At 45.4% G+C, this 288,358-nt stretch overlaps 2 protein-coding genes across 3 annotated transcripts; one reads left to right on the forward strand and one right to left on the reverse strand.

Moving 5' to 3' along the window:
* Positions 1 to 17,721: 17,721 nt before the first annotated feature.
* LOC144792609 (uncharacterized) lies at positions 17,722 to 25,020 on the reverse strand. 2 transcript variants are annotated; one of them, XM_078667713.1, is made up of 5 exons: positions 24,951 to 25,020; positions 22,257 to 22,440; positions 20,929 to 21,021; positions 19,634 to 19,768; positions 17,722 to 18,306 (listed from the first exon to the last, which is right to left on the reverse strand). In XM_078667713.1, exons 2-5 carry the CDS (start codon positions 22,372 to 22,374, stop codon positions 17,972 to 17,974), a joined length of 681 nt encoding a protein of 226 aa, XP_078523839.1. In that variant the 5' UTR covers positions 22,375 to 22,440; positions 24,951 to 25,020; the 3' UTR covers positions 17,722 to 17,971. The 2 variants fall into 2 exon arrangements, with proteins under 2 accessions (XP_078523839.1, XP_078523840.1); XM_078667714.1 differs by lacking the exon at positions 24,951 to 25,020 and having other exon boundaries at positions 22,257 to 22,489.
* Positions 25,021 to 25,147: 127 nt separating this feature from the next.
* SLC33A1 (solute carrier family 33 member 1) lies at positions 25,148 to 204,288 on the forward strand. The gene is made up of 7 exons (XM_078667726.1): positions 25,148 to 25,360; positions 49,828 to 50,601; positions 91,793 to 91,983; positions 104,326 to 104,510; positions 141,103 to 141,220; positions 196,025 to 196,240; positions 203,717 to 204,288. Exons 2-7 carry the CDS (start codon positions 49,869 to 49,871, stop codon positions 203,882 to 203,884), a joined length of 1,611 nt encoding a protein of 536 aa, XP_078523852.1. The 5' UTR covers positions 25,148 to 25,360; positions 49,828 to 49,868; the 3' UTR covers positions 203,885 to 204,288.
* The last annotated feature ends 84,070 nt before the right edge of the window (positions 204,289 to 288,358 follow it).

Consider the following 288,358-nt stretch of genomic DNA (forward strand, 5'->3'; position numbering starts at 1 on the left):
GGCCGGTTTTTTAAAAAGTGCAATGAAGTACAGGAAATGTTTGGACACCTAGAATTGCATTAATAACCCCCAGATTGTGCTATCCTTACTGAGCAATAGTTGGAGCCAAATGTAAGGAAATAATATGCTTTTTAATTGGTGTATCCTGTATTATGTATTTTATCGGAAAGTCTGTAATGTATTTTGTCTATGAACTTTTATGGTTTTGCATAAGTAAACCGAATAGTGTTTTGAAATTGAAATTGAGGTGGTGGGCCGGGCCGCTGGGGAAGAGGCTAACCCCATGTACTTTCCAGGGGAGCCCCCTCAAATTTCATTACACTATTGGTTTAAGACCACTAGTAGTGTAAATCAAATAATACATCTCAATAATGAGCAGCTACACCATCGGTACATAGCTAAGATGCTAGCTTGGAATCGACTCCCAATTAGTATTCTAGGACTTTGTAACATAGTAAAGCTGAACCTTCTCCCCCACATTTCTGTATCTCTTCTGTGCCATTCTCGTGTGTACCACTTACATTTTTTAGATGGCTATAGGGTGCTGTCTGCAGTTTATTTGGGGATATAGCAGAGCTAAATGTGCCATTTGACTTAAGATCCCTCCTAACTGAGGGGGGTAGTCACTACCAACTTGAAGATCTGCTTTTGAATCACATATCAGGTGCATCCTCACCAACTTCAATCCCGATCCTAATCTATTATTGTATAAAATAGCTGTTAGGGCTGATTGGAAATTCTTGCAATGTGGATTCTCTTATTCACAGTACTTCAAGGGGTACCCTTTAAGATTATGTTCTTATAAATTCGAGATTACCTGCTCCATAATTCTACTTGTGATATTGCCTTAAACGTTCTGGAGATTTTGGTACAGATTAGCTCTGTTGAAGGAAAACTGACAAGAGAACTATGTATAGAATAATGAGTGATCATGAAGAGGATGACCTATCTAATTGAACACACAAATGGAATTCGCACAGGCAACGTCTATGCCCAACGAGAGAAGTCTTACAAGGGGGAAAACAAGGTAAGTGGGACACCCTGCGAAGGCAGTGATTGTGATAAAACTAATATGGGGTAATAGAGTAAGTCATAAAAAAAACAATGATAAAATACATACATTGTCCTATATCTCTGAAGTCAACATACTTCTCCAGTAAAATGGCATGGACGAGTACATAAAAATATACCAACATGCAGGAGAAGCATTCTCTGCATTCAATGGTGCAAACAGGTTAGAGCAAAACTCCTAAATGACAAACAGGCGAAAACTCTAACAAGGAACAACAAATGTGAAGTGTGCCAAATGCCAAGAGGAGACAATTTAAAGGGAAACCTTAAAACACAATATTGCTAGGCAATGTAACCTCGGACTCAACTGATAAGGCCCCAAACTGACTCCTTTGAGGTCCTAACAATGCCTGCCAGTGTGCCCCAGCCACACAAGTCTCTTAGGGCCTGATTATGATAGAGTTCAGTCCGCACACAGACAGGTCGTCGGTGGCAGTCCTACCGCCAACAGCCCTTCAGTCCCACTGCCTGATTACAATTCCAACAGTCTGACCCACAGCAGTCGGAGGGAAGACTGTTGTCTCCGCCAGAATCTGAGATCCCGACGGGGCGGCAGTTGGAACTGTATCCCTGAATGGCAGCAGTGCAGAGGCAGGCACGTTGCCAGGATTTGGATATCCCTTTCCAACAGCCTTTTCATGGCAGGAACACCATCATGAAAAGGTTGTTGAAAAGGGATCTGGGGGCCCCAAACCGAACCCCCCTGCCATCGTAGGCCAATTAAAAGTGATGCTGGGGGCACATGTAGTGCCCCCACACAACTCCATGAACCGTGTGCCATGCGCGACATGGAGCATGGCGCACTGTGCATGGACATGCTGGAGGTGCTGCGCGATGGCGGCGGCCTGTGCTGGGGCCCTTTGCCTTGGCCGCAGCATGCCACTGCCATGGTTCTGAGCACTTTCCGACCGTCTGCCCAGCGATGGTACCGCCACATTCTTGTCAGGCGGTCTCCTGACCGTAGCAATAGTGGATGGTAGTCCGACCGACCGCTACCATAATCAGGGCCTTCATCTTTGCCCTCTACTGTCCATCTGTCTTACTTGTGCAGAGTACACGTTTTTCAGGAGAATCCTGACAATAATGTGCAGACGTCAGAATGCTAGCCAAATAGCTAAACAGAGATACCTCATCCAACGAGTGTCATGTAGACTTAATAGTGGGGTAGGGCACTGGATGTAACTGATGTGTGTAATCACAAAAAAACTGCTATTTTAACTGAGTTATGCATGTTCACTTATGCTTAGTAAGATAGTTTTCTGTGATCAAGACTCACAAACGAGCTGGTGCCCTAAGGTGTAATGCTTATAATTAGGGCTCCCAGGTTTCAATGCTTTTTACAGATAAATACAGACAGAAAACTATGTTTTCCCTGTCTGTCCTTATTTTTAAATACAGAAAAATACGGGAAATAGGTCTTCTCTGAATGTTTTTTTTCTGCTGTCAATCATGAGTATCAGGTCAATAGGTGTACAAATTGTAAGGTAGGGGAGATGAAAAAAGACAACAGATTTCCTAATTAAGTTGAATTAAGTTCAGATCTACAGGTATTAATGCTATTCTACAATGCAAGTGTTTTCAGACAACGCTAATGCACTGTATACTGCTGAAACCTTTTGGACATTCAGTTGTGAATATATATTTATCAGTAAAATAAATGTGGAAAAATAAATACACATAGCAGCTTCATTTATACAAAAAAATAAAAATTGATAAATACAGAAACAATAAGTAAAAAAAAAATATGGATAATTGCAGTCGGAAATGTAGAAAAAATGAATTTCATAAAACCAGGAGCCCTACTTATAATTAAGCGTGGAACTAAAGCTCAACACATTATACTGTTCTCCGAAGTGTGCGACTGTGCTAGCACACTGTTTCTCTGTGTAAACCCTCGTCACCTCACACCTCTGTGAATGATGCTGCGCTAATTGTGATACTTACATTGAATAAATGGCTGAATGGGACTGCTTGCACCTCAGAGAGATACGGAAAAGAGAGGTATAACCAGGACTGGCATTAACAGAAGACGGCTCACGGCCTTGATGGGGAGGGGCAGTGTTTGGAAGTTGGAGACACCTTGACCAGAGCAGTTACTCTGGGAGGACCATACTAGCATTCAGCTGCAAATGTATTTTTCTGTAGAGAATTATATTTGAAAAATGTACTATGGTGGGGAAACACTCCACAAAAGTGAAGGAAAACTCTTGTTTAACACTTTAGGAGAAGAGGGCGGATGAGGGGTAGGAAATAGGAGACATATTGCGGGGGCTCAATACTGAGTGTGCTCCTTTGACAAAGGGACATGAGGGGTATAGTGGAGATGATTACGAAGAAGTTGGAGGATGTAAAAGAATGTTGCAGCAGTCGATCACTTGACAGCCACTGCATACTGTGGCCCAACTCTAGTGAAGGTTTTTTTTACATCTTAAGGGTCTAAGTAATCAAGGAGCCTTTCAGTGGCAGTTACTGCCAGACTAACAACTGTGATCATCTGTTCTGAATATAGCAGCAGCCCTGAAGCTCGACCTTTGGTGTGAGAACCAGAGAATACTCTTTATTTCTGAATGTCAGTACATTGACCCAAGAGAAAAGACATCACCTCAAAGAACACGGAGAATTACTACCAACCAGATTTTCAGGAACTGTGTGGAACACAGCCAGAGTGTCCTGGACAGGACAGGACCTACTCAATGGGGCTGTGCTGTGGCCTCCATTAAGTAGGTCCAGATATGGGGCGGAGTGCTGGCTGGCGGGAGCAAAACGCAGGAAAGGGAGCGGTGAGGCGGGCCAGCTCACTGCACTCAGGTAGGATACAGTAACGTAGAAAATCAGGCACAAGTGTAGCAGAACAATGTACAATGTAACAGGGACGAATATCTGGCTAATACAGGAACATGACTGAATGGGAGAAATCTAATAGGAACAGAGAATAATAAGGGAGACAGAGGACACAGACGGGCAGTGCTGAAAAGCGGCAGGCGGCAATCAGGAGTGTGAAGAGAGCATATACAGCGGCACACGTACAGAGTCAAGAGACCTGCTTGAGCTAAGCAAAAGGAGCTGACACAGTTGGTTTCAAGATTATAAACATATATTCAAGAATTTCCCTGGAGTTCTTTTAGTAATGACTTGGGGTTTGTTAGGGGATTTAAGCATTCAATTGTGCTTAAAACCAAGTCAAACCAGTTGTCCGTAAAGTGAGGCCAATATCGCACCATATGAAAGATCAGTTGAGGGAGGAATTGGTACAGTGGCAGCTGGCATTGAAGACACAGCATGAGAGTTGTGGCACCAACAGTTGGCATTTACATATATTTAAACCTGTGTGATAAAAATAATGAAAAAGCATTTCAAGAAGATCAGCATCCTTTCCAAACATTTCAGACTTCTTGGATCTACTGGTTTGTACGAATGGATTTACCATGACGGATTAGTCACCTGCCTACCGTCAGATAATGCTCAAAGAAGCAGCTGTGTTTCAGTGAGAAATACAAAATGTGTTGGCTGGCATTCAAAATGTTCTTGCAGGATTACGGTTTTGTTCAAAGTGAGTATAGAAGGATGTGATGCTGAGTGGACCAAATTTCTGAGAAGACTGGATGAGTGTTGCCGAACTGTATAGTCAGAGAAATGTCAGTTCAGGGTAAGCTCAGTTGAATATTTAGTACACACCAAGAGTGAACTTGGTAAAGGAAGTATCAAAAGTGCCTTAAATTAAAGAGGAGGCACAATCAATTTTTTGACCTTGCAAAGTACTGCTCCAGTTCGATCAGGGATATTTCAAGTATTGTTAGTTCTCAACAAAGTCTGATAAAGAAAGATGTTTGGTTTGAGTGTTCTGAAGCATTTTAGGAAGCCTTTGATGCTATTAAGAATGAGATTCCTATGCCACAACTTTGAGTACGTTTGATGTGACAAAGATGGGCCTCATGACTGACGCAGACCTGACAGGGCCAGGACTAATTTATTGTAGAATGACAAGAAAGATTAAATAGTTATTGTGCTTGACTGTGAAGACCTAGGGCAAAATATTTAGTACTAAAGGGTGGCAATTTCACACAGATGGTGTCTCAACATTTTTATTGGGTTTACCTTTTGTGGTAAAGTCAAATCACTAACCACCACTACAAGGAGTTATCGGTTCAGCACAGGCTACACATGGGATTTCTAGGATGACAGAGGGGTTTTCAGAATAGGATTTTTAGGTGGATTTTGTAGAGATGCGGAACAGGGTTGCAGACTATTTGTTGAGGTTGCCCTCAGGGCCTGAAAAGGTTAGGAGTTAGATTAGGAGTTGGGGAGAAGTGTGTGAGAAACAGCCATATCTGACAGACAGTGCCATAAGGCACAGTTAGGAGGAAAAGAGTTGGGTAATAGAATGTTGGCAATCCAGAAAAAGGTTAGGAAACTGAGAGGCTACATTTTGGAGTTTGAGTAAGAATTGAATGTGAGTGGGTGTCAGCTTTTGAGTCTAGAGAGAATAAGTCCATGAGCTTCATTGAGAGAAATGTTCCAGGAGGATTATGATCAAAGCAAAGGTCAAGTGGAGTTTGGAAAGAATGCAGCCAATGGTGCTTCTGGTGCCAAATCCAAGATATCATATGAAGTGCCTTTGTTGCCATTTGAGGTGCCAGTGATTCATGGAGGTAAACGGTAACTGATAACAGTCTCCTTCATTTTGTTACCAGCTAGTGGATTACTATTCTAAGTGGGTGCGACGAAAAATGTTCAGACTGTCACTACAGCAGCAGCCAATTAATTGCTGAAGGAGGATATTTGAGGAATGCATTTAACAGGTATTATTTCTCATAATGGATTACAATTTATTTTTGAAAATACATTTGGCTTTTCAAAGAGTACGGCAGCAGAACAACTTAGAAGAGCGGTGCATTCTCCAAGGCAATGAATTTGTAGGCAGAGTGCACCAAATTATTAGGAAAGTCTGTCAACAAGAAATGCTCTGGGCTCATCGGACTGCTATGAATGCTGTTACAGGCAAATCACTTTTTGAGTGTGTTAGACTTGGCCTATGTGGGCGTGGTCTCCCTTAACCTTTTTGTCTACCCACCTCATGTTTTGACCCTGTTTTGTTGGCTTAGGACTTAAGCGCGTTTGGCACTGCCGTGCATTGTCAATGCACAGTGCTCATCATAGACCTACTGTGGAGCGGTGTACATATGATGGGCTGATTCAAATTAGCTGCAAGTCCCTTGTCATGAGATAAGACCTACGCCATGGGTATGTATCCACATGCTCTGGAGAGCAAGCAAGCACAGGTCCCTCGGACTCTACAAGCTTCCCCCGCACTCCTCACGTCCCGGCACCTCAGATGGCTGCAGGTCTTTGCGCGCGCACACCTCTTGCACAGCGAGATGATGATGTATGTCATGACTGTTCTTGTCCCAACCACAATCCCTTCCACCAGTCTCCACCACATCCATGGGGGTTCCTATGATCTTGTGGAGATAGTGAGATCCTTTGTGTCCCTGGAATCTTATGGACAGGAGGCCAGCTCACCAACCCTTGGAAAGTACTTCGGGACCCAGGCCATGACAGTTGGCACGAGCGGCAGGCCAACAACGTCTGGGCAAAATCCACCAAGTGATAGTCCCCTTCCTGGAGCACGACAAGCTCCGAGCCATCCAGTTGCAGTCCCTCCTGCCCCGACGATTCCTTGTGTCGGTGTCCAAGTATCGATCCTGCACTAATGCAGGTGCTGTTGGGTCTAATCCGAATGGTCAAAACTAAGCAACTATTTCTTTCAGTGTTTAGGGAGTTCTGACTGTCTAGTCAACAGGGCGCCAGCTGGGGAAACGTGTATTGTTGGCTGGTGCAATTGAGAGACTGGTGCTGGAGCACAAGGCGTAGACAGAGACTGGTGACTGTTCGACCTTTCTGCAATGGGGAAGTCTGACGACTGCATGCAACTGTAAGTGTATATCCAATGTGTGTTTTGATTTGATTTCAATAGAGAGGTTTGACAGTTTCATATAACTGTAGATTGTATATACAATGTGTATCTCATTTTGATCTCAGCGCATGAGTGTAATATAAGTCAAGTGTTTTTTACACACACAGTGTGGAGTCTTTTTGTGTCAAACACAGTACGTTGCGAGGGGGGTATTGTGTTAATACTTTCACTTGAGCCCTGAGGATAAACAGGACTGCTCTGTGCCAAGTTACCAGAGTGTGAGCACAGGTTATCAGACAAGTGTATCCTATTCATCCTAATTGGAACAGTGGATTCTGACTGGCTTTTATGCGTCTTAGCCGGTCTGAAACTGCGGAATCTATGAGTGTTTGAGAGGAAATGTGCCAAGCTCAAACTTATCTCCTCTATGGTTTAAAGGTCGAGTTGAGTGAGGCACTAAAGTAGGTCAAGAGTCTAGTGAGTAGATTCTGAAGTAATGGCAAAAATATAACAAGGTGTGGTAAGAAGTGTGTATGGAAAAAATGAATAATGTGGAAATTTGTGTGAATGCTGAAACATAAGTGAGGTAGAAAAATACAATTGCTGATCGTGTGTCCAAAGGAAGCTGATGGAAGTAGGAATGAGTGTCCTGGTATTAAACAAAATCTGTTCCTCCTAAAACACTTACAAACCTCTCAACCTGGGCCTTCGAGGCAAAAGTCAAAATGATCTTATTTAAACAGATTCCTTCCATAAGATTTCCATTTCAGGATCAAACCTGATTGTTTAAACACCGGAAATTCAAGAAGGGTCAGACAGATTAAACCCTAGTGCTATATACATACTACTATAGCAACACGAGTTGTCTCCTCACCCTGGGTGGTATGTGACAGTGTATAGTTATATAATTCCTTTGATTATAGCTTACGGGTTGTTATGTGTTGTAACCAAATATTTTTTTTCTTTACCGTGCTCTGATACCCTTGGGTCTTGTTTGCGCTTTAGAACACTCTCTAAATGTGGAATTTGAAGAATTTCATGTATGTTTAAAGCCTCAAACTTAACTGGTGATATTGAGCTTGGTGAGAAAAGATTGGGCCACAGGTGAGTAAACGTGAAAGTTGAATGAGTAAAAATAATAGAAAAGTTTTTAGTGAAAGACTGTGTGTTAAAGTAAAGCTCACTTCAGTATTAGAGACATGTTCTTCATTTATTATTTCTCATTCTTTCGAAAAACTTCTAATTCCCATGTTTATACATACATTCATGCTTATTATTTATTCTTTTTCTACAGAATGGCCTTGTGCTGGTAAAATGACAGGGAACTATTCATGTTATGTGGGTGGTTTCGTAGACATAGTTATAAAAGCATCCAAAACTTTTAGTTACATAGTCCTCAAATGAATACTATAAAGTCAGGAGACAGGGCTTTTCTATCACTTTTACAAAACAACTAAAAACCTGGTTCTTCACACAACAGTGTGGCTAAGGTGTTGTGTAATGTTTTTGTTTTTTTGCGCCAAGGAGCTTTGGCAGTAGCGTGTGCTACAAATAATAACGTCCTCATACATTTGTTTCAGCCTAAGAAAGTCATGTTTGGAAGGCAAAAGCATAAGCGAGATAACGACTGACACTTTGAACACAAAGTAAAATGAATTGGGTAGCTCATCCTATATGATGCAGGGGTAGATGCAAACTACGAGTGTTATATTTTTCAACAACCAATGACCAAAACAAACTGCATTTAGCTGCTTTCTACCAAGTAACTATTACTATAGCTTATTGTCTAGGTCTCTAGGATAATTTAGAGGTTCTTCACTTGGTAGCTATTAATAGGGCATGCAAATGGCCGGCATGTAACTACCTCAGTCTTCAAAACTAGGTTTCAGACTCACTCAAGCATGGACCTCCAAGAGACTGACCCAAGCTTATTTGTGGATTACTCCCAGTTGCTCTTAATTAAGGTGCTGCAGAATTAGGGAACGTGATTTGGGGGAAGCAACACAGGGGGAATCAGTGTGAGACAGCATCATAGATCCGGGGGGGGAGAAGCACACAAGGGATGCCACATCATGGAGGGGCAGAGAAAGAGGAAGACAAGAGGGTGGTGGATGCAGATGAGTACACAAAGGAGACAGATGGAAAACACATGTATGGGGTGCTTAAACCAGGTGTCTCCAAACAGTTGATTAGGAGTAAGCATGGGCGTAAAATCCGTTCCGCTCGCGGAATTTGCGGATTTTCGGCAAATTTGCAATCCGCGAACTCTCGTGAATTTGCCAAAAATCCGTAAATTCACACGCAGCGGATTTTATTTGCTTGGTGATACAATTTTGCGGCGAGCGGCGTTCACTTACCGTCATTCAGCGTTTGCAGAGTTGTTTTTCTCCATATTTTGCGTGTGCTGCGCCATTTTGGATCTTGCTGCGGGATCCCGCGGGAGTTTGGCGACCGCGATTACGTCATCGCGGCTTGCCACCTTGCACAGCACGCATCGCGAGAGTTCGCAATTGCCAACACGTAGATGCGGCGGGCAGCAACAATCTCGCACTCGCGAAATTGCAAAATTTGCAATGCTGCACAAGAAATCCACCAGCAAGCAGCATAAACCTTCTGGAAATGATGATTTTTATCAGAATAACTCCTCAGGTTGACATTTGCCTGCACTTTTTTTTACAAGGAGTCCATTTGGGGGGGGGAGGAAGGAAGTGCCCCACAGTCTCCAACTTCCTGTTCCTGTCCAGCAGGCTCCTCCCAGTGCTTTCTTCATGTCATGGTCACTTTCATTTGGATCTTGACCTGGAAGGATTACTTTTTGTGGATGCTGCTGGATATTTGGATTTGAGGCCTTTTTGACTTTCTTTGGATCACTTTTGGATTAGAAATCAACTTTCGCAAGTAAGTTTGTTTGGGGCATTACAGTTGCTGCAACTACAATTTTGGAACCTTTTCAGAACATTAAATAAAATATATTGTGGGTAGCCACAGTATCCAGTAGGACCAGGGTTAGTTATGGGTGCATGATATAACTGTTTTGTTGAATTTTAACATCATTGAGGGCATGGATGGCCTGGGATTGTGCTGAATTTTGTGTGTTTTTTCGATTTTTTTGGGCTGCTGTTGGGGCCTTTTGCCCAGGGGTAGTGAGTGGTGCATGGACTGAGTCTGCCTGTGGGGTCTCTTTAATGTAAACATCCTGGATGGCATTGGATTGTGGTGATTTTTGTGTGTTTTTCGTTTTTTTGGGGTGTACTGTTGATGGGAACTGGCCATGTGGGTGGTGGTGGCCATCTTGAGTGCTTGTACAGGCAGGCCCTCCACATGTGCTTGGGGTGCAAGGGGCCATTTTGAAGACAGGCAGTGTCTGAGGCCTGCACCCATTTTGCCTAGCTTTCATCCATTATGCCCAGGGGTAGTGAGTGGTGCATGGGCCTAATCTTTCTGTGGGGTGTCTTCTTGAATTTAAACATCATTGACGGCATGGATGGCCTGGGATTGTGCTGAATTTTGTGGGTTTTTTCGATTTTTTTGGGCTGCTGTTGGGGCCTTTTGCCCAGGGGTAGTGAGTGGTGCATGGACTGAGTCTGCCTGTGGGGTCTCTTTAATGTAAACATCCTGGATGGCATTGGATTGTGGTGATTTTTGTGTGTTTTTCGTTTTTTTGGGGTGTACTGTTGATGGGGACTAAGGGGCCATTTTGAAGACAGGCAGTGTCTGAGGCCTGCACCCATTTTGCCTAGCTTTCATCCATTATGCCCAGGGGTAGTGAGTGGTGCATGGGCCTAGTCTTTCTGTGGGGTGTGTTCTTGAATTTAAACATCATTGAGGCCATGGATGGCCTGGGATTGTGCTGAATTTTGTGGGGTTTTTCGATTTTTTTTGGGCTGCTGTTTGGGGCCTTTTGCCCAGGGGTAGTGAGTGGTGCATGGACTGAGTCTGCCTGTGGGGTTTCTTTAATGTCAACATCCTGGATGGCATTGGATTGTGGTGATTTTTGTGTGTTTTTCGTTTTTTTGGGGTGTACTGTTGATGGGGACTAAGGGGCCATTTTGAAGACAGGCAGTGTCTGAGGCCTGCACCCATTTTGCCTAGCTTTTATCCATTATGCCCAGGGGTAGTGAGTGGTGCATGGGCCTAGTTTTTCTGTGGGGTGTCTTGAATTTAAACATCATGGAGGGCATGGATGGCATGGGATTGTGCTGATTTTTATGTGGTTTTCGAGTTTTTGGGGTGTATAACTGAACTGATGTTCCTCTGTCTTCCATTGCTTTTAGGTGCACAAGACTCAAGAGAATCACTAGTGCTAGGAAGAAGTCCTGCAGCGGTGTGTGTGTGCAGCATAATGTCACGCGACGTCACGTCTGGCCACAGACAACTGTGCAACTCGTGCAACTGCGGCCTGCTGTTCTGACCTCTGAAGAAGATGGCCCCAAAAAAAGTTCCCCGTAGCTCCTCTAGCAAGAAAGTTGCCAGTAAGGAGCAGAAGAAGCAAGTTACCAAGGAGACTGGTGTGCCGCCCGCCACATTTTTTGGGAATAAAAAAAAAAGTACGCCTGCAGCAGCAGCGGGATCTGCTGGGGACCAAGCTGGGAGCAGCACCCCCACTCCATTGGGCTCAGTGCCACCACCACCACGCCAACTTAAGTCCAAGCCCTTGAGTGCTGCATAGGCAGCCAGTCTACTTGTTCAATCACCATCGACCAGTGATATTGGCTCATCGCAAGAAAGTAGCAGCAATGTCGCTCAATCAACACAGGTTGTTGTAACTCATCTGACGAGTGTTGAACAACCACAGCCGCAACAACAACCACATGTGCAAGTGCAAGCCCAAGTACATGTGGAAGGAGAGGCAGCGCAAGGAGATGCGCAAGCAGAGGTGCATGGAGGGGCAAGACAAGTGCCCACAATAGTTGTTCCTCCCGAAGTAGGGGCACATCAGGAAATCGACAATCAAGCCGAGATATCATTTGAGGAAACCACTCCTCCTGATGATCATTCATTGTCTTCCACATCCCGAGCAAGGAAAAGATCAAGGGTGGTGTCTACATCTTCTTCAAGCCCACCTCCTTCTGATGATATGGATCTTACTTGGGAACCAGCACCACTGCCGTCTGAGAGTGAGGCTGAGGCACACCATGATCTGACAAAGGTAGCTAAGCGTAAAAGGAAGGTCGTCGAAACTCTCATAGTTATGGAGTGTGATGACGCTCAACAAGAAGTGGCGTATACTCCTGCTGCTGAAGACTCTCACGACGACGACGCAGTCATCACAGGCTTCACTCCAGCCTCAGCGGGCATGCAGCAAACAGACATTTTGACCCTAGCCCGAAAAGCTGCGGAGCGTGATGATGTTGTCGACGAGGAGGCAATGGGAACACCACAATCATTGTTGTAAACTAGTACACCACCACCTACCGCTTCCATATTTCTTCCTCGCCAGAAGGGACCTCCATCCACCTCGACCTCAATTAGTGGTGGGGAAAGTGCACAACGTAGTAAAGTTCAGCAATACACAACATCCACTTCATCTGGCATTAGCAGCATGACCACCACCAGTATCGCCTCCTCCGGCCCCCACAGACATTTCAAGTCTGCAGTTTGGGACTTTTTTAGTGTTTGCCCAAAAAAGGAAAACATAGCCATTTGTAGCATTTGTAAGCTTGCAGTTAGTCGTGGTAAGCTTGGTACCAACTATGGGACTGGAGGCCAGAGAGGTCATCTTGAGAGACAGCACGCTGTCCAATGGTTTGCGCACCTAAAGGAGATCAAGGAAGCCCGAATTGCAAGTCAAGCAAACGTTGATGTTCCATCTGATGATGACGAGGAGGAAGAAGCGTCAAACATTCCTTCAGTTACACCCAGTACCCCTGTCAGCATCACACCCCATGCAAGATATTTGAGCCACACTAAGAGTGTGGGAGAGAGTGAGACACCAATGCGAAAAAGTTCATCAGCGAGCGTAACTGGGTCGAAGAAATCATCATCATCATCCCGTAAAATGGTCCAGGGCAACATTAGAACCATGTTGTTTTCAGACGCGCCATATGAACGCAACCACCCAACGGCGCGTCTGTATAACACTAAGCTGGCTAAAATGCTAGCGCTGGACCTTCTCCCTTTTTCTTTTGTAGAAGGAGTTGGTTTTCTAGAATTAGTGGCAGCGCTCTGCCCTAAATGAAAGGTTCCTAGCCGGTTCTATTTTGCCTGAGTTGCGGTTCCAGCAATACATGAAGATGTGCTGGAGGTGATTGGGGCAGCTTTGCAGAAGAGTGCTGTTCACACTATACATCTGACAACAGACATGTGGACCAGTGGTGCAGGCACTGATTACATGTGCATCACTGCACACTGGGTCTCTTTTTCAGGGGTTAAAGCAAAGCTAAACTCAGGTGTTGACCCGGACCAAGTTTTTAAAGCTGCTCGGAAACATGCAACACTAGCCATGTTTGGCTTGGAGCTTCGTCATACAGCAGAAAACATTTTGAATGAGTTTAACAAAAAGGTCTTGCACTGGCTGTCCCCAAAAAAACGCGAGATTGGTTATGTTTCCACGGATAATGGCGCCAATGTAGTTAAGGCCATGGATCTGGGTCACTATTTCAGAGTGCCGTGTTTGGCGCACTGTATAAACCTGGTTGTTAAAAAATTCTTGAGTGAAGACAGTCCAGCGTGCGAGTTAGTGGCCACCTGTCGAAAAATGTGCAACCATTTCAGCCATTCTTTTAAGGCCCGGAAGCATCTGAGGAGCCTGCTACATGAACGTCGAATGCCAGTGAAAGCACTCATCCAGGAGGTGCCAACACGTTGGAACTCAACCTTCTACATGCTTGAGCGTCTGTATGAGCAGTTTACGGTACTCGATCAGTATTTCTTAACACTGGGTACAGCTCAGAAGGACCTGAGGCTAGATGCGGCGGAATGGAAGCTAGTTAAAAGCCTGACAGACATGCTTCGTCCTTTTGAGGTCTTCACGCGTGCAGTCAGCAGGGAGGACTGTAATTTGCGAAAAGCTATCCCATTATTGCGCATGCTGGAGCACAAACTGAAGGCAGTATCTTCTAAGTTTCAAACAGATGAAGAACAGCAAGAAGTTTTTGTTTTGGCGGAGAAATTATTAGAGCGCCTACTTGGCGATGAACGTCTTCAAAAGATCCACTCAGAACAGCATTAAATTTGTGCTACTATTCTGGAACCACGCTACAAAAAGGCGCTGGCAGGCAGAGCATTATTTCCTTTTGGTGATGAAGATGTTACAAAGTACAAACGTTGGCTAACCTTGTCAGCCATGAGGTTTGAAAGAGAACAGCAGAAAATTGAAGGAAAAGGCAGTACATCAGCATCAGCAGGCCATCCCCAGTCAAAAGAATCCACTTCTGCACCTGTGGCTGTGGCAGAAGTGACCTCTCAGCCGTTAAAGACACCGGCAACCGGATCATCTGCACCAGACACAACAGAAACATCGGGTGATGAAGAGGATTGGCTAACTGAGATTGGGTTTGGTTCTCAAAAGGTCCGAGCAAAAAGTAAGCAAAGTGGAGGAACCGTGGAGAACCTTGAGTCGATGGTGCAGGACTATCTGAATGACTCAACAGAGGTCTATGTTAATGGTGACCCATTGGCGTATTGGCATGGGAAAAAAGAATTGTGGCCAGAGATCACCAACCTGGCTATAAATTACTTGTCTTGCCCACTCGCAAGCGTGTCTTCTGAACGTGTTTTCAGTGCTGCTGGTGGCATTGTAACTTGCAAACGGACCCGCCTCTTGCCCAAAAATGTGGAGAGGTTAACAATGATCAAGATGAATCAGCACCTCATACCACCAGATTACAAAGTACGAGAATACACGCCGGAAGAAGACGAGGAGGACAGCAACTTAGATGAGGGAATTTCTTCTGTGTTAGGTGACACTGACCTACTCCTGCCTGAATTCGCAGAGTATGAGGACGAACTCTTATTCCCTGACACCGAGCCCTGAAAATGAGCCAATGAATCAATAACTTTCTTTTTCGTCCTTATTCACTTTTATTCCTGTGTCTGTCTTTCTTTGTTTTGCACAGTTAATATAATTAAAACTTTAATCACCTGTACTTTTGCTTTTTGCCTGTTTGCGGGGCTTCTACTTGTTTCCGCCTGGGTTGACGGGTCTGGGGCCATTGCTGGGAAGCTCTAATACCGGATAAAACTGGTTTGGACAAAATCCACGAGGAAAATGTTTTTGCATTTTCTGACATTTCGCTCAATGTAGCGTTTTCGGGGGCCTGTTTGGGGGGATTCCTGGTGTTTGTGGGTGGGTTTCGGGGTCTGGGAGCACTGCTGGGTATGGATAGTTTTGATAGCAAGAGGTTTGAAGGAAATCCATGGAGGCAGAGGGGAGTTGGGGCCTAGCTGCAGAGCGCGCGCTGAGTGATTTTGGAAATTTTCCTGAAAATTTCTAAGTCCCCACTTTTGTATATTTGCTTTTTGCCTGTTTGGGGGGCTTCTACTTGTTTCTGCCTGGGTTGACGGGTCTGGGGCCATTGCTGGGAAGCTCTAATACCGGATAAAACTGGTTTGGACAAAATCCATGCGGAACAACCTTTTGGCACTTTTTGTAACTTAGGGTTCGTTAGGGTTAGCCCTAGCAGCAGGATTGCATGTGTTTCGGGGTGTTCTAGATTTTTGCAACTGAGTTCTGGGGTCTTAGAGCACTCGTGGGAATGTGTAATTTTGGTTGCAAGTGATTTGAAGAAAATCCATTGTGGGAAAGGGGGGATTTGGCATAGTTAAAGAAAGCGTTTGCCACTATTCTTAACTTAGGGCTCGTTAGGGTTAGCAGTATTTGTATTGCATGTGTTTGGGTGGGGGGCTGTTTGTGGGGGGGTTTGCGAGTCTTTGAGCGATGCTGGGTATGGATACTTTTGCTTGCTTGCAAGTGCTGTGAATACAATCCACGGTGGGTAAGGGGGGATTTGGGCCTACTTTTACTTTCAAAGTACGTTTTGTCACCAGTTTTCTACTAGGCCTCGTTTTTGGAGATCTGATCGGGGGTCTTCTACATTTTTGCGACTGGCTTTAGTAAGGGTCTTGGTGGGAGCACTGCTGGGAAGGTCTAATTTTGTTCTAAAACACAGTTTACAGTACACCTAGCTTGGGGGGAAAGATCCGCTAAATTAATTTGCCCATACTTATTTATCCTTCAAAAGGAGACTCAGACAGAGTACGCACTTTCAAAAATATTGTACTGTCTATTAGGAAACTCAAAGTGTGACTTTTTGCACTACACAGCGTACATACCTTATATTTATTTGTCAGTGGTGTTCTAATATCACTTCCTGTTTTTCCATCAATAATTACAGGCCGGGTTTCAGTCTGTCCAATGGGAAAAAAAGGATGAAGTCAGGCTTCACATTAGCGAGCCGCAATTCAGCATCCGCCAGGCAGACAGTGGACAGGGTGTCTTCTGGTCACCAACATTGATGGACGAAGCGTCAGCTGGAATGGAGTAGTGCCGCTAATAAGAGGAATGGTTTGATGCGTGCAACTTACTTACCAAATTCAACAGGACAACTACAACAACATACAGATACAGTATCCATTCTTTTCAAATTATTTTTTAAGTAATGTTATTGCTGAGAACTTCTATGAGTGTGACTCTGCATTTCTTGGATCTCTCTTTGCTTCTAAATTGACCCTTACAGCCATTCTATAGGTTTTACTTCGGGTATTTTTTAAACCTAATTTAATGTAAGAAGTGTTTCTCTGAGTGCAGAGATAGGCAAGTGAAAACGCTGCAGCCCTGTACTGTCGCATTCTGTCATTCACGGTTGTCGAAAGTACTACTTACTTTTCAGTAACCATGCATGCAGTAGTGCATGCACTTCCTTTATGTCACTTAAAAGATTTATGGTTAGCTTTGTACCCAAAGATTTCTTTATCTTCAATTATTGTTTGTCCATGCTGTGCTTTTTTTTTCTTCTCTCAACAAAACTTACCCAAAAAAAAAAAAACATTCCCATCCATTTTCCAAACCCTAACCCTCTTCCCCCGGGCTGTGTGGTTTTGATTGATGTGTGACTAAATGACAGCAATAATTCCACACACTTGCTGGGGAGGATACGGTCATAGCAACAGGCTGGTGAAGGAATCCGAGGATATATTCTAGACTTACTCAGCTTCAGTACTATTTCTTGTAGTAGTAGCCAATGTCAAAGAAATTCAACGCAAGTACTAGTTATACTTTCAATACTTTACCATTTGTTAGGCTACATTGTGGCACTGTTCTAGTGTACTGTCACCTGCTATATTCTCTATCGTACCGTTGTAATACTCCAGTAAGGACAAAGCAGGTTTCATTTTCTTTTTTTCCATAGGCATGCAACTGCCACTGTGTCACACCACTAGTACCACCGCAATGAGGACATTTCATCCGCCCAGGATTGCCAACCTTAATCGCCATTTCCCGTGGAGCCAGCCCTGGGCCTAGCCCTAATTTCAAACACAAATTACAGGTAAGATAAGCGTTTGGTGGGAGGTAGTATAATGGAGTATTAGGAGAGACGAGAGATTGACGGTACTACTACTAAAGTCCTAGGACTCTTGAATTCACTTACTCTGTGAGATGCACTTAGTGTTGAAAACATTTAGCCATTTACACTTAAAGGAAGAAAATTACACAGACTTAAGTTTCAGGAAAACAAACTTACTGTTAAACCCCCACCCACCAGACTCAAAAGCAGTAAAAAACAGGTATGCTCAGATAAAGTTTCAAAAAGTATATTTGTGTAGCCCTAACAAAATAATCTCCCGCAAGACCCTCCCTAACCCCAACGATTGTCCTTCAAAAGTCCCAAAAACAACCCAACTCCCAATTTCCACCCCCCAAAAGTCTCTAAAAAAGGGGCAAGGGACACTACGGCAGGATGCTGTTCACTTTAGCGGCCAGGGCATCATACTCCTTGCGGAGGGTGGCATGGTCGGAGCAGAGGCCCTCCACCAAGGTCTTATATGTTAGGACCTCCTGCTCCAGGTAGGACACTCTGAGGCATAAGCGGCGCTGGTGTGCCTTGCAACTCCTGTGGGGGGCAGCTGCTGTCTTTGCTGCTCGGCGGTGGCGGTTGGCTTTGGTAGCCCGGCTCCGTACCGCTGGAGCACTGCGCTGGCTGGCAGCCCGTGGGGGCACGGAGGAGGATGCAGCTGTCGCAGTGGATGTACCAGTAGACTGCGTGTCCTCCTCCTCCAGGGCCAGCAGCCGCCGATATTCGGCGACAGTGGCATCCAGCCTCCGTTGCCGGGCCATTCGAGCCAGCTCCTTCCTTGGTTTTTTTTGGATTTGGAAGGAGCAACTATATGAAGAAAGAAAGACATAGTCTGTAACCAATGCTCCTTAAAATTAACACAAAATGATTGAGCAGAAAGTTGTGTCACAGTACAACTAGCAACTTGAAAGCACAGTACATAACTATTGAGGCCAGTATCTATCTAACCTCCCACTTCTTCATCCTTGCTCTAACATTAGTGGGAGTTTAAGGAACAAATTCTACGAGCACTATGGACTTCCATTACAGTCGACTATGAAAGTAAACCAGTCTTATTCTTCTTCTTCTCTCTTGTTTAGGAAAATTGGTACGTTATCTTATGCAAGCCGGCAGAATGCCAGCGCAGTGAACTTGCACCCGAGAAAAACAGACGCACACCATGATGAGTGAGACAGACTTGCGTTACTGTACCGGTCCAGTACATGCAGGTGGTGAAGCTCTTACTTTTCTATTACGGGTGGCACTGAGAATACTCTGTTAAAAGGGCTACTGCTTAATTAATTTAACTTTCACCCTACAGTGCAAATGAGTACTAGAAAAGGAAAATGAAGAAGCTAAATAATCTGATTATCTATCACTTCACATGGGATGTATTTGATTACATATGGGATGATTTTAGGTGCTTTGCTTTTTATTGAGTGAACAGTGATACACCCACACATGAATGACGTCGTACTACTAAACTAAACTTACTAAGAGAGGTAGGGAGTGTCCACCGTAATAACTGGATATATGCTGTGCTTGCAGTTGCAATACAAACTACTGCTACTATTCATGGTAGTATTTGGACAAAATTACAACTTCTTTTCCTTGCCTTTCCTACACTGGAACGGACGTGCGGGTGCGGTGTTACATGCTCTTCAAAGTAACACTTAGTTCATCAGGTGACGGTCTACTCTCTCTAGATACACATATGCTATCTAAGAGTCAGATAGTACCATGATCCAGGCATCCATCCATTCAAAGTATATGCACACGTACAGTTTCTGTTTCACCCACCCAGGCTGTTCTCCTTCCACCCATCCTTGCTTCATCATTCACCCAGCCATGCACCATACCATATTCTTTCCTTCCAAGCCACCTCGGGGACCAAGCAAACACATATCATTCTTCTTTGCCAGTCATCATTAAATTTCTCGTCCTTCCACACTTACTTACACCCTTCTTTCGCTTTTCGTTCATCCCATCCATCAAGTTCATCTCAGATCTGATTGGGATTCTTCTCGCCAAAAACTTCACAGCTAAGTCGAAGTACATTTAGAGGAGGCTACTACCTGGTTGATTTATAATACACCCGTGCAGAAAGCACACTCTGCAGTCTTCAATCTCAATAAGTAAGGAATATATAGCTTACCTCTGCCCGTCACCACCGTGTGAACCCTCACAGGCACATTGGTGTTGTCCGGTACTTGCACCGCCTCCTCCCCCGAAAAGTTCTCCTCATCCAGCACCACCACCTCTGCTCTGGCCCCGCCACCAGATGTTCCACCTACAAAGTACATTTAAGAATGTTAGAATACACCACTCACTACTATATAATATTTGGTCTAGGAATAAAGAAATGTGAAAAAAACAGAAAACAGTGTAATAATTTGTGACTGTCTACTTTAAAGTAAAAATGTCCCTTTTTCCAGGGAAGGCTGTTGTCTTGCTGCACTTTTTGGCACAACTGATGAATGCTTGCTTTTTATTTTTATCACGCACCACTTTTTCTCCTAACAGACAGAAGCTTGACTTCTAAGAACACGAGCAAGATCAAGTTCAAACCAGGTGAGAGCTCGGCTCGACCACAAGAAATGTGTTCAATTAATCGTCAGCACTAAGCACTTTTCCATTTTCAGTTAAACGTTTACTTTTATGACAAACTTGATTTTAATAAATGTGTTTACTTTTAATAAAGCTTTTAAACTTAAATAGACTCTGTGGTTTTTGGTCCTCCAGACTAGAGTGGCTGAGCTAAAGGTTTTGCAATTTTTGCAAGCATGAGTCCGTGCCTCTGACACTTCTTGACTCTGACTCCGTACTCTTGTCCTGCGTTGGATAATCATCATTGGGGATCAATCATCGGTGACTTTGGGAGCTAAATGACTCTGCCACACTATCTAGTCAGTAAGGAGATTGGGGGTTCAACTAAAAAGTCTGTTATCACTGAGGTATGTGGAAAGTCTAACAGCGCCTATTATAATTGATAAGCTAAGCAATGCATTATTTAGTGTCCATAGTTCTGTTTGTGCAGATTTGTCCCTGCAACAGTTGCAACAGTAGTAGAATGGATTGTCCTCCTATCCAAACCAAAAGTAAAGTAGTATCTTATTCTTTCTTGGTGGTCATTCACCTTTTTATTGTTGGCAATTGTCAAAGCATAAACATTTAGAAGACTTGAAAAGACATTATGGACAATCCCAGAGGACTGCACTCAGTGCATAGAGCTATTGCTGACTAGAATGGGAGTCCAATGGAATTGCCAAATGTGCAATCTTAGTTAGCTACACAGACAGACTAATAAGAATAATCCAGTAATACCACAGGGAGTCATAGTCGAGGCAGGATAAGAATTTAGATACAGTCTACAAGAAGATCAAAGACGATTTAGAAAAAATCGAATGAGGAACGGTAGGAAAAAATAGGTACTCTATAATTAAAACTTACCGGGGCCAGCAAAGGAGCCCTCGTCTGACCGATCCTGTTCAGCAGCAGCAGCAGCAGCAGCCTCCTCCAATGCCCTCTTGCCCCTGGGTGGAGCTGATGTACAACATGAAAGAAAGAAAGACCAGAAAACATGGATGATATTTGTCAACCAAATCAAACATTTCAAAAGAACAATAACAAAATATTTTGGCGAAATAGCAAATAGACAACTATTCCACGGGATATATTGACCGATCTCATGTGGTCTACTACGTTATTAGTATTGCTTGATTTGCGGACCGTCGACTTGGAAAGTTCTTATGTAACTCACTAAACAAACTACTAAAAAGGTTCGCCTAGGACTGGCAGGCAGCAGTCCGCAGCACGCGAAGTGACAGACAAAGTCCATTGTGATTGCAGCTCAGCGACAACACTAAAAAGTTTCCTACTACATTAACCAGTCATTAAAATACTCAAACTATCAATCCACCACCACTATTTCTTCTTATCGCCATGTGTACAAAGGAAGGACTGGACTTGAGTCTGTAGGGGCTGATTTAGAAGCCCCTTGCGGCTCTTTTGCTCCATTGTTGCGTGACTTTTGTGACGCAGCGGCAGAACAAAAGAGGTGCCATGGTGCGGCGTATATTAACAACGTGACGCATATGGGAGATGCATCACGTTGTAAAGCCCTGCGCCATCAGGGGGCGTTCCTGCGCAGGAACGCATCCTAAAAGTGGCTGAGGGACATCTACAAGATTTCAATCAGTCACTTTGAGGACAATGATGCGTGACTCAAACCCTGCGCCTGCTTGAAGCAGACGTACGGCTTGACGCAGCATTGGGGAGATAGGGCACCCCAGAGCATTGCTGGAACTGCACCATCGTTGCGACGCAACTCCAGCAATGCGCCGCCTTTACGGCACAGAAGCGTAACGCTTCGGTGACGTTTTGGGCACATGGTGCGCCGCATTGTAAATACGGCGCACCATGGGTGGTGGTGGTGGCGTAGCGCACAATTACTGGCGCATCCCTGCTACTTTGCAGGGATGCACCGGTAATTAAAAATCTGACTCTTAGTGTCTAGCATTACGCAGTTCTTTAAACTACACTCATGCATAATTTCACAGGCCAATGAAATGAACACAAAATCGAAAACAAATAAGCATAGTAGCAGCGCTACTGAGAAGGAAAGCAGTGCACCTGAAATGCACAGAAGATTTTGAAATATAATTTACCTACAATGTAATCAGCAGCATTATTGCTCTTGGTAAAAAACAAAAATTTGCAAGATAATAACACACAGAGCAGGAGAAAACAGTAGTAAAGAAATAGCTACTACTACTCACCAAGCCCGGGGATCTCAAGGCCGAGCAGGTCGAGCAGATCGCGTTCCCGGTCCAGGATATCCGTCCAACGGTGGGTGACCTGGTTGTAGGTGCGCCGGACCCGAGGGTGTTGGTACATGGCCCGGCACACCTTCTCCCACCGCCTCCGGCGCTCCCGGATCCCGTACCCGCACCCGCTAGCGATCTGTCAGTATATTTAAATACCTTCAGCTGTTACCTATTATACATATCAATTAGCCCATCAATGGCGCAATAGTAAGCCAACACCATGACCCAAACCTCAACCCCAAAATTACCGCTTAGCAGCTCTAGTCATTTCGCCACATTCTTTTTATCTATGTAAAGGATGCCTCTGTTATGTTTTGTCCCTATGTTGCATTGTTTTCAATCTTTTGCAAATAAGGCTACTGTTTTCTGATGATCTGCGCAGTGCGCCATAATGTTGTATAATAAATATATGCAGACATTTTATTGCATTACCTAATACACATAAAACAGTATAAGGTTAAAAAAAAAAAAGGCTAATGTGTCTCTGATGTTCTGCGCAGTGCGCCATAATGTTGTATGATAAATATATGCAGACTTTTTTTGCATTACCTAATACACATAAAACAGTATAAGGTTTAAAAAAAAGGCTACTGTGTCTCTGATGTTCTGCTTGACGCGTCATAATGTTGCTGTGGGAGGAGGGTATGCAACATTTATTTGCGTTGCCTATAACACGTAAAACAGTATTCGGTTTATTTTTTTATTTAAATACCTACAGCTGTTATCGATTACACATATCAATTAGCCCATCAAAGACGTGATAGTAAGCCAACGCCGCGACTCAAACCTTGTTTATTGTGCATCTCAAAAACATTACCTGGCGCATTTATAGTGTCAGGTCCAGCAAGAAAGAAAAATAGATTAAAAAATGTGTAACATATATTTTACTATCTGGTGGACTTTCATGTTTATCAAGCGACTATTTTTTTCCGTTTTGTCATCTGTCCTAAGAAATCTCTCCTGCCACAGGAGTCTCTGCCTCACAATCAGAAAACGTAATGAAAATTCAGAATATAGGTGAAATAACTTCATAGACCACCAACGAAATTTGTCACCATTTGGTTACAACTAATGTGAACTCTTCTTTTCATTCCCCACCCACTCCCCCCTCCCCCACCACGCCAAAAAAAAACCTCGTATTTACAGAATATGTTTACTGCAGCGAAACCTTCTTCTTAAAAAAAATGAGGCATCCGTGATGACCATTTTGTTCTAAGTTGCTTTTTATTAGCTCTCGCTTAAAGGATTGGTTTAGCCCTCTATCTATCGCCCTCACTCTATCTATATATCGCCCTCACTCTATCTATCTGTCTATCGCCATCCATCACTCTATCTATCGCCCTCACTCTATCTATCTATCGCCCTCACTCTATCTATCTATTGCCCTCACTCTATCTATCTATCGCCCTCACTCTATCTATCTATCGCCCTCACTCTATCTATCTATCGCCCTCACTCTATCTATCTATCGCCCTCACTCTATCTATCTATCGCCCTCACTCTATCTATCTATCGCCCTCACTCTATCCCATCACCACAGCATCACTCAGGGGCACCACAACATCACTATGCGCTACCCCAGCATCACTGAACGCCACAGCATCACTCAGTGCCACCACAGCATCAATCTATGCAACCATTCAACAACTGGTTCAAATATGTTCTCTTAATGTTTCAAACTTTATTACAAATGTCACAAAAAGATGTTAATATTTCACTTCTGTTCTTGGATTTTCGTCACAATAAAATACACTGAACATAATCTTCACAAAGTTTAAGCTATTGCCATTATAAATTACAATAACTTTTATTTAAGTATTAATTATTTTAAAAAAATTAAAAGCCATTGTTATTTGTAATAGCAATACATCTAAGTCACATAAATACAATGTGTCACATTTGCGAAAGCTATAACCATTGGCATTGTAAATGACAAAGCTATTAATATCGCTATTTTCAAAACCAACACAAATAGGAAATTTGTCATTTACAATATCAATAGCTCAAACTTTCCTAATGCGAGACCTATTGCATTGCAAATGCTTGTTTTTCTTAGTAGCTCAGCCTAAGTAACTATGCTTTAGACAAGCAAGCAAATGACAAGTTCTTAAGTTCTAAAAGGTTTTAATGCACATATATAACAACACAACGTTAGCAGAAAGTGAAGTGCATGGGTGCCATGAGAAATGGGACCCGCTAAACGGTCTACAAGTCTGATATGCTGTCAGACATGCAACGAAGCAGTCAAGGTAGCAAAAGTGTGCCAATCGAACCTTGGTCACATAAGAAACTTGACACCGAATGTGCGTACATTCTATAAATGTTAGAATTGCTTTAGAGTACAGTACATCCTTCCTCTCCCTCCCCAGACACCGTTTTGCTGGGCCTCCGTGTGCGTCACTCTCGACCTGTGCCCAGGGACGTAGGCAACAACCCGTATCGGCTGTCCGGCCATCAGACGTAGCAAGATACTCATTCACACCAGACCAGACGGTCATTAACCCTCGCCTCCCTTCCCCTCTTCTCATATTTCGTTCCTCTCTCCTCAATTCTTCCCTCCCATCTAGAACGGCAAGCGGGCCTAACTTTGCTTGACTGGTCCGACTAAAAGACAAGCTGTCTCCACCCCTTCTGTGACTAACTCACCACTTACAGCCATACACAGACCGCTCAAAACGGAGCCGCACCGCAAACATTAGCAGCAGAACTACTTCAGAAAGAGACACCTGCGAACTTTTAGAACCAATCCGCACTTTAGAAATTGTGGGTGGCGCACTATGATTGGTTGATGTATTTGTAGTGCTCCAATCCGAGATCATCTTACACCTTAACCGAATCTCCGTGCCCAGCCAACTCTTTAGAAATATGTTGTACCACTGGATTGGTGCAAATGCGACCCGGAAGTGTCCAAACTACGGAAAAACGACATCGGTATAAGATCAACAACGGACGAATGGTGCTAGATTTAGGTTACGTATAAGTTGGGGACACGTGGACTAATGGATCATATCTGTTATAAAGACGGAAGCACCTGTTTACTCGTCACAGGAACACAGGTAAACGTTTTAACTATTGACATCGCTGGCGAGAGTACAGCTGATGCTCTTCTTGCAGCGACTGCTTGTACCTGACAGCTGACAGAGCAAGGACTATTTGCCGTTATTACGATTTTTGGTGGTCCACGGATTGCTACTGATGAGGACTTTGATGTTTTCTTTGTGGTGAATATACTCACCGTTGGTCCTGATTTATTAAGCAGTTACTTTAAAGAGACATAGTTACAATCCTCGTAACAAGGCTGAGCTCTGTTTTGACATTAGGCAGTGTCATGTTACTAAAAATGTAGGCTTGGTTTAAAGTACCCTTTGTTTTTTGCTTTTCCTGGGTTCATTCAGTGAGGTGACATTATTATCTCTCAGGTTTCCAGTTAATAAAGTTGTCAGTTTTCCTTTCCAAATGAAAAACTAAACATTCTTGTCTGCTGTTGGACGAAAATCCTGTTGGTGGGTTGGTTGGTTTCAGTGTAATGTGGTTTTGGTTTTCATACTATGGTTAGGCTATTTGTAATTCAGGCATCCTTTTGTCATTTGCGAGCCAGGACCTCACAAATAGTTAGCCTGTCAGTGAGAGGATATGATGATCGATGTTTGCGTAGGAATATTTTCCACACTGTCTTTCTTACTGCTATTCCGGCATACTAAGGCAAGCTGTATTCACATGACCGACATGAGCTCGTGGCAGTCGTCTCCCCGTTGTGAGGGGAGGGACTGGTTTAGTATTTAGAAGGTTCGAGTTAGAACTTTGTGAATTACTTAAGCATTCAGCAAGTTTTCACATAGCCTTGTTTATATTTAGAAATCTAAACAATTACATATGTATTCTAGTTTAAAAAATTCGTTCAAGATAAAGTTACTTTCAAAGATATATATGGAGACTGTGCGATCGTGTCATTTCATAACCGATTACTTCATTCGCCACATGATGTCTGCAATGAGATGTCTGCAATGATTATATCCAGTGAACTCATGGCGTGGTGTGTGATACGTTCATGGAGCTACTCAATGTGCTTCATGTGCATTCAGTCAAAATTACAGATCGTTACCTAGGTGATACATTTGGAATGTACTGCAGCTTGCAGTAACGGGCTACATGCATTCAGTCACAGCATATAGTACAAGTAGTTCAGTTGTGACTACTGTCCTAAATGTTTTAGCTTGTCTATGCAGTGCGCATCTAGGTGGACTGCATATCTAACGCTTATGCATCTTTACTCTTCATACCCCTAAATGTTACGTCCCACAATACAGTGACTGCACCTTGGTCGTTGTTGGTGTGTGTGTGTGTGTGTGTGTGTGTGTATGTGTATATATATATATATATATATATATATATATATATAACTTTTTTTTTGTTTAGGATGGGTATCGTTATAACATCTTGTACTAATGTTTTCATGCACAGGCTGCTGCCCCCCCCCGATATGAGAAGCACATTCCAGGATATCTCATATTATATTGCACTTGCACTATTTTAGAGAACAAAAGCAGACAAGATGATTGACTAGAAAATAAATGTGATTGCATTTTTATCCTAAACACCCCCGGAATTGAGGGACATCTGGAGTAAACAAATGGATTTTTTTCAAATGTAGTATTTAGAAATATCACATTTTTGTTGTAAATAGAAGCCTGGAGCCGGGTATAACTTAGGTTGCTTTATTCAAGATAGTCAAGTCTTCAAGATGTTAATATAAAAGATATAGCGAAGACCCACCAGGAGTGACCAGCTTGTCACTCAGCCTGCCTGATTCCAACTGCCATTTGTCACCAGGCTAAGCCCCAAACACTCCATGATGTCACCAAAGGTTCTAGTGGTGACATCATGTGAATGACCATGAAATCCCACAGGCAGAAAAGAGACAGGCTAAATACAACAATTTTGTTGCTCTGTAAATATGGTATCCCTACCACTGGGCGTGCCTCGTATAAAAAAAGTGAAAATATTACTTTATAGGAGGATGTTGTGCATAAATTCAGGACAGTGCATAGGAAGGCATGTATGATCTTTTTCGTTATAGTCTGTTTTCTTTTCTCGTCCTTTTTTGTGTGTCCTCTGTTGTTTTCTAATTTTGATGAAATGTAATGAAACGTATTGTAGGAAAAAGAAAGTAAAAAGAAGAAAAAATTAACTTGATCAGACGTATATGCTCAAAGGGGAAATTAGGTTTTACTCAAACAAAATGGGGTAAATCGCAGATTGCGGGGAACTAAAGCCAAGAAAAGTAACTGAATGTATCGCTCTAGTGGTCAGTCAAGGGTCAACGAGATTGAGAAGGGACACAGGATATAATGAACACAATGTTGAACCCACAGTGACCCAGTAGAAGGCAATTCGCCGAAACGCGTCGGTCCGGTATTATTGATAGAAGTGACTGTGTATTTTGCCATGTGAGAAGTTAAATAAAAATGAACTTTCTGAAATAACTGACCTTACAATAGTGGATCTGCAGTTTGTTTAATATATATATATATATATATATATATATATATATATATATATATATATATATATTCCAAAGTCACCCACAGGCGAGGGAGCAAACGAGCTGCAGCGAATCTCCATTAGATCAAGCGCAAGGCAGGAGAAGCCTTTTGTACAAGTGAAATGTCCAACTAACTATAAAGCCCCTGAAACCTATGGTTTTTTTCAGTGAATTTCTAAGGTTTTTTAAATGCTAATTTCTAACTATAACGACCCTGAAACTTATGGTGTTTTTAGTGAAAAAAAATATAATATATATGCGTAGACTGTCCCAGTGTACCCTGTATGCACTGGTGAAATGAGATAAATAATATATATAAATAGAAGCCTGGTAGTGCCGCTTTGCTTCCTTGCCATACTCTGCTGCAATAATCTTCACTGTGGACCAGGTACGGAGGAGCATTTCAAAATAAAGATATGCTGTTGCTGCACTGCAACTAGCGTGCACCTGAGCGAGAAGGTGAGACGGAGCCGAATAGCAGCCCTCTTACCGGTATTGTGCACAAGGTCTCCGATGCCTCTGCCGAGATTGAAAGTACTGGGAGAAATATTGTTGAGGACGAGGCGAACCCTCATGCGGTAAGCCTGTAAACGCGACTGACTGAGATTACAGCTTGAATCCAATAGGCTCCGGAGGAAGCATTAGGAGTGCGGGCAGGGGCCTGGGACTAATCGCAGTAACTGGTAGAGAGTGTGGGTGCAGCTGGGAAGGGAAGGAGACCTGCAAAGATTGTTCCGGCAGTCTGCATTCACTTACTGCTTGTTGTGGAGTTCCGTTACAATACGGAAACGGCACGGCAGGACGACATCTGTCATAATCGGAACAAGAAATTAGACGTAAGGCATAGCTCGGTTTACGTGCTCACGGGGACAGTTTGAGCACAGCATGGGGACGTTTCCATCTCTATCTCGATTGAAGTGATAGCACCCCTCCAGTGCAACCTTGGAAACTGAGTTTTGTGTAATCATGGCAGAACGCAGGCAACATAGGAATCAGAGAGCAAGTGAATTACTGAATGGTGAGAACAGATCATCCCGCAATCTAGAAAAGTGGGCGGAGTACAAAAATAGGAATGCAAACACAATCAATTTGATTCCAAAACTTTATTCGGTAGGCATAAAACAACCATATAGTACACATACATCGAAACTTAAAGCGAATAACATCTGATGTGCAACATGGGTCCAAAATTGATCATATACAATAAAACTAAGTGTATTACGTGTAGAAGGATCAAGTAAAACTGATCAAATAGCACATGGTCTGCGACATGGGGCCAAAAATAATCACATTTAAAACACATAAAATGTTATAAAAAAAGGCAACGCAAATTCCTAAAAAAACTTCAGAGGGTCATTACTATATTGATACACTAATACTTTTGCGTACACTAAAAGCATTTACAATAAAAAGTGCTAAGACCAACCCTAGCTTCGTTGAGTTCAGACAAATATTTTATTGCAGCAAGGTGTGAACCACTATCATAAGCAAGCAAAAGTGGTTTTAAATAAAAAAAAACCCTCAATCCAACCCACAAAAAAGCATAAAGTGCACAGTGCTCTGTCTGCTCCGTCCATCACATGGGCAGGGGATCGTGGCTGAAGGGCACATTTTCATGTTAGGGAAAGCCACATTAGATGGTGGACAATTCCCAATCTAAATCTAACTAATACAAAACAATACATAAGATTGGGAATATATATTAAGTAATCTTGTGGTTCATAAAAATGTCCTTAATGGACGACTTCCTTATTAGCGATATCTGGGGTGGATTAATCCGTACTGAGATCTTAAATAATTTGCTGTACTTGGAGCTAAAATAACTTATCCTGGGGATCTTCATGGCATTATCCAAAGTAAAACAATCTAAAATAATTGATTTACTTAAATTAGTTTCTTCCTTAGACCACATGGAGTGCCAGAGCAGTAATGGGCGAGATGCAACTATATCTGTGAGATACTGTAATCCCACTTCCTTGTGTATGATCTCTGAAGAAGCCAAAGTAGGTAAACTGAGGAGGCGTTTAAGGAAACCATTTTCCTCGGTGTGCAATGTAAAGCTTTCATGATAACCCCAAATACCAGCCCCATATGTTGCAATCGATAAAACCCTTGCCCTATATATTGTTGTCATCTCCTTAACCGGTCTGGATTCCAGCTTTGTGGAATACCGAAAAATACCATGGGTGCTTCTGGCCATTTTGCTCCTGACATTAGTCCACGACCCGTTACCTGAAAAGGTAATGCCCAGGTAGCAGAAAGTATCAACTGGAATCACGGGCAATTTATCCATGTAGAATATTCTGCTGTGTTCATCCCTTGGCCTACAGGTCATAATATAAGTTTTGCTTTTGTTAATAATTAATTTCCTTGTATTGATAAAATCGCTAAAAGCATCCATTAAACGTTGCAGTCCCACTGGAGTCCTAGCCAGCAGAACTGCATCATCCACATACCTGTGCTTTTGTATGGGGTGCCCAGCCACTTGGGGGGCATCGGCAGGCACTGCTTGTAGGGTCTCATCTTCCCCATTAATAAACAAAGAAAACAACAGAGGCGCTAATACGCAGCCTTGCAAACATAATCATAAAAGTACTGGAGAGAGCTCGGACAAGTAAGCTAAACAAATGGTGGGAAATTATATCTTTGAGGATATATATTGAATACAAAAGGGTTCCGAGAGGACTAAGAATTCTAATCCTGCCTACTCTCGATGATCTAGATGATGATCTTATAAAGACATGGCAAGAAGACACAAATTAATGTTCATTCAAGCTTATGCTTATATTAATTATTCATGCGGAGGGGAAATTGAAAATATTAATCGAGAAAATCAAAGAATGAGCTAGAAAAATATCCCATCAATGAAGATATCACTAAGTCATTGGAACACATTGAAAAGAGACTAGAGCAACATGAAGATGACATAGAAAAGAGGAAGGCGAGGAAATTCAATCAGGATTGAATAGATTACCAGGATGGACGTGTCTTTACATTCACTCGCAAATACAATGGCATAAGGGACAAAGCACTGATGGACAATGCAACAGACTCCAAAGGAGCCTCTGATGTGACGGTTGATAGCTCTGACCTGAGTTTGGCAGATGAAGAATCAAACCAAGGAAAGCTAGATTTGTCTGGGGAGCTACGACTTGTTTGAAAGAACATGCGACAGAGAGGAAGAGGGAGAGGGAATACGGCCGGAAGGGGTAGAGGAAGAGGCATAGCAAGACCCGAAGAGGCAAAGGAAGATGGAAAACCAAAAACAGAAAAACAAAAGCCAAAATCAAAAAAGAATTGATATAAGAAAATCTAGTAGTTAATCTGTCATAGAAAAAACTGACGGAAGATCAAATAAAATTCCTCAATAAGGGACTCTCCTTCTGCCCGGACACAGAATTTCATATGGCAAATCTAAGAATTGATGTACACAAATTTTCGGGGGAAATTAAACTAAAGAAACACTTTGAAAAATATCCCCCCTCACCCTCTCCCCAGGAGATTTCCACGCACCCGAGGGGAAGCCATTCTTCTTCAACATGTAAGGACATTCCCTTCCTTAGAGCAATAATAGACCTGGAATTGGAATTAAATGAGGAAACTATAAGAGTTTGAACTAATGGACACCCAGGTCTGCTGGGAGCAACGTATAGAGACGGGAGCTAGTGGATTGAATTTGAGGTCTAAATTTTGTCTAAAACTACCACTACGTAATAACATTTACCTATTTCAAGATCTGGTAATTGAGAATTTTGAATAAACTGACTAAAAACAAACGAAAATGGGGGAGAAGCAATATCACCATTCAGGAGGTGTAGCTCTTAAAGAACTCAGAGAGGACGTTGACATCGTGATCAAGCCATCAGATAAGGGTGGCAACGTTGTCATACGGGATTGGGAGAAATCCCAAATGAAGCTGACCGACAACTAAGGGATAGATAACACTATACAAAAGTAAAAACTGATTCCTCAGAAAAAATTAAAACAGAATATCATGGAAAATTTGAATCATGGATTCAGCAATAGCTAATCGATAACGATGAAAATAAATACCTTAAAACCTTGTATCCGGTCACACCTACAATTTATTTTCTCCCGAAGAGCCATGAGTCTAATCAATCCACCAGGTCGCCCAGTTTGTCAGTTCTGTGAATTCTCTATTAGAGAACACCTCGCGATACATCAACCTCTTCTTAGCTCCTTACGTAACAGCACTTCTCTCATACCCTAAAGACTCCATGGGCTTCTTAAACAAAATCCAACTTATACTGTGGAAGGCCTTGTATATGATGGCCATGATGGACGTTGCCTCATTGTACACGTCCATTAGACATGAGGATGGGATAAAAGCAGTCAAGCATTTTCTACGTGACAGACCAATTAGTTATCTTGAGCACTACAATCTACTGATAAAAATGTGGGAATTCTGTTTGACTCATAACATCTTCATGCTAAATGGGTGTCACTATTGGCAACAACAAGGAATCGCAATGGGTACATCTTTTGCTCCAACTTATGCAAACCATCTGATGGGCTATTGCGAGACTGAAGTTGTTTGGACAAAGTAATACGGAGAAATTGGAGAAAGTGGTCTTATGGTAACGATTCATCGACGGCCTCTTCCTTATCTTGGAGGGTAAAGGCAGAGATTTGGAGTAGTTTATTGCTGTTCTGGTTAGCTGAGTGATTTGAGCAATTCAACGCTGTATTTCCCAATACCTCTCCTTTGGATAAACACAGAATCCTTTCAATGCGTTTACCAAAAGGTCTTAATTCCAATTTGGCTGATTGCACCACCTGGGGGAAGGTGTTTGCGGTGCTCTATTCCCTTTGCTTTGGCACCCCCTCCATGACAGTGCTTCCGATAGTTCTTAAGAAGGCTCAAGAGGAGCACGTGGCGGAGGCCGCCCTGGAGTTGGGTATGAGACTGGTTGGGGTATTCCCTATAGTCTCTGATATGATTCTAGCCAATATAAAAGGAGAAGAGGTTCGCTTGCAAGTGAGTCAGCGCCTTGAGGCAGTAGCAGATTTTGATGAACAACTCAAATTGCCTAAGATTATCGCTAAAGTATATAAAGCATTAGGGCATAATAATTTGGGGAATAAACCTTTTACTCAACCACAAAATAAACCCCTTCTGAAAAGGAGGAGCATCCATTCTTTCCTAAAAAGAATTGGAACAAGAATAAACAACAAAAACGACAACCACCACAACAACAGAAGCCAGGTTCGCGTGTAGGTTCACAGATACCTGATGCTTCCGACCGTAGGTATGATTTGCGTGACTGCTCTGAGCTTAAGACGCCAGAGAGGTTTCAGGTTCCTGATCCACGTTCCTTGGTAGGACTCGTCGGATCAACAGTCCGGTGCAGGGGAGCGTCGATTGTAGAAAAGGCAAAACCACGCAACAACGCCGTGATCTGCCGCGCCAATTCTTCGTAAAGGCCAAACCGTAGGGACAACTGCCATATCGTGCCCCGTTTATAAAGAAATAAATTGCTGCTTTAATGGCGAAGTATGCTTCAGACGTTGAGAACCCTGCTCCTCGATCGGATCTGGGCTGTGACCCTCCTCAACAGCGCGGCGGAAGTTACCATAGTACGAGAGGTTCCCCTCCCTTGTCTGGAGGCGAGAGCAACTGACACATTCATTACAGTGGAAACAGCTGATACACTAATTGCACCCCCTGATAGACTTTATGAGAGAGTCCTCCAAATTGAGGGTGATATACAATGTACAATTAAGGGTATCTTTTGGGATAACTTAACCTCGTCTTGTGACATTTTTTTGGGAGATGCAGATTGGCCTCCCCCATTTGTTTTAGCGTCTTTATGAGGTGAGGACGTAGTACTTCCAAGTTTTTCACGTTATGTCTCTGAGGAGACTAAACAGGCTTATGCATCAGAATGGGCTTTACTCCTTGCGCCGGCTGTGTATCGCAATCAAGTGGGTTGAGATAGAGATTCACCGGCACATGATATTCCTTTGCGATCAATGCGCATCCTCAGGCGCAGTATCTGATCAAATGCAAGGTGAAAGGGTCAGTTAGTGCCATTTTGACCCAGTTGGAATATCAGGGTGTAATTGAACCCTGTGTTTCATCAATGACTAATCCTCCCTTTCCGATATCTAAACCGGACGGTTCATATCTCATAGTTTTGGATTATAGAAATTTGAACAGTGATGTTCGCACGTTTGTCGTAGGAAACACCCACAGCTCTGAGTTTAATAATCAATATTGTCCGTAAAAAGTATAAAACAACTTTGTACATTTCCAATGGCTTTTACAGTCACAATTTGGCTTCTAAGAGCCGTGACTGGACCGCATTTACAGCAGTCAGCAATCGGAAAAGATTTACAAGATTGCCCATGGTCTATAAACATATCCCTGGTGCGTTTGCTACATGTGTTGTGTCACTTTTACACGACCTAGATCCTGATGCTTTCTCTTACGTCGACAACATGTAATTGACTAATTACGAATTGATACCGCATCTGGTGTGTGTTGACCGCATCATCTTGTCCTTTGAAGACTTGGGCTACAAATTTAATTTTGCTAAGTCGCACATCGCCTATTTGGAGGTTCTCTTTTGGGCTGCAAACTCAACAATGAAGGGAGAGTTAGCCCCCCACTTTTTGGAAAAAATTGCTCAATTACAGCCTCCTTCCACGTTTATGAAGTTACAATCTCTGCTGTTTTTTTTAAATTTTGGGAGGACATACATTCCTGATTATGCTCAGCGTATCAAACCGCTTTACGCGTTGATACAACCCTCTTTTTTGTCTTCAAGCTGGCTTCCAGAATATACAGATATTCTTCAGTACTTGCAGTCTGATCTGCTTGCGACCACCTTCTTGTTAACTTGTGACAACACAACTAACTTAGTCATACGGATTGTACCGGGTACAGTGGGTTTCACTTACCTTATGTTCAATGAGGGAGATACAGTCCCCATTGCCTACAAATCACATTTGTACACCTCAGCAGCGATGCCTTTTGTACCCATTGAGAAAATTCTTACAGCAGTATAGATGGCGATCCTGAAGGAGTGCTCATTGGCTCAGGGTAAACGCATTCTTATGGTATCGCCTGTGCCTACTCGAGAAGCGGTCACAAAGGCGAGCGTACCGAATTCTAAAGCCTTACACCCGCGTTGGATTCAGTGGGCAAGTTCTTTGACATCGTCTAATGTCACTTTTATCTTTGACCCATCCTTGCAGACGCAGGAGTTTTTACTGTACGAATAGGTTCATCCTGCGCCACAGTTTTGGCTCCCTCTTGACCAATACCGATGTATAGTTTATACCAACAGATATGTGCAGCCGGCTGATGTTTCCAAACATGCTTACTCAGCCGCTTGTGCTATTGTGGTGGGCTCTATGGTTGACAGTGTGTTTAAGTCTTCTCCTAGTCCACACACAGTCTCTTGGAGGCTGCACAGCTCTGTTGGCTGAGATGCGGGCTTTAGTATTGGCTCTCGAATTTGCTGAGCTAGATATACCTATACTTCTAGTGTGCGATTCTTTCTATTCTGTACAACCCTTTTATGACAGTTTTTTTGTCTCAAAAAGATTTTGCTCAATCAAGCATAAAACGCTTTGGGTTTGAGTGGCAGCTCTTAAGAGTCTGCCACTCACACATTATTCATACTCTTGGCCATCAGCATGTGGGAGCACATGCTGTTGGTAATTCTTTGGCTGACGAAGCAGCCAAATCTGCATTTGCCACTTGTTCAGTAGCAGCAATTACAAGGTCCATGACTAAGATTGATAATGAAATTCTGGCAGCTGTAGCTGCTACAAGGGATGGGACTGCATTCCCATAGGCTTCCCTCTAAATATTCTTTTCATTTATCAAAGGAACAAGTTCCCTTTGCTTCCATTCCGTCCATTGGGGATCGGCTGATTCCCAACGAGGACTGCAGACTACCTTTTGATAATTGCCTCACACGAAGGCATGGCATCTGCACATGCTGGAGTTTCAACGACAATAGCTCTATTGCAGCAGCGTTATTGGTTGCGTGGTCTATATAAACATACACATAATTTTGTACTTTCTTGTGACATTTGTCAATAGATTAAACCGTCCATGGTTGCACGTCCACCTCACACACCGCTATATGTCTCTAATCAACCATTTGGATGTATTTATATTGATCACTGCGGTCCTTTGACATCCGACACAGCCTATAAATACATTTTGGTTGCAGTGGGTTCGTGCACCAGATTCCTTTGGGTTGGCCGCAATGCAGTGCTGATGCTCGAAATGTCATAAGAGATTTGTGTGTCTTTATCAGAACATTTGCTCGCGGCACCTTCCATTCTGACCAAGGTCCTGCGTTTGCCTCTATGGCTTACAAGGATGCGATGAGGTCGCTGGGGGTGCTATTGCAATGTTCGTCTCTATACAGGCCTGAGGGCAATTCCATATTGGAGTGAATGAACCGTGATGTAAAGCAATCTTTGGCAGCTAGAGTCTTGGGTACAGGCAGGGGTTGGCTGACTCATTTATATGGGGTTCAACGTGCACTAAATCTTAATTTGATAATCATGCATGCACTAGCACTTTAGACAAATGTCAAACAGATGTCTTTACCGAACCTTTGCTATCCAGCACTTTATGGTTCATAGAATATTGGATGTGTTGTTGGTAACAAGTTAAGGATATTACAGTCAATATGGGCAAACTAACTTCTATCTGGTTTTTAACATTTTAGAGGACTACTTTTAACCCGAGGACATTAAGCAACGCCTTATGCATAAGCATTAGCACTTTAGAAGTACCCCTTATAGATTTGCACAATGTAGCACTTTAAGTTTGTCTAAAATAAAAACCAAGGGAGTACTGGTTTAACAGCCTATAGTGAGTAGAATTGCACCCATCAACGCCTGGCATCTTGGAGACCCAGTTATTAGGAAAGAATTGTGTGGGGCTTCCGAACCCTATTTTCAGCATAATCAGGGTACTGTGGATTCGGCCCAGACGTTATGGGAGGCCTATAAAGTGGTCTTGCGCGGGGAGGCGCTGTCTCTCATCGTGGGTAAGAAAAAGAGACGTTTGGCGGGAATCAATGCGGCTGAGGCTGAAATTGTCCGCCTGGAGGAACGGGTCGCCAGTGATGCGACTTCTGAGAATCAGCATCAGCTACGCCTCAAACAAGATCAATATCATGGGCTGTCTAGGGAGTCGGCTGTGGCGCAACATAATGAGGTCCAGAGTAGGATCTATGAACATGGTGATAGGGCTGATAAGCTTATAGCATGCTAGAGCGAGGAGACCACGCTTCTCGGTTAGTCCCTGAGCTCGACAGTGGTGGTCCTGAGACTTTGACAGACCCTCAGTTGATTGCGGACTCCTTTGGTGGTTATTATAAAGATGTCTATGCTTCATCGGATACACATAATAGCTCTGAACATGCTGAGATGATTAGAGATATCATCATGCCTAAGTTGTCCGACGATGATCGGAAGTATATGGATTCCGTTATTACGGATGACGAAATCGGGGGAGCTATTAGGAGCATCCACTCAGGGAAGGCTACGGGCCCCAATGGTATTCCTATTGAGCTCTATAAATTGAATGCTCATAAAATCGCGCCTCATCTTAGAGCCATGTTTGTTAAAAGTAGAGCTTGGCATCCTCCCCTATGATCAGCGTATTGCTAATATTGTTGTGATTCACAAGCCAGGTAAGCCCCGAACCTCCCCCTCTTCCTATAGGCCTATCTCTTTGCTCAATGCGGAACCCAAGATTTTGGCCAAATTACTGGCGATCAGGTTGGTCAAGGTGATTTCCGCCTTGGTACACCCCGATCAATCGGGCTTTATGCCACGCCGTAACACTGCACTTAATCTTCGGCGTCTGCATGGCGTTTTAGGTAGGGCCCGTGATTTGCTACAACCTGCCGTGTTGGTGTCTCTCGATGCCACCATGGCCTTTGACCGGATTGAATGGCTGTATCTTTTCACTGTGTTGGAGAAGCTGGGCTTTGGGCCCGAGTTTATCGGATGGGTGCGTTTGCTTTATACTGCCCCTTTGGCTCGCGTAGTTGTGAATAATTGTCAATCCGGTGATTTTGAATTGGAGAGAGGGACGCGACAGGGATGTCCACTATCGCCCCTTCTGTTTGCTTTGACGCTGGAGCCTTTGGCGGCTTGGATTAGATGGGATAGGACGGTGCGTGGGCTGCGGTGGTCCCCTGATTGGGAAGATAAGATCTCTCTCTATGCTGATGATGTGCTTCTCTATCTCACCTCACCTAGGTCCTCGCTAGATGTTTTTCTTGACATACTTAGAGTGTTTGGTGAGTTCTCAGGCTTTGCTATTAATTGGGCTAAATCTGTATTATTGGTGCTGTCAGGGGAACCGCCGGTAGTCCCGCAGAACTGCCCTCTCCAAATTGCTACTAAAGGTTTTGTGTATTTGGGAATCTACATTGCTTTGGACGCCAAGACAAGATATGTTGAGAACTTGCTGCCGCCATTGGTTAGATTGCGTGCTGATGTGGAGCGTTGGAAGGCGTTGCCTTTGTCACTTCTGGGTAGAGCGGTACTCTTTAAAATGTTGGCTCTTCTGCGATTCTTATACGTTCTCCAAAATGCTATGGACCCTGTACCTGCCAATATTTCAAGGAGATTGAGGCGCTTCAGAGGCTGCTTCACTGGGATGGTAGACCCTGCGTTGCCTACACTAAACTCACCTTGGCCTGGTATGATGCGGGTATTGGGCTTCCCGATCTGAGGAAATATTATTTGGCCTCCCAGTTGGCAGCTGTTAATCAGATAGTTTACGGCCTGCCTGGAGACCCTGGATATGCTATGGATCGTAGTCAGTCCCCCGGGGGAAGATTTCCTTCGGGCCCTCTATAATCGTCCGGGGCGGTTTCCTCTGGTGGGTCCCACCTCACATGCAGTAAGGGTTTGGCATGCGGCTAATAGGAATTTAGGATGGGAAGGGAGATTGACTCTTGCGACCCCTCTCTTTAGCTCCGCCAAATTGGGTAATCTGTGGACCACCAAGGGCTTTGACAAGTGGGAGCTGATTGGAATCGGCCAGATTAAAGATGTCTGGGGGAGAGGGGAAGTACTGACCTTCGAGGCGCTTCAGCAGACTCACCGCTTTCATGACAATGAGCGTTTTCGCTACCTGCAGGTCAGGCATGCCCTCCTCTCTCATGTGTTACCGGGTGACACCCTCCCCGAGGCCTCCCCCCATGAAGATCGTGTATTGGAATCTACCAGAGAAGACCATCTCATTGATTTACCGAAAGTTGATCAATCACATGGGAGACCCGCTGAGAGCTATTAGGGAGGCTTGGGTAACCGATGGATTAGAGTTGGATGATGAGGACTGGGTTGAGGCTGTGTCTTCCCCCAAGGTTGTGGCGATACAGATAAGGTTGCGTCTGGTGCAATTGAAAATTCTCCACAGGTCTTATGTTACTGGTCTGGGTCTGGTGAGGATGGGATGGAGTACGAATGGAGAATGCAAAAGAGGCTGCGGAGAGATTGCGACATTTCTACACATACTCTGGCATTGCGATAGAGTTCAGACTTATTGGCACGCCATACATGAGACTCTGCGAGATGTCCTGGGCTGTGAGGTGAGATTGGAGGCGCGCAGATGTCTTTTGAATGTTTGGGAACCCACGGATCTTAATCGATACCTAAAGCAATGGGTTACGTTGGCCTGTATGATTGCCAAGCGCAATATCGCACAGTTGTGGGGAGCTACTCAGTCGCCGCAGCGCGCCAAGTGGGCCCAAGACTTGGACTGGTGTATGTTTCGAGAGCGTGCTGTATATGTTGCGAGGGGCTGCCCTGAAAAGTGGACAAAGATTTGGGGGCCGTGGAATGTGTACCGGGGAGATATTTGTGTTCCCTCTACCGGGCGTACTGATTTAGACGCTCTGGATTCCCCTTGATTCTAAACTTTTACTATTCTGTTTTGTATCCTGTGGCGAGACGTCCTCTGCTCCGAGCACTCCAGTGATAATGCCGATGTATTCCCAATGCAATTGTTATGTTTGTTTTATTGTTTAATGCTAATAAACAGAAATATAAAAAAAATAAAAATACAGCCATGTAACAAACTAGTCCGCGGGGTTAGAATTTGCAGCGTTGCATGATAAAAATGGCAAAAAGAGAGCACTGCACACCAAATCTGAATCATTCAATATTATATTCACCAATCACCAGAGTGTCTCAGACCTATTGTAGGGAATGTGGGTGGGAGGAACCTGGGCTTCTCAAACAAAAAAAAAATATTTGGGGCGAGTTAGCTATGCTGCTTCTACACAAAGGGTTGATTGTACGCGTGAGACGACCTTTACTATGCGGGCGTTTCACCGCGGTAGGTTTACAACGCGGGCTTTATAACTAATGTTTTTCAACGACTTGCGCTGGATGGCGCTGTAATCTAAGGAATAGTACGATTTACTATTCCAACACCTTCCCTAATGTACGTAGACTGGTTTTGGAATAGTAAATCGTACTATCCCTAAGTCCATCACACTCCAGCACAAGTCATTGAAATGACTTGCGTTGTAAAGCCTGCGTTGTAACCTAAAGCGATCAACATGATCGCGTAGTATCCTCATACATTCCTTGTACACACTTTGCTTTCCAGTTGTTTAAGTCCACTTTACACTGAAATATGAAAATACTTGCTGCTTCGTACATTAGTTCATAGTAAGTGAACGTTCTGTTTGTATGGATATTTTTTCTGACCAGTGAATGGTACTTCATGTTGCTTTTGGTTGATTTGGATCGAGCCTATTGTGGGCTTATCAAGAAGGAATTTGCAGCCTGCCAAGTACCTACCACTGGTTGACTTTATAGACTTTCTCATTTGTTTTGCTTCGTTATTCATGTCTTTCCTTCTTCCATCTTGTCTATCATGCGTTTGTTCCCGCTGTGCAGACCGCCGATCCAGGGCACAACTTAAAGGGTACATGCGGGTAGACGCTGTCTCCCAACTCTTTTCACAGGGTAGACGCCCTCTAACCTTCTAAGAGGCATGGATCTTGATTCCCCAAAATGCTACGGGTAGGACAAGTTGCACCATATGCCCCTTAGATGACATCAAATGACCTTTGAACACAGATTATAACTTTGAACTGATGTCACTTTACCTTTCACCGTGTTGGAATTACCAGAAATAGTTAAAAAAACAAACCATAAATGATAATGAAAAAAACATACTAAAGTACATAAAACAGCATTTTGGTTACTTTAGTAGGTTGCTGTCATGTTATGCCAAGTGTGTATACACAAAGAGTACAGCCATCTTGGACCAGGGAAAATCATTCATAGGTCAACCACAGTCATCATATTCCTAAATATAATTTCTAACTCTATAGCCAATAGGTCTTGCTTTTGGGACCTTATAAAGCAGTTGTCAATGTCCCTTTTTAAGTCTAGCAATTCATTGCTCGAAACCTATTACATATGACCAAACTCCCTTGAACACGCCGGATTTCCTACAATGCATGTTGTGTCCTGGAGCGTAAAAGCTTCCCCAGGTGCGCGCTTGGCCTCACTCACACCCCATATGTGGTGATTGGGTTCCAGGCGTTAAGGTTGTTAGAGAGCGGTTTGGTTTTGGAAGTGGGTGGGGTGGGCTGTTCTTTCGAAATGTTCTTAAAGCTGTTGTGTGTGTCAGCGATTTTGTTGTAGAAGAAAGAGGATAATGAGTCGCAGAGGTCTTGGGAGGGAGTGATGTCGTTTGAGGCTGCGGTGGGGTTGGTAAATTCTTTGACGATGTTGAATAGTTCCTTGCTGTTATGGGCGTTGTTGTTTAGTCGATCCTTGAATGCTGATTTCTTGGTGGCGCGGATCAATTGGTGGTGTTTGCGGGTGGCTACCTTGAAGGTGGTCAGGTTGTCAGTGGTTGGGTTTTTTCTCCATGTTTTTTCGAGAGTACGGCATAGTTTCTTGGAATTCTTAAGGTCATCGTTGAACCAGGGGGCCTTTTTGCTACCTTGTTTGATCTGGTGGTTTTTCAGAGGTGCTAGTTCGTCAGCGCTGTGAGTGATCCATTGTTTGAGTTTGGTGGCAGCTTCGTTTGGGTCTGATGAGAGGGCGGGAGGGTTTTGGTTGAGCGATGTGAGGAGTTGGTCGGTGGTGATTTTCTTCCAGTTTCTTCGAGGAATAGGTTGTGGGGGGTTGTGAGTTGTGGTAGTTTTGTAGCTGAAGTGAACACAGCTGTGGTCCGTCCAATGGAGAGCTGTGGTATGATTGAAGGAGATGTGTTTGCTAGAGGTGAAGATAGGGTCGAGCGTGTGTCCGGCTAAGTGGGTGGGGGTGTCAACAAGTTGTTTGAGTCCGAGATTGGCCAGGTTGTCCAGAAGGGTGGTGGTGTTGCAGTCGTTTTTCTTTTCCAGGTGGAAGTTGAAGTCTCCCAGTAGAATGTAGTTCTCGGAGGGGAGGGCATGTGGGCTGATGAAGTCAGTGATGTCTTCGCAGAATTGTTTACGGGTTCCTGGTGGTCTGTAGATGAGGGTGCCTCTAAGTGTGGTCCTGGGGTCGGTGTGGATCTGGAAGTGGAGGTGTTCTGCGGGTGTAAGGTTATCGTCGAAGCTGGTCGTGATTCTGATGGTGTTCTTATGAACGATGGTGATGCCGCCTCCTGTTTGGTTGGTGCGGTCTTTTCGGATGATCTTTTACGCGTCCGGGATGGCTATGGCGATGTCGGGAGCTGATGATGCGTTCATCCAGGTTTCTGTAAGGAATGCGATGTCCGGTGAAGTAGTGTCGAGTAGGTCCAAGAGTTCTGTGGCGTGTTTGTGGATCGAGCGGGTCTTTAGCAGAATGCATTTTAGGTGGTTAGAGTCGGAGCTGTGTTTGGAGGTTGTGGATTTGGTGTGGGTCTTGATGCAGGCGAACTTGCAGGAGTGGCAGGCGAAGGGACCGTGGGTACGTCCTGGGGCAGCTTTGTAGCATTGTGGTGTGCGTCCGGGGTTAAGGGCTAGGAGGGTGGCGGCGTCATACGTAATGCGGGTGTAGTGGGTTTTGCGAGGGCCAGGGGGTCTGGCGCTGGGCGCGGTCCAGGCGCGGACGGGCGTAGACGGGCTTACCTTTGGCGCACCTTCGGCGCGACCGCTGCGCGTGGACGCTGCGCGTAAGTCCATCAGTCATAAATGGAGTGGAGGGGGGCGGAGCGTGGGAGGGGCAGCTGGGAGGCGGGAGCGAGGTGGAGGGAGATACTGGGACGGGCCAACAAGCAAAACAAAATGGCAGTAACAACAACAAATACTGCGAGGGTGAAGGAAATATTTTGGCAATGGAGCGCTATGTGGAAAATGATTCACAAGGCAGCAGTGGAAAAGCGCTACGCGCTCGGCAGCAGGCAAGCACAGTTACACATACAATTAAACTAATCAAAATGCAGAGTAATGCCCAGCAGTGGCGAGTGCTTCAAAGTGCTACACAAAATCAAAAGCAGATAGCTGAAATACAGAAATGAGGCAGACAATCTCAATAATCAATAATGAGGCAGGCAGGCGCAATGAGCACGATACCGGAGGTGAGGAGCTGAGGGGAGCGACCGCTTCTGGTGGGAACAGGACGGTCAACAATGGCTGCCTCACCAGGAATGGCCTTCTGTCGACCCCTTCATACATCCTCCTGACATGGCTGAGGCAGCTTCTTCCTGCAGTTTGTTCTTTGGGCGAGGGTATTCCTGGGTGTGGCAGAGCTGCATGCAGTGTAAGTGTAGGTCCATGCACACCACAACTTCGCCTTTTCGTTACTGTCTCACTCTCTCCTACCCCTTCACTGTCTTGGCCTCTCCACTCTTCCTCTATTTCTGTCTCACTCTCTCCTACCCCTTCACTGTCTTGGCCTCTCCACTCTTCCTCTATTTCTGTCTCACTCTCTCCTGCCCCTTCACTGTCTTGGCCTCTCCACTCTTCCTCTATTTCTGTCTCACTCTCTCCTGCCCCTTCACTGTCTTGGCCTCTCCACTCTTCCTCTATTTCTGTCTCACTTTCTCCTGCCCCTTCACTGTCTTGGCCTCTCCACTCTTCCTCTGTTTCTGTCTCACTCTCTCCTGCCCCTTCACTGTCTTGGCCTCTCCACTCTTCCTCAGTTTCCGCCTCACTCTCTCCTGCCCCTTCACTGTCTTGCTTCTGTTTATTGTATTTGCACAAATCTAATATCTTGGTCTATTCCTTTTCAATAATCAGGCATTTTTGTTTATTAGGTGTTTATATTTTTGATGGGTTTATTTATAGGCACTTTCTATCTATCGCCCTCACTCTATTGATCTATCGCCCTCACTCTATTGATCTATCGCCCTCACTCTATCTATCGATCGCCCTCACTCAGCACCACCACTCAGGGGCACCACAGCATCAATCTGGGCAACCATTCAACAACAACTGGTTCAAATATGTTCTCTCAATGTCTCAAACTTTATTACAAATGTCACAAAAAGATGTTAATATTTCACTTCTGTTCTTGGATTTTCGTCACAATAAAATACACTTAACACATTCTTCACAAAAGTTATTTACAAAAGTTTAAGCTATTGCTATTATATATTACAATAACTTTTACTTAAGTATTAATTATTAAAAAAAATTAAAAGCCATTGTTATTTGTAATAGCAAAATACATCTAAGTGACGTAAATACAACACATATTCCATTACAAATGCTATAGGTGTCACATTTGCGAAAGTTATAACTATTGGCATTGTAAATGACAAAGCTATTATTTTAGCTATTTTCAAAACCAACACAGAAATAAAAAAATTGCCATTTACAATACCAATAGCTCAAAATTTCCTAATGCGAGACCTATTTCATTGCAAATGCTAGTTATTAAATCTATTCATCATTCTTTAACTTAAATTATGATCTTAGTCATTTGTGAAATTCTGTCTAAATTCCCATTTTCGCAATATTTTTTAACAAAGGACATGTCTCTTCAAATCTATGGCAGATGACTTATATAGTCTTGTTTTGTAGGCTGTCCTCAAACTTGGATTCAATGTGAGAGGCAGAAACCTTTGTCAAGAAAACCTACAGACCCGAAGGAGATTACATAGACCTTTTTGGTAGTAGGTGTTTTACCAAGATGTGAAGAACTTTTGTGTCCCTCATTTCTTAGCAATGTCCAAACAAGCATTTACAATGCAATCGTTTCGCCTTTGGAAAAGTTAGAGCTATTGGCATTGTAAATGCCAAAATTTGTATTTATGTGTTGGTTTTGAAAACGGATAAATAAATGGCATTGTCATTTACATTGCCATTAGCTTAATCTCTCGCAAATGTGAGACCTATTGTACCCTACGGACGAGCTCAGCAGACAGCAATTACTACCACACACACACACACCCAGAGCCAGCCACACACACCCAGAGCCAGCCACACACACCCAGAGCTACACACACACACCCAGAGCTACGTACACACACACACCCAAAGCCACACACACACACCCAGAGCCACACACACACACACACACACACACCCAGATCCACACACACACACACACACACCCAGAGCTACACACACACACACCCAGAGCCACACACACACACACACCCAGAGCCACACACACACACACACCCAGATCCACACACACACCCAGATCCACACACACACCCAGAGCCACACACACACACCCAGAGCCACACACACACACCCAGAGCCACACACACACACCCAGAGCCACACACACACACCCAGAGCCACACACACACCCAGAGCCACACACACACCCAGAGCCACACACACACCCAGAGCCACACACACACCCAGAGCCACACACACACCCAGAGCCACACACACACCCAGAGCCACACACACACCCAGAGCCACACACACACACAGAGCCACACACACACACAGAGCCACACACACACACCCAGAGCCACACACACACCCAGAGCCACACACACCCAGAGCCACACACACACACACCCAGAGCCACACACACACACACCCAGAGCCACCCACACACACACCCAGAGCCACACACACACACACACACCCAGAGCCACACACACACCCAGAGCCACACACACCCAGAGCCACACACACACCCACCCAGAGCCACACACACACCCACCCAGAGCCACACACACACCCACCCAGAGCCACACACACCCACCCAGAGCCACACACACACACTCAGCAGAGCAAGCACAGTGAGGGGGCAGGGAAGCAAGCACAGCGAGGGGGCAGGGAACTAAAAGTAAAATACTAAAAATAAAATATTCCATGTCGCAATTATAGTTACCATCACCCAGTCACTGGTTAATGACTGTAAAAACATCATCATCACCTATATACCGACGGGAGGAGTAAAGAACCTCAGGATACCACAAACAATTTTGCTGCACCTCTTCAGTGGGTGATTAGGAATGCAGAAATGGGAAAGAGACCTTCAAGCATTGGTACCAAAAATCTTGCTAAATTAGAGGCTTTGTACTATCTCAAATCATAAAGGCCTGCATGCTCGGGGCTAAAGTTACTTGTTCATTAAGACATACCTTATCTTTTTTGAAACCATACTTTACTAACCTTTTGTGGTAGTGCAGCCCTCCCTGTTCCCCGACTGTTGTTTCCGAGCTGTTTAGCTCCAGAAAGAGCTTCTTGACAACCTTCCATCCTCCTTTACCTAGATTCGGGTTATCTGTGATATTACTCACAATTAACAGGCTCCCATAGAGCCTCTGATGGCCTTTCCTGAAGTAAGCTCTTCATATGATAACAGGTGTATCATCAGAGTGTACGGCACCCGGGTGTTTATTGTTAACTATCCTCATTTCGTGGACCTCTGAAGAAAGAAAAACGGACTGTCCCCTCTAGGGTTTGAACCTGTGGCCATGGGTCAAACACACACCCCTCCGGTGGATGCATCAGTCCTCGGAGCCTCCAGCCCATGCACTTTCGTCTTTTGATGAGGTCTCGAGCTTGTCAGTTCGTGCTCCTAAGAAGACGAAAAGAGATGGATACAATGTGGTGTTTTTACCTTCACAAATACTTTTCTGTGGTTTTGTGTGTTATTTTTCGTTTCTTTGCACTCCGGCCTCCTTTCCACCGGTAACATTTTTGACACGTGTTGTTGCAGACGGGCCTGGCGGGCAGCGCCTCGCTTTCCTCTCTTACCCCGTTCCTGACTTGCTGCTCTGTGATGTGCTGGCTGCGGGTGCAGCTGACAAACACAATGCTGTCCCTGCTGCAGGACATTGGGCCCTGCTCCAGTGCTGTGTCGCAGCCACGAATCGTGGTTCAAGTAGGGCTAGTTGTAGTTGTAGAAATGTAAATACGAGGCTGTGAGTAACATTCGCATATGGACGTCCTGCCCCAGTGTAGTCACTTAACATTAGCCCCCTCAGTGCGGGGGGTGTCTCCCTCGAGGGCTGAAGCCGGCAGCACGCCCCGCTACAGGGCGCAGCTAGTTTACTTGACTTACGAGGGTGAGGTGGCTTTGGGTCGTGTCTTTCCCGCGGAGCCCCTTCAACCTCCAATGAGTGCAATTATCCCCAGCTGTTGACTTTGAATTAGTGGTTTGGTTTTCAAAGGCATTTTAGACCATTCCACTACCTCGGGGCGGGTTACCCTAGCAAGTCACGTTACACTGCAAGCCAACGCTGAACGCTCCGATGGCTAATGGGCTACTTTCAAATTTGACCCGGCTCTCACATAAATGCCTTTTTTATGACATGGCTAGAGGAACTTTAGTGCCGTAGGAGGAACTAACTACTCGACGACCATTTCAAGCCACCCCTCCCGTTCACACTCGGAAACATCTTTTCAGTATACAAAAGCTACATTTGTGCTTACTTTAACTTGACTGAGAGTGGCAGTAGGCGGTTATAATATTGTAGTCGAAGTGTGCATCTCATTACAATGTTATTGAGATGGTTAGAAATTCTGAATACAGGCTCGGGCGCTTGTGGCACACTGTGGTGCTGTGAATATACACAGACTGTTTAATACTAAACACAGCCAGCGCAGCATTTTGGATGTGATTTTGTGATGCGGACCCACGTTACCGCATCCGCAGTCCTGAGAATTAGTAACTTAACCAAATGTGCTTAATTACAAAAAATCACACTTTTTTTTTTAAGGAAACCGGTCATGACGCAGAATTCAAAATTAAAACTGGGGTTTACCTAGAGCTCAAGGCGGAAATGGTCAAGCGATTTGTTTAAATGTTGACTCGTAGCGGGAGTCGTAGCTACGGCGGGGCCCGTGGAAGCTGGGCCAGCCTGCTTGTTTGCAACCCCGCCCCATCAGCGGCGGCAGACGGGCAGAATTCTGTTAAAACAGTTAATTTACCTTTTAAATAATCCCCTGTGCGGGTATTTTATAGGAAGGTTTCTATAATTCCAAATTAGTCCTTATTCTAGTTAACTGTACTAAACTCTTATGTCTCCGAGTAGAGCAGTGTGTTATCTCTGAGCCCCTGAACCTTGAAGATTGTATAAAGTTGACTGATTCGCATAGTTTCGAGCTTGACCCGCTTTTTGTGAACTTAGGAGGCCCGCAGATAAATCTACCGCATTCTGTACTACAGGCACACGGACAGCGGAAGGGGGGCGGGCAGGCACATGGACCGCGGGAGGGGGGCGGGCAGCCACACAGACAGCGGGAGGCACACGGACAGCGGGAGGGCGGGCGGTCAGGCACACGGACAGCGGGAGGGGGGGCAGGAACGGGAAGACGGACAGTGGGAGGGGGGTGCGGGAACGAACGGGCACACGGAAAGCACTCACCTGGACTTCCGGCGGCGGTCGGCCGCAGAATGACGAAAAGAAACCTCGACGAACAAAAAAAAACCCCGCCCACCGCCGCACTGACGTCCTAAAAGGGGCCGGATGAGAAAAATTCTCAGAAACGGCCACGAGTCGCCTCGCAGAATGACAGACGCCTCTGTTTCCCAATGGCTAGCGTCCATTTATGGAGCTAGCCAATGGGAAACAGAGGCGGGACGAACATCCATACTGGTAAACAAAAGTTTTCGCCTGTGCGAACCGCTGCTTGCACAGCTTTTTGCCAGGCGAAACCTAAAAAGGAGAAGAGTGTTATTTGTCTGCATTTAGGCAAGGCCTTACTTTCGCAAAGTTCTTGCATCGTTATTACCTCAAATGAGTTCAGCACTGTGACATTATAGTAGAATAATATATTAGCACATGGTCTATGTGGAATTTAACATCCATTTTAGAAAAAAAAAGTTTTTTACTCGAAAAATGACATGAATCTCTTTCTAACGAACATTTTTATAATTTGAATTATAAATGATGTTTGTCGATGAAGGTTGATACTCTAATCATATTTATTTTTAGTGTTATCAATTTACAGTATAATTTATTAGAGGTGGCTATTTTATCACTGTTGACATTCACCTGGATTCAGTTTTCAAAAGTGGGCACAGGGTCAAGACTGATTTGCCAAAAAAACGATGGATTTAGGCCCAGATCTCTGTACTGAAGTGAATGTATGATATTGTTATGCATTCTGCCCATCAACTGTTGTTTTTGTATTTTATCACTGTTACCATTCACCTGGATGCAGTTTTCAAAACCCACATTAGCCACTCCTTATCTTATTGCTTAGTAGTGTGTATTTTCCTGCCATCCAAGATGTGGTTTTACAATAGGATTACATTAGTACATTAGTAAAATGAACACAGTTGCTCTAAACTTTTCAGGATTGAACTGTATCTGTATATATATATATATATATATATATATATATATATATTTGATCACTTTTCATGAACGGCAAGTTAGAAGTATTGCTTGTTTCAACTTCATTGATGAGTGGAAAATGTGTTCTGTGATTTGGGAAAATTGAAGTTCTTGTATTTATTTACCAGTCAAATCCCATTGCCAAGGTTTGACACATCCTTATGCGAATTGAGTACTCTTTAAAGTGTAAAATCAAAACTTGTTTAATTCAGAATCTTTGTTTAAAACCTTGGTCACATTGAAATTTAGCAAAGCCTTTTACTTTTTTCCAGATGTAAGTTTTCTGCAGCAAAGAGCAACATAGCCAGCAGAAATGACTCCTGCTCTAACCCAGGATGGCAGACAGCGACGGCAGCATTACCAGCATCCAGAATTGATCACCAATAATGTAAATTGCAGTAGTGCCTTCACTGTGGAAGATCGAGAAGCTTTGCTGCCAGACTGTGATGCTTCAGTTATTTCTAGACCCTGCACAGGTTTCAGAGGAGAACTGGGCAATATCCTGCTGTTACTCTTTCTTTATGTCCTTCAGGGGATCCCGTTGGGTTTAGCTGGAAGTATTCCATTGATCTTGCAGACCAAGAATGTTAGCTACACAGACCAGGCTTTCTTCAGTTTTGTGTTTTGGCCTTTTAGCCTCAAGCTTCTCTGGGCCCCATTGGTGGATGCTGTTTATATTAAAAGATTTGGGCGCAGGAAATCTTGGCTTGTACCAACACAATATTTGTTGGGGCTTTTCATGATGTATTTGTCAACTCGAATGGACGCTCTACTTGGAGACAATCATGTTCCAGATATTGTTCTGTTGACAGCAACGTTTTTTCTTTTTGAGTTTTTGGCTGCTACTCAAGACATAGCAGTAGATGGCTGGGCGCTAACCATGTTGTCCAGAGAAAACGTTGGCTATGCGTCAACATGCAATTCAGTGGGTCAAACAGCTGGGTATTTTATGGGCAATGTTTTATTTTTGGCACTTGAATCTGCAGACTTCTGTAACAAATACCTAAGATTTCAGCCACAGAAAAGAGGCATTGTTACTCTCGGAGGTAAGTTTGTTTGCTATTCTAGCATCTTGTAATTGATTAATGCATTGGTCAAGTGTAATTTGCATGCATGTCTTAGAACCATGTTTTTGTGTAGATGTGGTACTCTTTATCAAACACATTTAGTAGGATTCATCTTAATAATCTCATAGGAACAGTGTTGCATCTTTAGGGGTCATTGCATACATCAGATGCTGTCGTGGGGGGGAGGGGGGTCATAAGATGCTTCAGCAGCCTCTATGATGCTTTCAAAAGCAGAAGGTTATCTCCCAGAGAATATTTTACATATCCAATAGAGGGTTCCATTGTGGACTTGAGACTGTAGGGTAAGAGTAAAGCTGACAATTCATTTAAAGAAGAAGCCTATGCACGCATATAAAAATAACTGCAGTACAGGAAAGGTTTCAAAATCTTGGAGTTCAGATTTGGTAATGCTTAATACTCTTGAATAGGATGTTGGTGTTTCATGCCCCATCTAAGAGTGTGTGTTTGTATTCTCATTGACCAGGTAGGATGGATTTCTGCTTTTGCCATGAACAGGGTCTGATATTTATTAAACTGCACACTGTCTACTTGCAACAGGAGAGTTTCAATATGTACGAGTCTCATAAGCAACAAATACTAACAGATCGTGTACTAATATTTAAGTTAATATTGAATGTACTAATCGCAGAAAAAGAATAGCCCAATGTGCTAATCACTGCTGTGCCCACAAACCCTGTAATTCGCCAATCCGCTGGGGTTGGAACGTAAAAATATTATGTTCATTGTACTAAACCTATTTCGAGTCCGAAAAGCCTTCCCGACCTGCAAAATGGTCTTTCAGAAATTGCAATTAGAAAGGTATGTAACAGAGGCATCCCCACCTAATTGTGACTCGCACTTGCATGTCAGTTGTTGGCAACTGCAATTGTGGTGGTCTCAAACCACTGATCGGTTACCAACATCTCAAACTGATTTGCAAAGGGAAAGGTTTTATGCTAGTAGGGCACCTTTCCCTTTGTGAAGTTTACAGGCAACTTCATGGTGGTAACGCGAAAGCACTGGTTCCTTTAAAGAACACCGGCTACTTCAAACAAAAAATAAAATAAAGTTTCCTATTTGGGAATGACAACTCCGAAATGATGGTCTGCTGTTGCTTGCAGGCTACTTTCTCTGCTTTTGTGACCAATCACAGGGGGGTTGCAAATAGCAATCCACATAATTGATATTCCTTATGCAGATTATTCGGTAATCCCCAGCGTTTGGAGATTTTGCACTGTGAGCTATTAATACTTGGATTATATCGCAATGGCTGCGACTGGTCCCAAATGTTGAACTAACTTATTGCAACCTGTCTTTTAGTACACCGGGCCTCAAGCCAAAAGTAGACCGAGCCTCAGACGTGGTTTTGGTGTCACTGAGGAATCTGAGAATATTTACAAGTCGTGAGAGTGTGTGCAGTGAAAATAGTTTCTGCTGTGAGAAGTAGAAATACTTGAAGATACTTTTAAGAAGGCGGCACAAAAACGAAGCTATTGCAGCAGTTTTCAGTGGCAGAGGCAGATTCATTTCACATGTTGCACACTGCAAATAAAACTTAATTTATTAGTAGCTAGCTTGTGAGAACTTATTGGTGGCACCCCGGCACGAAGCATGGATCATAAGATTGTATTAAAGATTCCAAGAACTTCCTTTACAATTGAAATTCTAGTAGGTAGTGTAGAATAGGTATGATTTGGAAGTTGCATACCGCAGCTACATATTCATTATCATATTTATGTTGGTTAACACTGGTGGTGTAGTATGTTACTTGCAACTGGTCTTAATCGGGAAAATAAAGTTGTAAAAATGACTGATCCCGTTAGCAAATAAAGAATTTTAAGATTAATAGGACACAAACTATCCAAAATAAGCGTAAGTATTTTGGGGGAAAATCATTTTAAAACCACTTCATCGAAGCAGTCTTAATAACTAAGAAGGCAGCCAAACATCATCTCTAGCATAGTAACAAATGAAAGTTTGTAATTACTGTATGTACATTGAGCTTATACTTTTAGTGTCTTGAGGTTCTGTAAAAGAGAGAATTGCGCTGCTTTATTAATTAAAGGGGATCGGATTTCTAGTTAGCATATACTACCTAAACGTAGGAAGGGTGTGTGTGTAATTTTTTTTCATTGCTGTTGTTGATCTTCATGCTTGCTTAAAGATGACGTGGCACGAATTACTAGAATTCTCAGAAATTCAAAGTAACCGGCAAGTATCTACCGGCAATGATGGATAGTGTCTATGAGCTCCTTCTCAAAGCTCCATCATTATTACTTAATCTGTGGAAGTTTCAAATGTTTTCCTATTTTGACAGGAGAGTAATACATGTCTTGAAATAAATTTCAATTCTTAAGAGACAACGGGGTGGAGCTCAATAGTAACATTCTTGGCAACTGTGTGCTGCACCAAAAAGTCAGCAAGTTCACCATGTGATACTTTTGGCCGTGTTACAAACATCTGAGGACTCTAGAGCTACAGATATTTTCTGACGTGATTGCAGCAAGTAGGTAATATCTGCCAGTGGCTGGACGCAACAGTTACGCTTTTACCCTCCTTTTTGGAAGTGCAATGTAAACGTTGGCCCCTTCTGGAAATCACCAAGTTCAAACATCTCCTGTTTTGTAATCACATGCCAATGTACTCCTATAAAACATTTTCTTTTCCTTAATTTTTTCTATATATATAAATATATTTATATCGGATAATTGATTTGTCTCCGTGCAAACATATTGCAACATTGCACCTCTGTTGTACCACTTAGACATTCAACAATCACTCTTTTTAAAAAACTTTTTTTATTAGAATGAAATTTCCCAGTAAAGGTCTCTTAAATGATTGTAATATCCTCTTGATTTTAATCTAACCTGCATAAACTGCTTAATGGTCTGTGTCTTATGTAGCACATGAAATACAGCTTTTTCAGTGGTGTTTTACAGCTTATAACCACATTCCGCAGAAGGCCTTACTTCATTAACAACCAAACCACATTTTAGCCTTTTGTCTCTCTTCTCAAGAGGAGATCCAGAATTTAAATTTAATTCATTTCACTCCTATATTCAATTGGGCAACTTCACAATCCATTGCAGAGCACAGTTCACAATGCCTTCCCACTCTCTTTGGCACATACCCATCTATTTAATATTGTATCTTACAGACTTCTCTGGTACTTCTATTTAGAAGCCTCACACACTCAGTTGATATGGGAACCTTTTGCGGCACCTTCTTCCATACCTTTTACCGTCACAGAGGCCCCATGTCTGATCCTCCAGTTGTATTATCATGTCCCTCTTTAAAATCTTAGAGCAGAGTGTTTCGAAGATGTCCCCAAATGTCAGTGGCGGAAGAAGTTTCAGAAAACATAGAAAATAACTAAAAGTTCCACCATGCCATCTACTGATAAAACTACTTCTATGGATCAGTGCAGATTTAATTGTAGAAGGAAAGAAAGTGGGAGTCGCGGCCAGAATTGGCTATAGACAAGTTAAAAAAGGGCTTGATGTACCCAAGTTGCCGCATACTATTTGTTGTCTCCCTCTGAAGCATCTTCGAATGGTCTGATGCCAAGATGGAGTATTATTGATGTTTTTCAAACGGTACCTTCCAGAGGATATCTGTGTTTGGATATGCATGGCTATAAAGGCACATCTTCACACAAGTTAGGCTTTGTGATCTAACAGACCTTCAGACAATCAGTGAGCCAGTGAATTGCCCACTGACCCTCTTTGAAAAGATCCTTCAGAATGTTACAGCTGAGGCACACCTGATCCCTAGAATGTAAAACTTACTTCTGGAGAGTTAGATAAGACCTGAAAGTGAATTCACAACTTGAATGAATTGAGGATAATTTTCTTCAGAGGAGTGATGGGGAAACTATATATTGGTACACATAGAGGCTTTACACCCATCCAAGGCTTGAACGCGGGTAGCAAGATCTTACATCTCTTGCATGGGACCCCACAACCTCTGCACACTATCAATAGAACCTGAAAAACTCTTTGATGGACGAAATGGGGCAGATAGCCTACATAAAACACATTCTATGGAATGATCCCATGTAACGGGTATAATTTGATTCAGAGTCTCCTTCTAGTAGTACTATCACAAGCATTCAGGTTACTCAAACCCCGCTTGTGTAATGTTAGGTTGGATACCAGACATAATGAGGAGTAGAAGTGGATGGCCCACTTGTCAACGTTTTCTTACTTTCGGCTAAGCAGAGCATCCTTGTAAGATGGGGGATCCAGCTGATTACACTTATGAAGGATTGGTATGCAAAGGTATTGTATGTTCTTGCCTGGAGAAGATCATCTATGCAGCACAGAGAAAGGAGGAGCACTTTGCGGGAGGTTGAGGTCCCGTACCTAAACCTGTTTTAGGCCATTGAAAATATCAGTTTCAGCCATGCTGACCACCTGCAGGACCACAGAAGAGGTTGGCAACAGGGAGATCTTTCATAAATGAAGAAACGAATAAAGGGGGGACAGGGAAGTCCATGTTTTAGATGGAAAGGAATGAAAAAATTAATCTGTTTTGTAAAGTCAATCGAAACATATTGAAACAAAGTCTTTTGCCAGTGGCTATGGAAAACTCTGTCTAACATAGCTGCTGACCTAACCCATTGGTAGACCTTTAAGCCTGTAACCTTGTACACCAGTCCACTGTGTTGGGTGGTCCCACACTTATTTAGTCTCTGGTAACTGTGCCTAAATCATAGTGTTTGGAAACTGCCCCCTCCACTTGATAGCATTGAGATGCTTTTTCTTCCAGTGGGTTGAACTACCAGTGCTTCATATTGGACCCTAGGTACTTTTAATCATTTTTGGCTTTTTCAGATGCTGCACCATCCAACGATTAAATCATTACAGACTTATTATTTGGTGATTTTTGGGAGGCCGCATCTTCTGGAGCGATTAACTTCCATCGCTCTAGTGTGGGCCACATTGACTCTTAAAAATAAACTGATGTTTTTTCAGAAACATTGTCTTTATTCACAACTGGTATCACGAAACTGAGAACTCCACTGGGAGCCTCTCAACATTATTTTACTATTTGTGCATGAGCAACTTTAACTTCCTGCTGTCTTTGTTCAACAGGTGTATTATACATAATAATATCCCTCTGTAGATGGGACTCCCTCCTTTTACCCAATGTTCCTCACACATTTACTCTTCTCTGAGAGATTTCCTCATTCAAGCTTTTCCCATGTCCCTCCTTCACTCCTCCCATCCTCTTCACCTCTTGCCTCAAATGTATTCTTTGTCTACCTTCACAATTCACTCCTTTTGCTTTTTCTTTACTAACTACCAATCTTTTTTCACTCTGCTTGACCCGTGCACTTCCCCATGTGAACTCCAACCCCATTCTCTTTTCTCCTCTGATGGGCCTTTCTCTCCTGATATAAAGTCTTCCTGCCAACTCTCCTACTATCTCTCCCCCCTGGGCTTACCCTCTTCGGCTTACTTGTGCTTCACCTAATCTGCATCATTTATTTATATAAAAATAGACCGATAGATCTACACTTCTCCACCTAGCAGCACTTTCTATCCTTACGCAGTCCCTCTGTTATAAGTGGGAGGACCTAGGGACGATTTTTTAAAGTTTATCAATTGTTTTCATTGACGCTAGGTTTTAGCAAGTCTGAGTCAAAATTAAGAGTGAATTAAATCTTTCGGAGCACCGTCTGGGAAACTCAAATTGCATGTGCAAATCAAAGTTTAGGCAAATAGTATACACCGGGTGAAAGACACACATTTGTAAGGCAAATACATTTATAGCACAAAATATCCTTGAATTGTATGTGTTTGAATCAAAAACAAAAAGTGCTCCTGCTTTTCAGTGAAGGGAAGGTGCAATGATGTGTGATTAAAGGAGTAGAAAACAGTGCATCGCTGTTAAAAAGAGATATGACTCCTGTCGCTGATTTAAACAATAGAAGGAGTCTATATAAGTCTAGTTGTCGACAACGTTTCGACCTTCTTTATTCAGAGGCCATCATCCGGACTAAGCAAGAGCGCTCTGAATCTATAGATCACAAATTTTATAATGGTCTATAGATTCAGAGCGCTCTTGCTTAGTCCTTTTAATATTTAAATTAATCACGACGGGAGTCATGTCTTTCTAATAGCAATGCACTGTTTTCTACTCCTTTGATCACCGCTCACTGCACCTTCACTAAAAAGCATGAGCACTATTTCTTGTTGACTCTAGTATATAAATAATTGAAGGATATATTGTGGAATAAATTAATTTCGTTGCCTTACAAACATGTGTACTTGACCTGTGTATACAATTTTCCTACCCTAGATTTGTGTATGCAATTTGAGTTTTCCAGACTGTGAAACTCTGCTAGAAGATTTAATTCCTTCTGAAACATTACTTATATAGACGTAACGTATTTCTCCTGGTTCTTGAAATGTATGGGGTCACCCCTGTTTTCTTATAAAAATTAGGAATGAGGCACTTCAGATAAGGCTGCTCCCCAGCCTTCGCTTTCCTCCTTTGTCTTTGGATCTTGTGCAAGGTCAGTTTCCTCCCTGTGTGGGTGGTTACAGAGCGAGGATACCCTCTGGAAAATCAACAAGTACCAAATTAGTAAGTGTCCAGGATGACCGTACATGCTACTACCACCTATTCTGCAACAGTGTTTGTTCCTTTATACTCAACCACCCCATGTCGTCTCCTTCACCACTGTGCACTGCCATTCAGCTTTTCCTTAAAGCATGTTGACACCCTTCTCCCTCCCTCCCTCCCTCCTTTTAAATTTTTTTTTTCCCTTTTAGCCCACTACCTCCACCACTGTGAGATTATGGTTTACGGCACTTTCCTCTGGTCGTGACCAGTCTCCAGGGCCATGGCTGTGGTACCTGGGGAGTCCTCGTCTCGCGCCAGGCTGCTGTGCTTGTTCTCGGTAGGTTGGGGCTCTCTGGGCCACCTTCTGTTTCCGTCCTGTCGCCCTCTGGCGTCACAGACCACGTTGTCCTCTGCCTGTTTCGCCATCTTTCACTGAGCCTGTGTTCCCCACCTCTTGGTGCTTTCTGCTTGGTGCTCCACACGTTCGTTGCGTTAGCTTCCATGGTTGGCATTTTCCTCCTCTCGATTCCCCATTTAAATACCGTAGCTGGGTGCCGTTTTTCTTTGCTCCGTCCTTATCAACACTAGTCAGTCTGACATCATAGTCTCTCAACAACTGCTGACAGCCATGTTGGACCCCTTGAGCGGATTCCGGACTCCTGTACATTCCCGGACTACAACATGGTTCAAACTACCTCCTCTCCCTTTCATCCCTGTACTATGCTCCTCACTTCAATCTGTGCCACCTGTCCCTATCCTCGTTGTCCCTCCACCCATTTTCATCCCCCTCGATGGAGATGCACTAATCTTGCATTCCAGGTTCTTTGTGAGTAGTGTGAGCTTCCATTCTTTTCCTTACCCACTTCGAACCTGTACATTATCTATACATCCATTAGGTGTAGGCCGAGAAATATGGGGATGGGTCCAGTGGGAGAAACAGAGGCATTCGCTGTGCTCACACTGCCTGGTTGCTTTGCTTGGTTTGGTCTGTCTTGTAGGAGCGTTGCTATCTATAGACAAGCGAAGACTTTTGCATGGCTGCCATATTTTATGATATACCTGTTGCTACTCTGTATTTCCAACTCTTTTTTTTCCTGGAATTAAAGTATATTTTTTAAAAGCTAAAATGTAATGAAAGTTGTGATACTTGAGAATAACGCTCAGAATTAATCATGATTTTTTAAGGAACACTACCTTCGGTATTATGCGAAAACCTTTTTTGGTTTTGATTACATTCACTGTAATTGGATTGATAACTGTTAGCAAACACTTCATTAAGATTAAGTAGTTTGCCTACACACCCAGCAATCCTATATTTATTTTAATCTATACCATTCATGTTTTAAGATCAATAAGAAATCTTTTATAACCATGATTCTCCTGACTTTTCTTTTAGAAATAAACAAAGCAAAAAATTGTTTCTAATCTCAATGACTGACTCGTTGAAAAAAGAAATATATATATATATATATATATATATATATATATATATATATATATCAGTTGCCTACCAGGGAGGATATGGACCATGAGAAACGTATAGTCTAGTCTTGCCATTTAAGATGGCAGTAACTATTTACAAGCTTTTTCAGAGTCCCGTGGCTCCATGGGACGAGTAGGCCTTCTTACCTTTACTCTGGCGTTTAGTGTTGCACGTCTATCTGAGAACCTAGGTTGCTAGCCAGGTGGTGCCCCCACTCTGTGCACTCCTCCATACTCTTCTAACCCTTAAGACTCCCATGTTCAGGAGATTTGGAGTATCATGACGTATGTATCTGGTATGCAGAGGTAGCACATCATGTCCTGCAGTCTGACGCTCTCTACCTCTCTTCAGTTTTCTGTTCCCAATCTAACTACTAAAATCCTCCATACTCTTCTATCATCCCCCTTCCAGCTCCCCCGTCACCTCATTTCTCTTTGTGCATTCCCATCAGTCCACCCTTTCTCTCTCTCATGCCGGCCATAGACTCCACCATGGTCTTCCACTAATCATAGTCTGTGCTGTATTCTTGACATAAGATCAGTGACTTTCGATGCCAGCTTGGACCATCTCTATATCACAAAAACCTAACTATGTGGCTGTTCAGGCTGTTCAGCCTGTACAATCCCACCGGGTTAGTAAATGCTGATGGCAAATGGTGATAGCAGGAATATCAGCAACATCGTTATTTTCGAGACCGTCTTGCCAACCACCACCCTCGGACATTTCAGTAGCAGAATGCAAATGTGTTGCTCTCCTTCTTGCACCTATTCTTATTTATACCTGCTGAGCTACAGGATCCCTCCTCACTATCCAGCTTTTTCAGATTACTTCCTTGCTGCCATTTTTTTTACATAGTCATCTAGTACAAAACTGAGCAACCTGAACACCTTGTTCGGCAAACCAGACTAAGCTAAAACTAAAACCAACAGACTTTTTTAGATTCTGATCAGTCTCCTACAGATCATTCTTGGCAAAACATCAGCCATCGTAAAATCGTTGCCGTTATCAAAGCAGAAAATGGCTTTGTCTTGTACCACCATAGAGACGTTCGTCCCAGAAAGAGATGGAATCTGCATATATGGCTTGGGTATACTTCTGCCCTGTAAGTAGTCACCAGAATCCAAGTGTACATCCATTTAAGACTTGAGCTAAAGGATTACAAGTAGATCAGAATGGGTGCATTTTGATTTCTGAAAGAAAAGGTGAGGCATAGTTGCATGTCTGTTTTGTGTGTTGTTCTTTTTGTGATGCAGAGGGTTTTGAATTTGAGTCTGTGAAAGCCTGGAGCCATTGCAGAGTCTTCAGAGCTGGCGTTATGTGTTTGCTTGGCTTTATGTAAAGGCGAAGTCCTGCAGATGCATTTTGACCCCCTTTGTAATACATACATGACGGATGCCTGTGCAGAGCCCAAGCTAGATCATGTTACCAGATTTTAATTGGGTGTATATTGTACTTGTGATTTTACTGTTGATGGTGAAGGATGAGATTTGGCACATAGGTCCAGTGTCAAGTTCAAGCTATAGCTGTAGCAGAGACAAAGGTACCACTATAGGGCTCTTTGGAGTCTTTCTTGGGGTGGAATGTTGGTTTTCACTGTCTTTTGCATACAAATTCCTGTTCTACCTACCCAGAGTTCACTATTTGTTTTACCTGCATGTGTTGAGAAGCCTACTGCGCATTGTTTCAGCGGTCTACTGAACGATGTAACTGATGTAAGTAAATGAAACTTGATTCAGAAAGTAGTTAATTGGAGTCTGTTTCTCAGTTTAGTTTGAACACCCATCTGAAAAAAATGCAATAGCTTGTAGTCCTGCACTACCAGTCCATTAATTTTTTCCGGCTGCTGATACTATAGTACTGTTTATTGGCAGTGGCCTTTTCACTTTCGCATGAAATTTAAACTTTGCTACTTGTCCTCCAAAGACATTCACTCTTGGTTAGTCTTCTTACCTTGTTGAGAGGTGAAAGATCTCAGGGGGCTACTGGGAGAATAGAAGTACGGCAAATTGGCTTCTAAAATGTAGGGTGTAGTGTGTTGCTTTCTCCAGGCAGGCGTCCCAGGCCTACTGAATTTCCTTCAGGTTTCAAAGGTTTACAATTTTGTTTATACATGCATTCTTGTGCTGAATTGGGTGGTAATTAATTGTTGTTCTTTTACTTTCCCTAAATCATTAGCATGGTTTGTGGTTGGGTTATGTTGTTTTTTGTTTTCCTTTAAGTATTTAATATTATATTTGTTTGCCATTTTGCTTATGTACAGTGCCTACCACCCTTGGGTTAGGGTACACAAAGTGTCTAAATGAAATCACAAAATATTCAAGTCACCTGGTGAATGGTATGGTACATGAAGACTGAAATGAACAGGTATTGCAGTGGTGTTGTATCGGAGTGTAGACTGGGAAGAATTCTATGTCAGGAACCGGAGGCAAGGATTATGCTCATCTTTCTTCATTTTTATTTCTGAGCATCATGTTAGTTTTACCATTAACAAAAGAACAAACTTCATACTCCATAACCTCTGGGAAACCATGAAATCACAAAGCAAACAGTCCACATCCAATCAGGCGTCAGCATGGAGTATAATCCTCCTAGTCCCCTGTCAGTTGCCCTCTTTCTTCGCTGCTCGCAGCCGTACAAGTTGAGTAAGGGACTTCAGTCCATTCTTTTCTTCTGATTATACAACTGTGTGCGTTTAACTGGTGTTTTCAAGTACGTTTTTCTTTGCAGCGAGGTGTGCGCACCTCCTTTCCTCAGCGGCTGCGGCAATGCTCTGCTGCTCCTTTTGCGGCTGCTCCTTTCACGGCTGCTCCAGTGTGCTTGTGTTTCTCTCATTGGATGGTTGAGGGGCCTGAGCGTCCGGTGGTTCTCTGGCCAAGGGAGGATGCGCACTCCCTACATGGTCTTGCCAGATACTCTAGCGGAGATTGATGGCTTGCTGAGCGCCACGTGGCTGTGGCATTCAAAGTGAATTTTAGCCCCCGTCGGCCTGGAGACGAAACACCCTTCGGGGTAAGACCTGTTCAGGAGTGTAGACTCCAGGTGATTGACTGACCGCTCAGGCTGCAGATTTTAAGCCCGGTTGATACATTTAGGGCACTTTGTCTGCCGGTCTCTCACATTGAGGAGGGCCTAGGGAGAACTGCTTCCAGCCCCCATATATACATGCTGTCAGGTAGACCTTCACAGTCTGAGCCCTGCTTGCTATTGTTCATGATCAGTTTCAGCTGCCTCCCAGCCACTTACTCTGTTCCCTATAAGGGTGACCTCAGGCTCTGAGAAATGTAGTGGGTGCACCCCATTGACCTGGTCTCCCTCTTACCAGTTGGGTGACCACCGCTTGACGTTCCTAGTGTATCTACACAGTTCCCATTACCCACCCCTACTTTACACTTCCCTTTGAGGAATATGGGGAATGCTATGAGGAGGAGTAGTACGTAGTGTATTTTCAGGTTAAACCCAAGTTCTGTGACGCGGTAGATGCCTCCATTTTCAAAGCGGTCTCAGATGCTGTGGCCCCTCTAGAGAAGAGGATATGTAACTGGCACAGAAATGCCTACAAGCCCTCGCACCGAGGGAAGTCTGCCTGGGCCCTCGGCCCCAGAAATGCAAGAGCTCGCCTCTACTCCCAACTCTGAAAATAAGCGCAAGTGCCCCCCACGACACAAGGGTAGACCTGGATGCTTTTGCCAGGTAGAAGAAAGCATTTCTGGGCTCAAACCTCCTTTCACCCCTAGACTTGCCCAATCTTGCAGACCTTTTGCAACCCAGTGAGACCGGGCCCACCCAGGTCAACTCCTCCCCAGCCTTCAGATGGGTCCCCCACAACTGTGGAGGGCGATTCGGATCATAACCGATCCTGGAGACCTACTTCCAATCCCCCTACTGGCCCGTCTTCAGACCCTCAGTCGGACCTCTTAGACCTTGAGGACTTAATGCATCCCCGCTTTTTGGGGTGGGCTCCCTGTGACAAGGTGGCGGAATATGTGACCAGTAGCCTGAGGAAACCTCTTGACCAGGAGGTCCAGAACCGCCCTGCCTTGGACAGGAAGGTGGCCTTCACGCGCAATGTCCGTGCACGAATGGCCACATTTCTGGCCAAATATATCACTGGCCTGTTGGTGAAGATTTTTGATATGGCGGAGGATGCCAAGGCTTTCAGGGCCCTAATTTCCCCTGATGGCAAGCTGGACCCAGCTGGAGAGCACATCCTATTTCTTGGTAACGCTAACTATGCCATTGAACAGATCCGTCAGATCGTGAGAGTGGTAGGCTTGTCCTCATAAAGTCAGGCCATTTTTCCTGGGCCTCTCCACTTCTGAGCCTTACAGCGTTTGAAGGCTTTGCAGATACAAGGCAGGCGTGGTGCTAATCACACCAATATAGAAGTCGCAAGCATGGTTTCCAATTCTGATGGAACTTTCTTGGGCTTCTCCAATCAGTCTACCCCAGAGCGATCTGGCGGGGAAACACTCCTCACCTGGTGACGAACTGCAGCCTTCAGTTGATGGCCTCGAAGATTACAGGGCAAGATGGCAGGTGCCTGGCTGGTCAAGATAGGCTGCGGACCTCGTCTCTCGAGCCTGGGCTGACCGCACCTCCAAGAGGTATCTCTCAGCCTGGTCTTGATGGGTGGGTTGGTGTCTACAGAAGAGTCTGGATCCCGTAGGGACCAACATTGTGCACATCCTGAACGTCTTAGCCTCTTTAGCAGCTGGGAAATGCCCTACAGATCGGTCAATACTTTTAGATCCGCGATCTCCGTAGCCCATGGATCGATCGGGGGGCTCCCTGGTGGGGGAACACCCTTTGGTCAGGAAATTGCTCCGGGGCGTTAAGTTGTCTTTGCCTGCAGAGCCTAGTACTCCACCCTCTGGGACGTGAATAAAGTTCTCCGCCTCTTGTTCTCATGGACCAGTAATAGATACCTTTCCGGAAACCGTTATCAGCCAAGTTAGCCATTCTGTTGTGCTTGATTTCATGTAGGAGGGTGTCAGATGTTAGGTCGCCTGCTTGGAGGATATTATGAATGTAGCGTACCAGTCCTCAGAATCTACCTTTAAAAGTTTTTACTTCAGTCTGCTTTGAACCAGTATAATCTTTGCCTCTGGGTCCTGACATAGAATGAAAAATGTCCTAGCTATCGTAATGGAAAGATTCAATTCAATTAACGACTCGTAGGCGAGGATTAGCTCACCCTCTCATGAATGATACCACAAACACAGGTCCCATATCCCGGGTGGGTTAAGTTAAGCGTTTTCTGGTTTGTTTTGAGGTAGATGTAATACTTCCTATATTGCCAACGATTATGGTTGTATGTTTAATGTCACCTGTGACAGTAGGGAGTGGTCTTTACCAGGTTAATATGTGCTCTTTGAATTGCAGGAACAGACTCTGCCATACAGGATTGAGAAACTTTCATGGGTGGCTTGATCGCAGGAAGAAAGAGGGCAACTGACAGGGGACTAGTGCGATTATACTCCATGCTGACGCCTGATTGGATGTGGACTATTTGTTTCATGAATTCATTATTTCACAGGGATTATGGGAAATTAAGTTTGTTCTTTTGTTAATGTTAAACTGACATGGCTGCTGAGCAATAAAAATGAAGAAAGATTAGCATAATCCTTGTATCCGAATCCATAACTTTTTAAAACTTTCTGTTATCATAGCTAGGAAATATTTCATTCTCATGTAGAGGTGGCACTATTTATGAGTATACAAATACCTCTTCCCTGTTTGCTGCCTTTGGGAGGAGGTCACAGGTAGTCAACTCGGTACAGATGGCAGCATGGGTGGCTGTTTTTTCTAGAGCAATCAAGGTCACTGAGATAGTAAGGTCGTGGAGAAGATTTATGGGAATTGAAAGACCTCAGTAGTGCACTAATTTGAAAAACACTGATCTGGTTTTCAAGAGAGAACAATATACAGTGTTACTTGAGAATTTGCTTGGTATTTGTAATGGATCTTGAATGTTGGGTGACAACTTAGGTGTGGAGTTTTATAAAATCGCTATTTGACATGGGGACTTGAAGCTTCAGAAATCTATTTATCCTGTTTAAAAAAAAAAAAAAGAATCCCTTTTTAGTGTCCTGAACGGAGAAATGATTCTGATGTTCTCAAATCAGACCTCTCATAATTGCTTCTTTGGTTATGCCGGGTCTCCTAGTAAATCAGGGTTTGGATTGGAGCAAAACGCTGATTTTGCCGCTTTTCTGCAAATCTGCACCCAGAGGCAGTAAGTTTTGTTGCATGGCTGAAATTCCCTGTTCTTTTGTGCACACTCTAATTCATAAATCAATAAGGATAGTTGTCCACTCCTCTCCAGTTTCTTCCCTGACTTAAAACTTAAAATGGTCGAAGAGCAGAGGTATGCAGGAAAAAAAAGTGGGATGTAGCGAAAGCAGTCCCAGTGACCACTCTAAAAGACTTCCAAATGGATGCCCAAAGTTCTAAAACCCAAGAGTTTTTATACACCATTCACACTTTCATTTAATAGAGTCTCCAAATTCATCATAGAATGATTATAGTTAGGGTCGCATTGCAAAATCTGAAAGAGCAACGTAATTAAAAAAGTCTTTAGTACTAACCCATTTCTTACGGTTAGCGAAATCGTCCACCTTCTCATTCAGCAACTGGGCTCCGGAGATGAGCAACACAAAATCATACATCTCTTAATGGCTCATAGAATCGGCACACCCTCAGTGAAACCTTCAGCAGAGGCCCTGCACAATTTGGAAAAGCTACTACAAATTTATAATGTCTCATGGTTTTGAGACCTCATCAAATAAAAACATTCTCAAATCTAGAATGGTGTAGGTGTCCTAATCATTTATGGATTAGTAAGTTATACAACATTGAGGCAGTGGGGCCTCTCTGATATCTGGAGGATTAGAGCAGGGAACCACCGGGGGGGACACTTTCCACAAAAATATGGGCACACCTCGAGGAAAGATTTTATTGGATCCGACCTTATGTGATCAAAGATGTGTATTATGTAACAGCTCACATCTCCGATCATGATATAGTTTTTTTAGAAATGGAACTAAAAAGGCTGCATATAGCAAGGTGGACGACATTGGATAGGGCACTGCTATTAGATCCTGAGGTGGTGGAGCAACTAAGAACAGACTATCGAATTGTGGAGTTTAAATATAGGTTCTGCATTCCCATCGGTAGTCTGGGACACCTATAAGGCTACTTTGAGAGTGAGATTAATTAATATCTCAATCCAGAAGAACAGAGAATACAGAAGAGCGGTGGGGAGGTTGGAAGAAAAACTGTGCAATTTGGAAAAGCAATATTTAGCACATCAGCTGAAGCTAGAGGACAAAAAGGAACTGGAGAGGATAATGTCGGTAAAAAGAGACCATCTATCAATAATCTTCGAGGAGGGGGTTAAGGCAAGATGGGAAGCAAGTTTCCCATTTTGAGTATGGGGAAGACGCAGAGAAACTGTTGGCTTGGAAAGCCAGGTCATACCAAGCCAGTAATGCAGTGTTTAAAATGATAGTTGACAGCAGTGGGTTAAGGGTTTCAAGCACTAAGGACATTGAGAAAGCTTTCCTTAACTATTATACGGATTTCTATTCAGAGATTCTGATGGTGATGTAAGAATCAGTTGATGACTGGCTAGCGTGGGACAACCTTGACAAAGTGACGGAAGGTCAGAGGGTGAAGTTAGATTATGAGATGGGACAACAAGAGGTGAGCTGTATAGTCAACTTAAGTAAGAAAGGCAAAGCAGCTGGCCCAGATGGCTTTCCAAATACGTTTTGCAGGGCCCTAGGAGAAACACTAACCCCTTTCCTTACCAGATGGTTTTCTTAGATTTTGGTGGCTGGCTTACCTCTTCATAGACATGGGGGGCGTGGCTGTAGTTACCTTAACCTTAACACCGGGAAAACATCCAAAACTCTGAGTCAGACACATCGATATCCCTTTTAAACAGTGACTATACATTCTTCGATGACGTCCTGGCTAAGAGGTTGAGCTTGGAAGCTGGCGCACTGGTACATGGTGGTCAGAAAGGGTTTATGAAAGGTAGATTTCTTCATGCGTTGTCACATGTGCTCATTTGTGCAATAGGTCTAGCCTCTACACATGGTATCCCACTAGCAGTCCTTACATTATACGCCACTGAGGTGTTTAACAGGGTAAATTGGTCCTCCTTGTACTCTGTTCTAAAATTTAATATCCTCTGGGAGAGGTTCAGAAGGGTGATCTAAAAGATTTACTCTAACTCCTCAGCAACAATTCTTATCAATGGGCACAACTTCGGAATTTAGGATTTTCTGAGTGGTACGAGGCAGGGGAGCCCTTTGTCGCCCCTGCTTTTCAACTTGTATATTGCACCTTTGGCAGCAAGGAAGCTTAGGGAGAAAAAGAGGATAACCCACTTTACATTTGATGAATGGGAGAAAAAGATCTCCTTTTACGCAGATGACGTGATCATATTTACCACAGACCTCCAAGTAGCATTACCAACAGTAGAACAAATAGTTCTGGGCTTCAGCAAAATATCGGGATATGAGGTAAATTCCTCTAAAACGGAGATTATGGCTTGGAACATGATGATGTCCCCCATACAGTCAAAACAGAGATGAGGTAGCTGGCCCTCAAAATTACACCGGAATTAGGTAAGATCCAGGAGATAGTTTAAAAACGCAATGAAAGAAGTCCATGGCCTGCTAGCAGGCTGGCCCCACTTAACATTAACAATCTACAAAAGGGCTAATTTGATTAAGATAGTTATTCTGCTAAGGTTATTTTTTTTGTTTAAATCAATCCCCTTACACTTCGGTAAAGATTGGTTAATGATTAGCTCCTTCATTTGGTTTGAGAACCTAGGTACCCATTTGGAAAACAGAGCACTGGTGTGGGTCCAAAAGCTTTTCTTGATACCAGAAATAAAATGGGGGAATGAGGACGAAAAGAAAAAAAAGAAAAGCAACAATGAGCAATGGTGGAAGCTCAATAAGGTACATACATTAACGATGCCTCTGACGAATCACAAACCAATAGCAGTCTAGGGTTCGTAGACCAGGTTTCGGGCTTGCAGATATAGAAAGGGCCCAGCCGTACCCCCGGATTTGCACACCTTGTAGTGTCACTGGAGTCCCCAAACCCTGCCACAAAAACAAGCTATTTTAATTAGAAGGTGATAACTTTGGAACACCTGCCCTTCCCCACTTGGCCGGTGGTTCTTCCCCTTTCTCCTTATAACTGGTTTCCTTTTTTTTTTTTTTTACCTCCAGGACATTGGGCTCCAACCCTGCTGCTGTAACAAATTACTCTTTATTGCAGCAAGCCATTTGGAGGGTTCTGGGTTGTGAACCTGACTTTTGCTTTGCAGACCGGTATTGAGCATGCTCTTGTGAAACATTTTGATTACTTATGAGGCTTAGGGGCCGCCCATTGCTTACCATTGGTTTGCTTCATTGTCCCTTTAATTGGCTTGTTTTTCATAAGTTGACACATGCAACATTCACTTCCGCTTCCGTTTGTTGTGTTTGTCCTTCTCCTGGATCATGGCCCAAGTACTTGTCCTTCCAATCCTTTAATCGGGTGCTACTTTTTTTTTGTTTTTTTTTGTAAGCCCTCAACTAGAGTGCATCTCTTTTTCAACAGTCTCTCTCGTGTACTACTTCTCTGTGTTGCTTCACCCTCTGTTTTTCTTGCTCAATCTCACGGTCTGTGTTACTTGACCCCATAAGGCATCCGTGTTCTTGCTTGACCCCAGCCCATCGTCTCTGCTGTTCCACGCCTTCCCTCCTTCCTATTTACTACCCCACCCACTGTCCATGTTGTTGCACTCCCACCAGCCCCACCCTCTGTCCGTGTTGTTACTCTTTCTCTACCACCCCCCTCTGTGTTGTCTCCTGCTCCTACTTTGGAATAAGCAAAAAAAAGTGCCATGACATAGCCAGTGCTAGCAGCAACATAGAGCTTTCTTCCTTCACACCCTCCATACCTCAGTTGTTCCTAGTCCCTCCCTGCATGTTTTTCTTTTCCTTAGCTGATGTTTTGAGCCATGTGTTATCTCTCAACAAGCAAGAGTAAGTGTAGTTATAGAGAAGGACTTGCCTTGCTCAGTGACCTATTCAGCATGTGTGAAAAGCATGTCCGTTTGTGGACAGCAGGCAAGACTGGGAACGCATCCTTTGACTTAACTCGACCACTCATTCATAGTGCAAACGTATTATTTGAGCACAGCAGGCGTGCTGCTGTACGGCATGGCCACAAACATTGACAAAGCCAATAGCTTTAGTAGATGGAACCTATTGCTTCGCCAGTGCTTTTCTTTTTAATTCCCCGCAGTCCGGCAGCCATGCTGCTAATGCAACACGGCTAAACATTAACAAAGCCAATAGCTCTCAATCTGTATTGGATTTTCCAATACTTTTTTGAATTTGGGTCGGTGGTTGTCCCGCGAATCTGGGTTTGTAGACCATCTGGGGACTAGCTGTCTAGATATCTTTAACTTTTTTACCTTTTCAACCTCACCCTGAAGCTAATTTGAACACTTTTTTATTTTTTATTATTACCGAATGGGTTTACGCCAAACCACAAAAACGCATTCCTTTAGTAAAGTTCTACTTTCATGCAGCTTTTAGTGCAATTTTTGACCCTTTTTTGGAGGGGGGGGGGGGAGGGAGCATCTGACTGATTTAAAAGAAAGTAGCCAAAAAGTTCCCATAGTGGATTACTTGTGGCATTTCATGCAGATTCATTGCACGACGCCACCAAAGATACTTGAAAAAAATAAATGCTTTTTCAATTGATAATCTGACCTAGCCGTAGCTACACACTAGTGAAAATATTCACAAAAAAAACCAAAGGTTACAGCGACATACTAGTTAGGTTCTGATTTTACATGCACAAAAACATAGAATTTCAGCATTTACAGTTCTACTTATCTCGAGAAAATATAACTTGTGCTCTAAGGTAACTATAACTCGCACCCCCACCATGCACAGTTTTCTCATCACTAATTGTATTGCCAGTGTTGCAGTTACATTAAGAATGATGTCAGAGAAGATGCCATTACTGATGTAACATGGTGTAAGTTGCAGTCAAATCAAACAAGCATTGAAAATGCAATAGCTCTCGCCAGTAAGTTAAAGCCATTTGCTTTGCTAATGGTAATGTATAGCAAAGGAAATGGCCAAAAGAGGCGGGATTCCGCGCTCCCCCAAAGGGGTCGATGGAGCCCCCACATATTTGGCACATTGGTGTACAGCAGGCATATGTTTCTCTTATTTCGGGGGTTGTTTCAGATTGCTTGTCAGATGGTATGGGGGCGTAGTACCCTGGGGGCCGCGTCTGGACTCCGACTAGTGCCAAATGTACGTAGACAACAGTCCCCAACATCTGTGTTTGCGCAGGAGCCTACCTCGTTCTGTTTTTATCTGTCACAAAAATGCAAGAAACTTGTCACTTTCCCTCCTATATCAGCACTCTGTTGCGTACTTTGTTTTTGTGAAGACCGTACTGGTTCCAAATGCCCCGAAAAACTGCTGATGTCGCACATATAGTTGTCGTCTGTCCCTTTGACAACCCCCCCTTCTGTATAAATTACAGAGCAACACTATGTGCATTCTTTGCGACCTTTCTCTGCACAGTGTCCCCTGGGAATTGTCCTTCTGTCTGTAGGGCGATCTGTGTGATCTTGGGGACGCCGGGCATTAACGAGGAGCGTGATTTAGGGAGACGTGAAGCGCTGAACATCTGACTCTTAACAGAGCTACTGATTTTATACAATCGGTACAAAAGGGGGTGGTAATGGACGGAGCATCTGAATCAATCAGACACTCACACCCAGTCAAAAGATCTGGGTTTAATCCATCACCGTTCTTTAGCCCACTCTGCCACCCCAGTTCAGACATGGCTATATGCAAATCAGTCTGACCCTGTGCCTCATGGGAACAGTCCAGCCCGAACTGCCAAGCCATGTCTTCCCTGGACCGGTATCAAGCTTCCGAGGACTGGTTTCTGGCATTCCAGCCGTCTTCAGCCCGGCTTGTTTGAATCCAGTGGCAAAGTGAGCTAGGGACTCACGTCTGAGCATACCGTGCCACACTTTTGGCGGCCAAAAGCGGTACAAAAGGGGGTGGTAATGGACGGAGCATCTGAATCAATCAAACACTCACACCCAGTCAAAAGATCTGGGTTTGATCCATCACCGTTCTTTAGCCCACTCTGCCACCCCAGTGTTTGATTGATTCAGATGCTCCGTCCATCACCACCCCCTTTTGTACTGCTTTTATACAATGGCGGCGATGAAAGGGGATGGGCGCTGATGGGTATTGTGCATCACCTGTAAATATCCCGCACCCCCTCTTGTCTTACTACCAGCGACAACGAGCACATGTCGGCCTGCAGTGTGCCACCCAGTGGGCATGGGCTCACAATGGTTCTCAGCCTGTGTGCGCACGAGAGAAGGGCAAGCGGCGTGTGATCCTGTGGAGGGAACCCTGTTGTGGTGTCTGTCCTGGGAGGGACGGCTTCACGAGTGAATGGCAGTGTGCGCTGCCAGAAACAAAGATGGCGTGGCCTTGTCCACATGGGCGGTCCTAAAAGTGGACAAGACGGTAACCTGAAAAGCCCAGTTTTCAATCACACGTCAGCATTTAACATAAATGATGATGCGCACCTATTGAAAACTAGGACGTGCCTTTAGGTAAGTTTTGAAAGTGTATCGATAGCAAAAGGCACTCGCATGGCGAGCGCAGCGCATGCGCTGCTAACGCCGAGCAAGACCTAAAAATGACTAACTCCACAATGGAGATGATCCTAAAGAAATTAGCAGACGTTCATGATCTCGCCAAATCCACAAAGGACAAGACTGATGCAAGGCAGTACGAGATATGCGCCTTTCGCTCAGACATCAAACAAGTCAACACAAAGATTGCAGAAACTGAAAGCAGAATCAGCCGTCTAGAAGATTCTGAAAACCAAATCACATAAAAAAAATCTTGTCCCTTAATAGCACAATCCAAATTTTAGCCAGAGAGCTAGCGGTGCTGAAGGGGGGAATCTAGGCACCCCGAAGGGGAGGACGACGCAGCTGGATCTTGTATCGTATTCTTAGAGAAATAGTTCTGACAAAACACCAACATAATCTTTGAAAAATACCTTGAATTCCTACTAGGAAAATACCCCAATCCAACCAATCCACATCTAATCGTATGTAAGCCACTCCGCTACCAACATTAGGAAAATAATATTGCATTCATGATGAAACATAACAACATACAATGGAAAGGCAACGAGGTGTTCATTTCACAGGACTACTTTAAGTCTATGGTTGAAACCAGGAAGATTTTCCTCGCTCTGCGACCCAAGTTTAAGGCAATGAACTGTTAATTTTCCTTTGCAGGCCCTTCGAAATACTGAGTCACAATACAAGGGTCCGCATACATCTTCAATGAACGTATCGCCCTCTTGAAATTCCTTGACTAGAAAGAAGTTGCAGATATGTACTCATCAACCCTCAAGACTGGATCCGCTAGGAGCAAGCACTGACTCCTGCCATAGACCTTTGTTCACCCAAAATAATGTTCAACAGCCTGGTTCGACATAGCTCTTTCCATAATCGCTCATGACATCGTCAGTGACATTACTGTTGACATTTCAAATGACATCACTGATGACCTCATCCAGTGAGTGTAAGCGCTTTGTAGAAGTCTGAGACTTAAAGATATATACTAAGCTACTGCAAAAGTTAAATTCGTATTCTCTCTGTACTACGAATTAGTGATACTATTTCTAACATATGTCATCTGAGCTATAATCCTGTTTTTTAAAGCGAGTGACCTATTTATCAGTAAACCAGCCTCTACACTAACACATGTCCCCTGATGATGTATGTGTATGGTATTACTTAGCGACAGTCTCGTTCATTGTGACTTCACTCCACAGTGATGGCTGAGTATAGTTCTCTTTTACGACATACTGACTAGTTTCCCTAGACCTCTCTCCTCTTAATGAACCACTGTAGTGGTAGATTGCAATAAATTAATCTGTTCACTAAGACCTTTCTGTAGGGTGATGGCTCAGTGTAGTAGACCTTTACAACAGACTCCCTTCAATGCTCACGCCTTTGTTGAGGACAAAGAATAATTTATTTTATTTTATTTTTTTGTTAAAATTGTACTGAGGAAAAAAAACAAAAAAATTCAGAGCACAATCAGCGATACATTAACACCAAAGCATAAAATGTGTCCCAGTACAGTCGGAAAAGCATATTAATCATATCCATTGAGGACTCGGTGGTAGGTCCCTTCTGAAAATCAAAATACAATCAACACTACATAATACAATGACATAGAAAAGCATAATATACAAAGGAATGACAGCCAGGTCCTTTCAGTTGGGGTCTTGGCGTAGGGGTCTCGACCTATCCATTGCCACGTCTGTGGTAGGGAGCTACAAATCTCACCCCTATATGCATTCCATTTTACCCACTTTTTATCCCATTTTTTGGGGCACCCTCTGAGTTTGTAAACGGTTTTTCCAGCAACCATAGCCCTATCAATCTCTGCCGTCCATTCCACCACTAACGGACGATCCGGAGCACCCCACTTCATCGCTATCGAACATTTTATAAGGAGACATCCCAGGGCCAGCCATTGGTGTTCTATCTCCGTCAAATCTGTCGCCCCCCATATATTGAGGAGACCTCCCCTAGATGTCATTGGGATCTGTTTCCCCAGCGCCTCCACCATTTGGTTGGTCGCCCTGGTCCATAGGATTTGAATTATGGGGCAGTCCCACAGGGTGTGATAGAAGGTACCAGTCAGGCTGCAGCCCCGTAAGCATAGGTCGGTCGGGCGTCTACCAAGTTTGGCCAGTAGGGGACCTGACATGTATGTCCTATGTAAGATTTTGAGTTGTATCAAACGGAAACAGTGACTAATTGCAGATTCCTGTGGGGACATCAGCGTCGTTTGCTATTCCTCATCCTCCAAGTGGTTCACCTCCCTCTCCCACTTGTCGCGCAGGGCCTGAAAGGAGTCGAGCAAATTATTACAGAGTTTGCGGTAGGTGCGGGAGATGGCCTTCTTTAGGAGGGGTTCAGAGAGTAACCTATCCTCAAGGGGCGAGGCCTCGGGGAGGGAAGAGCGGTCACGTACATTTGTACGGATAGCATGTTTGATCTGGAGATATCGGAACGCCTCCCCTTGTGAGAGTGAATGTTTCTGTTGTAAGTCAGAGAAGGATAGGAGCGCCCCCTTATGTAGTCTCCCAGCGCGGATATACCGATGGTGTCCCATTTGTCAAAGCCCAAGTGGAAACAAAGGGAGCCAAGGGCCTGAGAGGACCAGAGAGGAGTGGCTTTGGTGACTCTGTTGGCCCAGCACAGGCTCTTAGTGGCCCGATGCCAAATGGCCGTTGTGTGGCACATTGGACCTATATAGCGATTACGGGCGGGTCTACTGTAGAGTTCCCCCAAATACCCCTCCGGTCCAGTCTTGTATCTCTCCAAATGGAAGGCCGGGTTTGTGGGTGGATCCCGGAATTTGTGGCCACTAGCTGGGACGCCCAATAGTACAGACACATGTCGGGCAGAGCAATGCCGCTGTCGTACCACCCCTTGGTGAGCTTACGGAGAGCAATACGCGGAGCTTTCCCGTCCCACAGCAGTAAGCGCAATTCCCCCTCCAGTGTGTTGAAGAATTAATCTGTAATAGGAAAGGGGCAGTTCTGGAAGGCGTATAAGAAGCGCGGAAGTGCTAACATTTTGAACAGGGGGGCTCTACCAGGGAGGGACAGAGGCAGTGACCTCCAATGAGAAACATCCTTGTGCAGTAGCTGCAGCGGGCCTTTTAAATTACGGTCGTAAAAGATTTTCGGGTCCAGAGTGACAAAAATCCCAAGGTATTTAAAACTGTCCTGTGCCAAGGGACTAGAGTAGCCCCAGGGCAGAATAGGTGGGGGGCCATGTAACATGTATAGGACCGACTTTGACCAGTTGATGGCGTAGCCGGAATATTTCCCAAAATTCGTAACAACATGAAAGAGGCTGTTGATGGAGGTGGTCGGGGATGCCATGTAGACTAAGATATCGTCTGCATAGAGGGAGATTTTGTCAATTATGTCATCATTCCATTTAAGGCCCCGAATAGAGGCATCTGTACGGACCCAGTGAGCTAATGGTTCCCAAGTGAGGGCGACAACAACTGCGACAGGGGGTAGCCCTGTCTGGTCCCCCTGTGCAGTGGAAATTGCCGGGAGGTATGGCCATTGACTCGTACTTGTACCAGTAAGTCGGTGTACAACAGCCTAACCCACTGAATGAATTTAGGGCCAAAGCCGAATCGTGTAAGGACAGCAAATGGATACGTCCATTCGATTGAATCAAATGCCATCGTGGCGTCGAGCAAAAGGATTGCGGCCCCCTCTTTGATATATGGCAACCTGCCTAGTACGTTATTGACCCTACGGAGATTCAGGGCCGTGTTGCGGTCTGGGAGGAATCCCGACTGGTCAGCGTGAATCAGTGAGGGAAGTACCGTGAGGAGCAGTGTTGCCAGGAGCTTGACTAGCACCTTGGCCTCTGAACTAATTAACGAGATTGGTCTGTATGAGCTACAATCCGTGGGCGGCTTATTCGGTTTAGGGAGGACCACTATGGAAGCCAGTCTCTGGTCGAGCGGTAAAGTGCCTCTATCGCAACTCTCCTCGAACATGTTTTTCAAGTGGGGAGTTATACCTAAGGCCGTGGCCTTCAGGAACTCAATTGGGATTCCGTTAGGACCCATGGCCTTACCAGATTTAATTGCAAAGACGGCATTGTTGACCTCTTCCAATGTGAGGTCCACATCCAATGCATCTCTCTCAGCCTCGGATATGGTGGGCAGGTGCATTTCCTCTAAAAGTTGCCGAGATTCGTCAGCGGTATATTGTGCTCTGGCTGTATAGACCTGTTCAAGGTGGTCGGCGAAAGCTTCAGCCACCTCCTGCGGATCCGTGACACGAGAATTATTAGAGCGGATAAGCAGGGGAACCCACCTCGATCCCTGTTCGCGACGCTCCAACCATGGCAGCATTTTGCCCGCATGATCTCCTAACTCGTATACGGCGGGTGTGGAGGAGCTGGGCCCGCGACACCTCCGAAGCCAAAGTCTTATATTCCAACTGTTTCGTTTGGAGCAGATGGACTCTATCACCGGAGGGATTGGCATTGTGATCAGACTCAAGGTGGAGCAGATCAGCTTCGGCCTGGAGCACTTCCTCATTGTGTTTGCGCACATATCCCACTTTGAGGGCCAGCGCCCAACCTTTGATAACAGCCTTGTAGGCCTCCCATATCGTAACCGCTGACTGCACAGAGCCAACATTCTCAGAGAAAAAGAAATCTGTCTGTTCAATCAAATCCTCCTTGATATCTGGGATCTTTAAGATCCAGGGCCTAATAATAATCGGCCCACAAGTACATTGTTGATGGTAGGTGAGCTCAACACTTAGAGGGGAATGGTCGGAAATACCTCGAGGGAGTCCCCACATATTTTGGAGGTAGCCCACATCAGCCAAGGGACAGAAGATGTAATCAATACGGGACATGCTATTGTGAGCATTAGAGTAATGTGTGTAGTGGGGGTGTCAGGATGTTGCGAGCGCCAGATGTCTACGAGTCCCAGATGTCTACGAGTCCCATTGCTTGTGTAAAGTCCGCCAGGTCAGACCCTGATCTGTGGGAGCGTCACTGGGGGTGTCTATCCAATTGGTCGTTCATTGGCAAGTTGAAGTCCCCACCTATCACCAGTGTACCCTGGGGTAGGTCTAGCATTATCTTACCCAGGGCTAGTAGCGCCTCACCATCCAGTGCCGGCGGAAGGTAGGCAGAAATCGCATTCAAGTGCCGACCCTCCCAGGTCCCAGGTCGCCTCCAGAACTGCGAAACTCCCCTGTGGGTCTGCTCATGATTTCGTAGGTGTCAATGCCAGGGTCTTTTTAACGAGGATACCCGTCCCCCGAGAACCGGAGGTGAACCCAGCATGAATTAGCAGTTTGTACCCTCCACGTTGAAGTGCGTGGCAGCAGTTGCCTACTAAGTGTGTCTCTTGCAGGAGGACTAGATCGGGAGCATGGCGTCTGATAAATTGGAGGACCACCCCGCTTTTTATTTTGTTACCCAACCCGTTAACATTCCATATCATGAATGTAAGCTTTCTATCAAGGAGATCTGTCATGGTGATTAGTGAGGTAAAAGCAGGATGGGTGGGCGGGGCCGACGTCCCACCCACCCCTGGAGAATGTCCGGATTAAAACGTAGTAAGATCCCATGGAGACCCTTTATTCCGAACCTCGTGGCCAACATGTTGCAACACTGTAATATGCTCTGTATACAAAAACAAAAAAGACAATCGAACCAAACCACATCCCACCCACCCCCACCCTGCTTCCCTGCACGCGGATTCAGAACTATCCACTCCCCAACTAGGCAGAGTGCCTGTCGCCCTCCCAACCATACACGGGGTGCCTGACAGACCGTCGTGCCATTCGCCATTACTTAGCAGAACAATATAAATCAATAATGTTCAAGAAAAACATACCAGTCCAGGTGTTACGATACCCTCAGGAAGAATGGACAAATGGAGACCATATACCACCGACAGGTCCAAAGGGAACTAGAGCGGAGAACCCATGCCACGGTGGCGGTCCCCGCTATTTAAATACAGGTAAAGAAGTGGGCAAACAACTTATGTGAAGGAACCGTGTCCAAATACCTCCAAGCCATGAGGAAATGTGTCACTTTGGTTATGAGCGCTAGTCTCCACGGTCCGCCCCGATGTTCCAGTCCGCTCGCTCCGACAAGCTATCCCCGCGTGTCTCTGCTCCAGGCGATGCACGGTCGTTTAAGGTCTGTCCCCTCGTGCGCCATCCCTTCAGCCACTCCCATGCCTCCTCCAGGGAAAGAAAGAACCAAGTCTTGCTATCCGACTCCACACGCAGCTTCGCTGGGAACAGCATCGAATATTAAAGGCCCTTGTCCCGCATCGCCTTTTTCACCTCCAGAAAGCTACGTTGACGAGCCTGCACCTTCATGGTAAAGTCTGGGGAAAATTGTTATTTTGGCATTTTCTTTTTTTTTTTTATAAATCTTTTTATTATTATAACACAAGAGGAGAAATATATATATATCAGATGTCATAAACGAATACAACACAGCTGTGGACGGGCAAGTGAAGTGAAGAAATACCGTACAGTCAGAATCAGCAAAGAAATCAATACCAGCGTAAAGCAGAAGCAAAACAATTAGATAGCAATGACCGCAGGCACCCCCCCACAGCGCCCGCCCACCAGGAGTACAGGATATACGAGGCAGACATATGACACCCAGATACGTTTACGCAAAAATCAGGAGAATATGCCACATCTCTTGTGAAGAAAGGAAAGGGGAAATAGAATGGTCATAGAAAATAACAAAGGAAAAATAAAACACCCCCCACCCTACACCCCTGCAGATGGCTACGACCTAACCCCACTAGCAGCGTGCCTGTCGCCCCCTAAACTACGCCCCAAGGAAGGGAAAAAGTTGGAGGAGGAGAATGTTGCAAAACGATACGAGCTCCCGGACTCCCATCCCCCCGCCAAAAGCAGACACCCCCCACCGTAGTGTTAAGCAAAGTTTAGCAAATCAAAAGACAGTCCGTAGGGGAGCCGCAAATAGAAAAAGGACCACCCCGCCCGACCCCCGGCACCGCAGAGGCAGCAAATCCCTTCCCGAGCATATCAGACTAATAATCAGACAATCAGATTCACATCTGGCCTTCGCTCCCACAGATACCACCCAGCAAAGACAAAAGAAACAGTGCATCAAAGTCCAATCAAGTTCAGCCCAAACCCTCGCGATCCATCACGATGACCCCGTCCAGTACAAATAGGTCGCTGCGTTTCTCCACACAGGCTCTGTCCAGCCGATCAGCCATCACAACACGATTAATAGAAAATAGTAGAGTGTCAAGATCAATTTGATAGGAGGGAAAACAGGATAGACGGCCACAGAGTCCAAAAGTCAAAGCAAATCCACTGCCCTCCAGCGAAAAATCAGCAAAGCGGTTTTGATCACTCACAAAAAGAGGCAAAGGTGTAGTCCGACAGACGTTGGAGAAGTCACAATGGCTTACGAAGATAGTCACATCCATCTCGGGCGGGGTCGACATAGGGCTAAATAAACGTCCAGTTCTGTCGGGCTCGATAGCCGCCATCTTAGGGTCGCAGTAGATTTCCGTGTCTGTATCCTGCACAGGGTCCTCGGTAACATTCAAGGCGTTCTCCGCGGAAGAAGTATCTCGGCTCTCCAGGAACAAAGGGCCGGAATCCGGTCCCAAAGCCTATACGATCAACAATTATGATCATCTCCTGGAAGGTGGCGGTGAATCGTGTGTGGAGCTCCAAAATGGCGGCCATTACAGTGCGTAGCGACGGTGTAGTTTCAGCCCGCTCCATCGCCCCTCAATGAGCGACCGGGCGGGTGTCCGAACCTCGGAGGTCGACTTCTCCGGGGCACAGGGCAGAAGCAATGTAGAAACCACCGTTAACACGTCCAAAGCACGATAGCAGTACCGTCACCGCCCACGAGGAACCGAGCCCAGAAAACCCCGGGAGCTCAACGGGGCCTCCAGGCAGCGGAACCCCGAACAAATAGTCGGTACAATAGGCCACTGTAGTTGCTGGGTAGAGCTGTCACCAAATCACCATCCATAACGGGAGAGGAAAAACGCCACTTCGGGAGACCGGAACCGCCCACGGTCCGCGGCCGATGTTGTTCAACTCCAACCCGGCCGGGTTAAAACTCGAGGCCCCGGCTTCAAATCTGGGGTAGGCCAAGACTGGCACACGACCTATCTTTGTCGTCCGAGCAGCTACAAATTCCGGGATTGCACCTTTCGAGTCAGGCGCAGTTCACCTGCGCGGGAGTCCGGCGGGAAATCAGGATAGGAGTCAGGATTCATGAGCTTCTGGTGGAGGTCGGCGGAGCCGGGAGCTTATTCGGCCATCTTGGTTACGAGCGTAGCTCCTCCCCCTATTTTGGCATTTTCAAGTTTCAGAGGTGCATTTGTCCTGGATGTCTGAAGTATGATGTCTCTATCCCGAAAGTTGAACACCCGGGCTAGAATCGGGCGCGGGGGGGGGGCCCAGGTTTCGGTCTACCCCCAGGGACTCTAAGGGCCCGTTCCATGGAGAAGAAACTGGAAAGAAGTTTGGGCTTGAGGTGTTGCAATATGAGATTTTCCACAAAGAGGTCTGTCTGCAGGTTCCTGCATACGCTCTGAAACCCCCAGGATACAGACGTTCTTGCGCCTCGTCCTCCCTTCGTAATCATCCAGCAGTTCATCTATCTGCAGCTGCTGTTTCTGAAGGTGGGCCACTTGCTGTTGGAGGGTTGAGGTGTCGTCTATGAGAGCTGCAGTCTTAACCTCTACATCCTTGACCTTAGAGTCCATCTTCCGGAGGTCTGCGCGCAGGAGGGTGACCTCGATATTAACAGAGTCTATACGCGTCTCAAGGGAAGTGCGCACACCTGCTATAGCTTCCATGACGTCCTCCAGAGTCAGAGTTTTCGTAGCAGGCGACGCAGGCGTTGTCTTCGGGTCTCCCTCAGACGCCGGCTCCTTGGCGTCCCCCTGGCATTCCAGGAGAATTTAGTGATTGATTTTTGTTGCGTCGACCTGTTTCCTCTGTTGGACGCCATTGGGGCAATCGGCGAGCCGCCGCTTCGCAAAAGGGATAGATCTACCAGCTCCCCGGCGTGTGGGCGAGCAGGCCGCGGGAGGTGGCCAGTCTCCAAGGTGATCCCAGTGGGCCCGAAGGGAGAGGGCCTCGCGTAGTTCTGGCAATTATAGATCAGCAGAGAGATATTCCCACTATAGCAGCAAGAGTTCAGTAAGTTGCCTCTTCGCCCGCACCCCTACCGCAGACTCACAGCACCACGGGGGCCGGACCGGATCGGAGGGCACCGCAGTTGGTCTTCACAGGTAGCAAGAGGGCTGCACCGTTCGAAATGGAGGCCCGCAGGAGCAGAGAACCAGTGCGTGTCCAGCAGCACCGCAGAGCGGGGCCCCCACAGGAGAGCATAGGGTGCGTGCCCGCAGTGATCCCAAAGCCGGAGGGCCAGCCGTCACATAGGCTGCAAAGGGAGCAGCAGCCTCGAATATATGGCCAGCCTCACAGCCACATCTGCAGGGTTCGAAGCGCCCTCCCAGCCCTGAAACCAACAGGGTGGGGGAGCGCGGGTCATTGTGGGCGTAAGTTATAGTTGGCTCAGCTAACTATAACTGCTGAATTTCTATGGTTTTGTGTGTATCAAATCTGAACCGAACTACAACATACCTGTAACCTTTGGATATTTAGTGTGTATATGTGTGTGTGATCTATACAAAAAAAAACAAAGGTTATAGGGACATTATAGTTAGGTTCAGATTTTACACGCCCAAAACCATAGAAATTCAGCAGTTATAGTTATACTTATCTCAAGAAACTATATCTTGTGCCCTAAGATGCCCAGTTAATTTCTACTTTTTTTAATGTTATTTCCTAACTATAACCTCCCTGTAACCTTGGTTTAGTTTTTTACTTAATTTCTAAGGTTTTTCTGCATTAATTTCCTAACTGTAATTTATGACCTTTGATAATCAATGTTGGAGTGGCTGTATGGGTTGGTGAGTGAATGGCTGTATAAGTCTGTGAGTGTTTGTGGGAGTGGCTGTATGGGTCGGTTAGTTGGGATAGAGCAGTATTTTTATATCACTGCTTCATTTCCTGTATTCCTTATTAGACCAGGCAACTCCGTTTTTAGAATATTTTTGTACATCTGTGTATACCTCCATTTATGTGGACAATTAGTGGTTAGAGTTCAAAGTAACCTGCAGCTACCTTTTTATGCATCTACATTCTTCGCAGCGTGGTCTTCCAAGTAGTACACAATAACCATTGCATATCTGTGTACCAATATGGAACCTTCATAAGGAGTGTGGACTTTAAGTAGCTCTGAGCTACCAAAGTTATTCTCTAGGTTCGTCAACTGAGTGAAAATCACATTGGGTGCTAATTGTAAATAACGCTTCTTGATTGACCTTAACCCCTTCCATGCTGATGACGAGCTCAGCTCGTCATCAGCGTTACCTACCGTGTGCTGATGACGAGCTGAGCTCGTCATGTAACGCGGTAATTTGAAAAATGCCGCACACCGCGGGAAAAACGGCCGCACGCATGCGGTTAAACAGGGTGGAGTACGAGTAATCCTCCTGCCAGACATCTTCACTCCCTTCTCCAGTTACCCCGGCAGGAGGAGACTGATGTCTCAAACTACCCACATCTAACCAAGGATCTACTGGGTAGATGAAAAAATGTGCTTGGCTTCTTTTATTCATGACTATCGTAAACAAAAGGCCAGGTTGATTGAATTATGAAACCGAGAAGCAAGTACATTTCTTAGCCAGGGTCACTACTTGTTTGAATCCGCAGGCCTTGAACCTTTGAAATCCAAACTTGTTCTGGCTTTTTCTTGGTGTGTCTATTTTCCAAGTGCAAGCAAGGATCTAAATCTGGCCATGGATGAAAGCCTGGAAATACACCTACGAAAGTTGCCATTTCTGTGTAAATGAATCCTTGCATTTGCCAAGGCAATACCTGTCTTGATAATAAAGCATTATGACAGCCTCTACCTAATCTGGCTCCCTGTCAAATCTTCTTAGTGGCCCCATGCCAAGTACAATACATACAGTCAGACGTGGCGATTTTAGGCAATAGCACTCCTTGCTTGGGATTGTATATTGGAACCCACACTTAAAATAGAAAAGGCAAAACTACAGTGTCCCAGAAGTCTGTGTTCTACTGGCTATCAAACCCAGACTTGGCAGATAAAACATGGGATAACTTGGCAGAAGTGTAGTCATACAATATGGAATAACTTGGCAGAACTATTGTCACATGCCAGGATCATCTCAGAAAGACTTGCAGACTTGGAACAAAGTCATTCTATTGACAGCCGTACCCGAGAAATGTAGGCAAATCAGAGGAATACTTAGGCACATGCCAGATTACCTGTATATCCAACTCCACACCAGCACTGAATTGCATGATTAAAAGTATGCAATGAGTTCAACAAATTAAAGAACTGCTTGTAATTAGAAGTATTTTACTCCTAGTTTAAGACAACCTGGTTAAGCGTATCTGACAAGCTGTAGTGATTTGCCATCCAGCCCTTATGTGTAATTTTAATTGATTCACCTGCCAGAATGGCATTCCATATGGCAACCATTTTAGATGAGGGAAAACTACCTTATCTGCCTCTTCCTGCCAACCTTGCTGCGCCACGGTAGAAATCATAGTCCTGCAGCATTAGACCGGCCATACTGTTTATTAAAACTTTTTGTTTCAGTAAATGTTTTGTGTTTTACCAAAGCATATTTTAACAACTGCATGGAATTTGTGTTGCTATCTCCATCAATACCTGCTGAGCATGGCCTGCAACCGCGAACTCAGCAACACAGTCCCTAATAACCATTCCAAAAGAACTTGGTTTGCAGATGTAGTTAATGAACCAAGACCAGATTCACCAAACAGTTCACGAACCATACACATTAAATAAGTCTGTCATGTCTTTTGCTGTCTCTAGCCAAGCAACTAAAAGGGTGGTGCTGAAGCACCCTGGCAAAAACCCTAAGATTGGTACTGCTGCTCTTAGGGTTGGAATGCTTCCTCAATGTCTCTCAAATCTATGTCCTGTCCTACTAAATTCAGGCAAAAGCTACAACCATACCTTGCTTTTCAAATAACTTGGTTCTCCCGCTACCATCGTCTCGTTATGAAAAGCCCGTCCCCTCCCTCCCCCTTAGCACTAAGAACCTTTCTGTGTATTTGCCACTCTCCAAACTTTGATTAACATAGCAATCCATCCTCATAGCCTTGGCCCTTTTACAATAAGAAATTCCTAAACTGCCCCTGCTTACTTAGCAATACCACTATTCTCCATTCTAATCTTATATATGAATTCACACCGCATCTTCCTCTTTGCATGGGTCTCTCCAGAACCCAGCATGCTGGCAGGTACAGTGCCTGGTGTTGTGCCTAGACACTGTGCATCTTACCCTGTACCCTTGCTCCTTCGGACACCTTCACCTGACCCGTGAGACAGTGCAGCTCACAAGGGAGCCAAGATCCTGGTGCAAAAGGTGTGGTTGTCCCAGAGTCACTCCTGGCTTGATGCCTCCCTTGTTGCGTGAGAGGTGGTTGAGGAGACCAACATGGCACCTGAGGCAGCAGTGGGAAACCAGGGACCGCTCTCCTGGATTACATCGAAGATACACGCTGGTCCTGCACCTTAATATTAGAAAGCTTCTGCTGATGTAGCACTGAAGGCAGGTGGTTTAGTCTGTGTAGACACTTGCCATCGGGTGGTGAAGAAGAGAGCCCAGTCTGCAGGAAGATTGGGACTGGCAAACGCATAACTTCACATGAATAAAACTCTCTTTATGTTTTCGCCGAGTCCGAGTCCCCAGATGGTAGACACAACTTCCTGGTTGAACTGTTGGCAGCCAGTCAGATCTCAGGATGAGATCTGTGCTTAGGCTCCGCCCAGATATCTATAAATCTTTTTTCTTTATTAACTCAAAACCTACTGTACAGATTAACACCAGATCACAACAATCGCACTTTCTGTACCAAGATCTAGCTTTCTGCCAAATTTGGTGTAATTCTGTTCAGCAGTTCAGGCTGCAGTTGTGTCTGAAATACCTATGGGAAATTGCATAGGGAAAATGTGTCTTGGGACCCCCACTTTTAATCTGCCCCCCCCCCCACCCGCTTGTCGAATCACCGCAAAACTTTCCAGACAGCAGCTGAAGTGAGTGGCAAACTAGCTGAGAAAATTCAGCGAAGATTTGTCAAAAGGCACTAACGTTATTAGCAAAACAAAAAAAAACACTTTGTCTATGGAAACTAGGTCCTAACTAAAACTACTTACTGGCGACCAACAGTAGGTAATATATCTAAATATATTTTCCACAGACTATTATGAGACTGGTCATTACTTGGCTGAACCAAGTCCTTGTTTCAAAGTGGTTCATCAGCTCTTCTCTTACTCAGTTTCTCAAGTTTATGCAGGAAGATATAAAAAGGGAGATGTAATTGAATGGCAAGCATAGAAAAATAATTCATGTTGTAAAATGTTTGCTATTTTCCAGCAAACTGTTGCTCAATTCCAATAGTAAACTCTGACCTTAGTTACTAAGTGAGTTTGCCCTACACCCAATGTATTCTTTGGATTGAAAATGAAATCCAGTTAAGGTTGGGTACAGACTTTGGTGTACATGGAGGCACTAAAATGGAGTTTATGTATGCTTATGAGAATGAAACCCAGGTTACAGTGGGCTTGCAGAGTGCTCTATTGTACTAGGAATACAGTCATTTCAAAGAGAGAGGAAGTTTGTAGTGGCATAAAATTTGATGGATTCATTCTTTCAGTAGAATTGATTTCTCCAAGGAGAATTTAATGAGCATTGACTCACCTCTGCGTTCTGCACCTCAAATTTGATTTCCTCTATAGAGGAACAAAACATTTGCTTGTTGTGAAGCATGTCTTACCCAAACATTGTGCGTTCGTCCATCTACTCTATCCATTCCTCCGACCCACCAACCATGTGTGATTTTATGTGCAACGTTTAGTCTGTGGTTGGCTCGGAGTATAAGGTTTCCTTCTTATTTGTTGCCTGTGATGTTGATCTCTGGGCATTGATACCTCCATATCTTTTGTACATACATGTCCATATCTATGGGTGACTCTGTTAATCATTTGGAATTGATACGTCTAAGGTTTGTTCTGTCAGGCAACGCTTCCATTGATTCCTCTGTTTGCCTACCAGGGTATGTATACTGTATTTGTTGGTTTTAAATGTGGTTAAGTTGTTGGTGCCTCCATGGGATGTCTGAATATTTGGTTGCCAGTATTTGCATTGATCCGTACACATGCATGAATGAATTTTTGTTCGTATCCAAAATACATGATTCCTCTGAGTGGAAGCTAAAGATTGAATCGACGTTCGTACACTACTCGTTTCTGTATCTCAAATGAAATCTAATCTTTGTCGACTCTAAAGATTAAGCTTGAATCTGTCCAGCCATTTGCATTTCTCCCTCTGTAGGTTTTTGTCTCACCATCCTTTTGTGCCTATGTGTGTATTTTCCATTCCGTAACTGGATGATTTATTGTGTAACTCTGTGCTTTCACTTTCAATGTCTGTGTGTTTCGGACCTGGCCCTTTTTGGCAGGTTCACCCTGAAACTTTTTGCTTTTTGCTTTTTCCTAGCCTGTTTCTGGAACCTGGTGTTGGTCATTTTAGGCCTTTGCGCACTTTTTCATTGTGGTACAGTGTAAAGTGCGTGAGCTCTCTGTGTATGTGTGGTGAGTGACCTGCCCTCCCATAGGAATGAATGGGGAATATGTATGCCCATGGTAGTTCCTGATGTGTGGGGAGTGCAGGGTCGAGTTTGATATGTGCGAACTCCCTGAGCCCTGCCCAGCCCCTGGATACCTGATGAACTTTACTTTGCTGGGAGCTGCTGTACTCCACCTAATGTCTTGGACTATTGAGGTCCTGGATCCCTGAAGGACTTTGCTGGACTGTGGACTTCCCTAAGCGCCTGGAAGCGCTTTGTTTGCTGTTCTAGTGCTAGGAGCGCTGTGGATGGTTCTTTAGCGCTTGGGAGCGCTTTATGTGCGAGTGCCGGTGCCCACCCGGCGCCTTTATTTAATTATTTTTAGTGATGGGTGCCAGCCCATTTATTTACGTGTCTAACGGGTGCTCACCCCGTTTCTACGTTTAATTTTGCAACCGAGGGTGCCCACCCCTCGCTGTGCCCCTTTTTAATCACCACCGCGGCCCTCGCGCCGCAGAAACCGGAAGTCAGGCAGCTTTCGGCGGAGACGGTGCCCGGGCCTGCAATCCGGCAGGAAGTCCCGCCCGCCGCCGGCTGGGGAGAAAAGCAGCTGGCCGTGGAACGGCCGCCCGGGCCCCGTGAGCTGTGAGGGAGCCCCGGGAGAAGATGTGCAGCCTGTCGTCTTGCGGAGGAGGGCGGGAGGCACAATGCCGGTGCCTACCCCTCCGCGCTGCTTTCCGGAAGCGCCCGCCGGAAGAGAAGGGGCGAGAGAGAAGATGTCAGCATCTACCAGGCAGGGCTCCCGTATCCTGGTGAGTGCCCTGCGAAAGTGAAGTGCTGCCGGTCCTGCAGCACAGGAGGAAGAGACCGGCCCCAGGGACGGCAGCGCGACACTGCTGCCCCGCCGAGCGGAGACTGCTCCCTGCACCTGGAGAGCCCGGTAAGTGTGGGGCTCTCCGTGGTAATGGTGCCGGGGGGGGAGATGGAGTCAGAGCGGCCCCGTGTGCTCAGTGGGCCGCTCCAACATGGCGAGAGTTGTTCTCGGGGCTAGTAGGCCCGTGATGGTCCCGCATTTTGTTTATAGGGGGCACGTCAAGTTGTTTAAGGAGCCTGTGGGCTCCCCCAATGCCCCATTAGTTTCCCGAGCCCATGTGTGGCTCAGTGGGGCACAATAATGATTTAAGAGCCTAGGTGGCTCCCGCCAAAATGCACCATGGTTGTTTTAGCGCCAGTGCACTCCACACGCTATGGGGGCATGGTTATTGGTTCTGAGCCTCGTGGCTCCAACGTTGGGGGCCATATTTGATTACTCAAGGAGCCAGGGTGCCCCGGGGGCACAGGTGAATCCAGAGCCAGAGGGCTCCAGCCTTTGGGCGCAGATTTTTCAGAGCCTGTGTGGCTCCAGCCTGCAGTTTTGTGTCAGAGCCTGTTTGGCTCCAGTTTGGCGCAGCTTTTGTTCTAGGGTCAGTGAGGACCCTGTCGCAGTTTTTGATTCCCAGCTGCCCAGCAATTAGTGGGCAGCTGCACCGTTTAGGTCTTGTGATTGTTCCCAGGTGCCCAGCAAGTAGTGGGCACTTGCAACGTTTAGGTTTTGCGCCGGTGGCGCACCCCTGACTGGCGCTGCTTGGCAGCGCGCCCTGACATTCTGGATACAGGGCTCTCCAGTCCCTTTATTAGATGGGGGCTGGTATGTGACTTTATTTAGGCGCAATGTCATTATCTATGTGATGGTAATTGCCTAATGTGGGTTTTGCGCAATGTGATGTGGTGCTAGGAAATGTAATGCATTTAATATGATTACGCACCTTGATCTTACACCTCTGAATGTTTTTATGCATCATGTGTTTTTGCGCTATGAAGTTATGGTCTGGCACCTCTGAATGTTTTTATGCATCATGTGTCTTCCTTGATTTTGCACCTCTGAATGTGTTTTTGATGCATCATGTGCCTTGTTATTACACCGCTGAATGTATGTTTTATGCATCATGTGTTTTTCCTTCCCTGCACCTCTGAATGTGATTTGATGCATCATGTGTAATGTGTTCTTGCTGATACCCCTAAATGTATTTTATTCTTAGGTGTTTGTTCTTTCCAGTACAGGTGGTCCTAGTGAGGTCCTGGTTCCCTGCGTGACATTCTCCTAAGGTGGTTAGGGTTGCGTAGGTGGTACTTACCTGTTTTTTTTTTTTTTTTTTTTTGTAAAAATAGTTTTTATTGGTAATCAAGTGTAGGAAGTACATTACAGGAAAATAGCAATCAAGGCATCAGCCGATAATGTAGTATATCAGTACAGTTCCAACAAGACACCTTTTATATAGAACATCCCCCAACAGACCCATCCCACCCTGTACTCCACCCTCCTTGCCAGTGTGTCACAATCCTCCCTCCCAATCGTTAACATGTTATCGCTTGCCTGCCCTGGGCAGGACCTCGGTAAAGGTGAGTAATGTCCTTCAACGGGATGTCAGGACCTCCAAATCCGCCATCAATAGGTGTAAGTAGTGTGTGCGCCTTGGTGAGTGTGAGGTGTCCCCGTACTCAGTACCCTCATCCTGGTGCCTCTCCCTCATCTTCGCTCTGGCCACCCTCTGGTTGCTGGAGCGCCACAACTAGGGCCTCCCACGCCCTAGCCACCGCCAGTGCTTTGTCATTATCTAGGCTCCTAGCCTGCCGCAGCCGCAAGGTACTCTCTGCTTTCACCCAGCGCTCTAGAGTGATCTTCCAACGCAAGTAGCTGGGACCTTGGGTAGATTTCCAGTGCATGGAGATTTCACGTTTGGCTAATACCAAACCCAAGTCGCAAAATTTACTGGTAACCCGATTGCGGAGGGTGTGAGGGAACCACAATAAGAGGCAGGTGCCCATGTCAGTATCGATCTGCCGGTCCGTGACAGCATTCAGGCAGGACATTACCGCCTCCCAATAACCGGCCAGCTTGTTGCAGGTCCAAAACATGTGGGCGAAGTCCGCGTCCGCTGTCCCACATCTAGGGCAGAGTGAGGACGCACCCTCGCAGTATTGCGAGATTTTCGTCGGTGTTAGGTATGCGCGGTGCAGGGTAAAAAACTGGACCAATTGGAACCTGGCGTTCCTAGTGCCCTTCCATGCTCGGCGCAGCAGCTGTGGCCATGTCGTTTCAGGAATAGACCGCCCAATGTCCTCCTCCCATTTAGCTCGCAGCTCATCCAGGGGTCGCAGGGTGGCAGGTGGTACTTACCTGTTACCAGTAGTTACTGGTTGTGATTTATAACTGTTATTTTGTGCTATACTTATTCTAAGTTCTAGAAGTGCTATTTCTACTAAGTGCTGAATATGACAGTGGCCCATGTGGCCCTGTCTTGTACATAATCCCTTGTGAATATTGCCCGTGCCAGTTGGCACAATGTACATGTGTGATTTCTATCTGATGTGTTTTGACAATACAGAAGTTATTTTTACATACCCTTGTGTGGAGTTCCTTTTGAGGTGTGCCTAGGATGTTGTTGCTGTTGTGTGCTGGCGCAAATGCTTTACACATTGCCTCAGAGTTTAGCCTTACTGCTCGTGCCAAGCTACCAAGGGGGTGAGCAGGGGTTATCTTGGCGTGTGACTCCCTTGCCCTGACTAGAATGGTGGTTTCTGCCTGGCCTTGGCGTCAGCCTTAGCCTACCAGAAATAGCCAGTTCTAACAGTGTGTGTTATATGTGCTCTGCTGGCCTGTATGACATGGATCTTACATGTCACTTAGTCAATGTGTCTGTAGGTCTGTGTGCATGGTTTTCTCAATCTTTGGCCATTTGCATTGGTACCTGTATGACTTGGTTTCTGCATACAAGTGTATGTGGGTGTTGTGTGTGTTGGGTACTGCATGTACCTGTGATTTATATGCACACGTGTGACTGTCCTTATGGCCATTATGTTTATGATGTAAGGGGAAATGTAGTTTAAGTTGGTTTGTTTTTATTTTATTGGCTTTTCCAATGTATTATGTTTTCATATAACTTTTCTTTTCACTGTCAGTTTATTACTTTAACAAGGTGGTATAGTATATGTTAATATGTTGTAGTTTATGAATATCAAAGTGTATTTAGTTCTTCATTGCAATTTGTGAATTGTATGGGTCTGTGTGCTACACAATGCCAAAACCAATGCTATTGGCTTTATTTCCGGTTTGTAATTCCCACTTTAAGTGAACAAGGTTATTGTTCTAAAATGAGGAATCGCAGCAATGACGCCAACCATGCCAGTGACTGATCACAAATGACGGTTGACAGCAGATTGAATCCTGCCACTGTTGCCTCAGACACCACAAGGTAATAGCAGAGTTCTAAACATGTGTACATTAATAAATACACAATACAACTCACTACCCCATTTTGTATTTGTATTTACTGGAAGGGCCTGATTAAGAGTCTGGCTGTCTGAGGATCGCCAGATTCGGGAGGATTCGATGGTGGCGGTCCGACTGCCCTATTAGGACTTTGGCAGTCGGACCGCCATTGCATCACTGCAACCACAAGGTAACCGCATTCCCTGGCAGTCCCACGTGGTCTGAGGGCCGCAATATGCTTGGTGGTACCCTGAGGCACCGCCAAGCATATTGCGACTTTCCTCACGGCCAGCAGTGTCATGGCAGTTCTTCCGCCATGTAACTGCTGGTGGTGAGGGGGAAAAAAGGGGGTCCTACAGGGCCACCTCTTGCCCCTGTGCACAGGGGTGCATGCTGGGGGATACTTATTGTGTCCCCCTGTAGTTTTGTTCCCCGAGTTCCTGCATGGGAAGAAATGCACGACATGGTGAATTCCTTCCTGTGCAGCAAGGTGCACTGGCGGACCCACTGCCGTGCTGTTTAAGGCTCACTTTGAGCAGTTAAACAGCACCTCAGCAGGACCCCCAAGCTGCCCACCTGCCAGATCTCACAATTACTTGTAATCTGGTGGGCGGACCGCGCCGCCGAAAGCCGTAATCAGCCCTAAGAATGGTTTTCATGGAAGACGCTTGAGCCAAATTCTAATCTGGGGAGTGTAAAGTAATAAGGTCAGCCAACTTGTAATTTCATTTAATTGGTTTTAAAAAATACTGTTTTAATTATTTGTATAGTGCAGAATTTGCACAGTTACTTACCTCAGTTCTAACCTCTGCCCATTTCCTCAAGACCTCACTCCCCTGCTAAGTCCCCTTTGTGGAACCATAGTCCAGCACCCCACAAGGGCCCATGGTCTCCTGACCCTGCTTCTTCCACCAGACCTCCCTACTCACCCATTGTCACCGTAACACGTGTGAAACCTCTCCATCTTCCCAACCCTTTCAACCAGTGTGGTGGTGATCACAGGTTGGATTTCCTGCTGCTCCTTGTTGCTCCCTTTCTAGTCTGGGCATCCTGCAGCAGTACATTGTAATTGTTAGTATGCCCTAGAATGGCTAAACATGTTTTGTTGTGTGTGTGAAGCTTTTGCTGAGGACGTTTCACAAATTCACCTGACTTTGTCCTCCTCTAGTTTTAACTAAAACAAAAAAAGGTCAGTTTTTCGCTGTCTGCCTTTCATTTTCCCTCCCATGCCATATTTCTGCTCCCATTTGTCTTCTCACTCTTTATCTGTGTGCATTTAAGTGGCGAAATTCACATAAGAAAATTCCTGACTCGAAATTGATGGCTAAAGTCTAACCTATTCTGAATCCAAGAGTTTAAGACACACTTGAGCATTTATATTAATTTTAAGAGTGGTTTTGAAAAGTCTGCTTTTCTTTCAGATTTCATGTTTTTCTGGGGAGCTGTATTTTTAATAACTACCACCCTGGTTGCCTTTTTGAAAAAGGAAAACAGTAAAGGAAGGCCACCCAAAGAAGAAACTCAAAGCATTAAGGAAACCTACACGCTGCTTTTATCCATCATCAAGATGCCTACCGTACTTACTTTCTGCCTCATGATCTTAACAGCAAAAGTGAGTAGGCACACGTGGGTTATTTGCATATTGAACTGTGTGGTATTTTTCACTCTATTGAACCAATGATTATTTGTGTGCTTGATACACTATATTGTTTTTGAAATTGTAAAAGCAACACATGCTAAATCAACAGAACTGGTAATTCATTTCATTGCTAATACGGGATTGACATGCTTGTTTGTTACGTATGATTTGGCCTCTTATGAAAACAGGCTGTTGTAGTTGGTGGACGAACACATTTTTAGTGGAATACAATATATTCATCCCAACAACTTGCCATTCACATTAGAACCCACAGACCTCACCTGGAGGGTCACACATGGATCATCACTCAGCCCCATACTTTTCAACATGTACTTGACTCATCTGGTTAACATCAGAGCCCACGGAATCAACGTCCACTTCTACGCTAACGACACCCAGGTTATTTTTTTCCTCTCTGTCAACACCGTCACCACCAAGACAAACCTCAAACAATGCATTACCAGTGTGGCCAATTGGCTGAAAGACCACTGCCTCAAGCTCAACACCCACAAACTGAAGTGCCAATCTTCGGAAATAAGTGCTCACCTTGGGACTCCACCTGGTGGCCCTCCAAACTTCGACCCACACCCACCCCACCCGACCATGCTTGGAACCTAGACCTCTTCCTGGACACCTACCTCACCATGGAGTCCCAAGTCAACTCCGTCAACTCCGTCACCTCCTCGTGCTTCCACATCCTCTGCATGTAATGTAACCTCTTCAAGAGGCTCCCACTGGACACCAGATGCACCCTCACGCAGGCCCTAATTACCAGCAGATTGGACTACATCATTGCACTCTAAACCAGCATCCCAACTCAGCTTCTTCAGTCTTTAAACCATCTACAGCCAGTCTCGTCATCGACCTCCTGCACTGAACCCACACCATATCATCTCCTGCTCCCAGTCTAGTCACACGCGCATTCAAGTCACTACACACAACACTTGACCCGCATACCTCAATCACTGGCTTCACTTCCACCAACACATCAGACAACTTCAGTCGACATCATTCTCGCTCGCACACACCCCGCATCCACAGAAGCAGAACGGGAGGCTGATCATTCTCCTACCAAGCTGCCAAGTCCTGTAACGACCTCCCCCAACATATCAGGGCTCCTCCTCTTCACTTTTTAAATTCCGCATGAAGCTAAATACCTGAGTTTTCAATTAGTCTTCTTGCGGTACCATCAAGATTGCCTGTACTGAGGCACAGCCTCACTGCATGCCTACATTCACCTTCTCAGTGCCTGGATACACTCACAGGTGATCAGCACCTTTCATTAAACACGTCTTCACTGAATGTAAATTATTTAGGTACACACAGATCGGCAGTCCAGTGATGCTTCAAATTGTTACCCAAAGCATCGGGGGATGGCAGCAAAGCAAAGAGCAGGATTATCAGGTGACTTCATGGTAGGGAGATGGACAGGTTACTGGAGCCTGTATTGTCAGCTGAGAAGCCAGTCAAAACTCTTTTGGAACAGATGCATGTTCAATGACACCCTGAATTGTAGGAAATAGTTTTCACAATGGAATCCAGTTGAATGGGAATGAGCCCTGAGCATAAAGTGTTTGTGGTCGTGGGGGGTTGGCGGACCGGAATAACAGGCGTGGAGGCCGTATGTAGTGGGCTATCTCTTAGCCGATCTTTAATGTTTTGTACACAGTTCAAGGGGAAGGAAAAGGGATAACAGAGTCCTGAAGTGAGGCTTGGTTCTGCGTCGAGGTGATGGCTCTTCGCGGAGGGAAGGTACTTGACTGGAAGGCGGGTTGAGGGTTCCTGAGAGGGGTGGTTCGGTTGAGCAGCTGGACGGTGGTTCCTCAGAGGTATGGGAAGGAGAGAAAAAGAGGGCCGTTAGTTCTTTTACTCAGAACTGTGTAAAGCCATCTACCTTCACCGGGGTTGTGTGGGAAGTCCAGCGAACGTGAGGTAGGGTGGGGAGGAGGAAGAGCTGGAAAGAGGAAGTAGGGGTAGGCAGAAGGGTGACTGAGTGACGGGTCGGTGAGGGGGTAGTATTTACAATCGTGCCAGTGAAAACAAACGGCTATCTATATACAAGATCCTACAGTGCTGGGTGCAAGGTGGGGAGGGCCTACTGTACACTACGTTATTTACACTCAAGGGAAGTCTGTACTCACTTGGCCCGCCGCAACTCTTCCCGCGAGTTGCGGCCGCTCTCCAGCTTTCTCCACCAGTCCTCCGTCCAGACTTCGTCTTCTTCTTCCTCCGCTTCACCGCTCGGCTCCCGGGGTTCTCCGCACGCTGTCTCCTGCCACGAGTCTTCCTGCTTGAACGCCCTGTTGTCTTCGGCTCCGGCTTTTCTGTGCTCCGCCTCTGGACTGTGGGAGGGACTTCCGGGGTCACGGGAGAGTCCTTCTGGGATCCCGCTCGTCGTGATTGGTTCCTGTAAGGAAGGAGAGAGGGGTGGAGTCCGGGTTGCTATGGACGCCCGAGGATCGGATGGCGGGCGCCGGGATCGCGAGGGAAGGCGCGGCTTCGCCAAGGTAGGGGTCGTGGCCCCTTCACAGTGTTCTATTCACATAACAGACTCCTTGTACATGCATCGACTTATAAGTGAAAATACAGTTCTGCATATACAGAGTCTGTTATTGGTGACCATCCTTGGGTGCATAGTGAGCTAAACTGGCTTTAACAAGTTTTTTTAAAGTTTGTTCCGTACCGTGAAAGGCCATTAATGTATTTCCTTCAACACTATACCATGTTTCTGCAGGTGCAAAGAAAGCATAATTAGTATTGACATATTTTGGACTCTTTTGTCCAACGATTAGATGGGCTACCTAGTTCTGCATTCCTTGGTGTCTGACCCTATTTTTGAAAGGAAAGCCTTCTGATATACTTTTGGATTTCTTGAGATCGCCACAGCTAGAGATTCTTTGGTACAGAAGCACCAAATGCAAGTTTGTGTGAAGGATTCATAGAGTGTAAGTGTAGAGGCACCTAGTCTGTGTCTGGAACGGATCTGCAAGCGGTAATCAGACTAGAGGCCGCCATGATTACTTGGGGCCCGAAGATGCTGCAGAGGAATTTAGATGGGTACCAATGATCTGACCCATGGCCAGTCTCCGCTCCTGGAGTTATTGTGGCGTCGTGGATAGCCCAGGAAAATCGGGGCACATTAGGAGCATGGTCAAAACCTGTATCGAAGTTGAGCCACATACTTTGATTCCTGTTCATTAGGATTACACAATTTCTCTCCGGTCCACTAGGAAGGACCTGGTTTACCTGTATATAACCCATGATGATTGGTACTCCAAATCAGCCCTGAAGTTTTGTTTTTTTCATATTTGCCCCATATTGCATGGTACATACATTGTAATTGAGTCCGACCTTCTACAGGGGTTCTCTTGCCAATGAAATGTATAAAGGAACCTACCATTTTATAACTTATGGGATTTCTAGGCAGCTATGAAGGGGGACTAAAAAAGTATCTAAATACTTGGTGGTCTTCCAGCTTAGAGTGGAGGAATATTACTCCACAAAATATAATATTTACCTACAAAAATAACTACATACAAATCACTCTGCAAAGCAGGAAAGTATTTTTTCAGCAGGAGATGCATTTCTATTTGATGGTTTGCCTCACTAAACAAATACTGGTACAACATCCCGTCCTGAGAAATTACACCACATTTACGTTTGATAGACATTTCTATATTTTCCTAGTTAAGAGTCCACTGGATCCGCTGTACTATTAATATGATGCTACGTGTGCCAGCTTGCCAAGGGTGCGTTTCAGTTATGCTGGAGAACATCTCAATGTTAGAGTAGGGGAGGAGTGATCCTACTTTATAAGGTCTGTGGTGGTCACTGAAAAAAGACTGCATACTTTGGGGAGGAGGCTCCTCGGGGTAGGTGGTGCCTTTAGATATTTACTGAGGTACAGACACTGTTACGATGTTGGTGTCTGCTTTGTCCCAGTATGAAAGCCACACATTGCCATACCAGTTTCACAAGTTCCTTAGTTTGTAAAGCACCTGTCATTCCAAAAACCACATTGCCTGCATTTGTAAATCTCTGTTTTAATGCTAGATTCCACATTGCACAAGCACGTAAAGCATCATTGTCACATCACAACTTCCTAATCCGGTTTTCATGGCTCAGCCATAACAAACTAATTTCTATCTCCATGTATGATGATCTGTGGATTACCATTGCATTTACCTAAGTAAAAGCAACTCTACTGCAGATTGGTTACATGTCTTTTCATAATCTTGTTTGAGCTGAAACTAGGCTTCATTATAGCAGAGCCCGTACTCCCAGTGGAGAAGTTTACTGACCACTCCTGCACTAGTAGAATACACTATAGTTGGCCATTTCCTAGGAACTGTTCCTCCTGGCCTCACCCTTGAGGTGCAGAGCTGAATTTGGTGCATATACTCACCCCACAATATCTTTTATTTATTTTTTTAAACCATTTATTTTTATTGGCAGGAATAAAGTTGCAGAAAACATCAATATAATACCAATGCTTATGATACATGCACCAAAACCAAACAGTACCAATATATGGGAGGGTGGAGAAGAAGAGCGTGAAGGCGTAACGAAGAAATAGGGAGGGGGGTGAGGAGGCGACGACAGGCAGAGCTCTAGTACAGTGAAGCGGGGGTGAGGGGGGGAATGGATACAACAGCTGACCTGTGGGCGGCTACGAGGAGGAATCTGCGTGAAAAGGTGTCGGAGAGGTGGGGAAGTGGGGATGGGGTCCTCCTGCAGAAAGGGGGACCATGTGAGAAGAAAGATCAGCTTTAACCATCAAGTCGTAAATAACGTTCTCATAGGACGCAGTCTTGTACATTGCCACGAGCCATTCCTCATGCATCTGCGGGAAGCACCAGTGTCGTAGGATACAAATTCTGGCAGTCTCTAGTAAGCGGAGGGCATGGCAGGTCAGCTGGGGGAGGTCTGGCAGATCATGGGGGAGAATCAAGGGACCTGGTAGCGGCGAGGATACATCATAGATTTCCGAAGTATAGACCCCACCCGCCGTCCTGAATGTTTGGATAGTGGGACAATCTAACCGAATATGTACAACATCGCAGGACGCTTTGTTGCACCATTATCATGCAGAGTGAGGAAGCAATCCCTCAGCCTGAAGCTGTGGTGGGATCCAGTGCCCGCCCTGAAGAATCTTGAAAAGACTGAGCTTCATCCGGGCCTTCTGGACTTCCGGCCCAGGCATTCTAAGAGTTCCGCCTAATCCTCCTACTCATATTCCACCTGTAGGCGAGCCTGCCAGGTCACCCTGGGGATGATCAATTGGGGCCGGAAGTAGAGGTGGCGGATATGGAGGTTGTAAAATGTGGACATCACACCCTTAAACTGGCCCCAGGTGTTAAGGTGAGAGAACGCCGGGGGGATGGACCAGACTTGGGGACCCAGTTTGCTCAGCAGGCAGTGATGCAGTTGTGTGTGGCACCATCACGGAGTGTGAGACAGGACAAATTTGCCCCTCAGTGCTTCAATAGACTTAAGGCTGCCATTAGAGGCCAGGTGCATGAGGATCCCGGTTCCGTGCCAAGGGCCCAATCCAGCATGGCTCTCCCTATGCTGATGCTAGTGTTATTCCAGAAGGGAGTCTTGTCATGGAGGTGTGCATCCACCGAAAGGAGCTTATGGGCCTGTTCTAAGCCGCGTACATGGCAGTCAGCATGGGGTTCCGAGTCCCAGTGGCGGCTCGCTCATAGTACCACATTCTTCAAGGCATCCTGCAGCCCCCTAGTGTAGGCCATGTAGAGGTGGAGCAAACCAAATAAGGATAGGTTTGCGACAATGGGAACTCACAATTAAACAGTTTTGCCTCTTGTAGAGTCCTGGGTCCATGTCTCTAGAAAACTGTCTATTCTTTAGCTGTTAATGAAGATTCCTGTACAGTGGATCCTTTTTATGATGGTCTGTGAAAGGATTAATGACTACCCAGAACTCATTCATACAGCTGACTCAGAGTGTAGATCTCGACCATCTTTGTATGGAGCTACTGGTCTTCCTTTAGGGTAACATAATGTGTATTTGATCATAACTTTGACCACCAAGGTGGCGTGGCTAGGATGCAGATCATGGCGGACGCATGAGCAGTCGGCTCAGGCCCATCATTAATCCTGTTGTATCAACCAGCTGGAAAGGTAACAGTGACCCAAGATGACCAATTTACCGCTGTGGGCCCGATGCAGTGGTGTTGAGGCCCCCCCCCCTACTGTTGTTACACCACAAACTAGTAGACAGAATGAAGGATGTGGGATAGGCAATAGAAGTGCTGCAGCCAGAACAGACCGTTACATCCCGTAAAATTAATGAACTGACTGCTAGGGTGTCAAAGCTCGAATGGAGGGCCGGAACCGTTGCAAATAATAACGGGGGGCGGCGCGGAGTGCACAGACATGGTGACTTATCTTGAGGGTTGGCTTTGAACCACGGTGGTGCCGGGAATGCTTACACAGTTCTTTGCCATTGGGAGGGTCCATTGAGTTCCATTGTGCCCACTAGTGCCGAGGCGACCCTCTCCCTGAGATGGCGAGGGTCCTGCACTACATTGAGTGGTATATCCTAATCCCAAACACTTGAACCAACAGCCCATATGTGATCGACAATAGTAAGGTATCTATATTCCCAGACTTCACAGCGAAGGTGCAAGCCCAGAGGGCTTCATTCTTGAAGGTGAAAAAGGCCCTGCGAGAGGAAGGCATCTAGTACTCCTTAATGTTCCCAGCCAAGTGTCGAATAATCCAGGAGGTTAAGACTCACTTCTGTGACACCCTGCAGGCTGTATGGTCCTGGTTGGCGACGTACAAGACGGGCGCACTGGGAGACCCTGAGGCGCGCGAGCAGACTGGCTCGGAGAAGGTTACTGAGAACCATCAGGAAAACTACGCTAAATAAACACACCCCATCACAGACGGCACAGGAAAGGATGTCGGCATTACAGGCAGTGGCAAAGGTAATGTCGTACCAGACAGTAGAAAGATAGAAAGAGGTACAGATGGGTCGTCTGACCACAGAACGGACCACTCAACTGGGGAATTAGTCCAGAGTGATACTGTACTTCCTGTGGTAACCACAGGTTCAATGGACAAACTGATTTGACTCCTGTACTGGTGACTGGGATCCGCCCTGCGGTAAGATGGGGAACAGTAGACTGTGTCTTGCCTCTGCAGAGGGTGCATGAGATATCCGAGTGGGGCGGCTCACAGCTGGGGTGGTGAACACTGGCCTCATGATACAGAGGTGAGACATTATTTTGGTCTGGGGCGATGGGCCGAACACTAGTCAAAAAATCTCTTTAAGTGATGGGCTGAAGGAGGAGACTCTGGTCTACTGCCCTATAGCCAGATTGTCCCCACTAGGGAACTAGGGGAGACCATCTACTCTTAATGTTTTCTTTTACAGGTTCGGGCATTCAGCAGTTGCGAGGCTGCACTGGGGATCAGGAGTTACTCTTTTGGGGTGTTTGGTGATCGTCCTGCGCCTACTATAGCTTTTATTGAGAATGAAGGGGGGGGGAGGGGCTTGAGGTGGGGAGGGGCTTGAGGTGGGGGAGGGGCTTGGGAGCCAAGGAGATTGTTACTTATACACATGTCGCGCGAGACATCTTTACCATGAGGGGAAATTACTATCCTAGAATGTAAGGGGAATGGGGACAGCGGCTAAGTGCCATAAAACTCATAGCGACATTACCCCCAGGGAGGTGCATATTTCAATGTTACAAGGGACTCCCATCCCACCGGAGGATGGAGCCTGGTTGCGAAGTCAGCGGCATGGCCAGTGGTATGCCACCTTCTACTCCGCATTCTTGAGGGGCGCACTGTTGTGTTAGCACGCCTTTGAGGTAGAGCACTCAATTATTGAACCTAAAGGCAGATATGTAATAGTGAAGGGTAGATTGTTGGTAGGGTGCTCATGCTAGGGAGCGTTCTGCCCTGTACCAGACCAGCTTCAGTATGTCAGGGCTCTGTCCCCGCCCCTCTCCTCTATGGGTACAAACAATCTCCTTTTGGAGGCCGACTTCAACTGTGTCGCCTATACATAGTTAGATAGGATTTCCCAGACTAAAGGCAAGGAGGGTGGGCTCGAGATTTGCAGACCTGGCCCTGGTCCTAGTGAGAAGACAGATAGCACTGATATGGATACCGGTGATGTGTCCTACGTTGGCAGCTTGGGAAAGATATAGATATGTAGGCCAATGTGGAGGAGAGGGCATTACAAAGGAAGGATGCCCGAGGGGTCGATGCTGCCCAATGGCGGAACTGTGGACAGAGGTGCTGAGATCATGGAAAACTAGAAGTGATGTACATTTGGGTGAACGTGTGGACACAGAAAGCATAGAGGGTTCCCCCTGAAACCCTGCAAGAAATATAGAAGACATAATTTTTGGTGAGACTGACCAGGCGGCAGGGACCCTATCCCCCTGTAACTTGCAAAGATGCTTCCTATAGTGAGATAGTGACATGTAAATCCCCCCTTGCTTCCCCCCCCCCCACCACCACCACCAAGGAGATTGACTCCTATAATGTTATGGGAAAATGGACAAACCGGACAACGCACGGTTGAACAGTTACCCTGAGTTTGGGACTTACAGTTTTTCATATGGCTTGTTCAGTATGTCTAAATAATGGGAGACTACTTGTGACTCCCCAGGGGTCACATAGATGAGGGGGAGCAGGAAGTGATGCAGAATAATTGGCATTTTTTCAATGTATTGTAAACCTATACACTTAGACATATGCTATGTATGACTCCAATTCACCTGTTTGCAAATGATGCCACCAAGTAAGTCTTTTGGTATTTTCGAGAGCTAATGGATGTTTGTTATCCAACTTGTTTTATTGACCTAGAAAGCATGAAACACTTAGTGGACCCACTCGGATTTAAACCTGTAAGCATGGGGTCAAATAAGATAGCCGGAGTTTATTAGTTAGTAGAGTGAGCCACAAAACCCTCATCTGTCTGACAGGATAAGTGTCTATGGCTCCATATGATTGCTGAGTTTTAGCTCTTTGCTCCTCTCTAACGATGGAAAATCATGCCCTGGCACCTGCAAGAAAATTTTAATACATTTTGAATACAAAAACAAATCTACTAGCCTCTGCCTAATAACTTCAATCTTGGACATCATCACATATCTCCCTAAACATCCAGCAAAGCCAGGCTTGCAAGTGAATACTGTGCAGAATGTATGCCTGGGCAATCATTTCCCACTCAATAAGAAAGCTATTAAATATCACCTGGCTGGAGGGCTTGGCCTGGTGAACAGCAAGATGGCCATCTGCTGCATGGTATGTGGACCCAACTGATACCTTTTATTAGAAAAAAAGATGTTGCTGCAGTCAGATCTGTTGTATGTCGGTGCTTGTTCCACCAGACTGGACAAGTGGTCTTTCAGTTAACGTGTTCAGTGGAAGGTGTGATTCAGGGTCATCTCTGTTGATTCCCCTCAGCACAATCCACCACTCCCTGTTCATGGACACAGGAGCAGTGGTGCTGCACAGGATCTTGATTTGTTTGTGGCAGTCAATTGTGAGTGGCAAATCTCAGTCCAATTGAAAGTGAACAGCAAGGCACCAGAGGAGACTTTAGCATGGACACCACTCTGCCAGAGCAATATATGACAAGGTAACTGGAGGGGCCTAAAATGAACCTGTGAATGTTCCACCTGCTTCTAGGTGCCTCGACTAGTGGCCAAACTGCTCATTGGCTGTGATGCACAGGTACAAGTCAGTTGATGGTACTTTGGTGAAAGTCTCGGTGCAAAAGTGATTTGAGATGGGACTTGCTTTTTGAGGTTAACGTAGGGGCTTGGTTACCAGTGCCAACAGGTCAACCATAGCTGATGATTGTGCTGAGGATTTACCAGTCTCTAGATCTGCTTGGTGGACCTGTGCGGGTTGGTGTGGTGGGATCACGAGTATACTGAGGTTAGAGAGTTCTCTTCCATGCTTCTTAGCCTTATTTTGCAAAGGAGAAAATAAATAATACTGCTGAAGAATTCCCTCTCAAAAGAAATATGGATACGGTTTCTTTTCCTTTCTATTTCCCCATTCTTTCTTGACAATGGAGGTTAAGCATACTTACCATTGATGTCGGACATGATATTGTTTTCTATCCATTGGTAACTGTAGATCTGCAGTCTATCGGCTAGCCTTTTGTAACATTCCAGAGACTAGACTTGGACTATACTGCTTCTTAAATCCTGATTGTCAGACCAGCAGCCTCCTTCATGTCCAGTTTCCTAAAAGCCGATGCTGTAAGTAGCATGCTCTGTCATGTAACTGTAAGTTTATTGTGCAGTTCATTAAAAACATTACATTATCAATAATGCTAAAACAGGAAAAACAACAAGAAAATTCTTATAGTACTATTTGGAACTGCTATAGCTACTAAAATCTTTCTACTTTATGTAGCAAAGCAATCAATTCACATCATTGGATTCCCATGCATAGGAGGATTGTTAAAATGTATTAGAATTTTCTAAAAAGGCTGTGGATCCTAAGTCAATGTACCCAATGTATTCTGCGCTAATTTTACAAATGTCAAACCATAGGCCAGTTGCAGATCTGCAGTGTTAAAATATTCTTTTTCTTCTGCTGCGCTTGTTCTAAACACCAGTTATCGAAAAGCTGGGAATAATAAACCTCTCCTTTCACCAGGGAGACTGACTGCAACAAAGAACATGGGCCAAGCTTTCCTTGCCCTGATGTCAGATGCTACAAACATCCGATGATCTTTGACTTTTCCAGTGTGATGCATCTTCTCAATGTCAAATTGACCGAAAGGGACTCTGGTGTAGGCTTTAAGCTTCATGGATATACTACCTACCAGATAAGGCTGCAGTATGTCTCTGGTGTAGGGTGTTAATAGCAGGATTGGCATGTTTTAGATCGGATGCAAAAGAAAGGGCATACATGTGTTTCTTTAAAGTTCCTTTGAAAAGCCACCACAGGAGTTGGATTTCCTAAGCTGCTTCCATATTTGTTTCTTTTAACATTATCTGAAGCTTGAAGAGATCAAATTTTCTTATCGTTCACCTTTTTTCAAGTTAGGCCTACAGTAGCATGGTTTTTTTCTTTTCTTTTTTCTGAACCTTGATTTCCAATTTTGCAATCGTGATGTACAATTCTTGCAGGACTCGCTGTTAAATCAAACTGAGAACTCATCTAAATGAGTTGCATCAAGACAGATTGTTGGGGAGGATTGAATCATTTCACAACCATAGTTTGGAGTAGGTATAAATATCTTCTTGATTACTTCTAATGCCAGCTTGATCGATGGACCAGACAAATTATTAGAGAACTTTGCAAACTTAAATGACTGGGATTTTAACTTGAATTTTGCTTGACTCACAACGCTCCCATTGTCTTGAAACCAAAATCCTAAATACTTATGCAATTGAGCCCTGATTGAGTTTAAATGCGTTTTTAATAATGACCCTTTTCTGAAAACTTGAACAATTGATTTGTTAATTCTCAAACTGTTATCTCAACAATAGTTAGCAAGTCGATCTAAGGTGCGATAGAAACCCTTGCTAGTTCTATCTAAGATGACTGTATAGTCTATATACAGCAGCATTGACATCAATGCACCTAGTTTTACGAGGTAAGGCTCCTGCATTAGTTAAGGTCAAAAATCTGAAATATAGGTTGAATAAAATTGGAGCAAGGGCTTCACCTTGTTTGAGCCTCATTACAATCAGAAAGTCTTGTATTAACAATTAGAAGTAGTCAGTTTTAGGCTCTACCCAAGGTGGTATGGTACCATGCAGGTTGAGAATAGGAGAGAGCATATGGACTAGGAGTAATTTAGTGGCCATAAAGGTTACTTTATTTTATACTGTAATTGATTGAGAAAATGAAATACGCTGCCTTTAGTGTGATCATTGGAAAGCAAATGCCACTCCTTATTGCCCTAGTACATCTCTGCATTGAACAAGACCGTGACCATTTATAGTTTTAACACGGTTTCCTAACCTTTCTAGTCACCAGTTTATATTTTTAAATTCATGTGTTTGGAATTCGGAAAGAGTATTGCTCTTCTCAAATGTAGGGATGTTTTCTTGTATATTTTGGTTGGTAGAATGTGGTTTAGCAAATTCCCCATTTTTGTGTTGCTTATTTCTTTTTGTTAAATGGACATCACAACTTTCAGAAGCCCGTATGCTGTGAACAATACATTTGGACATCTGATTATAAAATTAAAGTGTAAAAACTGTATTAAATGAAAAGTATTCTGAAAACAGTGAGATTTTGTGTTTTAGTGATTACACTGCAAACGTTATTAATCCAAAATATATTACATCTATTGCAGGTTGGGTTCTCAGCAGCTGATGCTGTGACTGGACTGAAACTAGTTGAGCAAGGTGTCCCTAAAGAACATTTGGCTCTGATGGCTGTTCCAATGGTTCCTCTGCAGATAATTCTGCCACTCATAATTAGCAAGTACACAGCTGGTCCACAGCCTTTGAACATCTTCTACAAAGCTATGCCATTTCGGTAAAGAAAACTTAAGTTGCATTTTAATGTGTGTTTGAGTTTGTGTAGCCGTATTTTGGTTATTTCCATCAATTAAAATTATTCAGGGACAGGGTAGTTATTTAGACTATAATTAATTAACAATTAAGGGCTTTATTATGCGTTTCGGAGGTTCTAGGGCGGGCAGCGCTCCACCCGAGAACTATCGAAACTCACTGCCGCCCACCCGATTACAAGTAATTTTGTGGTATGCTGGGTGGGCGTCGTGGCAGTCCTGCAGCGGTGCTGTTTAAAAGCTCAGTGTGAGCCTTAAACATCACTGCCACTGGTCCACCAGTGCACGTTCCTGCACAGGAAGGAATGCACCATGCTGTGCATTCCTTCCTGTGTAGGAATGGGGGGTGCATAACTACAGGGGGGCATAACAGATGCCCCCCCCATGCACAGAGCCACAAGGGGGGCCCTACCCTCTGCTGCCGCACCACAACCCATTCATGGTAGTGCGACCACCATGAAAAGAGTGGTGGTGAGGCAACTCAAAATATCCTCAGCAGTGCCGTTGCAGCACCGCCTGACCGCCGCCACAAATATGGCGGTCCCATGGACTTCAGTAGTTGAAATAAGGCCCCTGGTATTCATTTATTAAAAAATATTTAATTGATCATCAAATATGTCAATTGTATTGTACTTTATTTTAAGTTCTATTTTAAGTGTAGGTCTCTAGGTTTGTGGGAGTATAGTGTGAGAACTTAGGGCCTAATTACGATGTCGGTTGGACGAGCGCCTGACCGACACCATAGTGGAATGGAACAGCCCGACTAAAAGTCGGCGGTTCCACCCACTGAATTAGTATGCGACTGCCCAGTAGGCGGTTAGAAACATTACTTTTTCAATAGCCGCGTGTGCGGCGGCTGGAAAAGGGCTGCAGCACAAGCTGTAATTGAAAAATGGATCTCAAACCTCTCTGCACTGTGTGGTAGGCACCATGTGGTACCTGCCGCAAGGAGCAGGGATGTTTAAGGGGGGCACCATGGATGTCCGACAGGTCCTGTAGCGGAGGTCCATGTGGGCCCTGCTAGGGGCCCCCAAAGTTATGAAGGAAAGGTGTAAGACAACATTGTAATCCTGACAGCGGAGCCGAGGCTCGCTCTGCCGCCATTATGGGATTACTATTCCTCCCTCTGCCCCAACGGGCTCTGTGAGGCCGGCGGAAGCGAAGCGAAGCGAAATTACTCAGCGGGTTTCCCTCCGACGGCCAGTATTGTAATGCGGCGGTCAGATGGAAACCTATGATGTCGGGTGGACAGCCTCCGATGAGCTGTCGGATGGCTTTCCGCAGACCTAATTATTTAATCTTGTAAATTGTGTTTTTAATTTCATATATAATTTTTATATTAAGAGTCGTACATTTCTGGCAAACTAATAGGATTATTTAAATATGTTATGTGTTTGTAGTGAAATACGTTCCCTACTTTTGCACAGACTGGCGTTTGAATAGTAAATTTAACCTTTCAGAAGCCCAATGCTTTTCCACCTGTTGCACAGATTGGGAATAGGGTGGGGGTTAGTACATTTTACCCGTTTTAATTCCAACGCTTTTCCTACTGTTCCACATATTGGAGTGGAAATAGTGTAGTTTTTATTTTCTTATTTTCTTATTTATTTTTAAATTGTTAAAATCTATATCCGTTCGATTTGTTTAATTTTTTATCATTTGTTTAGATATTAATATTCACATTTTTTGTAATGTTTATATTTTTTATTTTATATTTAAATATTTAATTTAGATTGTTTTAATATTTTGTTTCATTTAAATATATAATTATATATTTATATTTTCCCTTTTTATAATAGTAAATTAAAAACAATAATTAATTTCTTTAATAAATTAAAATAAAAATATTTTTAATATTGTCAGAGTGCTTGCCAGCGACAGGATCACATCATCTGCATAGAGGCTGATCTTGTGGCTGTCCTTCCAAAATCAGATGCCCTCAATCTGTGGGTCATCCCAAATTCGTTGTGCTAACAGCACCATGTATAGTGCGAAGAGGAGGTGGGACGGCAGGCAGCACTTCCTTTTGCCACAGGCAATCAGGAACCAGCTGGAGGACGTTCCATTCACGCATACAAACGCTCTTGGGCCATGGTAGATGCAGCTAACCCATTTTATATACTTCTCCCCAACCCCGAAGTATCACGGTGTGTTGAAGAGATATGAATAGCGCACCCTATAAAACACTTTTTCAGCATCGATTGATTGGAGCTGTGCTTCTCTGCGCGATATGTGGTTGCTATCCATGAGGTGGAGAAGTCTCTTGGTATTGTCTCCCCCTGTCGTGTGGGGATGAAACCCGCTTTGTCCGAGTCCACTAGTCCCGCCATCAGCTTAATTTAATAAGGGTATGGATCAATAGGACCCGCATTCTCTGAGATCTTTAGAGGCCTTGAGAATCTCAGATATTGAGGCTTCCACCATGGAATGTGAGTGACCCTGTTTCGAGGAAGGAGTTAAACAACCGCATCAGAAGCGGTGCTTGTTCCTGACAGAAGGCCATTTAGAATTGTGCCGAAAATCAGTCAGGACCCGGTGCTTTGTGCAACATAAGGTGAGCGATTGCTGTGATCACCTCCTCAATTCGTATCGGTTGGTGAAGTTGGGTTGCGATTGTTTCTGGAAGGCGGGTAACTGGGCTAATTTTCAGATAAGTGTGGGCTCCTTTATGAGTAGAGTCTGGGTCAGAGTACAGGGTCTGATAAAAAGTCTTAAACAACTCTACTATTTGCATGTCTGAATGTATTTCCTCCCTGGTGGACCGTCTGACCGAGTCGATCGCCGCTGCCATAGTCTTGGCTCTAAGCCTTTGTACGAGGATTCGGCCGCAACGGTCACTGCTCAGGTAAAATTCATGACAGAGCCTGAGGAGGTCCTATTCCACCCTTTCCAGGTCCAAGCGTTTCAGAAGAAGCCTTTTTCATTTGCAGCTCTCTCCATATTCTCTGTGCCCCAGTGCGTTTGTGAATGGCTTCCATCTCTGGCACCTCCTGTTCTAAGCTCTGGCGCTTCTCCTGGCGGGCCCTGTACTCCGCTGCCAAAATCGCGATTAAATTCTCCCCCTCATCACTAGTTTTAGCGTTTCCCAAACAGCAGCCAGGGAGGTGCTCTGTATGTCATTTGTAAGCAGGTATTCTGTCGGTTTCACGCGCATGTCCTACATAACTACCAGGGATTGTAGGAGCATCTCCGGCAGTCTAGGAGCGCTCAGCTGTGAGGTATCTGCCTGTATCGTGACTGTGATCATCGCATGATCTTACAAGGATCTAGGTTCAGTGGATGTGTCTCATAGTCTAGGCGCCAGCTCTGCTGATTCTAACAAATTATCTAAGCATGTGTATGTTTTATGTGCTGCTTAGTAAAACGTATAGTCTTGTACCACCGGGTGCTGGTTTCGCCAAGTGTCCTGATGGCCATTTTCCGTTAGCCAGCACCTCCCGTCGGCCGAAAAGGCCCCTGCTTGCGTGGACCTCTTGCATGAGTGATCTAGCGCAGTGTCCATCACCAGGTTGAAGTCTCCTCCCACCAAAATTTGCTGCATCGGGAGACGTCGTCAGAACCTCTGATAGGGCCTTAATGATAAAGGGCTGTTGTTGGGCATTCTGGGCGCATATATTAGCTAGGGTGAAATGTGTGGATCCCCAATAGATTCAAAGTGCAAGCAAACGTCCCTTCACCTCTGTTACTTGTGAGACTACCTTGCCTGTGAATTTCCCTCCCAAATGGAATGGCAACACCATTCTTTTGGAGGGGCTTGAGAACCATAATTTGTGGGGGGAGCGCATGCGTGCTGTATCTCTTGGTAGGAGGTGATTTTCCTGCAGCAGACATATGTCCCCCCCCCCCCCCCACCACCCCCGAATTCTGTAGCAGGGACAGGATTGCAGTGCGTTTTACTGGGTGATTAAGGCCTCTGGCATTGAGGCTTACGATCTTCAGGTTTTTACCTATAGTTTAGCTGTGTGAGTGAGAATGTAGTACTTGTGCTTAAACGGTTTGAGGCCAAATGAAAGAGGCAAGTACTATATTGTGTCAGCCTGTCTGTATCTCGAGGTTTAATATGGGACTGTTGCGGAGGAAAGAGAAAAGGATGTCTGCAAGACAATAAAACAAAATCGTCAAACTAAACTACATATAAGAACCATACTGTTAACAAGAGTTGATAACAGTTTGTCTAAGTAGAGGAGCCCAAGGGGGCCGTCAGCTGGTAAGCGTCTGGATAGCTTTGGCGCTTCCATTCAAGAGTCCCTTCACAGAGTCTTTCGTGGGTATCCTGGCATAGGGCAGGTGTATCCCTCAGACACCGCCTGGATTGTAGTATCCCATCATCAATACAGATCAGCTCATGGAGAGACCACCTGATCCAGTGAGCAAGTTAATTACCACTTTTCTTTCTTTCACCATTGTCTGTCTGGTTTATGGTTGGAGGAGGGCTTCCCAATCTTGTGCCTGAGGGTTTTTTGTTTCTAGGGCCCTCTGGGGGCTTGCTTCCTTATTCTTGTGCTATAGACTCTGTAATACTCAGGACCTCCTGAGCTTCCTTCAGGGATCTGAGCTGCCTTGCTTCCCTTTGTACTAAAAGATGACCCGGAAAGGGTGCCCCAGGAATACGGTATCACCTTCTCGCTGAGGTGTTTTGTGACTGACTGTAATTCTCTTCTTTTATAGAATGTGGTCATGGACCGGTCCTGGAAGAAGGTTGGTGTATGCCCTCGGAACTGCACTGGATAGGCGTCTCTTGCAAGACGAATGATTGTTTCTTTGTCTTGGAAGTTGTGCACACACGCTAGCATGTCGGCTGGGGGAGCTTTGCTACCTCTTGGCAGGCAGATTTGGTGCACCCGATCAATCTGGATGTCAGAGCTGTGTTCATTGCTTAGTATATGACGGAAAATGGCGAGGACATAGGCACGTATATTGTCCCCCTCTGCGTGGGTCGGCACCACTCTGATGCAGACATTGTTTCTTCTTCAGCAATTTTCCAGGTCTTCTGCCTGAGCAGACCGCTCCATATGCTGCCCCATCAGACTAATGATTTATTGCGGCATCATTTCGATCTCCTCGTCTCTGCTGGTGTCCCGCTTTTCTAAGGCCCTTCTCATTCTCCCACCTCCTCTAGATCTTTCCTCACCTCCTTCAGGTCGGCCAAGAGTTGACCTTTTATTTCTTGCAGGTCCTCCCGGAGGGACGTGAAGAGTGCAGTCATAAATGCTTTTGTGGCGGGGCCATTCGCCCCATCTTGTTGCCCTTCTTCGCCCTGGGCTGCTCCTTATGAGGATCCCAGTATGGGCTGTTTCACCTGCATTTCTCTCACTGAGCGCTCCTTTGGTTTACCTGAGCCACGGTCATTGCGTCTGCCCCTTTTTTCATCTCTGATGAGGAGCGGGTTGAGGTGCAGTTCTTTGTGGGCTTGGCTCTTCTTTGCTGCTCCTCTGGTTCCCTTCGTAAGCTGTTGTCCGATGCTGTGGCCCGCTATGCTGATGAGCTCCCAGTGACCAGGGTGATGTGTCGCTTAGTCTTGAGCCTGCCTGTGATGGCTTCTGTGCTCTGTCTTCCTGTGATGTAGCTGTGTCCCGGAAGGTGGTTATGCGTGGTGTGGCTTCTGAGCTTAGCAACGCTCCTCGTGGGCCGCGGTCACAATCTCCTGCCTCTTGTGCCTATTGTGTTTAAGTTGTTGTATTGCACACCGTGGCAGGCATCTCGACCAATTGTTCGCAGCTTATCTGGATTCTTGTGTTATTTATTATTTGGTGCTGCTCTCCTGCCTTTTTGTAAGGTGCGGGGGAAGCCCACCCGCCATGCCTCAATGGCCCCCGGGAGAGTCTAGTCGTTGGCGCAGATGAGTGGGAATCAGATAGGAGTGCACCCGCCTCCCACAGTCAAGCCACGCCTCATATCCTGCCCTACCTGGGCTGTGCGGTGCCTCCAGTACGCTCCTTTTGTCTGTGGTTCCCTTGCAGGGGAATCTGCTGGTGCTGGAGACCTCTGCTAGCTGCAGTGCAAGGGCCCGGCTTGGTCTGTTCAATCGCTACCGGAGGGCATGTGGCAGGAGACTGCGCCCTTCTCCTAGGGTGATATTCAGCCTCTGCTGCTTCCTCAGTGGGCCTCTCTCTCTCCTCGTGCACCGCCTCAATCTTGGGTGCCTCTCACCTTCGGCTAGCCCCCTTATTCGGAGACCATCTGCCTCCCAGCTCTTGCTGCCCCCACACGTTGCACTGACTGCACCATGGTCGGCGGTTCCTCCGGTGCTGTGCCACACTTCCAGGGGCTCTCAGGCCCGCTGCAGTGTTGTTCGGTCCGGCGTGGAAGCCCAGATCTCACTCCTCAGTGGCCCGGTACCCGAGGCCTTCGCGCTCTACTCTTTTGGGATCACGAGGCTGGGCCATGCCTTCCTCCCCAGCCACCTCCCGGAGCTCAAGGACACCGCAACCCAGCCCTCCAGATAGCTCCACCGTCACAGTAGAGGCTCCAGGGCAGGACCAGTGATTTTCCCCGTCTGCAGTGTCTTGTGGGAGAGAGCTATGTCGCTGTTGTATTTCGGAAGCGGCAGGGAGACACAGAAACACGTCCTTATCTAACCAACATCTTGGCCACGCCCCAGTTTTACTAATTTAGAAAAAGTAAATCAATATTTTTTTATTAACGATTTGGTGTGCAATATTTTTGTTCCGATATTTTTACACTTCTCATTACAAGTATAGGTGGACCATATTTTCTACCTATTTATTTATCCCCACCCCCACCCACACACACACTTTTTTTGGGAGACAATACTTGTTGTTACAATATTATGTCAGATATCCTGTGAGGCTTGGTGCACCAAATAATCTTATAATTATTGCATTACACAATATTGGCATGTCCACATGCAAATGATACTGTGCATTTAGTAGAGCATTCACATAATTTTAGACTGTGAAACTTCGGCCGTTGAGGTGAATGTAGCAAGCACTCTATTCCGCCTTGTGGCGACTGTAGTTATATTTCTAGCACGTGTAATGAGTGAGTCTGAACAGATCTCAGCTCTTCTTTCTGATAAATTGTTTATTTCTATAGTTTAATTTATTTTCCTTAGGACTTCTCCTCTAGTCTTGCTTCTAACATTTAGCTACCTACCTTTAATCGGAGTTGTTCTGCTTTTCTGTGATAGTGGAGACTTTACCACCAAAATTGAAACTCTTGTGAAGGACCAAAAAATCCTTTATGCTAAATTCTATCTGTGGTCTAAGTAAGATCCACATCTAAAATGCCTCTACTGGGGACACAAACATTCCATTGTAAAACCTACCCTGCCAAAACTCTTAGTCTGAGAACAACAAATGTAATTGCCTTTAGCGATTCTCTCACTAAAGATTACACTTTTCAGGGAAACATTTAGTACGAAGCACCCGCCATCCAATTCCACTAAAGAGACAAAAGAGAAAGCATTATAAATGCCTGACTTGGATATACTAAGGAAAGAACCTTCTAAATTAGACTGCCTGAAGAAACAACAAGCTTTTACATAGATATTTATCCAGAAACCTCTGAAAAAGTTGTTGAAGTTGCTAAAACTCATTGTTGGCATGTACATGTAAATCCCTAGTGCATCAGATGTCCTTCCTGCAAAAACTGCAATTGACCGGATTCTCCTCTTCCACTACCCAACACAAACCGCTTATAGAAGCTTTCCATCATCAATATCTCCAATACATGCATCATTGGTGATGAGGAGACAGTCAATGTCTTTGTTGATGACATTACATGCAATCACTATGTGATAGTGAGTTTTATACATGGTGGCTGACAGTCTACGAATGGTATCTCTAATCCCTGCCATCACAGCCCCAGCAACAGAATCTGCTGTCAAAACCATCACTCTTCATCAAAGGCTTTTATTGTCTTGTTAGTGGCACCATCAGTTGTTATCCCTTCAAGCAACTCTCTGCCGGTTAACATATTTGCTACTACATTGTCAACATGCAGAAAATGTTAGGCAGACCGCAAACAGCCTGCCGGACTGTGGGATACATAGCTAGAGGATTAGAACTGATGACTTCAACAGAATAGACCATGTCTGTTATGCCTCTGCAGTCTTATCCATTAAAAAGAAAATGGACTCATCGGTGACTGGAGGAAACTGAAGAAAAAACCCACAAGGCAGATCTGTTGTCACGCCCTGTGTCCACTCTAGGTTCATTATTGCCAGAATATGTTAAAAGAGAAGGTCCTAAACGAGAACCCCTTGAAGGGAGGGATTGGTGTTGTTTATAAACCTAAACATTTTGCTTTTAAGAATAGTCTACATAAACCTTGAGGATTTCTTACCAAGACTTCAAGACCTACCTGTATTGATAAGGATAGGTAATACTACACCAGTATTGTACACCATCAGACCGGGACGAACACAATAGTTTTTCCTGTGAAAAGAAGCACCGATCCTTTGGGACATGGGAAATCAATAACTGCATTGCATGTTGGTGCATCTTCCATATTGAGCAAGTCCCTGGCAGATACTCTAAATGGATCACATTTGGATTGCTTGTGTGGGAACTAGATCAAGATCAGATTCAGGCGATCTTCCAGAGATGGAGGGGTAACACATGGACTTTTCTGTTATGTAACACAACTAGAAATGCAGATTCTTCATCAGTAAGCGTAAACCACCACAGATAAGAGGGCACACATCTTCACAGAACTTGTACAAATCTGTTTAAGCCTTTCCCAAGTTTCTTCTGATTGCCAAAGTCCTCAGAAAAAGCAAGAGCACACCATGCATGTCTATTAGCGTTAGTGTGGCATAGACCGTATTAGTTAACAGATCTGCTGCAGTTGTCTTACTCAACTCTCCCTCAATAAGTTTCTCAACCAGACATCTTGGATCCTGACCAAGTGCATTTTGGTCACTTGAATACTTCTCAAATAGATTCTGATGCAGGCTTGCTTATGTTCTACCAAGGGCTCACATAGGCGGTATCACAGGGAACGTCAGTGCAAAATAAAACTACTTATGCAGCTTGTGCACCTAACAGGCTTTGCATTTATTATTCGTGCTGTCCTATCAGCTGCTCCCTTTTTCCTTAAACCTGGCAAAGTATGACTCCAAGAGATCACGAAGTGCCCATTTCAAGATTTAGACACTCTTTAAAAGCATTGTCATTTCTAGCTTATCTTGTGGATTTTATAAGAATTCATGAAAAGTTTCCTTAGAACGTACCTACCACTCTGGCAATCTCTAGTTTCATGAGAGTTTACCATGCTGTTGAGTCATCTTGTGCGCGTCATAAGGATAAATGAAAATACATTTCCTGGAAAACAACTATTCTGCTAGCCCTGACATTTGCTTCGCTTGTAGGAAAAATGAAGGCATTCACCAACGAGGTAAAATATTAAAGTTAATTTAAAAATTAAACTTAATATCAATATAACGCATAACGAATATTGTGTTAATCTATATGTACACTTTAAAGAACTATGAACCATTTCAACAATTTTAAAAACCATTCCATTAAAAATATAAACAATAACTTAACCGTACAAATTAAACATATAGAACAACGTATATGGACTTAACAAAAAATAAAAGTTATAAATACTTTTAGTTAATATTAAGTCTATAAGTAAAATATATATACTTTCAAATATAAAAAGAATATTTAAACAATTGCATTAATAACAATTAAAAAAACAGCAAGAGACCTAACCCACACTTAATAAATAAAATTAGCAAAAAATGAAATATAAAGAAAAATGCTATTCTTTTTTTATAAATGATGTAAACTTAAAAAACTAGCTTTTGAATATAACCAACACTAACAAAAGTGGTGGACTTAAAAAGAGTCAGATTGACTATTCTAATTCCACTTCAAGCAAACTTTAGGAAATGCTGAACTCGTTACCGAGAAATTTGATATACCATTCCAATTTCTAATCATTTTTTAAAATGTGTTTAAATATCTTATAACATAAAGATATTAACCCATATTTAACATAAAATGTATTACATTGTATATAAAAATAATCACAGTAGAAAGAAAGAAAATGTAATAATTCAAAAATAATTTAACAAATATAAAACTAACTAAATACATTTAAAATAGATTTTCATCCGTTACCCAAAAAAACACCATCACAAAATGTAATTAACCCCTTCGCTGCGGCGGCTATTCCGCCGCAGCGCTAAGGGGGAGGTGGGGCCGCGCGGCGGTCCCGTGCTCGTGACGGAACCGCTCCGTCACGGCCCTAACATGAGCTGTGCTTGTGACGGAACGGTTCCGTCACGGACCCGCCCGCCCATTAGAACGTCAGCGCAGGCGCGGCGAGCGGGCCGTGACTGAACCGTTCCGTCACCAGCACAGCCCACCCGAGGCTCGTGACGGAACGGTTCCGTCACGAGCATGGGAGGGGTTAAACTAAAACTAAAAAAGTAACATTAAAATAGTAATTAAACAAAATGCAAGCAAATACATGTAAAATTAAATGTAAAACATATATCAAATACACATATTCATTACTAAAATGTCCACCACTATTAAGTAATTTTTTTAACTTAAAAAAACGAATTACAAAAAATTAATATTTTTAATAAGTTCCCACCCTATTCCCCATCAAACCCTGTAGCCAACTATTAAATTAATGTTTCTATAGTTTAGTTACTAATTTATAAATGACACTTTAAAAATTACAAAATACACTTAAATAATGTACAAAACTTTTTGTGTGTGGTATTGCCCTTGAAAGGGTATTAGATTTCAAATACATTGAGATCAGACTAATAGCATGAGATGATGAAAACTAGCAAAAGTAGCCTAAATCTTCAGCAGATTATCTTTGGAATTGTTATAGTATAACTCATCTAAATCCAGACCCATCACTCCAGCTATTCAGATATATAATATTAAAGCTGTGGGAGCTGCCCTTTATGGAGTAGAGCTCTGGGACAATGTGCAGTTATATAACCTTAATATAGAAGAAAATACTTTTATGCGATTTTGGGTGAATTTACCACGGAACACCTACATGCTACTGTTATTTTTAGATCTTGATTTGAAACTATGTTTCTGAGGCAAATATCAGACCACAGTCTTTTTGGTGAAGCTTATGGTATAAAGAGGGATTGTCACAGTATTGATGTAACCCTTGGCTGCTTCCTGTTGGCGAAACCAATCATAACATGCACAGATCCTGGTTGTGAATAAAAAATTTAAAAAAGGAATTCAATTTCATCTATGCCCACATTGGACATTCTTATCAGGGATATAAGTGTAACAGAAGAGTGTACTTCGGTGTCATTTTTGCATCAATTAGCCCTTAAAGCAATAATTAGCCCGGATACCCCCCTCCAAAGTCCCATGACTTAATTTGGTTTGTGCTTTGATAATGTCTGTTGGTCTGGAAGAACAGGAGACAATCCCCAGTAACATTTACTAGAATTCTGGGGGTGTTTACGATAGTGGTAGGTCGGACCACCGACTGCTATCGCGGTGGTCAAGAGAGCCCCCGACAAGCAGTCAGCGGTCTGACTGCCGCATTAGGATGCGACCGTTTGACTGGCAGTCGCAAAGTGCTCCTTTTCACATTGGCTTGTGGTGCGGACCAGGAAAAGGGCTACAGCAGAAGCCACAGTGAAAAGGATCACTTCCTGAATGTCCATGGACCATTTGCCATGCACTATATAGTGCATGGCACTCGGTGCATTGAGGTGAGTGGGGGCACTACGTGCCCCCAGTGCCACTTTGTAGTGGCACACAAGGGATGGGGCCCTGTTTCCATCAGCCTGTACATGGTGGTGTTCTCGCCATGAACAGGCTGTCTGGAAGGGATATCCAAATCTCGACAGCGGTGCCTGGATTGACACTGCTGCCCTTTTAGGCCCTGCCACTCTGGGCCGAGACTCCAACGGTCGCCCGGTCGGGTTCGGAGATCCTGTCAGAGGCAGCTGTCTGGACTCCGCCCACTCTGGGTTCCACTGCCAGCATTAGCATGCTGCAGTTGAACTGAAGGGCTTTCAGGTGTTGAACCCCCACTAAAGGTTTGGCGGTGTGCGGTCCAACCGCCATCATTATCGGCCCCTTTGTTTCTAAAGAGGAAATCACTAACTTTAAACATGGACCTTCACACCACATTTTTTTCTAATTTAGTTTTAATTGTATTGCTTTTGAACCCTTTTTTAGATGTAAACACGTTCCCGGGGGCCAGGCAGTTATTATTAAACTTTAGATATAGTATTCTGCCTATTAATAGCATCTGTACAAAATGATACAGTACAGAACCCATTTCATATCTTCCTGGCATGTAATCTGACCAAGGAAATGGTAGCTCCTAGATTATTTTTTTTTGCCAGGTTTAATAGGTGCAACGTAGTAAAGGATTAGTTACTTACCTGTAATCTTAGTTCTCTTCCAGGGGGTATCCTCATCAAATTCCTAAGCACTAGAATATTCTCGCCCATGTGCGGGACCCTGGAAACACAATCATATATGTGACCCACATATATGTATCTCCATAAATATATATACATATATATAATAAAAAGCAAATGCAGCCTTACACACACTAGAGCTGAATAATGCTGTAAGGACTTCCCATTATATCATAAAGAATACATTAGAAACAGGGAAAAACAGCAGAACATGTTTAAAAACTGTTTTAATGCTTAGCACTTAGCACAAACTCTCAAATAGGACTGAAAGCATTGACCGCTCCCAGGCTGCATTGCAGAAAACATGGCCTGAAAAGGCTGAAAAACGAACTCATAGCAACATAGAAATAAACTGGCACCGTGCCTTTAAGGCAGTCATGACCCCCAGCTTCCCATCATGCCTCAGGGGTGACAGTTAGGTCAGTTGTTCTTTGCGGTGACTCAAAAGCCATAACACAAAGAGTTGACATTACCTTTAAAAATACAATGATCCTTTGCCCGGGGAGGCGGGAGGGTTGCTTATGACTTTGATGAGGATACCCCTGGAAGAGAACTAGGATTACAGGTAAGTAACTAATCCTTCTCTTCCAGGGGATCCTCATCAATAGTCATAAGCACTAGAATAGAATAGTGAGTCTCACCTCATCCCCCTGCGGGCAAAGGAAACAGAACGGTAAATTTACCAACCAGCTCAGATAACTAAGTTTGGATAGATATCTTACTATCCAAATAGATTCCTCAAGGAGGCCTGGTCTACTTGAGTATCCGCCCTGGAATCTGATTCTAGACAATAATGCCTTGTGAAAGTGTGAACCGATCTCCAGGTTGCTGCCTTGCAAATCTCCGGCATTGGAAAATCATGCAAGAAAGCTACTTTGGCCGCCTTTCCCCTAGTGGAATGTGTTTTAGGACACAACAAAAGGGGTTTATTTGCCAACTGGTAAGCCAATGTTATACAGGACACTATCCATCTTGAAATGGATCTCTTGGAGGCTGGAAAGCCTGTTCTCATGGCACCATAATTCAAAAACAATTGATCTGAATTCCTTATACCCTTCGTACCCTCCAAATAGAATTTGATCACTCTTTTAAGGTCTAAGGAGTGGAGAGACCTCTCTGCAGGAGTTGCGGGGTTGGGAAAAAAGGACGGTAGGGAGACCGTCTGATTGATATGGAAATCAGATGTAACCTTTGGCAAAAAAGCAGGGTGAGCCCTTAACACTACCCTGTTGTGGTGAGTATACAGCTCTTTTGCACACAGCGCTTGGATCTCACTTACTCTGCCCGCTGACGTTATTGTCACCAGAAAACCGGTCTTCCATGTCAGGTGCTGCAATGTGGCTTTATGAATGGGCTCAAAAGGAGGACCCCTCAATCTAGACCACACCAGATTCAATTCCCAAGGAGGAGAAGGAGTTCGAACCAGGGGATACACTTTCTTCAACTCCTGTAGGAAATCCTTAACCACCTGCAGTTGGGAAAAAAGAAGGTTGGTTGGGGAATTTTCTGTATGCCGTAATGACTGACAAGTGAACCCTGATCGAGGAATATTTCAAACCCGCTTTGGCTAAATAAAGGATGTAAGGAGAATTACCTCCTCCTGCCCTTTTGTAGGATCAAAATGGTTATGAACACACCATAGGTAGAATCTCTTCCACTTAAAAGCGTACAACGCTCTTGTGGAAGGTCTCTTAGCCTCTTTCAGGATGTACATGCAGTCCTGCGGCAGATTCAAGTGTCTATATTGCAGGACCTCAGGAGCCATGCTGCCAAGTTCAGTGAAGGAAGGCTGGGATGGAGAATCCTCCCGTCCATTTTGGTCAGCAGGTCCGCTCTGTAAGGCAGTCTCCTGTGGGGGGAGTACCGACAACTGCAGAAGGTCCGGGTACCACCACTGACGCGGCCAGTCAGGAGCTATCAGAATCGTCATCATGTTGGATCTGATGAGCTTGGACACCACCTTCGGGATCAGAGGCAGAGGAGGAAAGGCGTATGCAAATGTCTCTGACCAATCCATAAAAAGTGCAATCCCTCTTGTCCCTGGACGTTGAATCTGGATGCGAAGGCGTGGCATTTTTTGTTTTTCTCGTCTGCAAACAAATCTATTGACGGACGACCCCACTGTTGGAAAATATCTGCCACCACCTCATCGTGTAGCACCCAGTTTGGCTGATCTTCGAAGTGCCGACTGAGTGCATCTGCTCGCACGTTTTGCTCCCCTGGAAGGTGCACTGCCACGATGGAGAGGTTCCGAGCCAGAAGCCAGTGCCAGATCGCTTGAGCCTCCAGGGATAGAGGGCGAGAGCGCGTACCACCCTCTTTTTTTAGATAATACATGGTGGTCGTGTTGTCTGTTTGGATCAGGATCGAGTTGGAGGCTGGAAAGCCTGTTCTCATGGCACCATAATTCAAAAACAATTGATCCGATTTCCTTATACCCTTCGTACCCTCCAAATAGAATTTGATCACTCTTTAAAGGTCTAAGGAGTGGAGAGACCTCTTCACAGGAGTTGCGGGATTGGGAAAAAAGGACGGTAGGGAGACCGTCTGATTAATATGGAAATCAGATGTAACCTTTGGCAAAAAAGCAGGGTGAGCCCTTAACACTACCCTGTTGTGGTGAAACACAGTATACGGCTCTTTTGCACACAGCGCTTGGATCTCACTTACTCTGCCCGCTGACGTTATTGTCACCAGAAAAGCGGTCTTCCATGTCAGGTGCTGCAATGTGGCTTTATGAATAAAAAGTGCATTCCCTCTTGTCCCTGGACGGTGGAATCTGGATGCGAAGGCGTGGCATTTTTTGTTTTTGTCGTCTGCAAACAAATCTATTGACGGACGACCCCACTGTTGGAAAATATCTGCCACCACCTTGTCGTGTAGCACCCAGTCTGGCTGATCTTCGAAGTGCCGACTGAGCGCATCTGCTCGCACGTTTTGCTCCCCTGGAAGGTGCACTGCCACGATGGAGAGGTTCCGAGCCAGAAGCCAGTGCCAGATCGCTTGAGCCTCCAGGGATAGAGGGCGAGAGAGCGTACCACCCTGTTTGTTTAGATAATACATGGTGGTTGTGTTGTCTGTTTGGATCAGGATCGAGTTGGACGTGATCGATGGCCAAAAAGCTTTCAGACCAAGATGGACTGCTCGTAGCTCCAACATGTTTATATGGTAGGACTGCTCTTTTGTGTACCACCAGCCCTGCATCTGAAGGCACCCCATGTGTGCCTCCATCCTTGCAGAGATGCATCCGTTATCAACAATTGCACTGGAAGAGGTTGATGGAAAGGGACTCCCACCAATAGGTTCTGCGGCTGAGTCCACCACATGATGGATGACTTTGCTGCTTGAGAGAGCACAACTCGATCCTACCAGCGACCCGTTGCTTGGTCCCACTTGTCCTCTAGATCTTGCTGCAACTGTCTCATTCTGAGCCTGGCGTTGGGAATGAGAAATATGCAAGAGGCCATTGATCCCAGCAGATATGCCACTTGCTGGACTGTTGGGCGATCTGTCTGGAGAAGAGCTTTGTACTTCTGCTGCATTGAAGAAAGTCTCTCCTCCGAAGGAAACTCTCTTCCTTTGTTTGAATCCAGAGTTGAGCCCAAATAATGGGTTGTCTGGGTGGGCCGGTGAACTGACTTCATGTTCATATGAAGCCCTAGTCTGTGGAGCAGATCCAGACTGACTTGAAAATCGTTCCGTAATTTTTGAGGAGATGTCCCTTTGAGGAGCCAATCATCTAAGTAAAGGTAGACAAACGGACCTTTTCTGTGTAGGGCCGCTGCCACCACTGCCATGCACTTGGTAAAGACTCGTGGAGCAGATTTCAGTCCGAAGGGTAAGACTTTGAACTGATCATGCTTGCTGCCGACCATGAATCGAAGGTATTTGCGATGATGTGGAATGATGGGTATATGGAAGTGCGCATCTTGGAGGTCCACCGCACACATCCAATCTCCTGCTTGTAGATGTGGACATAATTGATGAAGGGACAACATGCAAAACATTTCCATCACAATGACTCTGTTTAGCAAGCGAAGGTCCAGGATAGGTCTGAATTTGTGCTCCTGATCTCTTTTGGGCACAAGAAAGTACCTGGAGTAAACTCCCTTCCCTCGTTGCGCGGAAGGAACCTCTTCTATGGCCTTTTTTCGCAGAAGAGTTATCGCTGCCTGCTGAAGCAACTTTAACTGGTGAGGACGAGATCTTTTCGGAGTATTGTCCTTTGGAGGCACACGAAAACGTAGTGCGTATCCACTGCGCAGTATACTGAGCACCCAACGATCTTTTTGTTATGCTGCACCACTCTTCCAGATGATGTGAAGCACTTCCTCCCTCTGGAGTGGGCAACGGCGCCAGAGGAAGCTCCTGCTCATTGCTTCCCTGCCGATCTGGCCGTGTTATGATGACCTCCTCTACCTCTGTTGGACTTACGGCCTTGATACTGCGATTTGCCTTTGTTTTTGTTCTGGGACCATTGAGGGGTTTGAACCCTCTGTTGGTAGCCCTTCCGTTGGTTGGGTCTGTATCATCGTTTAAACTCTTTTTTCTTCTCCAATCCAACTGCTCTGAGGGTATCGAGCTCGGCTTTCATTCTACCCATTTCCGCATCTGTATGGGTGCCAAACAGGGAGGAGCCGGAAAAAGGGAGATTTAAGATCCTCTGAGCATCTGGCTTGAGAGCTGTTAGTCTCAACCAGGAGGATCTCCTGGCGCAGATTCCATGCGCATATGAGTGCGCCGACAGTGTAGCACCATCCGCTGCTGTGGTAATCACTTGGTTGGCAACAAGGTACCCTTCCTTGATGACCTCCTCAAAATCCCTCTGATCTGTCTTTGGTAATTTTTCCTTGAAGCGGTCCAAGGAGTCCCATAAGGCTCTGTCATAGCGACCTATTAAGGCTGCTGCACTAGAGACTTTGAGCGATCATGCTACAGACCCGCAAACCGTCCGTCTGGACTGACGAAGGCGCAGCTACTGCATGAGTTTTCCTCGTTGACACAGTTATAACAGAGTCCGCAGGCAGATCAGATTTCAAGAACACAGGGTCTGTTGCTGCCGGCTTGTATTTCTTTTGAATCCTCACTTGTGCAGCCTTAATCGTAGCTGGTGTGAGGAAAATGTCCATCACCGGTTCCAGAAGACCGGGAACCAGAGGAAGCAATGGACGAGAAGCTGCTCTCTGATGTAGAGTCTCACCTGAGGGGTAGACATTTCGATGTTCAGCTTCTGAGCCCCTCTCTGAAGCACATCATGATATGTTTTAATGTCATCTATCGGTGATACTCTTGACAAAGGGCTATCCGATAGAGTGGGTGAATAGTCCGTCTTCGAGGATCGAGTGGTAGAGGAAGACCACGTAGGTGACCTTCTCCTTTTGCGATGGGAACTATGTCTGCGCTCCCGTGACCTGCCCGCATGTTCTCTACATCTGGGCGAGGGCGATCTATCCACTTCCTGCACCAATTTTTGCAGAGGTGATCTATGAAGGGGACTGGCGTATTCTTGCATCTGTCGGTATGCTCCTGTATCTTTACTCCAATGATGTAGGAGAAGGAGCCATCTTGGGGACAAATGAACAGCAGGGGAAGCATCCCTGTGCTGCGAAGGAGATCTATGACTTGGTCTGCCTGAATGCCTTTCTGGTGAGGCAGATGGAGAATGCCCCACTGAAGGATGTCTTGAAGAGTGAGAAGATGAGTGTCAAGACGCTGATTCGGTCACTGGAACCACAGATCCTTCTCCAGACCTCACTGATGTGTGTCTCGACGTTGGGCGTGTGACCTGCTCTGACTGAGCCCTTCTCGACGCCGACCTGGACATCCTTCTCGAGGTCTATGTCCGGCCTGGTGTTGGAACCGGACTCGACATCGACTCTCTGTTCCTCGACGTCAAGTGCCTTGCAGACTACGCCGGACCATCACTTTGTCTCGATGATGAACTCCGATGAGCCGACTGCGGCGTAGGGGTTCTGCTCCTCGAAGCCGAACGTCGCCGTGCTGACTAAGACGAAGTGCCTCTGCTCCTCGACGCCGATCGTCGCCGTTTTGACGACGGCGGAGGGCTCTTCTTCCTCGACGCCGATCGTCACCGAGACGACGTCGGTGGAGGGCTTCTAATCCTCGACGCTGATCGTCGTCGAGACTACGGCGGAGGGCTTCCGATCCTCAACGGAGACAGTCGCAGGGTTGACTAAGGCGGAGGGCACCTGACCCTCTACGACGATCGCCGATGGACTGACGATGACGGAGGGGTACCCGCCCTCGACGCCGAACGTCGAGCTGACTATGGCGAGGGACTTCTGCTCCTCGTCGCCGAGTTAAAGACGTCGGAGGGCTGTTAATCCTCGTCGCCGAGTTGATGATGGTGGAGGGCTTCTGCTCCTCGACGCTGATAGTCGCCGGGTTGACTAGGGCAGATGATCACGATTCTTCGACATGGACGACGTACCTGAATGACGATGCCTTCTCGACGGCGACCCCCCCCCGTCTATGGTCTTTTCCTGGACAAATGACCCACCGGTGGTAGATTTTTCAGCGCCGAGCCCGACGCTGACGCAGAAGAGCGAGGGACTTTGCTTCTGGATGGAGATCTCGCCCTCTTGGAGCACTTCCTCACCGGTGATCTGCCTCCGGAAGATGCCTTCTCTGCCAGCCCATAAAGACTGATCCTTTCTCTGTCTTTTAGAGTCCTTTTGGAGAGGGACTGGTAATGAGGACAAGTCTTGGGGACATGGTCCTTGGGTAAACAAAGAATACAGACCTCATGAGAGTCTGACCTGGCCTTGGCCTGGTCAAAAAGAGATGGCATTTTGAGATGAAAACATGCCCAAAAAAGGACAGAACCTTACTTCAAAAGATGAAAGACGTCGAAGTAAGTCAAACATTTCCAAAAAAGTGAAGATTATTTCTGACTAAAATCAGAAAGTGGAGCTGTGCAACCAGGATCCTTCCTGAAGGAGCCGGAAAGAACAACTAACCTAACTGTCACCCCTGAGGCATGATGGGAAGCTGGGGGTCATGACTGCCTTAAAGGCAGGGTGCCAGTTTATTTCTTTGTTGCTATGAGTTAGCTTTTCAGCCTTTTTAGGCTATGTTTTCTGCAATGCAGCCTGGGAGCTGTCCATGCTTTCAGTCTTATCTGAGAGTTTGTGCTAAGTGCTAAACATTAAAACAGTTTTTAAACATGTTCTGCTGTTGTTTTTCCCTGTTTCTAATGTATTCTTTATGATATAATGAGAAGTCCTTACAGCATTATTCAGCTCTAGTGTGTGTAAGGCTGCATTTGATATATATATATTTCGATAAGTGCAGATTCACTTACCCAGACTTGGCAGGGAGTTACTTCGCGAGACCCTGGAGGTTCTTTCAAAATGGAAACATTATTTCAGCCCTTCCACTTAGACGCATGTCGAACGCTTGCTTGTTTTGTAAGGCACTGCAATATCTTTCTATTACGTTGCCATTTTGCATTGGTTGCAGCATGCATTAGGGTTTCATTCCATATGGCCGAAAGTATTTCCATTGAAATATGTGAAGGTTAATCCGGTGTCTGCCTGAGAGAGCTCTAAATATTTACAATTTCAAGCTGTGAAGTCGCATGTGTATTTAGTCTGCTCTCTATGTTCGCACATAAACCTATCATGTCATAGACGATCTTGCGCAGTAGAAAATGTAGTAAATCCACTTACTCACTGCAATAGCCATAGTAACCAGACTGCTTTTTTCACCTGTATATATTGAGCACATGTTCACACAGAGCACTATGTGATCAAGGCTGCATGTCTGGCAGCCGAAACGCGCCATGTTGGACTATTTTGATGAGTAAATAAACTTCCATCGTTATTCACACCAGCTTACGGAGTCTGTGCCCTTGTGTTGCACCAGAATTGCCTGTCTAGGCATTGGGATTATTTGGTATATGTATATATGTATGTATGTATATATGTATGTATGTGTGTATATATGTATGTGTGTGTATATGTATGTATATATATATATATATATATATATATATGTGTGTATGTATGTGTGTGTGTATATATATAGATAGATAGATATAGAGAGAGAGATAGATATAGAGATAGATAGATATATATAGAGAGAGAGAGATATATGTGGGTCACTTATATGATTGTGTTTTCGGGGTACCGCACATGGGCGGGAATATTCTAGTGGTTACGACTATAGATGAGGATCCCCTGGAAGATAATAGATTATTCCAGTATGCATTCTGGGGGTTCAGCAGCATGCCTCTCTACTGAGGATTTTGAAGACTGACACGAGAGAATGTATTGTTTGTGGTTGGGCAATATGCCTCCATTGTGTTTGGTGCATGAGGAGAAAGGCAGGATAGTCTTATAATCGGGATAATGTAGCAATATTTGTCCTTCCTCATTAATCTGCATTTTATATGTATTTAGGTTTTTGCTAGAACTTTTTCCATTTTCATGTATAGTCTGAGCTGGTTTTAGTATTCTTAACCGTGAGATTGTGGTAAATGGTTTATTCGCTCTTTGATGTATCCCAAATATCTTTTATTGTTTTAAAAAATTAAATATTTAACATACAAATTCATTTTAAATAAAAGCAATTTATAATTAAAATTACCACCTTATTCCCCTACAAACCCAACAACCCGCTTTTAAATGGTAATTAACTATTAAAATGTAATAATGTATTAGTTACGCATTAAAACTTAGACTATACTACAAAAAGTAGAACAATTCTAATACGAATGCTTACAAAATAATATACATATTTAATTGAAAAATTATATTTAATGCAACCATATTAAAGTAAATGATATACCACAGTATTTGAAAAAAAACAATATGAAATGGATAAAAAGTGATCTTCTTACCTTCTATATTCAGACCCCCAATATGTTTGACCGATACTGTTACACCATGATATTTTTTAAACAATATTTTGGTTCTTCAGCGTCAGATAAAGCCTTCTCAGTTTCACCCCTAAGCTCTGGAACTTGTTTGCAGGAGTGTCTTCCTAAAGAACACTATTTCTTTTACATGATCAAAGCATTTTTCTTCTCTGAGGAGATGATATATACATTTTTGAAACTACTGAAAAACCGTGTGTGTGTGTGTGTGTGTGTGTGTGTGTGTGTGTGTGTGTGTGTGTGTGTGTGTGTGTGTGTGTGTGTGTGTGTGTGTGTGTGTGTGTGTGTGTGTGTGTGTGTGTGTGTGTGTGTGTGTGTGTGTGTGTGTGTGTGTGTGTGTGTGTGTGTGTGTGTGTGTGTGTGTGTGTGTGTGTGTGTGTGTGTGTGTGTGTGTGTGTGTGTGTGTGTGTGTGTGTGTGTGTGTGTGTGTGTGTGTGTGTGTGTGTGTGTGTGTGTGTGTGTGTGTGTGTGTGTGTGTGTGTGTGTGTGTGTGTGTGTGTGTGTGTGTGTGTGTGTGTGTGTGTGTGTGTGTGTGTGTGTGTGTGTGTGTGTGTGTGTGTGTGTGTGTGTGTGTGTGTGTGTGTGTGTGTGTGTGTGTACACACACGCGTACGCGTGTGTGTACGCGTACGCACACACACCGTGTACAGGGGCTCGTGTAGCCTGAAACGCGTAGCTGTTTTTCTGTGCTAAATAAAATCTTTGCACCTGTTCCTGTGGTCCGTCTCCTCTCTTGCTGGTGTTGCTGAACAGCTTGCCGGAGGTGTTGTGGAGCATATATATATATCCATCCATCCATCCAGTAGGTCGACCGTTTTTTGCAGGATCATGAATGCTACTGCAGAGTGAGCCCCACTTTGATTGTAGGAATACAAGAACGGTATCATGCTGAACTATACAGGTGGAGAAGCATGGGCCTAATCAACAAGCTAGAATTTAACTTTTTTTAAAACGATTATCCCACCACACCCCAACTATACTTGATACCCAAGATACACAAAGACCCAACACGACCACCAGGGAGACCAATTATTTCGGCCATTGGCGGCCTGTTCGAGAATACCAGCACCTATGTGGACCATTTCTTTCAGCCTTTTGTAAAAGACTTACCAGCCTATCTACAAGACAGTGGGGATTTTCTAAAACCGCTGTATGATCTTAATTGGAATGATGACTATGTATTTATAACGTTGGATGTTCAATCATTATATACAAGCATTCGACACACAGATGGTCTAAAAGCATTACAATACTACCTTAACAAAAGACCGATAGCATTGTATCAACATTCACTCATGATACTACAAATGGTGGAGTGGTGTTTAAACAACAACACATTCCTTTTTGATAAACTGCACTACAAACAACTACAGGGTTCAGCTATGGGTACTTGCTTCTCCCCCAGCTATGCGAATTCTGCATATGGGCTGGTGGGAGGAGCAAGTACTGGCAACCACCATGGGTATGATTCTGTCGGAACATGTAGTACTTTATCAACGCTACATAGACAACATTTTTATTCTATGGAGAGGGTCAACAGAGAGTGCAGAATCATTCGCCAAAGATCTGAATGAGAATGCTCTAAACCTGAGATTCACATGCTCCACGAATAAAGATATGATCCAATTCTTAGATCTAGAACTCTATGTAGAGCACAACAAAATACAGACAAGAACATATAGAAAACAGACAGCGGGTAATGCAGTGCTCCATGCGCTAAGCTTTCACCCTGTCAAATTAAAAGAATCTATCCCATATGCGGAATGTCTGCGCATGACCCGCAATTGTAGTACAGAAGCAGGCATGGAAAAGGCAAAAACCAACTTGTTTGAGAGACATGGAAAAGGCAAAAACCAACTTGTTTGAGAGACTTGGCAGGAGAGGATACAAACCACAAATATTGGCAAAGGCAGAACAAAAATGCAAAACCAAGAACAGGAAGGATCTTTTATTTTCCAATGAAGGGGAAAATAAAGACAAACAATCCAAGCCCACATCTAACATCCCTAGGATGATAATGGGATACAACACTTACCATAACCATGTAAGGAGAATCTTGCAAAAACATTGGCCACTAATACGTAATGACCCAGTGATAGGACATCTGAACGGCAATAAACCTTCTATTACATCTAGGAAGGCTAAATCGATGCGCAGCGAATTGGTCTGCAATGCACCGACCTTGGTAAAACCTGTCACATGGCCGCCGATCCAAAAAGGGTTCAGAAAGTGCACTAAGTGCAGAGCATGCAAACGGGGTACTAACATGAAAGAGGTAACAGTGCCATTCAGAAATAAACCTTATATCATCAGGGGTGGCTACTCATGTAAGACCGAGTATGCCGTCTATGTACTGGTTTGCAGTTGTGGGAAGCGCTACGTGGGCAGTACAATCCACCAAGCCCACCATTAGGATCCTACAGCACTTACGTGCCATAACTAACAATGACCCAACATACCCAGTGGCCAGGCACATCAACACACTGCATGAAGGGAATATCAAACACATCTCCTACTTTGTGATAGACAGTGTCCCCAAAAATCCTAGAGGAGGGAATTGCAGGCTGGCTTTAAGACGCCTGGAATCCAGATATATCATTCTACTAGATTCAAAGATTCCCAATGGGCTTAACTCGGACGAAGCGTTAACAGTGCATTTATAATCCAGTGTCAGGCTACTCCCGTTCGTAATCCCATTCCATGAACATATCTGCTTAATTACATATGTAAATACTTTCGTTTGAGGTATATTATTATTTAAAATTGTTTTTCTGGTGCATGATCAAAATCAGTATGCCATGAATATATGTAAGAGACAAGGATACAAAGAGTCACGCAATTGGTGTGGTAACAAATTCAGGTGACATTTAGAGGTTCGTATATTGAATTTTGCGCAAACAGTGTTCAGATACAAGGCTATGGTTCACTTACTCCACTGGGAGACGGTGTGTGATTAAGGCGCCCTTACACCGATGAAGTCTTATCCTATTTCTATATTTTGTATAAATCCTGTTCTGTAGTAGGGGATCTCTGTGTATAGTCATAATCTAGTGAATAGTCCCGCCCATGTGCGTGGACCCCGGAGCAATCAAAAATAATCTCTTACAGTGTCGAAAAATGCAGAACTGCACAGACACTTAAGAGAGAATTTAAAGACAGATAATGCAGCCTATAAAAGCTACACTGTCCAGTACTTCAACTAGAAATTCCACCACAAAATCCACAAAACAGCAAAGCCTGTACAGATTTCCCTTGCTTGAACAGCAAACACCCTCTGGAATGATAGAGATGAGAACCTGGACAGACAAGCCCCATAGGCTGCCATTATGTGGCTCAGAATAGGATACTGTGCCTTTAAGAGAACCTTCCAGAACTTCACAGTATCCCAGAATGCACTGCAGGTCCCAGTTACTTTCAGTTCTTTTTTCCGGCTCCTGCAAGCAGGACCCTGGAGCATTGAGCTCTCCCTTTTCAAGGGTTTATTGGTGTTTTTTCACTGTAATTTCGATTTGAGTGCTTCTAAAGTACTTTAGTGCTGTTCTTCTTGGTTTTTGCTCCTTTTTGATGTCAAATATGCCTGCATTATTTGACAAATGCCCGGAGTGCTCCAGGAAGAAGGCAAAATCAGATTCCCATGAGGTGTGTATCCTCTGCCTTCCCTCTTCCCACATCCCTGAGGAGTGTGAGATTTGTCAAGGCTTCTCTGGCAGGACCCTGAAGGAAAGACAGAAGATCAGGCTTCAGGGCCTCGAGGAAAGAAGGCTGAAGGCGCAAGGTGGGTCTGGAGGGGCTTCTTCTGCCATGCTGAGACCTCTGGGGGGCTCCCCAGGGGCAGGAAGACCAGCAAACATTCCCATTCTCCGTCGGGGTCGGTGGCACTGACCACGACGTCGAGAGGGATGCCTACGGTCTGTTCCCCATCTCCCCAGGGCTCTGGGTCGAAGAAACGTCGACGGTCGACGTCGAGGGAGTTACACAGGCCGCCGTCGAAGTCTCCTTTGACGATTTCGTCGTCGTCATCGTCGGCGTCGAGTGATCGACGTCGACGGGCCCGGCGTCGGCGCTCGCCGTCGAGGCGACACCGCCGTTCGCCGTCGGCGAAGATGAAGCGATCGTCGTCGAGGGGATCCTCGTCGTCGAGGCCGCCGTCGAGGCGGAAGACGTCACCGTCGAGGTCGCCGTCGAGGCGCAAGAGGTCGTCGTCGAGAATCAAGAGGTCGTCGTCGAGGCGGACGAGATCGACGTCGAGGCATGGAAGACGGTCGACGCCGAGGCATGGAAGACGGTCGACGCCGAAGAGGCGCTCGACGTCGAGGGGCCTGCGCTCGCCGTCTGGTCACCGATCTTCGACGTCGAGGAATCGTGGTGAGAGGCCTGATGCTGTGGGAGGCTCTCCACAGTCCGGATCTGGAAAGGAAGGCGGATCACCGGGATCGGTGTACTCCGAGGTGTATACTCCATCACAGAAGCATGTTACACCCCCGCCTCCGTTGCCGAGGGGTCTCCCTCCGAGGGCTCCGACCCCTCCTCCGTTGCCTCCTCTGCCTCCACCACCTCCACCACCTCCACCGGTACCTCGGCCTCATGTGCCAGAGAGGCCGCCCCCGGTTCCACCTAGGTCGGTCTCGTTTCCCAGGCTTCCGACCCCTCCCAAAGGGACTCCTAAGCCGCAGGTCCCATCCAAGCCCAAGACGCCTGCCCCGGGAAAGCCGGCAGAGCGTCCCAGACCTAGGAGATCACGGTCGCACTCCGGACGGAGAGGAAGATCGAGGAGTAGACACAGGTCCTCCACTAGATCTAGGCATCGCCATAGGAGGCGAGGATCCAGGTCCCGTACGGACTCCTCTAGGACTCGCTCCTATTCACCTACCTTATCGGACTCCCCGGAGACAAGGGTGTCTCCGGTAGACGACATCAGCACGTTCCAGGAGGTTCTCCTGAGGGGGGCTGTGAAATTGGGTATCACGGTGACGGCTCCTACACCTACGACGTCCGTGATATTCGAGACACTTCACAAGAAGCATCTGTCTCGCCCTCTGCTGCCATTGGTGCTAGGACTGGTCGAACCTGCGGAGGAGCTGTTCCTTACGCCTGCGGTGGTGAAGGCCGCTCCCTCCCGACTTCTGAAGAAGTACAGGGCACCGGATTCGGACCCGGCCTTCCTGCGGATGGACCCAGTACCCGACTCCGTGATAGTGACGGAGGCCAGGAAGTTACATTCTACCTCCCCGTCCTCCACCGTGCCGCCTGATAAAGAAAGCCGTTGGATTGATTCGGCTGGAAGGAAGGCTTGTGGGACTTCTTCCACGACTATGAAAGCCTCCAGCGATTCGGCATTGCTGGGGCGGTACGGCCGTGCACTGTGGGATTCCCTGGAACAGTTCGCGACAGGAGGGAGGACTTCCAAGAAATAGCTAAGGAAGGGATGCTGGTTTCAAACCAGGTCATCAGCGCCGCTGCGGATATCTCGCTGTTGGCGGCCCATGGTTACTGTCACGGGGTCAACCAGCGCCGCCATGCTTGGCTCAGACTTACGTCACTCAAGCCTGAGGCACAGCAGCGGGTGGCCAATCTGCCCTTTTCCGGAGAAACACTGTTCGGAAAACATGCCGATGATGAAATGGCCCGCATGAAGGCTGAGGCGGAGACCCTGACGGCTGTGGGCTTGGAGAAGCCCAAAGAAAAGAAGCCCTACCGCCCGTTCCAGAGACGGTTCGGTTCGCAGGGGAAAGGAGGAGGACAGTCTTCGGGACAACAGCAGCAACAGCAACAGCAGCAGTTCCGGAGACCCTTTCAAAAACGCCAGAGGGGTAGAGGTGGACAGCAGTCCTCTACTGTGAACAAAGGCCCGGCCGGGTCTCGACCCTGACCGGTTACTTCCCCTTCATCCGTTACCCGCTCCGGTGGGGGGGAAGCGTTCAATTTTTTCTGGCAGAGTGGAAAGAAATGACTCAGGACAAGTGGGTGCTGAATATTGTTTGCAATGGATACAGTCTTCGGTTCACCAGCCCTCCTCCATCGATTCCTACGGTCAGCTCGCGGTATCAGCTGCGTGAGCTCCAGGCGGAGGCCGACATCCTGTTAAGGAAAAGGGCGATAGAAGACGTACCTCTGTCTCAAAGAGGAAGAGGTCTGTACTCCCGGTTCTTTCTGGTCCGCAAGAAGGACAAGAACGAGTTCAGGCCCATTCTAGACTTGCGACAGGCAAACAAGTGTATTCGCAGAGAAAAGTTTCGCATGCTGTCGTTGCATCAGATTTATCCTCAGCTGCAACAGGGGGACTGGCTGTGTGCCATAGACCTACAGGATGCATACTTCCATGTGCCCATTGCACACAAACACAGGAAGTTCCTGCGATTTCAAGTCGGCACCAATCACTATCAGTAAACGGTACTTCCGTTCGGGCTGAAGTCTGCGCCCAGGACTTTCTCAAAGTGCATGGCAGTGGTAGCGGCACACCTGCAGAAGAACAAGGTGTTTGTCTACCCGTACCTGGACGATTGGTTGATCAAGGCCTCCTCCTTCTCGGAAGCTCAAGCGCACTTCCGGAAGACGTGCGTTCTATTGAACAAGCTGGGGTTGCACATCAACATGTCCAAGTCTGTCCCGACTCCGGTCCAATGCATTCAGTACTTGGGAGCCTCCATCAATACGCTGTCGGCAAGCGTGTCTCCTTCGGAGGAGCGATGATTATCACTCCTTCGGAAGGTTCAGGCTCTCATGACCACGCCATCTACGACAGTGAGGACTGTGTCTTCCCTACTGGGATCGATGGCCTCTTGCATCTTCCTGACGCCACATGCGCGGCGGCACATGCGACCGCTGCAGGAGTGCTTGGAAGATCAGTGGGACCAGAGGAGAGGATCTTGGGATGACAAGATACGACTGTCTCTGCATGCTCTTCAGTCTCTGAAGTGGTGGTGTTCAGCGGAGAATCTCCTCAGAGGGGTTCCCTTCCACAAGGACATTCCCACTCAGACTATCGTGACGGATGCTTCTCTCCAGGGATGGGGAGCGCACTCCGGAGACTTACAGATTCAAGGGACGTGGTCCCCGACGGAGTCCACGTACCACATCAATTTCCTGGAACTCAGAGCTGTTCACTTGGCGCTGAAGGCCTTTCACCCGTCCTTCCAGACCAACTCTCTGCTTGTACAGACGGACAATACGACCACGATGTATTACCTCAACAAGCAGGGGGGCTCGAGATCGCGCACTCTGTCGCAGGAGGCGCAGGGGATCTGGCACTGGCTTCTGGCCCGAGGACTGACGATAACGGCCACCCATCTGCCAGGTGTGCAGAATGTTCAGGCAGACGAACTGAGCAGACTGATTCAGAAAAACCACGAATGGGTCATGAACGACGAAGTACTGGAAGAAGTCTTCGCAAGGTGGGGAACTCCAGACGTAGATCTGTTCGCCACCGCCGAAAACAGCAAATGCCGAGACTTCGCCTCCAGGTACTACCAGCCGGGGACGCTGGGGAATGCGTTACGGATCGATTGGTCGAACAGCTTTCTGTACGCTTTTCCAGCCATTCCCCTGATTCCGACGGTTCTCATCAAGGTGTCCCAGTCCAGGGCACGGATGATACTGATTGCCCCGGAATGGCCCAGACAGTGGTGGTTCATGGACTTGCTTCACCGGTCTCTCCTTCCACACATGAAGCTGCCGTGCAGGCCGGACTTTCTCACGAAGTTCGGGGGGCGGATGTTGCACCCCAACCTCTCGTCTTTGAATTTGGCGGCATGGCTCCTGAGATAGTGCAATATGGCCATCTGAATCTCCCAAAGGATTGCATGGACATACTGAAGGAGGCTAAGCGACCTTCCACTAGGACTTCTTATGCTTACAAGTGGAAGAGGTTTTGCATCTGGTGCAAGTCCAAGAACTATGACCCTACGACATGCAAGGAGGATGTCATCCTTCCATATCTACTACATCTGGCGCAGTCTGGCCTTAATGTCCATTCCATTAAGGTTCATCTGGCTGCTTTGACTGCCTACAGGAAATGCCCTTCACAGACTTCCTTCTTCCAGATCCCTGTGATCAAAGACTTTCTGGAAGGCTTGAAGAAAGTATTCCCTCCTGTCAGGCTTCCTTCGCCTTCCTGGGAATTGAATGTGGTGCTGTCCAGATTGATGAAGGAGCCTTTTGAACCTATTCATAAGGCTTCGTTGCAGCACCTGTCCTGGAAGGCGGCGTTCCTCGTGGCCATTACATCGGCCCGCAGGGTGAGTGAAATTCAGGCGTTGTGTTGCCAAGAACCTTATACTGTATTTCATGCTGCTAAGGTTGTTATGCGTACTCACCCTAAATTTCTTCCCAAGGTTATTTCTGATTTTCATGTCAACCAGACTATAACTTTGCCTATGTTTTTTCAGAATCCTTCATCTCCAGCGGAAAGGTCTTTACATTCCCTGGATGTTAGGAGGGTGTTGAAATTTTATCTGGATAAAACCAAGGATATTCGTAGGTCAGACCAATTGTTTATCAATTATGGATCAGTCAGAACGGGTCTTGCTAACTCTAAACAGTCCATCTCGAGGTGGATTGTGTCCTGCATACAATTGTGTTACCAAAAGGCTAATAAGACCTTAGGGGGCAAACCTAAGGCTCATTCCACCAGGGGCAAAGCTGCCACGACGGCTTTGCTTCGTAATGTTCCCATTGCAGAAATCTGCAAGGCGGCCACTTGGAAGTCGGTCCATACCTTTGCTAAGCATTACTGCCTGGACACTGATGCCAGGGCAGACGCTCAGGTTGGGCAGGCTTCGCTGCGAAATCTGTTCGCACAATAGTGGTGTTATTCCTCGTTTCTCCACCGCCGCTTTGGTGTGGGGATGGGCTTGCCATTCTATTCACTAGATTATGACTATAGACAGAGATCCCCTACTACAGAAGGAGTAGTTTCTGTCCTTTAACTCCAGTTCTATAGTAGGGGTATCTCTGTTATAGTCATAAGCGCCCGCCCTCCTCCCCGGTGGAGAGAGATATTCATGTAAGGAATGCTACAGGTCTGGCGTGTGACGCCTTCAAAAAGAACTGAAAGTAACTGGGACCTGCAGTGCATTCTGGGATACTGTGAAGTTCTGGAAGGTTCTCTTAAAGGCACAGTATCCTATTCTGAGCCACATAATGGCAGCCTATGGGGCTTGTCTGTCCAGGTTCTCATCTCTATCATTCCAGAGGGTGTTTGCTGTTCAAGCAAGGGAAATCTGTACAGGCTTTGCTGTTTTGTGGATTTTGTGGTGGAATTTCTAGTTGAAGTACTGGACAGTGTAGCTTTTATAGGCTGCATTATCTGTCTTTAAATTCTCTCTTAAGTGTCTGTGCAGTCCTGCATTTTTCGACACTGTAAGAGATTATTTTTGATTGCTCCGGGGTCCACGCACATGGGCGGGACTATTCACTAGATTATGACTATAACAGAGATACCCCTACTACAGAACTGGAGTTACAGGACAGAAACTACTCCTTACCTTAGTAGACATAATGGCTTAATTCTATGCTTCATTTTTTAGGCTTATGATTTATCAGGTATAGGCATGTCAGGCCCTGTTAATATAACCGTACATAGCCATATATGAATCCTACATGGACTTTTAAAGATCGGCATGTCGCCATGTTTTGTTCGATAGTACAATGATTATAATGACATTACTACCCTGTGTATCCTTGAGAGAAAGTGTCTCTGAGATGGGCCGACCATTTATTTCTGTTTAGAACGATGCCGCTTATACAATGAGTGTAATTGTTTAATCGGTTGGTTGATAACCCTATGTTAATTAATACATGAAATGTGGGAAAAAGGGTCATATGATGTAATTTACTTAATAACATTATCTATACCGAGGACACACATATTAGAATCAGCATTTCCTAAATGGTCAAAACACTACATGTTGTTTGGAGTATGTTCATATATTTAAACTCTTCTATGTTCATCTCTGTTATTTTCATGACTCATGGTAACTATGGCAATTAACAACCAGTCAAGCCATAGCGTTGTTGAGATGTGTCAGCATGATTATAGATTATTTATGCTAGGTTCACTATCAGCAGAATGAGTGAGCAAGGCGGAGGCTTCCGCCGAAACGCGTCTGTGCAGCATGTTGGAATAAATACCTTTCTTGAGTTTAATTCATGGAGTCAGTGCCTTCCTTACATTGTTTTGGAAATTGGATTGGTAAACAATATATATATATATATATATCTCCAGTAGGTCGACCGTTTTTGAATTTGCCAATATCTTTGGTGACGTTTGACCAATCTTCGCGAAATTTTCAAAACCATGGGGCACTCTGGTCAGCTCTTGTCTTGAAAGTTTCGGGTGATTTGTCAAGTGGGGGCCGAGAAAAAAGGGGGGTCCCAAAATACGGTATCGCCATGTTAATTTTGAAACCGGTACAGCCCGAACTGCTGAACGGAATGACACCAAATTTGGCAAAAAGGTAGGTCTTGGTTCAGAAAGCAACCATTTTTTAAAAATGGTGTGAATGAAAAAAATCAATATCTGAGCACCAAGGAGGAGTTGTCTCCTCCCGAGCACAAGCTTCAGTTTGATTGGCTGCCAACACTCCAAACCAGGAAGTTTGGGCAACAATCTTGTGACTCGGTAACTGAGTCACAAGAAAAGAGTTAAAAAAAAATAAAAGGTGAAAAACAAGAATAGGTGGCAGCGTACAAACAACCTGACTCCCTAAGCCTGCGTAGGGGGTTCCACAAGGACGCTCTGGCGTAACGAAAATTGAGGGAGCCTCCTTGCATGGTACGAAGAGGGGGCCCCCTCGAACTTGGGGGCCACCCCGCACTGTGGGGCCTGTTACGCCCCAGCAAGGATCGCCAGGGCCCAAAAAAGAATTTTTTGTGCAGAAATGGGCCGAATTCATGCTGGGTGCGCGAATCTGGACAAAAGATTTTTTTAAATGAAGCCCGGGCTGCCACACTTCATTTTATATAAGCCCCCCGGGTGGGCCATGTCCCGGGGGCAATGCGTAATTAATTTGCAGGCGCCCCCTCAACCCTGGGGACCGCCACCTTCCCAGGGCTTAAAAATAAATGCATGGGGGGTCCCAAACCCCCTCCGCGCTCCCCCAGGGACCGTCACCTCCCTGGGTCTTATTTAATTGTATGCCGGGTGCACGTGGCCCCCCCGCAGCCCCGAGGACCACAGCCTCCCCGGGGCACATACTCTTTTTAATGCGAGGGTCCGTAGTGGACCCTAGCCCCGGGCACCACCACCTTCCTGGGGCTTTAAAATGCTAGGAGGGGGCAGTGTGACCCCCCTCCTGGAGCCCTTGATGGCCCTGGGGACCGCCACCCCCCAGTGCCGGCTCCAGCAATCTCCTGGGTTGCCTACTCCCGGGACATTGCTGTTTGCTATGGCAGGGCGGTATGCTGGGCCATAGCAAACCCTGCTTTGCTTCATTGAAGCAAGAGCAGGAAACCTACTCTTGCTTCAATGAAGCAAAGCAGATTGCTTTTGCACAAGGGGAGCTGCATGTCAGCAGCTCCCCTTGTGCAAAAGCAATGTCTGCTCCCGCAGGAGGTGAGGTGCCGCCGGGACCCTGGGGGCATTGTGGCTCCCCCCACGGTCCCCAACCATGAGGCCAGGCCCTGGGAGATGGGGTGCCTGGGGCCAGAAGTGGCCTGAGGGGGGCCACGCGGCATTTTTGGATTTAAAATAAAATATATATTTTTAATAAATAGGGGTCAGGCCCTCAGGGATGGTGTCCCCAGGGCCCCAAAATGGTAGCAGAAGGGGGGGCTACATAGCCCCCCTTCTAAAAAAAAGAAACTAAAGAAACAAAGCCAGCATCACACCCGCCCCCTCCCTGCAGCTCTTAATTCCCCTTGAATACTGAGGGTACCTATGGGCCAACTAGCCCACCAGGTACCTCCAGAAAATGCCACAGAGCTGCGTTGCTGAGAGGTGGTCCGAGGCCATGCCCCTTTTGACACCACTCTGCAAACGCGCTTCTTGGCACACTGGTGGTGGGGCAATGAGGTCCTCTCGTGTCCTGAGGACCTCAGGACACAAGTGGACTTCATCCCCGAGCAGCTGTGTTTGCTGAGCGGTGTAAAAAGGGTGTGTGGCCTCGGACCACATTTGCAGAGTGGTGGGCAAAGGGGACGTGGCCTGCTATGAGAACTTAGCAATCCTGCTGTGTGGGACTTACTGGAGGTAATAGGAGGGGTAGTTGGCCCCCAAGGTTGTCCTTGGGTGTCCGCTACCCCTCTTGTTGCTAAGACTTCTTAGGAGGACATGCCCCCCCTTTCTCCACCACTCTTCAAACGTGCTTCCTGGCAGACTATGGGATGGTGGATGAAGTCCAATTTACTCCTGAGGGACTTTGGGTGCCAATAAGCCCTTCTAGTACCTCCTCTAAGTCCTATGTAGCGGAAGTCCTGAGCGCTGGTCAGAGGCCCAGCACACTTTCTCCACCGCTCTGCAAACGTGACTACTACTTAATGAAGCATCTTTTTGCACCTCCAACTTAGAGGTAGTTTTAATCCCACTGCCCTATTATGTACTAGGGCCTTACAGAGGAGGGCATGCCAATCACAGGGATACTCCCCAACGCATAGTGTTGCCTAGTGTATGTTGGTGTTTTCCTTGAATAATAACTGTCTTTTAGCATTGCTCTGGTTCTAGTCCTGGTTAGTCAGAGTCAGTTACCACCAATACCCGTCAGCAAAGTTGGGGGCACAGGATGACTTTGCAACAAGGCCTCTTTCTGCTCCTCTGTTGGTTTTTTGTGCACATCTTTTGCTTCTTTCTGCACCTTTCTTCGTCTTTCTAGACTTCTGTTGCCTCTTTCTGCATTTCTCTTGCTTCTCTCTGCGCATTTCTTCCTGTTTCTGCACATGTCCTACCTCTGTAGGCATAGTTAGAACTTAGCATTTAAACCTTTGAAATTCACTGAAAAAAACAGAGGTTTCAAGGACGTTATAGTTCGAAATTAGCATTTAAAAAACCATCGAAATACACTGGAAAAAAACAGAGGTTTCGGGGACGTTATAGTTAGTTGGACATTTCACTCTTACAAAACCAGAAAAATTCAGCTGTTCTAGTTAGTTTAGCTAACTATAACTCATGAATGATGTAATATGTGACATCATCAGCAGTGCATTGCGGGGGCGTGCGGTATAGTTAGCTCACCTAACTATAAAGGCCGGATTTCTCTTGTTTTGTACGAGTGAAATGTCCAACTATCTATAACGTTCCTGAAACCTATGTTTTTTTCAGTGAATATGAATATATCCATTTAAAACCAGTGGATTAACCTTACTGTATGAAAAGTCCTAACAAATTATAAAAGTGCTTGGTCTCAGCTGAAGGATTTAAGCCAAAGGAGGATCTTGAAATGGTTGTTTTTCAGCCTTGGTGCTGCGATGATACAGATCAGCTGTAGTCTGTAGTATCCCTATTCATAAAGAGTTTTGCAGCTATTGCCAAATTACAGAGTGCTCTCTCTGAAAGTTAAATATTCTGTGTGTGGAAGACAAATCAGAAACGTTAATATGATGTTATTAGTGCTCCTACTCAATCATTTTGTGTTTGGATTCATGTGTATCGCAGTTGATCCAGGAGCTTATGGCGTGAGAGGAATTATTTCTTATTATGTAGGTAATGTAACGCATGCTGTGGCATTTTCTTTGTATCTGTTCAGTTGAATGTTCTGGAATAAAACTGTTTGGTCCTAGAACAGGAGACTTTTGACAGCTGCTCAGGTAGCGTAATACCATCTTATGCGGTCTTGCTTCAATGCACGAAGTGATCAAAAGCTGCTTTTGTTCTGGCTTTCACGTTCAAGTTGCTCTTGATTTTCTACCCCCCCCCCCTCCTCCCTGAAATCCATGTATGAAGCGATAGAAGTTTATTGACCTAGATCTCAAAGGCAGACCCTGCACTCATTTTAGTGCTGCAAATGCAAAGAGACTTTATTTGGATACCCAAACACTGTAAAGGGTTACAGGGTGAGTGTCCTTAAGTAACAAAGAACATATGAGACTTTGATAAATCATGTATTTACTAATTGGGATAATAATGCTCCATCTAATGAGGGAAAGCGAAAAAAAAAGGATCTTCAGAGCCATTGGGTCTATCACCTCATATCATGTTCCCGGGCAATTGCATTTATCTCTTCTATGGTAATTGATTCATAATTGTTTACGGAATATACTTTCCTGAAAATTATATTGTATGATAATCTTGCACACTAAAAGTAGAATAAGAAAAAAAGACCATCCATTCTATTTTCTCTTGAGGAGCGCAGCTGAAAACCCAATTCCAAGACTTGAAGTTGAGTGGTTTCTACTATAAGCAGAATGCTGAGATGTCTTTTATAAACTTTGTTAACCGCATTACTCACAAAATTGGCAAAGAAATAGTCATTTTCTTCCACTTTCTATACCTCATGTATTCCCAAATCTGTCTGTAAATTTCATGGGCTAATAAATATTTTTGCTTTCCGCCCAGGTTAACAATCTATCTAAAATACATAAATCTGAATACACCATAAGTTATGTCCCCCTTTAAGTTGTCATGTGTGCTTTATGCTGTAAAATCTAAAACACACATTTTCTCTAATATATTCTGTAAACCGTTCGCTCTCAATTATCATCCGAATAATGTTATTTGGCACAAATATTTGCCACTTAGCCCCAAGCCTGCCATTGATGTCTCCTCTCCCTCTGCAACCATAAAGAAAATAAACTTACTGAGTTGCCCTTCAAGTGCTGCCAACTCTTTTGTTCTTCCCTTGCCTGGTGCAGTTTGTGGGGAGGCTTAGAAGAGACATTGGAGAACTAGGAGGCAAAGGTGCTCCACCCACTCTCATTTACATTGGAAGAGGCCATAGTAAATAAAATCACTAACAGGGCAGTTATCCCGTTGCTGAAGGTATTTGTTGACTAAAGGAAGAATATGTCGACTGCTGGAAGTAAAATAAACAGTTTTTCATGTGTGTTATCCCATACATCACGTGTGTGCTATGAAGGTGGCCGCAGTACATCAGTGAAGGATCAAATTCTGATTACTGTTGCCTAAAGCAGCAACATTCTGCCTAGCCTACCTTTCTAAATATTTTCAAAGACATGGCTAAAATGAATGAAGTTGCAGGGCAACAGTAATGCTCAACATGCATCGTGTCACTTTTAATCTACCTGTATTTGTAAATCCTATATAAATGTTATCAATGTAACTGTTTTCTTCAAATCCAATAAAAACCATGTTGTCCCCTCTTTCCTTTCAGGTTATTGATGGGTTTGGAATTTTCTCTGCTGGTTTGGTGGACTGCTCAAGTAGGACATGAAGGAGGGTTCCCTATCTATTACTATATTGTTGTGTTCCTGAGTTATGCCCTTCATCAGGTAACACTTTTGTTTCGCTCATTCCAAAACACATTTTACTCCTTTTCTCATTTTCAAATGTTTCTGCCCCCTTGTTTGATAGGAACAAACATATTTACTGGTGAACCAAGTGTTAAACAAGCATTGCAGATGTCAACTAGATCTGGATTTTATAAATTAAACTGCCTATTCAGTCATTGATGGATTTAGGCACTGAACAAGTCACCACACATACAGTGCACTCTTCCACTTCTATTTGCACTCGTGCATGCATGCATCCACCCACTGACTCATTCTTGCACTCCCAAAGATAGCTACAAAATACACACAAAATCGACAACATTTGGAAGGTAAATTTCAAAGCATAAAAGTGGAGGAAAAAAAGCTGCCGCTTAAACATAGTGGGTATGTGCTTGTAACAACAAATGCATTGAAACGTAGAAGTGAGTGGCCGTCCTGCAGTGGGGCTGTGCATAGTTTCAGTCCCAGCATGACCAGCACATTTAGCACCATTGTAGAATGGTAAAAAGGTTATATACCATGGACAATACCATTCTGTGATCGTGTAGAGGCGGAGTAGCTGCGCAGAATGAAGTTCACTGCAGTGAAATGAGTGGCAAGAGCTCAGCCCATTAACACTGTCAGCGGAGTTGTATGCTCTAAAAATTAAAAATAAAGAGTAGAAGGAGGGAAATGAAAGTGGACCTATGAAATGAGAAAATAGAAAACTAAAGAAATGGCCCACAGTACTGCCAATGGCTCCGACGACGAGATCACACGAACCCAGCAAGGAATGGTGGACTGCTTTTCCCCCATCACCCTCTCCTTTTGCTCTCCAACAGGATTGGTCATGGGAATCAGATCACACACTCGGCGAGGAAAAGGAACCTGGTGCCTTTAACTGGACCTTCTTCTGCGACGAGGCCACGCCCTCTCTAAACGTCAGCCGTTGCCCAATGGATAAATCCTCGGAAGAAGAAAACATGGCGTGTGGCATCACTGGCGCAAGAGGAAAGGAGTACGGAGAAGGTGCAGCAGCAGCGAGGAGAGAGAGTGCGCAGAGTTACGGAGGCATCAAGGAGAACCGGAGAGGAGAAGGGTCGTGTCCCTCTGGTCCGGTGCCTGGAGGCCAACGTCACCGCTCATCCCCGAGCCACGTTCGTGGGGAGCGTGGCTTTACCAGGTACGAGACCGAATCTCGGGCGGGTTGGGAGGCGGGGACGCCCGTAAAGCAAACCTTGTACAGTTTAGCCCCGTGTGTCCCCCTCCCTTAATCCCTTCACTTCCCCCCCTCCTCACCTGCTTCACCCGACTTCCGTTTTGTAGATAACTGACACCTTATCATGAGTGACAAGCGGTGTTCCCTCTCTCCCGGTCCTGGTGTGTTCAAGTCCATTGAGGACTATTATCCTGACCCAGTCTTTTCTCTTTTACCCCTTTATGCCCTCCTGCACCGCTTTACCCACTGAGGAGTGACCCAAAGAAAACCTCGACTTACTGAACAACCACTACAGCTCCAGTTTCACCACGGCTCCAGCAAAGTTTGCAGGGGAAAGACTCACTAGTAGACAGAAACCGGTGTTAACAAAAATAAAACCATACTTACCTCGATCTGGCCTACGCTCCGTTCGTTCTACCCCGCCACAACTGGTGTCAGGAGTGGGATCCACTTCAATCAGCGATCCAGTGAAGGAGAACGTGATACAACACCTAATAAAAGGCCAGGAAAAACTAGAATGGGCAGTCGAACGCCCGATGAATTCAGCCCAACAAGATCGCGAGGTATTCAAGAGCACTATCTCCTCACAACTAGAAAGCTTACAGAAGATAGTCCAGGAACCTGTAGCAATGGGTCAAGGAGAAAGGCGACCACCTCTTCACCATCCCTCGGGGTTTGCCCTACAAACGTATGTCGGGGGAAGATCCAGACCAATTTCGAGAGAGCCGCCAGGGCATGCGGTTGGCCAGAAGAAAAATGGCCATTCTTTCTAGCCCCGCTCTTGACAGGCGAGGCTCAGTCAGCCTATCAAGTGGCTAACGCTAATGGAAGCACCCCATATTTAGAGATCAAATAAGTAATTTTAGACCATTTGGGCCTAGATGCAGAGGCCTATAGGGTCAGGTTCCGCAAAGAGAGAGGTACTCCAGGAGAGAACCCAAAGACTTTATTCTTCAGGTTGAAAACAGCAGCTGACAAGTGGCTGAGGCCCCACACCAGTACAAAGGAGGAGATAATTAATCGGGTTTACCTCGAACAGTTCATGAAAGAACTCCCTTATGGAACACAGAGGTGGCTTAAGCAACATTCAAACCTCTCGCCGAAGCAAGCCATAGAGATGGCAGCCAATTACGCGAGAGCTCAACCTAGAGCCCTACCCTGGGAGGCCGAAAAGACAGCAAAAAGTGGTATAATACAAAAGGGGGAGAAGAAACAGAAAATACAACCAGAGCTTCCACGAAGCAGACCAATCAGGATTGAACCGCCTATATCCAGAGGCCCCCAGTGCTTTGAGTGTGGGGAATGTGGCCACATTGCTTGCCTCTGCCCCCGAAAGAAACCAGCGGAGGAGCCCATGGAGGTCGGGTACATACCGAAAGCAGTCCTATACTCTGCAGAAATGGGCCCCTCATTCCATGTAAGCATCAGAATAAACAACAAAACGATACTTGCCCTATTGGATTCTGGCTGTAAACAGTCAGTAGTTCAAAAAGAGCTGATACTCCCCTTTCAATACCCACCCGATTCCCTGGTCCAGATTCGGTGCATACACGGCGATGTCAAACCCTACCCTGTCGCCTTAGTCACATTGTTCCCAAAGGGCGAAACACCTTGCACGGTAAGGGTGGTGGATTCCCTGCCAGAAGACCTCATAATAGGGAAAGACAATCCTACATTCCTGGCAATGTTTCAAAAACATATTCGGGCACCCCTGACTAAGGACACGATCCAGCCCTATTCAGCCCTGATAACTAAAGAACCCTGATTACTCGACCGCAGTTTTAGGTTCACACAAGCCAATGACACCACGCTTTTTAACGCCTGGGAAAACGCCCATGTTAACAGACTCCCCTTCTTCTACCTATCTGCGTTTTTTTTATAAAAAATGATCTATTATATAGAGAGGGAAGCCAGGGAGACCCACCCCAGCTACTGGTCCCCATGGCCTTTCGTGAACAGATATTATTCTATTCACATGCCCACCTCACAGCAGGTCATACCGGAGCAGAAAAGACAACACAAAATCTTCTTTGCCATTTCTTTTGGCCGGGCATCTATAAGGATACACAGAAGTATTGCCAAATCTGCGAGATATGTCAAAAAAAGAACCTGCAACGCCCACCGGCTCTCCCCCAACAACCTATTCAAGTCATTGGTAAACCGTTCGAGAGAGTAGGAATGGACTTGATAGGCCCTCTCCCAAAGACATCTAAGGGAAACCTATACACTTTGGTCATAGTGGATTATGCCACCTGTTTCCCCGAAGCCTTTCCCCTTGGAGTCCCCACCACCAGGAACATATCAGAAAGACTAATTGAATTCTTCTCCCGGGTTGGGTTTTCTAAAGAAATATTAACAGAGCAAGGTACACCATTCGTGTCCAGACTGATGAGAGAGGTCTGTTGATCCTTAGACCTACGTCACTTGGGTACCTCCGTATATCATCCGCAAACAGACGGGCTCGTCGAGAGGTACAACAGAACCCTCAAGACTACCTTGAAGTAGATACTCACAGTAGAAGAAAAGGACTGGGACAGATTACTTCCGTTAGCTTTGTACGTAATAAGAGCTCAAGTACAAAGCAGTTTAGGGTGTTCAGCCTTTGAAATGTTATATGGAAGACCACCCCGATCACTTTTAGAACTAACACGGGACGCATGGGAAAGAGGAGAGGAAGACGAACAACGGTCCTTACTAGAGTATACTCAACAACTCCAAGGCAAGCTAGGGAAACTACAAGACCTTGCATTTACCAACTTGGAGAAAAGCAAAGCAGGACAAAAGAGACAGTACGATAAAGGAAAGAAATGGAGGACACTAGCTGTTGGTGATTGGGTGTTAGTCCTACTTCCGTCATGAACCAAAAAGTTCCAAAGCGAATGGCTAGGTCCTTATCTAGTCGTAGAAACCATTGGAAAAATGACTTATCGGATACAGGTGTCTCCGCCCCGAAAGCAATGTTATCATATTAACATGCTGAAGAAATGTCTAGGACCACCGCCTAAAAACGCTCATATGGTGTTGCCCTCACCCCTACCGGACTCTACACTAACCCAGCTGCCGATCAAAGATGATCTGACGAAAGAACAGTAGGAGGAATTACAACGAATCTTGAAGCCGTTTTCAGAGACATTTTCGGACCTGCCGGAAAGAACAAACCTCACAGAACACTGGATTGAAACCAAAGAGGGAAAGCATGTCAAACATCGGCCATATCGCTTACCAGCTGCAAGAAGAGAAGCGATAAGAAAATAAGTAGCTGATATGTTAAGACTGGGAGTAATAGGGCCCTCCACAAGTGATTGGGCTTCGCCCATAGTTATGGTGCCGAAACCAGACGGGTCTGCCCGTTTTTGCATGGATTTTCGGGCCCTGAATGCCATATCCTCTTTTGATGCTTATCAGATCCCGCGGGTCGATGAGCTTATGGAAAGACTCGGAGAATCAAGATTCATAACCACCTTTGATTTAACGCAGGGTTATTGGAAGGTGCCCCTAAGAGAAGAAGACAAGAAAAAGACCGCTTTTGCCACGGAGGAAGGGTTATACGAGTTCAATGTACTGCCCTTTGGGCTGCATGGAGCACCGGCGACGTTTCAGCGTCTTATGAATACCATCCTCCAGCCATATACCTCCTTCCGCTCGGCATATCTAGACGATATCTAGACGATATCGTAGTATTAAGCCCTACGTGGTTCGAACATCTATGTCACCTAGGCATTATTCTACAGGCCTTAAAAATTGCAGGACTACATGTTAATGCAAAGAAATCACGTAAGCCTATACTCTGGTGAAATATCTGGGGTATGTCTTAGGGGAAGGAGTGATAGCTCTCCAGACAGAAAATGTCAAGGCATTTCCTTCCACCAAATGGGAACTAAGGGCATTCCTTGGGCTCATAGGCTATTACTGGAGGTTTATACCCCAGTTTGCAGAGATAACTACTCCTCTAACCAATGTTCTAAGGAAAGACGTTAAACAGCAGATACTAGGGCACCCCACAGAGGAGATGACAAAGGCTTTTACTAAACTAAAAGAAGTCATATCTACAGGCCCTGTGCTAATTTCATCCAAATTTAACAAACCCTTCAGCTTCCAACTCAGGAATAGGGGCAGTCCTTTTGCAGGTTGGGGAAGACGGGCTAGAACACCCAGTCCTATACATTAGTCGGAAGTTATTCCCGAGAGAATGCAAATATCCCACCATTGAGCGCGAATGCCTGGCCATAAAGTGGGCGGTGGATAAGTTAAGGTACTATTTAGAGGGGCGCAGTTTCCTTCTTTTCACCGATCACGCACCGTTACAGTGGATGTGTAGGAATAAAACCCAAAACCCCAGGGTACTCCGCTGGTTCCTATCCCTTCAACCTTTTTCCTTTGAAATAAGACACCGTAAGGGGAAGGACAATGAAAATGCAGACTATCTTTCTAGAGTACCTCCTCTCCCCGATCGGGAGATTCCAGGGGTGGGGGGGGTGTGACCGAGTCGCTCCGACGACGAGATCACACGAACCCAGCAAGGAATGGTGGACAGCTTTTCCCCCATCACCCTCTCCTTTTGCTCTCCAACCGGACGATTGGTCATGGGAATCAGATCACACACTCTGCGAGGAAAAGGAACCTGGTGCCTTTAACTGGACCTTCTTCTGCGTAGAGGCCACGCCCTCCCTAAACGCCAGGCGTTGCACATTGGATAAATCCCCGGAAGAAGAAATCTTGGCGTGCGGCGTCACCCACGCGAGAGGAAAGGAGTACGGAGAAGGTGCAGCAGCGGCGAGGAGAGAGAGTGCGCAGAGTTACGGAGGCAGCGAGGAGAACCGGAGAGGAGAAGGGTCGTGTCCCTCTGGTCCGACGCCTGGAGGCCAACGTCGCCGCTCATCCCAGAGGCATGTTCCTGGGGGAGCGTGGCTTCACCAGGTACGAGACCGAATCTCTGGCTGGGTTGGGAGGCGGGACGCCCGTAAAGCAAACCTTGTACAGTTTAGCCCCGTGTGTCCCCCTCCCTTAATCCCTTCACTCCCCCCCCCCCCCCCCCCCCACCCCCCCTCACCGGCTTCACCCGACTGCCGTTTTGTAGATAACTGACACCTTATCACGAGTGACAAGCGGTGTTCCCTCACTCCCGGTCCTGGTGTGTTCAAGTCCATTGAGGACTATCATCCTGACCCAGTCTTTTCTCTGTTACCCTTTTACGCCCTCCTGCACCGCTTTACCCACTGAGGAGTGATCCAAAGAAGACCTTGACTTCCTGAACAACCGCTACAGCTCCAGTTTCACCACGGATCCAGCAAAGTTTGCAGGGGAAAGACTGACTAGTAGACAGAAACAGGTGTTAACAAAAATAAAACCATACTTACCTCTTTCTGGCCTACACTCCGTTCGTTCTACCCCGCCACAGTTCCTTTTCAGGCGATGTGCCATTTGTTCAGACATGGCTTGGCAGTTCGGGCTGGACTGTTCCCATGAGGCACAGGGTCAAGGCTGATTTGCATATGGCCATGTCTGAACTGGGGTGGTGTGGTGAGCAAATAAACGATGGATTTAGGCCCAGATCTCTGTACTGGGGTGAATGTATGACATTGTTCTGCATTCTGTCCATCAACTGTTGTTTTTGCATTTGTCACCCAGAGTGGGATGGGTATGCTCAGACGTGAGTCCCATGCTCTCCACACCACTGGAGTCAAGCTATCCTGGCTGAAGATGGCTGATAGCCAGAAACCGGTCCTAGGATGCTTGATTCCGGTCCAGGGAAGACATGGCTTAGCAGTTCGGGCTGGACTGTTCCCATGAGGCACAGGGTCAAGACTGATTTGCATATGGCAATGTCTGAACTGGGGTGGCTTGGTGAACAAAATAACGATGGATTAAAACCAGATCTGTGACTGGGGGTGAATGTTTTGCCATTGTGCAACATTCCGTCCATCATTTTGTGTGTTTTGCTGTTCACCCTCTCGTCGAGAGCATAGACTCGAACGCTTCTCACTGATTTAGTTGACCCAAGATTTGTTGCAAACCTTTGTGGCCCGCAGAGAAAACAATCAGCCCCTTTTGCCAACACACAGATTAAACACAGCACATGACATACACCAAATTCACCCAAAGTACACTGTGCAACGAGCTATCTTGTGGTTCACAACAGTACTTTTGATTATTATATGTCACCCAAATATCCGACGGAACACAAACTACTGTCATACATCCAATACAGCTCTGACATACATATAGTTGGCCATACCCAAATCCCAGCGGTCCGTTCCGTCATGAAATGCCACAAACAAACAATCCACAGGAGCACATTAAACATATGTAAACTGCACAGAAAAAAACCTCAGATATTTCACATGGTCTAGTAGTATGATCCTCAGAAACACTTGCCAAGAAATGCCACATAAACACACAATAGCATCACAAATATCGAAAATGAGTTTGAATACTATACACAAACTTAATATAGGTTAGACAGACTATTTGAGCCCACCGGACAACAGACATATTTTCTACATTTGATGTGTAAGCAAATTGTATCGCCCACTAGGTCAATCTCCAAAGTAACAAAATATTCACCCTACACCTTAATGAATAAAACAAATCAAAAGACACCTTTAACACAAAACTAAAGGTATTCTCAAACAAAAAATGTGTCTCCGGTGTGCAATGAAACCTTGGAGGGTCGTGGGACAAGCACTGCGGCAATACTTGGGTCAGGCTTGTATTGTACAAATGACATAAGAACCAAATATGTGTCTCCTGTCACCGGTAGACCTGGGATTTGAGTTCACTCATAAGCGAGGAGACCTGCTCATTTTCAAAACCAGGAAGCAGGAAGTGGCTGTTGACGAAATGTGCTTATGACAGTGGTCCATCACTGCCTCCTTCATATTACAGTGCACAACTTTGCCTCCAGAGCTTACATACCTCAGAATCCAAGGCTCGTGCAGCCAGAGCATTAACTTAAAGAAAGCAGAGAGTCATGGCTTACTACAATGGAGAGAGGGTTACAGCTGTATTATAGTACATTTAATGGCCACAAAGCATCGGCTGCTACTACTGCTGATTGGAACTTGTTAGTACGCTCCATGTCATGAATACTAGGATTCTATTCGGCCGGCCAATATGTTACAGTCCCCCCCCGAGCCCCTCCCCCTGTAAATTGCCACAAGATGGAGACCGGGTAAGAGATATCAGGCAGTGTACTTCAGAAGCACAGGTGACGTCAAGCCACATATTTCTGCTGCACTTACAATCACCGTATGGCATCTGCAAAGGAAATGGAGATCAAGGAAAAACATGTTGCACTCCTATTTCACCTACTGCAGAAAAAAGGCAGTGGGTAACAGACTTGGGACCATATCGGAGGTGCTGGTAACTTTATAGGTGCAGAATTACTGGTGATTAAAGATGGAAACCTGAGGTACCCTTTACAAATTAGTAACTATTATTGATGATATTCTCCCAAGAAAACCCCCATTTTCTTTCACAGATTCCAGAATTTTCAACTGCTGAAATCTTGGGTGAATTAAAACAGATTTGCAGTGTTCCTTTGACCTCATAATTCTAATATGGTCGGTAACTTCTGTTAATTTCTCCAATGGGGATACAGAGAAAATTGTACTTGGCCCCTCAACTTTGATTTCTTTTGGAAGCCACAATCTAATTGCCCATTCAGTACTTATTTTACTGGAACAACAATTTATCGCACATGAAGAAATATCGCCAAAGAAGCGAAGACAGCATAGATGTGGTGCTCCCCACCGAGCAAAGGCAATTGTTTTGTAGCCACTTTGGAATGAACAACGATGACTTAATTTGCAGGGCAGGTGCTGGCTTAGTGATTTACTCAGCAGGCCACACCTAATTATTGGGAAATGTGCATAGTAAAACTGTCCATAGTAAGTAGGTGTTGTGCACCGCAGGAAAAGTGCCAGGTGGTGGTGGAGCGCGCAGGCGCCGTCTGGATAGGAGGAGGCCCCGGGGTGGGGGGGGGGGTATGGACACACTGGGTAGCGGATGCATGCAGTCCGGGGAGGCTAGGAGGCCAAAAGTAACAGCGCATGAAAGTAGGTGGGGTCTGGGTACTCTTTGCCAAAGGGTGTTCTACATCTAAGCTGAGCGGCAGGGCGCGGCAGCACTCACGGCTTAGCCCATGTACCATCTAGTGGGCCTGCCATGGCCCCTGCGCAAAGTCATCCGGCAGCAGGACTAAGACAATAGGTGGGGAAGAGCACATCCTTGAGGAGTGGCGGGCGAGAGTTGTGGTGCTTGCAACAAGCCTATAGTTTGGGTGGGCAACAGGGGGGTTGGAATATGCACAGTGATGTGGATTACAGAAGATGGGCACGATCAGGTTGCTTCAACGGGTGGTAGAGGTGGCGGTTCAAGGTGATGCAAGTGCGCACAAATGCTGGGAGATGGCATAGTAGTGTTGCAAGCGGCATTCAGAGGCGATGGATGGTTGCAGCAGTCAGGCCACTAATAGGTTACAATCTGTGAGGGATGAAGTGTGGCAGAGGGAATGAGGAGGACTACAGTGAGGTTATAAGAGTCTGGGTACAAATTTGTGATAGGGGTCGGGGATATTCACCCCCGCCACCTGCACAGGTAGGCTTGGGCGCAGGGATAGCGCTTGGGAAGGGGAACAATGTCTCGGGCTGCTGGATGCTTGTAAATGGGGCTCATGGGTACAAGGTATAACGTGAGAAAACAGTAGGCAATAGCGGGGATAGGGGGAGGGGGCTTATGCTCACAGCTGCCGCGTTTGGAGCGGCTGAATTAGGTTTGTATCTCAGCGTTGTTCAACATCCTGTGATCCTGGGCAGAGTAATTAATCTCCTCTGAGTATCTTAAAAAGGCTCTTGTCCAAGTGTGACCCAATGGGTGCTCAGGTAAAAGAGGAGCAATACCGGAGTCGGGTTATGGGGGAGACAGGCGCGTTAAAGTTAATGGAAGGAGTGTTTAGCCGGCCCAAGAGGAAGAATTTAAGATAAGGAGAACGGGGTGGTGCATGCCATGGATCCGTTGGGCGTTCCCTCACATCTGGTGGGGGGGCAGGGGGAGTTGCAACAACAGGCACTGCAGGGGGGCATGCCCCCCAGATTTAATGGGTTGGCGCTCTTCTTATAATAGCAGGAGTTATTAGCACACAGGGGTGGTACGTAGGAGGATAGCCGCACCAGTCTGGCGATTTGGTGGGGGGGGGGCCGTATGCTCAGAGCGGCCGACTTTGAAGCGGGAGGAGAATTAAGGTGGGATCTCGTGTGGATCAAAATCCGGTGATCTTGGGCAGATTAATACATTTTGTCAGAGTACCAGAAAAAGGATATTGTTCTGGTGTGACACAATGGGTGCTCATGTAAAAGCGCATCAATACCAGAGTCAGGTTATGGGGGGAGGCACAGGCGCGTGAGTGGTAGCAGCGAGGTTGTGCAGGGGGCCCTCAGTTCATCAGCCTAAGGAAGCAGCAGCAAGGGGTCTAATTACAAAGTTACGGGGGGGTATTAGCCGGCCCAGGAGGAGGAATTTAAGATAAGGAGGGCAGGGGGGGGGGCATGCCATGGATCCATTAGGTGTTCCCTCACATCTGGTGGGGGGCATGGGGAGTTGCGACGCCAGGCACTACAGGGGGGCGTGGCTCCCATAATTAATTAGTTGGCGCCATTCCTACAATAGCTGGAGTCATTAGCACACAGGGGTGGCACGCAGGGGATAGCAGCACCATGTCGGGTAGAGGAAGCACCCTCCAGCTGATTGTAAAGGGCAATGGTTTCTCGGATGGCTGGAGGCTCACTGGCCAGGGTGCGGGTGGTTAGGGTTAGAGGGAGACGTGAGAGCGCCACAGTGGGTGAAGGGGCTGCATTGAGGTATAGTTACCAGTTGGGCATGGCCGACCAGGAGAAGGAATTTGTAGATAAGGAGAACACATGGGGAGGGGGGCTGGCTGTCAGCGACTGGGCCGGTTCCTCAATCTGGTCTGTGTGGGGGAGGGGTTGCTCCAACAGGCACCGCGGCTTGTTGGTGGTGCTCTCCGGCCCTCACCTGGCGTGGCAGCACATAGAGGCTTTCTCTGGGGAGGGTCTCAGTGCGCACCACGATTAGCACTTGGATAGCCTGCGGCCCTGGGTTCATTAACCAGAAGCAATAGCACTGTGTTGGCTCGGTCAACCCCCCCCCCCTTCGTGGCTTCTAGGCGGTAACCCATTGCACTCACCTGGAAGGGAGGCACTTTGAGGCTTCCATGGCCTCCTCGCTGTGGATACACTGCTTGCCGAGGCAGGCTTCTGTGAGCAGGCAGACGTGTCCTGGAGTTGAGGGAAGGCACGCACTTGGGATGTGAGCCAGCCCGGATCACGGTGGGACAGGCCAGTGGCACTGGGGCGGAGTCGCCAGTCCTTTGCACTCCAGGATTGCCAGTTTTGGTATAGCTCTAATGCTTAGGCAGAGGATGAAGGAAGCTGCTCTAGTCATGGGCGGGGGTTAGGGGCTCAGTCGTCATGCCCTCTGCCTTTCATCCCTGAGGCCGGTGGGATTGGGACAAATGGCACGGTCTGGGACACTACCAGCAGGTGGGACATGCGTAGTAGTAAAGGCTGGGCCTCGAGGGAAGTGAGTGCACCCCTCTACCCGAGCCTCGCAGGGCAGGTGAAGACCGGAAAAGAGCCGCCAAGGTTTGGATATAGTTGAATGGGAGTATTTCGTTTTGGTGGGGTGGTGAGGGACGTTGTAGACGCTCTAAGGGAACGCCGTCCTGCGGGAGGTGGTCACGTGTGCAGGGTTCGTATAGCAGCAGGAGTGGAGCAATGGGCTCGAGAGGATGTGCACTTGGAGAGGATAGGCATGATCGGGTGGCTTTGAGGGCGCGTGGGTGGGCGTTACAAAATGTGGTCAGGTATGTGGGGGCGCTATGAAAGTTGCACAGTGGCAAATTAGGGGCCATTCAGAGAGGATGGATGGTCTTAACGGCCTCGGCCCATTAACATGCAATGGTATGCGAGGAATCGAAGATGCACTCTGACGTACCAGACAAGCAGCAATCTGGCCACTAGTTTGGGCAGCTGGGGGAAAGGAGAAAGAGGCAGCAGCCTGTCTAGTTGCAGGGACGCGGGGGGCGCGGCCGTCCAAAAGAGAGGACCTTGTTCAGATGGGGAGAACAGGGTATGGGTTGGCGGTTATCCACTGGGCGATCCGGCGGGGCTGGTCTGGTTGGGGGGGTATTCCACCGGACATTATAGGGAGCGCCACCCAGAGGGAGGAGGTTGGTGCCATGCCTACAATGGCCAGAATCCTTGGGTGTGAAATGGGCCGCAGCATTGAGGCCCTTGGACAGTGGATATTTGAGTGTGTTTCCAGCCTCTGTGGCCACCTTCTGGAGAGGTCTCGATCGATGGAGTTCCTGGTCTTCCTTGCACCGAGTGAGGGGGCCCGATTTTGGTGAATCAGCCGCTGCACTTGAGGGAACAATGCGTTAGATTCACTCGCTTGTCCTTTCTTTACGCTGTGCCACGAACTGGCACACCTTTGGGTGCTCTCTTTGTGTGACTGTGGTGCGCATAGCCCTACATGGCAGGCACGTGGCGAGCGGAGACGGCAGTCTTCAGTTGCAAGGACTTGCTATGACTGACAGCTGTGTGTTTCATGTGATTTGCACGTACTCTGCGGGAGCTGGGTGGGGAGTTCGCTGAGAAGTTGAGGTACTGTGCTTTGTACAATATCCGAGAGTAGCTGATATTTGGACACGCGCTCCAAATAACAGGGTAGCAGAGAATTACAGAGGATGTCCAAAAAAATAACCTCTACACCTTTCTAGCAAATCGAGAGGGAGTCATTATATTGAAGGCAAGCAACTCTGCCAACCCTAATACATTTAAATAATCTTTTCATCTAGCTGCGGCCCTATTCCAGGTTCTTCACCTTCAATAGATGTTGGGTGAGCAAGGCCATTGAAAACAGCTGTCCTGCACTGAAAGCGGCGCCTTAAACACAACGGTTGTCGCGACGATATTTCTACTTCTTCTCTAAAGGAGGCGTCACTACACACCCCCTATAGATAAGAAATATCGTCCCGACAACCGTAAAGCAGGCGATCCAGTTCGGAGGGGCCGGAGGAAAAGGCCAAAGGGAGTCAACCAAATGCCCTCATTTCCAATGGTAGCCCACTGTTTACCATAAACTGTTACGCCAGCCAATGTAAATGAGGGGCGGGGCTTCGAGTCCTTTTCTGAAAACCCCTCATCAACAAAATCTCTCGCCGACCGAGCAGCAATTTTTGCGATGCAACGCATGCGATACCTAAAAAAAGAGGAAGATTACATCCAGATCCTGGTTCAACGCGGACATCAACTCCGAAAGAAGACAACTAAGAGCTACAGAACGACTATGGAGGGACAACCCCTCCCCATGCCTACACGAACAACTCCAAGCAGCCCGAAGGAATTGCAAACACATTAACAATGAAAAAGACACCTTTTTCTGCACACCTCTGGACAACGCGAAGACCTGGCCCAAAGAACCTTTTAACATCATCAGGCAACAAAGCTCCAAGCCCTCTGCAACCTCAGTGCAGTCCTCCAAAGACCTGTGCGATAAATTTGCCAACTTCAACAACAAAATCTCCAAGATTGAGCTCTCACTTGACATCAACCTTAATCCCCCCCCCTGCAAAAGTCCAGCCTCAGAGGCCGAAGTCAGCACACGTACCCTATGAGAACCTGGAATTCCTTCAACCCCATTCATGAAACTAAGATTGTCAATCTGATCTCCACCTCCAAACTCTCATCTCACATCCTAGATCTTATACCCAGCCAATGGACTAAAAAACAAACTCTCCCTAGTCCCGTTTTGGTGCAAGATCATAAACCGCTCCCTGAGAACCGGCGTCCTACCAGACTGCCTCAAAGTCAGGCAAGTCACGCCACTACTGAAGAAACCAGGCCTCGACACCAAAGACCTCAACAACTTCAGACCCGTATCCAATCTTCCCCTCCTATCCAAAATCCTCAGTGATTTCTCCTTAAACTGACTCAGCACATGGACAGTATCAACCTTCTGGACCCCCACCAATCGGGCTTTAGAAAAGGCTGTAGCACTGACACAGCGATCTTTAGCATAGTGGACGGCCTCCACAAGTCTCTTGACACTGACCAATGCTGCCTACTTATTCTCCTGGACCTATCGGCAGCCTTTGACACAGTTGACCACAAGCTACTCCTCAAGGCTCTCCAAGAAAGGGTAGGTGCAGATGAGGTGGTCCTACACTGGTTCTCCTCCTTCTTACACAACCGCGCCCAGAGGATAAAAATCAAAACCTTTATGTCCGATCTACACCCCGTCAGCAGAGGGTGTCCCCCCAAGGCTCAGTGCTCTCCCCTCAACTGTTCAATATATACATGGAACCCCTCACCAACTTACTCAAAAATGCCAACATCCCCCTCCACCTCTATGCTGATGACACGCAGATCTATCTAGAAACCTCCTCCATCGATGAATTCAGAGACTCAATGACACCCTAAGAGAAGTTAAAAAATTGCTATCCATAAACCACCTAAAACTCAACCCAGATAAAACAGAAATCCTCCTCATCTCCTACAAAGAAGAAAAGCAGTATATTGTAGAATGGCTAAAAGCAACTGATGCTGTCAACGGCAATCTCACGCTGGCCAGCTCTGTAAAATAGTTAGGAATCGCCCTAGACTCAAAACTCAACATATCCAAACACATTAAGAACTCCGCAAAGAGCGCCTTCCTCAATCTGAAGATACCCAACAAAATAAAACCCTTCATCCCGCCCAAGGACCTCAAACAAGCCACTCAATCACTGGTGCTATCTAGACTCAACTATGGGAATGCACTCCTCACCGGTACAGCACAATCCCACCTAGCTCCCCTCAATGCAGCAGCCAGAATGGTCACTGGAGTTAAGAAATATGAACACATCTCTCCCGCACTCGGAGAACTAAAATGGCTCCCAGTCGAAATGCGCTCCAGTTTCAGAACCGCCTACCTCCCGCAAACCCGACTACTCAAGAAGGCTGGTCAGGCAAGGAACCTCAGGTGCTCCAATACCCTAATACTCATCCCTATGAAGACGCACAAACAAAAAAGAGCTATTCAATGCTTTGCTGGGAGCTCTCCCAAAATCTGGAGCTCTATCCCAGCTGATATCAGGACTATCCCTTCCTTTGTCAAATTCAAGAAACTCCTAAAAGTCCTCTTCCTCAACCGTTCCTTCCCGAACCGAGAAGTGACGCCAAAGCGAACGAGCATGCACTATACAGCCCCCCGACACTGTGTCATTAAGACCTACCTCTTCCCGCTCCCCGTACCGCCCTACTCCCTCCTCCCTGAAAGAGGTTCAGCCCAATGACAATGTGCACCCATCGAGGTTATTGCAGTACTCCCTTCCTCAATGTGGCACAGTACGCTGGGACTTCCGAACCAATATATATACCTCTGTCTCACTGTGTGCTCTTGCATTAAAATTTGTTGTAAAGCGCTCCGATTCCCTCGGGTCTGGCCAGCGCTATATAAAACTCCTAAAATAAAAGAAACAAATAAATACAAATCTGGATGATAATGGCCCCTCTGCACCTTCCCGATGTATTTTATGGGAGGTCCTTAAGCCTACTGTTCGGGGTACCAAAATCCACTATCGCACCAAAGAAAAATACACACGGCAGGAGCAACTAGAGGCTTTAGAGTTACACCAGACGACCCTGGCTTCGCAGCTTAACTTGGATCCTAGCCCTTTATACTGCAAAACCTGATACAGGTGCAACAGGAACTACGGCAATATCTCATGGGTGAGGCCAAGGAGATCTGGGAGGCGTCGCAACATCGGGTTTATCAATGGGGTGACAAGTCCAGCAGAAGGCTCCATCGGCTCTGCCAGGCAGATGCTTCCCCGGCGGTTTTCCCCACTATTAGTGGCATTGACGGGTATATGCACACGTCACCGGAAGGAGATGCTGGGGAATTTGCGCAACATTTCACAACTCTCTAGGCACGACATGAATTGATCTCGGCTGAACTTATAGCGGAATTCCTCACAGTGGACGAACTGACTGGTGCCCTCAATGCGCTTCACCCTATGGATTCCCTATGGAATTTCTTTGGCCGAACATACATCTCTTGGGGCCCCATTCGCTGGCGTCAATCCAGGAGGCCACGGAACTTACCATTCTGCCCCAGGATTGGCGACACGCAGAAATTGTGTTATTCCTTAACCCCGGCCGCCCTCCAGATGACCCCTACTCCTACCGCCCCAACTCCCTTATTATCTTCGAACCCAAATTGTTGGGTAAAGTTCTTGCCGATCACCTGCGCCTTTTTGTAACAGACCTGATACACCCGACCAGTCTGGTTTCACGCCGCAAAGAGCCACTCGCCACAATATCCGGAGGGTACATAATGCTATGGTAGCGGCCCCAGTGTTCGGTCGGCCCGCCGCTATGCTCCTCGCCGATATTGACAAAGCATTTGACTCGCTGAGCTGGGTCTATCTCTTCCAATTGTTCGAAGCGATAAACTTTGGGCCACACTTCCTGGCGTATGTGCGTCTGCTCTACACAGACCTAACTGCATCCGTGCGCATCGCGGGACATCGCTCCCACCCCTTCCCTATCTAAAGAGGTACTCGACAGGGCTGTCCCCTATCCCCGCTATTGTTTGCCCTGGCAGTCGAGCCCTTAGCGTAGTGGGTCAGAAGCGACCCAGTGCTCCAGGGTTTTGACTGGTTGCGATTGAACCGTATCGCCTTATACGCGGATGATGACCTCTTTTTTTTTTATAACAGATCCCTGGTACTCTGGGACGCATATTAGAAATCCTCAGGGTGTTTGGGGAAACTACCGGCTTACACACGAATCCCGCCAAATCCATACTATTTCCAGTGTGTGGTCACCAGGGTCGCAATGCGTTGGCCTCACAGCTCTCCCGGGCAACGAATGGTTTCAAATATCTCAGCATTTTTGTGTCCTGTGCCCCAAAGTCTCCTGGGTGCATAATATTGCTCACCAGTCTCCATGGCGATATGGTTGTCTCTCCCCCTATCCTTATACAGGCACTCAGCCATCTTTAGGATGATGTCACTACCCCGGATCTTGCATCACCTTCAAAACTTCCCATACCCTATTCCACGCTCCTGGTTCGCACAAGTTGACGCCATACAAAACAAATTTCTTTGGAACGGTGGGGCAGTTTGGGGGTGCTTTCCGGACCTGTGCGCAATCCTCATATTGTGGGGGGATCGCAGCTGTGTACATCTACTCATATTATGTGTCGTCCCACATATTCATGGTGAAAGAATGGTGTTTTAAGTCCCCCACAGATCCGGCATACCAGATAGGCTCCCCTCCTTCATCTTTTATACAGCGCCACACGCCTAGATATTATGCCGCCTGCTGGTAGAGTTGTGATACAGCTGTGGCGGACTAAAGTCCGACAGATGGGCTGGTATGGGAAATTCACCCCAAAAAAAACCCCCTCTATGGCAGGGTACATACCTTCGCCCGGTGGCTGCTCTGAGGGGTTCCGGGGGTGGGACCTCGTGGGGATCTTGACCCTCAGAGATGTGTTACGGGGCACCACACTGAAATCCTTCCAGCAACTACAGGCCGATTTTGACCTCCATAGAACACAATTCTACAAATCCTTCAATTTCGACATGAACTCACGCCCCTGATTCGCACACTCGAGGCGGAGGGCCGCCTGCTGATGGGCGACCTTGGCCTCCATTAGATTAGGCAACTATACGACCGACACACCCACAACACTTGACAAGAGACTACTTGCGTGGCAGGCCGACATCCCGGACTTGACGGATGATGAATGGGCTGAAGCTGGTCCAAGGGGTTTGGCGGTCTCCACACGATATCGTCTAATACAGTTCAAATACCTTCACCGGGCTTAGTCCCCTACATGTCTGCGGTGTGACCGGGAGGAGGGTACATTCTTGCACACGGTATGGAGCTGCACGGTGTTGCAACCCTTTTGGCGCAGGATTCTGTCCTGCCTGAATGGGGTAATATGGTGGGAGCTCCCACTTGACCCGCAACTCTTCCTCTTACATAGCAATGACGACATTAGTTGGAATAGGTAAAAGCAACATTTACTGTTTCTGGCTCTTACTATCGCCAAGAGGGACATGACACAACTATGGAACGCATCATCTCTCCCCACCCTAACCCCCGCACCGGACCTCTGAGTGGTGCTCCTTGATCTTTAATTACTTGTTACTCTCTACTTCACCTTGACTGGGCTGTCCAGCTCTGTCTGTATGTGAATATCGATACCACTGTGCCATATTTTCTTGTATGGAGATTGAGAACTGTCTCCATGTTGTTTCGCCTTTATGTGTGGCAGGTGTTGATCAATGGTAGAAATGTGGTTCTATATGTGAAGCTAATCCTTTTTCTCCTACAGGTCTTTGTAGGGCTATTGCTCATCCTCTCTAAGAATAACCCAATAAAATGTGTTGTTAAATGCTACCTCCCCTATAAGGGCCTTACAAGGATTATCAAAGTGCAGATCTATCCCCACAGTTTGTCAGACGTGGGTAGCAAACACCAAGACCCTTGCTTACTCTTCCTTACTGCAGTAATTTATGAGATTTGATGTGACAAAATAACTTTCTGAAGGCTCTAATGAGCTAATAATAACTCTTTCTTAAAGTCTTACTGACTTTAACGCATGCTTTTCAAAGTTTAAAAAAGTAATGCCTTCCATTTTATTGTAGCGTTTCATAATAAATCGGTCAAGCCTATAGTCTTCAACATTTGCTTGTTTCGGGACTCAACTGAGGATTCTGTATTGAGCATAAGGTTTACAAGGTAAAAAGTACAATACAAGCCCTCTTTTATCCAGAAGCACACAACGTCTACCTAATCAAATGTTTTACTGAAACAAATATGGCTGAGAAGCAGAAAAGGATACAAACATTACTCAATCTAATGATTACATCAATTAATCAATAGATACAACTCGAAAAATCTGAATTTTTCTTTTATTGAATCCCTCCAAGTATTCACATTTTATCCATATCCAAAGAGAGCTACTGTAAAGTGTGGTACATGAAACATTCAATTTTTTATTTATTTATTTATTTAGATTTATATATAAGCGCGCAGAAGGGTTTCCCGGCGCCGTACAGGAACAGCAGAGAATAGAGCAGCCTATTGGCTGAAAAGCCATGTTTTCAGGGATCTACGGAATAAGAGCAGGTTGGATTGCATGCGGAGGGGCAGTGGCAGGGTATTCCATAAGGTAGGGCCCAAGTAGGAAAAATAGCGAGAAAGCTTGACTTTGGGAACTCGAAATTTTTCTTGGATGGAGGATCTGAGAGTACGGGAAGGAACATACTGACAAGCTAGCAGTTGTAGGTAGCGGGGGGACTGAGCATGCTTGATGCGAAACATGTAGGTAGGGCTTTGAACTTGACCCGTTTTTCCACTGGAAGCCAGTGGAGATCAGCCAGCAGCTCGGATGTGGATGAAAATTTGGGAGCGTGGCAGAGTAATCTAGCCGCTGAGTTTTTAACTTGTTGTAATTTTCGAGTTACCTCTTTGTTGACACCCAAATAGAGTATATTCCCGTAGTCAAGCCTAGAGGTAACGAGGGCTTGGACTACGGTGCGCTGGGCATGAGATGGAAGCATCCACACAATCTTTCGCAACCATTTCAAAATGGTGAAGCAGGTAGCCGCAACCTTAGTTGCCTGCTGTCACATTGAGAGGGAGTCATCCACGATGAAACCAAGGTTAAGCATATATACAGAAACTTTACAAAATAGTGCAGAACTATAAGGCTTGAATTATATAATGTATTAAATACACTGTATGTTGCTCTAATATCAACGATTTTTACTCTGCATATGCATACGGTCTCCAGAGACTATCAGGTAGAGCGATTGTGCAGGAATTTTATGCACAGCTCCCAACAAGTTTATGTGTGGAAGATAGAAGTGTTTTTTATAGGGATACAATATGCTTTTGTATAACTTTATTTGTTATGCTAATTAGATTGAGGAATGTTTGTATACTTTCCTGCTTCTCAGTCATATTTTTTTCAGTATATGATCAGCCTTGAGAAGTAGGGGTATTAGGGCTTCCCCTTTTTCCTTTCTCCCTAGTCAAATGTTTTACTCATGGCAACCAACATGTGGACCGAGTCTAAGTCTGTCTCTCAGTAGTATTTATAAAAGCTCTTTGTCTGTTGATCACATAATGTCTGATGGCGGCTCCTCTGGCAAGATGCTAGTTCACATTTGGGGTGAGTTACCACCTCAACCAAACGCACAGCTGTACTCGCCTGTGAAGGCCGTTTTCCTCTTTTTCAAATTAATCTATGTATTCCAATGTAATCAAAATTTTAGCCACTTTTATCCAACTTTTTTGCAGCATTTTCTCCCCACACGAGGAATGGATTTGCCAATTTACAAATTTTCACGTTTAAGCTGGGCCATCCGAACCTCTTGCATAAAACACGAAAGAAGCAATTTCGTCTGGGGCAGTGTTGTTTATTTAAAATACCCAATGCATTTCGGGCATATGGTGCCCTTCTTCAGGGGTTACTGAAATAACAAATAAAATAACCAATGTTACCGTTAACATCTCTGACGACATGAATGCTACTACATTAAATATGAAGCTTGTGTGTTTTAACATACTTATCAGTAATTCGCTATTCAATGATTCGAACATTACCACTGTGTCTCTTTAAACGAACGGGATTCTACAACATTCACTTATTTGCTCCCCTCTCAATGCTCTCTAAACGAAGCATCTATCGTCGCCAGTCCCTTCTGCAAATGTTCCTGCGATAACCGGTCTAACTCAAGTGCTGCATAATCGCGCTGCTCAACCAGCCTTCCCCACATATCTTTTGTTGCGTTTTTCACCATTCTCACACCCAAACAATCCAACTTCTATCTGTGTCCTTTCTTCCCTTGCATACCCGTCTTTTACTAGCCCACCCTGCTTTTTACCACTTAATAACTTTCAATCTAACCCGTAACTGTTCTTCCTCACACATAATCTCGTATTCTTTTTTTCCAACATCATGAGGATTCTTTGTTGATTTCCTAGTAGGAGACCGAAAAATTAGTCAAAATAGAGCAACATTTTGTTTTCGGGGGGAAACATATGAAAAAATGCTGCAGAAGAAAGCATCTGGTTTTTTCCCCCAGCAAATGATATCAAGGAAGGATTTGCACTGCTAAAATCACTATCTTCTCAGCTTTCAGGACCAGGCAAACATTTGTCGGAAAACCAAACGTTTCTACACAGTTTTGGCATTTTAATGGGACATAGCCTATTTTTTCCAGTTTTTTGTGCTTTTAACCTCCTTCCACTTAGTGGTATAAATGGGTGTGAAACTAATGACAGATCCCGGACAGCTATACATTTTTGAAATGCAGACAAAATTCCTAATTCAGCAAGGGGTCATTTGTGTAGATCCTTCAAGTTTTTCTTATTAAAAGCAACAGTTCAATTAAAGAAAATATTGAAATTGAGTTGAAAGAAATTTCTATTTGTCTCTTCTTTTTCACCTGTAACTTCTACCAACTATAGCAGATTGTTTAAAGCAGTATACAGTTGCGTTCACTGGACCCTTCTGGTTGCAGGCATATATAGGACTAGTAGGTTCACCAAGAACCCAAGTTACCCAGAGCCAATAACTGAGCTGCACCCTGCTATGGTATTTCCCCAACATGATTATACTTTCAAATTCATTAATTTGAACTGCATATACTGATGCATGATTAAATGTCTTCACCACGTTATACATGGTGAAAGCGACCATTACAATGAATTCCACACTGTATGGGCTATACTTCCACATTTTCCCCTCCGATGGGCCACCTAGACTAATCGTACATGCATAAATAATTTTACTACACTATAGAAATAAATGTACATTCAGTGATCACCCAAAATTGCGCCTAAAATGGGCTCACTACAAAGATGTAGTTACATAATTACATTCCACTGTGATTATACTAATGGGGTATGTCGCTATCCATTAGAAAAAAATGCAACGAGTTCTCCATCTCCCACCACACAGGGAAGAAAAGAAGCACTGTGAATAAAGAAAGAAAAGAAACAAAATGGAAGGGAAGTAGAGTTAAAACTCAAACAAATGACATCTTAAAGCTTAATCAATAAATTAGTGTTAAGTCTCCCAATGTCTGCATATCGACCATAGAGCACTGGTCCCCAATGTGGACTGACAACTCTTCATTACTATTCATCCCCTTGGGGGCTTTGGTTTGCAAATCGATAATGTATTGTGATTCAAGCCTCCGTCGTTAGATCCTATCGCCACCCCTAGGATTATTGGGTATGTGGTCCAAACAAAAGAATGTGAGGAGATCGCTACTGCTACACTGTTTCGCCTCAACATGTCTTGCAACCGGGTATGTTGCATCCCTATTAATGATGGCCCTCATATGCTCCAAGTCCACATTGACAGACCAGACAATAATGTGTGTGTGTGTGTGTGTGTGTGTGTGTGTGTGTGTGTGTGTGTGTGTGTGTGTGTGTGTGTGTGTGTGTGTGTGTGTGTGTGTGTGTGTGTGTGTGTGTGTGTGTGTGTGTGTGTGTGTGTGTGTGTGTGTGTGTGTGTGTGTGTGTGTGTGTGTGTGTGTGTGTGTGTGTGTGTGTGTGTGTGTGTGTGTGTGTGTGTGTGTGTGTGTGTGTGTGTGTGTGTGTGTGTGTGTGTTTTTTTTTTTTTTTTTTTTTTAAAAAGAGGTCGGTAAATGAATTTCCCAAAGGAAACTTTAGACACGGCTACAGCTCGAACTGCTGAACGGAATTACACCAAATTTGGTGAAAAAGGTAGTGCTTGGTTCAGAAAGAGTCCTTTTCTTTTTTTTAAATGGTGTTTAATCCGTTCAGTAGTTGCTGAGAAAATCAAAAAATAAAAGTGTCGATATATAGAGGCACGGTGGATCTGCGGACCCTCCCGACCACGAGCTTTATTCTAATTGGCTGTCAACACTCCAAACCAGGAAGTGTTGGCAGCCATCTTGTTTCTCGGTAACCAAAGCACAAGAAAACAGGGCAACAAAGGTGAAAAAAAAGAAAAGGGGGCAGGGTAGAAACACCCTGACCCCTAGGTTTGCTCAGGGGGTCCCACAAGGACCCCCAGGGCAAAATAAAGCATTAAAAAATAATCACCGATATTCGCGCACCCAGTGCGATTTTCGGCTGAAAAAGCCCCCGGTGGTCCTAGTCCCGGGGCCATGCAATAATGTACTTGCGGGGCCATGGGAGGCTCCCGCAGCCCCGGGGACCGCCACCCTTGGCTTTCCATAAATATTTGGGGGGGGGCACACGGCCCCCCGCAGCCCCGGGGACGGCCACCCCCAGGGGCATCTTATTTTTAATGTGTGGAGGGGCCCGCCACCCGGGCTTTTTTTTATTTTTTAAATACACCTGTGTGGGAGGGCTCGAGCCCCCACCACACCCCAGGGACCACCACCGCCCTGGGGCTATGCAATAGGTGAGAGGGGGCCACGCGACCCCCCCCCCTCTCCTGGAGCCCTCCAGGGCCCTGGGTACCACCCCCTCAGGGCCGGCTCCTGCAGTGTCCCGTGGTGCCCACCCCCGGGACACTGCTGTTTGCAATGACAGAGCGGGAGCCGCGCGGCTCCCGCCCCGTCATTGCAAACTGCTTTGCTTCATTGAAGCGAGAGCAGGGAAACCTGCTCTCGCTTCAATTAAGCAAAGCAGAATTGCTTTTCCACAAGGGGAGCTGCATGTCAACAGCAAACCCAGGTGGAAAATCAATGCCGGCTCCTGCAAGATGCGGGGAGCCGGCGGGACCGTGGGGGCATTGGGGCTTTCCCCAATGGATCGGGCCTACCCTGGGGGATGGGGTCACTGGGATTAGAAGTGGCCCGGGAGGGGGGCCACGCGCCCCCCCCAATAAATAAATAAAGGCCAGCCCCGGGGGATGGGGTCCCCGGGGCCAATAGAGGCCTCAGGAGGGGGGCCACGCAGCCCTCCTCCATAAAAAAAGAAATGTGGCCATGCCCCAGGGGATGGGGTCCCCAGGGCCGGAATTGGCCACGGATGGGGGCCCACGCTCCCCCTTCCCGTTCATATATATATATATATATTTTTTTTAAATGGTGGTCAGGCCCTGGGGGATGGGGTTTCCCAGGGCCCAAAAAAAGTAAAAAGAAGGCCCCCCTTCCCAAAAAAATAATTTAAAAAACACTGCGATCGTGCTGGAGGCCCCGCTCCCTCACAGCAACACTCTTCAAACCCTCCCTGTGACGCATTTTAAATTGGGGAATTAATTCCCCTTCAATACTGGGGGTCCCTGGGGGCCAACTAGCCCACCAGGCACCTCCAGTAAGCCGCCACAGGGCTGCGTTGCAGAGAGATGGTCCAGACCATGCCCCTTTTTACATCTCTCTGCAATGCAGCTCTGTGGCGCTTACACTGGAGGTACCTGGTGGGCTACTTGGACCCCAGGGACCCTCAGGATGCAAGGGGACTTAATCCCTCAAAGTACAACGCGCCAGGGGGCGCGTTTGGAGACTTGTGGAGAAAGGGGGCTTGGCCTTTGTCTACCTCTCACCAATCCCACTGCGTGGGGCTTACTGGAGGTAAAAGGTAGGCTAGTTGGCCCCTAAAGGACCCCCAGCAGTGAAGGGGACTCCAATCCCCATCCAAGAGCATGCCAGGGAGCGCGTTTGTAGAGTGGTGGGCAAAGTAGGCTTGGCCTGGTACGAGTACTTACCAATGCTGCTGTGTGGGATTGACAGGAGGTAATAGTTTGGGTAGTTGGCCCCCGCCAACTTACCCCTCTTGTTACCTCCAGAAAGTTCCACACAGTGGGATTGCTTAGACTTCTTCAGAGGCCATGGCCCCCTTTCTCTACCACTCTGCAAATGTGCCTCGTGGCTGGGGGGATAAGTCCAATTTAGTCCTGAGGGAGTTTGGGGGCCAAGAATCCCTCCTGGTACCTCCTGTAAGTCCTCCGCAGCGGAATTCTTGGGCATTGGTTGGACGCCCAGCACCCTTTCTCCACCACTCTGCAAATGCGACTACTAGTTAAAGTAGCATATACCTGCACCTCTGACTTGGAGTTAGTTTTATTTCCCTGCTCTATTATGTACTTGTGCCTTACAGAGGAGGTCATGCTAATCCCCGGGGTACCCCAACGCATAGTGTTCCCTAGTGTATGTAGGTGTTTTCACTGTATTCTAAGTGTCTTTTAGCATAGCACTGGCTCTAGGCCTGGTTAGTCAGAGTCAGTTACCACCAGTACCCGTCTGAAAAAGTTTTGGGCACAGGATGATTTTGCAACCAGGCCTCTTTCTGCTCCTCTGTTGGTTCTTTCTGTACATGTCTTGCTTCTTCCTGCACTTTTCTTCGTCTTTGTAGACTTCTGTTGCTTCTTTCTGCATTTCTTTTGCTTCGTCCTGTGCATTTGTTCTTCTTTCTTCACATTTCCTACCTCTGTAGTCATATTTAGAAACTAGCATTTAAAAAAACCTTAGAAATTCACTTAATAAACCATAGGTTTCAGGCATGTTATAGTTAGAAATTAGCATTTCAACAACCTTTGAAATTCACTGAAGAAAACATAGGGTTCAGGCATGTAATAGTTAGAAATTAGCATTTAAAAACCTTAGCGGGGTGTATCAAAAGTTATATTAGGGTGTGAGAAGATGTATGAAATTATCACATGGATGGTGTCATCAGTGATGTCATTAGTGATGTCACTGACCATGTCATGAGTGATGTAATATGTGACGTCATCAGCAGTGCATTGCGGGGGCGTGAGTTATAGTTAGCTGAACTAACTATAACGGGGGAATTTCACTGGTCCTGTACGAGTGAAATGTCATACTAACTATAACGCCCCTGAAACCTATGTTTTTTTTCCAGTGAATATATATATATATATATATATATATATATATATATATATATATATATATATCGTGACCAAGGCTGTGGGCGGCAGCTGAAACGCGTAGATAATGCCATCACTAAATAAATAAAAATCGAGTGGAGTAACCTTTGGAGTGCCGTTTTTTCCTTTAAACAAAGGATTTTGTGATGTATAAAATAGGCCGCCCGCTTCACCCACGATCACATTTAGAAGATCAAGATCTATGAGGAGGCAATTGGTTAAGATGAGTCCAGGAATCCATACTGGAGGTTCTTGGCTCAAACCTAGAGCAGGATTTTATAAATGCTCATCATGTTGTGCATGTAAAAGTGAACACAACCCATTACAATACTCCCTTTTCCAATACGAACGTGGCCATCAATGGTAGTTATGGATGCCACACTGAGTATGCTGTGTATGTTCTGACGTGCACCTGTGGATTACGCTACGTGGGTAGCACCAAGCTACAGGTGAATGTCAGAATTTTGCAGCATCGCAGGGCTATAGTGAACAATGATACATCGTATCCAGTCGCTAGGCACTTTAGAGCAACACACAATAATGATTTAAGTTTTCTCACATATTATGTAATCAATGCGGTGGCCCCATTAAGAAGGGGTGGTGATATAGAGAACCTCTTAAGAAAATTAGAGACCCGCATGATTGTGGAACTGGATAGGAAAAACCCAAATGGGCTAAACAACACCGAAGATTTGCACAATTATTTATGAATGTACATATTACTGAAGTGTTTTATACGGGATGTTTTTCAATGTGTTTTTTAGCCAAGAGAGACCTCATGATTAATGAATTACTGATTTTAATATTCATAAATTTGCTTGGTAAATCAATTTGAATGAATGTAAATCCTTCTATCCTTCTATAACCGCTAGTTCTGCACATTAAAGGAATCTGAACTGATTTTAATGAAGTGTATGTATGGGTAGTATAAGTAGAGGTGTTTTTTTAATATAATATTTTATATAGCACTTTCGCACTTTAGTAGACTAAAGCACTTTATTGGTAGGTATCCATATAGCTTCAATAATTTTACAATTACATATGAAATAAAGAGAGGTGAATACGTTTAGCCATTGTATTTAAGCAGAAGATTATAATTATGGCGAAGAAATCCCAATGTAAACATGTAAGAACTAATAACGTGTCACGGTACAGTTGGCCATGGGAAGACCCAGTATTGCAGATTTTTTAGTACAAATAGCTTGAATTTTGCACAGTGTACTGTTTACATATATTTATTCTTATTTTTTTATATGTAAGTTTGGGAGATGTTTTCCTAAAGTTCTTATTATATAAACATTAGGTTGGGATTTTAATGTTATTTATATAATGTATATAACAATACTCACTGTGATTTTGCTAAATTTGCACATGCTGGCATTTATGCAGATATGATGTTGCTAATAACAATGTTTTTGCAAAATTTCGAAAAACATAAAACCTCTAAATATCAATGTTACCAGTGAACAGACTCACCGCAATGTTGAAGAAAGACTGATGCATTTGCGTAGTGTCTCTTCGATGTCTAGCTTTGGATAACCATGTGTTTCCTGCACAAGGGGTGGACACTAAGCATAGTTTAAAAAGAATGGCATTTGCTGCATTTAAATGTGTGTGATCAAGAGCACGGCTGTGCGCGAAACACGTCGCAAAGCGGAGGACTAAATAAAATTACCTTCCTGCCAAACCTTGTGGCCCGTCTCCCTCTTTTCGCCAGAATCGGAAGTTGAGAGGGAATGCTGGGAGTGATATATTATCTCCACACAAATCAGTGGTGGAGCCCAAGCCACTTCCAACGTCGGGCGCACGGGTAGCCAGCCCCTTATTATTCCACACTCTGGTGACGATTCTCAGGCAGCAGAAAGAACACCAATGCCGCGGCCACAGTTTTGCCTAAAGCACATTTATTTCAGGCAACACAAACACCCGACACGTTTCGGAGTTAAAATCACTCCTTTCTCGTGGGTAAGGTTTAGACGTCATTACTTTCTATTTTAAAGGTACATGCAAAATAATAGCGTGCGCGTGATCATCAACATAGAAAACATTGTTCGTGTTGTTACTTCATCGCTTTTTAGTTTCAATACAGTTTTATGGCAGAGCATAATCACGAAGCAAAGTAGGCTTATTTTAACAAAACATATCAACAGTATTATAAAATTGTTTGTATGGTCTAACAACGTAAATATACGAAGTAAATGTGCATATTCATTAATTGACACAATCTCTAATAAAGATTCATGTTGGAGATTTACTCTGGATGTTGTTTATAACCTTTGTCATCCTGATTATGGTGCACAATTCTGCCCAAGTGGGCTTCTTGTTGGTTCTTGTTTGTCCAGTCTATTTTTCTGTGCACAGTAAATTACCCTGCCCCTAGTGGGTAAGTATATCAAGCATTTGCAATGCAATAGGTCTCGCATTTACATGAGTTTAAGCTATTGGCATTGTAAATGACTATTTTTTAGTTTGCATTTCCTAACATCTGTCCTTTAAACTGCACAGAATATATTTGCTTGATTCTTTTACATGCATTGCCAAGTCGGCAGAGGTTCTCCAGCTACTGAAATGCACTACAAATGGAGTTAAGTATGCCTTTTGAAAATGTGTCTTTCCTCTAGCTTCAATATACTTCACTACAGTGGAGATTTACTAGTCAGTAGTGTTTTGTGTGTTTTTTTTTGATGAACATTCAAGACTCTCCGGGTCACAAGATAACAATCCTTTCTCTTCCAGGGGAATCCTCATCAAAGTCATAAGCATTAGAATATTCCCGCCCATGCGCGGGACCCCGGAAACACTATATTATATGTGCCCCACATATATATATACTCATATATATATATATAAATACATATATATATATATATATATATATAAACATGCAATAGCAGCCTAATAAAATCAGAGCTGAAATATGCTGTGTAGAATTTCCACTATACATGTATAAAAAGCATTAGAAACATGAGAAACAACAACAAAGTTTGTTTAGAAACTGTTTTAATGCTCAGAAAGCAGTAGAAATTCTCATAACTCACTGGAAGCATAGAAAGCTCCCAGGCTGCATTGCAAACACACAGTCTAAAAAGACTGAAAAGCTAACCTGTAGCTGCATAGCAATAAACTGACACCGTGCCTTTAAGGCACCCATGACCCCCAGTATCCCATCATGCCTCGGGGGAGACAGTTAGGTCAGTTGTTCTTTCCGGCTCCTTCAGGAAGGATCCTGGTTACACAGCTCCACTTTTTTCTTTTTTCTGACAGAAAATTACTCACTTTGAACAACTTTTTTTCACTGACTGACATTTTTCATCTTGTCAAGTAAAGAACTGCCTTTTAAGCCGTTTACTGGGCATTTTCAGTGGAAAATGCCTTCACTTTTTGATAAGTGTCCTTCTTGTGGTAACGAGAATGCAAAATCAGACAACCACGATGTTTGTATCCTGTGTCTGCCTGAAGATCATGATCCAGGCACCTGTCCTCACTGCGAGCACCTGTCAGGAAGAACTCTCAAAGACAGGGAGAGAATTCGCATCTATGGCCTGGCTCATAGGTCATCCAGAGGAAGGTCTCCGGGGAAGAAGGGTTCCAAGAAGACTAAAACATCTTCAAAACTTAAGTCTTCCATCCCTTCAACCTCAGCGTCAGGCTTGGCGCAGAGGAAAGAACCACCGGTGGATCGTTTGGCATCAAATAAGCCGTCGACGGCGGGTTCGCCGTCGAAAAGAAGAACAGGTACGTCGACGACGTCGAAGGATCCAATTCCGTCGTCGAGATCCCCTCCGCCGTCAACCGGGCGACGATCGGCGTCGAGAGATGTCACTCCGCCGCCGTCAACCGGGCGATGGTCGGCGTCGAGATGAAGGGGCCCTCCGCCGTCGTCAATCAGGCGACGATCGGCGTCGAGGGAGGTCACTCCTCCGCCGTCGTCATCCAGGCGACGACCGGCGTCGAGAAGTGTGACCCCCTCCGCCGTCGCCCAAGAAGCGGCGTGCGGCGTTCGGCGTCGAGGACCAAGACCCCTCCGCCGTCGACAGTAACTCGTCGATCGGCGTCGAGGACGCAGTCTCCGTCAGTGTCTCGTCGACGATCGGACTCGAGGGTGCCCAATACCCCTCCGCCGTCGTCGCACAGGCACTCGACGTCGAGACAGAAGACTCCGTCTACGGCCGGTGATCGCCGTTCGACGTCGAGACAGAGAACTCCGTCGACGACTGGACATCGTCGTTCGACGTCGAGAGAGAGGGCTCCGTCGACGGCCGGACATGGCCATTCGACGTCGAGGCAGAGAGCTCCGTCGACGGCCGGTCATCGCCGTTCGACGTCGAGAGACCATAGATCTTCACATAGACATTCAAAGTCGAGATTGTTTGACCCGCCGACTCCCCGAGGTCGTTCGGCGGCGAGGGAAGGACGCTCGACGTCGAGACATTCAGATGTGATCATGGTAACTGAGTCAGCTTCCCGTCATTCCACTTCACGGTCCTCTGGCTCCTCAACTGCATCTTCAAAGTCCAGAAGTCCTGAGCGTCGGCCAGATCCTTCGGCCGAGAAAGTCAGACTATCACCTAGATGGTACAAGTCTTTGGACCATTGGAGAGATTCTGGGCCTACCAAACGTATGCAAGAATATGCCAGCCCACAACACAGGTCTCCTCTTCAGAATCTGGTAGAGGAAATGGACAAGCGTAGTCCTCCCAGGTGAAAATCACCTGTGAGAACACCAACTAGATCTCCCAGAAGGTCCCGATCTCCCAGAAGAAAACCTTGTTCAGAAGATCGGATCAGATCTCGCTCTCCTAGACGGGAGGAGCGTTCAAAAAGATCGCGGGAGAGGAGACACAGTGCTCATAGACGTCGACAAACTCAGTCTACTTCATCTACCTCTACCAGGTCTTCCAAGAGGGACTATTCGCCTATGTTGACGGACAGTCCTATGTCCAGATCCTCCCCAGTGGATGACATTGGCACGTATCTAGATGTCCTGCAAAGAGGAGCTCAGAAGCTGAGCATTGAAATGTCTGTCCCTCAGGTTACAACGACAGTCATTTTTGAGACTTTACACAAGAAAGCTATCTCCCGTCCTCTGCTGCCTTTAGTCCCGGGGATTATGGATCCTGTCAAAGAGGTTTTCCTAACTCCAGCGGCTATCAGAGCGGTGCCAGCACGCATTCAGAAGAAATACAAACCGGCCTCTTCTGACCCGGTTTTTGTAAAATCTGACCCTCCAGCAGACTCTGTAATTGTGGCAGCGGCGAGGAAGACGCACGCAGTTGCCGGTTCCTCTTCAGTCCCACCGGACAAGGACAGCAAATCTCAAGACTCCTGGGGCCGTAAGGTTTGCAACTCAGCTGCATCCACTCTTAAGGTTTCTAGTGCGGCTGCCCTTCTGGGTCGATACGACAGAGCCTTATGGGACTCCATGGAAAGGTTCAAATCCAAACTGCCAAAGGAAGACCAGCAGGATTTTGAAGAAACTGTGACAGAAGGATGTCTGGTGGCGAATCAGATGATAAGCACAGCTGCGGATGGTGCTGTACTGGCGGCCCATTCCTATTCACATGGGGTTTGTGCCAGGAGGTCGGCCTGGTTGCGCCTTACAGGTCTGAAACCGGATGCTCAGCATCGCATCCTTAACCTCCCCTTTTCGGGTTCCGCTCTCTTCGGGGAGCATGCTGACGAGGAAATGACCCGAATGAAGACGGAACAAGAAACAGTGAAAGCGGTGGGTTTGGAGAAGAAAAAAGAGTTCAAACACCGCTTGAAGACCAACAGGGGGAGAGGGGCTCAACAGAGGGTTCAAACCCCTCAGTGGTCCCAAAATAAGAACCAGGGGAAGTCTCAGTTTCGAGGCAAACCCGGCAGAGGTAGAGGAGGTCACCAGCAATCCTCTAACACCACAAGAGGAGGAAAGGCCTGAACAGTGGCTTCCTCTGGCGCCGTTACCCACTCCAGTGGGAGGAAGTGCTTCACAACACCTGGCAGAGTGGGTCAGCATCACAAAGGATCAGTGGGTGCTGAATATACTGCGCAATGGATACAGGCTACGTTTCCGTGCGCCTCCGAAGAGCATTCTTCCAAAGAGCTCTTGCCCACACCAGCTAAGCTTGCTCCGAAGAGAGGTGAAAGTCCTACTGCAAAAAAGAGCGATAGAGGAAGTTCCTCCCGCTCAAAGAGGAAAGGGAGTTTACTCCAGATATTTTCTTGTCCCCAAAAAAGATCAGATGGACAAGTTCAGACCAATACGCGATCTGCGGCTTTTAAACAAAGTCATCATCAGAGAAAAGTTCCGCATGTTAGCACTTCACCAAATATGCCCACATCTTCAAGCCGGAGATTGGATGTGTTCGGTGGATCTACAGGATGCGTACTTTCACATCCCAATTGCTCATCAACATCGCAAGTACTTGAGGTTTGTCGTAGGGAACAAACACTGCCAGTACAAAGTGCTACCCTTCGGTCTCAAGTCCGCACCACGAGTCTTCACCAAATGCATGGCAGTGGTGGCGGCTTTTCTTCACAAGAAGGGACTCTTCATCTACCCATACCTGGACGACTGGCTCCTAAAAGGCCCATCTCCAAGACAGGTAGCGCACGATCTACAACTGTGCCTGCACCAGTTGCGCAGGCTCGGCCTGCATGTGAACCTGGAGAAGTCAGTCCAGCGGCCTACACAGTCCATCCACTACCTAGGCTCCGTTCTGGATACAAGAGTGGGAAAAGCGTTTCCTTCGGAGGAGAGACTTTTTTCCATGAGTCAGAAATGTGCGATTCTGCTAGTCTCGGCTTCCAACAGCCCGACAAGTAGCATCCCTGCTGGGTTCCATGGCATCCTGCATTTTTCTCATTCCCAAACGCCAGGCTGAGAATGCGTCCTCTACAGCAGGCTCTGGAGGATCAGTGGGACCAAGCGACAGGACGTTGGGAAGATCGTATCACTCTTTCCCAAGCGACGAAAGATGCCATCAAATGGTGGACTCGGAGAAAGAATTTACTGGTGGGGGTTCTGTTTCACCAACCTCTTCCATCCCAGTCTATAGTGACGGATGCCTCTCTGCAAGGCTGGGGAGCGCACATGGGTGCGCTTCAAATTCAAGGCCAGTGGTCTGCGCAGGAGCAGACATACCACATCAATATGCTGGAACTCAGAGCGGTATTCCTGGCTCTCAAAGCTTTTTTTCCAGCGATAGAGTCCAACTCAGTCCTAGTTCAGACTGACAACACGACCACCATGTTCTATCTGAACAAACAAGGAGGCACAAGATCTCCCCCACTTTCTCGAGAGGCTCAGGCAATCTGGCATTGGCTTCTCTCTCGAGGCCTCACAGTAGTGGCAGTGCACCTTTTAGGCGAGTTGAACATAAAATCAGACGCACTTAGCAGGCACTTCGAAGATCAGCCAGACTGGGTGCTAAACGACGAAGTAGTAGAAGAGCTTTTTCGTTGCTGGGGTCGTCCAACCATAGACTTGTTTGCAGACAACGAAAACTCCAAATGCCACGCCTTCGCGTCCAGGTTCCACCGGCCAGGAACGCAGGGGAATGCTCTCCTGATGGATTGGTCAGGGACATTCGCTTACGCGTTTCCTCCCCTGGCTCTAATTCCGAGAGTAGTTTCCAAGCTCCTCAGGTCGAACATGGAAATGATCCTGATAGCTCCGGATTGGCCGCGGCAGTGGTGGTACCCGGACCTTCTGCATCTGTCTGTGTGTCCACACAGACGACTCCCTTGCAGGCAGGACCTGTTGAGCAAGATGAACGGGAGGATAATGCATCCCAACCCCCCATCGCTGAACCTGACAGCATGGCTCCTGAAGTCCTGCAATATGGACATTTGCACTTGCCTCCCGAATGCATGAACATTTTAAAGGAGGCTAAGAGGCCCTCCACGAGAGCGTCCTATGCGTTCAAGTGGAAAAGGTTTTACTTATGGTGTAGGGATCATCACTTAGATCCGACTAAAGGGCAGGAGGACGTCATCTTGCCATACCTCCTTTCCCTGGCAACTGCTGGTTTAAAGTACGCTTCTATTAGGGTTCATTTGTCAGCCATAGTAGCATACAGAAAATCACCTGATCAGATTTCTTTCTTTCAGGTTCCAGTGGTTAAGGACTTCCTCCAGGGGTTGAAAAAAGTGTATCCCCCTGTGCGAAACCCTTTTCCTCCATGGGAATTGAACCTGGTTCTATCCAGGTTAATATCACCTCCTTTCGAGCCCATCCACAAGGCCTCCTTACAACATCTCTCTTGGAAGGCGGCTTTTTTGGTGGCGATTACCTCTGCGCGCAGAGTGAGCGAGATACAAGCCCTCTGTGCGAAAGAGCAATATATTGTTTTCCATCACAATAGAGTAGTCCTAAGGGCTCATCCATCTTTCTTGCCTAAAGTCATTTCTGATTTTCATATAAATCAGTCCATTTCCCTCCCTTCGTTTTTTCCAAATCCTACGACACCAGTCGAGCGGTCACTTCACTCCTTAGATCTTAAGAGAGTGCTCAAGTTCTATTTGTAAAAGACTAAAGGGATCAGGAAAACGGATCAACTGTTTGTGAACTATGGTTCAATGAGAACGGGCTTTCCAGCGGCCAAGAGGTCCATCTCCAGATGGATTGTCTCTTCCATTAAATTGGCGTATCAGCTTGCAGGCAAGCCTTTATTGGTGTCACCCAAAGCGCATTCTACTAGAGGGAAGGCGGCCACAGTAGCTTTCTTGCACGACATTCCAATGTCAGAAATATGCAAGGCTGCGACATGGAAATCAGTTCATACCTTTACAAGGCATTACTGCCTAGAATCTGATTCCAGGGCCAATACTCAAGTAGGACAAGCCTCCTTGAGGAATCTATTTGGGTAGCCTGCTGCCTGTACGAGCGTAGTTGTTACTAGACTTAGTATGGGTATTACTGTATTGTTACTCCTTTGCCCGCAGGGAGATGAGATGAGGTGAGGCTCGCTATTCTATTCTAATGCTTATGACTATTGATGAGGATCCCCTGGAAGAGAAGGATTAGTTACTTACCTGTAATCCTAGTTCTCTTCCAGGGGTATCCTCATCAAAGTCATAAGCAACCCTCCCGCCTCCCCGGGCAAAGGACATTCTTTAATAAGGAGATATCGTTAACCTATTTGTTACTGGGTTGGTTTTCAGTCTCCGAAAAGAACAACTGACCTAACTGTCACCCCTGAGGCATGATGGGATACTGGGGGTCATGGGTGCCTTAAAGGCACGGTGTCAGTTTATTGCTATGCAGCTACAGGTTAGCTTTTCAGTCTTTTTAGACTGTGTGTTTGCAATGCAGCCTGGGAGCTTTCTATGCTTCCAGTGAGTTATGAGAATTTCTACTGCTTTCTGAGCATTGAAAGTTTCTAAACAAACTTTGTTGTTGTTTCTCATGTTTCTAATGCTTTTTATACATGTATAGTGGAAATTCTACACAGCATATTTCAGCTGATTTTATTTGGCTGATTGCATGTTTTATATATATATATATATATATATATATATATATATATATATATATATATATATATATATGTATATGTATTTATATATATATATATATGAGTATATATATGTAGGGCACATATAATATAGTGTTTCCGGGGTCCCGCGCATGGGCGGGAATATTCTAAAGCTTATGACTTTGATGAGGATACCCCTGAAAGAGAACTAGAATTACAAGTAAGTAAGTAACTAATCCGTACTTACATTAGCTATTGGGTTCAAATGGCTGAATTTATCAATGATTTCTTGTGACAGTACCTTATATAGTTGATGCACCGGGAATGTGCCAACTCATCACTGAGGAGCTATATTTTCATAATATTCTACCTAAACGCAAACCGCCTTTTAAGAAAGTAGATCATTAATTGGGTTGGAGGGGAGTTTATCACAAGGAATAAGGTTTCAAACTTTTTAAGTAAAAGACTGTTTCAATAATCTAAACGTTTTGCTCAACTGCCTGGTAGATATTGCACAGAGCAGACAGGCTAAACTTAGGAGTATGTGTAAAGTATTTCGCAGTAACAAAATAATTAAAAAGTCACAACACAATAAAAATCCTACAACTAATTTGGAAAAATTGAAAAAACAAATAAGAAATAAAATGACATTACAATGACAAAAATCCAATAAGGGAACAAGAGGCATGAATTGCCTGGGTTCTAGGCTGGCGTTCAGGCAGACTGAGCTGGAGCACTGGTCAGATACACCAAGTAGATTGATCCCGTTCAAGGATTTTACCTTCTAACTTAGTCTCTGAAATGAAAGTTGAAATCCTCATGTGGGGCAAGGTTGTAGGCTGTGTCCACTGAAGTCCTCTCCAAGCCAGATATCTGCTGGATGAGGTCCCAGCAGTTGATTTGGCAGGAGAAATAAGAATTTTGTGGCTGCTGAGTTTCTTGAGTTGGGCAAATACTGTTTGTGCCTTTGCCCAATCAAGCTTTCTTCCTTTGGATTTATGGCCTTATTATGAGTCTAGCGATTCACGGACCTCCAGACTCACGGTGGCTTGGATGGTCCTGACACCGTAGTCCGACCACCCTGTTAACCGCATGCGTGCGGTCGATATTCTGCTGCTGCGCTGGGATTTACAAAAACCCATTATTCATGACGAGCTGGGCTCGTCATGAGCGTGCGAGGAGGCTACCTCATGACGAGCCCAGCTCGTCATGAGCGTCGAAGGGGTTAAGGGTGGTTGGACCACCATTGCACCATCTAAACAGACAGGGATCAGAGATCCCTGGTGGTTGTGCGGTGGTCAGAGGGCCGCAATATGCCTCGTAGTATCCAAAGGCACCACCAAGCATATTTCGTCTTTCCTCATCACCAGCTGTCTCATGGAGGTTCTTACTTCATTATACTGCTGGCATAGAGGAAAATAAATGGGCCCTACAGGGCCCCCTCTTGCCCCTGTGCACAGGGGTGCATACAGTGGGTTGTGCCCCCCTGTATTCTTGCACCCCCAATTCCTGCACAAGAAAGAATGCATGACCTAGTGCATTCCTTCCCGTGCGTGAATGTGCACTGGGGAGTCCGCGGCGGTAGATTTTAAAGCTCACTGTGAAAATACTTTTAATCTGGCAGGTGGGCAGCGGTGAGTTTTGGCGGTGTGGGAGACTGTCGGTGGCGTGCCGCCACCGTCAAAACTCTTAATCAGGCCCTTAGTAATAAAACCCTTAGAAACATGCCATCCCATTGGGTGGGTGAAGGCTATTGCTCCTGATTTTCAAATCTCCTTTCAACCTGTCTCTTGTCTTTATTAAGGGAGGACATATATCCTTATCCCTATAACATTTAGGAACTGCATACCCCATTTCTCTTATCTAAGCTAGGAAGCATGTATGCCGGACCTTGATCACTGCTGGTCCCCTCTTCTTGTTTAATATGTTTTTTTTAAATTACTTTCCTAAATATTTATTAAAATCAGACTGCACAGTTGAATTGAACTTTTAATAAACATTAAAACATTATTTCAGTCGCCTGCCCCAAATCGGAGATTGTAGGGTTATGATTCTATTCTGAACTCTAGTTTTATCATAGGACAGCTACAGCCCTTTACAGTAAAAATAACTTTTGGTGGCTATTCACTGTAGGTAGGTGCCATCATTAAATTCTTGCATATGCCACTTTAAAATACTAGGCACCCAGCTTGTGGGTTACAAGGCCTATTTAGATGTCATTCAATTAAAACGGTTCTTTCCTCTCAAAGGGCTATTTTGACAGGTTATCCTGCAGGTTCAAAAGCTGCAGGAGTCAGGGTACACAGGTAGTCTTGAAGCCATGTTTCCTTTGTCAGCTTAGTGGATGGCACAACGTGCTGTAGTCCACAGGTGACATTTTACTTTTCCATGCCATTGGTGTATTTCCTGCACCATATACTATGCTGTACTTGAAAGTTAAATATGGAAGTCATGAGTTAGCCAATGTTACCAGGTTTTAGGCCGCAGAGCATGTACACTGCACACTGGGGCACTACTGTCCGGTCCCCAGAGTAAAACACAAACAAACAAATAACTGCAGCATCAGCCCAAAGAAGAGGGGCGTTATCACACAAAAAGATGCACTTTCTCGCAAATGACCCCACAGAAAGAGTTCTAAGCAACTATCAAACCTTGTTTCTCACTTTGTTATTTAAATATTTTCCCCTGGCTCCTTTCCCACCCTCAACCCCGTGTTGGTCTGCATAGATGTTTCTCTGACATCAGAGGAACGTATTGTTTTTTGTGCATTACATATAGCTTCTACACATATTTTACAGCTTCTGATTGAAAAGCTGGTTTATAATTTGTCTTTAAGAATACACATAACATTTGTGTTTTTCTTTTTATTATTATGTTTAGTATTGCTTTTAAAATATTCCAGTGCGTTTTCCACTAAATCTCCTGTTTCAGTAGTATGTAGCTAATAGCCTGCAGTCAGTGATAGCTGCTCTGTTTATTAGGAGGGGGATTCAATGGTAGGTTTTTATGGTGCCCATGCAGAGTCTTCTTTCATAATAAATGAGGTGGTGAAATGTCACCAAGAATAGAAGCTGATGTCTGATCAAGGTAGATCTATACCAGTTATCTGGCCGATTGAGAGGTACTCGGGCATTGGTCTCAAATGTACCTTGTTCGGCATAAACCAGAGGTGTACTGAACATTTGACACCTAAATTTTTCATGTACTATGCTCTTTGGGGATTAGGTTGGGATTAGGACACAAGGAATGCAAGAAAAAAATGAAAAGCTTAAGATCCTAGTTGTGGAAGACAACTGTAACTAAAGGCTATTTTTCATGTTGCCCCTAGGCAAAGCAACCATCAAACCCAGGTATTTTGTCAGTTTGCATCTTTATTGGTTGAAGGTAAACCCCATCCCAGACCATCTCATCACATGCCTCCACCAATCAGATCTCCTGTTCAAGAAAGAGTATCATACTTCCTCCTGATTCTGAACGGAATCAATTTGTGATCATTTCAGTGACATTATCCAGATATTTGCACCATCACATTATGAAGGGGCTTTAATATTGTCTGCCAAAAATGCCTTAAATTCAGATCCAAGGCAAGAACAATACAGAACTATGGGCCTAATTTAGAACTTGGCGGATGGGTTTGTCCTTTATAAATGCAAAGAATTTCCAGTCTGCCTAATTACAAGTGCATTACATCCTGTGGACTAATCGGGTCCTTAGTATATTTTAAATGCATCTTAATTTGGACAGAAGGGTCTTCCCAAAGCTCATGCTACATTTGACCGTGAAGAATAAGCTCTTAAAATAAGAAAAACATCAGAATGTGTGTTGATTGTCCAATCACTCAAGGTTTGCTTATTAATCCCTTGGATGCATGCTTCAGCATCTCCGTGCTTCCAGCACATATGCAGTAGATTGGTTTTGTGCCTCAAAACGGCTCCACCTCAAGGTCCTATCTAAGGGGGTAAAATCTACTATGTGACCAGTATTGAAGTACATCACACCTGTAGTAACGCACTTGTGCATATGGGGGTGTTTATGCACTCTCTCAAACCATTGGCTCACCAAGGAGATATAGTTCAGTGCAGTCTATCTTCATGAAGGCAATCTCACTTTCTGATATTTAATAAGAGATTTGCATTCTTCTCAATAAAGTAATTTACTTAGTCTTCGGTACATTATGTGCTTAGAGTGTTTTCTTAAAATAACCAGATGTCGGGTTCTTCAAAACCAGGCTCAGAATCTTAAACATGGCTAATGTCAATGAGTAATGCATTCAATGTCACTTTTGTTAAAAATGGCAACCTGCATTTTTCCTACTCCTTGATTGATTACAGGTATGTGTGTATCTCAAGAATGGCTGAGAGAATTCGCTCGTCAAATCTTGGGCCACATAAAGTACAAATCCTTAATACGCACAGATTAACTTAGTCCCTACATTGGTGGATGGACAGGGAGAATCTCATGACGTTCATGCCATTTTCAGATGGCTCTAAAGTTTACAGTGGTGCGCCCTTGAATGGGATGGGTGGGAATCGCTCTGGGCATTTGGAAATATGTGAACATTATCCCATATACAAACATTTTAGAGCTCTGAGGAGTTATCCTGTTGACAAACAAACCAATAATGATCTTGGCAAACAATGCAAACACTCAAAACTCTACTTGGAGCCATCAACATGCATTACTAGCTAGCACTACGGGGATTCTTAACTGTGCATATGGTTCTAGCTTCACAAACGCTCACTGTCTGATACATCTTCCAAGCATACTAAACAAAAACAGGATTTCATGGGAAGAGTAGAAATCATTTGATTCAGAAATGCACAAAGATATTTTTAAAGCATGTTACATCCAAAATCAATTTCTTCACCTACAGTATGCACATTAAAACACCTAAAATTTGCATCCAGATCTGGAGGAGCATCTTGACCTCTACAGTTTATCTAGGCTGAATGTGTAAAAGAAACTTGCAATGCAGTTTCTGTAGTGTCTGTGTTTTTTATATGCATGCGTGCAGGTGGGACTGAAGGCGATAATATGTCTAGCCACATTCTTTTACTCTTTCTGTATGTAAGGAACCCTTATAGTATTGCTCTGTGTGATAACTCTCCTGTTTTTTGTCAGGGAATGTTTTTATCGCTGTCTTTGCTGTTCTTGTGCTGTGCTATGTTATGTTATGTTATGTTATATTATGTTGTTAATACTTCTAGAGCGCACGATTACCCTAGGGTGTCGTGGCGCTAAGCACTGATTGCCTGAGAAAAATAGCATGAGCCTAATGGTAAGAGAAGAGCCATGTCTTAAGGCCCCTGCGAAAAGAAATTAGATATGGAGCATTTCTACGTTGGAACAGGAGTTCATTCCAGGCTTTAGCTGCACAATGAACAAAGCTTCTCCCTCCCCAGTTTGTTTTTTCAAAAGGGGGGGGGGTGTCTGAACGAGTTTAGATCCAGTGGATCTCAATGTCCTCCCTTGAATATACCAAGAATATTCCTCCTGAAATCCTGACCTATACTGTTGACCGCCTTAAAGACAATATACAGCGCTTTAAAGCGTGACCGTAACGGAATTGGAAGCCAGTACATTTTTTTAAGATCTCCCTTTCCCGTGGTAAACCTAGATGTTCCGGTCAGCACTCTAGCTGCTGCGTTCTGGACCAATTGCAACCTGTTCATATGTTGTTTTTGAACATTAAGAAATAGACTGTTACAATAGTCGAGACACGACATTATGAGTGCTGTCACCACCGTTCTGAGATTTTCTTTGGTCAGGAAGACCCTTATTTTCTTAATATTTCTGAGGACCATAAAACATGCTGAAGTCACCATGTTAACTTGGTCTGCCATGGTGAGTTTGTTGTCCACGATGATCCCCAGATTCTTGACTTTCCTTGATGGTTCAGGACACAAACCCAAATCCTCCGGACATCAATCCGATGTCCACACCAAAGGGTTGTAACCAAATTTCAAAACCTCGGTCTTATCCGAGTTTAGTTTTAAGCAATTGGAGGACATCCAAGCTGAAATAGAACCCATACACTCATGGAAACGCTCACCCGCCTTCTTCTCCGCTCCCTCCGTCAGCGACAGCATGATTTGAGTGTCATCAGCATAGGCGGTGAGCTGGAAGCGGAAGGATCTGATGATACTGGCCAGAGGTGCAACATAGATATTAAAAAGTGTCGGGCTGAGTGCCGAGCCCTGTGGCACCCCATATGGAAGGGTAAAAGGTTCTGAGATGTTTCCGTTAAGGTCAACTGTTTGAGACCTATCTGATAGGAATGATCGCAACAATTCCCAAGAAAAACCAAAGGTGGTGATCGACGGAGCGTTGACAATACAAACACTCACCCCCAGTCAACTGATCTGGGTTTAATCCATCACCGTTCTTTAGCTCACTCCGCCACCCCAGTTCAGACATGGCCATATGCAAATCAGTCTGACCCGGTGCCTCATGGGAACAGTCCAGCCCAAACTGCCAAGCCATTCTTCCCTGGACCGTAATCAAGCTTCCCAGGACCGGTTTCTGGCATTTCAGCCATCTTCAGCCGGGCTTGCTTGACTCCAGTGGCAAAGTGAGCAAGGGACTCACGTCTGAGCATACCCTGCCAACTTGGAGCGAACCAAAAAAAAACAAAGGTGGTAATGGACGGAGCGTTGACAATACAAACACTCACTCCCAGTCAACTGACCTGGGTTTAATCCATCACCGTTCTTTAGCTCACTCCGCCACCCCAGTTCAGACATGGCCATATGCAAATCAGTCTGACCCGGTGCCTCATGGGAACAGTCCAGCCCGAACTGCCAAGCCATGTCTTCCCTGGACTGGAATCAAGCTTCCCAGGACCGGTTTCTGGCATTTCAGCCGTCTTCAGCCGGGCTTGCTTGACTCCAGTGGCAAAGTGAGCAAGGGACTCACGTCTGAGCATACCCTGCCAACTTAGGGCGAACCAAGAAAAACCAAAGGTGGTGATGGACGGAGCGTTGACAATACAAACACTCACCCCCAGACAACTGATCTGGGTTTAATCCATCACCGTTCTTTAGCTCACTCCGCCACCCCAGTTCAGACATGGCCACATGCAAATCAGTCTGACCCTGTGCCTCATGGGAACAGTCCAGCCCAAACTGCCAAGCCATGTCTTCCCTGGACCGGAATCAAGCTTCCCAGGACCGGTTTCTGGCATTTCAGCCGTCTTCAGCCGGGCTTGCTTGACTCTAGTGGCAAAGTGAGCAAGGGACTCACGTCTGAGCATACCCTGCCAACTTAGGGCGAACCAAGAAAAACCAAAAGTGGTGATGGACGGAGCGTTGACAATACAAACACTCACCCCCAGTCAACTGATCTGGGTTAAATCCATCACCGTTCTTTAGCCCACTCTGCCACCCCAGTTCAGACATGGCCATATGCAAATCAGTCTGACCCTGTGCCTCGTGGGAACAGTCCAGCCCGAACTGCCAAGCCATGTCTTCCCTGGACCGGAATCAAGCTTCCCAGGACCGGTTTCCCAAGCAACAATTCCCAAGCAGAACCATTTACTCCTATATCCGATAGCTGGTTCAACAGTACCTTATGGTGAACAGTATCAAAGGCCGCATATAGGTCCAATAGGATTAGTATGGCATTTCCTCCTTTATCCACGGCCTCTCTGATTTCCTCCATTGATTTTAATAAATCCAGCTCTGTGCTATGAAAAGCTCTGAACCCATATTGTGATGGGTCGAAGATGTTATTATCAGCAGAAAATCGCTCAGTTGTCTATTCATTTCTTTTTCTAGCAATTTCGCTGGCAGCGGAAGCCTAGAGATAGGTCTATAGTTGTTAGGATCCTTAGGGTCTAATGACTGTTTCTTCAAAAGTGGCAGACCGGAGGCTGTTTTCCATAATTAGGGAAAAATGCCAGAGGATAGAACTGCAGTGAGCAAAGTTGTAAATGCAGTTTCCATCAAGTCAGGGATTTGCTTAATGATCCACACAGGACAGGGGTCACTGGGTGCGCCAGATTTAATTAGATCCAGCAGTTTGATAGTATCTAGTCTTTACAGAGGGGAGAATAAATCCCATAATTTCCCAGGGACGGCCCTGCAGTCCCATCATTCCTGTTGGGGTTATTCTGCGTATTATTAATCGAATCCACTAGAGAGGAAAAAATAATTTCTATTTTTCTTTAAAAAACCCTGCAATCCTGTTGCAGAATTCTAGATCTCCCTGGATTTTAGCAGTATTGGGGCTGGATAATTTGATAATGGTCTAAAAAGTTCCTTAGAATTAGATTCAGCCTTCGATATTTACAGATGAAAAGAATCCTTCTTTTGCTGCTAGAAGCATTTGTTTGTAACCAGAAATACAGATTTTATATTCTTCTTTATTGTATTCAGAGTAATGTTTACGCCATGTCCTTTCAGCATATTTACAGGCCAGTTTTTTTAGTCCTAAGCTCATCTGAATACCAAGAAGCCGTAGGAGCGGCTCGTTTAGGTATCCATTTTTTACGAGGAACTAGATGATCGCAAGCATTAGAAAGCCAGTTGTTATATGAAATCGCGGCCTCCTCCACATCTACCGGAGGTTGGTGCATAGAACTTTAAAAACAGATTCAAGGCTCTCCACATCAAGCTTACCCCAAGCTCTGGTAGTGATCTCTTTAGCCTGTGTCATGCCCGCAGGGTGGGCTAAGAATTTTTTCAGTTCAAATTTAATCGCACAGTGATCCGATTTCATGGCTGGAAGCACTGAAACGCCAACTAACTATTTACTATTATAGTAAATGCCATCCAGGGTGTGACCTTTATCATGAGTAGGGGGTATCACCAATTGTTTGAGACCTCCCAATCCCATGATTTGCTCCAGCCTGGACTTATCGGGGTCATCAACAATTTCAAGATGAAAATTAAAATCCCCTAATACCGTGAAGGTTTCTAGGCACAACCCCTCTTCTACCAACGAGCCCAGAGAGTCTAAGAACCCGGTTTTTGGGCCCTGAGGCCGGTATATTAAAATACCATTTAGAGGTTTATACACAGTGGAATAGATGTTAAAAGCTATTGCCTCTCACCCCGAATCAGAGACCCCAACAAAGTTAGGGTTGAGAGACATGTGATAGATAATAGCAAGCCCTCCCCCTTTTCTTAATGGCCGGTCGAGCGTGTGGCAGTAAAAATCAGGCGGTGTAGCCTTTACCAAGTCTGGACCTGACAAACTGTCTGTCCATGTCTTGGTAATAAATGCTATCTTTACGTTACTATCCTCCAGTAGGAGGGCGCATATCACCAGTGATCCTGCATTAAATAAAATACATTTCAGAGGCTCTTTGCTATCCTGAGCCTTCATATTGTTCCGTATGGCTTCCTTCGGGTAGTTAATTGGCAGATTCAAAATCTCCGGGTGCGTCAACCGGCAGTAGGCACACACAGACCCTTTTATTATATAAAAACTATTGTCCATAGATAACCTGGGACACGGGGGTAACCTTTCTCCTACATTTCTTTTTTTTTTTTTTGAAAACCTTTATTTCAATTGCAGTATTACATTTGCGGGCCTACAACCACAGGGGCCGGCAGTCGCTAAAACAATTGAAAACAGTTGGTATTGCCAATTTACACATCTTTCAGCCGACAGCCCGGGGGCCCAGCAGCAATTCAACGTATCGTTTCGACAGGAGCAGAATAGTGGTGTAGGAAATAGTGAAGGTCTTACTATTTTAATTATTTGTATAAACAAGAAGAAACGACAATAACACACGAAACAAGAGGCAATGCGGCAAACATGCTTCTCATGGGGGAGAGTCATATCAAACAAACATACAGTAATGAGGATGAAATGAAAAGTGGGAGGGGGGCCCCCTGGGTAATCGGGCATTTAATACGAAAATCTAAATATTGTAGGAACGTCAGGTCACGGGGACTGTGGCAGCACCGGGGCCTCCGCGAACGGGGGGGCACAAATCTCCCCACGATACGAATTCCATTGGTTCCAGACTCTACCCTACTTCTTGGGTCTACCACGTGCAACATATACCGTTTTTTCCCTGAACATGCACCAGTCCATATTTTCTTCCCACGCAGAAGTCGTAGGTGCCCTCTGGGACCCCCATAACTGTGCTATGTTTCTTTTAGCCACCATGTTGCCAAGCGTAGCCCATTGCGTTTGTGCCACAGTGTAGTCATTCGGCTCCCATATATTCAGCAAACAACGGCGGGCCTCAGGCAGCAAAGAAACTCCCGTGACTACTTCCATAATCACATGCACACGGTTCCAGAACAGAGCCACAGCCGGGCATTCCCATATGATATGTAGGAAGGTACCCAGCGCACCACAGCCACGCCTACACACTCCACCCGCAGAGAGACCCATACGAACCAGACGGGGACCAGTTACATAGATACGGTGTAAGATCTTTAGTTGCACCAGCCGGAGACGAGCCGGGATCGAGACCTCTTTCGGGGAGGATACCGCCGCCTGACAATCTTCATCGTCCAATTCTAGTCCATCGCCGGTCCACGCCTCACGGAGCTGCAGAAGCAGATCCGTTCGGTCGTTAATCAGTTTTTTATATATGAGAGATATGGTGCTGTCAGGAGTATGGCCATCAAGCACCCTATCCTCAAGGGGGAGGATTCCGGAATGACAGTTCCGGTCGGGAAGACGGAGTGGAGCGCATGTCGGATCTGTATATAGCGAAAATGCTCCCTATTACTAAGAGCATATTCCGACTGCAGCTCCTCAAAGGTCTTGATCCTATCTTTGACCCACAGATCCCCGATCGTGCTGATACCGATAAGGTCCCACTTCTCGAAGCCCTTCGTCGTCCATAGGCTACCCAGTTTCTCCGCCGCATAAAGCGGGGTTGCCCTGGTCAATCTGTCAGACCATCACATGGCTGCGTTTGCACTTCTCCACACCCGCTCGGCCACTTCGGTGGGCCCTGACAGCACTTTGCAATTCGATTTAGAATATAGTGCCCGGTTATAATTCCCTCCTGGCAACTGCCATTTGTCCATTTCAAACGCGGGGTTAGGCGTTGGGCCATACATGGCATGGTTAATTGCACTCAATTGAGATGCCCAATAGTAGCGCCTGATGTCCGGCAATGCAATGCCCCCGTCGTACCAAGGCAGTGTCAATTTTGCTAGAGCGATACGAGAACGCCCGCCCCAAACTAATTGCCTCTGCAGACCCTCTACCTCGCGGAAGTAGCGTGCTGGTACGAGATCAAGTGTATTCTGAAGGGCGTATAAGAACCGGGGCAGGGACATCATCTTAAAAAGGGCTGCCCTTCCGAGCGGGGACAACGGCAGGCCACTCCAGGCCGCTACATCAGATTTAAGCCGGAGAAGGGGGGGGAGCAGGTTGCGCTCATAACGTACCGCGGGGTCTAATGATATAAAGATCCCTAAATATTTTAATCCAATCTGCGTTATCTGTATCTGGCATTTGCGCGGGGGCACATCACCAGTGAGTGCATAGACGCAGGATTTAGCCCAATTAATCACCAGGCCGGAGTTTTTGCCAAATGAACTGAGGACATCAAACCGTACTCCCAGCGATTTCCGTGGGGAGGTGAGATCATCCGCGTATAACGATAGGCGGTCCTCAAAGTCAGGGGTCCACCCGATTCCCTTAAGTGACGGTTCCCACCGCAGCCAGGCAGCTAGGGGTTCTAGGGCGAGCGCGAACAGCAAAGGAGATAACGGGTATCCCTGTCGTGTACCCCTCCCGAGCACAAAGGACTTCGAGACCCTACCATTAACCACAACCTGGGCAAGCGGCTCCTCATACAGGAGTCTAACCCAACCGATAAACCCGGGGCCGAACCCAAACTTCGCGAGGGCGGCCCACAAATACGGCCATTCCACGGTGTCAAAGGCCATCGTGGTATCCAAGGACACCAAGATGGCCGGCTCACGTAAGGACCCCGCCCTCGCCAGGACGCCATGAAGACGACGCAAGTTGAGCGCTGTATTGCGGTGCAAAATAAATCCGGACTGATCCGGGTGTATCAAGTCGCCAATCACCTTTATGAGGCGATTAGCCAACAGTTTTGCCAAGATTTTGGGTTCGGCATTTAAAAGTGATATCGGTCTATATGAGGCACATAAATCCTGGGGTTTACCCTCTTTGTGAATCACAACAATGGACGCGAGTCGCTGGTCTCGTGGGAGTGACCCAGTCTCACGCGACTCCAGGAACATCTCGCGGAGATAAGGCGCCATTTTATCCGGACGTAACTTGTACAGCTCGATGGGGATACCATTCGGGCCCATGGCCTTACCTAAGCGGATGGAGCGGATAGCGAGCGCCACTTCATCATTGGGGAATTCCGACTCCATGAGCTCTTTGTCCGAATCAGACAGACAGGGCAAGGCAATATCCCTAAGCAACAGATGCGAGTCTTCCTCCGGTCTGTCTGAGACTGGTGCATACACCTTCTGGAAATAACACGCAAAACTCTCCACTATGTCCACTGGGTCAACCACTCGCACTCAATCAGCACGTTCTACCACAGGCACAACACGACTCGCCCTTTCTTTCTTATCCAACCAGGCGATCAACTTTCCCGCTTTATCCCCCACATCATACAATCGTCCCCGCTGCTCCCGGCTCATAGCCTTGGCAGCGTCTGTCACCAGAGCTCGATAATCCGACTGTTTAAGGTGCAGCGCATGCCGCTTTTCTTGTGTCGCACCAGACTCCAACTCTCTCTCCAAGCTACTGAGTTCAGCCTCCAGTCTTTCTACCTCCTCAGTCTTCCTTTTCTTAGCATCGGCAATCAGAGAGAGGGCTTGACCACGGATCACAGTCTTGAAAGCCTCCCACAAGGAAACGGAAGAGGACACCGACCCCACATTCTCAGCAAAGTACTGATCGATGGATTTGACCATACCCACCCTGGTTTTGGGATTACGAAAGTGCCAGGGATTAATCAGGGCCACTCTACCCTCCGCCCCAAACTGAGCATCAATGGAGAGCCACACTGGGGAGTGATCGGATATGCCCCGGGCCAAGTGTCTAACCTCCCTAACCAAGACGGCCTGCGCCGCCGGCACAAGCATGTAATCAAGTCTGGAGAGGCTCCCGTGCGCTCCAGAATGAAAGGTGTACTGTGCCTGTCCAGGGTGCATCAACCTCCAGCAATCTACTAGACCCAGCGTCTCCAAGAAGTTACTCAACTAAGACTGCGACCTCGCGAGGTCTCTAGGGGGGCTACGATCCTCTTTGCCACAGACCACCGTGTTAAAATCTCCGCACACAATTAAAATACCCTCTGGGAGTCCCAGTATTATCTCCCCCAGGTCCGCAAATGTCGTAGTTTGTAAGCCAGGCGGGACATAGACAGAAAGTATGGAGATCGTCTTCCCCTCCCATCTGCCGGTAACGACAGCATATCTACCTCTATCATCTAGAGTGGTCACATCTATTGCAAGGGGGAGGGAGCTTCTGACTAGAATCCCCGCCCCTCTCGACCCAGTGGTGAATCCGGAGTGGGCGACCAGACGATACCCTCGGCGATTCATTGCACGACATGTGTTCCCAATCAAATGCGTTTCTTGTAACAACACCACATCAGGGGAGAAACGTTTCAGGAATTGCGACACTATACCCTGTTTGATGCCATCCCTCAGGCCATTGACGTTCCAACTGAGGACCCTCAGCCCCCTACCCCCCCATCCCAACAGTAAGGATCGACTCCCCCTTCCAGCGAAGCAGACATCAGAATCAAAATAAATCGTAAAACATTGCCTCTAAACCCAACAAAACCTCAGAATTCCCCAGCCCACCCCCAAGAAAACTCCTAGAACATATCCCCCCACCCTGCACCCCTGCGCTAGTCCAAAGAACCACCCCAACTTGCAGTGTGCCTGTCGCCCTCACAAGAAACTAGTCTACAAAAAGAAAGAAACCCCAGGAGGAGGAAGAGTTCCGTACCCCCCCGCCACCTCCGGGCTCAGCAAACAAGTGTATTCACATAGAAAGTCATCAAACCACTGCTGCGAAGTCCATTCACTTGGCGGGCCTGTAGTCACCTCTCACTCCTGTTCCTGCAGGCCACCTTCTGCGCCCTCCGAGAGATCCGGGCGATCTCGACGCGCCGGTAAAGTGTCTAGCCAGTCACTGACGACCTCAGGCCGATCAAAGAAAAGTATTTGCTCGTTGTGTTCAACTCGAAGCCGGGCAGGAAAGAGCATAGAGTACTTTACTCCCATAAACCGCATCCTCCGCTTGACCCCCATAAATTCCATTCTCTGCTTCTGAACTGCTTGGGTAAAGTCTGGGTAAAAGCTGATGGTTGCATTCTCAAATTTCGTGGGACCTCCAGTTCGCGATGCCTGGAGAATAGCGTCCCTGTCCCTGAAGTTGAAAATTCTAGCTATTATGGGTCGCGGCGGAGCGCCTTGCTTATGAGCTCCACCCGGAACACAGTGGGCGCGCTCAACTGCAAAAAAGTTACTGAGGCCTTTGGGAGCCAGATGGTTCAGTATCAGGTCCTCCACGAGGAGATCTGTAGTCATTTCAGAGGACTTCTCCGGAACCCCAATAATGCGGACATTGTTGCGCCTTGCACGACTCTCGGAGTCTTCCAGCCGGCGGGCGAACAAGTCGTTAGTGGAGCGTAGGTTTCGGACCTCAGTTTGAAGATCAGACACGTCGGTTGTAAGACTGGCGGTCATGATGTCTAAAGACTTGACCCGTTCATTGGTCTTCGCCAGATCTGTCCTGATCAAGTTAATGTCGATCGCCACCGTGTCTAACTTCAAGGCCAGTGTCTCATACTGCTGGCCCACGGAAGTCTTAATCTCCACAATGGCGCCCATGACGTCTCGCAAGGTCAGCTCCGCCGTCGATGCAGAACCATCTCTGGTCTCGGCCGGTGTGTTGCCCGCACCACTGGGGGAACCTTTGGGACGGGTGTAGCGATCCATGATGTTCGATTGAGTGGCACCCCCTCGGTGCGTGATCTTGGTCGTCCGCTTATCGCTTTCAGGCTTGCCCGCCATAGTGTGCGACGTGCCCCTGAGGGCCCTTTGAGACCTGGTATGAATGGCTCCTCTTCAGGTCAATCTCCGAAAAGTCTAAAGCACGAAGAGTGGCGGGACAGCGCACAAACCAAATGCAGACCTCGGGAGATTGAAGTAAGATGGAAACTGGGTTCAGCCCAGAGAGTCCGAAACCGAAAGTACCTCGGGGGCACAAGACAACCTCCACTGGCCATTGTTGTTCAATTACCACTCGGGTACTTCGGGGACCTGAGTCCCTGGCTGCTCCCCGTTGTAGGCCGTCAACTTGCAAACGGAGTAAGTCCGGTTCCCGGCATCCAAATCAAATTCGGAAAAGAGCATTCAGGTCAGCAGGGTTAAATCTTCAATAACCCGTCATCTGTGGCAGGATTAGTGGCAGGATATATGCGGGAGGCGGCGAGGGTCTCGGGAGCCCTGTGCTCACGCGACCATCTTGGATGCGCGCTAAGCTCCTCCTCCCCTTTCTCCTACATTTAATTCATGCAATTCCTTACTTGTGTATTGCTGATTAGTTGGAGTAAAACCTCAAGGGGGACGGGCGCAGACGGGCTTGCCTTCGGCGTGCCAGCTGCTATGTGAAAGGAAGGAAACAGGGCTACTGTATATTCCACTAGGAGCTTGAGCATTAAAACAAACAAACGCGGAAGGGGAAATTTGTTTGAATTAGTACATTTATTATTCAAACCTACTTTTACTGTCAGATAACACCCATACAGAGATACTTCACAAAATAATAGAATGAGCAGGCCTGACAAGCATCAAAAGTTCAAATGTTTGCTCTGTACCCCTGGAGGCCAATCAACAAGCTAATCTACAGTGATCTCGTTCTAATATTCAGACAGCAATGTGATGTTGATGTTTCAGGCCTGAGTAGAGGCAACTTTAAAAAAAAGTTTTTTAGTCAACCCACATGATGCAGGGTGGATCTGACTGCAGAATCTGGACCTCTGGAAGCTTTTGTTCAGATCCATCGTCTGCTGCCTACGGAATGTGTCTAGGCAGTGGATGATTACACAAACTGAGGTGGTGTGCTGGCCTGGACTTCATCCTTCGACATCTCTACTAAGGCTCGGCTGTGCCCCAGGCAACGCTCAGGACATATAGGGCGGTCAGTATGAGCAGCACTCCCACCTGCCTCAGAGCAGAGATCTTTTGTCCATGGAGAGTGAGGGTGCGGAGTTCTTCCTACAATGTTATGTTATGTTATGTTAATTATTATTTATTAAGCGCACGTACGCCCGTAGGCTTCTTGGCGCTATCGAATTTTGTAAAATCACAGCATAACATCGAGGAGCATTCGTGCCAGGGTGCATTTGATGCCTATTTAAGAGTAGGCCTGTCTGAAGAGCCAAGTTTTAAAAGTTTGTCTAAAAATAAGAAGGGTATCACACTGTCTTAAAGATAGTGGAAGGGCATTCCAAAGGGAGGCGGCGAGGTAGTGAAAGGTGCTGCCTCCCTGACGTTTTTTCTTAAAAGGAGGGACCCTTAATAGTTCTAGGTGGGCTGAGCGGAGATTCCGTGAAGGGGTATATTTACATACCAAGTTCTTTATAGATTTAGGGCCCTTGCCCTGTAGAGCTTTAAAAATAATGCAGCCGACTTTAAATGCAACTCTCTGAGCTACCGGTAGCCAATGCAGGTTTTCCATTTCTGGCCTAATGGATTGCCATTTAGGTTGTTTACTTATAAGCCTAGCTGCCTGGGTCTGGACGTACTGCAGTCTCCTAAGCTGGCCTACTGGAAGTCCTAGGTACAGACTATTGGAGAAATCAATCCGAGATAACACCAAAGCGAGGATTACCTGGATCAGAGCTGGGTGGGTTAGAAAGTGGGCGATTTTTTTTATTTTCCCCAGTTGGAAAAAGCTAGATGACACTACCATCCCTATATGATTTTTTAATGATAGATCCTCACTAACAGTCACTCCTAAGCTCTTCACAGTCTGGGATTTAATGGGAGGAGTTCCCATATCGGGTGGCCAGAAATGGGGTCCCCAGCTTAATTCACTTTTCCCGGGCAAGATAATTTCTGTCTTGCCCGGGTTAAGCTTCAGGTGGTTCAAATTCATCCATCTCCGGATATGGGACATCGTTTTTTGAAATTCAGCCACTGCATCAGAGGAGTCCAGAGAAAAAATGAGTTGCATGTCGTCCGCATAGTTAAAAATTGTAACCTTGTGGCTTTTCAAAGAATACAATAAAGGACGTAAGTATAAGTTAAAAAGTAACGGGGACAGAGACGATCCTTGCGGTACTCCACAGGTAGAGACAATTTTTGGGGCTGTGAACATCCCCAGTCTAACGGACTGAGAGCGTTCAGAGATAAAAGATTTTAACCAACTCAGGGCCGGGCCCCTGAGGCCGGCCTGCTCGACACGGTTGACAAGAATGGAATAGTCAACCGTGTCGAACGCGGCCGACAAATCCAGGAGCACCAGAGCCTGATGAACGTCCCTGTCTGCGTTAGACCTCAAAGTGTTCTGAACCGCCAGTATCACCGTCTCAGTCGAGTGGCCTGGGCGAAAACCGGCCTGATTCGGTTCCAAATATCCAGTAGATTCAATAAAATTTGAGAGGCAGTTAGACACATGAGCTTCCAAAAATTTTGATAGGTAGGGTAAAAGGGAGATCAGCCTATAATTCGTGAGGTCATATGGGTCAATGCCAGATTTCTTGGTTAAAGGGATCAACAAAGCATGCTTGAATCCACTCGGTACCTTACCTTGTGCTAATGAGTTATTCAATAAAGGAAGGATACTTTGAGGGGAAGCAAGTCCTATTTCTTTAAAAATATGAGGCGGGCAAATGTCATCGGGGGATCCAGACTTGACACGAGTAAGGAGATCAGAAAAGGTTTTAAACTCTATAGGGGGAAAAATGTCTAATGTGTCAGGGTTGTAAAATATATCATCTATTGGAGTTGGAGTAGGAAGGCTAGTTATATCCTGTTTTATGGTGATAATTTTATCCCTGTGAATGTAATTTTCACATAGCCTAGTTGAATCCAGTGTGCAGTTGGCATCTGCAAGCTTACTTTAGCAGCAGTACAATTAATTAGTCTAATTAACATGTTTAATCTAATCCTGAGCCCACAATTGCTTTGGGGTTGAATCCTGACTCCAGGCAGACTCGTACATAAATCTTTTGTGCAGATGGCCTCATGTGACGTTAAGTTCACAATTGTACAGATGGAGGAGTGCCATGTAGAGTAAATAATCTCCTCAATTCAAAGCCTTCTTTCTTGTAGGATATAGTATGTCAGTTGAGTGAGCCTCAAGCCTTTTGAGGCTCATAACCATTCATTTGCAACCAAATGGCATAGGTTATTCGTATAAACTTAGCCAAATAAGTTCTAAAGATTTTGTCAGAAAGCCTTTGTATGGGGAAGGGGGTCATGTTGCCAACTTTCTTTCTACATCCATATACCGCCTCATTTGAGGAGACACCACACAACTTGCACCTCACACTCCTCAGGAATGCGTTGTGGTTACATTGAGGCTCAATCATTTCATCTTGGGAGGCACAAAGACCTGAATGCAATTTATGGGAGCTGTGGAAGCACATGCTTTCTAGGAACCACTATCTCCGGGTACCCCATCCTTAAAATCTTTAATACTGTAGCAATGCCATTGTTTGAAAAGGAAAAGTTATTGCATACAACAGTTGTTCTTCATCAATGATCAGTCCTACAGTCAAAAGGGCCCCTTCCGAAAGGATTCTCCTTCTGTTCCTAAAAAGGAGATTGAAATGGCTTCTAACGAGCAGACGTTTGCAATGGTATGAGCGTATGCATGCCGGTTTCTGAAATTGTGATATATATAGTACAAACTCATCCACAATGCAACATGAAACTGTATAATGAAGGGTAACAATTTAATGTAATTCAGACTCATAGAGAATGGGGTACTGAATTAAAAGGCTGAAAAAAGAGATTGTTAACAGGGTACCCGAGAACAAAATGGAGGAACCTAATGAATCGATAACCGTAGTCACTGGTAAGTAACTTTTTAAAGCTAGAACATGATTGTTGCTTAATATTCCTTCTTCAATGTTTGAACATATCAAAGTGTATAATATTTTTTAATTACCTCCATTGATGCAAATACATCTACTCTGGCACCTGTTTTTTGCACTGTGTAAGTACATAAAATGCATTGTTAAGAATTCTAAAGGAGACCTTTTTTCATTGCTTTAAATATTTTTATCCACAGATTTCTGTGTACAGCATGTATGTTGCTATTATGGCTTTCAACGCAAAAGTTAGTGACCCACTTATTGGAGGAACATACATGACCCTTTTAAATACAGTCTCAAATCTAGGTGGCAATTGGCCTGCCACAGTAGCATTATGGCTTGTGGACCCGCTGACTGTGAAAGAATGTGTAGGTGCTGAAAATCAGGACTGTGGAACACCCAACGCTGTAGAGGTAAGATTTGATCTTAAATTGTTTGGTGACTGAGTACTTATGACTTCTCACAGAAAAAAAACTTAACATGCAGTTTTTTTATTTGCTGTGTGGGTTTCGTGGTAACTTTTGAGTTGGTGGATCTTAACTCCACTTTATTAATGTCTGAATTTTTCTAACTTTGCAGATGGTATTTAGTTTCACATTTCTGTGATCATCGGGATTCAATGCATTCAACCCCTAGCCGTGTTGATCGTTGTGAAGCTTTTATTTAAATTCTTCTACATATTGATGTGTTGTAGAAAAGTCATTTATGATAATTATTGCTGTTAGTAGAACTTATAGTAATGTCTAGGACAAACTCTTTATTTTTATTTTTTCAAGCCTAGCTATTAAGAGCTATAGTAGTGTCAAGTCACATGTTTGTATCATTCACAAAGACCCTGATACTTTCATGTCGCTATGTTGCTAACTAGAGATGTATAACACTGAACTCCACCTTTCACTGCAAAAAGATAGCTCTAAGAAAAATCTGATTGACAAGGAAGTTTGGGAGAACTTGCCAAAATGGATATTTATGAAACACAAATGCTAGTGCAGAAATAGCCAGAGGAAGAGTTGGATATTTGGCAATGTACCTGGAGAGTAGCCTCTAAAAAGTCTAGGGAGAAGCTGGAAGAAAGATGACTAGTGGAAAGGTGAAAAATCTACCAGTGCCATGAATCGTCAAAAAGAGGGTAATGGTCCACAGCTAAAAAAAAAAAAACTAGAAGTATAGTGACACATGGTTTTACGGCCTATGGTGGTTATGTTCCAGAAATCTTCAGTGACTCTAAGTGAATGGTTGATTCTTGAAGCATACAGTTTTGGAGTAGGCTGCTCCATTGTCATTGTTCAGTAGAAAACCATCATGGTCTGGGTCAATGGAGCACTAGTCTCTGCCCCAGCTGCATGCCCAACTGAGGTGCAGCATGGTACTGAGAAATTCATCCGGACAGATTGAACACAGCCCTGCCACACATGCCTGCTGCCCTTGGGGCAGAGAAGTCGCATGTACACTGCTAATCTGCAGCAACCAGAGACTAAAGGAGGGGCCACACAAAGCCAAAGGGGAAGGCAGAGGTGTTGCAACAAGGTGGTGTGCTTTGCTATAAATCTTAACCTCATTGTAATACTGCTAGTGGTAATGATAATCTCCATCAAAGGAACTCAATAAAACATTAAACATCTCAATTGTTAACTCCTATCCTTTCCCCTCCCCTGAATGAAAGATCTAGAAGCACGCATTTATGGAGAAATATCTCTGTAAAATATAAGTTATTGACACATTTAAACATTTATATCTTTGCGTTCTTTAAATAGAATTAAAGCAAGGATTTGTCCACTAAAAAGGAAAATGTAGGAAATATAGTTACTTAGGCAGTAAATACATTAAAAGGCAACTTGGCTGCCCTATCACTTTAAGAAAGGAGGCTGCTTAATTGTCTTGGAAAGCAGTACAGTGACAGTAGGCCTTATTTTTTTTTTCCAGTGTCATTGCTGAAGATTATAAACACACAATAATGGTTCTGTCGGGAGAACCAGTTCAATTGACAAGGTACTTAATACTTCAAATATACTAATATGTCCCTGGGGGGGTACATATGTTGTAAGACAAGTAAATGAACACTGACCCAAATGATGACAAAGTTAATCTTTAGTATTCAGCTTTCTCATAAGTTATGACTAAACAAAGCATAAGAAATGCTGTCCAATATACAAAAAAGACATTTTCAATGAGTACAACAAGTAGTGTGTATCGTTATTGGTGATAGACAATTACAAGTTACACAACATTTATACATAGAAATGAAGTTTTTCACGTTTATCAACTGTAATCACAATAGTCTTTCGGCAATGAATGATTTCTTTTGTTCCTATCAGACTATGTGCAGTTAAATATATAGCAGAGTACGTCGACCCTTACGTTGATGCGCTGACTATGTGCATCTGGGGCGGGTCTTCATCAGGACTGGGAATGGGTTGGACAGCCTTAATGTTAGGCGTATGTATCCTCTGTTCTTTATCCTTTGTTGGTGCTTGTCAGCCGACAAGTCCATGGGAACCTCCTTTAATGATTCTTTAGGTCGATTCTTCTATATCAGCCAGTAGGGAAATCTACGGATCTGGGACGTCTTGACATTCACTCAAGTGTTTCTGAAAGAACGACTGTCTCCTTCGAGTCTTCGCTGTGAACTCCCGACAGAACCATTATTGTTTGTTTAATTACCCGCCCAGGTTCTGAGGGTTTTAGGGTCACCCCATTACACTTAATGCAAGATTATAAACACAGCCTTTTTAATCTATTTTTTAGATCTCGTCTACCTCAAGCTGTCTGGTTGTGAAAGACCTATTAGGAACTTACCAAGAATTTATGAGTGGGGTTAGAGGTCACCCGTTGCCTGTCATTGGTTTGCTTTATTGTCACTTTAATTTGCTTGCTGCTTATTTAATGGTTTGCCTGCTTTTCTTTTGTTTGTCCCTCCTTTGGAGCATATCCTATTTACCATCCTTTTGTTTGTCTGACTTGTTCCCTTTGACTGGTTACATGTAGGGAACTACTTTTGTTCTTGCATGTGTTGCTATAGATGCACAATCTCTGCATACTCCTGTCATCTGGTGTTGGGCTCAGAAGTTTGCAAGTCATTTTTCTTCAAAGAAGTCTTTTGAGCCACAGATCTATAGTGACTCCTCCCCTAGCTGGCAATGCACATGGGCACTGACTCCATGTGAGATTGTTTTTGCGCCAACTAGTTTGGATATGTACCGAAGGGCCTTCATGTTCCGCAACTTATCTCCCCAACTGGTCGTTTCCTCTCTGGCTTTAATGAAAAAAAATCGACTGGGTAGAACATCTTTGACTTTGCTTTATTCTCCAGACAGCACTCCAAAGACTGACCTCCCATTAACACCTAACTGCCAATGCGTCAGGCTCTTCCTGGGGCTCCACACCCTTCACTTTGAGGACTTTATCGTAAAGCATACATTATTTATTTATTTATTTATTTATTTAACATGTTTTATATAGCGCTAGCTGGACCCGGGGGTATCAGAGCGCTTTACATGAGTATACATTGTAATATAGCAAAATTTACAATGAGGTAATATTCAGAAATTAATACAGACGATAGAAAGCAATTTAAATATTACACAATCTAATTAAACAAAACAAGTTTCCAAAGGGTTACAGCAAATCATGAGGGATTAGGCTAGAGAGCGAGGGAAAGGATGTAGAATAGGCAGGAAGGGTAAAGGAAGGGGAGAGGTAAGGGAGGGGGATAGTTAAGGCGATTTCAAACAGCTATACAGAGATAAAATGAATTGCATGTAACAGGTTTACAATGAGGTGGTATTCAAAACCCAACAAGATGGTAAAAACAACTCTAGTTTTATACCATCACATTACATGTGTTGCAAATGGTTACAGCAAGTCTTGAGAGATTAGCCTAGCGTGGGAGAGAAAGAATGGAGAAGGGGGGGGGGGGGGGGGAGTATAAGGGAATGGTTGGAGGCTGAGGAGGGGGGGGGATTCGGTAAATGCATAGTAATAGGAAGAACGTGCTTCCACTACTGCCACAATTGCCATTCAAAGTTCCAGTGGATTGACCACCACGAGATGTGCAATCCTTACCTCTCCTCTGACCACAACGACCCCACGTGCAAGTCCTGCCTCACCTTCTGTTCAAAGAACACTCTTAAGTATCCATGTGAGCGACAGTGGGCACTGCAGCAGATTCAGACGTAGGACCTGATGACACCACCACCATCTTTATTGAACACAATGTCCGGGAAGGCAAAGAAGCCGGTCCCTATGGAGCTCCTCCCCTTCAGTCCTCGCCAAGCCCATAGGCGTTTTTCTTCTTCGACTCTGAATCTCGTTAAGAAGAACATGAGGCCCTAAGCGTCTCCCAGCTACCTGGTTCCCAAATAAAGATTTTGATTGTTAGTATGGGAGGAGGCACCTATTAGGCCTGAAAAACTACTTTTAGACCCACAGCACCACCCCTTAGGGGGTTGGGGATCATTCTCTACCGTTAAGATTAAGCCCTCATGGCCACCACCACCTTCTGGCATGACCAAAAGCTTCAGAGCTGCCAGCACTCCCGCAACCTTGCCCTGACCTCTCTCAAACACAGCCTTTTTTTCCACTCCCGTTTCTTTGTTAGACCTATACCCATGCATACATACCCACCTCTATCGTGGGGACCCAAGCAAACCGAGAACCATCAGTGTATTCTTCCACTGTCTTGCTTCTCACTCCCAAATTAAAGAAATACAGCACTGCCACACAGAGGCGACACACACATGCAAAGCAAGGAAAGACCTGAAAATGGGTTTCACTCTCATAAAATGAGGCCCATCAAAAGACAGTTTGCAGAACAAAGCGTGGGGTTTTATTTGTGCAACACTCCAACAGAAAATCTTTCCCAGATGTCAAAAGAAACAATATGCAAATGTAAATATAGAGATTTATATATATTAGCAAGCAATAATAACACACAAGTTAAATGCAACTGTTCAATGCATGGGATAAATACAAGCAGATAATGATGATAATACTGGACACCCACTGCAAGAAATAAGCACTGTTAAATGCAAGTAATCAGACACAAGGAATAAACCCTGTCAAATGAAAACATGAAAAGATGTGTGTGTGTGTGTATGTATATATATATAATATATATATATATATATCACTGTATTTCATCAAAAACATCCAATCCAGCCGGACAGAAGAATATTCGTAGACCCAAAGTTCTTTGTGCAAATCGATTTATTTAGTTAACACCCTGCATCGCCGCCATGACACGTTTCAGCCCCACATGGGCCTTGATCACATGACGCGTTGCGCATGAGGACAAGCCTATTTAAAGTGCAAGTGCAATTTAAAATCAACGTCAGCTGCTCTGTACCACAATGAATAATGAAGACAGACTATTGCACTTTAAATTCATAATGAAACTGACTGAGTATGGTACACATTACTGCATGAATGCAAGTAAAGCTAAAGACGACCTGAGGATCTAGAACATATATACAAATAAATATATATAAATAAGTATATATAAAAACAAGTATATTTAAAAGAGAACACTAATTACATCAACTTTATGAATGCATTAATGATATCATACAGTACCATACGCCATCCTGATAAATGTGCGAATGGGTTAATAATAGTGTTCCTTTATAAAGATCATGTTTGAAAAAACAAAATATGTTTTAAAATGCAAACATGTTTAAATATTACAATTCAAGGTACATTAATAAAATCCATAATCTCATTGTGTTGTTATAACAGGTCGTACAAGCCCAGTCAAAATGTATAAGCAAAAAGCTCAAAGTGCAAAGTGCTGTCTTATACAATAGGTGAAAATAAATTCATCCTAAAGAAATAAAGCCCAAGTGGGCAGTACAGGCATTATTAGAACTATTCAAAAACAGCCGAACCAATACTATCTACGCCTAAACAGCCGGAAAGGAGAGAAGATAATATAAAAGAACAAACTACATTAATGTGATGACAAAAAATAGTGAACATCCCAAAATAAAATATAATGGTGATTGATATAATCCATATAGATATTAAAAAAGAAAACCACGCAATCCTTTAATCAAAAGAAAAGAGGAATCGTGTAAACATTGGAAACAACTCATATACATGAACGGTAATAAATCCAGTTGAATTCAATAGGAACCATAGCTAATTTGTGCAATGTACATCAGGGAAGACGGCGCCAAGTTAAATACAAGTATATAAATCCTCAGTGGTATTTAGCCCTGATGGAGCCTTAGTATTAAGTTCAAGAATGTATTTGGTCTCCAAAAGGCGAAGGGCTCCTTCCCTGTTACCACCCCTGCGCAGTATAGGCACGCAATCAATGGCAAAGTAACTCAGATGTATTGGATTGCTAGCGTGTGCGATTTCAAAGTGCCTCGCCACCGGGTAAGTTTGATCTTTGTTAGAAATTGCTCGTAAATGCTGAAGAATTCTTTTGTGCACTGGCAACTTCGTGCTGCCTATATATCTTAGTGCACATGAGCATTCCAGCACGTATACCACATAGTCAGTTTTGCAATTGATGCGCTTGGTAATGCATTTTTGTTTAGGTAAGAAGGGATGAGTGCCTGGTCCCTTGTAAGCAATTTGGTCTTGTTAATTGCTTTGTCAACAACATTTGTTGAGTAACCTAGTGCTATGAACCTTCTTCTGCTCAAATCCTGAGCTGATGAGCAATCATTATCATTGCTGCAAATGCGTTTGACCCGTAGCATCTCCCCATAAGGGATACTCTGGATAAGATGCTGCGGGTGATGACTAGACGCATGCAGCAACAAATTGCCTGAAGTGGGCTTTCTATGTAATCTTGTGGATATCACATTGTTCTCAATAAACACTTCTACATCAAGAAAAACCACACTCTCCTTGCTCATATTTGCAGTCAATTCAAGGTTCAAACAGTTGTTGTTCAGTTGGTCAACAAAACTTTTGAAGGAAACTTCAGATCCCTTCCAAATAAAAAAAAAGGTCATCAATATACCTTAGCCATAGGGGTATATGTTCTTCCACCGTGTCCTTAAGTTGCCCTCTGAGGACCTGCTCCTCCCACAGCCCCATATGGAAACGCGCATAGCTGGGGGAGAAGCAGGCCCCCATCGCAACGCCCCTAATCTGCTGGTAAATGCTGTTGTTGAAAGTGAAAAAAATGTGTTCAAGACAAAATGTAACCATACTAATTAGCATTTTGTTATGCATAGTCAAGTAAGCTGGTCTAAGGTCCAAATAATGTTGTACTGCCTTAATACCGTCAATATGGCCAATAGAGGTGTACAGTGAGGTAACATCCATAGTAATGAGGAAAAGGTCCTCATTCCATTGGATGTTTGCTCAAGTGATAAGAATATTCCTGTCACCAGTGTGCTTGACTGCATGGACTTTATGCTAAAGCTGTATGTGTTTTATAGATTGCCTGAAATCAGATTATTATATTTCATTGAGCACTATGCACTTGACTGAAATCTTAAACATTGATTTTCTGGAGCATTGGAATGGCCGAATCCATCATCATATACTTATTGTATGTGCTGAATAAATTTCTTATCGCCTACCATACAATATTACAGACATTGACTAACTTAATATTAACACCATAAAAGCCCGTTTTTTCTAAATCTATCTGAAACCCTTGAGCACCTTCTTTCGTATCTTATTCTTCATCTTGAGTCTTCAGATAGGAACGCAAAACGATTGTGCTGAAAAGTTTATTAAAACCTGTCTTCTCCATAGACAGTCCTCCTCCACCTTTTGTAAATTCAATTTGAATTGTTTCCTTACTGCAATACAAGAAAACTCTCCAAGAACATTTTAACTGTCCACTAAATTGTGCATGTTGGTTGATATGAAAACTAGAAGTCAAAGCTTAACTACTTTTTTTCATGTTGTTTACTTCCATACAGCTCTGTGGAAAACATGGAGGCTCTTGTGTAACAACTCTGGACGGTTATTATGTGGAGTCTGTTATTTGTGTTATTCTTGGATTTGCTTGGTGGCTGCTGCTTGGACCGAAATTTAAAAAGCTACAGGACGAAGGACAGTCTGCATGGAGGTGCAAAAGGACAACTTAAATTAAAATAAATGGAGAAGACACTGCAGTAAACTTTGTCATAAGCAGCCATACTCTTCCTACAGACCTGGAAACAAGGAACATGATAAAGACCAGTAAATGCAAAAGAAATAGTGGACTAAATGTAGTTCTCAGTTTAATCACAAACCTTTACCTCATCCAGCGAGATTTGGTGTGCAAAAATCACATTTGAAAAGTATATTTCAACATTTTAAATCTTAAGATTTTTAAGATGAAAACCTATTTTATATAAAAATGATTGTTTTGCTTTTTGCTTTATTGACTTCTATTTTGTTCACAAAGTTTCGTGGGCATTGGCAGTATATCCAAAACATTGGTTATTTTTTAAACACTGTCAACTGAATAAAGAAAGAGATCCAAAACCATGTTTGGAATAAGAAGGAATAAGAAGGCTGCGTGTGATTCTTACATAAAATGTAAAATTGTGTAATTCCTACTCAAGTTTTTCATTTCATATACCTTTTATTGTGGTTCTAAAGTTTACACAAATTTGTTGACCTAGTGCAATCAATATTCAATCATTCCTGCCAGCATATACATATTTGGATAGTCACTGGTATAGAACATATAATCCATTTTAAGAGCAGCAATTACACCCTTGCCACCCCAGTCTTGTGTAGAGCCAAGTTGAGGCCTATTCACTCTTACTGGAGTAACTTCTTGGTTTAATGGTGTGTGCCCGGTGAGTAAACCATTGTGAAAAGGTAGTCTTTTTCCATCCTGGGATGAAGGTAGAGACTAACTCTGTGATATAGTTTGGAAGGGGACTCGTAGGCCCTCATTAAGAGTTTCCCAGATTTAGATAAGGAATATCAACGGGCCAAAATTGCCTTTTAAAGCTGGTAGCCCTGTAGCTAAATCTTGGGATTACATGTTTTGTCACCCTGAGTGGGGAATAACAAGTTGACCAGGGAATACTGAATATTTTTCTCCTCCCACATAGGAAATCGTGGACCCAAATTCAAACACATTTAATGTAGGTGGTAAACGTATGTGTAGGCTTTTATGAGGTTTGTGCTGTGAGTAGTATCTGTCCGGGTCACTGGAAGAGCATAATTTGTAAGGCATAGCATTTATTTTCATTGTGCTTCATTGAGATTTTCAAGGGTGTAAAGGTGGGCAGTGGCCAGGCACAATAGCTGTCCTCCACTCCACTGTGCATTTTAATCCCGCTGGAACCAGAATTATCTGTGTGGACCTGATATTTATGGGCTTGGAGACACTGGAAGATTGAGAATGGACGGGATAGGTTACCCAGGTGGTGGGGAGAGGGGCAGGGGGTGTTGGGGGCGGGGGGAAATATCTCCTCCTGACACTTGAAATGGGGGTGGCATTCCTTTAATTTTAGAGGACATGATAGCACTACGTTATTAGAAGCAACATATTGTGCTGGTTTTTTGATGTTTTACTAAATTTGTGGGAACAGTTATTTAATGTGTTGAGTTTTTTCTACAGCCACGAGAGTCTATAACTATATGTGCCAGTTGATCACCAGTTTGCATTTATCAAAAAGGAGGGAGAAGGAGGATACAGCTAGGTTCAACCTCCTGAGATTTAAAGTACACCACAAAAATCCATATGTGATGGATCGTGGGAACCTAGCCTGTAGAGAAGGTTTTTAGGTTCGCCTTGCCAGAAAAGAAAAATTATTTTCTTGAGTCCCCTCACTCACCCAGGGTTGCCCCTAGGTGACATGCTTCATCAATGGGGCCATCCCAAGCATTTACTGCTTGGGGCGTGCTGCGACTTGCGAAGGATACATAGGAGCACTGATTACGTGAAACTATGTGTGGTGCAGTGTATGGTGAAGTGGTGATTGGTGCTAATTAAAAATACCTAGCTAGTAAGCTCAATTTTTTATTCCTGCTCCTAGTTGGTATGGTAAAAAGGGGGTAGATAAAGAAAAAATAACTGTTATGTGGTTAAAGTCCCTAATATCCTGTCAACATGTTTCAAGGTGTCCCCTACACCTCTTCTTCAGGACAACATGAGGGCCAGCCCCATGTATGCCACTCATGTGAATGAACCAAAATTAAGGTAGAAAGGTTAGAAAACACACCTAGTGTGTGTGTCTATCAATTATACACACGGTTAACGCTGTATCCGTATGACAGCTCATTTCAATGGGAAACTACCCCCCCCAAACGACCTAAAATGGGTAATCCTGGAACACATAAAACATTGTGACAATTTGGAACAAGCACTGTTGGAAAAAGAACAGAGGTGGGTTTTTAAACTCCGCACAGACATCGTTGGGCTCAACGAACTGGGGACAGTTCTTGAAATAATGCCTGGTACAAATATAAACACACCCTATTCTCCTAAATAGCCTGTTCTTCCTAAGGGCAAACTGAAACAGAGAACATCAGCCCTTTTTATAAATAGGATCAACACTAGTACTGATAGCTATGTTTGAGACATACTGTGTTTATTGTGGCCACTAAAATAGCCTGAAAATACAGATGCACCCCCCTTGTTACTGAATAACAAAGGCTAGCACCTATGCCCAATTCAAAATGGCTGCCAGTTTCATAGGCAATAGAGGGTTCGAGACCCGGCACCGGTGAAACAAACAAATCCACAATTAACCCTGTGGCATCCTTATTGTGTGATTAAAAAATGTTAAATAACGGGCACCAGTTTAAACCTTAGTTCAAGTTTGATTACCCCCACGAACACCTACGTGGAAATAATGGCCTCCATTACGTGCCGTTTTTACTTTTTACTTCCGCTAAAGACGCGCACTAGTCTTTTAACAGCACGAGGAGGACTGTGACGGGGCAAATTCTAATACTTAAAATGGCCCCCAGGCTCTAACACGCTAAGATGCGGTCGAGCCGGAGACTCAGCTGGTTCAATAGATGGAGGGCTGCCGAGACAAGTAAGGGTTCAATGTGGTAGTGGCAGCATGTTGTTTTTTCTCCAAAACCAGTGTTTTTCTTTTAAATAAGACAAGGAGCAAACATTAAATCTGGAAACTGGCACGGGACTCAGATACGCATAAACGCGGTCGAAGCCTGAGCCTTACTTGTATTGGTAACAATATCTGGGCGAGACTAGTAATAACGCTTTAGCACCCTACTCAGTACTTATTTTTTCTTGAACAGGTACATCGTTTGGGAGTTTTTCAATACCGCTATGACCTACCTTAGTATGACACGCTTCTTCTCCCGCGGGTTTTTCAAGTAAAACCACGGCGAATTACACCTCTTGCCTGTTTTTCAGGTAATCAGTGCTCCTACGTATCCTTCGCAAGTCGCAGCACGCCCCAAGCAGTAGATGCTTGGGATGGCCCCAATGATGAAGCATGTCACCTAGGGGCAACCCTGGGTGAGTAAGGGGACTCAAGAAAATAATTTTTCTTTTCTGGCAAGGCGAACCCAAAATCTGGGAGAACCTAAAAACTTTCTCTACCGGCTAGGATCCCACGATCCATCACATATGGATTTTTGTTGATCACCAGTTTGCCTCATGTTGAGTAAAGTGGTACAAAAGGGGGTGGTGATGGACGGAGCATCTGAACCAATCAAACACTCACACCCAGTCAAAAGATCTGGGTTTAATCCATCACCGTTCTTTAGCCCACTCTGCCACCCCAGTTCAGACATGGCCATATGCAAATCAGTCTGACCCTGTGCCTCATGGGGACAGTCCAGCCCGAACTGCCAAGCCATGCCTTCCCTGGACCGGAAACAAGCATCCTAGGACCGGGTTCTGGCTATCAGCCGTCTTCAGCCAGGATAGCTTGACTCCAGTGGCGTGGAGAGCACGGAACTCACATCTGAGCATACCCGTCCCACTCTGGGTGACGAATGCAAAAACAACAGTTGATGGACAGAATGCAGAACAATGTCATACATTCACCCCAATACAGAGATCTGGGCAATACATGAAGTTATACAATGGTATATTTCAACTGCTTTCTTGGAATCCATGAAGGACAGCAAGGAGAGTCACTCACAAGAAGAACAATTGTCTGTTTTAAAAATAAATACAGAAAGGAAATGCATTATTTTCTGTCTGTATTTATCTTTAAACATCATTACAAATTGAAAACTGGGAGCCTTACTAAAATCAAAACCACAAAAAACATATGGAACCCTAATAACATAAGCATCCAAAACTAAATGCATCATAATTTCATTAAAACTCAATCTTAAGCAGTATTACTGAATGAATCACAGATTTTCAGTGCCATCATCTGCCATAACTACTTGTTAAATGATTACTATGTTTTAAAACACAAGACTTATGTAGATTAATGGGTTATGATCAATATACATTGTGAGTACTACTACAACATTTCTGATACAGTTAATTATTGAGTCAGAAGCAAATATATAATCCATAGTACTAGAATAACTGCTAACTGAAAAAAGTTGAAAAACAGAAGCTGTAGGGAAAACCGTTACTACTATTTCTAAGATTTCAGTTCAGTAGAAGTTCATGCAAGTATAAGCTCTGGAGGTTTCTCACAACTAACAAGGAGGGATGTGCTGATCTATTAGAATTGGTCTCGTCTAGGGCTATTATTGAATAGGAAAACCCATCCAGTTTAATATTTAAAACCTTATTAAAAAAGAGATCAGGTTTGTGTAATTTATTATCTTTTATATACTCCATTACTGAACACAAATTATGTATATTGGAAACATTAGCAGTATTAAAGTTATTGTAAAAAATAAATACTATAAAAGATACCAGCTTCCTGACAGACAATTCTGTGGTTTCAATTTTGGACAATGCTAAAGTAAGTTCTTTTATGACACAGTCAACATGAAGAGCAGCATAAAAAGTAATCCACCTTTTGCTCTGCCTGAGGATGAATTACTAGTGACTACAGACACTGCATACCCTTCAATATGGAGGATAGCTATAGGCCATGTTTCCTGTAAAACAGTAATATATTATGAAATTAAGGTACTCCATTCATTATCTGAAATGTTCATGCAAAGACCCGTCACAGTGCACATCAAAATTTGTTTTACAACAATAATTACAGGAGCTCTCAAAGAAGAAACCGGTGGTTAAATTGGTCAGATTAGTACCATTAGGATAAATGTCTGAGGGTTAATCTGTGTCTTCCAGACCTAATAAGGGGGCCAATCCTTGAATAAAAGACTAGAGATGTAGGTGAAAAAAGCATCACCACTATTCACAAAAGGACAGTCATGAAGCACTTAAATGACATAATGTAAGTGCTAGAATTCTGAGGTCTATAAATGTAGCCTAAAGGGACCGTTCGTTTCTGTATGGTTACGGCAAGAGAAGTGTGACTTAGTTAGGCCATCAAAAGGTGATATTATTGCAATAGCCAGGCTCGTTTTTCTTTACGCTCCCCACCCAGCCTATTCTCATTACCATAGTGATGCCAGAGTGAGAAACCGGATTGCCCAAATAATTATCAGTGCAAAAATTAAACCAATGAACCCCTTTATTAATTCTGAGAAATTCTCCTCATAATGATGTGCTGTGGAAGGTGGATCTCTAAACCATAACAAATTGAGTGACTTGTGGGTAGGAGTTGCAAGACGTTGGAATTACAAACTGTTGCATATTAGCCAACATCCACCAGCAGGAAGTGGTATTTACATAGGAAATGCGAGGTGTTTTTGTTGCAGAGACACTCTGTATATTACAATTGTCAGTAAGGCGAGAAGTACCAAATGTAAGACCTGTATGCAGCAAGATATCACTATTATCAATAGACATCAACTGGTTTAATAACTTATTGGTCTGAGCGGTTTGATCATGAGTCACAACTGTTATTTTAAGAGAGGGGTTCATTGAAAATCGTTGTTCAGTACAGTCTAACCTGTGATAAGGTTTTCTTATTTAAACCAGATTTTATTGGCATTTAAAATTTGGCACAGTACATATAAACCAATCTGTGTGGTGCTTACATAAATCTTAGTGCATTGCTGGTACTCTATACTGAAACTTCCAACAAGTATCCCATTCCTTCCCCCCGCCCTCCCTCCCTCCCTCTTGAGTTGCTTTGTGTGTTATCCTCTCTTCTCAGATGGGTGACGACTAGTATATGCCTACAGTAGGATCTGTGGATCGTGTGTGTCATGTGTCTTTATGTCGATGTGCGGGGGGGCTCCCTGGGGAGGCCCTTTCTCCTCTCTATCTGTCCTGCTCTTCCTATGCCGTCTGGTTTCGTGGTTGGGAGCCATCAGGTGTTAGCTGTTCCTGTCCCTGCTCGGGTGCCGTCAGTTCATCTACTAACTGTCCCCATGCTCTGGCTCTGTCAATGGTGCCTATGCCCCGTTCTGCCTCTGCCAACAGTAGCCTCCCTTCCGCACTTGCCAATTTTTCGAGCTCATGCTTCCATGTTCCAGCTCTTGGTCCCCCTGCCGATTTCCAATTCCTAGTGATCTCCCGCTTGGCTAATGCCAGCGCCACATCCTGTAATTTCGCTGTCGTTTTGGTCTTGGCTGTATGTGGGAACCGGCCCAGTATGCAGTGCTCTGGGGTGCATGGGATTTCTTTATCTACAATTGTTCCTAAGATGTGAAGGACCTCTTCCCAGAAATGAGTCAACCTGGGGAAGTCCCAGAACATGTGTAGTAAGTGTGCCTTTCTAAACCCACACCGAGGGCAGGTCGCCTCCTCGAAATTGAAGTGCTTCCTGATGAGCGCCAAAGTGAGGTCGGCCCTTTGTAGGACATAGTTAATTAGTTTAAACCTTGCGTTCCTGGTTGCTTTTAATGTTCTCTTGACTATACTCTCCCAAGCCTCCTCCCAAAGCGGGATTCCTAGATCTTTTTCCCACTGCGATCGCAATCGCTCTATCGATTTCTGGATGTTTTGGCTCATGGCTCTATATAGGCAAGACTAAGAGACTGTTTTTATCCTACCCGCCGATGTGGCGATATACCGGCAGCAGTCCAGTGCCTGGGGCTCCACAGTTCCTGTCCCCCAGTGCTCTCTCATACTCATGGTGATTGCCCTATGCAGTAGGAAGTGACCCTGGGGTAGATCATATTCAGCCCGAAAGGGGAGCATTTCAGAGTTGCGGTATTAGTCTCCCGTTCTCTGCTAACCTGTGATAAGGTTCATCCAAAGAATGCTGAATTAATAAAAATATTCTCTCAACAATATAATTCAAATTTGAAGATCTTAACCTAGTGAAAGAATTGTCTTTACTACTCTTTTATTTTCCTGAGTGGGTTTCCCAACAGGAGCATTAGAACAAGCTGGCCCAACAAATACATTAATAGCACTCTCATCAGGCCTATGAACATCAGCAACATATATAAATGACCACCCATACCTGGAACTCATGGGACAGAAACAGCATTAGCATGTGTTTAATTCCTGTTAACACTTCATGCAAATAGAATAGAAACTGCAACTCCATTCCTCCCTCATCCCCAACGCCTGCATTGCATTAATGTATGAAGTGGTGTGTTCAGTTTATTTATTCAGGACAACTGCTTTCTGAAGAAACATATTGACACCTGATGAAGAGTACGGCTTTATACCAGCAGAAGTAGAATTTAAGGCACACCAGCCATACAGTTAATGTAGTGAAGAAATGTAATACTGGGTAGCATAGAGAATGGTCCAAGAAAAGAAAGAGGCTAAGAGAGTGGCTCCAGTTCTCTGATGGGTCACAGACAGGCCCACCCTTGGTACTGGCTTCACCCGAGAGTGGTCAGGGCATATCCCATGCCACAGGAATGCAACACAGCCTACAAAGTGCAAACACTCAGATGGACAGTGTCAATAGTTCCAGGGGGCTCAGGGAAATGTAGTTTACCATGCATCATCTGCTCAAGCAGGGTAAACTTTTCCAGTGGTCCTCGTCTCTCCTTAACTAGGACCAAAAGCACCCCAAAACAAGAGCCTTTAAAGGTGTCATGAATTATACAGATTGACTAACCTTAAGCATCAGGTACAGCGGAAGCGATGTAGTTGCTAGTTTCTCTCCTCCCTAGATACGGCACCTCAAGTGAGTCTAAGTATAACACTCGCCTATGAGGACCTCACCCAGGGAAGGGGAAAAGTGGATAAATAAAACATAAAGGACTGGCAGCCTTAAACTATCTACAGGGCTCAACAACAGAAGAGACACCAAGCGTTGGATCTGTATACTGGTTCCTGCATAGAGACACAAAAACACGAAAATCACACTCTTCCCTGGAGTTCAATATCACTTCTATATATATATGAATACGATGATGTCAAATTACATTTACATAACAAGGCTTCCACAATCATCCCATCAGAAAAGGGCAAAAATAGGAAAAATAAAGTAAAATAGCAAAAGAAACAGGGAACTGCCCAAGAACCCCAGTTCTAGAACGAGAAGGATACTTTCTCGGTAATAACTCTCAGTCAAATAAGAACACTACTTATCTTCTTGCAATATGGTCTCTGGAAGTTCAACACGAAATGTACTAGTTCTTGTTTGCAGTGTTCGCCGAGAAACAAATCCGAGCCTCTCAACAGCTCTGAGGAAATCAAAATGTTCGGCCGAATGCCAAGCCCCAAAACATGACTATATTAACAAAACTAAAAACTAGAAGAGTAAAAGGCACTCTCCCAATGCTAGCACACCGCTAGCCTCAGGTCCGATAAGATGGGATTACGCGGTGAAAAGAAATCAAGATTCGAGTCTTCTTCCGAAATGACAGCGTGCAGCAGGCTCAGTGCTCCAGCGCGGCTCTCAGCGTGGCTCCCAGCGTGGCTCACAGGTCAACAACGCCTTCGAATCCCAAAGTCAAGACACAGTCCTAAAGCGCGACTCCACCGCGCTTTCCCACGGAGATCAGGATTCTGAGAAAGTTAGCAACACGTCTTCCCCAGTAAGGGTCCAGGTTCGATAAACACAAGGAAGCGGCCACACCACAGGTGACAAGCACCGAGGGCTTACCGAGGGAAGCAGATATAGAATGCCGGGAAAGGAAAGTAGTAGACAGTGAGCACAGACTACACAACAAGCATTCTGGGACCTGTAGTCTCGCTAAATGTGCCTAAATCGTGACAAAAGGCATCCATGCTGCTGGCATGTAAGACGCCTAAATAGATGACATGAAATCAGGTGGGTAGTGTCAACAGCTATAGGGTACTCTGGAATTGCTGTCCCTCATGTTGCGTCCACTCCATCAAGGTAAAAGTTTCCTATGGTCCTCGCCCCATCTTCGACGACCAACAGCATCACAAAGAAAAGTCTTTTATGAAATATAATTTCTGAGGGCCATCTGCTTTTAAAGGACCTCCTTTATTCTGATGTTGTCTTTCAAAGATGTGTACATAATTTTATTGTGTAGAAGAAGAAAATGAAAAGGGGAGATGATTTATTACATGGTATGAAGTTCTATATCCATGTCATGATCCACCTCAACGTCTGTTTACATTGTCAATTCACCAGGGCTTTTTCTCTCAATTTTTGTTCTCTCTTCTTGCCTCAGCTGTTAAAACGTATGGTGAGCTCCGTAGTGATTGTATATTTTTTGATTAGATTTAATTCTTCATGAGTGTTCCTAAAATGTGCAACTATGGGCTGTTTTCATCTTTATTTTTTATGTTCTTTCCATCTTTCTTTTAAGATTGTTTAGTTGATCCCACATATAGTTTCTTACAAAAACACATTATAGGATAGATGCAAAGGGAAGTACTGGAATGAATAAATTCATTAATACTGAAGGTTCTCAATACATCAGAAATAGTGTTTTTTTATTTTATTTTACAGGGTATATATTGCATCTGTAGCAACCTGTTGGTGTTTCAGGTAGCCAAGATTTTGCTGTTTTTCTTCAAACACTAAGGTTTCTTTAAGACTTAAAATCTGTTCTCAGCTTTTTTATCTTAGGAGTAGCTCAGATGTTTGGCACCAAGGTCTTGTCAATTTGTAAAGGCTTCAATTTGTTTAGTATTTGGAAGTGCATTTAGATTTCTTTTTAAATCTATTTTCTACTAGTATCTTATCTATTTCCAAACCAATGGCAATGTCTTTAGTAACTGGTACCTTGTCTGATTATAAGCTCATTGGTACTTGTATATCTTTTAGGTCCTAAATATGAACATTCAAGTTCTCCAGTGTCTAGCTTGGGATTATTTGATACATGTTAATTTTTTTAAGTTTTCCTGTCGTCCCGTATAGGTGAATTTTAGTTTAAGAAATGTCACTGTTTCTGATTGGTGCAAAGGATGAATGTCTGTTCAGTACCCCCAGTTTCATATTGGTCAATGGTTCATTTGATAGAATCACTACAATATTGTTTAGTGTTTTTTCTCTGGCCTTCCCTGAAGTCTGATTTTACTCCTGATGGTTTAAGCCTTCTTGTTACGCATTGTTGTCCTCCTCTCCACCATCTGTGTTTTTAGGACTTGTTTAGAGTCCGCATTCCTGGTTTGGTATTTCCTCTCTATGAGTTGTATCAGTTCCAAGTATTCTGAAAAATAAGTTGTTTTCCTGGTTCTAACATGTATTACTTCCTCTGACTTAGTATTATAGTACTATTGAAACAGAGGACAGTCCAGCATTCAGGAATATGCCCTGAGCAAATTTGCTTTAAGTTTTCTTGTTTTTAATAGATGCACCCCTTTTGTTGGCACATGTGTACACCCTCATACCATTCCTGAGCTGTAGTCCCTTTCATCCTTTAAGACTTTTGGATTTCGTTTTACTTATAACCTCATCCTGAAAGTAGGAGAGTACATAATCAAGGATGACATAGTTCTTTTTTTTAGCTTCCTCTAGGTTCCGAAATTCGAGTTAATTTTTAGTTTCTACAATCTTGTTTGGCAATGCCTTTCTACTTTGGTCTGCCCATGTGACCAGCATTTTCATAAGGTCTCTTTAAGTCTGTTCTACGTTAGCTTCCAATTTTCTGAGTGTTCTCGATGTAAATCTTTCACTGCTGGGAAGATATACATTTTCAGTCGGCTTGTGAACATGTTCTCTCCTATGTCGTTTTTAAATGTGTTGATCTCTTACCATTTTGTGGTTTGTTTATAAGTAATTGCTCTAGTTTCATAAAGAGGTCCCACAATGAGGGATTGGTCCTTTGTCCTGTTAATCTAAAACAAAAGCTTGTCGAGTATTTAAATAGTTCTATCACTAACTAGTCTTTTTTTATCATATAATTAACCATATTCTAATGCTGTCTGTGGTCAACAGTTCAATAAAAACAACATTAGTATAAAAAAGTGTGATTTATAAAATACTTCTCTTTTCATAGTGGTAACCTGACCATACTGATATTTTAGAAAACACAAGGTATTGTTCATTTTTTATAATTTGTAAGCTGTCTCTATTTAAAACCAAATCAGAATGGACTTCAGATCTTCCTTTCATTAGTACAAGTAAAATCTAGGTGTGTCCAAATGGATTTTGAGATCTACTTGAATTTGATGGATTTCAATTGAAATAATATGAATTTGTGTTTTGCATCAAAATCATATCATTCTTATTTTATTTATCTGATAGAGACTACTAGCCGCAGATTCCTTAACGTAGAATTAACCCCAGGCGTGATACTGGAACCGCAATTTGTTTCGCCATAGCATCCCTGCGTGCCGGGGGGACGGCATCACGCGACTCCGCCCAGGCGTTGTCAGCATACGTGACGTCAGCGAGGTCACATAAGTCCCACCCCGGTGCACCTATGTCAGTTTTTTCCTTTTCCGGTTTCTGCTCCGGGCCTTCCCTTTGCTATTGCGTGTGTTTGTGCGAACAGTGTGCGGATGCCTTCGGGCTTTAAGATGTGCTCGTCTTGTGGACGCCTGATGTCGGCGATGAACCCTCACCTCATTTGCATGTGGTGCTTGGGGGAAGATCAAGGCTCCACTGATTGTGAGACGTGCCAACAGTTGAAGCCGGTCGCAGCGGGAGCACCGGATGAAACGTCTCTTGGCTCACATGTCTAGATCGGCTTCATCACCTCGATCAGCTTCTGTGGAAGGTTTTCGATGCAGCCGTCATTGTCGTCATCCTCATCCCTCTCCTATGCTGCAAGAGCGTTGCTCCCCTGTCAGCAAGTGTCACAATTTGTCCCCGAGGGCTGGTTTCCGGCCTGTTGGGGGCATGGGCTCTCCGCGGGTGATGCAGCCCTGCGTATCGTCCCCCTATCCACCGTTTCCCGGTGAGGGTGCGTTGAGAGCCCAGATGGAGACATATGCGGCAGCTTTGCAGGCCTTGCTGTGTTCTCCTCCTCCTTATTCCCCTCCTGGGACGTCGGCGGATCCCTTGCATTGTGCGAGCCCTCTGCGGCATCGGCGGCGGCTCCGGCTCCGGCCCCGGCCCCGGCGCCGACTGGCTCGGTTCCAGGCTTGGAGGATGTGGTGCCGTTGGGGTGCGGCCCTACAGGGGTCCCTCCTTCGGACCACGGTGCCTCTGCTTCGCCGCAAACACCTGCGGGAGTCCCTGTGGTGTCACGGGAGGTCGCCGGGGCTCGGGTCGCATTCCGAGCACCTCTCGGTCCTATGGACAAGCATCGATCTTGTCTGAGGCGGAGGTGATGCCGCTGCGTCGGCTGCTGGCCCTGGCGGCTCCACAGGGGTCGGCGAACCCCCCTCGTCCCATCATGAGTCGAGGCTGGTGGGGGACCGCTCGTCCCTCCTTGGGCCTCTCTTGTCCCTCCACGCAGGCGTCTGCCAAGTCGGAGGTCCAATCGGCTCCGTTCCGGCACCGTCCCTTAGCCGCCTCGGCTCCGGCCCAGCCCCTGTCTCCTGCACCGTGTGGTGTGGAGGAGGCCTGTCCGGCGTCTCCCTTGGCGCTGGACGACGATGACGTCTTGCCTCAGGTTGCGGCACCGGACAGGTGTTGTGTCATAGACTCGTCTTCGGACACCCCCTCTTCCCCGGAGGTTGAGCACCTGCTGGTGTCGTCCTCGCTGGAGATGGGCTGCTGCGTCATGGCTTTTTCCCCAGCATCATCAAAGGACGGCTCCTAGCCGTTGCCGCAGCCGTGGTTTTCGCCGGAGGAGCCACAAGTCCCTCACTCCGCGGTCCCTCTTTCTCCTTTCCGGACCTGGCCTTTCCCCACTCCGATTGGCTCAGGGGACGGCCGCCTTAGCTTGCAGCCGTCGCCTACGGAGGAGCTGCTTTCCCCACCGCGGGGCCCTATGGAGGCGGGTGCGGCCTTTGCTTGTGCTGTTGCCACGGCTGTGAGTATTTTGTGCATGGGTGATCCGGCTGCCCATTTCCCCGCGGATCATCTTCTGGAGGTTCTTCACCAGGGCTCTGGTGGGAGGGAGCTGCTGCTTCCCTTTGAGGGTTCGCTCCATTCTTCTCTGTAGGGGCTTGGAGGCACCCCGCCTCAGGGGATCCGGTGCCCCAACAACTTCTGCACCGGCACCTTCCGGCACCACGTGACCCAGTGTGTCTTTCCCTCCACCCATCTGCCTCGAACCCCCTTTCCCTCCCTGCCGCCGCTGTTGTCTCCACCATCACGGAAGGCCCGCTGGCTAGACTCTTGGGGGCGCAATATGTTTGCTTCTACTAGTGCGGTCCTGCGGGCCCTTAACACTTTATGTGTGTTGGCTAGGGCCACCTCTTTCTTGTGGGACTCGGCAGAGTCCCTTGGATCCGCCGCTTCTCAGGAGGATGCTGGGGTTGATTTGCGGCATCATGCGTTGGATGGCTGAGAGCTGGTGGTGTTTATTCTTCACTCCGCTCTGGACCTCTCGGAGGTGCTAGGTTGTGCCATGGCATCTTCGGTTGCCCTTTGCCGCCATGCTTGGCTTCGGGACAGTGTGTTCCTGGAAAATGTTCGGGAACGGCTGGTAGATCTTCCCTTCGATGGCACTCTTTTGTTCCACGCCCGGCAGACTCAGCCATCCGGAGGTTCTTGTCAGGGCTTCGGCCTCCTCCTCCTTCTCCTCCTCCTCCTTCTCCCCCTCAGTGACCTGTGAGTTGATCTGGTCTTTGGGTGCTGTTCTTTTGTTGGGGTGGGTCGCCCCAGTTGGGTGATCTGTGTGCTTCATGTGCATTCGAGTCCTCTTTGTTGGGACTGTGGTTCTGTTGGCTGCTGGTCGGCCCTTCTTGACTGTGTGTTGTTGTTTTAGGTTATCTATACCAGGTTGGCCCTGAGATTAGGCCTTCTGTTTTTTCTCTTTGGCTGCTTGACAAGCCCTCTGCCGGGGTTATTTCCTGCGTCTCTTTCTGTTGTCCTCTGCTGCGGAAGTTTCTTCCTAAGAGGGTTCCCATGTCTAGGGACTTCACTTACCCTATGTGGGGTAGTGGTAGCTGTTATATAACTTGTTCTGTGCTGGGGAGTTGTGGTCACCTTCGGGCCTCTGCTCTCCATAGTGTTTATGTACGTTGCAGGTGCAATTCCCTTATTTCTGGATTGGAATGCCTTGGTGGCACCCGGGGTGTCCTTCTCCGGGGTCGCTACGCTGTTTGCCAGGTCTGACCTGCTGTCTGCGGCCGGACGTCATGGCTCTGGTTCTGCTTCTTTTTGGGTGTGTTTCCGGGCCCCTCTCTGAGGTGTGTCCGGGCCCTTCTTTGCCCTTATTTTCTCTGTCCTGGGGGCTGAGATGTTTTTTGTGTTCCTCCCTCTTTCAGGCGCAGCCTGCCCGGTCTTCCTGGGTGCCTCGGGCTACTCTTTCTGCTTCCGACTGCTTTCTTGCTGTCGGCGCTATTCTGTCTGATCTATTGACTTCTGGATATGGTGGGCTCACCTGCCCTCTTCGCTGGTCGTGTTCCCGGTGGTGGGGGCTTGCCTTCTTTTCCCCTCATCACCTTGGAGCCTGTAGGTTGATCTTCTTCCTTGTCTTGGCCTTGGAAGGAGGTTCTGTTGCCTTGTAGGGGCGTGGGGTGGTTTGGCATCCTCTTGCCTTGCCCTTTTTTCTCTGTTGAGTGGGAACGGGCTTCCCCCTTTTTTTTTCTTCTTTTCTTCTTCCCACACCCCTCTTGGGGCTGGTGGTATTCTGCTTGTGGGGGTTCCTCTTGCCTGGGGGATGAGGCTCCTTGCCCTGTCCGTTGGACTAGTCCCCTGTGAGACCCTCTGTTATGTCCAGGCTGTTGGGGTCCTTTCACAGACCCTCCTTCCCTGTGGGTATGGCTAGGGTATCTATTCTACATTAAGGAATCTGCGGCTAGTAGCCTCTATCAGATGTACGAGTTACTTACCTTCGGTAACGATGTATCTGGTAGAGACGATTCTAGCCGCAGATTCCTTCACGGCCGCCCTTCCTCCCCGTTCTGCGGGGACCTTTGGCTTGGTCTTCTGCACTCGCTTCCTGGTGGGTGGCTGTGTCTTCTTTGAGTGCATTCTTTGGCTCTTTTTGACGGGATGATTTTTCTTGTTTCTTCCTCCTCTTTGGCGCATTGTAGGATGGGTTTATAGATACTCCTGTGCCCTTCTGCTCTGGTTGCTCCAGTATTGGGGCTTGCCTTCACTCTCTTCCCTCCCCTCCCTTCCCCCTTTTGTTACTAGGGGTCCTGGCCCCTCTGCTAACCTATGGGTTGGGGTCATCTGTCTGTGCCTTTGCCCCTTGTTCCTTTGGGGGATTGTCTCACTCTGTGCTGGGGTTGCCTTGGAGGTTTGTGGTTCTTGTTTGTCTTGGAACTGTTTCCCCTTTGTTGTTCTTGGTTAGGGTTGTAGTCCTGCTACATGTTGTCATAACATTTCACATTTGTTCCTTGTCTCCGGGGGGGACTGTCTACATACTGGCAGGGTGGCTGCTCAGGGCTGTGATCTGTTCTTTCGTCTTTCCCTGCTTTTGGGTACTGCAGTGTTGACACTGCTCCTTATGGTGTTGTTTGTCACCATTCCTTTTTCCAATATTTCTGCTCTTTCGCACACTGTTCCCTTACTCCCACAGTTTTGTCTGATGGCTCCACATTGTGGCGCAGAAAAGTTCTCCAAAAAAAACTGCTGTAGGCGCGCCGGGGTGGGACTTATGTGACCTCGCCGACGTCCCGTACGTGGACAACGCCTGGGCGGAGTTGCGTGATGACGCCCCATCGGCGCGCAAGGATGCTGTGGCAAAAAATTTTCGGGTCCAGTCTCACGCCTGGGTATAATTCTACTTTAAGGAATCTGTGGCTAGAATCGTCTCTACCAGATACATCGTTACCGAAGGTAAAAAACTCGTACAACAGCCTATATGAAACAGTGTGTACTGTGAAATAGGTACTGGCCATTACTATGAATTATGGTATGGAAAGTTTGTAACATGAAAGATAAAGTTCTGATATCAAGAATCAAGTAAAACTCATTCAAGACAATCGCATGGACTTTTTCAAAATTTGTGTAATTTTATTGGTGAAAGTTACATGTATCTTTTTTCAAATATAATAATCAAATAATGAAATATGTATGAAAATATGAGTTTGCTCCGTATTGTTATATGAATTTCTTATTTGTCAACCCTCACTGTTAGACTTGTCAGCCTTAGGGTGGCTTCACACAAACATTTTGCCTTCACTCCTACTGTTGTGCTGAAATTTGTTTTTGTTGGCTTTGCGACTGTGTGCACTTTAGCACTGTTAATCAGTGCTAAAGTGCTTGTGCTCACTCCATAACACATGGTACAACTGGTCTACATCTGATTGGCACATTTAGATGACCTATATATCCTTAGTAAAGTGGTACAACATAGCAAAATAACCCTTTTCAAAAGTTCCTCAGGACCATGTTGGAGATGATTGTGGGCAAGTTGAGCCTATAAGGCAGAAGTGGGGTGTCCTCTTACCATTTTGCCTACAGGATGGTATCATGGAAGGGAGTTTAGCTCTTTTGAGCTCCTGTTAGTGGACCTCTCAGTCTAGTGAAGGAGGGATGGGTGCAGGCTCCCCAGGACCCCCGCCTCTCCCAGGATGTAGTTAGCTACATGCTGGCTTTTAGAAACTAGAAGCAAAGGCTCTGGAAGAAGGCATCTGAGAAACTAGACACCAGCCAGGAGGTAACGAAACTGGCATTACCAGAACGCCACTCTGGTCAAATTTCAGCTTTTACAGGAAGTGTGGATTATGAGCCAGTGGAGCCCAAGACCCTACACGACTTCTGGTTACAGCTATATGAGGTGAAGGGGAGAAAGGGGGAGGTCTCCTGCTTGGTGGACCTCAAGACCCCAGAAACCCCTTTCTCCACGTAATGTGCCTCAAACCACACTATATGAGAGGTCTGAAGTCACCATGCTCCTGGTGACAGATGATGGGATGGAAGAGCGAAGTGAACCTCTCCCTGACCTCTTGTTTTCCCAGGAGCAGGATGGGCCAGTGGAAAGTATCAACATCTCTCCTACCATTACCCCAGAGCAGCAGAGGGACTCCCACCAGTTGTTGAGGCAGTTTGCCTTTCTGTTCTCCCTCACCACTTACTTACTCACTTGTATACCCATAATATTGACACAGAAGACAGCATGCCTGTGAAACAAAAGATACAGGTTATCTGATATGGTGAAGGCTAGCATTAAGGTGGGGGTTTCCAAGATGCTTAAATTGGGGGTGATTGAGCACTCCAAGAATCCCTGGTTCATCCCAGTGGTGTTGGTACCCAAAGGCGCTCCTCCGGGCACCGGGTGCCACCCCAGAACCCAGGTTCTGCTTGGACTAAAAGGGTCTCAATTCACTAACCAAGACTGTTGCTCACCCCATTCCCGACCTGATAAATTCATAGACAGATTATAGGCTGATAAGTCCCTCAGCACTTTTGACCTGACTTCTGGGTGGTGTCAGATTGCCCTAACTGAGGAGCTAAAGAGAGGTCAGCATTCTCTACCCCAGAGTGTCATTTCCAGTTTAGGTTGATGACCTTTGGATTGAAGAATGCCCCGGCCACCTTCCAGAGGCTGGTAAACACAGTCCTAGCTGGGATGTAGGCCTTACTGAAAATGTTTGTCCTTGGCTACATTTATCTTTAAGTTGCTTTGGTGGCATGTTCTCTAAAGTACTCCCAGGTATTACATTACACTGTGCAGGGTCCTTCTCATTGCATGCACACTATTAGCAATAGAATATCAATGGATAGCCTGCACTATCCCACCAGTCTACACATTCAGGGATATTTAATCAAATGTGAAGATATCTGGCTCCACTTCCCAGAGAAGCCTTGTGCCTTCTTTTTTTTCCTTCAGCTCTTTCCAAAGCCATGTAGATGGGCTAATGAATCACTAAGTGTGGGCCATGATGGTCCCCTGCTGTAATTGCCACATAGGTGGACACATCAATCAGCCTGAAACTCTCCATTTTAGAATATCCATGAGCGTTGCCTAATCTGTCTGCAGCAATCGGGGAGCAATCATAGGCCCTTGTTACGATGTTGTGTGGACACTGTTGCGAGAAAGGAACCGACTAACCATGGGTCAGCGGTTCCACAATCCCAATTAGGATGTGACCACACTAAGGGCCTCATTATGATTGCGGATAATCCGCATACTCCGGGCCGGCGGAAGCCACCGCCGGCCCGGAGTATGCGGATTATCCGCCGCAGTGCAATAGAAGACCCACCGCCAGATCAGGATGGCGGTGGGAGTGCGGTTGGACCAGCGGCGGATGGCAGATCCGTCCGCCACTGATCCGCGGTGTGAGGAGGGCTATTTGGTGACGGTGTCTGCAAGACACCGTCAGCCAAATTAGGAATTGCACGAACACATGCTTTTCCGCGGCGGCTTTTCCGCTGTGGAAAAGCATGTGGACTTTGGCTTTTGGGTGCCCGTTGCGGGCCCCCAGGGTGTCGGGGGGTGGGGGGTGCACATGGGGGGTACCTATGGTACCCCCCAACATTTACATGCACAAAGCGGCAGGCACCGCGCGGTGCCTGCCGCTTTGTGCATGTAAATGTAACACATGCAGTTTTAACATTGCGGCGGATGCTGCTTCAAGCAGCACCCGCCGCAATGTTAAAACATACAGGATGTGACCGCCAGGGTGGCGGTCACATCCTAATTTGCACGGAGGGACCGCCGCTGCCCCTGCGGACGGTCCCTCCACCTCTGGGGTGGCGGACGGACGCAAGTCCGTCCGCCATCCTAATCGGCCCCATAGTGCGGTCGGAAATTACCATTTTTCAATGGGATCTTGTGTGGTGGGCTGAAAAACACCTGCAGCACAAGCTCCCATTGAAAAATGGAAGTTTGGAAACATTCCTGCACCATGTGGTAGGCACCTCACTGGACAATATTCAGAGGGGCAGGGGGGAAGAGGACCTGCTACGGCCCCCCCAATGTCTCTTTCTGATATCCTTTCCATGTTGGAAATGCTAACATGGAATGGCTGTCGGAATTCAACATCATAATCCTAACGACGGAAACGCCTTCCTTAAAGTATGATGCTGCCTTTCCGACTGACCACCGGGCTCCTTGAGCCCGTCAGATTTCCCCACAGGTTTTAACTCCAACTGCCATCATCCTAATATGGCGGTAAGACTTTAAACCTACCATGTCGGGCGGAAAGTCTCTGACCAGCCTAATAGGGCCCATAGAGTCCCAGGGAGACAAGGATATCCAAACACTCTGCTTTCTGACTTATGGGGGTGACACTTTACCCAAAAATGTAGTCCTCAGGTTCTGGTGCTGCACTCCGAGCACAATTGGGCTCCTTTTTTACTGCACCCATGCCATGAGAGGGATCTGCTTCAGAACCCAGAAGAAATATACCCTCTTTCACAATGACCAGGTCTGTCCCAAGGAGAGCTAATTGAGAGCACCCCGATAATGCCAAGTGAAGCACACGTTCTCAGTACGTTAGGTCCTTTATCACGCTTATGTCTTTTTATCACACGTGTTCAGGTATTGGAACTAAGAATCAGACAAAAAAGCATGCAATGATTTACAGATGAGGCAGGCAAGCCTTATCTAAAAAATTGGGATTGACATAAATATTTTTGAAGAAAAAGTCAGGCCCAATTTTATTGGTGTTTTTTTTCATGTACTACCCCATTTGATCGTGCTATGTCTTTTTGCAAAGTCTTCTATTTATATGTTCTCGATGCTATTGTTTAGGTAATATTTAAACCTTTAAAAACAATATTGTTGAATCTATTCGTTAAAATTGTAAACGTTTTCGTTGCTTGAAAGCAGGTCTTGTCCTTTGAAGTTTCTGGTAATTTACAAAAATATGCATGCAAGACAGTCAACTTGAGGCTCTGTGGCTTTAGGTGGCAGCTCTAAAACATTTCAGTTTGTTTTTACTGCTCGTGCTCTTTCAAGACGCTCATTGCGCTATATATACTATGCCAGCAAGGAGGCCACTGCTGAGTGGGCACCTTGCCAACATTTTTATGCCATATGAATTGCTCTATGATTTCACAGCCTGGTCAGGAACTAAGACGCATCAGTTAAACCTATATTTAGCCATGGCACATCCAGCGTGGATTGAATTACAAATGTTCCATTTCCTCGTGTACCTGGATGAATTACTGTTTTCCAGGAAACTTTAAGCACTCAAGGCTGTGCTGGTATAAATGTAAAGACACGTTAAGACTGATTTAAAATAAAAAAATAAAATGAGAGACATTAAAGCACATTTGCCCAGATATCTAGGCTTTTTTTCAATTTCTGGAGCCTGTGAGCATTTTTTTTAAACATTTTAATTGGTCTTTATTAACTTTTGTTTTCAGTACAGCCAAAAGTAAAAACAACAGCTTGGGAGACTAATCAATTTCACTACTCCTAGTATATGCACAAAATGGCTGCTTTATTGGATGCAAAATAGGCTGACAGGTGTACATCCTGCGGCACTGCCACATGATGTATTACGCCCTCTACAGTATACTAGCAAGAAATTACCAACACACCCCCCCCCCCACATTCCTAACAAATTCCCACCCCTTCTTCTCCAGCGGCATTTCCTACGAACAAAGTAACTTTTACCCAAAGTCACACCCTCTCTCCTTCCCCCTGATACTCCACTTTGCATGTTTAGCCAGCACACTGGAGTGCCAGGCCTAATTCTTTGCTCACTTTTCCTTCTCTTTCTCCCCCACCTTTTCCCTTCTTCCTTTAATTACTACCCAGATCTGTATTCCGGAAACCCAGTGACAAATCTCTATTTTTTAAGCCCAGTGACAACCATACAAATTCAGGTTTTTGGGTTGGGTTGACAAAACTAGGGGTGGGTGTTATAGTCTCTCAAAGGGGTGTGGCCAATGTAATTAAGGGCGTGGCTATAAGACAGGTAATCTAAAAATCTGTGCTTAGCATAGTGTGCCACCCGACTTGTATTTGCTGTTTCTGTCATTGCATCCAGATATATGATACAACAAGTAACATCATACCTACTGTAGTGTAGTTCCTATATTCCTAATAGTTTCTGCGCATTGGAATAATATATCCTATAGATTAGACGTAGGACTGAGGTCGACTAGGTCTCTATCGAATATATTAAACTTAATAGTGAATACCAGCTAGCTCAGAGGTCACTAGAAACTTTCTCGAAATCACAAGAAGGGATTCGTTTCTGACAACCGCATAAACATGACAACTTTGTTTCCCGAGAATGAGAAATGTATCTCTAGAGTCGCGGAAACAACAGATAAGTATTTCACTCAGTCACTCGTGCATGCTTCGTTTCTACAGAGGTGCAGAGAAATAGAGAGACGGGCGTTTTCAATAAAAGGTTTTATTGAAAAGTCTTCTTTCTCATGCAAGTAAAGTGAACTGCTTCAAATGTAATGCAGACTGCAAAGTATAACGTGTACAGCGAGAACAATATTATAAAATAATACTGTAAGAGCATTGTATGGTTTCTAAACCATATATAAATACATACATAAACAACAATGGCTAAAAGTTCTGAACTGGTGCTTCTAAAATACGCCTACCCCAATGTACCTAACCTAAGTCTAGTACCCGGGAAGGAGTAAGTGTGGTGTAGCATAAGTTTAGTTTTTCTTTCCCAAGAATCTACCCAAGGTTTCTCTAGGTTCTAATCAGCTCCATATGTTTAGTTTAGAATGAAGGAGGTCTGGTATCTCAGTCTCGGGACTCGATTTCCCAACACCCAGCAAGGGGAGCTTGGGAACACTGGAGCTGGATTCAGGCCGAGAGAAATGCAGCCTCTCGATCAGTGTGTCAGCTTGGAGGGTCGGCTTCCTTCGGCTCTTGCTGTAGCGAGCTGCGTCAGGCAAGTGGATAGTCAAACTGCTCTGAGCCACCGTGTCTTCCTAGAGCAAGTGAAGGCATATTTATACCTTGAAGTTGTCTAGTTTGACGTAAAGTAGGGCATAATTACGTCAGGAAAGAACCCTAAGGGAATATTAGTTCTTTGTAAAGTACATGAGTTCTTGGAAAAATCAATATTCAAGCAAGGGAAGGTCCCTGACTGCTTAAGCCTATTTTCCAATGAATCGTTGTGACGTTTTGGTAAGGGTGGAAGTAGCCAAGCCTGTATTTGGTCTGCATGGGCTATGTCTAAATAAGGGAATGATTTATATGCCTATATTAGGGCAATGTGAATTGTACCTATATAAGGGCAAGAATCGGGAAAATTCATTTGGATCCTAAAACGCCATACAACACCCACTCCACTTTATTATGTACAATATTACTAAGTTCTAAACACATAAAACATATCTAAAACATGATGTGTTAAAACCCCCATCCTAAATACAAAAGAAATGCATTCGAAAAATGGTTGTACACAAAAAGAGCATTTTTGCTGTACGCATTTAAAAGCAATGTTTCATTCAAAGGATATAGATGACATTTTTAATACGTTATCCAAATGAATCATGAAAATACATTTATGAAATGGCTCTTAAGTACAGAAGAAAAAAGTTGAGACCATTCCATGACATAATATATACATTGTTTCGTTGTGGACAAGGTCAAATATTGTCCCTTGGAAGTATTCAAAGAATTCTTGTTCTCTAGGAATAGTTCTACTTTAAGCAGATTACTTTGTGCCGAAAACAAAAGTTTCAATTTTGAAAAAAAATCAAATCATAGAAAAATAGAGCCACAAAGTTAGGAGTTTGTTTTGGAAAGTGAAGGTCGAATTCAGAGTCTCACAGAACACTGTGTGCTAACTTCAAAAGTCAGTGTCATTGTTTGGAGAAAACATCAGATCTTCTAAGCTGGTAAAGAATTTGTCTACTACTGTAGGTGAAAGTTGGACTACCTTGTTAAGCAAATCCATTGCACATAGATGAGAAGCATAGCAGTCAGCGTCAGCCGCACTAGCAATGTTTGAAGTAGTTGGTACCTGTGTGCCCCTTGCTCCACTTATCTCACCGTCTGCAGTTTGCGTCTGTGAGATCTCAACGAATGCCGTCATCAGGATTGGTAGCCGCTGGGGACAACACAGTGCATGAACCTTTACCGGTTCAAGCAAAGCATCAACATCCGTTGGCAGGACTGATGGAAGTGTCAGACAGATGTCTAGCACGCATTCTTCTCCACATAGCAGGCATCGTAGAACAGGTAAGATGCAATCTTGCCGGATTGATCGGAATGATAGAAACCACGTGGTATTTAGATCTCTTAAACGAGCCAAGCCCAGAATTTGTATCATGCGCTCACGACACTTCATTGCCAGGAGGATGTTCTCCAAGGTGATCTGGGTGTCGATGGTGACTTGACTTGCCATATCGGAGCAGAATGAGTAAAAATAGTATTCCTGCTACGAGATCCAAAGCGAGAGGCAGGCCACCAAACACAGAGTGCACGAAGTTTGGAAATATGCCTAGGACTGCTTCAAAGGCTGCTAACAGTCTGAAAAAATTGTCTTAAATACATGTACAATACCACTCGTATCAGACATGTTTAAGGTACGACCTAATATTTCTGAGAAATGTATGGGGCAGTTTGTATATAAAAGCGCATGTATCTCTGCAGAAGTCCTTGCAACTTGCAGATCATACGTCTCTTTGGCCGAGGTCAGTGGCACAGTTTTTTTGCAAAAGAATGTCTTTCCGTCTGCTTAAAGTATCAATTTGAATAGAAGAGATGTTCAGTGAAGGCCATAATGGCGACTCCCTGTCTGTCTTAGTTTTACGAAACAATACTTGCATACAGCAAGTGACCCTGGCTGACACGCTTACGAGATAGGGGGTTCCTGGAAACATGCCACAGCAGCTGTGTTCATTCAACATAATGTAACTCCTATTAGAAAGCTGCCTAAAAATTGGATCTATCACCGCAGATGGAGAACCTTGCAGGTGGCAGGATAAGTTGTTCGAGAAACCATCGCAGGCCCCGTGTAAGTTAATAGCCTGACATAAGAGTGAACCACTTAGTGTGTTTTCACAATTCGTACCACTAAGAAACACCTCTTTTCCCCACTCCAACATTTGTGTGTATAAGGTAAATCCCTGGATGTTTTGATGTATTCTCTACCCAACCTTTCATATACGCCCGCTGGTATATGTTTTAAACAGTACTGAAAATGGAAAATCGTCACAGGCAGAGTGATTGTACCCTGTATTATCCATTCTGTCACTGGCTTCTCAGAAACAGTTAATGGTAATCTTTCCAGTTTTTCAATGCTCAGCACCGTATAGTCTGCCCCTCTCTGTGCCAAATTGATTTGTTTATCTGTAAGGTTAAACTCAGAAAACAATGACGTGGTGTTGATTAGACGCCATGGCACATAGCCAGAACGAAGGTTTTGCAACGTCCAGCCCAAAAGCATTATAGAACACAATTGTGACTGGCCCTGCTTTAACATGACCAAGTCCTGTTCCATTATGTCAATGGCAGAGGATACTATGCTGTCCAAAGAATATATTCTGGATGACAGAGTCCTTAACCCATTGTCAACTACAGAGAGGGATTTCTCTAAATGAATATGATCAATTTCTCGTATCTGTTCTGCAGTCTCTGCTTGCGTTGTTTTCCATGCTTCATTATACATGGCATAGATACCGGCATATATACAACATTTATGACGTGGTTTTGCAGGTCCTTGTAAGAAGTCCCTTAAATTAATGCCATCTTTAAGTAAAGATAAGTGTTGTTTTACTTCGTTTAGTGTAGATTTGTGTAGCCATTCAAGGCACAGTTTTCCCACACTGTATGATGTTACTATCCCTGGATGTTGTCTCTGGACATATCTTGGATCTGGCCTAGTGAATGTGAACCCCTGTCTTTTATTCAGGAATCTATCTTGACAGTTGTTTGTGTCCGTGGGCCAGATGAACCATTTTTGTCAATCAGGATCTGTTCTGTTGTTAAGTAAAATAGTTTTTACATCGACCACCCCCTCTGAAGTGTTACTGCTTTCCGGTGTAGGTACTGACGGTTTGTTTAAATCTTTTATCTTCGCTAATCCAAGACAAGATGTCTGTTGAACAGTGTCATTCAAAAACATTATTTGTTCTGGGATAATGCAGGCTCTAAATAAAGCTTTTAAGCCCTGCGCCTGCCAGTCTTTTGTGCCCCAGACAGTTTTTGTCTCAATGGTGTCTTTCCAAAAGTCAAAACATAATGTAGACAGCTGAGCATAAAAGGCCGCTGAATAAATTTGGCTTTGTATTTGTCAACATAATTTTCATTCCTGTCCTATTGACATTTTTAAAGTAAAATGATTCTGGATTGGAAATATTAAAGCCTGAAAAGTACGGAAAATTGTCATAAAATGTTTTTGAGCTACCTTTTGGTGGCGTTGGACAATGTTCCCATTGGTTATAAGTAAAAACATATCTAGGGTTTGCAGATCTATGCAAGAAATGATGACCATAGTGATTATAACAGTACATTTGTTCATAATCTGATAAACCTTCTAAGTATTCATGATTTGTAAATTTTGCAGACATTTCTAAGTCTGACATCATATTATTCACAGTCTCAAAGTCCCAATCATCAGAAAATGTGCTGGGTGAAACAAAATCACTCAAGGAAATCTTGAATTGGTGTAGAATCTTCAACAGCTCCGCCGGACCAAGAATGTCATATTCAGTTCTGTCCCAAGCAATACCACCTTGTATAGGAATGGCTGCGATGTTTACTGCTGACAAGTCTCTTTGTTCACGATGGGATGATTTATGCGGCTTGAGGAGTAAGTTGATGTTCTTTCTTACTGTGTCCTTTGTACTATATTTCCCACTGATCAGCATTCCCAAGGTAAATACCATAGTCAACCATAGTAGAATACAAAGTACACCTAAGACAATCCATACTTCAACCCATGGTGAAACCTGATATGTCTTTTCTAGTTGTTGAAATAGATCTGTTATTTGTTTTTGAAAGTTTTTTTAGCTGGCAGCATTTCAGGTTCACTCGGATCCTCGGAAAACGTATCAAAGTTAATGAAGTAGCCAGATGCAGTTCTGTCAATTGTAGGGATTGCTTCCGGATTCGATTAAATCGCTGGAATCACTAGATCACTCAGGTCATATTAGTATACTCGGATGCTATATCATTTTAGACAGGTGTTTCTTGACGAACTGTTATTTTGGTCTCAAGAGGCCCAAGTTCCATGGCTTTGTTACATAGTCCTTTGTTCTGTGCTGCAGAGTCTTCAAATGTTATCAGTCTCTCAATCTGAACTTCTTGGATTGTAACCAGATTCGGGCGTCTGCTACATCTTTGGAGTCCACTCGGCCTACTACTTATGATTGGCCACATGATGTGGGTTTACCAGGTCGATGGACCTGTTCTCCTTTCTTCCAGCAAGGGGCAGCAGTAATACTGTTCTTGACCTGCGAATTGCTAAAACAGTTACTGGTTGTCTGCATGAAGGCCCAAATTCCTTCTTGTCCGTGATCTTTTCTCTGACTAGATCCCCAATCTTTGGAATCCAGGCAGGCCTTGCTGGGACAGGTGGTTTTTCTTCAGTGGTCGTTGGCTTCAGGAATACGTTGCTTTGACTTTTTCTTGTTTCATTCAAGTCCTGCAAAACAGCCAAACGGTGTTTGATATCAAAAGGTTTTTGTTTTACCACTGAAGTGTGACGATCAAGGTCCTGGACAATCATTCTAGTTCCAAAAAGGATTTCATATGGAGTGATTCCCCTAGAGAACTTCTTGGCAGATTGTTAGGACTACATTAGACACTTATTAGATGTTTGACCCACCCGTCACCCGAGCCTAGTACCCTAGCTGTTATAGATTGCTTTATGTCCCGTTTTTTCTCCCCCCCCACAACCAAATTTCCCTCAGGATGGAATGGACTAGAATACCGCAATGCAACGCCCAGATTGGCCATGGCCTCCTTGTAAGCTTTTGAGCTAAACGCAGGACCCTGGTCAGAATGTAGCGTGCCGACTGCGTATGTGCCGATAGACTCGCAAATGTTTTATAACAGTTCGGGCATCAGCCGAGCGCTGGGCCACATCCAAATGAATCTCGAACATGAATCCACTGCAACCATGATATATTTATAGTTACAATCCCTCTGTAAGGGACCGCAGTGATCCAGGTAAACGCAAGCTAATGGTTTATCTGAAATTAACAGGGGCATCTGCGCCGGGCGTTTCACTGTAGAGACTTTAATCTTTTGGCAGATTTCACATTCCAAAACATAGTTTCTGGTCTGTTTCCTCATGTGCGGCCACCAGTATTGCTGCTTTAATAATGATACCGTAGCAGAAACACCTGCGTGTGCAGAGGCGAGCCCTTCATGTGCTGCTAAAATTAGTCCTAATCTATGTCCCATGTTTGGAATTACTCTATCCCCCACTCCAGGGATTCGAGCTAACGGAACATCATTTGCATCAGTTATATACGAGTATTTGAGTGGAAAGCCTTTTGATAATGTTTTACCACTGTCTTTGCTTGAAGCATTGACAGCTTGCATTATTTCACTGTCTATTTTCGTTTTTAAACGAGTGATTGCAGCTACAGAAGCCGTTTGCACAGCTGCCTTTGCAGCTTCATCAGCCAATGAATTTCCTGCAAGGTGAACGCCATCACGTTGATGACTCAGTGTATGGATCATGTGAGCTTTTTGTAGTTCTTTTCGTTACTGAACTACTTGTTCCCAAAGCAACGTATGCTTGATTGTGCCACCTTTCGCATCTTTGAAACCGTTTTCAATCCAGTTCTGCAAGTATTCATTATAAGATTGAACGCAATAATAGGAATTGCACACTATGAGTGTGGGGAATTTGCGATCCGTATTTTCGAGCGCCATCTTGAATGCCTGTAGTTCAGCTCGCTGAGCTGTACAATCTCCGAGAGATTGTGTTTTTGTGACCATAGGGTGGAATTTACCATCGCGCCAGCGACCTTTAACAATCGCACACGCAGCACTATAAGCTTGTTTATCCCCAATTACAGGTTGTGCTGATCCGTCAGTATAAATTATATATTCATACTGTTCAAGAGGCAGAATCTCAGTTGGCAGAGGACATTCTTGCTCATATTGTAGAAATTCTTGTGTTTTCAAATACAGGTCAAAAAAGTATTCAATGTCTGTTGCAGCAAGATAATTAACCCATTGTATCCATCTTGGATGTAAACCCTTTGCATTTGGAATGCTCCCTTTTGTCACTGCTTCTAAAGCAGGTACAGGAGTAACAAGCATTATGCGTTTTCCCTGTGCGAGGGCTCTCTCTTTTGCTACTGCAGTTTGAACCAATGTCAGAATGTTTTCTGTAGAAGTGAATTTCATTTCTGCTTGTGTGTACAAGTGTGATTTATAAGCAATTGGTACTTTTTCCCCTTCATTAAAGGTTAAGTACGTGAATCCGCATCTTCCTGGAATGATTCGGATTACTAAGTTGCGTATGTTTATGCGTGTTTGTAAATGTGTGGTGGCTAACATGTCTGTTTGCACTGAACGCAAAATTCCTGTGTGTTTTTGAGTCCAATTAATTTGTTTGAAATCTGGTTTGATTAATTTGTAGAGAGGTCTAACCCTTTCTGCGTAATTTAGAATGTAAGTTCTTCAGAAATTTAGGAAACCTAGAATTGACTGTACGTTTTTCAGCATTTTTGGAGGTTGGAGCAGCGCACATTTCTCCAGAAAGTTTGCTGCCAGGCTTTTGCCTTCACTTGATAATTCATATCCTAGAAACAGGACGTTGAGGTGGGCAATTCGTGATTTTTTAAAATTGAATTTGTACCCCTCAGAGGCAAAGCCCAATATTATGGTGTTCACTCTGTTCAAGTGCCTATCCAAGTCATCGTTTGTTAGATAGATGTCATAGACATATAATAATGCTTCATCATCATACTTTTGTAGTAACTCTGTTACTCTGGCTGAAAATAACCCAGGACTATTCTTGAATCCCTGGGGGAGACGACAAAATTGACGCTGTGTCCCCATACTTGAGAAAGCGGTCAAATACCTGCTTTCCGGTGCAATATTTTGACAGAAGAAACCGTTAGAAATATCTAATGTAGCTTTATATTTTTTACGCACAATGTTATTCATTAGTGCTGCACTGTGTGCATTTTGTACTGCAAAAGTTTTGCAACAGGAGTTTAAATGCCTGCAATCTAAAACTAGATGATATGTATTGTCTGGATTGGATACAGGAAACAAAGGAGTGTTCATTGACAAAGGGCATGTTTCAATCACCCCTTGGTATTCAAGTTGATCTAAGATCTCCCTGACTTGTTTTTTAGCTTCTTGCTTAACTGGATACTGCCTTTTGCAGTCGGTTGATTTTTTAATTGGATTTTATGGTGAGGAGAATCCTCATTCCATCCCACATGATTTTTATATAATGCAGGGGCTTGGGCGAGTGCCCATTTCCTGGCATATGTATATTTTTTATGAATTGGAATATGGTTGGAGAAGGCTGGCATAATGATGTCTTCACCATGTGGGCACTCCCTGACAAATTCAGGTGGCCAGTCTTGTTCAGTTACAAGAATGTCATAACCCTTAGAGAGCTTCTCCCAAAAGAGTGTTCTTATTTTTCTAGTTATGTCCCCCTCCATCCGGAGTGTTATTTCATATAACTTGTGTGGGACACTAACCCTGGTATCAGCAGTTTCAACTTGGATGTACTCATTCAAGTCCACTGTCTCCAGATGATCCTTCAAGATCTTGCGAGCTACGGTTACGTCTGCTGCACTGTCCAACATTGTCTGAGCCCACTCCCCGTTCTTGAGTTGTGTCCTCAAGACCCTCAGCATGTCTGATTTTTAGACCTGCTACCTTCTTTTTGGTGAATTGAGTTTTCTTATTTTTTGGAACGTGTTGATCGTCGTTGGACTTCACACATTCTTCCTTTTGTTCTAATCGTCCTCTTCTTTCCGATTTCTGTGATGAAGTCTGAAAGGTACGAGAGGAACGTGTATTAGTATCTTGCTATCAATCAGGTTTTCTCAAATTATCCCTATTCCTGAGGTTATACCTCCTTTCAGAGGGCTCCTTTTGAGGAGACCTACCTCGGGATTGAAAACGCTTCTCTTTAGAAGTTTATTTATTGTTCTCCAACTTCTTTTTAGGAACAGTGAGAGTGTTTTTAATAAATAACTTTTCAGGACTTTCAGTCAGCTGGGGTTTTACTGGTTTACCACCCAAGCTGTCTCTACCTAGTTCTTCATTGTATTTTTTGATTTTTCGCACACAAGGCCCTCCACGACATGGGCCCCAAATACCTGAACAACCGCCTCACGTTCTACACACCCAACCGCCAGCTCCGCTCTGCCAGCCTCGCCCTCGCCCCCGTCCCACGGATTCGCAGAACCACCACCGGAGGAAGATCGTTCTCCTACCTGGCGGCCAAGACATGGAACTCCCTCCCCACCCACCTACGGCTGACCCAGGACCATCTCTCCTTCAGTAAGCAACTCAAGACCTGGCTCTTCGAGCAGTAGCAGCACCCCCCCCCCCCCCCTCCTCCCAGCACCTTGAGACCCTTGCGGGTGAGTAGCGCGCTTTACAAATGTGCTTGATTGATTGATTATTCTGGCTAGTTCTTGAGGTTGCTCAGTTACGTCAAATTCTCTTAACTTTTAGCGGATCGCCACGGATGCTGCTTCATCTTTAATATTAGCTAATATTATTGTTGAGACCTGTTTGAAATCTTTCAGTAATGTCATACCTAGATTTAAAGCAGGCTCTGTCCCTTATTCATTTTGAATCTGTTTCAGGACGACTGGTATTACCGCCATAGACGGAATACCATGTGTTTTTGTGTAGATTGCAGCAAAGACTATACCCCAAGTGTCGCAGTCCTCCAGGTGTGGTGCGATCCCCATTGGTAAACAGATCGTTAAAATACTGTGTTTCTCATGAGGGGTAGTATCAGGAAATACTGCCTTGATTTGAGTAATTTTTTGAGCTATCCAGAATGGAATTTGTTCCTTTTTTGCGGGTAATTTACCAATGACTGATTGTATATTCTGTGGTGTGATTTTGATTGTGTTCCCCTGGTAAGGGGTGTGTTGTGGAATCCTGATAGGAGGTTGGACTGTTAGAGTCTGCATGACATATTGAACCAATTGTCTATGTATTTTGATTAGTTGTTTTCGTTGAACTAATAGTTCCGATTCCTGTCATTTTTTTAAAGTCAGGATGTGGTGTATAGCTGGCTAGTACCGACCATGTTGCTCCTGGTCTACCTAGTGGACCGAGCCTGGTAATGTGATTTTGATGTTGTAGGGCGCCTTTAAACCAGAGCGCATGCTCTTGGTAAGTTAGTGGCATTTAAATATCCTCGAAAGGAACGTATTCCATTGGATGTTCCTCTACTTTGTAGAAGTGAAACACATGTGTTACTGAATTTGCTCCAGGGAAGATAATCCATGAATAGAACACCTCTGTCTGCCGATATTCGTGTGCCTCAATAACAAAAATTACCCTACCACCTCTTGATGATAGGACATTTGTTATAAGTTTTAAAGTGATGGTTTTCCTTAAATTTTCTGGGATGAATATTGCATCCGGGTCATCTTGTTGGAAACCTGTAACGTCTAAGCCTGGTACGGTATTATTGCCTGTAGCTCCACCGTTCTCCGTGCCGTTGCCGTTATTTGACATTGTTTAATGAAAGTTGCAGAGCAAGTTTCAAGGAAGCAAAGATAAGGTGCACAATATTTTGGAACACTGTATCCTTCAACGTTGAACAAACAAAAAACTAATATATAGGATTTTCGTCCTACTCAGTTATGGCGGATATTATATCCTTTTACCCACTCCAGACGTCTATTGGAGTATTTTACGGGAAAAAGGGGTCTCTGAGAAAAGCACGACTGAGTTACTTTAGTATCTAGCGTTAAATTAGTGCCTTACCAAACGTTGGGCACCATGTAGTGTAGGTCCTATATTCCCAATAGGCTCTGCGCATTGGAATAATATATCCTATAGATTAGAAGTAGGACTGAGGTCGACTAGGTCTCTATCGAATATATTAAACTTAATAGTGAATGCCAGCTAGCTCAGAGGTCACTAGAAACTTTCTCGAATTCAAAAGAAGGAATTAGTTTCTGACAACCGCATAAGGATGACAACTTTGTTTCCCAAGAATAAGAAATATATCACTAGAGTCGCGGAAACAATAACTAAGTATTTCACTAAGTCACTCGTGCATGCTTCGTTTCTACATAGGTGCAGAGAAATAGAGAGACGGGCGTTTTCAATAAAAGGTTTTATTGAACAGTCTTCTTTCTCATGCAAGTAAAGTGAACTGCTACAATCGTAATGCAGACTGCAAAGTATAATGCGTACAGCGAGAAGAACATTATAAAATAATACTGTAAGAGCATTGTATGGTTTCTAAACCATATATAAATACATACATTAATAACAATGGCTAAAAGTACTCAACTGGTGCTTCTAAAATTCGCCTACCCCAATGTACCTAACCTAAGTCTAGTACGCGGGAAGGAGTAAGTGTGGTGTAGCATAAGTTTAGTTTTTCTTTGCCAAGAATCTATCCAAGGTTTCTCTAGGTTCTAATCAGCTCCATACCTTTAGTTTAGAATGAAGGAGGTCTGGTATCTCAGTCTCGGGACTCGATTTCCCAACACCCCGCAAGGGGAGCTTGAAAACACTGGAGCTGGATTCGCGCTGAGAGAAATGCAGCCTCTCGATCAGTGCGTCAGCTGGAGGGTCGGCTTCCTCCGGCACTTGCTGTATCATGCTGCGTCGGGCAAGTAGATAGTCGAACTGCTCCGAACCACCGTGTCTTCCTAGAGCAAGTGAAGGCATATTTATACCTTGAAGGTGTCTAGTTTGACGTAAAGTCGGGCATAATAACGTCTGAAAAGAACCCCAAAGGAATAGTAGTTCTTTGTAAAGTACATGCGTTCTTGGCCAAATCAATATTCAAGCAAGTCCCTGACTGCTTAAGCCGATTTTCCAAGAAATCGTTGTGACGTTTTGGTACGGGTGGAAGTAGCCATGCCTGTATTTGGTCTGCCTGGGCTATGTCTAAATAAGGGAATGATTTCTATGCCTAAATTAGGGCAATGGGAATTGTACCTATATAAGGCATGAGTCGGGAAAATTCACTTGTATCCTAAAACGCCATACAACACTACAACAAGTCGGGACTATTTGCTTTGTCAATGGTTGTTAGTTGCATAAGATAAATAAGCAGAAACTATGGCTTGTATACAATAGTGAAAATGCTTCCACTTAAAGACGTGGTGACATCACAACAATGTTGCTGCCCTTGCGTTTCAAAATACAGGCATGTTCCTGAGAAGGAGATTTAAGGAGGAATTGATTTTCCAAGCCCTTGAACATTGAAAATAGATAAAAAGAAAAGAAACAAAATGAAAATAGACACAGGTTGTCTCCTTTATAACCTTTTACCACAGCTATGTTCCTTTCTGACCTCGGAGCCTGTTGGTCCTTATCCCCATCACTTCACAGCCTGCAGCGGTGACTCAAGAGTGCCCCTTACGTGGTCCTTATGAAGACCCTACTGTAAGGACCCCACTCACCTTCAATTAACACTGGGTCAAAATGTCGACTGCTTTATTTACCTTTTTGGACAACTGTGATAGATTCACTGTGTTCTCTTATATTAAGGTTTTGTAAATAGGTTAGCCTTTGATATGGCTGGATTGGCTTTTTATTATTTGGATGCATATATTGTTCACTGCCCTCCCTCTCTCATTTACCTTCACACTTGCACAGTGCTGCACTTTTCCCTTCCTCCCCTCCGGGGCACCTCTTCACGATTGTATTTAACAAATGTGAAGTTTCTGAACATAAGGACCTATTGTTTAACATGAAATAAAATGTTTAACATGATCACTATCGTTTTCATTTTACCTAACAGGTGTTGTTGAGATTCAAATTTTAATTTTAAGTGTGTATCCACTGGGACCATTGTTCCTTTTACCAACCCAGTCAGCAGGGCACAACTGCTTCTACTCAGGGCTTTAAGTGGGATGAGAAAACTGGGGGGTCTCTCAAAGGGACATGGCCAATGTAATTAAGGGCATGGCTTAAAAACTGGTAAGCTAAAAATATGTGCTTGGCATAGTGTGCCACCCGACTTGTGTTTGCTGTTTCTGTCATTGCAACCAGATATATGATACAACAAGTAACATCATACCTACAAGTCAGGACTATTCGCTTTGTCAATGGTTGTTAGTTGCATAAGATAAATATGCAGTAAATATGGCTTGTATATAATATTGAAAACGCTTCCACTTAAAGACGTGGTGACACCACAACAATGTTGCTGCTCTTGCGTTTCAAAAAGAGAAGGGAAATCCAGAGAGAAAATGACTCTCTTTAAAGGGTTTCCTTTCCCCTACAACGTTCACCTGGCTTGACGTCCCGCCGTAACTTCTCCACTAGTGAGAAGTGAGCAGTGTGAGCATGCGCACATCGATGTGCCTGCTGTGACTGCAGTCTGGAAAAAACCGGACCGCCTGTACCAGGGCACAAAACAGAGCCCGATAGAGAACTGTTTCGAGCCCTCCTTAAAAAAACTGCCTGTGCTCAGCACCGGTGAGACCCAGCCCACTTAAAGCCCTGCAAATGGTAGAGCCCCACCTAACCGGCTACCAAACCTCACTGCCAGGTAGTACCTCAATGCGCTTTGTTGTGCAATTACCAAATATCCCCACTGCACAAACCTGCACAATAACACAGTATAGCTTCCACGTCATTGTCCTGCGCCTTTCCTTTTCGTGTTACCCAATCACCACGGGTCAAGAGAGCAATTTCCTCCCCTCCTCCCAAGGCTCGTTTGGCGGGAATCTAACATTTCAGAGAGTCTCCTAACAGAAAGTAGTAGAGTTACTACCTCATTCTTCAAGGGGAAGAATAAGTCCTCCCCCTATAGAGAGACAGCCAGTCCTATTTAAAAAAAAAAAAATTAACACAGTGGCTCAATCACACGATTCTCCTTAAAAATATTTTTTACTAGCGATTTCCATATATCTCCACATTTATAGCTTCCAGACTTTCCTAAGCATCCAGTTATGTCCTTCGCTGGAAACAGGTTTACAGTGCTTCTTATAGCAGCTGAGCCTGGGAATGGTTAACTTTTGATTTCTTATTTCATGATAATTGGTGTTTACCAGGTAGGTGAAGCCCAGTTTGATTTCTGGCTTGACGGCTTTCAAACAAAATTCCCCGGATCCTCCAGGGCCAAAATTTGGCTAATCCAAATAGCTGATACAACAGATTATTTCAGCCATTCTGATTGTTCGAATTCAGATCAATCAGTCTCTATTTTGTAGCAATTCGGAATTGGCTGCTAGGTAGTCAGGCATAATGACTTGACCAACCTGCCCCTTTCTGGGCTGGGATTGAAGTAAATGAAGGTCAATGGAAGAAGCAAAGCTTATGAATGGCAGGTGTAAGTGAAATTTGCCAGTATGGAATTAAAATGCTAGAAACATTTGAATTCCCTACCACAGGGGTCCTGCTTTATCTACTGTAAGGTTTTTTATAAAAGACAAGGGAACCCAAAGGTATAGCACTAGGGACCTTGGGCAGTAACGTATTTCAAAAAACAAGGGTCCCTAGTAGTTCAGGGATCTTAGCAAAAATGATAGACATACGCTCAGTAGTATGTATGACCTTTGTCCAGCATGACAGGATTTTTAATTAAAGTAATTTACAAGGATAAAGAGGATTTTTTTACACAGTGGGTGCAGCCAGCAACCCACAGGGGACAAGACAAAACAAGGGGATAGGATTAGAGCGAACAAGGCGGTCTGTATACTAGTAGTTCAGTGGACAGACGAAAATACATTTGAAAGCATCATTGTATACAATTTAAACTTTTCATTATACATATGACGCTAATATGTCGACGTTTCGATGCCTATTTTGAAATGATTGGCATCATCTTCAGGACAGAGAATTAATATGCTTGTCTTGAAAATCTTTCGGCAATTTATGGCCTACACATATATTATACATACAGTTATATTAGGAAAAAAAAGGGGAAGAAAAATGAGAACAAGGGTAAGTACTAGCTTAGCACGTGACACATCTGACCATCCAAAACAAAAGTGCGTTTTCCATATGTTATTCTTTAAGCAACAGATGCCAATTAAAATCATTTGAAAACAAATGCGATTTGCGGCACAGTGAGGGAAATGATGGGGACGGCGCATGAAATACGAAAGAAACATATATTCCGGAAGTGAACGAATTGCATTCCAATTGCTGTGCCTACGTATTTACAAGGGGAGCATGTGAGGACAAATGTTAGGCGATCAAGGGCTATCGTGGCGTTTCATGCCGTTAGTGCTGGGCGAGTCTGTAGTGCGCGTATAACTACAGTGGAATGAAAAGGTGACGTGCAGGTAGTTCCAGATTAACTTCCGATATATTTGTTAAAGCCTATTGTTGTCTTATGACACAGTGCGCGGTTAACGGAGGCACCCGGTCGAGCTTATTTAACATTTCGAGGTGAGGTCTCGAGTGAAACAAACATGCTGCGCGGTGGTGAAAGAAAAATGACATGCTTTTGATGCTATTTACCAGATTTGGGTTTAAGAATTGTATAATTCCGGGGGGCGGTGCCCAGTTTCAAGGGACATTTGGAGGGTACTCAATTATCTGAGCGTATTGCTCGAATATTTTCCTGGCAAAACAAAGGGGTAGAGAAGGGTAAATGCGGGGGTTTAAAGTAAAATGCGAATTGCATAATAAGTCCGCGCGATATAATTACCAAACCAGGGCAAGAAAGCCTCTTCATAGGAGACCGGACCGATCGTGTCTCACTAGGGAAAATAGTTGAAAATAATTTATATTACAATCACGATTACTGAGGGGTTTTAAAGTTTGTAGAAGAGGCGAGAGAGCCAGGCTTCAGCGAGTACTTACTTCCTGGTTGGGTTGCTCGATGGCAATTCTGGGTTCAGATGGGCGAGGATCGCTGGAGTGCTCGTGGGTGAAGGGAGGATAAAGTGGTGTTTGGAAATTGACAAGGGACTCGGCGTGATCAGCACGGCGTCCATATTGGAGTGGGTTAGGACAATGTGGGGGACATTTTGGTGTGGGTAAGTGGTGAGTAGAAGTGACACTCAAATATTGCTGAATATTTACAAGATTACGTATTTACAAAGATGCACATAATAAAAACATGAAACATTGTAGAGACTTGAAGGAAGTAAGAATTACGATACAATTGTTCAAGAATTCATTTGATCAGAGGAGGGGTGCCCAATCTTCAAGGCGATTAAGTCCTGTATGGATACTGTTGGTACGCAGTATCCAATGAAGCTCCTCCTTGTTCAATAATTGTGATACATCTGCTCCCCGAGGTGGTGGTTTTACCACGGTAATAATTGTCCATGTCAAGTCATTTTCAGTATGGCCTTTGTCCTTAAAATGTTCAACGAGGGGAGCATTTGGGGTATTGCATCGGATTCTGCTTCGGTGTTGTCCGATGCGTAGCTTTACCTTTTGGCTAGTTTGGCCGACATATATCAACATACATGGGCAAAATATGGCATACACTACATTGGAAGAATTACAATTAGTGAAGTGCTTTCTGTCAAAAGTGATTGTGCCAAAGGTAAATGTTTTTCCCTCAATGGTGAAGTCACATACTACACAGCTACCACATTTAACATGGCCTGTTAGTGCCGGTAACCCCCATGCATCGTTGATTGTAGTTTTTAGGTTAGGTTGCGGTAGGGATGCCCTTACCAAATGATCTTTTACATTTTTTGCTCTCTTAAAGGCAAAAATTGGGTGCTCCAGATTCAATGTACCTGCATTTAATACAGGCCAGTGTTTAAGGACACTTTTCCTTATGGCATTGGAAGCTGGGGTGAAGGTGGTCACACACACAAGTCTGTCCTGATTTTTCTTTTGTTTGGGTTCTAGCAAGGTTTCTCTGGGGCAGTACCAAGCCCTTTTGAGAGAACGCCGTACTAGTTTCCGCGGGTATCCCCTATTTCTGAGCCTGTTGCTGAGGGTTCTGGCTTCAGAGAAAGAGTCTTGTTTAAAATAGCAGTTTCTCCGGATACGGAGGAATTGCGAGAATGGGAGCGAGTTTCTGAGAGCACGAGGGTGGTGACTGCTATAATTCAGCAAGGTGTTTCGTTCAGTGGGTTTTCTGTGGAGGCTGGTGGTGAGGCGGCCCTCTGTGTGTTTGATTTCTAGGTCCAGGAAGGGAATCGAATCTTTGCTCGTGGCCAATGTGTATTTCAAGCCGTTACTGTTGTTGTTTAACCAATGTAATAGGTGTGTTATTGATTCGAATGAGTCGCTCCATATCATAAAGATATCATCGATGTATCGTTTCCACAGGGCAATGCCACTGTGGAAAGGATTTGATTCGGTCAGTATACAGGATGTCTCTAGATTATCCATGTACAGAATAGCTAGGTTGGGGCAAAAATAGCCCTCATAGATGTACCCCGTACCTGGCCATAGTACTGTCCTTCGAAGAGAAAGACATTTTTGGTGAGGCAAATCTCCAATAGTTGGAGGATAAATAAGGACGGAACATTGTGTGGGCGCGGGCGTGTGTTGAGAACTTTTTCGACCACGCGTAGTGATTCATATTGTGGAATGTTGGTGTATAAAGATTCCACATCCAGCGTACACATGGTGCTGGATGTGGGATCAAAGGGGTATTCCTCAATCATATTAATCATTGACATACTGTCTCTGATGTAACATAAGGTCTCAGAGACAAAAGGTTTGATAAAATAGTCAATATAGTGCCCGAGGGGCACCAGGACACCCACTGTGTAAAAAAATCCACTTTATACTGGTAAATTACTTTAATTAAAAATCCTGTCCGGCTGGACAAAGGTCATACATACTACTGAGCGTATGTCTATCATTTTTGCTAAGATCCCTGAACTACTAGGGACCCTTGTTTTTTTAAATACATTATCTACTTTAGGGTGCATACCTTTCTCAACCTGTGTACCACCACCTGCTTATCGAGCTCCTTGAACTCTACCTATGTACAACTAATCACACACACTTCGAATAAAGGAACATACACATAGAAATACCTACTCGACCCTCAGGAAAAGGGCTGTTACTAGATTGTCTGACCTGCTATCTGGATTGTAGTTGGTCAGGTGCTCTTAAGGCATGTACCCGTGACTCAAAAAAGTGAGCTCTAGGGCCCAGATTCACAAAGGTTTAGCATCAGTTCATCGTTACTTCTGTAACGCTAACCCAACCCAAAACCTACTTGGGGATTAACCAACCATCGCTAATTGTTATTAGCAATGGTTTGTTTGGAAAAGTCATGCAAAGCAGGGCTAAAAGCTGCTTTGTCTCAATTTGCGTTAAGGGGCCGTTACATGGGTGGTAAATGGGTGTTCCCATGCAACCACCCATGCTTTTTGACGCTAAACCCTAACTACTAACATTAGTAGATAGGGTTTAGCGCCAAATATTAACGCAGCTATAAAGCAGGTGTTAAAAGGAGAAATTATGTCATTTGTCCTTTCTTTTCCTACTTTGCATGCATGCTGCACTGTGCAGCACAGAAACAAAGTAGGAAAAGCTTTGAAGTGTGTCTAGGCATAGTATTTTGTCCAGGAAGCGTATCCTTCCTGTACAAAACCTATGCTAGACTCAGGCACCCACCCTAGCACTATGGAGCTAAGGTGTGAACCTGGCGCATGGCAGCTGAAGTCAGCGCAGGCGCTAGAGATAGGAGAGGAGAGAGCCTTATCTGTATGAATATGGCGTTCTCCTGCCCTCTCACTGTCATGCAACGCAGCACAGCTTCTTTGGGGGCTGCGCTGTGATCCGTGACAGTTTTCAGAACCTGGGCCTAAATCCTTAGATTTGCAGTTTGTCAAGTTTGTTCCAGTAAATAATGGACAAGCTTTCATTGGCCATCATTAGCAGAACCACTAAACCAGCCTTAACTTAGTAATGATGAGCCTAGATTTTTGCAACATGGTACTTAGGAATCTCCATAAACGTAATGAAAAGACAATAATAGCTTCAGAATTCGACTGTCCAGCTTGCGAGTCATTTAAAAAAAAAGCATGACCTCACACCGCCTATATAGTAATCCCTCCACTTCCTTCAATTATAGGGCAGGCGATTGTAAATTAATTGTCCTTCTTGAGCCACTTCCTCATTCCTGGATCTTTGCTCCCATTGTCTATCTCAGATGATACCTCTGCCCAGCCAGGCATGTGGTTTTAATTTCTTTCATACCGAAACCAACATAACCCTGATGAGTAGATGGTGAACACTTCATTACAATCTAACTACTGGTTTTCTGTAGAGCCCAGTCTTGAACCAGCCACCAAATCCAATACACACATGGAATGGTTGGCCTCCCAAGTCGAGGATGTGGAAGCCATTGATGTGGGTGCTCTCTGTTAACCCCTTCGACGCTGATGACGAGCTGGGCTCGTCATGAGGTAGCCTCCTTGCACGCTCATGACGAGCCCAGCTCGTCACGTAACATGCGTTTTTTAAAAACTCAGCGTACGGGCGGAATTCCGCCCGCACGCATGCGGTTAAGGAGGGTCTTGCATGAAAGCAGGTAGCCAACTGACAACCACAGACACTTCCCCGCACATCACATAGTGTGCCTGCGCTGTCTGCCAAGTCACGAGAAGAGATGCCACTGGTGGGTATGTGCTTCTCCTCACATATGTTCACTTATTACTGCTGAATGCAAACTACAAATGCACTGTATTTAAAGGGTGCCTTAGCAATACTGTACACAGTGGATAGCTTCTGACCCTTCTGTACTTTGCTACTCTATGTGTACCTCACTTTTCTTACAGCCTTGTACTGCATTTCCCTCTCTGTGTATTCTGGATTGTCCCAATCTACTAGAGGTGTGTAACATACACAAAGAGGGTAGTGATAGTTTAAACGGATTGCACCTCAATTCTAAGAAAAAAAACATTTAAAAAAAAGCTTTACGGTGTAGAAGTAACCGTATTGGTAACAGTACAAGAACACCCCACTACCACGGATGTCACCACACAGAAATTCCAAAGAACTCTTGAGTTGAACTTAACAAAACAAATATACCTCGGCACTCCCCAAAAATGATATCACTATTGTCAATAGTGTGACACATTTACATTTCCTGAACAATGAAACCAGACCAATCACGAACTTCTGCAACCTCCCATTTAATGTCAAGTGCTAATGTTTTATTATAATTGTAGAAACACAATGGTCAAATTGCAATCCCAAATACAAACTTATATTTTTGCTTTACAAAAATCTTGATATCACTAGTTGATCCACGGATGTCATGTTCATAAAGCCTCCCTGTAGGCAACAATGGAAACAGCCGACACGTGTTTCGTTACGATTATAACTTCTTCAAGGCTTATTGTATAAAAGAAATTGCGGCTCCAGCCGATTTGGATTTTCCAAAACGCCTATATTTTACAGTCTGAGAAACAGAACTGGGAGACCATCTAAATATGCACAAATCTCTGGCCAATCGCGATGGGGAGGAAGAGTCCGTTTATTCTCCCGAATTTTGAGATGTAGCCTCTGTAAATGGAAGTATCTCCAATAGGTAAAAGGTTCCCCAATGGGGAAAGCCAATTTTAGTCAAGGGTTAATTCGGCTATAGTCCTCCGACTGTAAATGTATATTATCTACTTAATGTGTGTCTCCCACTTGGATTCGATGACCAGTATAAAAAGGCGCAGTTGCGTTCCTGTAATGGTCTCGTCAGAAATACGAAGATGCAGGCTATGATAGGCTTCACTGTAAACTGCGTTGTTGCCGTGTCGCGACGTTGTGTCCCCAGGCAGGCAGACACTACTAGAGGTGTGTGCCTGCAGATATTTTGTTTTCAACAACTTTATTCAGCATTTTAGTTTAAAGAAACATGACACACATAGCAGAGTCATCATACATATTGTTGAAGGTAAGTATCGGAAGGAAATTGGTACACGGCCATATCGTAGAGTCGCATAAGAATGTCAATGCAGCAAAGTCCAACATTGTTTTCCAATTCATGATGTTCCTTCCCCAACCAGATTCAAATATCACATTTCATGTAAAATATACAGTAATAGACAACACAAACAAAGCCAAAATGTGTCTTATTGATAGTAGGCTTGGCAATCCATTAGAGTCAGGCCCAGTCACCCTCTGTGTCAGAGGGGGACATCACCCATAGATCTGAGGCCCTTAGTGTTTTAGACATTGTCAAATGTAGGCCTTCTGTTCTATATTTTCATTGTATTTAAGTGGTGAAAGGAAGCCGCGTTGAACCGAATTTGGCACGCTGTCCCTTATGATGGTCGTGACTTTCTCCATGGCATAGAGGTTCTGTACCCTCCCCCACCACATGTTGAACGAGGGTACCTGAGGTTGCTTTCACATATGCACGATGCACAGTTGTGCTGATAGAAATACGCGAGAAAGGAGCTGCCCATGTAGGGAAGAGCCTCTCTGCACCTGGATTGCCCAGGAGAGCCAATAGTGGATCCCGGAAGTGAAATACTAGTGATGGAGTGTATCGTAAGGAAGACCTCATCACAGAACGTTTGCACACTCAGGCATGTCCACCATGTATGCATGAAGGTGTCTTGCTCCCCGCATCCCTGCCAACAAAGCTCCGGGCTCCCAAACATTTTATTTAGATGCACTGGCATCAAACACCAATGCATGAGGATTTTATAAGAGTTCTCTTTGTAGCGGAGGCAAATGGAGGATTTAGAAGCCCTCTGCCCTATTGCTCCCCAAGCTTTGTCTGTAATGTCTTTGGCTCATTCGCTCTCCCATTGTTTTACATAGGTGTGCTTCTGTGGTGGGGTGAGGTTAAGTATGTGAAGATAGAGCCATGAAATGCCTCTACGCCTGACATTCGTGAGGTATAATGACTCAATGGGTGTCTCTTCCCATAGCATGGATGGGTGGGCAGGGTGACGTTCAGCCCAATCCAGTGCTTGCCTAATCCTATAAGCATTCTGTCTAGAGCCCACAGATATTTTACACTTCTCAGGTTTGAAGTGGGGGTCCTTCACACTGAGGCTTTCTTTGATCTCCACAGAAAGAGACCACTTTCCAAATTAAGGGCCTCATATCGAGTTTGGCGGATCGGATTTATCCCGTCTGCCGTATTACAAGTCCATTATATGCTATGGCACTTGTAATAAGGCGATGGGATGTCTGTCAAGTTTGTGACGGAGTAACCTGTCCGCCAAAGTCTAAATCAGGCCCATAGTCTTCTGTCTCACTGTGAAGTATCTGCACATTCACCTAAATGATTTCCCGACTCAAGGCTTTCAAACACCATCAGTGGGTATAGTTATCATCTCCTCATCCTAAGGGTTGTGCTTTCACCAGTGGTTGCCTGAATTTCTTATCTGTTCTTGTGTCTGACCTGGACCTGACCACTGTGCACAAGACTAACAGGAACAAAAGCCTGTGTACCCAAAGAAACACTACACACCAGCAGGAGGTCTGAGATCAGCAAATATTCGCCCATCCTACCCCACAGATAACTTTCAAGCAATAAAAGCACTGAGGCAAATCGGTAGAACTTCAAGGCCATAAGAGAAGGAAATGCCCAAAACCATACACGGAGAATAGTGTTCACCCTATAACAGTTCAGGAAACTCTTGAAGACATATCTATTTAGTGAAGCCTTTGATCAAAGGTAGTCAGCATAGTGAATGGCAACCAATGGCCCCTGAAAGAAATACCAGCCACATTAATGACTGTGGTCATGATTTTTACCAACTTACAATGTAGGAGATCTCCCACAGGAGACCACCACTGCCCATATAGACAAGTGGGTCACATTTGAAAAGTGAAGCTACAAAAAAGCATGTGCCCTGCAGGTGGGCATTAGTACAGAATTCTGCTAGACTATTTTGCACACAAACACAGTGATCGAAAAAGGCAGGGGTGAAAAATATCCTTTAGTCTGAGTGGACTCTGAATGTTTGTGACAAACAATTGCTGTCTCCCTCTACCTTACCTTTCAATCTACTCCTTTTGCAATGTCCCATTATGTAGTGCAAAAGCATCATGCTGTTTCCTGTTAACTGAAGTAGAAATATACTTTCATGAAACTCTAAATTCACTGCTACTAACATATTTCTACCCACAGTTGATAACATATCTCTGTATCCTAATGCTGTGAAATGAAATGTCTACAAAACATAATTAAGTACATAAATAAATAATACATGAATAAATATAATTCATTTTTGATGTAGTTGTGTAGTCAATTTCAAAATGCAAGTGGGTTTCTGGATTCCTAGTAGCATTACCTTCTTAATCCCCATTCCCTTTTAATAGGCGATACACATGTTGTGCTCAATTCACAAAGATTTTGATGGCCTTACCCTTGAAAGGCTCCTGGCTTATTCCTGAATCCAGGAGTAAACCAAGGATACTTCGGGCTTACATCTGGAATTCAACATGCAACCAGGAGTGCTACATGAGTAAGGCATGCCTACTAACAGCGACATCTGTGTGATCTGGTCTTTTTGCATCTGGTGTATATTCCAAACCAGTCCTACTGTAGACAGAAATATGTTTTCCCCGGTCTCCAGACCATCATAACAAACAAGTAAAAAATGTGCCTCTCCTGTGTGGGATGTTGTTTCTGACATGTTACTGTACTCTGACAGGCCTCACTGCTGTCAACAAGGCCTAATGGGCACCTGTCCATGCTGCTCATTTCTATTTATACGGCCACTGCCTGCACTCAGGTTCACCAAGTGTGAAAGAATGAAAAAGACTGTGCTGCGTGTTGACTTCACTTACTTATTTACTTCTTAAAATAGAACTTCACGTTAGAGTAGCCACATAAATACTAGGAAAAGTGTTATTTATTTATTTAAAGAGTTTTATATAGCGCTGGCTAGACCCGAGCGCTTTACATGAGGATCAACAATATAACAGAAAATCAACGATGTAACAGAAAAAGTTCTACAATTACACAATAAATCCCAAAAAAATAGGCAATACAATTAGGAGAGGAGAGAAAGGAGAGAGAAAAGTAGAGGAGGGGGCAGGGGAGGTGAGAAAGAGAGGATAAGGGAAGAGACAATACGGAGAGACGAAAATAAGTCTGTCTAATGACCGACTGGGTAGGTGATGACCAAGGAGGGAATCCACGGCCCATCTCCCCTATAGCTAAACCAGGTAGCTCCATCGGGCATCAGACAAAAAAGTTCAGTCTCAATACATTGAGAGAGGGGAGAAGGAGAGACAGAAATAGAGGGAGGAAGCGGGAGGAGAAGACAGGAGAGACGAAAAGAAGCGCAACAATGTGGTTTAACAGTATAACAGAAAAAGATCAACAATTACACATTACATCAAATAATCAGCAATATATTAGGAGAGGAGAGAAAGGAGAGCGAAAGAAGTGGGGGGTAAGGGAGGTGAGAAAGTGAGGATAAGGGAAGAGACAACCGTAGAGCCGAGAGGAAGTCTGTCTAAAGACAGACTGGGTAGGTGACGACCAAGGAGGGAATCCACGGTCCATCTCCCCTATAGCTAAACCAGGTAGCTCCATCGGGCATCAGACAAAGTAGTTCGGTCTCAAGTGTCGAGGGAAGAAGTTCGCAGAAAAACAGGATGGGAGGGATAATCGGCAGAAAGACGAAGGAAAGTCTGCCCAAAGACCTGCTGGGTAGGTGACGGTCGAGGGGGAAGTCCCAAAACCCATCTCCTCTATAGCTATCAGGTAGCTCCACCGGGCTTTGGCCAAATAGCTAGGTCTCAATGGGAAACATTTAAATATCATGGAGGGCAAAATAAATGGAGCTTAGAGGGGAGGGAACAGGGAAGGTGAGAAAGGGAGGATAGGGGAAGAGACAACAAGGAGAGACAAAATGAAATCTGTCTAAAGGCCGACTGGGTAGGTGACGACCTAGGAAGGAATCCACGGCCCATTTCCCCTATAGCTAAACCAGGTAGCTCCATCGGGCATCAGACAAAATAGTTCAGTCTCGGTACATTGAGAGAGGAGAGAAGGAGAGATATAAATAGAGGGAGGAAGCGGGAAGAGACGACAGGAGAGACAAAAGAAAGTCTGGCTAAAGGCCGACTGAGTAGGTGACGTCCAAGGAGAGAATCCCCGAACTGTCTCCCCTATAGCTAAACCAGGTAGCTCCATCGGGCATCAGACAAAATAGCTAGCTCTCAAATGACGCGGGAAATTCACGGGTAAACAGGGTGGGGACTAGGGCAAGGACAGGTGAGGGCAAAGGTTAGTAGAAGGAAAGAGGAGAGGAGTAGAGCGGGGAGGGGAAGGGGGTAGGTAGTTCGGTAAAAGTTCCCATGGATCTGCTGCGAGGCATTCAAAAAGCAGGTCAGTTTCTTCACAGGTGCCATCTTGAGGTTAAAACGCCGGGTGAGAATTACGCCAGAAGTCTTGTGTTGCTATGACCGGTAGGAACGGCGGCCACAGCGTCAGACGCTGTATGTGTAATGTATACCGTCTGTCTTTTTTACGGTGATTTCCAAAAACCCCATCCCTTACGGTGTTCCTATAAACGAAAACACGGAAATATTTTTTTTTAAAACTGATTTTGGTACACTGCTGATCTAAATATTTATTTACTAAAGGACAGATGTACTAAACACTTTAGTTGTCACACCCCTTCGATTTGCAAAATCAGCAGGTTTGTGATCGCTAAAAGGTTATTCGCTATGTGCAAAATTAAATTTAGAAGGGGCTAAAGTTCTACCATCTCCTGAAATGGGTTTAGAAATGGATGCCAAATTCAGTGGAGGTTCCTCCACTATGGAGGAGGAGCATCGTCCACCTGTCAAGAGCCTCAAAAAGGTCAGAAATAAAATGATAATAAAGAGTGTTTATTATCGTTTTACTTTTGCACTCGGAGCCGAGGCTTGGGGGACGGAGCATTCATTGGGGGAGTTACAGGGGGAGTGGTGGGCACTGGTATTAGTGCCCATGACGGTTTGGCTGGCCGTCTCAGGCCGGCCAAACCGTCATGCGCACTAAAGCGGTTTCCAAAGTGAGCTGTGTTGTCGCGTTGGAGACAGCAGAAACAAACTCCCAGTCTCCCTTAGAGTGCAAATCGAGGGCGCTAAGGCCAATCCTGAAGCTGCTCTCATGACATGAGAGCGGTGTCAGGACTGGCTGCAGGGGAGTCTGCGAGCCTAGGCTGCCTGCAGTGGAGCCTGAAGAGCGGAGATGAGGCAGGTTCTTGTTTTTTTTTGTCTTTCTCCGTTGTCTGTTGTCCCCTCCTCCCCACCTCTCGCCTCTCTGCCCTAACACCAGCCACCACTGGCCGAATTGCGACATAGAAGGGGAGTGTTGTTAGTGTCCCTTATAAATTGAGATTTTGCACCACAGGATCAATGGTTTGCAACCACCTTGATCAGTTACTGACTCCCAAGTTGGGGTGGTAACAGACTCTCAAAGGGGAAGAGGTTCCCTTTAGCAGTAGGAGTGCTCCTTGTTTTAACACAATTTTTGCTTTTTTACCAAATAATTCTTTTTTGTAGATATTTGTGAGGGCCCAGCAGCTCCCCCAACAATAAAGTTTTACAAAAACGAAGTAAATAAAAAGGCGAGCATTGACACAGCCAAAAGGCTGCCCAACGCCAAACCTATTGGCTTAGCCACATGCTATTTTTTGGTTTTTTTTGCAAGAATATGCCACAAAAAAGAAGAAATCATGGGTCCTCCTAAATAGGGTAGCAATTTGCTTGCAATAAACAAAGTAGCTAAACAAATACAACAATTGCATATAATTTTACTTCAACAGTACGAAGGCTTCCTGGCAGGAAAGTGAACTTAGGGCAGTTTTAGAGCCCTTTTTCTTACATTTGAAGCATGTCCTAGCAACATGTTTCTTACTGACAAAGAAAAGGTTCTATTAGCATTGAATTACTGTAACATGAAGGCATAGATTAAACACCCATTGATCATTAAAATAAATAAATAAATGAATAAAGAATCGAAAGAAGAAGCATTGTCAGATTAAAGTATTACTCACCAACCTGTAGTGCACCTATTTTTCAGCAGAAGTGCACATTTGATCAGGAAACATACAGTCATACACAGTAAAATAAAGCTAATGGCTAAAGTGGGCTGACCCATTGACCCATGCTGTAGGTAGTGACGGTGGAAGCAAAATGTGAATGACATTTGAACAGACCAATAGATAAAGAGGGCATACAAAAACCCCCTTACATATGTATATATGTAGGTATTTTTATTTATGAATATGTATGATTATGGATCACTGACAGAATATCAATGAGGAAAATATCGACCTGACAAAATATCGAGGGCCAGATATCGAATACAAAAATATCGAATTCCTATCTACAAACAGGTAAGTACAAAAATATTGAATCAAAAATATTGTTGTAAAAAATATAGTTTGTCAAAATATCGAATTTTTAAAAATGTCTTTAAAGTAATTTAAAATTAATAAAATAATAAATATAATTAAAACATACTTAAAAATACTTAAATAACCTTAACATGAATAAATATTTAATGTAAGTTAAACAAATAAACATATATTTTTATTTTTTAATATATTAACGTAATATTAATAACAAATCTTCAATATTTTTACCGTAGGATAGCGGGAGGGTAAAATTTACTATTATCACTCCAGTGAGTACAACAGGAGGGAAAGCGTTGGATAGCGGGAGAGTAAAATTTACGATTCCCACTACAGGGAGTGCAACAGTAGGGAAAGCGTTGGATAGCGTAGGGGTAAAAATTACTATTCCCACTCCAGAGAGTAGGGAAAGCGTTGGATAGCGGGAGGGTAAAATGTACTATTCCCACTCCAGAGAGTGCAACAGTAGGGAAAACGTTGGATAGCATAGGGGTAAAATTTACTGTTCCCACTGCAGAGAGTAAAACAGTAGGGAAAGCGTTGGATAGCATAGGGGTAAAAATTACTATTTCCACTCCAGAGAGTGCAACAGTAGGGAAAGCGTTGGATAGCGGGAGGGTAAAAATTACTATTCCCACTCCTGTGAGTGAGACAGTAGGGAAAGCGTTGGATAGCGTAGGAGTAAAAATTACTATTCCCACTCCAGAGAGTGCAACAGTAGGGAAAGTGTTGGATAGCGGAAGGGTAAAATGTACTATTCCCACTCCAGAGAGTGCAACAGTAGGGAAAGCGTTGGATAGCTTAGGTGTAAAAATTACTATACCCACTTCAGTGAATGCAACAGTAGGGAAAGCATTGGATAGCGTAGGGTTAAAAAATACTAGTCCCACTCCAGTAAGTGCAACAGTAGGGAAAGCGTTGGATAGCGTAGGGGTAAAAATTACTATTCCCACTCCAGAGAGTGCAACAGTAGTGAAAGCGTTGGATAGCGGGAGGGTAAAAATTACTATTTCCACTCTAGTGAGCGCAACAGTAAGGAAAATAATGATTTCATATATTAATAAAAATAAATTAAATATCAATACCAATAAAATATTAATTACCAATTACCTAATATTTAATAATGAATCAATTAAATACAAATAAATATGAGTTGTTAAAAATTAATTACCTATTTATAATTAATTAACAACTAATTCATTTTCCATTACGAAACTTAATTAATAACAAAATATACCAATTAATAATTGATTAAGAGTAAACTATTTAATAATACACAAAAATAATTTGAATGTGTAATTAATTACAATTAAATTACTTCCCACCTTATTCCCCTATAAACCCATAACCTGCTACGGAAAATAAATGAATACAATTAACATAATTATCAATTAATTAATCAATACAAATTAATTACCAATTAATAACAATTAATTACCAATTAAAAATTAATTAACAACAAATTAAAAATCAATAACAATAAATAAATAAAAATATGTACTTAATTACAATTAAATTACTTCCCACCCTTTTCCCCTATAAACCCACAACCCGCTACAGAACTAAAACGCAAAATTAAATTAAAAATAATTATTAATTCCTAAAAATTAATATTTAATTTACTATAATTAAATTACTTCCCACCCTATTCCCCTATAAACCCACAACCCACTACGGAATTAAATTACGCAAAAATTAAATAACACGAAATTCATTATTTTAAAAAAATTAAACATACATTACACAAATAATATACACTTTTAACGCATATACTAACATACAAAACACTTAAAAAATTTCGATATTATTAAAAGTTCGATAAATTTTAATGCCTATATTTTATACTTCGATATTTTGACAATTTATGTTACTTATTTTCAATTCGATATTTTTAACCACCATATTATGTTCATTCAATGTTTTGTCCATTCTATATTTTGACTTCGATATTATGTCCATTTGATATTATTTTTTCGATATTATGTCTGGATACCGTTTGATTACACAAGTCTAGAAAGTTAAATAAAGTTATCTGTTCGCCTAAAAATGTGTGAGAATCCCGAACTAGATAAAAAGTTTTAATTTAAAAAACTTGGGCTGTGTTAATTATGTCTCACAGAGGCTAGCTGTTAAAACTAAAGAAGCCTGCACTTGTCGCTTGTGCCATCTGTAGGACACCCTTCTGTAGAACTCTTATTGTTACAGCAGAACCCTTCCTTAAGCTGCTGTTTCCGGTCAGCCCCTAAAGGAGTATGTTGTCTAGGATTTTAAAATTATGTTGCCCGTGACTCTGTTTCAAGAGGCGGAGGTACATATCTGGTGTATCTGAATTGGACCAACAAAGAACATTGAAACCATATCATAATTAGTTATTACAACTGCACCACTCAAAGAGAACACATCATTACATGTAGTTATAATCAAATCATTCTCAAGTTGGTTGAAAAAGTTTCTTCTTTATTAGTTTGTTCTTTAAAAAGCCACATCCAACGCGTTTCGTCCTGTAACGCAGGACTTCTTCAGGGCATTCACGATTTGTAGTTGGCGAGAGAATATGAGTAATAACCAACCCATATAGAATTGTCTTCACACAAGCTTGCTTGTATTGTTCCCCTAAGGTTGGAAAAGGGGTGTGCTCCTGGACAGAGGGTACTTTCAGGAAGCGTGCACACAGGTGAATCCATGATTTTTTTAATTGTTTGGTATATGTTTTTGATTGGTGCTGGATTGTTTGCGGTAGGTCCCCTGTCCAAGCTGTGTGGTTTCATAATTAGTTTAGTCCTGGTGTAATGGGGTGGCTTCCCATAAACAACTAGAAGATTAGATGGAGAGAATATTTAGGGTTACCCTCTACTCCATAACTATAAAAACAAAATAAAAAATCCTGAAAACAACACGCTACACAAATTTATTTGGTTATAACACGAACCCTCCACCTTCATTTAGTCGGTGGGAGAACAAAAATCACACTAGAGTTAATAGTCTGGTGGGTCTGATAAAAAATTGAAAAATAACTTACAAAAAATTGATGACCAAGGGAACCACCTGAGAACCCAGAAGGAACTCTACCCATTGATCGTTCGCTTTTTCGCCTGGCTCTTTCAAGATAATAAGTCACTGGCTCCTATTTGGAACACTCAATCCTGACTGCTGAAGCTGAGTACATATTTGTCACCAGTTTATTAGGGTAATTTGCACTTGCTTGGGACGACATTTATACACTCTTCTCCATACAAGTAATCCGAGGTGAGCAAGATGCTCTGATGGTGTTTGTAATGGACAACTCATCAGCTTGGAGTCCAATACTCCATCACAGGAGCCATGAGGCTCAGCAGGCAGTTGAGAAAGACTCATGAGCCACCATGAATAATCTAAACCTTCAAAGCAATGTCTTATCCTCTGTTCTCCAGGCTTCGCTAGGTTTTTAGAAAGTATAAGTGTCTGGAAGGAGTGTCATACCCAATGTTAGATGCTTTTTGTCACTTGTCAAAGCTGTGATTGGAAGCTGTCAAAGGGCAGAATGGGGGAGGGTTGTTTGCATGTGTCTGTGTTTGTCCTTAGACTTTCAGAAGCATCAATGTGGTATCACAAGCCATTGTGCTTAGTTGGTGATCTCAAATTGCTTAAGTACTCTATACTATGCCGTGGCCAACTTGCTTCTTGGGTTAACATTTTCATGGCACCCTGCCTAATCTCACTAAATAAGTGATTGCTTCTGCTTAGGACCATCAATGGACCAGCAAGGAAGAAGACAGAGGGAGCCGGATTGAAGGTACAGACCTAGAAACAGAGAGCTCTGGGGTGGAGTAGTTGTGCATAGCTTGTTGAGTTTTTGGTGCCCAGGTCTCTCCTGCTTCCATCTGCTACAGTTCTGTTGGTCTGATCCAGTGAGGAAGGGGGAGGGGACTTAAGCAAAAACTGTGGCCCACTGACATCACTGCTGAAAGCCAATGAGGCTGATGGCACCCTTGAGATCAAAGGACCCCTAATGCAAGATTTCTATGCAGAGGAACAATTTCTGCAGTGGCTTTTTTAATTACTTAAACACAACTGTGAGATAGGGTGCTTAGTATCACACACACAGCCCTTCACCTTGTCTCACAGGCCCCAATTTGTAACCTTTGGAATCTGCACTTCAAGGTCTGATAGTCCTTCATTTTATCCTTCAGATTAGAAAAACACCTGTGAGAATGTAGGGAGCAGTTCAAGCAACTTGGCTTCACCTGGAATGGAATGGAATGGAAGCAGATTTGTAGAGCGCCTGGTTACCCGAAGGCGTCCCAGCGCTGTAGAACCAAAGGTTGCCAAGGGGGAAATTCTAAGTCACGGGCCCTGGTAGCGGCTGAACTGGGCCCTAGGGGAAGAGGAAGGTTTTGAGAAGCTTCCGAAAACTTAAGATGGCCGGGTTCAGCTCGCATCTCCAGCGGTAGTGTGTTCCACAGAGTCGCTGGGTTAACAGAAAATCGACGACCTCCTGTTCGCGCCCTCTTCACTCTGGGGATTTTGGCCAAACATTCATGGTCAAAGCTCCTCAGAATAGGAGGTCCCTTACCCTGAAGGGATTTGTGAACAATACATAGGAATCTAAACGTTATCCTTTCGCGGATTGGCAGCCAGTGTATAGATCTTAAGGCCAGTCTCACTGAGGACCTTGCCGATGAACCTGTAAGCAGCCTAGCTGGGGAGTTTTGGATCTGTTGAAGTTTATTGATAGTGGTTTCCGGAGCGCCCAAGTAGAGGGCGTTGCTGTAATCCAGCCTTGAGAGGATCAGCCCTTGAATTAGAAGCTTCCTTGAGTGGGGAGGAAGAAGGGGCAGGACTTTCCGGGCTGACCGAAGCAAGCCAAAACAGATACCAGCCGTTTTTTTTGCTTGAGTTCTAAATGAGAGATCCTGTTCAAGCCAAACCCCTAAGCTTTTAATTTCATTTTTTTTTGGGGGGGGGGGGAAGATCCCCCATACAGGCGGGCCAGATGGAGTCGGGCAGTGATGTCATGTTATGCCCTAGGAGCATAAGCTCAGTTTTGGATCCATTTAATTTGAGTAAAGATTTACTCATCCAGGCATGTATTTTGGACAGACAGGAATGAAGGTTTTCAGAGCACTGGCCCAGTTGAGTAAGCAAGACGACAAGTTGTGTGTCGTCCGCGTAGGTGACTATTTTTAAACCAAATGGATTGACCACGTCTTCCAGTGGGGACATGTACACGTTGAACAGAGTAGGACTCAACGAGGAGCCCTGCGGTACGTCACACTGGAGAGGGATTAAATTGGACCGTGCATTACCTTCCCAAACCTGAAAAGTCCGATTATTTAGGAAGGAGGTTAGCCAAACCAGGGCAGTACCCGATACTCCAATATTAGAGAGGCGCTGAATTAGAATACGGTGATTGACCATATCGAAAGCTGCATTTAGATCCAGGAGGATCACTACTGCTGATCCTCCTGAATCCAAGATGCACCTCGCCTCTTCGATGACTGATATTAGGGCTGCCAGCCAAGTGGTGACGGGGAGCGGCATGGGACACCTGGGCACTTCTTGGCCGCTTGTTGTTGCTTGCCTACTCTCTACCCTGTGGGGCAGGAACGGACCACTCCTACTTTTCTGAACACGAACCATGGGGAGCAGCCGTGCTGCCCCTACCCTGGCTCCAGCAATGACCTCCGAACAGGGGTTTAGCATTAGGGGGTATTTGGGAGGTTACACCGCACCCTAAAAATATATATTATGTAGTAAAAAGGTAGCTACAGGTGCTTTCAGTCGGGCATGGTGAGGTATCTGTCAGATTTTATCCTGAATTTGTACATGCCCACACTGACAAATTACGCACACACACACACACATATGCACACTCTCTCCCTTAAAACTTGATTACATTGAAAACTATTGTGCTTTAAGTCAATGGCGTAACATAGGTCCCCGCAGCACATGTGGTGCAGGGGTGGACCCTGAGCTGCTGGGTGCCCCCTCAGCCCATAACCTTTGGCTGAGAGCTTCTGACTGAGTCCAGAGGGGGGGTCCGCCATTCAGTTTGCAGGAGGGCCCCTCATATTTCATTATGGTACTGCTTTAAGTACCCCTAACAATCCATACTCCTCTCTCTTTCCACTGCCTCCTAAGCCCCCTCGCATCCTCCTTCTCATAATATATTTTAACAAGATAAAGCAGCGTGATTGTTGGGAGATCTGAATCTTACACCACCCCATAATCTTACTGACCAAATTACGCCTACGCCTCCGGCCCAATTTCCCTTTGCATCAGTGCTTTAAATGGGCCAGTACTCACTGGTACTAAGTACCAGCACTTCTAAATTTTCTGCGCTTGAGTACCGGAACTTCTCCTTGTCCAAAGTAAGTACCCGTATTCATGGGACAGTAAGCTAAGCTAGCAAGCTTGTCCTCCCTGTGTGCACGAGTGCTTCTATGTCACTGTGTGTGTTCTTGCATGAGTGAGTGTTGTCTGTAGTGTCTAGCACGGCAGATATAGAGTTGAAAGCCCCACAGGCCCTGCATTACCATACTCTGCCCATGAAGCGCACGTGACAGGGTTCGCATGTAGCAAGTGCTAGGCCACTCTATCACCAGTGCAGATTTTTTCTCCGCAGGCCGTTTTCTCTTGAGTTAACGGAGGCGCTCAGGGAGGCTCAGAGGTGGACGAACCAACAAATTGACAAGGAGGGCCCAGTTAGAGCCAAGCCACATATTCTGGCTTGGCCTTAAAAGCCTGTATGTGCATAAGTTGAGCCTTGAAAACATTACCATTGAAATAAAAGTGTATTTTGTTTTCACGTGGAAGCATTTCACCTTGGTGCATAAGCTTATATCACAGCATTGAGAGGAGTATGTGCTCCCACTGTGACGACAATACCATTACTGAACTAGGAAACTAGTCACTTTCAGGTGTACATTATATCTGGCCTATTTTCTTTTCATGAATGAAGCAACATTATAGTGTAGTAAATCCAACACAAGATGTGATTGTACAGGAAACATCCTGAACTCGTACCTTTGAATTTACTATCAAATGTGTAAATAAACAAAAAGGAGGCTTGGTGAGATAAAATATTTGTCTACGATCACGCAATTTGGTCATGTGGAGAAGCCGGGACTGGTCCCAGAATGTCTGCTTTCCCATTGTGCAATTCAGCCTCTATTTCTTTCTTTCTCTTCTGTATTACAACAAAGGTCACTATTTTGTCTTTATTGTAAGGGGAAAGGAATACTACAAATATACCAGACATGCTTTAGTATTACTATGCACATCCGCAAAGCAATTAAATTCCAATCAAATTAAATGTGTGCCACTGGCATGGTCCCTTAGTACTGCACATAGCCCGCACCTATAACCCCACCCCAAAGCCTGCACTTTTTTTTCCCCATTTAAAGCACTGTTTTCCAGGCTGGCACGTAATTTAGTTTGAACGCAGCAGCCATGTTAGGTGAGGAGAAAAAACCTTTAGAAGCCAATAAGAGTGTAACAAGCACTCTTTTTGGGGCAAGCACATAACTTTTGCCAACATGTTTTAGGAAGCACGCTGTATGGAGGAAGACCAACATGTGGGAGAAGCCAAAGCCCCTCTCTAAGTAGTATTTCCTAAAGTTCTTTTTTAGATCTCGCCTGATCCAACGCAAGCGCTAGCCTGGCCGAGACATTTAGTAGGTGAGTTTTCAAAGTGCTGCCTATGGCCTAAAGCTTGAGTGCACACGAGCGTGCACGGGTGCAGCCACCATCTATCTTCTTTGCCACCATCTGTCTCCTCCGTCATGGGTCATTAAGTTACTTGTTTTTATTACCCGTGCTTTCCCCTCTGCCTCCGTCCGATCACTTTCACTTTCGTTTGACTCCAAATGTAAATTACCATGGTGTGCAAACTTTTTCGAGTTGCATCAAAATAGTCTTATTATTATTATTCTTATGAGTAAACTTATTGATCTCAAACTTTGTAGTCTCTTCCGTGCACGACCACGTATTTACTCTGCTCGTCAATGCCTACCAACTATACAAATTGGTATAGTGCTTAATTTAATTGCTCCCAACACGCAACTTTCATAGATTACAGTATGTACAAACACACAACCACACACACATAACCACACAAAACCACACCCACAATCATACACACAACCACACACACACACACATAACCACATACACACAACCACACACACAACCACACACAACCACACATAACCACCAACACAACCACACCACACCCACAACCACACCCACAACCACACACAACCAAACACACACACACAACCACACACAACCATGCTCTCAACCACGCATTCAACCACACACACACACACAACCACACACAACCAAACACACACAACCATAACCACACACAACACACACACTCAACCACACACACAATCATAAGCACACATCCACACACACACACACACAACCACACCCACACACACAACCACACACACAACCACACACACAACCACACACAACCACACACACAACCACAACCACACACACAAACACACACACAACCACACACACACACAACTACACACACAACCACACCTAACCACACACACACAACCACACACATAACCACACACACACACACAAACACACACACACATCCACACACACAACCACACACAACCACATACACACACACACAACCACACACAACCACAACCACACACACAAACACAACCACACACACAACCCACAACCCACAACCACAAAAACCCACACACAACCACACACACAACCACACACACACAGAACCACACACAAAACCACAACCACACACACACACACACACACACAACCACACACACATACAACCACACACACAACCACACACACACACACACAACCACACACACACACCCACACAACCACACACACTAACACAACCACACACACAACCACACACCCACATACACAACCACACCCACAACCACACACACAACCACACACCCACACAACCAGTTACACACAACCAGTCACACACAACCACACACACAACCACACCCACAACCACAACCACACCCACAACCACACCCACACAACCACACACACATACACAACCACACACACACAACCATACACACACAACTATACACACAACCACACACACACACCAAACCACACCCAACCACACACACAACTTACCATGGTGTGCACACTTTTTCGAGTTGCATCAAAATAGTCTTATTATTATGAGTAAACTTATTGGCCTCAACCTTTGTAGTCTCTTCCGTGCACGACCACGTATTTACTCTGCTCGTCAATGCCTACCAACTATACAAATTGGTATTGTGCCTAATTTAATTGCTCCCAACACGAAACTTGCATAGATTACAGTATATACACACACAACCACACACACACAACCACACAAAACCACACCCACACACAACCACGCCCACACACAACCACACACACAACCACACACACACACACAACCACACACACAACCACACACACAACCACACACACAACCACACATAACCACCCACACAACCACAACCACACACACAACCACACACAACCATGCACTCAACCACGCACTCAACCACACACACAACCACATACACACAACCACACCCAACCACACACACAACCATAAACACACATCCACACCCACAACCACCGACATACCCACACACACAACCACACACATCCACACAACCACACACACACACACACACAACCACACACACAAACACACACACCACACACACCACACACACCCACAATCACACACAACCACGCCCAACCCCACACAACCACACACACAACCACACACACAACCACAGCCACACACACATCCATACACACAACCATACACACACAACCACACACACACACAACCACACACACAAACACAACCACACACACAACCACACCCACAACCACATGCAACCACACCCACACATACACAACACCCCCACACACAACTACACACACACAACCACACACACAACCACACACACACAACCACACACACACAACCACACACACAACCACATGCAAACACACACAACTACACACATAACCATACACACACACAACCACACACACAACCACATCCACACAACCACACCCAAACACACAACCACACACACAACCACACACACAGCCACACCCCCCCCCACACACACACACAACCACACACATAAACCACACACAAACCACACAACCACACACACACAACCACACACACACAACCACACACACACACAACCACACACACACAAACACACACACAACCACAACCACAGCCACACAGAATCACACACACACAACCACACACACACACAACCACACACACAACCACACACATTAACACAACCACACACACAAACACCCACAACCACAAAGACAACCACACACACAGCCACACACACAGCCACACACACAACCACATACACAACCACACACAACCACACACATCCACACACACACAAAAATACACACACACAACCACACACAATCACACACACAACCACACACACAACCACACACACAACCACACACACACACACAACCAAACACACCCACCCACACACAACCACACACACTACACACACAACCACACACACAACCACACACACACACACAACCAAACACCCACACCCACACACAACCACACACACAACTACACACACAACCACACACACACAACCACACACACAACCACACACACAACCACACACACAACCACACACACAACCACACACACAACCACATACACACAAAACCACACACACAACCACACACAACCACACACAACCACACAACCACACGCGCAACCACAACCACACACACAACCACACAACCACACACACCCACACACACACACAACCACACACACACACACCCACACACAACCACAACCACACACACAATCACAACCACACACACAACCACAACCACAACCACACCTACAACCACATGCCCACACATAACCACACAACCACACCCACAATCACACACACACAACCACCTACAAACACACACAACCACACACACAACAACAACCACACACACAACCGCAACAAAAAAATTATGAAAAATTGATTCTTTTAAAAATTCTGATTCCACCAGAATCAGAGTCCTCCACAACACCTTGTTTTTTTGTCTGTCAGCTATGAAAAGGAGACCAATATTGCCCTCATTTTTATTATTCTGTATCCTCGGTTCAATTCTGGGGTGCTTTTTTTTAACTTGTCTCTAGTTCATTGCGAATCTTACCGTAACTAATTCAAATTGTGTTAGCTTTGGCTTATTTGCAATGCAAACTTTACCTCTATAAGTTGCTGTAACAAGCTGCAAGTCCGCTGCGGAAGTCCATTCATTTGCTAATCATTTTCCACATAAGGTTGCAAGACCATCAAGCGGAGTATTCAGGATTTTAAATAGTTTCTTGTTTTAAGATGTTACTCTCTCCTGCGCACCCCACTCCTGTACTAAGGTTACGAGTGACCTGGCACCCGCCTTTCAGAGGTTCTTGCATCCACCCAAGTCTGGCCTGGCACTGGTGCGTCCCAGCCTGGCACACACAGGGTGATGATCTCCGCACCTCCTTCTAGACCCCAGCTCACTACTGTTTGCAGACTGTCACTCACCCCTCCCCTCCCTGGCACTCACCCTTCACCCCTCACCCTTCACCCCTCAGGCCTGGCAATCACTCCTCGCACCTGGCACTCACCCTTCTCCCTCTCTGGCACTCAGCATTGACTCTGTGTGACACTCAACTGTCAACTCCCTGAAACTCACCCATGTCCCTCCTGGTAATCACTACTCGCCCAAGTGGCACTCACCCTTCACCTCCATGGCACGAGCCCTTCATCCCCCTGGCCTGGCAGCTGCGCTTCACCCATTGCACTCACCCTTCCTCTCCCTGGCACTCACCCTTGACCCTCCTGACTTACGTCTCACCTCCATGGCACTCAATCTTCATCTCCCTGGCACTCACCCTTCATCCCCCTGGCCTGGCACTCAAACTTCACCTCTGTGGCACTAGCCCTTCACCCCCCTGGCCTGGCAGCTACCCCTCGCCCCTGGCACTCATAATTCCCCCTTCTCTGCACTCACCCTTCCCCTCCCTGGCACTCACCCTTGACCCTCCTGACTCTTACACCTCATTTCCCTGGCACTCACTCCTCACCAATTTGGCACTCACCCTTCAACTCCATGGCCTGACAGTCACCCATGTGCCTCTTGGCATTCACTCCTCACCTCCCTGCCACTCACCCTTGACCCTCCTGGCACTAGCCCGGTTTCCCCCAAAACAAAAAATAACAAACATTGGCATAGCCAATAGGCCAATAATAGGTCTCGCCTTTGGGACCTTATAAAAGTTTAGCCACGCAACAGTTGATGTTGTTGCACCAAGGATATTGTGCTGCATCACTTAATACTTAGAAGGTCCCAAAAGCGAGACCTATTGGCTATGCCAATGCTTGTTTTCTGTTGAAAACAGAAGAGTATTCAAGGCTTCACTGACTGGCTAGACTACAAAAGAAGTGTGTACTTTTGTTGCTTGCTGTAGTCGAGTGCCTTGCTTGTGGGCCAGATAAACCTGATAATAATATGGAAATCTGAGACGAGACAACCCGTTCGGTAGGTCACTTCAGGTCACGCACGAGGCACTGAACCTCGCGAGACGTAATTGGCAGCAACACACTAGAAGGGGGAGTTCATATAATCATTTCACCAGACCGTGAAATTACCAAAGAGCTGTACAAACAGGATCTCAGCAAACATTTATGCATTCTGGAAAGGGAGTCAGGAAACTCTCATTCGTTTGTTTTGATAACTCTGCATGATCTAGACTATTTAGAAGGATGTTGCTGCACTGTATAGCAGCATCCATAATTTTAATATATTCTATTATACTATTTCCTTACATAGACTGTATAATAAAGATAAAGACAGATTTTATACAATGTCTGAACCTATCACGAGTGTGTTCAAAGATCAAACGTGAGACAATTAATCCTCCTATAAACATGCTTAATAAATAGCATTCTGCAATTTGACCCGCATCTGTTGCGTTTCAGCAACGAATCTTCCTTTGTTTCAATCAGATTGCTGATCACTAGTAAATAGAAAAATAGATAAGGAATGATGAAACTGAAGTTTAATTAACAATGTACAGAAAATGCTGCAATTCACCAGCAGGCAATGACCTCAGTAGGTAAAGAACAGAGTGGTTCGACTTGAAGTATCTGCAGGATATCAAGGAACACACATCCATGCAAGGAATAAAACTAAACAGCCTTTGTTAGAGAAGAGGTCGATAAACAAAGGGGCATATTCAAAAGAAAATGTCGGAGCGCGGAGCTACGCCAAATTTGGCAGCACCGCGCTCCGACATTTTCAAAATGCAGGGATGCGCCGTATTTACAAGAATATGGCGCACCACTGAGTTCCATCTAGTGCAAAAAAAAGCTGCCTAGCGCCGGAGCAGGCACCCTGCTGAAATGTGGCATGGGTGCCTGCGCTGCAGGAATGATTATTTATGTGCAGGAAGGGACAACTTCCTGCACATAAACAAGCAATAATGGCGAATTCCACCGTCTATGTATGCTGCAGAATGCAGCACACATGGAAAGAGCAGAACACAAGGAGAAACTCATAATTTCTCCTCGTTGTGCGATTTAAATGCCTGGCATTCCATGACGTTAGTTTCTGGTGCTGCCTCAGCCTTGTAAATCTGGGGCAGCGTCATAGAGCAATAGGTGTTGCGGTGGAACACCCACAGCACACCCAAGTCAAGTCATAAAGCTTTATTCGGAACATAAAAAACATGTCCATAAAAGCACATACATTTACAAAGACAAACATTTCATTAATTAAAAAGAAAGGAAAGAACGCAGAGTACATTAATTATCCAGTGCGGGGTGGAATAAATAATTAAAAACAGAGTTAAAAACACATACTTTTCCTAACACCAATAGCCTTGAGTAGGAAAGTAGCCGTAAAAAAGCAAATGTCCGGATGATGCATATTAAAAAGCAATTTCATAGATTCAGTAATTGTTTGTGGGGTTTCAGCTCGGTTGTCGAACAAATCCAGGGACAAAGGGGTTTTAGGAAGAGCAGGTTTTATTACTTTATACAGTCTCCTTTTTAACACAGGAACCCTGTAAAAGGGTAGAGGGTTTGCAGCCTCCTCTGCCGCCTCTCGCACTCCGCTCCGCCGCCTCGTCTCCCGGTGTCTGCTGGGAGTCGTAGTCCGTGCTTCCGCCGTGGCCGAGAGGGATCCAGGGGGATTCGCCCAACGTGTAGAAAAAACAAAGGAAACCAGTATTACTCGGTTGTCCCAGCCCAACCAGAGTGAGGAAAGGGGTGGTGGGGGAGACACGCGTGCAAATTATCTACCCCTCTATACGTGAGGGATTGTGAAGAAACAAAAATAAGAGGGGGGGGTTTGATTTATCGGTGTCCCGTAGGGATCAAGGTGGTTTGCCCAGAGTACGTCCCGCCCAGCCCAGGAAACGTGACCGTACCTGTCCTAGCCACACTTCCCGGGAAGCGTGGCTGGGCGATGCGCCTTCTCGGTGGCCTCCTGGCGTGTCGCTGCAGTCTCGCTTCTCCGTAGGGCTGCCTCCTCTGCTCTCCGCTCCCAGTCCGTCCTGGTCCCGCCTGGTCCCGCTTGGGTCGGTGTTTTCCCCTTCCTCCGCTCCGTCCTCGGTCTTCCACCACTCCTCTCCGTCCTGTCTCGTCCTCCGCTCCTCTCCGTCCTTGATCCGCCACCACTCCTCTTCTTCCTCGATCCTCCTCCGCTCCTCTCCGTCTTCACTCCTTCGCCGCTCCCCTCCGTCCTCGCACTCCAGTCTCCACTCTCCGCCTCCAGGTGTAACACACACCTGTCCAGGGGCAGGGCCGGGCTTTATTGAGCTGTCGTGGATAGGTTCCTGCTCCGTTGCCGCCCACTTAAAGGAACAGGGTCCCTCACTGTTCATCACCGGAAGGCAGCTGACCACGTCCGTGGTTTTCCAGGAGTCAGTGTGCTGAAACAACAGAGGTGACACATGAATAGGCAGGCCAGGGGGGCCCGTGTCCGGGTCCCCCGCGTCACACACCTCCCCCCTAGGATTCTCCCGATCGGGGAGAGGAAACCTGGATAGAAAATCCGCATTGGCATTTTCACACCCCTTCCTGTGGCGGACCTGGAACCTGAAGGGTTGCAGTGCAAGGAACCACCTCATAACCCTTGGGTTGTTGGAGACGTTCCTACTCATCCATAACAGGGGCGCATGGTCAGTATACAGCACGAACTGATGCCCCTCCAGGTAATAACGCAGTTTGTCTATCGCCCATCTTATGGCGAGACACTCTTTCTCAATGGTGGGGTATTTCACCTCTCTAGGGAACAGTTTCCGGCTGATGTACAGTATGGGCCTCTCAACCCCCTCCCCTGAGTCTTGGGACAACACGGCCCGATACCAAAATCGGAGGCATCTGTTTGTAGGATGAATGGTTTGGTGAAGTCCGGGGAGGTAACACAGGACTCGTCGTGATGGCCCGTTTCAGTGTCTGGAAGGCCTTCCACATAGCGGGCGTCGGATTATGGAAGTCGTAACCCTTCGGGCTTTTCTGCAAGGTATCCGTCAAAGGGGCCGCAATGTTCGAGAAAGAGGGAATGAATCTTCGGTAGTAGCCCACCAATCCTAGGAAGGCTCTCATATCTTTCGTGTTTTTGGGAAACGGTGTTTCGGCGATTGCTCTTACTTTTTCAATCTGGGGTTCTATGACTCCATGTCCCAACAGGTATCCGAGGTATTTAACCTTCTGAAATCCAACCCTGGATTTCTTGGAGTTGACATGGAGTCCTGCGTCTTTCAGCAGTTGGAGGATGATCCGTAGGTGTTGCAGGTGTTCCTCCCAGGATGGGCTAAAGATAATGATGTCGTCAAGATACGCCGAGCTGTATTTCTGGTGTCCCCGCAACACCTCGTTCATTAGTCTTTGGAACGTGGCCGGGGCACCATGTAGACCGAAGGGCAGGACGTTGAATTCATATAACCCGTCTGGTGTTGAAAAAGCCGTCTTCTTTCGATCCCCTTCCCGAAGGGGAACCTGCCAGTACCCCTTGGTCAGGTCTAGCGTGCTGATGTATCGGGAATCACCCAGTTTCTCAATGAGCTCGTCTATTCTGGGGATGGGGTAGGCGTCAAAGGAGGACACCGCGTTTAGAGCTCAAAAGTCCATACAAAAACGGCTACTGCCGTCGGGTTTTGGCACCATCACGATGGGCGAGGACCACTCGCTTCGGGAGGGCCGTATCACCCCCAACCGGATCATTTCCTCGACTTCTCTCCTTAGGGCTTCTCTTTTTGCTGCGGGAATCCGATACGGGCGTAGCTTAACGGTGACTCCTGCAGGGGTCTCTATCCGGTGTTCAGCCAGTCGAGTTAGGCCCGGGAGGTCAGAGAACAGTGATTCGAAAGGGTGTAGGACAGCTTGTAGTCCCTCTTTTTCCTTCTCGTATAATTCCTCATTGACCACCAGGTCCCCCAGCGTGGTTTCCGGATTGCTACGAACAGAGTCCGCCAGATGGGAGGACACCGGGGCTGTTCCCAGCCATTTTTTTAACAGATTTATATGAAAGATCTGTGTCTTCTTCCCCCGCAGACGTAGACGATAGGTGGTTTTCCCTATTGTCTCGATGACTTCGTATGGTCCTTGCCACTCGTTCTGGAATCTTTTGGAGGTGGACGGTAATAGTACAAGGGCCCAATCGCCTATCTGTAGGTGTCTCCACTTCTTCCCTCTGTCGTAGTGTACTTGCTGCTTTCTTTGACTGCCTTCCAGGTGGGCGAATGCCAATTCTCGTATCTTCCCAAGTTTATTCCTTAAATTCTGGCTGTACTCTAACAGCGTTCTGGTCTCCCCCGTTGGCTCGGATTTCCACACTTCCCGGGTCATGTCCAGGAGGCTCCGGGGTTGGCGTCCGTACAACATCTCGAAAGACGAGCAGCCTAAACTGCTCTGCTTCTGGCCACGGATGACGTACAGGGCCAGCGGAAGAAGTAGGTCCCAATCGCTTTCGTTCACTGTTAACATCTTCTTGAGTACTACCTTTAGGGTCCCGTTGTATCGCTCCACCAGGCCATCAGTCTGGGGATGATATACCGAAGTTTTTATCTGGTGAAGTCCCAGGAGGTGGCATACTTCTTTCATAACCCTGGACATGAAGGGAGTCCCCTGATCCGTCAGGATCTCTTTAGGGAATCCGACCCGTGAAAACAGTTCCATAAACTTATCCGCGATGTTCCTGGAAGTGGGGCTTTTCAGAGGGAACGCCTCAGGGAAACGAGTGGCGTAATCCACGATTACGAGGGCGTATTTGTATCCTTTGCGTGTCGGTGGTAGGGGGCCGATCAGGTCCATGCCAACCCTTTCAAACGGGGTTCCGATTATGGGAAGGGGTTGGAGAGGCACGGCTGCGGGCCTCTGGGTGTTCTTCCTTTGACACAGGTCGCAGGTCTGACAGTGGGCTTTGATGTCATGGTAGATACCAGGCCAATAAAAGCTTCGTAGTACGTTTTGGGCGGTTTTTTCGCTCCCGATGTGTCTCGCAAGCAAGTGCGTATGGGCATAGAACATTATTTGTTCTCTAAAGCAAGTCGGTACGAGCAGTTGCAGGGGGTCTTCCCGTTTGGCTTGTCTATATAAGAGATCCTCCTTAATTAGAAAGCGTGGATAGCTCGGTTGCGGGTTGTTCAGGTCTTGGTGGGCCTGTTCCCAGGCGTTGAGTAAGCTGGCATCATTGGCTTGAGCAAAACGAAAGCTCCTATTGCCCTCCCAGGGGTCAGTAGAGGTTAGAGCCGGGATGGCCCTGGCCCCGGTCTCCTTCTTTGGTTGCAGGCAGTCTTTAAAGAGTTCCAGGAAGTGGGGATTATCGGTCCCGAGTATGAGATTCTCTGGAAGGGCATCCATTACCCCGACCTTTACTACTAGAGTGTCTTTTCCCTTTACCTCAATGGGGATGTATGCTACTGGATACCCCTTCACGTCCCCGTGTACACATTTGATATATACTGACACCTCTGGCATTACCTGGTGGGGCCTCACGAAACATCCCTGTACCACTGACTGCTTACATCCCGAGTCTAGGAGAGCCTTGACTATCGTCCCGTTGACTGTAACACTCACGTGATATGCTCCACCCAACTCCGCTGAATACATGACCGCCTTGGGTAAGAAGTTGATGTCCATGGGTTCGTCCTGCGAACGTTTCTGGGGGCAAAGGCGGGCGATGTGTCCCCACATCCCACAGTCGAAACACTGCGGGCCCCGAAAGGGGGTCTCCGTTGGTAATGGTCTGGGCGGTGGTAGTCCAGGAGGAGCCCGCACTCGTCGTTCCGGCCGGGGAATAGGCCGGGTCGTTTTCTCAGGTTCTGACAGGTGCAGGCCGGGTTGAGCGCGCGCATAGGTGGTCGCCATTTCCATCGCCTGTAAGGTAGATAACCCGGAGTGTTGTCGGAGCCACCTCTGAGTCCCAAAGGGGAGGGCCTCGAGGTACTGCTCCAGGTAAATCTTGTCCATAATAGCTTCCTTGGTGCTTGTGGCGGGGATGAGCCACTTGTCCGCTGCAGTCTTGAGACGAAAGAACAATGTTTTCGGGTTATCGCCAGGTTGTCCCCTTTCCTTGCGGAAGCGCACCCTGTACGCCTCTGCATCTAAACCCAAATGATCCAGAATGATCACCTTAATCTGTCCATATGGGGTCTGTCCGTCGCCATTGGCGACTTGATAGGCCGCCTGGGCCTCACCGGTCAACAGGGGGGCCAGAAAGAATGGCCATTTCTCCAAGGGCCATCCGCATGCTAAGGCCACCCTCTCGAAGTTCGTAAGGAAGGCGTCAGGGTCTTCCCCGGCGACGTACTTTTGTAAGGAGATGCCTGCTGGGGTGGCCGGAGGTCGACTCTCCCTCACCGGATTGCCGGGTGGGCCGACGGAGCCGCGCACCCCCTCGAGCTGGCTCACTACAGTCGTTCGGAAGGTCTCTCTGTCCAGTTGGGCCGCGGCCAGCTGCTGTTCAACCACCCATCCCAACTGCTCTTGGCCTTTCACTAGGGCTTGTAGCATGTCCTCCATCGTCGTGTCCCGGATGGGCTCCTCGGTGATGCCCGCATTCTCCACCACTTGTGGGGTTTCAGCTCGGTTGTCGAACAAATCCAGGGACAAAGGGGTTTTAGGAAGAGCGGGTTTTATTACTTTATACAGTCTCCTTTTTAACACAGGAACCCTGTAAAAGGGTAGAGGGTTTGCAGCCTCCTCTGCCGCCTCTCGCACTCCGCTCCGCCGCCTCGTCTCCCGGTGTCTGCTGGGAGTCATAGTCCGTGCTTCCGCCGTGGTCGAGAGGGATCCAGGGGGATTCGCCCAACGTGTAGAAAAAACAAAGGAAACCAGTATTACTCGGTTGTCCCAGCCCAACCAGAGTGAGAAAAGGGGTGGTGGGGGAGACACGCGTGCAAATTATCTACCCCTCTATACGTGAGGGATTGTGAAGAAACAAAAATAAGAGGGGGGGGGGGTTTGATTTATCGGTGTCCCGTAGGGATCAAGGTGGTTTGCCCAGAGTACGTCCCGCCCAGCCCAGGAAACGTGACCGTACCTGTCCTAGCCACACTTCCCGGGAAGCGTGGCTGGGCGATGCGCCTTCTCGGTGGCCTCCTGGCGTGTCGCTGCAGTCTCGCTTCTCCGTAGGGCTGCCTCCTCTGCTCTCCGCTCCCAGTCCGTCCTGGTCCCGCCTGGTCCCGCTTGGGTCGGTGTTTTCCCCTTCCTCCGCTCCGTCCTCGGTCTTCCACCACTCCTCTCCGTCCTGTCTCGTCCTCCGCTCCTCTCCGTCCTTGATCCGCCACCACTCCTCTTCTTCCTCGATCCTCCTCCGCTCCTCTCCGTCTTCACTCCTTCGCCGCTCCCCTCCGTCCTCGCACTCCAGTCTCCACTCTCCGCCTCCAGGTGTAACACACACCTGTCCAGGGGCAGGGCCGGGCTTTATTGAGCTGTCGTGGATAGGTTCCTGCTCCGTTGCCGCCCACTTAAAGGAACAGGGTCCCTCACTGTTCATCACCGGAAGGCAGCTGACCACGTCCGTGGTTTTCCAGGAGTCAGTGTGCTGAAACAACAGAGGTGACACATGAATAGGCAGGCCAGGGGGGCCCGTGTCCGGGTCCCCCGCGTCACATTGTTCTTACTCCAAATCTTTTCAGGATGGGCTTTAGATAGATTTTCCGTAATTCGCTATACAATTGGCAAGAAAAAAGAAAGTGCATAGTACTCTGTTCTGTCTTGTAATCACAAGCACAGGGTCCTATAGGACGAATTTTTACATTAGGACACGCAACCAGATGATGTACTATTCCCATCCTCATTCTAGTAAGTACAAACTGGTGTGAGACTCTGGTCACCTGTATCAGATAAGGATGAAATCCAATAAACTCATTCAAGCTATTGTACAGATTACAAGTAGGTAGTTTTGATTCTTCCAAAGCACGCCTCTCTATACAGAATTTCAGAAACGTAATTTTCAAATTTGATTTGGAGTTATCAGATGCACAATACCGATCATTAATCACATTGTATCCAAAGACCTTTTGAAAATTATCAATGATATATTTAATCCAGGGGATCTTCAGGTGCTGGTCCAAGGAGAGGCAATCCTCAATAATGGCTCTGTTCAGCGAGGTGCCTTCATTTAACCAAACAGATCGCCACAATAATAAGGGTCTTAACATGATTAGATCATTCAAAAAATGGGTCCCCGTTTCCTTATGAACCAAGATGTTGGAGGTAGATTTGGGTAAACACAGGAGCCTTTTTAAGAAGTTATTCTCCTCTACCTGTAGGCACCCGGCAGATGTCACACCCCAAACTCCTGCCCCATAAAGGGCCGCAGATAGACATTTTGATTGAATTTTTTTTAGCATGTCAGCTATGCGTCTATTCCCCAGCTTCTTGGCAAATACAAAAACTCCATTAGCACTTCTAATCATCTTAGTTTTAACTGCTTTGTGTTCAATATCCCAGCTACCATTTTTTGAGAAATTAATCCCCAAATAACAGAAGTTGTCTACTTTTAAAACCTGTTCGCCTTCTATAAAATAATGAGAGTTAACTTTTGTTTTAGCTCGGCCTGGACCACACTCCATCACATAGGTTTTTGACCTATTGATCACCAGTTTCCTGTTTTTGATGAACTGAACAAACCTGTCCATCAAACGCTGGAGACCCAGGGGAGTCCTGGACAGCAGCACAGCGTCGTCCGCATAGAGTAACACGGGGATGTTAAGGTTGTTAACTCTAGGAACGTCTGCCGTGACTGTCTGCAGGACAGAATCCACCTCATTAATGAAGAGAGTAAAAAGTAGGGGTGCTAAAACACACCCCTGCCTGATTCCCCTCCCGATCCTAAACTTACTTGTACATTCCCCATTAGGCCCATACCGAACACTAGTACTAAGTTTTTCATACAGGCGAGCCAGAAAATAGACTATACAGTCGGGAGCTCCCATATCAATCAATTTAGCCCACAATAAGGCGTGGTCTACCATATCGAAAGCACTGCTTAGGTCAGCAAAACATAAGTATAGTGACCCTTTTTTGGCCTGGGTGTATTTCCCGACCAAAAGTTCTAAATTTAAGCACTGCTCAATTGTGCCACGTCCTTTTCTGAACCCAAACTGACTATTAGTTAAAATCTCATTCATCCCTGCCCATTCCTCTAATCTGGCTAATAGGACCCGACTCATAACTTTAACAGATGAGTCCAGTAGGGATATTGGTCGATAATTTTTAGCTTCACCCCGGTCTCCCTTCTTATAAATAGGGATGATTATTGATTCTGCCCAGGTAGATGGTATTTTTGAGCTAACGGCTGCATTAAAGATCTTGACCAATAGGGGGCCTCAGATCTCAGGGGCAGTCTTATAGACATCTATAGGTACCCCATCGGGTCCTTGAGCCTTCCCTCCCTTACTAGCTCTTATACTAACCATAACTTCCTCTACTGTAATGTTTAGGGCAGCTATAGGCCATCCTTTACCATAGGAAGCTAATCTGTTGCCAGAGTCAAATATGGTGGAAAAGTGTTGGATCCATGACTCTGTGCTCACATTAGATGTGAGCTCTGGAGCCTTCTCATCCTTGAGGAATGGGCTATTTACCGTGGACCAGAACAAATTACAATTCCTTAGTTCTGCTGCTTGACTTAAATTATCCCACGCTTCCTGTTGTAGCTCAACCTTTCTGCGTTTAAGGACCAATTTAAAATCCTGCCTAAGTTGGATCACTAGACACTTGTCTCTGGGTTTGGCTGCTAACGCTTCTTTAAGATCTCTCCGGGCATTAGAACAAGCATGGTCAAACCACCCCCTATTTAGTCTATTCGTGTGCCCTATCTCTTTGGTAAACTTCTTGCTAATGATTGAATTAATTCTATCAAAGTGATCAATACTGGCAACCACTGTTCCATCCTGTTCGAGAATTGCCGAGATTTCCATCAAGCAACTATTAATGATAGAATCAGATGTTTCATCGGCTTTTTCTCCCTTCCACCTCAACCTGACACCATTTGTTCTATATGGTTCAATATTAACAATTGTGCCTGTGTCGGGAGTGGTGGTAGGTTTCCAGATCTTAGCTTCAGTGATTAAACAGTTATGGTCACTCATCATCACATCAACCACCTTGACCTCAGAGCACATGGGGATTAGGTTGGAAGACATGCATATAAAATCAATTACCGTATTAGCCCCCCTCCCTTTGAAAGTTGGGATACTTTCTCCCAGATCATTCTTTACATTTTCCATGATTTCCATGTCATAATCTATCAAAAAGTTATTCAGGGTTTCACCATACAAATTATGAGGAAAATGAACTTCAGCATCCCCTGAATGATTATAGACACCACATAGATTCTGGGATGATAAGGGGCAAACAGATACATTAAAATCCCCCACAAAAATAAATTCATAAACACCGTTAAAATTCTCTACAAGATGACACACTGCTTTATGTAAATCATTTATAACTGTGTGCCTAGTACCATCAAATATATTATTGTAGAAATTAATCAACAGTATATTTCTACCTGCTTCTTGTGCAAGCCAGAGGATTTGGGAATGAGCCCCCACTTTTACATACTTTTTTACTAAAACTGGTAACTTCACTGAAATCAAAACTAGCAGACCTCCTTTTGATCTGCCGTGAGGCAAAGCCAAGGCGGGAAGCTCATAGGAAACAAAGCCATCACTCCCCTTAAATTCTTTACACCATGTTTCCTGTAGACAAATTATGTCGAATAGGCCAATAAAATCTTTCCATCCCAATATTTCCTCTTTGGCCATAAGGCCTGCAATATTCCAGCTAGCAATATAGCAAGTTACCTTGACCCTTTCATGGCTGACACTTGGCGTTCCATCAATAGATACGGACATATTGACATCTACATTAAAATGCTCTATGTTAAGCTCTAAATGCTCCTCTCCTCCCCCTATAGACAAACACTCCACATTCACATTATTAATCATTTCCGTTACGGACATAATTGGCTCTCCAGTATCATCTCTCACCTGGACTGAGTTACTCTTATGTCAGTCATTTTGATCCAGGAAACTCAATGACTGAAACCTATTCTGGGTTGGAACTTGGTAACACATCCCGTTAACAGGTGACAAAATACTATCGCATACTGGTGAGAAATTAGGGGCATGTGTTATAAATCTATTCCCACCAGGGACCGAATTCAACATATGCATCGGCGTAATAAGAGAGCCATCCTGGGAACCGAAACAAAAGGTGTGTGGCCCTGGTCTGTTTGCAATAGATTGATAATTATTATTGTTCGTTGGCCCCTCCCAACTATTTACTGAGTGCAGCCTATTTAAATGGTTGTAGAAATATCCCAGTGGCCTTGCAACGACATCTGTCTCTGACTGCGTGATTGAGGCCGCTCTAAGGAGGACCGTCGCAACATGTTGCGGGTGTTTAAAGTTAATAATCACGCAGTCGCCCCCACAGGTTTTTCTGGTGTTACCAATCCAGTTGACTCTTCTGATGGAAATAATCTGATCAGAGTAGCCAACTGGATAAACACAGTGTCGATTAAGCCAAGAGATAGCTTTATTTTTTAGTGAATCCGCCAACTCTTGGGTATAAGGGGCCTGTGTTATGGGTGGGACATTAGTTAGAACTACAACATAGGGTACACATTCAGGTGGGAGGTCTACGGGGCGCTTGCATGTTCTTACAGGACCCCTATTAGTCCCCCCTGTGGCAGCTACTGGAGCTGTCACAGCTGGTACTAGACCAGTCTTCTCCCCATTTGAGGATAGTGTTGGTCTTACGTCCTGATTAGGGATAACCTGTCCTACACTGGTTGACCCTGCTCTCTGCTGCTGAGGAAGTTGACCCTTATCCTGAACTACAGGGCATGTCAATACAGGTCGCTCTTTGGATAGTTGTTTCCCAGCGGTAACAATAACAGGGGGACTATTTATGTTTCGTGGTTGAGCCCTTTCCTGTGTTGATACTAAGATTGGAGGTGTTATATCTTTAATAATTAACACGGTTTTATCCAGAGTAACAGAGTGCTGGTCAACCGCGTCCCTTAATCTCAAGACTTCCCCGCACAAACCCTCGATTTTAGCAAGCAAGGGCTCTACAATCATTTTAAATTTATTATCAATAGTACTCACCAACAGATCTAATTGGTCTGAATCAATAGAAACACAGCTATCTTTAATTAGTGCCCCTATATCCTCTGAGTTATCCTTGTGAATTATGTCCTTTTTGTGTTTTCTACCTGAGTGATGATTTCCCCTTTTAGGAACAGTTTTCCTGCATGCTCTCATTAATCTTGTGGCCCTCATAGACTGTTGGGGGGTACCCTCATAGGTATCACCCAGATCATCTTCCGCTACAGTCGCATTATCGGTAGCCTCAATTGAATCTACAACGATACTAATATTGTCAGTCTCAATTACTGTAACATGATCACTGGGTGTATTAATATCAACGTTATTAGGATCCAGAGGCACAACCAAAGGGGAGATTTTCGAGGTACTTTTCCCTAGAGATTTCCTCCTGTCAGTATTTATTCTGTTAACTACCTTCAGTAGATAGTTATCAGGTAGAGTGGATTGAATAGACATATTGGGTGGTAGTTCAGGAGACAGTCAGTAAAGAATATAAAATAAAATTAAGTTCACTGCGTACCACTTGAAAGTACTCACAAGTAAATATAAGGGGGGTAGCCCGTCCCGTCCCTGGACGTCCCCGGACGGCCACAGACGGCCCGCCCTCTGCCCGGGCTCAGCCCGGCGACGCCCGCGCGCGTCCGCGATGCGGAGAGAGCCTCCGCCTTTTACAGCGCCTCCGGGCGCGTGATGACAGGAAGCAGGTGGGCTGGACTCGTGAAGCCTGCTGGGAGCTGCAGTTCCACCTCGCAGCGTCAGGGACCCAGCGGCTTCGACGGTGACAGCAGCGGCAACTGCGGTGTCCACCCGGCGTCAGGTAAGAGTTTCCGAAATGCCCCCGCTCTCCAGTGAGAGCCTCCGCCTTTTACAGCGCCTCCGGGCGCGTGATGACAGGAAGCAGGTGGGCTGGACTCGTGAAGCCTGCTGGGAGCTGCAGTTCCACCTCGCAGCGTCAGGGACCCAGCGGCTTCGACAGTGACAGCAGCGGCAACTGCGGTGGCCCCCCGGCGTCAGGTAAGAGTTTCCGAAATGCCCCCGCTCTCCAGTGAGAGCCTCCGCCTTTTACAGCGCCTCCGGGCGCGCGATGACAGGAAGCAGGTGGGCTGGACTCGTGAAGCCTGCTGGGAGCTGCAGTTCCACCTCGCAGCGTCAGGGACCCAGCGGCTTCGACGGTGACAGCAGCGGCAACTGCGGTGGCCCCCCGGCGTCAGGTAAGAGTTTCCGAAATGCCCCCGCTCTCCAGTGAGAGCCTCCGCCTTTTACAGCGCCTCCGGGCGCGTGATGACAGGAAGCAGGTGGGCTGGACTCGTGAAGCCTGCTGGGAGCTGCAGTTCCACCTCGCAGCGTCAGGGATCCAGCGGATTCGACGGTGACAGCAGCGGCAACTGCGTTGGCCCCCCGGCGTCAGGTAAGAGTTTCCGAAATGCCCCCGCTCTCCAGTGAGAGCCTCCGCCTTTTACAGCGCCTCCGGGCACGTGATGACAGGAAGCAGGTGGGCTGGACTCGTGAAGCCTGGTGGGAGCTGCAGTTCCACCTCGCAGCGTCAGGGACCCAGCGGCTTCCACGGTGACAGCAGCGGCAACTGCGGTGCCCCCCCGGCGTCAGGTAAGAGTTTCCGAAATGCCCCCGCTCTCCAGTGAGAGCCTCCGCCTTTTACAGCGCCTCCGGGCGCGTGATGACAGGAAGCAGGTGGGCTGGACTCGTGAAGCCTGCTGGGAGCTGCAGTTCCACCTCGCAGCGTCAGGGACCCAGCGGCTTCGACGGTGACAGCAGCGGCAACTGCGGTGGCCCCCCGGCGTCAGGTAAGAGTTTCCGAAATGCCCCCGCTCTCCAGTGAGAGCCTCCGCCTTTTACAGCGCCTCCGGACGCGTGATGACAGGAAGCAGGTGGGCTGGACTCGTGAAGCCTGCTGGGAGCTGCAGTTCCACCTCGCAGCGTCAGGGACCCAGCGGCTTCGACGGTGACAGCAGCGGCAACTGCGGTGGCCCCCCGGCGTCAGGTAAGAGTTTCCGAAATGCCCCCGCTCTCCAGTGAGAGCCTCCGCCTTTTACAGCGCCTCCGGGCGCGTGATGACAGGAAGCAGGTGGGCTGGACTCGTGAAGCCTGCTGGGAGCTGCAGTTCCACCTCGCAGCGTCAGGGACCCAGCGGCTTCGACGGTGACAGCAGCGGCAACTGCGGTGTCCACCCGGCGTCAGGTAAGAGTTTCCGAAATTCCCCCGCTCTCCAGTGAGAGCCTCCGCCTTTTACAGCGCCTCCGGGCGCGTGATGACAGGAAGCAGGTGGGCTGGACTCGTGAAGCCTGCTGGGAGCTGCAGTTCCACCTCGCAGCGTCAGGGACCCAGCAGCTTCGACGGTGACAGCAGCGGCAACTGCGGTGGTCCCCTGGCGTCAGGTAAGAGTTTCCAAAATGCCCCCGCTCTCCAGTGAGAGCCTCCGCCTTTTACAGCGCCTCCGGGCGCGTGATGACAGGAAGCAGGTGGGCTGGACTCGTGAAGCCTGCTGGGAGCTGCAGTTCCACCTCGCAGCGTCAGGGACCCAGCGGCTTCGACGGTGACAGCAGCGGCAACTGCGGTGGCCCCCCGGCGTCAGGTAAGAGTTTCCGAAATGCCCCCGCTCTCCAGTGAGAGCCTCCGCCTTTTACAGCGCCTCCGGGCGCGTGATGACAGGAAGCAGGTGGGCTGGACTCGTGAAGCCTGCTGGGAGCTGCAGTTCCACCTCGCAGCGTCAGGGACCCAGCGGCTTCGACGGTGACAGCAGCAGCAACTGCGGTGGCCCCCCGGCATCAGGTAAGAGTTTCCGAAATGCCCCCGCTCTCCAGTGAGAGCCTCCGCCTTTTACAGCGCCTCCGGGCGCGTGATGACAGGAAGCAGGTGGGCTGGACTCGTGAAGCCTGCTGGGAGCTGCAGTTCCACCTCGCAGCGTCAGGGACCCAGCGGCTTCGACGGTGACAGCAGCGGCAACTGCGGTGGCCCCCCGGCGTCAGGTAAGAGTTTCCGAAATGCCCCCGCTCTCCAGTGAGAGCCTCCGCCTTTTACAGCGCCTCCGGGCGCGTGATGACAGGAAGCAGGTGGGCTGGACTCGTGAAGCCTGCTGGGAGCTGCAGTTCCACCTCGCAGCGTCAGGGACCCATCGGCTTCGACGGTGACAGCAGCGGCAACTGCGGTGGCCCCCCGGCGTCAGGTAAGAGTTTCCGAAATGCCCCCCCATTGCACGCCCCTTTGCCGCAGAGGACTGCGGCTGAAAGAGGTATATTTACAAAGTAGCATTAGGCCACACAAAATGGCTTAGCTCCACTTTGTAAATATGAAAAATTATGCTGTGCCACAGGGGCGTAAAAAAAAGTGATGCTCCGGTGGCTGTGAGGGCTTGTAAATATGCCTCAAAGTTTTATGCATTATGTCAATTTTTTGCAATATTCAAAGCGAAATACAAGAACGTGCATCAAATAAATATTAATTCCTAAATTTCAAACCCCTGAATTCATTACCCAAAGTGCCTAACCTTACACATAATAATAATCTCAGTCAATTTAGGTTTGTAGGTGATATTGGTGCGGACGTCATACAGAGGTTCTCTCTCTGACACCACCTACCAAGAAGTGTTAAAATCAGGGCAGGGCAGGACTTGGAACTACAATCAGCCCTGGCAAAATATTCAAATCAGCCCTGTGCTACAGAAGGTGGTCACTAGATTGGACCATGTAGGCATGGGCCATGGCAGCCCAAATAACTCAGAAATCAGGCCACTAGCCTACAACCTACTGGGAAAATACCAAAGTGACAGAAAGGGCAGTCCATCCCAGGTTACTTCGTTATTTTGTTTCTGAAAAAGATGGTAACCCTACCATAGACAGGTGTTTTTTTACGGTTATATGACACTATTAGGCATACAATAACATCTTGGTATTTTAACAAAAAAGGTTTTTAACACACAAGCCACTGCAACACCAATTGAATTTTTAAATATATTTTACCATTAAACACAAACCATACCTGTCAGGGAGGGACAGGTCACGAGCCCAATTGCACATCGCAGGACACCCTGGGGTATATGTACAAGAACTGCAGCTAACTAGCATTCTTAACGCAGCCTATCACCAATAACTATAGCCCTGTTAGCGATGTATTTACAATACGTCGCTACATGGTGATAGTTTCAGGTAGCCGCTGTGAAAACTGCCGCTAACACTAGTGTGAAGGCGATACAAATTCTGACGTTAGCGGGCGAAAACGAAATGCCCATTAGCGGCAAAAAACACGTTAGCCAGCCCAGCGTGTCTTTTTTTGATTCTAGGGGCAAAAATAGCTCATAAGTCTACATCCAATGAAATATAGGAAACAAAACTAATGGAATGCAGAATGGAGCAGCCAGGGCCAAATGCAGCACAGATCAATAACCCCCCCTCCCTTCCCAAGCCCCCCAACAGCCAGGATGGCCAGCCAGAGTCCCAGGGGAAGAGTAAATTCAGGGCTACAATCATGAAAAGAGTCGTATCGCTGGGCAAAACCAGTGATGCATCACTTATCATTACGCACTCCTTGCAACACCATAGCATTCAAAACATTGAAAGCGCTGACAGACCCCAGGGCCCGGAGGCTTCGCTGAGCATGCGTCTGGGACCCGGAGTGGGATGCAGAGGTGCTGTGGAGTTGCTGGGCAGTGGTGGTAGACATTGAGGCGTCTGCGATCGCCCTTACCTAGTGGTAAAGTCTGCCAGGTCGCATGGATACACGTTGCTGACATGTGTGAGAAGGAGAAGACCGCCTGGTGCCTCTTGGAGCTGTAAATGGTAGAGGCGCTCCTGCGCACCAATGTAGGCAGGTCTGCATCGCATACCACATGCCACCACTACACCGGGGTGCATGGAGGAGATTACCAATGGTGGGTTGCACCTCTCTGCATCACAGGCCGTAGGATGTTGCGCTGGCCAGGAGCTATGGAGGGTGAGGCCACTGAGCTGCACCAAACTTGTGTGGTGGGAGAGCTGCATCTCCATGCCTAAGGGGGCCCTGTTGCATCACCTGCATCTGAAGGTTCCCCAGCGGACTTAGCGGAGACTGCTGTACCCAGGCATGTGAAATCCCACCTGGCTGAGTCTCCTGCTGGCTGAGTCACAGATTTGGAGAGAGTGCAGCGGATTGCACCATGGTGTCAATGTCCAGGTGAGAAGGTGGGACACGTAGTGGAGGAGGCCCGTGGGTTGAGTCGGGCCCATGTCTATCACCTGTGGGTGACGCACCCCCAGTGGTGGCTCATCCGGTACGGCAGAAGAGCATCGCTCCACTGCTTTCAAGCAGTGCAAGAAGAGGAAACATAACAGCCCCACCCACTCTCCCACCCGCCGTTTGCGGGCGGGAGAGTGGGTGGGGCTGCTCTACTCATGGAGCAGGGCAGGGGTGGAGTGGTATGCCCACTCAAGTGCACAATGACTATTTGGTTGGCCTGCTTTGGGCGGCCCTCTCAGGCCGCCCAACGCAGTCATGCGCACATCCCTGTTCGCAATGCAGGCTGCATTACAGCCTATATGGAGAACATGCCCACCCCTCCAGCCCCTGGCTGAACACCTTGTCACGGCGCTCAAGAACAATCAGAATGCCGCATTGTAGCCTTGTGATTGGCTTAGGGGAGGGAGCATGGCTGTCTGCTTCCTCTTCGTGGAAGCAGAGTTAGGAGAGCAGGATCACAGAAGACGCGGGACCCGGCCTCAAGGTAAGAATTTGTTATAAATATATTTACAACCCCGGTCCCCCATGTCCCCGCCCCCTCCAGCGTCTTTTCCCATGTTTCCTGCCTCCCAGCTGTCCAGTTTTCCCTGCAGCACTACATAATGACGGCCGCTGTGGGGCAATGCATAGCGGGCATACCACTGGTGCACCAAAGGCAAGCCTGTCTGCGTCCGTCCGCCCCTGGACCGTGCACCGCACCAAGGACCCTTCCTCTCAGACACTCCACCGCTATGATGCCAGCAGCCTCCTCGCCATCAACCCTGGGTGCCACACTGCCTGTAATCTAGCAACACTGTAGAATTCTCTTGCACCCTGTGTCTGTCGAAACTGCAAATCCCCTTTCTGCCACATCAGCACACCAGCGCCTCCTGCTGCTCAGCCGACCAACAGCGCAGCCAACCGGCTCAACTGCATCCTCCTGAATGTGCGGTCCCTCAACAAACACGCAACAGAAATCTGGGACCTACTTGATGCCATCTCTTCAGACATCGCCTTTTACCTACACCAAAACCAGAAGTAAAAAATCTCGGAGTATGGTTTGAACTGGCATTCAACAGCCAGATTCGGAAAGTAGCGGGTAAATGCTATGGGACCATGAAAATCCTGAGAAAGATTCTTGATCTCCTGCCACCCAAGGCCAGGAAAACCATAGTACAATTAGACTACGGCAATGTGCTATACCTAGGTGCCACAAAAAAAGGGCTATCCAAATTACAGAAGGTGCAAAATGTGGCAGCTCGCTTGTGACTAAGCCTCCCAAGAAGAGCCTCCGCAAAAAAAGCACTGGCAGAATTGCACTGGCTACCAGTAGAGAAGAGAATTGTGTTCAAGGTGCCACTGTCACCGTATTCTATCAAAAAAGTCCCACTGTACCTACAACCCCTGTTAACACAGTACACACCATGCCGAAACCTAAGATCTAAGGGTAGGGCATTGGTGACTGTACCAAGAATATCTAAAGCCAGAATGGGGGCACGCTCCTTCAGATACCTCGCAGCAAAGCATGGAACACTCTTCCAATGGCCCTAAGAACAGAACCATGCAAAACTAAGTTTCGCAAACAACTGAAGACATGGTTATTCCTAACAGCATACTAAATTTAGCATACTGACAAGAGTGAATGACCAGCTGTGATATGTTAATAATGTTGTTCTGTACCCTTTCAGTGCCCATTCCAGCGCAGGGACACACCGGCGGTGTAACCAGGCGCTCTATAAATGGCTAAATTAAACTAAACTAAACTAAACACGGAAACCTGGACCAACCTCTGCTCCGGATTGGACATCGCCATCACCATCCATGACGGGTACAAATTCCCCCGCACGGACCACCCCAAGCAGCCAGGAGGAGGCATTGCCATTGTCTGAACCAGCATACTCCGACTGACCACGCACTCTAATGACCCGATGGTGACCATGGAAAACCTCCACTTACAGATCCGGACCAACCCCAACACCACCCTCCGTGAACCCTCATCTACAGGCCCCCCAGGCCCCCCATCCCCATTCACTGATGCCATTGTAGACCTCATTGCACCTCAGGCTTTCCCATCCACCGACTACATCCTACTTGGAGACCTCAACTTCCACCTGGAAAACCCCAGTAACCAGAACACCACCCCCACCTGGGGTACCTCTCCAACATCGACTCAAGTAGCTAGTCACCGCACCAACCCACATAGATGGACACAAGCTCAAGCCCGTCTTCTCAACCAGCGGGAACTTCAACTATAGCCACACCACAGGACTCTCCTGTACCGACCGCCATTGTTTTCATCCCGCCTTTACCATGCCCACCGTACACCATTACCATCATGGCCCCCCGTCGCAGCTTGATCAAGGCCACGTAAGAACTTCCCGTCAACTCCCTCAGCACCACCACTTCGCCAACGCTTACAGAAGCCAACACCAGAGCGCGCAACTTCCACCCATGGATCAACAACTGCGCTGGCACCCCTCAAGAAAAGACCAGGCAAACACACTCTAGAAGGCCAACTGGTTCACTCCCGCCATCCACTAGGCAAGCCCCACCTGCAGACGTCTCGAGAAGAGATGGAGCCACATCAATCAACTTGGCAACACAGACATCCTTGCACCATGGCGCAAGGGTGCCTGCGTTTTGGCGCATGGCAGCCATTGTGCACCAACGTAGGGGAAAAAGACAGAGGGGCTTATTCATGCGCCCCTTCTGACAGTTTCACCCCGCCATGCATAATTTTCATGACCTCCTTGCAGTGTGATTTTTGCACCATGTTGCACCGTATTTGCCAAGTGAAGCATCTAGGCATATGCGTGACCTTGTGAAGCCCTGTGACAATTATACTTTCATCATGTATGATGTATGTAGGGTGGGCATTCCAATGCAACAAAGCCTAATAGGAGTGGCACCGTGCAATCCATCAGATTTCACTGCAACAATTGTAGGACGCCCCTGCGTCAGTACCTTGGGCTTGCCTCGTGGCAGGCATAAGTGTGACAAAGTGCCACAGGAATAGGCTGGCCCCATGCATTGCTGGAGTTGTGTCATGCTTGTGACACAACTGCAGCAATGCGTGACTTTAGCTCTGACAGATACGTCAGGATTCCAGACGTATCAGTCATTAATTGGGACATGGAGCACTGTACAGTGAATACAGCACATCCATGGTGTCGCAAGAAGGGCATAGTGAAAAGTGTTGCAATGTTGTCTTGTTGCAGCGATGCAACACTTTTCATGAATGAGGCCCAGGAATGCCCCCTAACTTATTGATGGTGCACATTCCTGCCCTATTTGTTGCAAGGCAGTGCAGCAACATTCCTTGCAGCGCTGTCCAGCACCACAACCTTCTGAAATGAGTCCCCAGTTGTTTGCACCACTTTTATGACAAGCTATTTTCTGGTCTTAAAAAACTACCTCTAACTGGAGTTATAGACAGTTTTTTTGGTTTTGCACCTTACAAGGAACTTCTTGTAAATATCGCAAAGTGGGGTTAGCTGCAGCTTTTGCACGGGAACAACCTACCTTGCATCTCATTTTCGTTAAATCTTGCTAACAGAAGTGCTGATCCTAAAAATTCACTTTTACGTTGGAAAACTGCTGCTAACTGTGGTTAGCGGCAATTTGTAAATACGGCGATAAAAAGAAAACCTGCCGTAACTTCACAAAATTGACGCTACGGCGACATTAACTCCTTGTACACATGCCCCCCTGTTTGGTTCGAATAGCCATGGAGAGGAAGAGAAAGGTTACCAAAGGGTTAAACCTTTTATCATGCCCTCTCCTATGCAGACCGACGGGGTGCCTGCCCTCTGAAGTAACCTATCAGGAGACCCGGAGACCCGGAAAAGGAGAAACTGGCCAGAGGAGAGGAGAGTTGCAGGGAAGAAGGAGGAAGAAGCTGAGAACCCGGGGATACCAAGACAGCGAGTATGGAGAAGAACCGGTGGCTGATGAAAGCGGAAGAATGCAGGAGCCGGGTCCCGAAATCGGGAAAGGTGCCGATGTGGACGGCGGTCCTGAGGACTGGAGCGAAGATTGGTGGACGCCCCCAGGAGATGCCTGCTTGCCGCCACAACTCTGGAGAGTTGATGCTTTGGTGGGAAGTGGACAGGACGGGGAAGCGGAGGATACCGGGGACATCAGATTTATTCTTTTTTGGGTGCGATTTGCATGTTGTGCGCTGGGAAACCCTTTTTGGGTAGCTATTGCGCACTATAAATTTAAAAACTAAACTAAACTAAACTAAGAGGAAAAATAGAGGGATAGCCATGTATGATTTTCTTTTTTTTAAGGTTGCCAGTTACCTCAGAGGAAGGCAATAAACAAATGGCCATCATTAGTGCATGACTAATCTGCCTTGGAGGAGGGCCTATTTTGACACTTTGTTTCCCCGTTCTCTTTAGTTGCATCCTCTTTACAGCTATTTTCCGACGAGGATGACGCGAAAAGGAACAAGTTGAAGAGATTTACGCTTGCACTTAAGTTCTTCTGGGTTTCTATTCCTCACTCTCGCCCTCACTCAGAGCACTAAAATGGCAAAGCAATTCTTTCCACACATTCCACCGGGTGTGGTGACGGTTACTATGAAAGAAGAGAAATAGGTCCAAATTACTTACCGCAAATTTCTTCTCCCTTTTGAGCCTCCTTTGGAGCCATCCATTGGTTGAAGAACATCCTGTAGAGAAGAGGAGAAGAGTCCATCACTACATCGAAAGAGACTTCAGACTTACAGATTCATAATTTTGTTAGGACTTACAATCACTTAATAAACAAGCCAAAATTGAGAACTGTATCCGGCCTCCTAGCTTCGGTTTCCGCCCATCCCTCCGATAATACGCATATGTGGAGTTGTGCAGTCCACGAATCACCCCTTGTAGAGAACCGGCAGGACCTTTGCCTGTACAGAAGTACCATTACACACCTACCTCAAAAACATGGTAATGTAAAAAACGCAAAACACAAGAGTAATATAATAATAGAAGTACCAACAAAAAATAAGTTAAACCACATTTTCAGGTAAAAATATTTTTAGTCTTCGAAAATTATGAAAGAAGAAAACTACACATTAGCATGCGCTTGACATTTTCTTAACTTTTTGGCTTCAAAAAGACCTTCAAACTAAATGAGATATTAAGAGAATCTCGGTTTTGGAGGGGAGAAAAGTGAGGAAAAACTTGTGGTTTTCAAAAACAACTATAGAGTGAAGTAAGTTTTCAAATACATTACCATCCCAAATTTAGTAAATGGATGCCATAAGTGTTAATTTCTATGTTTTTCCCACTTTGACCATAGAAAAAGAATGGAAAATGATGAACAAGCTACCTACGTACGCTCTAGGGAGGGAAATCCACCACTGTTGAATAAGATATATTTATACTGTTGAGAAAGACTTATGGAACCGATGGATCACTAGAGATGTGTTCACTACTTCAGCTGAAAATGTAAGGGGGAATCAGTAACTTTGAGATTTACAGTGTTAAACACAACCGATCGTAACCATTTAGCCTCTGCATTAGAAAGGGAAATTAGAGAATTAATTGAGACTTTGAAGGGTACTTGTTGAGTAAATGGTTTTATATCTTGGGCTCCACTGCTATTGCTAATGGATGTCTTTTGCCTGCTGTGACCTACATGACATTGTAATGTTCTACTATTCATGACACTGCCATTAATTTTATCCTACCTTTGGCATTGCTTGTTTGTGTTTTCGGTATGTTTTCTTTTTGTGACAAACTCAATAAAACAAATTTATTTTAAAAAACCTTCAAAACCACATAATGTACATAATAAATGCCAGCCGAAGGTGCTTCAATGGAAAATTGGAATAAGTGCTACAAAACTTTAGCAATTTGCTAGATACAGCAATAGGGACCCAGTGACTAGAACATGGTAAGAATGTCCCTGCAGATGTACAGAGGATAATAGTCGGAGAATTCCAAAAGGCCATATGTGCACCTTCCAAATATGGCAACCTGACCATTTATGGAGACCTCCAGTTGGAGAAGACAGAAGACCTAGTGTTAGGAGAAGGACCAGCTTCCACGGGAGCGAAGAAGAATCCCTCC

Source organism: Lissotriton helveticus, chromosome 11 (assembly GCF_964261635.1).
Source record: "Lissotriton helveticus chromosome 11, aLisHel1.1, whole genome shotgun sequence".
NCBI lineage: Eukaryota > Metazoa > Chordata > Amphibia > Caudata > Salamandridae > Lissotriton > Lissotriton helveticus.

Coding starts and splice junctions, on each gene's coding strand:
- LOC144792609 (XM_078667713.1), bottom strand. CDS start 22,374: ATGTACCAACACCCTCGGGTCCGGCGCACCTACAACCAGGTCACCCAC. Junction 19,769..20,928: donor GGGCTCCTTTGCTGGCCCCG/GTAAGTTTTAAT, acceptor TGTACTTTGTAG/GTGGAACATCTGGTGGCGGG. Junction 18,307..19,633: donor CACGGTGGTGACGGGCAGAG/GTAAGCTATATA, acceptor TTCTTCATATAG/TTGCTCCTTCCAAATCCAAA.
- SLC33A1 (XM_078667726.1), top strand. CDS start 49,869: ATGACTCCTGCTCTAACCCAGGATGGCAGACAGCGACGGCAGCATTAC. Junction 91,984..104,325: donor TCATGATCTTAACAGCAAAA/GTGAGTAGGCAC, acceptor CATCTATTGCAG/GTTGGGTTCTCAGCAGCTGA. Junction 196,241..203,716: donor GAACACCCAACGCTGTAGAG/GTAAGATTTGAT, acceptor ACTTCCATACAG/CTCTGTGGAAAACATGGAGG.